General features: G+C 38.2%; 3 protein-coding genes and 1 pseudogene across 7 annotated transcripts; 2 read left to right on the forward strand and 2 right to left on the reverse strand.

Annotated features, from left to right (window-relative positions):
• Positions 1–29,645: 29,645 nt before the first annotated feature.
• On the forward strand, positions 29,646–40,769 carry ARG1 (arginase 1). Of its 2 annotated transcripts, XM_003255715.3 has the most exons (8): positions 29,646–29,755; positions 33,074–33,146; positions 35,576–35,750; positions 37,696–37,855; positions 39,055–39,149; positions 39,493–39,597; positions 39,796–39,932; positions 40,184–40,769. In XM_003255715.3, the coding sequence occupies exons 1-8, from the start codon at positions 29,699–29,701 to the stop codon at positions 40,348–40,350; spliced, it is 969 nt and encodes a 322-aa protein (XP_003255763.1). In that variant the 5' UTR covers positions 29,646–29,698; the 3' UTR covers positions 40,351–40,769. The 2 variants fall into 2 exon arrangements, with proteins under 2 accessions (XP_003255763.1, XP_030665548.1); XM_030809688.1 differs by lacking the exons at positions 37,696–37,855; positions 39,055–39,149.
• An 8,893-nt stretch (positions 40,770–49,662) lies between these two features.
• Positions 49,663–92,072, reverse strand: MED23 (mediator complex subunit 23). 3 transcript variants are annotated; one of them, XM_012506099.2, is made up of 30 exons: positions 91,840–92,072; positions 91,480–91,511; positions 91,234–91,321; positions 88,673–88,797; positions 87,179–87,290; positions 85,702–85,800; positions 84,460–84,561; positions 83,639–83,708; positions 82,222–82,334; positions 79,739–79,834; positions 79,160–79,177; positions 73,887–74,087; positions 71,841–71,984; positions 70,425–70,570; positions 69,193–69,438; positions 68,132–68,274; positions 66,681–66,855; positions 65,867–66,030; positions 63,677–63,801; positions 62,192–62,397; positions 61,925–62,105; positions 60,174–60,344; positions 59,589–59,805; positions 57,741–57,977; positions 56,661–56,826; positions 56,043–56,115; positions 54,971–55,185; positions 53,246–53,366; positions 52,388–52,519; positions 49,663–50,766 (listed from the first exon to the last, which is right to left on the reverse strand). In XM_012506099.2, the coding sequence occupies exons 1-30, from the start codon at positions 91,876–91,878 to the stop codon at positions 50,599–50,601; spliced, it is 4,125 nt and encodes a 1,374-aa protein (XP_012361553.1). In that variant the 5' UTR covers positions 91,879–92,072; the 3' UTR covers positions 49,663–50,598. The 3 variants fall into 3 exon arrangements, with proteins under 3 accessions (XP_012361553.1, XP_012361555.1, XP_030665550.1); XM_012506101.2 differs by lacking the exon at positions 79,160–79,177; XM_030809690.1 differs by lacking the exon at positions 60,174–60,344 and having other exon boundaries at positions 91,840–92,069.
• Positions 92,073–92,292: 220 nt separating this feature from the next.
• On the forward strand, positions 92,293–186,296 carry ENPP3 (ectonucleotide pyrophosphatase/phosphodiesterase 3). 2 transcript variants are annotated; one of them, XM_003255717.4, is made up of 26 exons: positions 92,293–92,457; positions 101,627–101,854; positions 105,848–105,923; positions 114,374–114,496; positions 116,861–116,986; positions 120,145–120,205; positions 125,600–125,697; positions 130,743–130,822; positions 133,694–133,813; positions 134,634–134,743; positions 136,297–136,362; positions 137,425–137,497; positions 142,704–142,812; positions 145,011–145,139; positions 145,521–145,552; positions 147,079–147,206; positions 155,265–155,331; positions 156,847–156,934; positions 158,802–158,980; positions 160,629–160,680; positions 162,641–162,795; positions 172,152–172,287; positions 175,908–175,985; positions 176,582–176,714; positions 178,783–178,939; positions 185,677–186,296. In XM_003255717.4, exons 2-26 carry the CDS (start codon positions 101,777–101,779, stop codon positions 185,845–185,847), a joined length of 2,625 nt encoding a protein of 874 aa, XP_003255765.2. In that variant the 5' UTR covers positions 92,293–92,457; positions 101,627–101,776; the 3' UTR covers positions 185,848–186,296. The 2 variants fall into 2 exon arrangements, 1 of the variants encoding a protein (XP_003255765.2); XR_004027939.1 differs by lacking the exons at positions 92,293–92,457; positions 172,152–172,287 and having other exon boundaries at positions 101,700–101,854.
• Positions 186,297–219,587: 33,291 nt separating this feature from the next.
• Positions 219,588–220,472, reverse strand: LOC100584646 (annotated as a pseudogene).
• Between the last annotated feature and the right edge of the window lie 25,049 nt (positions 220,473–245,521).

Consider the following 245,521-nt stretch of genomic DNA (forward strand, 5'->3'; position numbering starts at 1 on the left):
CAGCATCTGGTGCTGTGTGGGCTGAAGCCATGGTGAGGGTCTCCTTGTCAGATCCCCTATGCAGTGATGCTGGGACCTTGTTCCCAGAAACTTAGCCTTGAGCCTGGTGTTGCAGCCCACACAACACTTCTCTTAGCTGCCTGGGATCCTTTTCATAAATTCCTTTTCTGCTTAATTGACTAGAGTATGCTTTTCTTGCTTACATCTAAGAACTCTGACCTAAATACTCTTTTATGAAAAAAATGATTAACAACACTAAATACAGAAAGTGAGAAGAGGAATGTTCTGCTGTCCTTTCTTCATTTGTAGTAACTTTGATCTACTCTCTCTCAGCCTGTCCTCGACATTTCTTTTCTCCTCATTATTCTGCTTTAAAAAATACCTAAGTTTTGAATTCCCTATTTTGCTTCTTTCTTGTGTACCAGAATGGCAACTGGAGATATTAAGCTGAAATTTAGCCCTCTACCTGTCAGCATTTCTCAGTACTCACTGTTCTTGCTTTGTTCTGGCAGAAAACATGGCTTAGTGAATGGACTGCTCTCAAGATAGAAGAGAATCAAATTCGGGATATGTTAATCTCCAAAACATGATTTTTTATTCCAAGAGCCAGCTGTTTGAGGGTGCCAAGAAATTTGTTTGGTTAATTTCTTTTCTCTTCTTTTCTTTTCGAGACGGGTTCTCACTCTGTTGTCCAGGCTAGAGTACAGTGGTACGATCATGGCGCACTACAGCCTTAACCTCCCACGTTCAGGTGATCCTCTTGCCTCAGCCTCCTGAGTAGCTGAGACTACAGGTGCATGCCGTCACACTCAGATAGTTTCTTGTATTTTTTGTAGAGATGGGATTTCACCACGTTGCTCAGGTTGGTCTTGGACTTCTGAATTCAAGCAATCCACCTGCCTCAGCCTCCTAAAGTGCTGGGATTACAGGCATGAGACACCATGCCCGGCCTGGTTGGCAAATTTCATAATTGGTTTTTGGAAGTCCAAAATCTTATCTTCAGTTATCATAAGCAAAACTTGGAGATCTCACAGATTAATTTATGCCAAAACCATAGAGCTGAGAAATATGAAAGATGTGATAAGAAAGGGTTTGGGTTTTTCTCTTACTCCTAAAGGAGATGCAGCTGAGTGGGCAGGTGGACCTGGAGAATCCCTAAGGTGATGCAGGAGAATAGGAGAGAGCTTTGCACGTCTGGCCACCCAGGAGCAGAGGGGAACAGCAGAAGCAGTCAACAAGGGAATAAAGGAACAATTAACATCAGCAACAGGTGTCAGCAAAGAAGACAAATTACAGATCATTGCCTGCCCTTGATACCATGATCCTCATCATGAATCACTTAGCCCACTATCTGCATTATGGGAGCTATGTGAGAATGTTGTTGCTTCATGTTATTATCACCATTGTTATGAATAGGCAGGAGGACTCCTCGGCCACTGCTGGAATCAAGCACTTGACAATAATTGTAGGCTACTGGAAGAAGCAACCTCTGACTCCTTAGAGAGCATCAATGCACACCTGGGCCCCCCACACACTGAAACCTGGGAGGCTCAGAGCTCAGTATGAAGTGGAATATAGGATTCTGAGAAGCCTGAAGCCCTACATCCCGCTGGTGACTCCAACAGTGTCCAATGTTGAAGGAGCTGAAGTTAGCCTGGAGAGATTCAGAAAAAGGGGAAAGGAAGAGGGTGGTCCTAGGAGGCTTGAGATGCAGAGAGAAAACTTGGATATTCAGGCATCGCTGAACCCCTACATGCATATCTGGGTAAAGTCTGATGTGGCCTGGACAAGGCTACTAACCAGGGTCTTAATTGTTCTTTCTCTTTTGCTCTTCTTTAGCCCACAAGTGATCTCGGATGCTTTCCACGGTTCCTTCCTCTTCCACTAATCCTCCCTTGGAGCTGGGATGACTCCAAGTACAGGATTCTTTGATTGGCTCAATGAGTCTCATTTTTTTTGGCTTTTGTCTTTTAATTCCTACTTATTAATCTGTAGGAACTGAACTGTTTTTTATTATTAACATATACACGTTTATAAATTAAAATGTGTGGGGATTCATACTCCTTCCAATAACAGATTGGAAGCTCTTATGAGACAGGGAATTCACCTTCTGCAGGAGGTGTTATATTTTAAGCTATGCAAACAGGAGTATTTTTAAATGTTAGCTGACATCTATGCTTCTCAATTCTGACAGGGGGAATGGTTGAGTGTCTGTCCTCAGCGTCATAGGTGAAAATACCAAACAGCACTAGATGTTCCAAACTTGTTTGTTTTTCTTTCCCAAGAGGACTGCCTTGCACCTCCCTAACAAGTTTCACCTGGTGGCTCACCAAACCATAACCTTATTCAATAAATTTGCCAGGAAAATGATGTCACAGAAGCTGAACTTAATAACCTTTAGAACGAACCAGGATTTCTGGCTTTACTGATTGGCTCAAAGTATCTGGAGTACTTTTTCATGTTTTCTTGACTTTATTCTACATTTAATTTTATTTAAAACTTTGTATTGACTGGCAAACTAATAAGGTTTAATGAGATAATATATGTAAAATATCTCATACTTTACACAGCTTTGACACCAGGCAAGCTCTCTCAATATGAGCTCTTCTTATTACCTGATCTTTGGAGAAGTTCTCTTATTTTACATCCTCTGATGTAATTATGTACCACATTATATGAGAAAGTAACGTCAAACTTGTTGAACATGCGTGCCATGTTTAACATTTTTAAGGTATCCTCCCTCTCTTATTTTCCCTGCATTTTCTACTATCTAAAATGGTCTCGAATATTAACACAGTAAGAACTACATGAAAAGAAACTGCATTCTCTGTGCATTTCATGGCCTCTTTACCCAGAAAGGGCTGGCCTAGTTTCTTATTTCCACAGGGACATTTTGCACAGCCCGCATTCAGCTTGACTGTTAGCAGCCGTGGCATGTGATTTTTTTTTTTCAGCCAAATCTAGACATCCACACAACCCTAAAACTTGGTGAGAAAGCTGATGCGACTCTTGGGAAATGGATTTGTAAGAAAATTACCATTCATTTGGGCAGACTGACTATGCTGAGATAGATCTCTGAGGATACGATGATGACATTCATGTCTGGAAAATGCGTCGAGGAGAGTTTCCTGTCTTAAGCTTGCTTATTCTCAAGACAAGAAGGTAGTGTTACCTTTTGCTACCAGGGAGCTTTAAATGAGGATGAGCAATGACAATGTCAGTCTGGTTCAGTAGTTCTCAAATTTTCATCTGCGTCAAAGTCACTTGGGAAGTTTGAAAAATGACAGAATCAGGGCCCTTTCCCTTTCTCCTCCTCCCCCAACAAGAATATGCCTTAAAACTACTGCACCGACTCATTGGCAGGTAGTCCACAGAACAAAATCTAAGACACACTGTTAGGGTTCCTTCACAGCCTTTCATTTAATGAGAATTTACTTTCATTTAATGAGAATCTACTGAGTGCAAATGATTGAATTGGCCGTTACGAACAAAAACGAATGCATACAGTGTATTAGAAAGAGAATACAGAACAATTGAATGCCGATGGCATAACACCATTTGGCATTTGCACGGGGCTTCCCAGTTTTCAAAGCATATTCAAGTCCATTGCTTCCTCTTTCCATCAACTATGTGAGAGGGGCAAGGAAGAGATTGGCATTTCCAACTCACAAAAAAAGAGAACTTGAGTAATTTCCCCAAGTTTCTATGGCTACTGGATGACAGACATGGATCATATCCAGGATTTGTGACTGCTGGGGCTGGAGGTCAACTTATCAAACTTTAATGAGAGGTACATTATACCCCTGTAAGATACAGGCACAAAGCTGTACTTACACGAATGTTCACTGCTGTGTTTATCACAGGGAAAAAGTGGGAACACTCTAAATGCTCATCAACAGTGGCCTGGTTAAAAAAAAACAAAACTATCATTCATCCATACAAGGCAATATTCTGCAGTCGTTCAAAAGGATAAGGCAGATCTTTATTAACATAGGAAAATGTTCATGATGCATTGTAAAGCTAAGAAGAAGTCACTGAAATCTGTGTAGACAATGGTTCATTTATGAGAAAAAAAGTTTGTGCATGAATTTAAAACTCTGAAAGTTCACTTCCTTCTACACATTTAGAGGGAAAGAGGGACAGAGACAGAGATAGAGAGAAAGAGAGATGCAGCTTACTGCTATTTTGCCTGGTGCCCTGGGGAACAGGTGCTGTTGGGCCAACAGTGATCAACACAACCTTCCCTGGACCCTAAATGGAATAGAGCACTCAGGAGATAATTTCTCCAAATTAAGTGGTATGTGAATTTGGAAAGTATCTGGCAGAGAAAAAGAAAAAAAAAATAACTGTATTGGGGGTGATGGCCATTGGTTGGGGGCTTCTCTCCTGAGTATCACAACTCCATTCTTAATTATAATTATAATACTTACCATTCCATTTTATACGACGTAACTCTGTAGCATTAATGTATGTATTCAACGGTAATATAATGAAGGTATTAGTTTATGAACCAAGTTTTACTTTTAAAACATATTTTTTAAAAAATAATTTTTATACACTTGCAAAGGGGATTGCATTTAACAAAAAGATTTTGTCTTGAAGAAGGTGAATGTTTGAGTCTTGAAGAGCAAGAATTGGCTGAAACAAATAAAAAAGTAAAAACATTTCTTTGGAAAATAATTTTTAAAAACATAGGCTGAGTGTGGTGGCTTACACCTATAATCCCAGCATTTTGGGAGGCCCAGGTGGGAGGATCGCTTGATCCCAGGAGTTCAAGACAAGCCTGGGCAACATATAAAAAATTTAAAAAATTAGCCAGGCATGGTGATGTAAGCCTGTAATCTCAGCTACTTGGGAAGGCTGAGATGGCAGCATGGCTTGAGCCTGGGAGGTTGAAGCTGCAGTGAGCTGAAATCATACCACTGCACTCCAGCCTGGACAACAGGGCGAGACCCTGTCTCAAAAACAAAACAAAACAACAACAACAAAAATTTTTAAAGCTTGTAACTACAGAACACCATAAATATATTTTATTAATATTTCTTGAATTCTTTTTCAGAATTGAGTAATGTATAGCTTCAATATAATTCAATTTTCAACTACTCGTTGTGTGCCTCTCCTGGGCAGGTCTTGGAACACAAAGATGACAGGGCAAGGTCCCTGCTTTGCAGAAGCTGACAGTCTTATTCTTTATTTTCAAACTGCAATAAATTTGGTTCAAAATAAAACAAGCATGGACGCATTTCTCAAATAATGGGTCTTCATTTGCAAAAAGGCTGTTAGATGAAGAGACCAGTGTCTTTAGTGGCTGACTTATGTTTTAAAAACTTAAATGCATTTTGTGCTTGTCAATATCCCAGAACATTTTTTTTGGTGGGAACAGACAATTATTTAAATTCTTCACCTTTTAATGAAGACAAAAATCTAAATGAAAAAAAAAAATTAATTCCCGTAAGAGTGGTTTGTAACATTTCTAGGTCATAGGCCCTCCCTTAAGAATCTGATGAAAGTGAGGAACTGTCTTCTGAACGCACATTCCCATGAGATATTACAACTTCAGAAGCTCAAGGACCACTGAGCCCATCTATGGACACCAATTAATCAACCCTGCTATAGAAGCTTGTTCTTTTAAAATGCAAGTCTAGCAATATTGATTTAGAGAATATTTTTAGAGCACCCATCCTGTGCAAAAGCTCTGTTAGATGTACAGTAGCAATCTGTGTTTTAACAAGCCCTCCCGGCAATTCTGATGCACACTTGTTAGAGATTCACTGGCTTAAGCCAAAATACACTATATTCAGGCCTTGCTCTCAGAAGTTCTTATTTAATGTTCCGATTTATTTGGTCTGGTGTGGAGCCCAATCCTTGGTGTTTTAAAAATCTCTCCAGGAACTTCTTACATGCAAGCATTGTTGAGACCCTTTAGTTTAAACACTGGGGATGTGCTTTCTGGTTTCCGATGAACATTTATAGCCCCCAAAAGAAAAAAGTCTGTTGCCCACACCTATGTATCAATATCTATGGCTCCCAGCACGCATCGTAGCACAATGTGTTTAGTATGAGAGGCAGCAGGACTTCAATCATGGCAATTAGGAGGCTGTGTTCTAATATCCCCTTCACCCCCTAGTTAATTTACTCTTCAAGAGCAGTAGCCTCAAATCCTGCTTTCTAGTTAATTAATGAACATTCATTTCTTTTAGAGTTTTTTTTTTTTAATGGGAAAGGTAAGTACAATCTCTGAGTGCTCTGTATGAAACTAAAAGATGATAAATCCATTCTTTGGGTGGAGACTTTTAACTTACAATTGCTGTCCTTAGTAGCAAATAGATCAATTTTTGTTACTGATCAGCTGCTCTGCTAACAGTTTCTGTGAGACACATCTATTTCACAACTAACGGAAAAATCTTGGCTTTGAAGAGTATCTAGGCTTTCAATTCACACGAGAAACAATTTTTGCAAGTCATTGCCCTTTGGAATATTTGTAAGGAGTCACTAAAGTCAGCTGAAATAGACATTGCCTTATTCGATGGAGCGGTCTTTATTAAATGAATATATATATATATATATTACATCTATATTATACACATTATAGACATTCATCAAATACATATTACATATATTCATCAAATACATATTAAATACTTTCATCAACTTTATATTATATATTATATATATTCATCATCTTCAAAGCTTGAAAGACTATTTTTTTATTTTACTTTAAGTTTCAAGATACATGTGCAGAATATGCAGGTTTGTTACACAGGTATACGTGTGCCATGGTGGTTTGCTGCACCTATCAACCCATCATCTAGGCTTTAAGCCCTGTATGCATTAGTTATTTGTCCTAACCTCAACCTCCCCCAACCTTGCCCTCAACCTCCAACAGGCCCCAGTATCTGTTGTTCCCCTCCCTGTGTCCATGTGTTCTCATTGTTCACCTCCCACTTATGAGTGAGAACAGGGGGTGTTTGGTTTTCTGTTCCTGTGGTAGTTTGCTAAGGATGATGGCTTCCAGCTTCTTCCATGTCCCTGCAAAGGATATGATCTCATTCCTCTTTATGGCTGCATAGTATTCCATGGTGTATATGTACCACATTTTCTTTATTCAGTCTATCATTGATGGGCATTTGGGTTGGTTCCATGTCTTTGCTATTGTAAATAGTGCTGCAATAAACATACTCGTGCATGTGTATTTATAGTAGAATGATTTATATTCCTTTGGGTATACACCAAATAATGGGATTGCTGGGTCAAATGGTATTTCTGGATCTAGATCCTTGAGGAATCGCCACATTGTCTTCCACAATGGTTGAACATTACATTTCCACCTACAGTGTAAAAACGTTTCTCTCTCTCCACAGTCTCGCCGGTATCTGTTGTTTCTTGACTTTTTAATAATTGCCATTCTGATGGCGTGAGATGGTATCTTATTGTGGTTTTGATTTGCATTTCTCTAATACTCAGTGATGTTGAGCTTTTTATCATATGTTTGTTGGCCGCCTAGACGTCTTCTTTTTAGAAGTGTCTGTTCATCTGTTCGTATCTTTGCCCAATTTTTGATGGGGTTGTTTGTTTCCTGTAAATTTATTTAAGTTCCTTATAGATTTTGGATATTAGACCTTTGTCAGATGCATAGTTAGCAAAAATTTTCTTCCATTCTATAGGTTGCCTGCTCACCCTGATGATAGTTTCTTTTGCTGTGCAGAAGCTCAGTTTGATTAGATCCCATTTGTCAATTTTGGCTTTTGTTGCAATTGTTTTTGGTGTTTTTGTCATGAAATCTTTACCAAATGCCTATGTGAAGGACTACTTTATAAGTTCCTATGAAGATGTTAGAAATTCTTTGGCAACACAAGTTCGTTGACTTGTTCAGGTTCACATGTAGTTGACACAATTATACAGTTTAGCATTATATCTATACACCAATTTCACCTCCATATGTTGCAAATTTGATTCATGAATGATAATATAAACTTTCAACTTTATCATGTTGGATTATAGAGGTGCATGTTATAGAAAAAAATAGAAAATAGAAAATAAAGTGACAAGTTTAGGGGAAAAGGAAAGCTTAAGCAAAGAGAATAAAGTAATTTTGTTTTTGTTTTTAAATTTTCTTATACTCCATTTTGCAGATGAATAATAAATTTTGACCTAGATACCTTGTTTTCTCACCACATCCATGTCCTCTGGATGCTTATACCTTGTGCTGACGTGGAAATGCCAAATTTTTAAGAAAGACATGAGGTTGCTGATGTTAAGAATATTGTTTTCTCCATCCATAAATAAATGTTGATTTGTTACATTAAGGTACCTTATCAGAAAATTAGAATTTTAAATCTATACAATATTAATCCTGTCAGGGATCAAAGTTCTTGGTACAGGTAAAAAGAGAGATGCCTAAATTCATCAATTATTATATCAAATTCCAGTGTCATTTATTTTCATACTGTTTGTGCTGTTCTGGGAAATCAAATGCTGAAATAATTTTTAAAGTTTAACAGTATTTTTTAATAGTAGTCAAAAGTGAAATAATCTACATATTTATTATTCAGATGAATTTATGATACAATCACTTGACAGAATACTAGTATCTCTTTAGAAACATTTTAAAAGAATTTTTAATAACAGAAATGTTCATAAAATAATTCTAAGAGAAAAAAGCAAGATATAAAATAATCTCCAATGAACAAAATATGTAAATACACAAAATATTAGAAAGCAATATTGCAGAATATTAGCCATATTTATATATATAGGATGTAGGGTTGTGGATGATGTACATTTTCTTGTTTATTCTTTTGAATATTTTAAATATTTTATAAGGAAACATATCTACTTTTTAAAATTTTATTTATTTATTTATTTTTGAGCTGGAGTCTCACTCTGTTGCCCAGCCTGGAGTGCAGTGGTGCGATCTTGGCTCACCGCAAACTCCACCTCCCAGGTTCAAGCGATTCTCCCACGCCAGCCTCCAGAAGAGCTGGGATTACAGGCGCATGCCACCATGCCTGGCTAATTTTTGTATTTTTAGTAGAGACAGGGTTTCAACATGTTGGCCAGGCTGGTCTCTAACTCCTGACCTCAGGTGATCCGCCCACCTTAGCCTCCCAAAGTGCTGAGATTATAGGCGTGAGCCACCGCGCCCAGCCATTATCCACTTTTTAATAAGAAGAAAATGTTAGTTTGGTCTATCAGCAAGAAGAAAAAGAAAAATTATAAGGGACCTGACAAATCATCCAATAAATAGCTAAGAGTTGACTAATTGAAATAATAAATGTCCCCTGTCAATCTCATTAGAGATATTTATGTTTGGACACAAAACTTTTGTGAAAGTATATTTGTTTATAGAAAAACACAGGTTCTTAATACCTTCCTTGGAAGTTTTTTCTTATGACATATTAGTTTGTTTATATTCATTGTTTTTGTGCTGAAAATAGAGTACAAAATGCTTGTACAAATTGTGTTCTCAACAAATATATCTTGAATGAATGAATGAGTTTACCAACCAGCAAGTATGTCTAGGAGTACTTGTTGTATAAATATTTTAATCATAGTTTTCTCTAAGCCTTCTCTAGGAAGATTAGTTTTAATATGTTATAAACATAGCAATATGAATCCAACTAATACTAAAACTACAGGTGTTTTAATACAGGTGTGACATACTTTTTTTCTGTCAGTAGAAAAGAGAGTATCAGACCTTGAACTTGCATCCAATTGTCTGAAAGCGGCAAAAACAGAAGCCCCTCCCCAAAGCACAAACTTTCCCTGATGTTTACTTGTAACAGAGTTTGGCAGCCAAGTTCCTGGATGTTACAAATTAAATACTGCTCATAGCCCTGCTTCCAACTGCCTTGTTGGCAAAAATTTTGAAACTCTAGAAGGACCATGCTCAGAAGCTAGACCTAGGGGGAATGGTAAGCAATGGAAACTCCTAAATCCAAGAAAGGAACAGTGACTGACTGCATTCACCCACTTAAGAAATCACTTATCCTTAACAATAGTTGTTTTTGTACTTTTGGGGGTTTGTGGCTATTCCCTAAGATCCTTTTTTCCACTGACTTTTACAAGCAATTTAGGGTCTCTTTTTCAACAGATATAAGTAAATCAGCCTATGATATTCAACATAAACTATTTCAAAACATTTCACATTACTCTTTAATTATTTATTTTTCCCGTGCTTTGAAATTATAAAAAATTTGAGGGTGATTTTGGGCTACACATAAAATGTGATAGTCAATTTGTTAGAGAATATAAAATTACAGCTAGATAGGAGGAATAAGTTATAGGGTTCTACATCACTTTAGGAAGTGATGTAGATTAACAAAAATTAACAAAATTAACAAAATATATTAACAAAATATATAGTTTTAAATAGCTAGAAGGAGAATATTGAACATGCCCACACGAAGAAACGATAGATGTTTGAGATGATGGATATGCTAATTACCCTGATCTGATCACTATACATTATATGTATCTAAATATCACTATATGCCTTATAAATATGTACAATTATTATTTGTCAGTTAAAATAATCAGAACCAGAAAAATTAAACTGTACACACACACACACAAAACCAATCTGACAAACACTCAAGTAATACAGTCTGACATAATTGGCTACAGGTAGGAAATAAATTTCGCTTTGAGTTTCCTGGAAAACATAGTTCAAAAGAAAAGTCAGTTACATAGTCTTCATTGTACAAAAGAAAAAAACTTGAGTTTCTCAGGCCAAGAAAAAACTTCATAGCACTAAGTTCTGAAAGAAATTACTCAGTATACTTGTGTAGGGATTTTTTAATGACATGGTACACAATGACCTCAATATCCACACAACATACATAGATATTGATTTTTTTTTTTTTTGAGACAGAGCCTGGCTCCGTGGCCCAGGCTGGAGTGCAGTGGCACCATCTCGGCTCACTGCAAGCTCCACCTCCCAGGTTCACGCCATTCTCCTGCCTCAGCCTCCCGAGTAGCTGGGACTACAGGCGCCCACCACCACGCCCTGCTAATTTTTTTGTATTTTTAGTAGAGACAGGGTTTCACTATGTTGGCCAGGATGGTCTCGAACTCCTGACCTCGTGATCCGCCCACCTCGGCCTCCCAAAGTGCTAGGATTACAGGCTTGAGCCACCGCGCCCGGCCTTAGATATTGATTTTTTAAAGCTGCTTCTTGTGTTCTTCCAAACAGATCAATTTCATGATACTAAAAAACAGCCCAGAGACATCAGTCTGCATTGAATCAAAATAGTGCTCAAGGATGTCACATTCTTAGAATGAACTCTGAATAAAACCTACATTAAAAATCAGAATGCATGGATTGCTTCACCTTTGATTATTCACCTGTTAATAGATGCAGATATGAAGTATCACTGATTGAAGGAGGTTCCAGTCAAATACATGAAGATGAAGCAAATGGTAGGGTTCATATTCTTTGTTTTTCCTTTTTTGTAAATTTTATTTTATTTTATTTTATTTGAGACAAAGTCTCACTCTGTCACCCAGGCTAGAATGCAGTGGCACGATCTCAGCACACTGCAATGTCCACCTCCCGAGTTCAAGCAATTCTCCTGCCTCAGCTACCCAAGTAGCTGGGACTACAGGCATGCCACCATACTTGGCTAATTTTTGTATTTTTAGTAGAGACGGGGTTTTACCGTGTTGGCTAGGCTGGTCTCCATCTCCTGACTTTAAGTGATCTGCTTGCCTTGACCTCCCAAATTGCTGGGATTACAGGTGTGCACCACACTCAGCTGATTTTTTGTATTTTTTGTAGAGATGAGGTTTCACCATATTTTCCAGACTGGTCTCGAACTCCTGGGCTCAAGCCATCTGTCTGCCTTGGCCTCCCAAAGTGCTGAGATTACAGGCGTGAGCCCATATTTTTCAATAAAATCAAGGGATACGCCAGTTCATCCTGAGAAGTAATTCTACCTTGACTGACAAAAGGACCTGCACAGAAAATTAAGTTTTGTTTAAATATCAATCTTGGTACTACTTGTAGACCAAATTGCTTTTCAAATCCACTTTTTAAAGTGTCAGCTTGTAACATTTGATGTTTGTATGGTGTAAACCTGTAACTAAATGGGACAAAATATTTCAAAATTATCCAGTAAAATGATAATATTTGGACTAAAAAATTACTCTGCTCAAACTTAGCTTCCTGTTAAAATCAGCTTTGGGCAAGTTAACCAGCCTCTTTGAACTTATTTCCACTTTGAAAAACAGAAATGTATAATCAAAAGTCAAATGGCAGCCGGCGCAGTGGCTCATGCCTGTAATCTCTTTGAGAGGTTTGGGAGGCCGAGGTGAGTGGATCACCTGAGTCCAGGAGTTTGAGACCAGCCTGGGAAACATGGCAAACCCTTGTCTCTACAAAAAAAAAATATAAAAAAAATTAGCTTGGCACAGTGGTGGGCACCTGTGATCCCAGCTACTTGGGGGACTGAGGCAGAAAAATCACTTGTACTCGGGAAGTGGAGGTTGCAGTGAGCCCAGATCGTACTACTGCCACTCCAGCCTGGGTGACAGAGTGAGACCCTGTCTCAAAGAAAAAAAAAAAGTAAATGACATAAATAACATAAAAGTGTGTTTTACACTATGAAACACCAGGCAGATGTTGGAAATTATTATTACACCTGTTAAAGTTTTTTAAATGACCGCCAGAACTTCGCTCAGTCTAAAGGTTCTGAAAATGACCCTCATAATTTCTGCCTGAAGTGTTTTTTTTCCCATTGTGATAGTTAATTTTATGTGTCAACCTATCCGGGCTGAGATGCCCAGAGAACTGGCACAATACTATTTCTGGATGTATCTGTAAGGGTGTTTCAGTGAGATCCTAGCATTTGAATCAGTAGACTGAGTAAAGGAGAGAGCCCTCACTTGTGCAGCGGGGCATCATCTAATCCACTGAAGGCATGAAGAGAACAGAAAGGCAGAGAAACTGCAACTGTTCTCCCTGCACGAGCTGTGGCATCCATTTTCTCCCGCTGCAGGACGTAGGCAATCCTGGTTCTCAGACCTTCAGACTTGGACTGGGACTTACACCATTGGCTCCTCTGATTCTCAGGTCTTCAGATTTGCACTGGAACCACACCCAACACCACTGGCTTTCCTAGGCTTCCAGCTGGCAGACAGCAGATCATGGGACAGCCTCCATAATCTAGTGACCGAATTCTTCATAATAAATATCTTTCTCTGTATCTGCATATCTTTTATTGATTCTGTGTCTCTGGCTTTCTCTGCCTAATGTACTCATTCGGTTTAACATGTAGTTGTTTGAGCACCCACAAAATTCTTTCAGAGAGACAAAAGAAATGAAAACAGGCTCCTTAACACAGAAGGGATTAGGAGGCAACCTCTAGAACTATATTCTAGTAAATGACGATGTTATTAAATGATGCAGTGAGCATTCCTGGCAATAATAATTGTTCTGCAAGTTGAGAGCTGTAGGAGTTGAGACCTTTATGGGCTGATTGGGAAAGCTTCTTGAGGCAGTAGGATGCCACAGAGTGATTATTTTTTTTTTTTTTTTTTTTTTGAGATGGAGTCTCGCTCTATCACCCAGGCTGGAGTGTAGTGGCGCAATCTCGGCTCACTGCAAACTCTGCCTCCAAGGTTCACACCATTCTCATTCTCCTGCCTCAGCCTCCCGAGTAGCTGGGACTACAGGCGCCCGCCACCACGCCCGGCTAATTTTTTGTATTTTTAGTAGAGACAGGGTTTCACCGTGTTAGCCAGGATGGTCTTGATCTCCTGACCTCGTGATCTGCCCGCCTTGGCTTCCCAAAGTGCTGGGATTACAGGCGTGAGCCACCACACCCGGCCCCATAGAGTGTTTCTTCTCCTCTTCTAATCAGGTCCTCTGTGATCTTGTCACATAGCTTTCATTAAGTACTTAACAACTGGTAAACTGTCCAATGAAATATTTTTTAAAATTTCCCTAGGATTGAGATCTGCATTTTAGTTTCTATGTGAGATTAAATTTTATTGCCTGAGTTCAGATCTTAAAAGCTTTAATAAAGTTTGAGTCATTTTAATATCACACAGGAAGGGGAAACAATTTTCTTTCTGTATACTGGGAGCACTACGTATGATGGTTAGGCATCAAGATAGATCAAGGTACTAATCTGACAATATGTGAGGAATTGGAAGACTCCTCTACTTCTTTAAAATGTCAGAATCTATATATGTACAATTTACTTCAGAAACTAGGATAGATAAGAAATGTGACCAAAATTTGATTCCTCTATGCATACAGATGAGGTGGCCTAAGACATACTAAAATAAGCAGGTCTACTCAGGAGAAAAATCAACCTGCTAATTTCTCAAGCCAGTTGAGATCAGCCCATCCAATCAGAAAATCTCATCCATTCACTCCAAAATGATAGTCAGGGATTATGGTAAGGTTTATTTTTATGTTTATGTTTTAGACTCAAATACCATTTCATGGGTCATTTATAAGAGAAATGACAGGATCCTTAATCAAACCTAAGGTTATTTTTTTTCAGACAGGGTCTCAGTTTGTCACCCATGCTGGAGGACAGTGGTGCAAACATGGCTTATTGCAGCCTCAACTTCCTGAGCTCAAGCCTCCCAAGTAGCTGGGACTACAGGTGTGCACCACCATGTTCAGCTAATTTTTAAAATTTTTTGTAGAGACAGGGTTTCGCCATGTTGTCCAGGCTGGTCTTGAACTCCTGGGCTCAAGCAGCCCTTCCACCTTGGCCTTCCAAAGTGCTGGGATTACAGGCATGTGCCACCATGCTCAGCCCAACCCAAGGCTATCGAAGTAGGTCCAACAGAGAATCTTATATGCCCCTTCTACATGTTATTTGCATCTTTCAGATCTTTGTAAAGATCAAGCCTACTCCGTTCATATCCCCTTGGAGTTTCCCCTGGTACAGTTTCCTTTTCCCTTACCCTTAGTTACACCTTTAGCTTCAGGAGAAACTGGTGCTAAGAGCTTCAGAGGTTGGCTGCTTTAAATTTTAGCAGAATTCCCCAGTATAGTAATAGTGACCATATTTTTGGATTTTCTTGTATTATTCTGATTCCACTTTTTAAATAATAAAGGTGATTTATTTAAATATTTTAATTTAAAAATAGAATAACATCAGCCTTACAGCTCCCTATATCAAGTTTGCAAAAATAGAATTTCCTTTATTTCCTAAAATTCATCTTGATTTCTATCTCGTAGCCCCCTCCCACTTGGCAAGAAACACCCTCAATCATTTGCCATTTCCCTCCATGGCCCCTGTCCTGAGTTGGGTCACAGTCTTGCCCAGGGCCAGGTTTCAGTGTGAATGGTGTCCCATCTGGTTTTCAGTCCATGCAGGTGGCCATGAAGGTGTCCACAAACCAGAGGAAAAATTCCTGTGGACCCAGTGGTCCTCAGTTGCTGCCAAGCTGTGATTGGGGCAGAAATCATTCTGATTGCTCTCCATTCATCTGAAGAAACACACCTCCCTGTCATGCACAACTGGGTTGTTGCAAGATGGAAAAGGGAGGAGCAAAAGGGAGAAATGGCTGCCCAGAAGACAAGTTCTCTGCCAGAGACCAAACCCCTCTGTTCTGATGGCCTCCATGTTTCTAGGATTATCTGTAGGTTTTTCCCGGAAGAAATCCCTTTCCTTTTATAAGTTTGGCCAAAACATTTTATTTAGACGAAAATCCTCTCTTTACTCCAAGACTTTAGGAAATGAAAGCCAAGAAGTTTTGCAATCTTGTTCAGCTCTCTGCCTTGCCACCTCCCTCTACTGAAGCTGGGAGCACAAACCTGGTTCTCTCTTAGGTGAGGAAAGAGGGAAAGAGAAAAATACAAGGAAAAAGGAAAAAATAGATTTACTGTCTCAAAATATTTACCCCCTTCACCTGTAAATAATTATGTTTCTCCAGTCATAGTAGTAAAGCTTTATTTGTTTATGTCTAGTAATAAAGCTGGAAAGATGGTGAACTCTAGTTCTGATGTTACACGCTACTGGAGAATGATCTCTTCAAATGTTTTCCCAAAATGACCGTGCACAGTACAGATTATTTTAGGGATCACTTAGTCTTCCCCTCTTCTTCCTGACAGAACATCAGCCTCTGCAATCCTGCTAATGCACAGGGCCACTCAAACCAGTTATTTACAGTATAAATTGCTTAATGCTTATTTATGCATTTCACAATCATCCTTTAACTGTTAACATCAAATGAGGTAAGTAGAAGTTGCATCATGTCCTGATTTTAAGACTTTTTTTTACACCCCTCTTTCTCCAGTATGCTTTCAGTTAACATTGAGGAAACAAAACTCTCAACTAACCTGTGCAGAAGCCAAATAATGACACTAATACATTTTATATAAAACCCATCACTACACTTATGATAGGCTATTAATAATTAAAAGCAAAATGTGATGTTAAAAGCTCGTTTGAAAATTCCAAGAAGCACAACTAAATATATAGATCATGAAGCAGTGCATATAATCAATACACATAGAGAAACATTTATTCCCATTTGTGTTTATTTTCTGGGCTTGTTTATGATAGAATTATTGGTAGAGAAGAAAGCTAGCTAAATATGTTAGAAGCATAAATAACGCAATATTTACGACAATGTTGTTTTTTTTTTCTCATAGTTTTTTTTTTTTATTATACTTTAGGTTTTAGGGTACATGTGCACAATGTGCAGGTTTGTTACATATGTATCCATGTGCCATGTTGATTTCCTGCACCCATTAACTTGTCATTTAGCATTAGGTATATCTCCTAATGCTGTCCCTCCCCCCTCCCCCAACCCCGCAATAGTCCCCGGAGTGTGATGTTCCCCTTCCTGTGTCCATCAGTTCTCATTGTTCAATTCCCACCTATGAGTGAGAACATGCGGTGTTTGGTTTTTTGTCCTTGCGATAGTTTACTGAGAATGATGTTTTCCAGTTTCATCCATGTCCCTACAAAGGACATGAACTCATCATTTTTTATGGCTGCATAGTATTCCATGGTGTGTATGTGCCACATTTTCTTAATCCAGTCTATCGTTGTTGGACATTTGGGTTGGTTCCAACTCTTTGCTATTGTGAATAGTGCCGCAATAAACATACGTGTGCATGTGTCTTTATAGCAGCATGATTTATAGTCCTTTGGGTATATACCCAGTAATGGGATGGCTGGGTAAAATGGTATTTCTAATTCTAGATCCCTGAGGAATCGCCACACTGACTTCCACAATGATTGAACTAGTTTACAGTCCCACCAACAGTGTAAAAGTGTTCCTATTTCTCCACATCCTCTCCAGCACCTGTTGTTTCCTGATTTTTTAATGATGGCCATTCTAACTGGTGTGAGATGGTATCTCACTGTGGTTTTGATTTGCATTTCTCTGATGGCCAGTGATGATGAGCATTTCTTCATGTGTTTTTTGGCTGCATAAATGTCTTCTTTTGAGAAGTGTCTGCTCATGTCCTTTGCCCACTTTTTGATGGGGTTGTTTGTTTTTTTCTTGTAAATTTGTTTGAGTTCATTGTAGATTCTGGATATTAGCCCTTTGTCAGATGAGTAAGTTGCAAAAATTTTCTCCCATTCTGTAGGTTGCCTGTTCACTCTGATGGTAGTTTCTTTTGCTGTGCAGAAGCTCTTTAGTTTAATTGGATCCCATTTGTCAATTTTGGCTTTTGTTGCCATTGCTTTTGGTGTTTTAGGTATGAAGTCCTTGCCCACGCCTATGTCCTGAATGGTATTGCCTAGGTTTTCTTGTAGGATTTTAATGGTTTTAGGTCTAACGTTCAAGTCTTTAATCCATCTTGAATTAATTTTTGTATAAGGTGTAAGGAAGGGATACAGTTTCAGCTTTCTACATGTGGCTAGCCAGTTTTCCCAGCACCATTTATTAAATAGGGAATCCTTTCCCCATTTCTTGTTTTTGTCAGGTTTGTCAAAGATCAGATAGTTGTAGATATGCGCCATCATTTCTGAGGGCTCTGTTCTGTTCCATTGATCTATGTCTCTGTTGTGGTACCAGTACCATGCTGTTTTGGTTACTGTAGCCTTGTAGTATAGTTTGAAGTCAGGTAGCGTGATGCCTCCAGCTTTGTTCTTTTGGCTTAGGATTGACTTGGCGATGCGGGCTCTTTTTTGGTTCCATATGAACTTTAAAGTAGTTTTTTCCAATTCTGTGAAGAAAGTCATTGGTAGCTTGATGGGGATGGCATTGAATCTATAAATTACCTTGGGCAGTATGGCCATTTTCACGATATTGATTCTTCCAACCCATGAGCATGGACTGTTCTTCCATTTGTTTGTATCCTCTTTTATTTCATTGAGCAGTGGTTTGTAGTTCTCCTTGAAGAGGTCCTTCACATCCCTTGTAAGTTGGATTCCTAGGTATTTTATTCTCTTTGAAGCAATTGTGAATGGGAGTTCACTCATGATTTGGCTCTCTGTTTGTCTGTGATTGGTGTACAAGAATGCTTGTGATTTTTGTACATTGATTTTGTATCCTGAGACTTTGCTGAAGTTGCTAATCAGCTTAAGGAGATTTTGGGCTGAGACAATGGGGTTTTCTAGATATACAATTATGTCATGTGCAAACAGGGACAATTTGACTTCCTCTTTTCCTAATTCAATACCCTTTATTTCCTTCTCCCGCCTGATTGCTCTGGCCAGAACTTCCAGCACTATGTTGAATAGGAGCGGTGAGAGAGGGCATCCCTGTCTTGTGCCAGTTTTCCAAGGGAATGCTTCCAGTTTTTGCCCATTCAGTATGATATTGGCTGTGGGTTTGTCATAGATAGCTCTTATTATTTTGAGATACGTCCCATCAATACCTAATTTATTGAGAGTTTTTAGCATGAAGGGTTGTTGAATTTTTTCAAAGGCCTTTTCTGCATCTATTGAGATAATCATGTGGCTTCTGTCTTTGGTTCTGTTTATATGCTGGATTACATTTATTGATTTGCGTATGTTGAACCAGCCTTGCATCCCAGGGTTGAAGCCCACTTGATTATGGTGGATAAGCTTTTTGATGTGCTGCTGGATTCGGTTTGCCAGTATTTTATTGAGGATTTTTGCATCAATGTTCATCAAGGATATTGGTCTGAAATTGTCTTTTTTGGTTATGTCTCTCCCAGGCTTTGGTATCAGGACGATGCTGGCTTCATAAAATGTGTTAGGGAGGATTCCCTCTTTTTTTTTCCTAACTAAGATCATTTAAAATGAGTAGGCCGGGTGTGGTGGCTCATGCCTGTACATTTTGGGAGGCTGAGGTGGGCGGATCACTTGAGCCCAGGAGTTTGAGAACAGCCTGGGCAACATGGCGAGACCCTATCTCTACAAAAAATACAAAAATTAGCTGGGCACGGTGGCACATGCCTGTAGTTCCAGCTACTTGGGAGGCTGAGGCAGGAGAAATACCTGAGTCCAGGGAGGTTGAGGCTTCAGTAAGCTGTAACTGGACCACTGCACTCCCACCTGGGTGACAGAATGAGACCCTGTCTCAAAAAAAAAATAATAATAACAATAATAAATGAGTAGTGCTTTAGTAGCATCATTTGCTTGCAGTTTATGTGTTAGTTTGATGTATCTATAACTTCAAAAATGTCAGCTCTTTTATTTACTTTTTTATTTGAAGGTAACATACACTACTTTAAGGAAGAGATTTTATTTCTTCCCGTTTTATTTACTTATTAGTTGCATCACCATGGACTCAGAAATCCTTATTTTATTCTACTTGTTATAATCCATTACTATCATTATTTATTTTGTGGCTTTGATTGCCCCAGATTTAGCCAGTCTTTTTACTGCTGTATCTTTTACATGATCCTCTTATTTACTTATTTGGGATAGAGTCTTGCTCTGTCACCATGGTGGTGCATGCCTGTAGTCCCAGCTACTCGAGAGGCTGAGATAGGAGGATCACTTGACCCTAGGAGATACAGACTCAACCTTTCAGGTGCAGACTCAACCTCCCAGGGTCAAGCGATCCTCCCATCTCAGCCTCTCAAGTAGCTGGGACTACAGGCATGCACCACCACGCCCTGCTAATTTTTGTATTTTTGTATAACATGGGGTTTTACCATGTTGCCCAGGCTGGTCTCGAACTCCTGGGCTCCAGTGATCTACCCATTTTGGCCACCCAAAGTGCTGGAATTACAGGTGTGGCCACTGCATCTGCTGATCCTCACATGTATCAAGCACTTCCTTACTTTCTGGTACCACAAGAGATTTCAGACTTATTCTGTACTTGCAGCTTATACTTTCTCTCTTCTAGCCCTGGAATGACCCATTTCTCTAAGGAGCCCTGGTCCGTTTTATTTGAGAATGGTAGATGGAGACCAAGATGCATGTGCAGAGGTATCCATTGGTACTGGGAAATCAGTCTCCAGGCTCTTTCAGCAGAGAGCTGAGAAATGTACACACACACACACACACACACACACACACACACACTTCTTATTTCTATATCTAGTCACCTGAAAATGTATTGAAAACCATAAGTTCATATGGATCCTCTGATCTAACACCACTGAACAGATGCTAGCCTTTTACCTTTCCTTATATCTAACTCTTTTTTCAGATTGTGAGAATCCTGGCTTTCTTTTCCACAATTTATTTACTAGCCATATGTAAGTAAGGTCCTTTGTCCATATTTTGTTCCCCTTTGTTTTCCCTTCATGATTTTCTAAAAAAAATTATTTTTAATTTTTGTGGGTACATAGTAGGTATATATATTTATTTTGAGGTACATGAAATATTTTGATGCAGGCATGCAATGTGTAATAATGACATCGTGGAGAATAGGGTATCTAGCTCCCCAAGCATTTATTCTACAAACAATCCAAATATATTCTTTTAGTTATTTAAAAGTGGAAAATTAAGTTGACTATAGTCATCCTGTTGTTCTATCAAATAGTAGGTCTGATTAATTCTTTCTATTTTTTTTTGTCTCCACCTCCCCCTATCCTCCTACTACCCTTCCCAGCCTCTGGTAACCATCTTTCTACTCTCTATGTCCATGAGTTCAATTGTGTCCATGAGTTTAACTGTTTTGACTTTCAGATCCCACAAATAAGTGAGAACAGGCAATGTTTGTCTTTCTGTGCCTGGCTTGTTTCACTTAACACAGTGATCTCCACTCCCACCATGTTATTGCAAATGACAGGATTCATTCTTTTTATACCTCAATAGTACTCCATTGGGTATATAACACATTTTCTTTATCCGTTCATCTGTTGATGGACACTTAGGTTGTTTCCAAATCTTGGTTTATGAATAGTGCTGCAATAAACATGGTAGGGCAGGTATCTCTTCAGTATACTGATTTCCCTTGTTTTGGCTGTGAGATCGCTGGATCATGTGGTAGCTCTATTTTTACTTTTTTGAAGAACCTGTAAACTGTTCTCTACAGTAGTTGTACTAATTCACATTCCCACCAACAGTGTACGAGGGTTCCCTTTTCTCCACTTCCTCACCAGCATTTGTTATTGCTTGTCTTTTGGATGAAAGCCATTTTAACTGGGGTGAGATAATATCTCATTGTAATTTTGATTTGCATTTCACCAATGATCAGTGATGTTGAGCACCTTTTCATAGGCTTGTTTGTCATTTGTATGTCTTCTTTTAAGAACTATCTATTCAAATCTTTTGCCCATTTTTTAATGGGGTGATTAGTTTTTTCCTAGAGTTGTTTGAGCTCCTTAAATACTCTGATTATTAATCCCTTGTCAGATGGGTAGTTTATAAATATTTTCTCCCATTCTGCGGGTTGTCTCTTCACTTTATTGATTGTTTCCTTTGCTGTGCAGAAGCTGTTTAACTTGATCTGATCCCATTTGTCTATTTTTGCTTTGGTGCCTGTGCTTGTGGGGTATATTACTCAGGAAATTTTTGCCCAGACCAACATCCTGGAGATTTTCCCCAGTGTTTTCTTGTAGTAGTTTCATAGTTTTGAGGTCTTAGATTTAAGTGTCCTTAATGATTTTTAAGAGCTCCTTTTCATTAGGGCCGTTGGTCCTTTGTTGCTCAAAGTGTTTCAACCATATATTTTTTCTTTTACTTTTTTATTTTTGCTTTACAGTATTTACAATTTTTTTCTCTTTTTTGGAGTTAGTGTCTTATATGTGGTGATGGTATCACAGATGTATGCATATGTCCAAGCTCATTAAAATGTATACATTAAGCCAGGTGCGGTGGCTTACGCCTGTAAATCCCAGCACTTTGGGAGGCCGATGTGGGTAGATCACAAGGTCACAAGTTTGAGACCAGCTTGACCAACATGGTGAAACCGCATCTCTACTAAAAATATAAAATATTAGCCGGGCGTGGTGGTACGCGCCTGTAATCCCAGCTAGTCAGGAGGCTGAGGCAGGAGAATCACTTGAACCCAGGAGGTGGAGGTTGCAGTGAGCCGAGATCACACCACTGTACTCCAGCCTGTTCAACAGAGCAAGACTCCATCTCAAAAAAAAAAGTATACATTAGATATGTATATTTTTGTATATCAACTATAAATTGATAAATATTAATGAAGCTTACATTCTTCTTAATTTCATTGAGAAATTAAATCTACCAAGTTTATTAACTAGAATTTGTTTTTTAAAAAATAACATAAAATGATAGGAAATAGACAATTACCATCTGGCAAACATCACAGCAGTAATTTACTTTAGTCAAGAATCATCAATGGATGCAAAGCTTAGTGGGTCAAAGTGTGATGAAAAACAGGGTAATTATATAATATTAAAGTATTGCCCCCACAAGATACTTATTTATTACAAAGGAAAATAGCAAATTTACAGAGGAGAAACTTGACAGGTACTACTTTAACCAAGTGATTAAAGTTAATACAGTAATGGGACAGACCAAGGTCAAATCCCTCCTAATGTGATACACTGAGAAGTACACCACATTACTTTTGTAGTATTCTTGAACAAATGCAAAACTTGAATTTAATTAAAGAAGACCTCGGATGAATTTAAGTTGAGAGACTCTTCAAAAGTCTGAAGTTGATGTAAGACAAAGAAAAACTGAGGAACCGTACCAGGAGAAAGGAGACTAAGATACATGGGAATTTTTGGGAAGCTGATCCTGAGTTAAGGGTACTGATTATATATTATTTTCCTGGATCCCAAATAGCAAACAACATGGAAGCAAGCACTAAGTAAAATGATTATTTAGTAAATACTTATTGGTTGATTAATTATTAAAGAATCTAGATGTGTAGAGTCTCCTGACTTCATCAGCTCACCTCTTCCTTAGTAGGAATATTTGTTCCAAACCACCTACAGAATATAGGTGTGCAGTTAGGTATGCCAGAGGAGTTTTGTCCTTCATCAGACAATTTATAGCACACAGGCGAAAAAAACTGAATAGCTTTGAAGGTGCTAGACTCTGCCAAGTGAAGATGTTTCATGATCTCAGCCATCACTCCAATTTATTTGTTCTTGACCCTGAAGAACTAAAGAGCAAGGCCTCCTTGCAGACATGTCTTCAGTCAAATCTTCAGAGAGTCTATACAGAGACTGGGTCTCCTATTTACTTCTCCATTTGGGAAATGTCACTGAAAATATCATAAATTAAACTTCCCACTGTATTTTGTCTATTTTCAAAAATACACCTGTAGACTTTCAGCTTCTGAGAATGGGAAGCTCACATAAAAAAAAAAAAAAAGAAAGAAAAAAAATAGCCAGGATTTTTGTAAAAAATTGATAAATAATACAAATTTACACATCCATGAGGCCTAGAAAATCCAAGAAGGATATATGAAATCCAAAAATGATATATAAAAATCTATACCAAGATACATCACACCAAGGCTACAGAATGTCAAAGTAAAAGAGAGAAATCTGAAAAACATCTAGATAAAAACCACTGTTCTCCAGAAATGCTTCAATGGCAGCTTAGATAAGTTAGTTTCCAGAGCATGAGCCAACCTATTTTATTTTGCAAAAATACTACCATCTCTCAAATTAATACACTTTTGGTTTTCTTTAATAATTACAAGAAACTGATATCAAGTGTTAATTAATATATAGATGCAGTAAAACGCTTCAGCAAACAATAAAATTTTGTTTTAGTTTTATTTTCCAGAGAAGTTAGATTTTGAGGGTATCCATTACTTAATAGACCAAACCACGAGAAAGAAGGCACAGAAAAATAAAATGTAAACTTTGATTGACTCCACTTTTATGTAGAAAACATGATTGATTTTCTCCAGATTATTTTTTCCATTTTTCAGAGTGTGTAGTTAATTACTCGTCAGATTTAGTTTCTGAAAGATTCTGGAAATTCCTTTAATCTTTTAAAAGCTAAAGGTTGACTCTCATTTACAAGAATGAGGAAGTCTTGCAGGTTTAGGTGACATGAGCTTGTGGGAATAACACTAGGAGTATCCAATGTTATCCAAGAAATATGGAGTATCCAAGAAATGTGGATTTCATTCTCAATTCTAGATTCAACTAGCTATGAAACTTGTAGAAGCCACTCTACCTTAGGAGCCACAGTTATTTCATATCCTAGAATTCTATGCCCCAGGCCACACTGACCTTGGAATAAATCTAGATCTCAATAATGGACATGCACAGTAGTTCCCTGGCTCCAATCCTTACCCACTAGTGCAGAATGTTAAATCTTTGAATTATTCCTAGGAATACCAAGAGGCAATCCCTATGTGCTCATGAATGTACTGATTTTAATTCCCTTTTATTTACACCTTCTGCCTTCTTCCCTATTTTTAGACTCTCTTTAGGGGTCTGTAGCTGAAGCCTCCAAAACAAAACTTAAATTTATCTTCCCCTTGACTTCAATGCTATAGTTCAGGGGCTGGTTTGGACATTAGGTGACATCTCTGGAGACCTCAGGGCACCCAAGTAGGTGTAGCTCCCTCTTTGGGTTCCCCTATGCCACCTGGTCCCAGAGCAGTGCTGCCTGGAGCTCCCTATGCTCAGAGAGAGAACAGTTGCACTGCTCTTTAAGAGTTTGTTTCCCATAGCCTCCACGTTCGTAAGAGTGCTGCTTCAAGTCTGGGAGGGTAAAAAAAAAAGAAAGGAAGGAAAGAGAAGGCCTCTATTAACAAATAGTTGTGAAGCAACCCGAGACAGACACTTCTTTTTTTTTTTTTTTTAATTATTATTATACTTTAGGTTTTAGGGTACATGTGCACAATGTGCAGGTTTGTTACATATGTATCCATGTGCCATGTTGATTTCCTGTACCCATTAACTCGTCATTTAGCATTAGGTATATCTCCTAATGCTGTCCCTCCCCCCTCCCCCCACCCCGCAACAGTCCCCGGAGTGTGATGTTCCCCTTCCTGTGTCCATGAGTTCTCATTGTTCAATTCCCACCTATGAGTGAGAACATGCGGTGTTTGGTTTTTTGTCCTTGCGATAGTTTACTGAGAATGATGTTTTCCAGTTTCATCCATGTCCCTACAAAGGACACGAACTCATCATTTTTTATGGCTGCATAGTATTCCATGGTGTATATGTGCCACATTTTCTTAATGAACCTTCTTTTTATGGCGACCCATGCTACTTAGGCTACTAATATGCCTTAAGGGGTTAAGAGAGTTCCTACTCAAAGAAATGACTATGTAACTTACCCAGAGATCATCCTGTTTGAACATTTCCATAAAATCATAGTGTGTAGTGTTCCAGGACCAGGTCCAACCTTACTGTTTTAGATTTAAGGGGTCTAGGAAATGCACCAAACAAAATGATTCCCTGAAGTCTCCCCATTCAAGATTTAGTCTTTCAAATTTCGTGTATATTCCAGTCTTTGGTAAAAGTGCTAAGAATCCTGAGCCTCATCTGGAAAGAATTCTTATCTGTTAGTTGGCTGTTGAAAAGACAATGCAGAAATGGGCTGCAGTTTGGAGCATCAGAAAGAAAAACAAGTAGAAGGCAAAAGTGTGTCATTTTTTTCATCCCTCTCATTATGTAACTTTTTTTTTTTTTTTTTTTTTTGACATGGAGTCTTGCTCTGTCACCCAGGCTGGAGTGGAGTGCAGTGGTACAATCTTGGCTCACTGCAACCTCCATCTCCCGGGTTCAAGCGATTCTCCTGCCTCAGCCTCCTGAGTAGCTGGGATTACAGGCATGTGCCACCACGCTCACCTAATTTTTTGTATTTTTGGTAGAGGCAGAGTTTCACCGTGTTGGCCAGGATGGTCTCGAACTCCTGACCTTGTGATCCACCTGCCTTGGCCTCCCAAAGTGCTGGGATTACAGGCATGAGCCACCACGCCCAGCCTCATTATGTAACTTTTTAATTCATACTTTCTTTATCATTTCAATAATATTAATTTGGGCTGCTAGGGGTTGAATTACATCCCTCCAAAAGATACGTTGATGTCCTAACCTTCAGTACCTCAGAACGTGGCTGTATTTGGAAACAGGACCATAGCAGATGTAACTAGTTAATATGATGCCATACTTGGGCAGGGGGGAGGGGGGCTTAACCCAATATGACTGATGTCCCTATAAGAAGACAGCCATGTGAAAACACAGAGACACAGGGAGCGTGCCAAGTGAAGATGGAGGATTGGAGTGATGCATCTAATGAGCCAAGAAATGCCAAAGATTGCCAGAAAACCTCCAGAAGCTAGGAAGAGGCAGGAAAGATTCCCTGCAGGTCTCAGAGGGAGCATGTCTCTGCCGACACCTGGATTTCAGACTTCTATCCTCTAAACTATGGATAAAAAAATTTTATTTTATTTTAAATTTTTTTTTTAAAGCACCCACTTTGTGGTACAAGTACTTTGTAACAGCAGCCATAGGAAGCTAATACAAGGGCCTATTATGTGTCAGATCTCATTCCAGTAGCTTCGGATAAGGGTCAAATAAGATGTGGTCTCATTCCCAGGAAAATGCCAGATAGGATTTTTATTTCAACATTTGGTTAAGAGATCTGCAGTGCTAAAAGGGCTTTTAAAACCTCAATATACATAACCCTAAGATAAATGAAAGAATTGAGCTGAAAAAAGTGGATCTTTGATAGAGTGATATAGATGAGACACTCCCTATCTTCTTCCTCTAGAAGTCTTGAGATGACAGCTTTGGAGATTGAAAAAATAGCTTGTGTTAATAATAAAAAGGAAGCAGCAATCACTGCTTGAGTTCACGAAGTTCACCAGTCAGCATGAGTTCACCAAGAACTGGACCTGTCAAGGTCAGCTCATCAACTTTGACAGGGAAGTCAGATTGGCAGAAGAAAAGGTAGTAAAGTGTGGTGAGATTTTACTGAGACACCTGATAAATTTCCTTATGATGTCCTTGTGAACAGGATGGAGTGGTTGAGTTGGAAATTAGTAATCAGTTGTACCTCGACTGATGATTAATTAATGGGGCTATGCCAATCTGGGTTAAGGTTTCCAGTGGAATGTCACAGAGTGTTTGTACAAGTGCTGCCTTATTCAACATTTTTATCAGTGACTTGGAAAAGTCAAGTTTTATCAAATTTGTGTCTGATGGACCAGATAACTCCACCTGTATTTGGATATGTGCATTCTGTTCTGGATGCCCTATTTAGGAAAGGCAGAGGGAAGTGAGATGTTTTGAAGACAGCGACCAAGTTGGTGACCTGAAAGAAATTGGCAACTATGTAACACAAGAAATTAGTGAGGTATTTGGGAATATTCAGCCTAAACAACAGAAATCCAAGAAAGACATGACAGCCAAGAGATAATGTGCTTTACTTGGATTAAAGGGTGGTGACCAATGGTTCAAATGACAGGAAGGCAATCTCAGCTTGGCATACGAAGAACTTTCAGGATGTGAATTTTTCAAAGAAAAAATTCTAGCAATGAAATTTGAAAATTAGCAAATCTCTATGGATTGATTTATAAATCTAGTAAAAATTCTAGTGAATTTTTTAAGGAATTAAGTTATTCCAACTATAGGAGAATAGAGACCCATAAAAGATAAATCAGTTTTGAAAAAGAAGAGCAAAACGGTTACTCTTGCCTAAACAATGATAAGATGTACCGCAAAGCTGTATTGATAAAACCAGATGGACCTGGTGCAGCCATAGGTAAATAAGTCAATGGAACAGAAGAGAGAGTTTAGTGACAGACAGCATTCCAATCAATTGCAAAATGAATGACTATTCAATGGGTGTTGTCGAGGAAACTGATGCATGAATGATACAGGAAAAACGAGTTGAAAATTTACACAACATACAAAGATGGATTAAAGAACTAAGTGAGAAAGATAAGCTCTAAGGCTAATGGAAGAAAATGTAAAACTACATACCTACAATTTGGGGGGGTGGCAGGACTTTAATAAGACTTCCAAAGCACAAAGCATTGGGGGAAATTATACAAGTGTCTATTTTAAAATTGAGGATTTTGAGTGATAACATATAAAGCGTTATCAGATTTCTGATAGGCTGGGAAAAGTTATTTGTAATGTCAATGCTATAAGAGGTTAATATCTAGGCAATATGAGGAATACCACAAGTAAATATTTAGGATATACAAGCAAACGCACAAGAAAAAGGTAGGAAACCTATTTGGAAAACAGTCCTATCGAAATGGACCCATGAGACTTTGGTTTCCTCATTTATCCATTCAATAAATATTTATTGAGTGCCTATTGTATACCAGCACTCTTCTAGGCCCTGGGGATACAGCAGACAAAATTCTCTGACCTCATGGAATTGAAATTCCAAAAAGTTCTTTCCCACCAATAGGAAAAAGAAATTAGTTTCTACTAAGTGAATTTTCCCTTTAAATTACAATTACATAACTTTAAAGTTGGAAGGATCTTTAAGGTGCCTTTATTTTAAATTCATACTTTTGTATGGTGACAAATGGCAGCTCAGGGGCATAGACTATAAGCTCAATGGTTAAGTGGATTCAGAATGCCAGAGACTGAATCCCAGCTTTTCTTCTACAACCTATGTTGGCAACATCTCTGAGCTTCAGTTTCTTCATCAGTTTAATGGCACCAATGATAAGACTTCACATAAAATTGGTATAAATATTAAATATGGTATTTTGAAACAGAACAGCATCTGACACGTGGTAAAAACTCAATGTTAGCCATTTTTATTTCTATACTTTGATTATGAAATGATTCTACAATTATTTTCCTGTACACCATATTTCAAAAGTGATTAACCTCTCTGGGTTACCAATCAAGTAACTAATTTTTTAAAGTAATAATCAAAAAAGGAAGTTATATACTCTTTATTATATTATACCCTAAAGGTTTATGAAATGTGTCTCATGGATTAACCATTTACCCTCATGTGTGAAATCTCAACTCAGGATGTTAGGGCTGGAAGGGATGTGACAGACGATCTTGCCAAGCCTGGCCCTTCTTCTAAAAGAAGGTCTTCAGAGATCTGGAGGAGGAAAGTGCCTTGCCCTGAGTTCGCTGAGCCAGAACAATAGGACTTCTTCTGTAGTTGTGAAACTTGTCAATTGTGTAAGTCAGGTTAATGTTTTCTGGCTGGCTTTTTAAAAGGGTGTGAAGTAAGAACATGAATAATTGTCACTTAATTAGAGACCTAGACTCAGAGGAATTATAGTTACTCCATGTATGAAAAATTGCAAGACTGTTGACTGTCATTCTTTGGTTTAGTGGGTGGAGCCAGCTGTCCTCATTAGAATAAAGGTTGTTTATTCAACCCAAGTATAAATGGAAAAAAAAAGATGTGCCCTCTGTCACTGAGGATTGACTGGAGAGCTCAAGTGCAGCAAAGAGAAGTGTCAGAGCATGAGCGCCAAGTCCAGAACCATAGGGATTATTGGAGCTCCTTTCTCAAAGGGACAGGTAGGGAAAAAAGTCTTTCTTTGAATTCCTGGAATTTAGTTGAAAATTTTGGACTTCAAAATTTGTAAGGTGTTATTGTCTAGTTAGTTCAGTTTTCTGATACAGTCTGGCCTGGAAATGCATATTTTAAAGTCCTCTCACCATTTTCCAACATTGTATAATTATAGTCACATACCCACTTACTCTTGTGGCTCCTGATCTCAGCCAAAGCTAAATTCATTTGAACCTACAGAATGTTTTCTCATATTTTTAAGGAGAAAATATTTTTCTTTGAATTGAAATGGACTCTTTCTGCATTGTAGCTACTCATTTAGGTTTAGTTGCTCTTGTTGTTTTTGATGTTACTGTGTGTATGTAGAGGAAGAGAGAATTTTAAGAAATACATTTGTTTAGTTATGTAATTAATGCCTAGAAAAATTTAATAGTTTGGTGGTAACCTTCAGACTTCTTATAATTTGGATAACCTAAATATTATTGTTTCATGCAACTTGGTGAATAATTCATGTTATGTTAGAGTTTTGATGATTCTATGAAACTGTTCATTCATGGACTAGGTAGAATCCTTTATGTGCCTCACTTGGATGGGGAAAAAAGAACAAAAAAAGAAAGAAAACCCTACTGCAGGTTGGCAACTCTAAAAGGATTTTAATGGATTTATGAAACTCCCAGACTTCCTTAGAGCCACCAGCTGTGAATCCACACATGCCAGCAACATTTGAATACACTTTTTTTTCTGCGTGGGCACACTTATTCTAGTAAAGAGAGTGTGATGACAGAACACCATAGACTTCAACATGCATCTGTGCTTAAAGTGGATAAAAAACAAAGAACAAAATCAAACAAGACAACGTGTGAGTTGAAACTACTAAGGTTGATTTTCTCCAGGTTTCTCAGGATCTGGGAAGCGTTTTGCTTCCTCTTAATTTGGAACCCTTGCTGTGTACTCTGACTTTTTACTGCAAAACAAATTGAGAGAGGCCAGAGGTTAGTGGCCCAAACTGCATTTGGACTGTCAGTAAATACTACTTTGCTTCCCCTGGAAATCCTCCAAAAGTCTCTCCCAAACACAGGGACATTTTGCTGACACAGAAGTGTTCCTTTTAAAATCCACACTGTTTTCACCCACTCTTGAACAGATTGTAATAAATATATAATTTAAAAAACTGACAAAAGGGAAGCAAGTCTCCTCCTTCTACCACCCTCCTCCCATTAAAACATGGTCATGAGAATGGAGTTCATTGTCTCATGATTGTAAGGACTAAGAGAGAGAGATTTTTTACACTAAGTCATAGAGTAGAGAGGATAAAATGGCCAACATATAAGTATTTGTCCTCACCTAAAGGAGGTACAAGCTTGACAAATAGGCAAAAGGAAAGGATTAGAGGGCAGATGACTAAAATGTTGAGTCTGAGAAAGGGCTTCATCCCTGTCTCACCTCCTTGAAAGGTTTGCAAGGCAGCGAACAAACAATAAGGTAGGTATTATTTTTACCTTACAGTTGGGTTAAAAAAAGGCTCAGAGAGGTTTGGTAATGTGCTCAACATCACACAGCCTTGACTGCATAATTCCAGACAAGATAATCTAATTCCAATGCCTATGCCCTTGATTTGCATTGATGTCTCTTCAGACTATTCAACTCCAAAGGCGACCTTATACTTGTGGCCATTTAGGGATTGGGCCCAGCTTAGAAATTCGGTGGAGCTGACAAAGCAATTTCCAAAGTGGGCAGATAGAGCAAGCAAGAGGAAAGCCCAATCATGAGAAGCCATTTGAATAAAACAAATAAAAAAGAATTCTAGAAAATTTAATGGCTGTGTTATAGCAAATATAGTGTCAACTAAGGGGTCTATGAGCTTTGTTCTGAAGTCTGAAAGGGAGAAGGGTAAAAAAGCCAAGGAGTTTTATCAAACTGAGGATTGAGTATCTACTATACGTCAGCTCTACACTACAAAATATAGTGCCCCAAATGTAAAGCAAGCTGGACTGAAATCTAACAATGAGAAAAAGACAAAAACAGACACAAAACTAAAGGCAAAACATGAACCAAGCAGCACCCTATTGGGGTTGAAAGAAGGAGAAATTATGTTTACTTGATTGGGGAGAGGGAGATGTGTCAAGCAAAAAGGAAGTAAAGAAGCAACATGTGTCAGGCAGAGGATAGGGCAGGTCCGTGGCTGCCAGGGACAGGAATTTGACATCAAGGATTTGCCTGGCACCCAGGGCAAGTCTTCTGTTCCTTTGAATGGGGAAGAAATATTTGCTAACTTTGATGCCACAGCCCCAATCCTAAAGATAGACACACGTGTCTTTTAACACATTGTCTCATCTGAAAACATGTAATAATCTTCTGCATCTAAAAGCTCTGTTGGAAATTAAAATCAGAAAGATACAGAAAGGAACTGTGCCTTTAAACCTCTAACTGTTCAGGGGGCTGAGGAAGACTTGCCCCTTGGAGGAAGAGTGTTAGTTTCCCTAATGTCAAAACGGCAAGGGTAGAACTTCCCATCTACTGTTAAGCAGGCCAAAACTTGAAATCACTGGGTTGGTCTTTGTTTGTAGTTTTCAGCTCCCAGGTGGTGAATTTTTCTGTTGCCTGCTTTCTCCCCAAGAGCTCTAGCTTACTGCTGTGAGTACATGCACGTAGGTCTCTTTCATGTCATACTCTTTCGATGCTTTTGCCCAATTGTTCCCTTGGTTTGCAGAGTTTCTCCATCACGCTGTCTTGTTTTCCTAACTACCTACTCGTGTCGCAAGACTCAGCTTAAACAGCATTTATTTCTTGCAGCCTTTACTGACACACCCCGTTCCCGACAGTGTTAAGGGCACCCTGTTTTTGTTACTAAGACATTTTATGTCATCGTTGAAGCAGCTATGTATTGTAATTGGGGTTAAATGCCCATATCTCCTGTCAGCTTATGAGGGACTCAAAGCCAAAAGCCTTTTCATTATTGGATCTTATCTACCAGACTGCTTTTGCACAAACTATGTGTTCCCTATGTTGATAACATGGTTTGATGGGAAGAGGGGATGTAGGTTTTGGAGTCCAAAGACCTGAATATGAACATAGGCTCTGCCACTCATTAGCTGTGTGCCAGTCTGAAAACCATATAACCTTTGTGATTCTATTTCTATTTGGCATAAGAGTCATTCAGTCTACCTTGTTTTGAAGATTAAAAGAGATGATGTAAATTCCTGGCTTTGTAGGAGCTCAAAAAATGATAGTTACAGTTCAACTGATTAAATAATGAAAAGGGTTCCTGCTGTGAGCATCTGATGGTCATGATAATGTCTGAAGTACTTTATTTTTTAATTGTTCAGCCACGAGGAGGGGTGGAAGAAGGCCCTACAGTATTGAGAAAGGCTGGTCTGCTTGAGAAACTTAAAGAACAAGGTAATTGTTAAGTTGAAAAATGATCAGCCTGATTTCCTCCCCACTCTGAAGGAAGGCGCAGGCCCCTGTGAACCTGGAGTGTGTCTGGAATATTTACACCAGAATTGCGGTACTGGCTATAACCTGAGATACACATCCTACAAAAGGAGCAGGGCACGGGGAGAATGCTCAGTAAGCATTGCTGGATGTACATCCTCACTCAGATATTTTGTCTTTCCAGCCAAACTATGGTATAAGATAAATTGCGTGTGCAAGAACAGGGGTTGGGGTGGATGGTAGGGGAGCCGGGGGAACAGCAAATGGAAGGCAAGGTGCAGCAGGAAGTATGCTACTAGCAAGGGGACACCTATTTGTGAAATAAAATAAAACAGTAATAATGATAATAACAACAGCACCTAGTGTTTGTGCAGTGTGTATATATACATACATATACATAAGCATGCAAATACAAATTTACATCTATTTTTAAAGTATGGGCTCAATTTTCTGTTATCTTTACATATAAGATTCTGATAAGGTGTTGGTCAGGATGTGGAGCAACTAGAACCCTCATATATCTGATGGGAATGCAAATGATATAGCCACTTTGAATGTAGGTGGGCAGTTTCTTAGGTAAACATATATTTACATTTTGACCCAGCAGTTCTACTCCTGGGTGCAGAGAAGTACAACTACAAACATTCAAGTACAAGTCTTTGTGTGCATATGTTTTCACTTCTCTTGGGTAAGAGATTTGTACTTGAATGTTTGGGGGCAGCAATATTTATAATAACCAAAAAATGGAAACAGCAAAATGCCCATCAACTGGTAGATGGTTAAACAAAAGTGTCACATCCATGCAATGAGATACTACTCAACAATAAAAAGGAATGGACTGGCCGGGCATGGTGGCTGAGGCCTGTAATCCTAGCACTTTGGGAAGCCAAGGTGGGCGAACTGTCTGAGCTCAGGAGTTCGAGACCAGCCTGGGCAACACGGTGAAACCCCGTCTCTAGTAACAATACAAGAAATTAGCTGGGCATGGTGGCACGCGCCTGTAGTCCCAGCTACTTGGGAGGCTGAGGCAGGAGAATGGCTTGAACCCTGAGGCAGAGCTTGCAGTGAGCTGAGATTGCGCCACTGCACTCCAACCTGGGCGACAGAGCGAGACTTCAAGACTTCATCTCCAAAAAAAAAAAAAGGGAAGGGACTGCAGACACAGGCAAGAACATGGTAGATCTCAAAAGCAGCATGATAAGACACGAAAGACTACACGTTGCGTGATTCCACTGATACAACATTCTGGAAAGACAAAAGCATAGCAAAAGAAAGCAGATCAGCTGTTCCTGGGGTTGGGGGCAAGAATTACCTCTAAAGGGGCAGGATGGAATTCGAGGGAGAATGGAAGTGTTTTAAATCTTGATTGTGGTGGTGGTTTCAAGACTAGATTTTTTCACACTCATTGACCTGCACACTTAAAATGAGTGAGTTTTAGTGAACAAGAATTACACTTCGTAAATCTTTAAAAAAAAAAAAAAAGACAAATACAGACACCCAGTAGAGAACAGAATGCCTGGGTAAATGTACTTGTCCCTTAACTGACAAGCATAATTTGGTCACGTGTTGTATCAGGTAAAATTTCTTGGAGGCATTACTAAATCAGATTCACACAGACATGTAACAAATACCATATTTAATGGCCAATTAGTTCAGAACACCAAACTGATGCCATATCACAGTTTTACATGAAACTCTCTACTTTTCAAGCCTAATTCAAGGCCTTTTAGGGAGCACACCCAGTCCTTAGGAATTTGGGGTTACCTGCAATTTTTCCTTACTAAAAAGAATAACTAAAAAGCTTTATTTCCTAAGTTTCCAAAGTGTTAGGCTCAGTGCTAAGCACATATTCACATATTCTTATTTATTTATGATAATACCACTATGAGGCAGGTTCAATGGATATTTTGTGTGTCTGTATGTGTGTGTATCTCCAGATGAAAATACACCAGTGCTTTCTAAATTTTCTGAGAATACATATATATATATATCGATATATATGTATTTAATTATTATCAAAATGAAGCATGCTTACTATAGAAAGGTAAAAAAGCACATAAGCAGAGAGAGACAGAGACAGAGACAATGACATTCCCTATTAAGCCCAAACCAGAAGATTATCACTGCTATATTTTGGTGTCTAATTTAACTGGATGGATTCAAGAAGTGTTCACTGAGAGCCCGGTATACAGCCGCACCAGTGTGTGGTACTGGTTACATGATGTCAAGCAAAAGCAGACATGGGTCTACCTTCCCGAGATTTACAGACCTTTCAGGTTTTTCCTTTGCTTATACTTGTGAATATATGCCTATTTTATACAATTGAGATCATCCTACACAGACTGATTTATAACCTACTTTTTAATTTAGTAACTCAAAACTTTTAATTTTAGAGTGTGATGTGAAGGATTATGGGGACCTGCCCTTTGCTGACATCCCTAATGACAGTCCCTTTCAAATTGTGAAGAATCCAAGGTCTGTGGGAAAAGCAAGCGAGCAGCTGGCTGGCAAGGTGGCAGAAGTCAAGAAGAACGGAAGAATCAGCCTGGTGCTGGGCGGAGACCACAGGTCTTGTAGAACAACTGTCTATGGGAATCTGGCACAAAGGAAGTGTAACCAAGGCCATAAGAAGAGAGAAAATATAGAAATATAAACAGAAAAGCATTGACCTATATTTTATGTCAAATTTTCTGCCTTTAAAAAAATTTTATAGGTTACTAACTTTATTATAGAAACAGACTTAGCTCAATTTGAAGTCTTACAATATCTGTATTTTGACCTAGTACAGCAGAAAATGTATGAAAAATGAATGGATTTCATCTGAATATTCATCACAAGCTTACATTTCTCAATAAGTACGTGAGGCAATTCATAGCTTATTTGTTCTTAATTGCCGATAATATATACAACTCATATAGGTCAACAATTTCAAAGTATGTGTTTTTCATTATAAAAGTAATGATCATAACATTTTTGAAAGCATCAGACACACACACAAGAAAAAAATGTGGTAATTGTACTTCTCTAGCAACCATTTCAACCAGAATTGAAAATCTGGCACATTTCTTTCATGACATCTTTTTTTTTCTTGTACGTGATGACTTTGTTTAACGTGTGTGTATGTGTGAGAGAGAGAGAGAGAGACAGATGTCTATGTTGTGTTCTCACTGTACAGTGCAAATTTCCTTGTTGCTTCATGGGATGTGCATAAGCATCATAAGCATCAGTTTTTTAATTGCTGCATGATTTTCATCAAGGGGTTACATCGCTATATATGTACGTATTGTCGCATATTCAGGTTGCATTATAATTTTCACCATTACAAATAATGTGGCAAAGACCATTTTTGTGCATGAGCCTTTTAAAATATTTACTCCCAAGGCCTAGGATAATTTTACCAGAGAGGCCTGATTAGATCTAAAAGCAGAAACACTTCTATGGCTCTTGAGCAGTCAATGACTTCAGGTCTCCTCGGCTTCGTCTTCTAAAGCCAAACTGTTGCCAAGGCCTCTGTAACAAAACTGCAATTGGGAAACTGAGGCTCGCTTTCTTTTTTAAGTGGAGAAATTTGTTAAGTGGAAATTTTAAGCATGGCACATGGCAAAAGACAAGAAACCTGAAGGGAAAACAAAAGTCACACTGAATAATCCATACCTGAACATTAAGGTATGATTGCTTCCACTTCAAGAATCTAAAAGCTCATGATTCGCTGAGTGATACTTAAACATTCACAAATGGGAGAATACAGGCATTGTATAGTATTAGCTTGGTGCAAAAGTAATTGCAGTTTTTAAATGGCAAAACCACAATACTTTTGCACCAACCTAATAAATCCTAACTTTTAACTTCTGTGCAAGATATCATTTATGTCTTCCATTCCAGCAAAATGTCTGGAGCTTGAAGTATTTGGGATGAACTTTGTTCCTGGTTGAGTGGGTAAATAGATGCATTGAATAGAATGAGAGAACACATGCCATACGCTGGCTGAAGAACTTCTGAGTAACAACATGTAAGAACTTCTGAGTGATGCTCTCAAATTATAAAAGAGCTGGATTTTAAGAAAAATTGAAGGACTTTGTCATAATTCACTTGAGAGAATTAAGTATTTACCAAGAGAGATGAGTGTGCAGAACATGATCCAAACTTAACTCTGAGAATTGAACAGTGTCTCATGCTAAGGAATTTCTTGTGTGGCTAGCATTTTTATACTCATTTATTTTTTTGGCTAAGCTCTAATCTGTGGTTTTCTTACAAGGTGGATTTTGGGAAAAAAAATCACAATTTTTTTTAGTAATGCAATTGATGCAAATATAACTAGTTAGTAAGCATTAAGTGTAAGTTATGCTTTCTCTATTGTTATAACTAATGGGCATCTCCAATTTAGAACCTATCAGAAATATCAGACCCTGTGACTTAAAGGAAAACCAAGTGGGAGCATTTAAGTGAGTGAATAATATGATGTATGTAGTGACACTGCAAACCTGATGTTCACATAAAATTTTTTCCCCAAAAGTTTGGCAATTGGAAGCATCTCTGGTCATGCCAGGGTCCACCCTGATCTCGGAGTCATCTGGGTGGATGCTCACACTGATATCAACACTCCGCTGACAACCACAACTGGAAATTTACACGGACAACCGGTATCTTTCCTCCTGAAGGAACTAAAAGGAAAGGTAAAAGACTGGTTGGTACTCTAGTGCAATAGAATACTTTTTAGTAGACATTCAGGAGGTGGAAGGGAAATGAGAAAATCCATGTTATCTTATTCTTGGTGTAATCTCAAATCATTTTCTCTGCAGCCAATAAGCAAAGGGTTATCTATCTCTGCCTTGCAAACTGACTTAATATATATTTTCTCTGCTAATTCTTAAACTATCCTTTTAGTAGGTGGGGCAGAGAGTAATCATTTATAAACAGGTCAGTGGTGGTTCAGAGGTTACCCAACTTGCCCAAGATATATGCAAAGCCTATAGTGATGCAAGGGCTAGCACCATGTCTCCTCATTCCTTCCTCTTTCCACTACATGCCACACAGTTCTGCATTCTTACTGAGTAGTCCTTCTATATCATAGAGCCTTTTCAAAAGAGAAATTTTAAAATTTCAGATACAATGGTTTATGAACTAATATATTTACCGGGAGAAGCACCTATCTAAATCATAAGAGAAAGAACTATCTCCCTGCTCCCTAGAAAGTTCTTTTCTAAAAGATGGAAAATAAAATGTTAGATTAAGATTTAATATTACAGCTTATAACTTTTGTTGATATGCCATAGTATATCAATAAAAACAGTTTTTATTGATATAATTAAATATTTGGTCCTTATGATGATACAAGAGGTTAAAACCTCCCTATGTTAAATGCTCAGAAATAACGTCTTTTGAACTAATGACCAAGGGATGGGTTTATAAACTTGCAAAGTATCTACCTAGTACGTGGGAAAAACTAAACGTCCTGGAGGGCAAAGCAGATATCGTCATATTATCATGTGAATAACCAAAGGATAGGTCACAAATTTCCCTCAGCTGCTCTAGGCCATCCTCTGGATTAAGGACTTACTGAGAAAGGGAAGTAAAGAAGGAAGCTACCAAAGTAATGGGAGCACAATCATTTCTTTATAGAGGAGCCCTGGGAAAGAAGGGCCCAGCAGGAATGGGGACACAAAGTAGGTAAATGCCAAGTGGTTCAAGGCAAAGTCAAAGCAATCAAGGGGAGGCACACATTCTCTTCTTAATTGTGTATTATTTTTACATGATTTCTTCTATATTTATATTCTAAGTATAAGATATACGCAATCCAATAAGTCTTTACCTTTGAATGTAAGATTTGTTCAAGAGAATCATACATAACCAAGTGAAAACATTGTAATTTTAGATTCCCGATGTGCCAGGATTCTCCTGGGTGACTCCCTGCATATCTGCCAAGGATATTGTGTATATTGGCTTGAGAGACGTGGACCCTGGGGAACAGTAAGCTTATTCCTTGATGTGATTTGCCTTCATTTTTGTCCCTTTGTGTGCTAGATATGCTTTACTGACCAAATCTATGAGAGAAAATTAAATATCAAGACACACACACACACATACACCCACACACATATATTTATATCATGTACATACATATGTATGTATGTAGGCAATTAAATCTCAATTGACTTGCTGTTAAACATAAATACAAATAAAACTATATTGAGTTAGGTTCATAGAACCTAAATGTTTTATACATTTCACTATATTTATATTTCCCTTAAAAGGAGACAGGCAGGCACAGTCAGCCTTATTAATTATAATTATCTTAATTTCTCTTTTATAGCTACATTTTGAAAACTCTAGGCATTAAATACTTTTCAATGACTGAAGTGGACAGACTAGGAATTGGCAAGGTGATGGAAGAAACACTCAGCTATCTACTAGGAAGGTAGGATGCTTTTGTGTGTGCACACATGTGTGTGTAACATAAAAGGTTGCTACTGACATTAACCAATGTAAGTTATTAATAAAGTCTTTACGTGAAATAATGGGTTGCTACTTTTTACAAAACAAGGTAACAGATTATTTATCTATGAAATGTGAAGCCATCAACCTTAAACTGAAATCCTTTCCCACTTTTTAAAAGAAAGAAAAGGCCAATTCATCTGAGTTTTGATGTTGATGGACTGGACCCATCTTTCACACCAGCTACTGGCACACCAGTCGTGGGAGGTCTGACATACAGAGAAGGTCTCTACATCACAGAAGAAATCTACAAAACAGGTAGTTAACAATCTAAGGGAATAGAGAAGCAAGTGTACACTTGACTAATATATATTTATACCTCCTTGACCTGAAAACCAAGTCCCAGCTGACACTTTCAGAATGTCCATCAGTCACATGATGCAATAACTAAAGTGTTTTCCATCGGTTACTACCTTTTTCTGTTAGTGGATAATCTTTCAAGTCTGTCTGTACTAATTTCAAAATGTCAACTATTTTATAAATTACATTATTACAATTTGTTGTTGTAGGGCTACTCTCAGGATTAGATATAATGGAAGTGAACCCATCCCTGGGGAAGACACCAGAAGAAGTAACTCGAACAGTGAACACAGCAGTAGCAATAACCTTGGCTTGTTTCGGAGTTGCTCGGGAGGGTAATCACAAGCCTATTGACTACCTTAACCCACCTAAGTAAATGTGGAAATATCCGACATCAATCTCATAGCTAATGGCATAATTAGAAAGCTAATCATTTTCTTAAGCATAGAGTTATCCTCCTAAAGATTTGTTCTTTCAGAAAAATGTTTTTCCAATTAGTATAAACTCAACAAATTCCCTCTTGGTGTAAAATTCAAGATGTGGAAATTCTAACTTTTTTGAAATTTAAAAGCTTATATTTTCTAACTTGGCAAAAGACTTATTCTTAGAAAGAGAAGCGTACATTGATTTCCAATTAAAAATTTGCTGGCATTAAAAATAAGCACACTTACATAAGCCCCCATACATAGAGTGGGACTCTTGGAATCAGGAGACAAAGCTACCCCATCTGGAAAGGTACTATGTGTCCATGTCATTCAAAAGATGTGATTTTTAATAATAAACTCTATAACAAGATTATATTGTGTCTACATATTTCTAAATACATGCAACACACACACACACTCCCCCGCCACATTCATAAATACGTCCTGCTTAAAACTACTAAGCAGGACGTATTTATGAATTACAGGCTCATGCCCATAATCCCACTGCTTTGGGAGGCCAAGATGGGAGGATATCTTGAGGCCAGGAGCTTGAGACCAGCCTGGGCAACACAGCAAGACCCTGTCTCTAAAAAAATAAAATCAAATAAAATAATTAGCTAGGTGTGGTGGCGCATGCCTGTAGTCCCAGTCACTCTGGAGGCTGAGGCAGGAGGATCACTTGATTTCAAGAGTTCAAAGCTGCAATGAGCTATGATCGCACCACTGTATTCCAGCTTTGGCAACAGGTGAGGCACTGTCTCTTAAAAACCAAAAAAATTTAAAAAACAAAACATTTGAAAAGTCACAGTGAAATCATCATCCCCAAAACACTACGAGGCCTTGAAGCTATTTAAACTCCCTGGCTCTGTTTTCTTCAACTGTAAAATGGGTAATAATAGGTTTGGGCAATCTCCAAGTTCATTGGGCTAGATGTCCATGTTTTACTTTTTCTAAACCTCAAACATGATTTTGGTTAATATTTTAAAAGCATGGTTGCTATTCAAGTAGCCTTTTGGGAGGTGGAAGATATTCCTGGCTGGATGTGGTGGCTCACACCTGTAATCCCAGCACTTTGGGAGGACAAGGAGCTTGAGTCCAGGAGTTTGTGACCAGCCTGGCAATATGGCGAAACCCCATCTCTACAAAAAATACACACACCACACAACACCACACAACACACACACCACACACACACACACACACACACACTAGCTGGGCATGGTGGTGAACATCTGTAGTCCCAGCTACTCAGAAGGCTAAGGCGGGAGGACTGCTTGAGCCCAGGAGACAGAAGTTGCAGTGAGCTCAGATCGTGCCACTGCACTCCAGCCTGGGCAACAGAATTGAGACCCTGAAAAAAAAAAAACAACATATTCCCCAAAATCTACTCAGGAGCCACATAAATCAAATTGCTAGTTTGTTTTTAATAATTACTAATTCAGCTGAGGATGTCATCTAAAATTACCTATGGCTTCCAACGTTTCACCCTTCACTCACTGCAGTTACAGTATATCTCATTAGCTATATCCTAAAAACTCATCTTGGCTCTGGAGTGTAGTAAGGAAAATAGGAAAAAACAAACCAGAGTAAACAGTAATCAAAACAAGGGAAGCAGTTTTTCTCCTCCCAGCAATTCATGTGAAAACCCCAGGGAGTTCTGTAAAAAAGGTAGGCTCCATGAATGGATTTCTCCTGTGTTTTTAACAGCTATATGATAAAGAGCCCCTACAATCTTATTTTTCAAATGTAACACAGAATTTAAAAACTGTTACCTCTAACTCCTAGGACTTTGAAAGACAAACATTTTATTGAATTACTTTTAGATGGGAGCAATTATAATGGATCTCACTCTAAGATATATTGTCTAATACAGTAGCCACGTGTGGTCATTTAAATTAAAGCTTATTAATAAAATTAAAAAATTCAGTTCCACATTTCAAATGCCTCCTAGATAAATGTAGCTGCTAACTAGTGTATTGAATAGCACAGTTAAAGAACATTTCCATCATTGCAGAAAGTCATACTGGACAGAGCTACTCTAAATTTACTATTAATTTTCAAAAAGAAAAACTTTTAGGATGTGATAAACATACATAAAGGCATTTTTTTCCCCTCTGCTGTATTCTAATAAAGTTTTTGTCTTCTATTAGTCTCCGATTAAAAACGTATTTAAAAGCCTATCCAGGGAAATTATATTCCCATGTTTTTAAGCTAGAGAGGGAAAACTGAATTTTTAATAAATTAATTAGAATGTTTATGTCCTTGAGAAAGTGATTATATTGATTTTCATTTCCTCTATTGTTTGTATAATACTAGTGTCACAATTTTATCCTCATTCTAGGATCAAAAAGCAATAAATTCCTCAAGGCAGCAAGAATATATTGACGCTATGCTAAGATAAACACTTGAAATAATTTCTAGCATTTTTTCTGGGTAATTTTAGGAATGAGTCTTGCAGGGGCCGGGCACGGTGGCTCACGCCTGTAATCCCAGCACTTTGGGAGGTCGAGGTGGCAGATCACGAGGTGAGGAGATTGAGACCATCCTGGCTAACACAGTGAAACCCCGTCTCTACTAAAAATACAAAAAATTAGCTGGGCGTAGTGGCGGGCACCTGTAGTCCCAGCTACTAGGGAGGCTGAGGCAAGAGAATGGCGTGAACCCGGGAGGTGGAGCTTGCAGTGAGCCAAGAGTGTGCCAATGCACTCCGGCCTGGGTGACAGTACGAGACTCCATCACAAAAAAGGAAAAAAAGGTAAGTCTGCAAAAATTACTTTTACCATTATATAAATTTTTAGCTGGACTTGCATGGCCAGTAATGATTTAGTGATGGTAATAACATGAGCTACAAAGAAAATAAAGTTCTAGGAGGAATGTATTTAGAAATATGAATTTGAAATACAGTTGGTTAAATTCACTAGTTCTTTTTAAAAGAATCCGTAACTCTTAATTCCTTTTTTTTAATTATTATTATTATACTTTAGGTTTTAGGATACATGTGCACAATGTGCAGGTTTGTTACATATGTATCCATGTGCCATGTTGATTTCCTGCACCCATTAACTCGTCATTTAGCATTAGGTATATCTCCTAATGCTGTCCCTCCCCCCCTCCCCCAACCCCACAACAGTCCCCGGAGTGTGATGTTCCCCTTCCTGTGTCCATGAGTTCTCATTGTTCAATTCTCACCTATGAGTGAGAACATGCGGTGTTTGATTTTTTTGTCCTTGCGATAGTTTACTGAGAATGATGTTTTCCAATTTCATCCATGTCCCTACAAAGGACATGAACTCATCATTTTTTATGGCTGCATAGTATTCCATGGTGTATATGTGCCACATTTTCTTAATCCGCTCTATCGTTGTTGGACATTTGGGTTGGTTCCAAGTCTTTGCTATTGTGAATAGTGCTGCAATAAACATACATGTGCATGTGTCTTTATAGCAGCATGATTTATAGTCCTTTGGGTATATACCCAGTAATGGGATGGCTGGGTCAAATGGTATTTCTAGTTCTAGATCCCTGAGGAATCGCCACACTGACTTCCACAATGATTGAACTAGTTTACAGTCCCACCAACAGTGTAAAAGTGTTCCTATTTCTCCACATCCTCTCCAGCACCTGTTGTTTCCTGATTTTTTAATGATGGCCATTCTAACTGGTGTGAGATGGTATCTCACTGTGGTTTTGATTTGCATTTCTCTGATGGCCAGTGATGATGAGCATTTCTTCATGTGTTTTTTGGCTGCATAAATGTCTTCTTTTGAAAAGTGTCTGTTCATGTCCTTTGCCCACTTTTTGATGGGGTTGTTTGTTTTTTTCTTGTAAATTTGTTTGAGTTCATTGTAGATTCTGGATATTAGCTCTTTGTCAGATGAGTAGGTTGCAAAAATTTTCTCCCATTCTGTAGGTTGCCTGTTCACTCTGATGGTAGTTTCTTTTGCTGTGCAGAAGCTCTTTAGTTTAATTAGATCCCATTTGTCAATTTTGGCTTTTGTTGCCATTGCTTTTGGTGTTTTAGGTATGAAGTCCTTGCCCACGCCTATGTCCTGAATGGTATTGCCTAGGTTTTCTTGTAGGATTTTAATGGTTTTAGGTCTAACGTTCAAGTCTTTAATCCATCTTGAATTAATTTTTGTATAAGGTGTAAGGAAGGGATACAGTTTCAGCTTTCTACATATGGCTAGCCAGTTTTCCCAGCACCATTTATTAAATAGGGAATCCTTTCCCCATTTCTTGTTTTTGTCAGGTTTGTCAAAGATCAGATAGTTGTAGATATGCAGCATCATTTCTGAGGGCTCTGTTCTGTTCCATTGATCTATGTCTCTGTTGTGGTACCAGTACCATGCTGTTTTGGTTACTGTAGCCTTGTAGTATAGTTTGAAGTCAGGTAGCATGATGCCTCCAGCTTTGTTCTTTTGGCTTAGGATTGACTTGGCGATGCGGGCTCTTTTTTGGTTCCATATGAACTTTAAAGTAGTTTTTTCCAATTCTGTGAAGAAAGTCATTGGTAGCTTGATGGGGATGGCACTGAATCTATAAATTACCTTGGGCAGTATGGCCATTTTCACGATATTGATTCTTCCAACCCATGAGCATGGACTGTTCTTCCATTTGTTTGTATCCTCTTTTATTTCATTGAGCAGTGGTTTGTAGTTCTCCTTGAAGAGGTCCTTCACATCCCTTGTAAGTTGGATTCCTAGGTATTTTATTCTCTTTGAAGCAATTGTGAATGGGAATTCACTCATGATTTGGCTCTCTGTTTGTCTGTGATTGGTGTACAAGAATGCTTGTGATTTTTGTACGTTGATTTTGTATCCTGAGACTTTGCTGAAGTTGCTAATCAGCTTAAGGAGATTTTGGGCTGAGACAATGGGGTTTTCTAGATATACAATCATGTCATCTGCAAACAGGGACAATTTGACTTCCTCTTTTCCTAATTCAATACCCTTTATTTCCTTCTCCTGCCTGATATGCTCTGGCCAGAACTTCCAGCACTATGTTGAATAGGAGCAGTGAGAGAGGGCATCCCTGTCTTGTGCCAGTTTTCAAAGGGAATGCTTCCAGTTTTTGCCCATTCAGTATGATATTGGCTGTGGGTTTGTCATAGATAGCTCTTATTATTTTGAGATATGTCCCATCAATACCTAATTTATTGAGAGTTTTTAGCATGAAGGGTTGTTGAATTTTGTCAAAGGCCTTTTCTGCATCTATTGAGATAATCATGTGGTTTTTGTCTTTGGTTCTGTTTATATGCTGGATTACATTTATTGATTTGCGTATGTTGAACCAGCCTTGCATCCCAGGGATGAAGCCCACTTGATTATGGTGGATAAGCTTTTTGATGTGCTGCTGCATTCGGTTTGCCAGTATTTTATTGAGGATTTTTGCATCAATGTTCATCAAGGATATTGGTCTGAAATTCTCTTTTTTGGTTATGTCTCTGCCAGGTTTTGGTATCAGGACGATGCTGGCTTCATAAAATGTGTTACAGAGGATTCCCTCTTTTTCTATCGATTGGAATAGTTTCAGAAGGAATGGTACCAGTTCCTCCCTGTACCTCTGGTAGAATTCGGCTGTGAATCCATCAGGTCCTGGACTCTTTTTGGTTGGTAAGCTATTGATTATTGCCACAATTTCAGAGCCTGTAATTGGTCTATTCAGAGATTCAACTTCTTCCTGGTTTAGTCTTGGGAGGGTGTATTTGTCGAGGAATTTATCCATTTCTTCTAGATTTTCTAGTTTATTTGCATAGAGGTGTTTGTAGTATTCTCTGATGGTAGATTGTATTTCTGTGGGATTGGTGGTGATATCCCCTTTTTCGTTTTTTATTGCATCTATTTGATTCTTCTCTTTTCTTCTTTATTAATCTTGCTAGCGGTCTATCAATTTTGTTGATCCTTTCAAAAAACCAGCTCCTGGATTCATTAATTTTTTGAAGGGTTTTTTGTGTCTCTATTTCCTTCAGTTCTGCTCTGATTTTAGTTATTTCTAGCCTTTTGCTAGCTTTTGAATGTGTTTGCTCTTGCTTTTCTAGTTCTTTTAATTGTGATGTTAGGGTGTCAATTTTGGATCTTTCCTGCTTTCTCTTGTGGGCATTTAGTGCTATAAATCTCCCTCTACATACTACTTTGAACGTGTCCCAGAGATTCTGGTATGTTGTGTCTTTGTTCTCGTTGGTTTCAAAGAACATCTTTATTTCTGCCTTCATTTCATTATGTACCCAGTAGTCATTCAGGAGCAGGTTGTTCAGTTTCCATGTAGTAGAGCGGTTTTGAGTGAGTTTCTTAATCCTGAGTTCTAGTTTGATTGCACTGTGGTCTGAGAGACAGTTTGTTATAATTTCTGTTCTTTTACATTTGCTGAGGAGAGCTTTACTTCCAACTATGTGGTCAATTTTGGAATAGGTGTGGTGTCGTGCTGAAAAAAATGTATATTTTGTTGATTTGGGGTGGAGAGTTCTGTAGATGTCTACTAGGTCCACTTTGTGCAGAGCTGAGTTCAATTCCTGAATATCCTTGTTAACTTTCTGTCTCGTTGATCTGTCTAATGTTGACAGTGGGGTGTTAAATCTCCCATTATTATTGTGTGGGAGTTTAAGTCCCTTTGTAGGTCACTCAGGACTTGCTTTATGAATCTGGGTGCTCCTGTGTTGGGTGCATATATATTTAGGATAGTTAGCTCTTCTTGTTGAATTGATCCCTTTACCGTTATGTAATGGCCTTCTTTGTCTCTTTTGATCTTTGTTGGTTTAAAGTCTATTTTATCAGAGACTAGGATTGCAACCCCTGCCTTTTTTTGTTTTCCATTTGCTTGACAGATCTTCCTCCATCCCTTTATTTTGAGTCTATGTGTGTCTCTGCATGTGAGATGGGTTTCCTGAATACAGCACACTGATGGGTCCTGACTCCTTATCCAGTTTGCCAGTCTGTGTCTTTTAATTGGAGCATTTAGCCCATTTACATTTAACGTTAATATTGTCATGTGTGAATCTGATCCTGTCATTATGATGTTAGTTGGTTATTTTGCTCTTTAGTTGATGCAGTTTCTTCCTAGCCTCGATGGTCTTTACAATTTGGCATGTTTTTGCAGTGGCTGGTACCAGTTGTTCCTTTCCATGTTTAGTGCTTCCTTCAGGAGCTCTTTTAGGGCAGGCCTGGTGGTGACAAAATCACTCAGCATTTGCTTGTCTGTAAAGTATTTTATTTCTCCTTCACTTATGAAGCTTAGTTTGGCTGGATATGAAATTCTGGGTTGAAAATTCTTTTCTTTAAGAATGTTGAATATCGGCCCCCACTCTCTTCTGGCTTGTAGAGTTTCTGCCGAGAGATCAGCTGTTAGTCTGATGGGCTTCCCTTTGTGGGTCACCCGACCTTTCTCTCTGGCTGCCCTTAACATTTTTTCCTTCATTTCAACTTTGGTGAATCTGACAATTATGTGTCTTGGAGTTGCTCTTCTCGAGGAGTATCTTTGTGGCGTTCTCTGTATTTCCTGAATCTGAATGTTGGCTTGCCTTGCTAGATTGGGGAAGTTCTCCTGGATAATATCTTGCAGAGTGTTTTCCAACTTGGTTCCATTCTCCCCGTCATTTTCAGGTACACCAATCAGACGTAGGTTTGGTCTTTTCACATAGTCCCAAATTTCTTGGAGGCTTTGTTCATTTCTTTTTATTCTTTTTTCTCTAAACTTCCCTTCTCTCTTCATTTCATTCATTTCATCTTCCATCAGTGATACCCTTTCTTCCAGTTGATCGCATCTGCTACTGAGGCTTCTGCAATCTTCGCGTAGTTCTCGAAACTTGGCTTTCAGCTCCATCAGCTCCCTTAAGCCCTTCTCTCCATTGGTTATTCTAGTTATCCATTCTTCTAATTTTTTTTCAAAGTTTTTAACTTCTTTGCTATTGTTTTGAATTTCCTCCTGTAGCTCAGAGTAGTTTGATTGTCTGAAGCCTTCTTCTCTCAACTCGTCAAAGTCATCCTCCATCCAGCTTTGTTCCGTTGCTGGTGAGGAACTGCGTTCCTTTGGAGGAGGAGAGGTGCTCTGCTTTTTAGAGTTTCCAGTTTTTCTGCTCTGTTTTTTCCCCATCTTTGTGGTTTTATCTACTTTTGGTCTTTGATGATGGTGATGTACAGATGGGTTTTTGCTGTGGATGTCCTTTCTGTTTGTTAGTTTTCCTTCTACCAGACAGGACCCTCAGCTTCAGGTCTGTTGGAGTTTACTAGAGGTCCACTCCAGACCCTGTTTGGCTGGGTGTCAGCAGCAGTGGCTGCAGAACAGCGGATTTTCATAAGACCACAAATTCAGCTGTCTGATAGTTCCTCTGGAAGTTTTGTCTCAGAGGAGTACCTGGCCGAGTGAGGTGTCAGTCTGTCCCTACTGGGGGGGTGCCTCCCAGTTAGGCTGCTCGGGGGTGAGGGACCCACTTTAGGAGGCAGTCCGTTCTCAGATCTCCAGCTGCGTGCTGGGAGAACCACTACTCTCTTCAAAGCTGTCAGTCAGACAGGGACATTTAAGTCTGTGGAGGTTCCTGCTGACTTTTTGTTTGTCTGTGCCCTGACCCCAGAGGTGGAGCCTACAGAGGCAGGCAGGCCTCCTTGAGCTGTGGTGGGCTCCACCCAGTTGGAGCTTCCTGGCTGCTTTGTTTACCTAAGCAAGCCTGGGCAATGGCGGGCGCCCCTCCCCCAGCCTCGCTGCCGCCTTGCAGCTTGATCTCAGACTGCTGTGCTAGCAATCAGCGAGACTCCGTGGGCATAGGACCCTCCGAGCCAGGTGCGGGACACAATCTCCTGGTGTGCCGTTTTCCAGGCCCGTTGGAAAAGCGCAGTATTAGGGTGGGACTGACCCGATATTCCAGGTGCCGTCTGTTACCCCTTTCTTTGACTAGGAAAGGGAACTCCCTGACCCCTTGCACTTCCCGAGTGAGGCAATGCCTCGCCCTGCTTCGGCTTGCGCACAGTGCGCTTCACCGACTGTCCTGCACCCACTGTTTGGCACTCCCTAGTGAGATGAAACCGGTACCTCAAACAAACAGAAATGCAGAAATCACCCGTCTTCTGTGTTGCTAGGCTGGGAGCTGGAGACCGGAGCTGTTCCTATTCGGCCATCTTGGCTCCACCCACCATAACTCTTAACTCCTAGGCCAATGTCAGTCACCAACTGTAGTGTAGGACCCATAGAGTACCCCATTTCCTACTGACCCCAGCCAGCACACTGCCTGGCACACAGCTGACGCTCATTCCAATGGAGTCATGAAACAATCACGTGGTTTATTCATTCAGCAGACTTTACTCATTAGTTTTCAAGTCTTTCACAATGCCAATTCCCCCAAAATTAACAATGTCTGTCAAAATCCAAGAAATAAAATGTGTACTGTATTTACAAATATAAAATTTAAAAATTTTAAGATTATAAAAATTGAAGAATTACATCATCTGTCAGGTGAGAGCGTCAACCTGCAAAAGCAATTAACTTTTATTTTAAAAAAAAGAAATTGGAGAATCAACCATTTAAGCAGGATTTTAAGTTCAAGAATTTTCAGATGTTATTTTCTTACATGGCTTCCAACTAATTTTATACAGTAAGTTCGAGTCCATAGCAAAGGTAATAAAACTGCCAGTTGACCTTGATAGAAACTACGGAAATTTATAATAAAATTTCAAGTCATTTTAAAAAGAATATGAAGACTTGTTTGCTCCTACAATGCAACAAAATCTAGATTCTTTTTCTTGATATAAATCTCTATTATTCTGAAAATCTACCAAAAGAGATTTATGTATAAAATATTTGTAATAACTGTTTTACATGTGTGGTGCCTTTAAAATAATATATCTGAAGACTAAATATGTCATTAATAATAAAAAATACAAACAAAAACAACGGCTAGAATAGGAAAGACTGAAAGTGCCAATGACAAAAGTCATTTGATCACAGATACCTCTATGTTCCTACGTAGCTCTAATAAGTTGTTATGAATATGAACAACATGTACCTTACTTGATCTCTTAGAGACAAAAATATAGATAGGGAGATGGGAGTTATAAGGTGTCAACAGATTCATCATTTGAATCAAAATAAAACAATCTGAACATCATCACTGCTTCTACTATATCACTATAGCATGATTGCATTCAGATTTAAAAGGTTTGAGTCCACTCTCAAAGACGGATGTATTTCCACTTTCTCCACAGTACAGTCTGGCTTCACTGAGTTACTGGTAAAGACACAGGCACCTGATTAGACTGAGGTGCTGGAGACCCACTGTTCATGGCTTGTGGAGGCACTGCAGCTGGCTCCATCTTGCTAATGTGTGTGATGAATCGAAGACGAAGTTTTAAAGCTGGTTTTAAGTTACAGATAATCTTCTCTACCTAAGAAATAGAAACACATTAAAACGTACTTTAATCAGAGAATTTCAACTTCTCACATTTAAAGCAGGATTTACACATATCCGGAGACAATAAATTAAGGAGTGTCGTGGGGTAGATGAGAAGTTTATTAACATGTTCTGTGTTTTAAGAAAAGCAGATTCAATTATTTCTTTCTTGCATGAGAAACAATACGTTCTCCCTCACACACACCCCTTATATATTATATATGCATGTCTGTACATATACCATATGTATATCCATATATATGCATATACTTACAAAAGCGTATCCACTCATCCAGCTAGCCAGTCATCCCACTACCAAAAGCTAGCAGAGTTCACACTGGAAATTTTATACATCCAAGTTGATCATTCTTTTAAAATGCCATCTTTACAGAAGCATGAAGCATAATTATAAAGTTCTTTGAATAACTTATGTTTGCAACATTTATCTACAAAACTAATTATTTTGGTTTTGATTTACACTTGGAATTAACTAAATAATATTAGATCTGCTCTTTTGAGAAACACTAAGGAGACAAACACATCAAGTTGTTTCACAGCTTTCTTGGCTTTACTCAAATGCTCTTTGACCTTTTCCTTTCTGTACTCCCTTGTGTTAGTTTCTTAGGCCTAAATGTAAAGAATACTTTAAAAAAAACAAACAAACAAATAAACAATTTCTTTTACAGTTTCTCTGCATGTTCTGTGTTGTAACAAAAGCAGATATAATTTCTCTCTTTCTTACATGAGAGAGAACAGGTCAACTCTCTTTGACACTGCTGCTGAGACATAAAGGAGTCAACCTCCTTGGTATCTCAACCTAAAGTACTGGGAGGGGTAGGAGGATGGACTTAACTTTCCCTATCTGTCCTACCTCCTCCACTCCTTTAAAATGGCCCAGATTCTGTTTCCTACACACAGGAAACTCAGTTATGACTCAAGGTCTTTTTCTACTTTCAGACATCCCCATTAGGAAGTTCCTCTTCATATGCTAAGTCAGGATGGCCTCCCTTTAACTTTACCAGAATTCATACATGCTCTAAAGTGACACAGAACAAATCTAATAACTATTCCAAACGAAAACCCTCCAAAATGCTGAGGTCATAAATAATTCCCTAGGACTTTTTTCTTCAGGATAAGCATTCCCATATTCTTTAAATGCTCTTCATGAGTTAGTCTCTAGTCAGGATTAGTCTAGAATCCTGACTTTAGTCTTCTAGTTATGCTGTGGTTTGTCTAATGTCACCATGAATGTCAGGAGAAGTAGGACCTCCTTTACTCATAACACAACAACCTCTCTGCTCATATTTCAACAGCCATATCCCACTGTTTCTCCCTAATGAGATTACTTTAATTAACCCTCTAGGTCTTTTTCAGATGTTCTGTTGCAAATATCAAGGGGGAAAAGTACAACAAATTATAACATGTATTTACTTTAATACTACATCTAGAATAATATGCTTCTGTTGCCTAAAAAGGTCTCATACCCACCCTTTTTCCTTAAAAGAAAAAAAATTAGACAAAATAAAAATAATCACCCAAACCAAAAAAGTCTATTACTATATGTTCAAGTTTTCTAAATTAAACATCATTAAAAAAATTAAACAAATTCAACTTACTTGCTCTTTCACGCTGTCACCAGTAAACATATACTTCATGTGATAGAGGAAGTCACAGATGGGATCCATGTAATTTAAATGGGTGCTACACTGGTCGACATTTAGCAGCATGTCATAAAACGCCACACCAATCTATTTAACAAATAATGTAAAATTATTTAAGTGATCAAAAGTGACTCAATAATTCAGCATGATGCAGCTGGGCTCCATGACAACACTAGCACTGGGGGATACTGTCTTTGCTGTAGAACTGTCATATACCATATACACCTCTATGCACATGAGATATGATATGGCTTACATTTATAAAAGAATCTATAGTGCTACAAAATGCCCCGACAAGGCTTAAATAAAATTTCTCTTCATAGTTTAGTAATTTCTCTTAAAATTAAGAGATAAACAATCCCCTTTCTAGACACCATCTCTCGATGTCTGGGATAACTCCACTCCTAGGGATCCTTTGGATTATACCTTCTTAGTTCCATTTGGTAGCTCTTGCTTTAAGGTTCTACTCCTGGGTCCTTTCCTTGTTTTCGACATCTTGTTAGAAGTGACTGACTTCATCCATTCTCATGATTTTAATTAGCTCCTCTGCACTGTAAGATCTCAAATGTACTTCTCCATCCTTAACCTCTTCTCAACCTTCATGATGGGCGTTTCCCCTGCATCTCCAATTTAATACATCCCACCCTAAATTCATTACTGGCACACTAAGTCCTCTAAAATTGCTCTTGGATCCTGTTAAACTAGTTTCACTACTAATGGTTGTGACCTGCAGTTTCAATAACACTGGTAAAGAAACCTAAATAGATACTTCAGAATTTAATCATGTCACAGGAAACCCAGATTATATTTTACCTCTATCATACAACGAGTTCTCTCTTGCTGAAATCTTTGTAAAAATGGTCCAACAAGATGGTATACATAAAGCAACTGGAATTCAGTCTTCACTATAGGAAGAAGTACTTCAGTAAGAAACCTAAAATTTGAAGATAAAAATAAAAATCTCCTGTGACTTGAAATTATTTTAATTGTTTGAATTTTGTTCATACAGTATTTACAAAGTATTACAATAAAATATAATTTTTTTAAAGTTCCTTTTAATTTGGTAACAATAATATTTCTAATTCATCTCACATCTCTCACTGGCTATTACTTTCACTTGATTATTTTTATTTATTTATTTTTTTGAGACAGAGTCTCACACTGTTGCCTGGGCTGGAGTGCAGTGGCGTGATCTCGGCTCACTGCAACCTCCGCCTCCTGGGTTTAAGCGAATCTCCTGCTGAGTAGTTGGGATTACAGGCGCACGCCACCACGCCGGGCTAATTTTTTTATTTTTAGTAGAGACGGGGTTTCACCATGTTGGCCAGGATGGTCTTGATCTCCTGACCTTGTGATCCACCCACCTCAGCCTCCCAGAGTGCTGGGATTACAGGTGCCTGCTACCACACTCAGCTAATTTTGTTTACTCAGCTAATTTTTTGTATTTCTACTAAAGACGGGGTTTTAATCAGATTTAAGTTATTCTTAATTGTAAAACTACTGATAGGTGAATTATCTGAAATAAAAGGAGAATAACTAAGAGAAATGCCACTCTCAAGAAACTTTAGTCTAATTAATACCATTATTATGGTCAAGAAAAATAATCAGGAAAATAGGATAATATCAGTTATTCAGTTTAAAAGGTAACTTTTGGGATATATTCTGGGAAAAGCATGCATTTGACTAAGCTTCTTCAAACTATAGTGGAAAACTAGATTACTAGATTATTACTAGCACATACAAGTCAATTTTTAAAAAACAATTCTGAAGCAAAAGGAGCTTTCTGATTAACTTACTTTGCTACTTTGCAAGTTGTTCTTTTTTTTTTTTTTTTTTTTTTTTTTTTTTGAGACAGAGTCTTGCTCTGTCACCCAGGCTAGAGTGCACTGGCACGATCTCGGCTCACTGCAACCTCCGCCTCCCAGGTTCAGGTGATTCTCCTGTCTCAGTCTCCTGAGTAGCTGGGATTACAGGAACACACCACCACGCTCAGCTAATTTTTTTATTTTTAGTAGAGACGGGGTTTCACCATGTTGGCCAGGATGGTCTCGATCTCCTGACCTTGTGATCCACCCATCTCAGCCTCCCAAAGTGCTGGGATTACAGGCATGAGTCACCGTGCCCGGCCGCAAGTTGTTCTAATGAATGAAATATATACCTCATCTGTTAATAAGATTAGAAAAAAATGAAATACATCAAATTTCTTTTTTTTTTTTTTTTTTTCCAGATGGAGTCTCACTCTGTCACCAGGCTGGAGTGCAGTGGCACAATCTTGGTTCACTGCAACTTCCGACTCCCTGGTTCAAGCGATTCTCCTGCCTTAGCCTTCCGAGTAGCTGGCGTTACAGGCACACACCACCATGCCCAGCTAATTTTTGTATTTTTAGTAGAGATGGGGTTTCACCATGTTGGCCAGGATGGTCTCAATCGCCTGACCTTGTGATCTGCCCACCTCAGCCTCCCGAAGTGCTGGGATTACAGGCATGAACCACCGCACCCAGCCTATGTCAAATTTCTTTAAGAAATTATTATACTTACTTTGGAATGAGAGAAAGTTGTCCGATGCTAGAATGGTGCCACACAGCATGTGCGAGAGCTAATGTATAGCTACAACTCATCTCAGAGTAGGACTGATGACAGGCAGTGAAATCAAAGAGGCGGAATGGATAGCCAACCCACTCTGTTTCAGATGTCAAGCTGGGGCTGCTGATGATACTCACAATTCGATCATGAAGAACAATCCAATATGGCTCCTTTAAAATCAGAGGAAAGCTAGTGAAAAATATCACTTATCCAGCATTCCACCCCAAAGTCTAAAATAATAGTGTTTTCTCATTCTTTAAAGTTTTCTATTTTTCCAGCTTCTGCACAATACAGTTGGGTGACTTTGTAACTGGTCAAATTAAGTCAGTAACAACCTGGGAGAAGTACCTGTGAGTTAGGGGGCTCCATACATATATCTGTCCAGCTCATTTAGGTACCTGATATATACTATGCAGTAAATCAATTAATTTATCGAACAATAAATCTATAGCTTTATTATTTATTTAAAAATAATAAACTTTAAAAAAATATGTGTGGAGGTCAGAGAAAGGAGTCTTCACGTGAGCCGGAAAAGTCAGGGAAGGCTTCATTCACTGAGAAAGGAGGCTCTAAGCTAGCAAAGAATGAATAGGCTTTAGAGAAGGTGATGGAAAGAAGGTTCTGGAATAAGAAAAATGTCTTATTCCCTCACATTCAGAAGTACCTAAAACATATCTTAAGCACTATCTGCAGGAACAAAGGCTGTAGATATACAACATGTTAAGTGGCCAAGAGTAGATCAGGCTATGATGTAAAAACTAAAGTTGGATAGGTAAGGTGGTACCAGAAAATGCAGAGACCTGTAAGTCACATAGATATATTTAGATCTAATACAGAAAAGTAAAAACTAGTCACTGTAGATTTTTAAAGCAGTAATAATATGAAAAAACTTTAAAAACATAAAATACTTCATTAATTTGCATGACGTCCCGTACAAGGGCATCCTATATGCATCTTTTTCTTTTTTGCTGACATAGAACAGCTGGCTGTATTTTATCACTAAGTACAAACACAATTATTAACTCACTGGTAGGGCAGTGATGATCAAACCAATTGCATTCATCCATGCTGTAATGTTCTCTCTTGGCACTAAAGGCTGACTGCAACCGGCAAAAAAGAATGTAAGTATGAATTTATAAAAACATTTCAGATGGCTGACAATGGATCTTATTTTTAAAGAATATATCTAATTCAGAGGATTGACAACTAATCCATTTCAATAAAACAATGGGGAATTTTTTATTGAATAAAAATGTAATATGCATGAAAGCTCAAGAAGGCTTTTTTAAAAATACTTCCTCCCCAATCATTATCCCATACTTCATGCTAATTTTTAAAAGAATCTTGAAATCTTGAAAACAAGATGAAAAGAATCTTGTTTTAAGTGACAAGTTAACATTATTCCTATATTAAATGTCTAACTGCTATTAACGAGTAGAAGTAGGAACAAACCCGGATCTTAGGATCCTGTCCAGGGCTCATTCCATAACTCCTATATCACAAAGACAAGATCTGGAACCAGAAAACAGTCCTCATCCAATGTGCATCACCCTTGTGGCAACAGGTTTGTCTTAAAGTTCCAAATAGAATACCATTCTGTTTACAAATAAACAACAAATCTTACTGCATGAACCAGAATACATACCTTTTTAGGACAACATTTAGAAGGGCATTCCCAACCTCTTTGCCTGAAACTGCCAAGGCCATGAGCTCCACACAAGTAACATGGAGAGCATGGGCAGCTGGGTTGGGAAACTCATTGAATCTCCAGTCACAGTTTGGAAAGGGACCAGGAGATTTGCCAGCCATCGGTGCACACAGTTAAAGCAATAACAATTGGACTATCTCATCTGATTGTCAATTTATCTGATTATGAGCTGCCAAGAAGTGATTTATTTACACTTAGGGAGATGAAGAGGCAAATACAAACCAAATACAAATGAGTTTGACATGATTGAAATGTGTTAAGAGCAACCATTTGATTAACCACAGGTATAAATGGTTGGTCTTACAGGTGGGTCCTTATAAATATGACATATAATAGCCACAGATGCAACCAAGGTATACCTATGTTTCATGAGCCTATTTCTTTTAATAGTTATAAGACATTAATATGAAAATTATTTTCTAATGAGTCATTCTTTTGCTTCAGAAAATAAATTCATTTGTGTAGGAAAATAAGTCATGCTCATTTACGTAGAATTTCTCTACCTAGTAAAATAGTGGTATGGTTATAGACATTAAGTATAGAGTGATAATAACTGAAAACATAAAATCAAAATGAAGAAATAAACATCCAAGTATATTTTCACTAAAATATATCTTTTCAATAAAGAAAAATACATTTTATCATTTATTATTTAATACAAACATTAAAGTAACAAGATCCTACGTTCTCCAGTAGCACACAGATACATGTGCTACAAAACATAGTAAGTAAGAATAAGATTTTTTCTTTGAAACAAATCTCCATAAAGTCTATTTTTAAATATAATTTTTTTACCACTTATCCTCAAGTTCTAACATATAAATTTTAATAGAATTTCAGCCTATCTGACATGATGCTGCTAATTTAAGATTTCAAACCTTTACAGAGATGAAAATGGAAGTGATCTTAAAAAAAATTAAAACCTTGAAATATATTAAAAATTAAAAGAAAAAATATGTTCTCACAAATCAAAATACCGTTATTTCTGGGAGTCTAAAATCACAATAAAAAGGATATTATCGACTAGTCTGCCAATCAATCTGCAATAGTAGGTGTCATCTGGAACCCAAGGATTTTCCTCTCGTGCATTCATAGCGCATTTCAGGTAAGTGTCACTTAGACACCAGCCCTGCGGTCGATTATCCTTGAGAGAGCCAATGATTGCATGGACGAGTTTTCGTTTGAGAAATGCGCGGTCTCTCAGGTGCATTTCATAATAGTGCAGAGTGTTATACAGATAAGTCACTGGACGATCTGCCAAGAAAAAAACATACCACCACAATGTTTAACTGGTTACTAATAACTGTGAAAAACTGATAACTGCTTTCCAGATAACTGAAAAACAGCTCAGAAGATTTATGAAACAACTTCACATGCTGGACAATTGTATACTATGAATATTTTAATCTGAGGAGAGGCAGAAGGCTCAGAATGTTTCTAGTAATATACAGTTTGTATTTATATTTGTTTTTATTTAACTGTAAGCAATTCCATTTCTGAAAATTTATCCTGCATAAATTTTAATCCCTTGACATACAAGGGATGTCATTGCAGCCCTGTTTACACTAGCGAAAGATGAAAAACAGCCTAAAAGGTCAAAAACGGGGGCTGATAAAGTAAATTATGTCATGTATGAGGCAGCTATTTACGTACTAATACAAATGACCAACCCTAATACCTGATAAAGTTGAAACAAACAGGACACAGAACAATATGTGTATTATATTTTACTTGTGTTAAAAACAAACAAAAAAACCAGCCAGGATATCTAAGAGGGGATGGCAAGAGATTGGTAACATTGGCTGCCTACAAAAGAAACTGGCTAGCTGGAGGCCAGGATGGGACTAATTACCTTTCACTGTATACTCTTCCCCATCAAGTACATATATTACCTAATCCAAAAGAAAAATGTTTTTAAAAGAACGCTCACTTGAACTTTATGCCTATTCTATCATGTTAACACACAGTTCATACTTCTGCTTTGAGGGAAGGTATCTGAAAGATGAAGCAGGACTGCCCACCAGACAAACACTTTGTTCCCATAGTGGCTGCTCCAGGACCTTCACATTTCTGTCACTGACCCTGCCACTCTCCAGTTACTATGCTTAAAATTTTAGTTGTCTTTTTCTTTCAATACTCTCCTTATAACCAGCCAATCAAGTCCTGTTCCTTCTTTTGTGACCATTTGTCCCTTTTCTCTCATTTTCAATGCAACCATTGTTGCTTAGATACTAATCACACAACTGAGCTTTTTGACATGTCCTTGTAATGGCTTCATCCTAAGACTGCTGCCAACTATAACTGGATGTATCTTTCTGAAATAATGTTTCCTATGCCATGATCATACTCAATAACTTCCAGTTGATTATTATCTGCAATTATAAAATCAGCCTACCATTCAAGGTGATCTACAGTCAGGTACAATCTGTCTTTCCAACCTTATTTCTAGAACTCTCTGGTAAGAATTTTCAGTTCAACCCAACGTAGCCATTTTTCTTTAAATATACCTTATTTTATCTCCTCCATGACTTTCCCCAAATGATCCCTTCTGCCTCGTATGCTGTCTTTTCCCTGCTGCTGCTATAAATTGGATGCATCAAGTTCAAATCCTACCCACCCAAGAAGGCTGCCAAGATCTGTTTAGTTTACAGTAACATCACCCTGTTCTGAACTCATACTTTTGTTTATATTTTTATGTTGTATATTTTATACTTCATGGCACCATCCATAGTACTTATCCTCAAAACACTTCATTTTTAAAATAATTAAAATAAAACCTTTAGAGCCACTATTACCATGTGGTCCTGCCCATCCTACTTTTGATAACGGAGATATTAGATGAAATTAAAATTTGAAAAAGCTCACCATGAAATTTATATAAGCCTCCTAGGTGATCCAGTAGAGTCTCCAGTGATTTGGATACTGGAAGCAACTCTAAAAATCTGTGGATTACTATATCAAATACTGGAAGGAATCGAAGACACACATTCCCAAAATAGATGGGCAGATAGGGAGACTGGATCTGTACAGGAGGATCCACCTGTTCTGCGAGGCCTTCAAAATACAACTTCTCTGGATATTTCTGTGGAATTGAGAAGATGATAAATGGTTAGAACATTTAAAAAAAAATTCTCTTTAAAGAGCTAAACATGAAAACATTGTTGAGATTTTTTTTTTGCAAGGAAACATTTAAAATTATACTTGATTATACTTTACTTCTTTTTATATAAGTACTTATGTCCACTAAAACTGTAGTTTCAATTTATTCTCAACATTATAGAAACTCTCAAACCTTACTCTCAAACCTTGAAGAAGTTCAGAGAGCTAACTTACTTCTATATAGACAAGAGAAAAAACATTAGAACCAGAGAGAAAACGGCCAAATCAATTCATCAAATACTCAAGTATGGCTTTAAAAGGATTATTTGAAATACTAATTAGAACTAGTACCTTGTGATAATTCATGTGCTTGGTGTGCCAGTCATTCTGTAACCAGTGCTCTGGGGAATTTTCCTTCACAAAGTCACTTACTCGATTTCTAAAATCGTTTGGTTTGAGTAACAGCAACTGAATTATGAAATAACAAACCTGGGCTTCATTTCCTTCATGACTACGCATGGCCTTTGAAAAACAACATAAACATTATATGAAAATGTTCAACCTGTGTAAAATCATGAGGGCCATCTGAAAGCCTAAATTTTAACAAAGTAAAATCTCACTATTATAATTTCCTTAGACATCTAGTCTATCCCAAACCAACTGTTCAGTATTCCCCAAACATATATGACCTTTCTTGCCTATTTTTGGCTTACTACTCCTTCTGCCTGGGATGTCCATCTTTATTTTTAAAAATTTAATCTATCTTTCACATCTATCACCTAAGCAGATAAGATTTCTCACTGTTTCCTAGAAATATTTTTTCTACACCTCCATCTTATCCTGATATCTTATTGATTTATAGATTTACATTATTTCCCCTAAAATATAATAACTACTTTTATATCTATGCTCCACAGCTAAGGGGTTAATGTTAAACTATGCCACTCCAAATATCACCACCATAGAATTTTTTTCAATGTAGCATTTTCCAGCCTACTTCAGTATCTTTTTAAAGAACTACCGAAGGCCAGGCACTGTGGCTCACACTTGTAATCCCAGCACTTTCGGAGGCTGAGGCAGGCAGAACACAAGGTCAGGAGATCAAGACCATCCTGGCTAACATGGTGAAACCCCATCTCTACTAAAAATACAAAAAATTAGCTGGGTGTAGTGGTGGGCACCTGTAGTCCCAGCTACTTGGGAGGCTGAGGCAGGATAATGGCATGAACCTGGGAGGCAGAGCTTGCAGTGAGCCAGCATCACGCCACTGCACTCCAGCCTGGGTGACAGAGTAAGACTCCATATCAAAAAAAAAAAAAAAAATCTATCTACTGGAAATAGACATCAAAGTCAGGAGAAAAAAAAAATTGGGGGAATGGTTGTTACCAAAGTGTACAGAAATGGTTATATTAGCACTCTGTAAAGAAACACAGTGACTTACTGCTACTTCCTCCCTCTAGTGGGAGTTTTGGAAAATCAACTCAGGGTCTAATTGCTCATATTTTCAAAGTATCACAAGGCTAGGACCACATCTATTTTATTTACTTCTGTACCTTCTATACATAGAACACAGTTGATATTCAATATGGACTTATTAAATGAATGAATAAGGAAATTGGGGCTGGAAGCAGTAGCTCACGCCTGTAATCCCAGCACTTTGAGAAGCTGAAGAGGGTGGATTGCTTCAGCCCAGGAGTTCGAGACCAGCCTGGGCAATATGGAGAAACCCCATCTCTATAAAAAAGTTAAAAAGAAAAAAAATTAGCTGGGTATAGTGGCATATGCCTGTACTCCCAGCTACTTAGGAGGCTGAGGCAGGAGGAGATTGCTTGAGCCCAGGAGGTTGAGGCTGCAGTGAGCCATGATCACGCCACTGCACTGGGCGACAGAGCGAGACCCTGTCTCAAAAAACAAACAAAAAAACAAAAACAAACAAAAAAAGAAATTGGAGAATTTCTAGCTCTTTAGGGAAGTGAAAGCAATGCTTGATATAGTATAAATTCATTAAATCCTTCAAAGCAATATAGAGCAGATCGGCATAAGATATATTCCACACATCTTGATCTAAAAGAGAATAAGCTTAGAAACATATTTATTCTTACCAGGCAGAGAATTAATCTGTCCAGTGTAACAATGTTATACTTCCATACCATGTCATTAAGAATTTCAATGCATTTATTGAGTTGCTGACCCCCTGCTGATGTAGAAAACTCATATACCAGGAAATCTGCAAATGTCCTCACATGGGCTACCAAGGCCCTGGCTCCAATTCTCTCTAATACTCTGGAAGGCAGAGAGTAAAACATAAACTCCATTGTTATATGGATACAAGTTTGCCAAATGGAATGCAAATTAGGTTTTTGACTTACCTATAGCCAATCTGATTAATATGATCTGTTTCCAACAGCATTTTCCAGAGAAGACAAAGAAAGAGAGGAGGGGAGCCCTGCATAGAGAAGTGGGTAATAATGTCGTTTTCGTTGCTCATTGACTTCCACTTCCTATACTCCTCCTCCACATTTTTTTTCAGATTAAAACGGCTTTCCTGAGGCACATTATTTTGTTTGAAGAATGCCTAAAAAGAGGATCAGAAGTTTATTTCATTGGTTATAGTAGAAAGAGCACTGGATATGGAGTTAATAAACCAGTTCTAGACTTGGTTCTGACATTAATAAACTCTAGGTGACCTTGAGCAACTCAGCAATTAAGGCCTGAATTTCTGTGTCTGGAAAATACATAAGCTTGACTAGATTATCTCCAAGATTCCTTTTCCTAGATTTCCTAAATGGAAATTCTAAGCAAGCCTGAATTCAAAGCTTCTTCAATCATCTGTTGATACTTCCGCCAATCTTAAAAAGAAAAAAAAGAATGAAATGTGTCTACCCTTCGGCTACATATGTTAGTGTCTTTAAGGAAAATCCATTGCACTAGCCCAGTGATTCTCAGAGTGTGGTCCCAACACCAGCAGTATCAGCATCATCTGGGTCTTACAGGAAATGCAGAATTCTCAGACCTTATCCCAGATTTCCTGAATCAGAAGCTCTGTGGCTGGGGGCCCAGCCAACTGTAGCTTAGCAAGCCCTCTAGGTGATTTGGTAAATTTAAAAACCAAATGCTCTAGCCCTACCAGGAGTTATGAAAAATGGATGTTCATCATCCCTAACATTTTTTCTGAAAAGGAGAAGACAGATGAGGTTTGCCTTTCTCCCTATTAGAAAAGCCAGGTTTACAGTTTTTCTGTGATTAAGAAAAAAATTCAGTGAAGTGTCATATTATGTGCACTCTGTGAAGCTCCATTACATTATAATTCTCCCCATTTCAGTTCTATGAGAGAGAAAAAAATTTTCAGGTACTATGTTAATTTTCATGAGATTCTAAAACCATTAACTATTTTTTTCTCTTTTTCAATTTTTTTCACTTTTATTTTTTTCCTCTTTCTACTCTTCCTCCCCTTAAAACTGTTAACTAAGATGAAACCATAATAATTAAATTTTTAGAAGCACGTCCAGTACCAGAGTAGGACACCGAACAACTTGAGAGATTTTGTAAGTAATGACTTTTTTTTTTTTTTTTTTTTCTAGAGACAGGGTCTGGCTCTGTCACCCAGGCTGTGGTACAGTGATGTGACCATAGTTCCTTGTGACCTTGAATTCCTGGGCTCAAGCCATCCCCCTTGCTTCAGCCGCTCAAGCAGTTACGACTAGAGGCTTGTGCCACCATGCCCAGCCCCTAAATATTTTTTAAAATAAATAAAAGCTAATTTTATTCAGAAGTCACCAAGACTCACTCTAGAATACCATTGTGAATGCGAAGAAGGATTTCATGTGTCAGTAAGTAATTCAAGACCAAATTACCTGTAGTGGGCCTGGAAAACAGCTCAGGGTGTGTGAAGCCCAATTATGTGGAGTGAAACTCATGATGGTCTGAAGTATGTCTTTACACCAAGTTCCCTGAATTGAATCAGAGCCTGTAAAAAAATCTAAACATAAACAAATAGATGTAATCCAGATATAAATGATTATATCCACAATTCATAAAAGATTATAGCGAAAATAATAATTATGTACACTGAGAATTTCATTGTAGTGCATTCATTGCTTAACTAGTTATATTCAGCTTAGAACCTAAATTTGCTTAGTTTATGAGTGATCTGGATGATCACATTAGAAAATATGAGAACAATTTATGAAAAGATGACAAAAGACATTTGGAATCTTTCTTTTTTTGAGGTTACAGAGTACCAGTGATAACAGTAATACAAGCCCACCACTACTGTTCATTTACTTTGACATTGATTTAGTAGTACGTTATTCGGCCAAGGGAATAGAAGAAAGAAAGATGTCTTTTTTGGGGAGTGAAATAATTACATAATACATGTATAAATCTCAGAATTGAAGAGGGTTCTTTACGTAAAACAACATAATTTACATAAAAGTATTTGAGGTTGCTAAAATCAATAACTATCTCTTTAAAACATCAGTTCTAAAGTGTGGTCTGTAGACCTCTGGGTGATTCCCCAATAGCCCTTCAAAGATTCAATGAGGTCAAATAATAATAAGAAGATATCATTGGCTTTTTCACTTGATATGAGCACTGACGGTGCAAAAGCAATGGTGGTAAAACTGCTGGTCCTAAGCACAAATCAAACAGTGGTGCCAGACTAGATGAAAAGGCTTTGTATTCTCCACCACATGCACTCAGTGAAAGAAAAGTGCCAGTGTCAATCTCGACATCTATTTTTAATATCATATGTAACAAAAGGGGAAGCATATGCCTAGTGTTCCAAAGTTTGATGGGTGTCTTGAGGAAAAACACTTGTGCACTTGTGTGACTGACTGAGCACTGAGTTAAATCAGCTGCTTTTTTTTTTTTTTGAATTCCAATTTTACATGAAAGAACGTCTGACAGAAAACTATAGCTAGCTAGACTTATGTATTTAGCAGACATTTTCTTGAAAATTAACAAAATGAGCTTGTCACTTTAAGGAAAACAAATGATAGTAACTTTTACCAATGATAAAATTTGACCTTTTAAGTAAAAATTGAAATTTTGGAAAACCTGTATCTACCATGACATGATAGCATTCTAAAACTTAGATTTTTCTAATAAACTTTGCAGTGATATTAACAAATGTAATTTTCTGATACTGTAAAAAACAAAATGTCAACGTTTGCTAGATCTACATAACTCAGTGAACCAGTATTTTCAAAATGAATAATTCATGAAGTTACAAAACATGCAAGGATTTAAAAATCCAGTAAATGTACAAAACAGATGTACAGATTATAATGTAACAAAGTACATGAAGTTCACTGGGGGTTTTGGATTCCATATTGCAGCTAACCTTTAAGCAACTATCATTTTTCCATGTGATGTCAAAGAACATTCCCAATTATCTGAAAAGGCTATTAAAATACTCCTCTCTTTCCAACCTCATCTGTGTGAGGCCACATTTTTCACTTACTTCAACTAAAACTTCAATGGATTAAATGTCTAAGCAGATGAGAATCCAAACTATGTCTTCCTTTACATCAGCTATTAGAGAAGCAAAAATGTGAAACAATGGCACCTCTTCTCACTAAAGTTTTGCTTTAGAAAATATACTTTTTTTCATAGCATTATATATTAACATGTAATGTTTATTATTGCTATTTAAAAACAAATTAATAAATATTTTTAAACTTAATTTTAATATCTAATAGAATAAATATCCATAGATAGAATCCATATAAACAGAAACTCTTTGGGAATTTCAATTTTGTTTTTAAGAGTGTAAAGCAGTCCTGAGACCAAAAAGCTTAAAGTATTACTACTTTAAAATTATGGAAGATAGCTGAAAACTGATGCTCAACCCAGTTATTAATAGAATGACGGTATACAAAAGAGCTTCCATAAATGAGTGAAATAGTGAAGATATCAAAACAACTGGCTTTTTTCAAACAAATTAAAAGTATCTTTTTAGTATGTTATACCTATAGTAATTAGTAGAATCATGGCACACTTTAATTCATCTGTTGTTGTTTGTACTCACATATTCACCGTACCTGTTACATGAGTTGCTCTAGCCAAGGTCAATATCAAGGCTCGGTTCAGTTCTTCAGATTCTGCTGATAGCACTGTTTTGGGATCACTAAGGAAGCGTGTAAACTGCGGTTGTACCTCTGAGCTACCTAATGCTGTTATAAGCCTGAGAGCAGTGCTCTCGACACTGAAAAGTAGGAGAATAAAAAGAAATGTAAAAAAATTTCAGAATTATGGAATTAAATCTAATTGTAAGGTTAATTACAATGGAAAAACATGCAATCTATGACTATCCCTTCTTTAATTAAAAAAAACACTTTTGTGTGAGAATAAATGTTGCTTAATTTGTTTAAAAAACCTAATGTGTCCAATTTTTTAGTGAAAATCGTGACTTTTTATACATTTGAAAAAGATGGCTTGTTGCCTATAGGACTAAAAAATTTCTCCTGGAGATACTGCATTTCAAAAATTACATTTTTCTATCTAAAATATATTTTAATTTAAAGCAAAATCAATGTGACATGATACTTTAACCATAATCTGAAGTATACTTAAAACCAGCATTCTAAAGGACTAAGTTACAACATAATAATAAATACCCTGGAAGTACTAATTCTCAGTCCAAAGATCCTAAAGGAAGGACTCAACTATCTCAAACAGTTTCTATTTAAAAAGCTGGACTCTGCTCCTGTACTGGAAACAAAATACTTTAGAAGCAGAGAAGTTTTATGACAGATGAATTAAAAAAAAAACAACTATAAGGTAAAGGATTAAGAACCTCATCTCCAATAAAGTTTCTAATAAATCTTAAGGAAAGATGGTCTTCAATGAGCTCACCAAAGATGGAGCTGGTTCTGGTTTGTTTGTGCAACTGCAGCCAAAGTATGAAGATGACTCAGGAGCTGAACTCTGTAATGAGGCTGAATATGATGCATCCGGTAGCTAAACATCTCAAGGAGTGTGTGTAAGATCCCCCATGCATGTGATTTGAAAACAGTCGGCAAAAGCTGACCTGGAGGAAAAACACAATTTAAGGTACCAATTATTAAAGGCTATGCATGAAAAGATATTTGAAGAAAGTCACATTGAGTAAAATATAAAGATTTGATTGTGAAAATACACATGCACACACACATATATATTCTCCATATTTTCTTATTTTCTACTTTAACAGTAAGGAAAAATTCAGATCCTAACTATAATATCAAGTTTGCTTTTTTCCTGAGATTTGGCAATTGATAATCATGTTTATCTGGAAAAATAAAATGAGACAAGATATGAAAAAACATTAATCTTCTCAATTCTGGTATCTTTTAAATTATTTTTAGACAGTTAATGTTCCATACCTTTTGAAGTATGAGGTTCATTTTCTAATACAAAAAATTGTATTACACCTGCCCTTGTTTCCTCCTACCCCCCAAGAAAGTTTTATTCAACAATCAGTTATCTAAGAAGAGTTATTGTGGTTAAAATTAAGACTATGCTGTATTCGTGAAAAGCTGGAATTACCATGAATCAGAAAAACACTTCTATATTAGAAAGTATCTATTATTGGCCGGGCGCGGTGGCTCACGCTTGTAATCCCAGCACTTTGGGAGGCCGAGGCGGGCGGATCACGAGGTCAGGAGATCGAGACCACAGTGAAACCCCGTCTCTACTAAAAATACAAAAAATTAGCCGGGCGTGGTGGCGGGCGCCTGTAGTCCCAGCTACTCGGAGAGGCTGAGGCAGGAGAATGGCGTGAACCCGGGAGGCGGAGCTTGCAGTGAGCCGAGATTACGCCACTGCACTCCAGCCTGGGCGACAGAGCGAGACTCCGTCTCAGAAAAAAAAAAAAAAAAAAAGTATCTATTATTTCAGAACTATATAATAAATAAGACATTATAATGTATCTTCTGCAATGTAGGAAAATTCCTTCTTTATTGCCAGTCAGCCTTCGTATGCACTGCAGGACAGCATTACTGCCTCAGGCAGAATACATTTGCATGAGGACAGGGACCAGGTCTATCCTGCTCACTGCATCCCAGGCACCTAGCACATTAACCTTTTCTTACCATTTTATTTAAAAGTGCAACAAACCCCCCGACTCTCACACTTCCTATTCCTTTTTGCTTTATTTTTCTCTATAACATGTATCATCTGACATATTGTATATTTCATTTATTTAATGTCGCCCTCCATAAGCCTGGTGGTGACTTGTTCTCTGCTGTGTCCCCAGGACCTAGAAAAGTAACTTTAGAGTTAATGAATGGGTTAATAGTTATAAACACCAGAAAGTCCTGTCTTACTGATAAATCCTTTGATGCCCAAAGACTCTATTTCCATATAGACCAATAAACGACTGTAAGTTTCCACTAGGGCTGGAGCCAAGGCCACACTGGACTTTGCATGAGCAAGTTTTATCACCCTGGTTGCAATGCTGTGAATAAGGCTGAGGAGAAAAAAAGGGAAGAAAATAAAAATCCATATTTTTGATATAATCATAGGGGCTACTCTACTTAGAAGTAACTTAGTATAAATTTGAACTTAAATGATTCAAATGAAGTTGATTCATTTAATGTGTTTAAGCTGTGCAGGACACTTGGTAAGGATGCACTGCACAACCTGAGACTCATTCCGTTTCTATGGTACTTTCAATATGCATACGGATCACCCTGCTCATGGAAAAACAAACTTTGGGTTCAACTCATAAGAGCATGCTTGAGGGATTTTGGTCACTCAAATGATGCATCAAAATACATTTGGGAAATTAAATAACTTTTGTCACAGATTTACTTTAATAAATCACTGTTAAGACCCAAATGTTAGGTTCTAATGGGGCTTTGCTCAAATCTGTTATATATGCAAGTGAAGCACATGTGTAATTCTATCACAATGGTTACCATTTGAAAAAGAGCATAGCTCTACCAGGACTGATGCTCCACTTGGAGGCCCACAGACAAATTCTCTTTGGCCTATACAGTGGTTGTTTTAAATTTGAGCTAATACTTAAAAGCTGGAAGACTAGTAATAAAAAATCTGGATTTCTAGCCCTTTCCAAAAATGTTGGAAGCTACAGCTACACTAGTCCTCATTCTTAACTATCTATAAAAAATGAAAAAAATATGTGCAAAAAATTTTTATAATGCTTATCTCTCATGGAGAGATTATGACAACTACTTTCTTTGGGTTTGTATATCCTAGAATTCCCATAATAAAAAAATTTACTTTTGTAATAAAATAAAGCTAATTTTTTTTCTTAAATGTACCTGACTATGAAATAGTACACACATAAAATCATGAAATAAAGGTTTATACTATACTCGTATCAATTCCCTGACATGGAACCAAATTAATAAAAAGAACATACCTCATTTTGGCATGAACTGTCAGTGAATCCAGGAGGTTCATAGGTAAGGGGGTAATAGATCCTGAAGCCATACAGTTTGTTCCAGGGAGAGGTATCCTCATAATTCCATTTCCATAAATAGTTTCTACCAGAGCTCCCATGGGTAATGTAAAACATTCTGAATTTGTAGAGTATGCATTACACAATAGAGCAATCTTATAGTCATTCATCTGTAAACTTTTATTTCTCAGACTCTGCTGCAGGAACCTAAAAATTCACGTTCCATCAAAAAGAAAAAATGAAAATAACTTCCATAATGTTAATCTGTATTTTTTTAAAAGTTCAATTTTATGCAATTATTTATTAATGCTATCTTTGTTCCTATAGGTATTATAGTTTCTGTGTGAAATGTACAGTGGGAATACACATAGAAGTTTGAGTAGCATTTCAGAAGAAAAATAATATTAAATAAACAATTAATGGGTACCGTTAAGTATGTACTACATATATAACCACCATATTAGGCTAAGTTTCAGAGAATGAAGAAATAACTCACAAGTCTATGAACCAGGTTTCTATTTATTGTCTGGCTGCATAAACACAACAATGTCTTCATTACAGATACCACTATGAAAAGGTGGTTAAGGGGTGTCTCATAAAATGAAAACCAAATGAAATATCAAGTCTGACAACCCCGCCATCTCCTATGAAGAGATGTGACAGTCCTTTTCACAAGTTCTAGGTGCGAAGTTAGGCTTCCTTGACTACAATACAATACTATCTAAGAATGGTATCTTCTTTGAGTCATCACAACTTTGGAAGAGATATTAAGGGGCATGCCAGCCAGATCAGCTCAATCAATCCTGGCAGCCCAGAGATGAATGATATCTCAGTCAGCTTATGCTCAAGTTCCAAGCACTTGAGAAATTCTGAAACATTTTTACATTTATAAAAATTGATATGCTTTCATTATATTAATAACTTTAAAGTATAACATATACAACTGAAGATCAGCCTTGAAAATTAAAAAACAAAAAAATCTATACATATAAGCGAGACTAATCTTGTAGCTGTTTCCTGATATAGGTACTGGTCAGATTCTCTTGCTATGACATATACATCAAGTATTTGCCCTTACCTATAGTGGGTATGGGGAGATTTCCAAATTTCACACAAACACCAAGACCAATATTAGTCTACAATCCGCTATTAATTAAACAAGAAAATTAAGTATCAAGCAACAAATAACTTACTCATGGTGAAGTCTCAGGGAATGAGGTATTGGAATCTGTAGCTTGGAGTTGTCATTTTGAGCTTTTCTATTGAGATGAATCCAAATACAAGTCATTGCAAAGGCATGGGTTGACTGGGGTTTGTTAATATCAGGAACTGGGATATACTGAAAAATAACAATTTGAAAAATAACGCAATAGAAGAAAGAGAAGAATTAAATAATTATGTGTATTTTAGTAATCAATTTCTAATATAACTCTTTTTAGCATATCATGTCTTACTTTAGCCCCGATAATTCAATAATACAAATCAGAAGGTCTAACAGCCATAAAATTTTGAAATTATTACAAGATGCTTTATTTGGTACATGTTTTTACTTGCTTTTAGTAACACAAATTCACAGATGCTTTGTCAAGCTTTTCCTACTATCACAGAGCATTCTCAAATAAAAATAAATTTTTAATTTTTATTTTTTAAAAATTAAAACACATCATCATGAAATCTTACTAAAGTGATAAATGTAACTAAAAACAAGACTTTCTAAAAGTCTCATAATAATTTTTAAGAACATACAAAAATCTAAGAAATATGCAACCTAAATAATTATCATTAAACATATTGACTATTAATGGATAAAATGATATGGGTGTCTGGGATTTGCTTGAAAATTGTCGAACATTAACAAAAAAAATAAGGAGGAAAGATGAAACGGGTATTTCTTGATGATGGGTATAACATGGTGGGGTTACAGCTAGAGCATGGTGGGGTTACAGTAACCCCACCATGTTATACCCATCATCAAGAAATACTCGTTTCATCTTAAAATTTTCTGGGCGGATCACCTAAGGTCAGGAGTTCAAGACCAGCCTGGCCAACACGGAGAAACCCTGTCTCTACCAAAAATACAAAAATTAGTCGGGCATGTTGGCATGCGCCTGTAATCTCAGCTACTCGGGAGGCTGAGGCAGGAGAATTGCTTGAACCCAGGAGGTGGAGGTTGCAGTGAGCTGAGATCATGCCATTGCACTCCAGCCTGGGTGACAAGTGAAACTCCGTCTCAACAACAACAACAACAACAATTCATGATAAAGTTCTTCTAGAAAATGGCAATCATGAAAATACATCACATTTTACTCAAATATCTTATATGATAAAATGCCCAGGGGACATACTGAGGCTCAACTGTCAAAGAAAAAATAGCTATTAATAGACTGTTATCTGGCCATTCAATGATGTATATAGATTAAAACAGCTTTAGTGATTTCTAAAACTGTAGACCAACCTAGAACGTAGAGAAAGAGCTTGCTACACTTAATATTCAATTGTGATTTAGCAAAAACTTTAGAAATACACAAAATCACACTAAAATCCTTAAACATAAATTAGACATAATTTACTCATCGTGTTGTTATGAATAGTTACTCAGTAAAGCTTACTTCTTTTTCTGGGTATAGCAAGTCGAAGAGCTTCATCACAGGGAGAAAATCAGCTAGTGCATTTTTCTGAATACTTCCAGAAATGAATTGCAGGAGAACCCACATAAGATGATCTCTGCCTTTAATCAGTCCTCGCCCTGCTAACTATAAAAGATGTTTAAATACACATGTATACACTGCTACTTAAAGAGATGAATACAGGAAGTTTTTTGTTGTTTTTTTGTTTTTGTTTTTAAGGAGAAACCCTGGTTCTTGCTCTCAGAAAGTCAGCATCTAACTTTGGCACTTAGTAATTACTTAGTCTCAATTCAAGACACACCATGCAAAACCTGCTAAATTATTTTAATATTATATATATGCTTATTTCCTGCTGCCCAAAACCACTATGCATATAAAAAATGCAATGTTTTAGAACATAGTCAAGTTGATCATGTTGCGTGAGAATCAAGTTTAATATGGGATAATTCTTATTTTAAAAATCTCATCAAAACCTGGGGAATACTCTATCATACCAAAAGGATTTTTTTTTCAATTTGAAATTATCATGGACTGGTTATCATAAAACTTCCTGGTTTTCTGTACACTTTGTTTCTTATTTACTTATTTATTTATATCTTTTTAGAATAAGGATAAAGATGGGGTCTTGCCATGTTGCCCAGGCTGGTCTCGAACCCTTGAACTCAAGCGATCCACTGGCCTTGGCCTCCCAAAGTGCTGGGATTACAGGAGTGAGCCACCCCACCCGGCTGGTTTTCTGTACATTATAACAGAAACTAATGGTGGTTTCTGGGAGAAGGTGGTTGAAAGGATTTTAACAATATTTATGAAAAATTTTCCCCAAGATAATTCATGCTGTGGAGATGTTATGTAAAACAACATTTATCTTATTCCCATTCAATATGTCTAAAATTTTTGACAAAAAACATCTTTTCCCACAAACTTAAGTCTTCCACTTGTCTTCCTTTTTTGGATTCATCGTCCTCCCTTCTATTCATTCCCAGAGTAGGAACCACTCAGCAAGCCTAGACTCCCGCTGCTCTCTGTATTCACTGTCAGTCACCTAGTCCTATTCCACTTCAGTGTACCTGATCTCTGGCTCCTCCTTTCTGTCCTGGTTTAGGCCTTCAGCATCTTTCACCTAGTCCACTGTAGTATCTCTCACTAATTTCCTTGCCTCTGGCTTTGTACCTGTCCATCGCTATACCACCTTCTTTCTCTATGTGGACATTAGCATTTTTCCAACTTGCATATGATGATGCCATTCTCCTCTGCATTGCCTCCAAAACAAAATCTAAACTCCTTAGAACAGGCACATGGCCATTTAAAGTTCTCCATGTCTGCCCTTGCTTTCCTGCCTTCCTTATCTCATCAATGATTTCCCCTTTATATTTTTATTTCCAGTTCTCACACATCTCTATCCCTTTCTAAATGATGGTCTTATTGCTAGGCAACACTTTTCTTTTTCTCTCAGCAAGTTGCTATTTGTCTTTCAAGTGTTAGCTTAAAGATCTCTTTGATAGAGCCATCCCTGATATCTCTGATAGAGACTATTCCTTTTTTATTTTTTTTGACACGGAGTCTCACTCTGTCACTGAGGCTGGAGTGCAGTGGTGTGATCTTGGCTCACTGACACCTTAGGGACTATTACCTTTTATTTGTATTGCAGGGAAATGTGCTTTCATTATAACAACTATTAAGATATAATCATGTTGAGTGTGTGTGTGTGTGTATGTACATATGTACATATTATATATACATATATAAAATATATCCTTCTCTAGTGAGGTGCTCCTTGAGGATATTACAGTGCCTTTTCATCTTGTATCCGCTGGTGCCTGCACTGAGAATACATAGAATGAATGACTGAATCCTGTTTTTACAGTGACAAGAAAGGAAAAAGTTAAGAAACTATAAAAGCACTGAACAGGACAGAAATTAGGGCTCAGAACTTCTGCCAGTTCTAAAATCACTAGGGAATGCCCATAGCAGTCTAAAATACAGTAATCAACAGGTGAAGTCACTCCGACCAAAAGATTTAGTACATACCTTCTGATGAAGAGAAAGCACCATATGTGGAAAACTTGCAAACTGGAAAAGCACAAAGAAAATGAGCTGACTTGAGAGATGCTGCCACAGGAGTTGGCTTGTTCCCCCATCGTCAAACTTCTCCTCGGTCTCAGATCGCTCCATGGCATAAACAACCAGATCCACCAACTGGTCCTCCAGCACAGGGCAGCGCTGCTTGTGCTGTAGGGCAGAGATTAAATACAGTATTCCAAAAGCCTCTCGGTTAGTTTCAGAAGTTACCAGTTAATGGGCATTAATTGTAACAAGAGGCTGAGAAGCATGGAATGAAGTTGAACTTAAGAAGTCAAGGTTAGATTTAGTCTATTAAAGCTGCATCATGTTATATTATTATACAGGATAAGATTCATGAAAAAATTTTTTCAGGTTTCCTAAAAAACAGACTCCCATTAACTTTTGACTTCCACTATGGACATCATCGTTTCAATTTGACAAAGGGCAATGCAGAGTAGAAAATTTTGTTATTTATCCTTTGGAATAAGATAACATTTTAAAGGGCATATGAAACAGGGATAGCAGTATTAATTTTGCAATCTAAGTCAAAAGATGAAAACCCTGGATTTACAGGGATCAAACATTGTGACAGAACAAATAAAGCAGTTATGTGAATCTCTTTATTTTAAAGTAACCCCTATAAGTTTACACTAACTTTATATACAGAGGTATATCTAAATAGCTACCAGATTATTCAACATCTGTTTTTAATGTGTGGTATTGGTCCTGATACTGAAATGGAAACTTCTTCCACAAGGGGAAAAAAAATTGATCTCTCTGCTCTTCCTTCTTGGACGCCAAACATAATGCAGCTTTAATTTTAAATTAGACCACTTTAAAATCTAAAACAAGAAAAAGAATTGAGTTTAAACACTAAAAATGAGAATGCAACTTCCCTTTCTAGAGGCAAAAAGATCTGTGCTTTTAAAAGTGATTTAAAAAACATACTTTTACCAAAAGAAATATGTTAAGCCATGTTTAAGCCATTTTCATATTCCCTTTATAAATATGTTATATGACTTAGTAGCAGGCAGTTGGAAGCCCTTCTAGTGAATACAATTACTAATACAGATCTTTCCCCCTAAACTTTAGATGTGATTATCAGTCTTTTGCCATGAAAAAGGGATATGATTTTTTCAAATTTAGGGAAAAAAATGCAAAATGGGGACAAATTTGGAAATAAACAAGACATAATGAATAGCATCCCCTCTTTTGCATGCTCTTTGCCAGCTCCAAACTTGTAAAGCTCCAATATAGCTGCAGTTTCTTAAAGCATGCAAATAAAACAAACATCTATCCAAATGATAAGCATCAATGGTTGTTTCATATTTTTTCCAAAAACACAATGCCATGACCACAGTTCAATCACATTACAGGTTTACAAATAGCAATATTAACACCACCAGTTGAGACTACAGTACTTTTCCTCCAAATGTAATTATCATTATGAAGCAGAGCAAAGTGCCACAGACAACACTACAGACTATTGCTTAAATCAGCATGCAAAACTACTGTGTACAGGGCTTGAAATTCACTAGTTCTGCCAACCACCAACAACCTAAGAAATGTGTCAGACAACACAAATTTAGAGTGAGATCATTCAAAGTATACAGAGTCAGAAAAAATTGTGAAAAGAAGTAAAGCCAGGATTTCCAGTAGGAATTTTTCACTAGTGATGGGAATTTGCTTCCAGTTTGGAAACTGACCAATTTGTCATCTATTTCTCCATCCATAACGGTCTTCCAACAGTCTGCTTTAGGAAAAAAGAGCAAACTAAATAAAACTGGTTTTTAGCACCTGAGTCACTTTGGAGTTTCCTTTTTTACTATTAGCTATTTAAGAAAAAAACTGTATTTTCACCTACGTATTTTTTGGCATGTAGTGCTTGTCATACAGTTAATGATTTTAAAAGGAAAGCAAAAATATTACGATTTTGACAAAGCAAGAACAACTAGGAAATTTCCAGTTAAAGCTGATGGTCTTTCAATATATGCGATGACTCAAGATTACCCTTAACTTTTCTGTCAAAAATTAAGTCAGCCAGGAATATCTACTGTACCTAATGCTCCAGTACCTGATGGTAGCAGAAGAGCTATCAGGATTAACTACAAATTTCCCAGGTGTTTTTGGTTAAAACCAAGGCTATTTCTCAAATCAAGTTTAAAGACAGCTTAAATATGTTGCTTTATCTGCAAATTTTGGTAATATCAAAAAAAAAGAAAAGTCTGAGATACAAAATGATCTGTGTTGCTACTTCAGAATAATAAACTGCTTTAGTTTTCAATTACTTAAAGACAGATACATTAAAATTAAGACTCTACTACCTAGCAGATGGTTTTACAAAGAGGAACAAACATTTGTAAAGCAGTTTCAGAATCTATGAATAAAAGTTAACTGTCAATCACTAGGCTAAGATTATTTCATAAGCCAATGGATGCTATCCCTATGACTGTTCACATCTTGTTTTGTGAAAGCTTTGGTGAATTTAAGTCTTCAAAATACTGACATATACAGTTAAATTTGTTAGTGTACATCATAACTATATGCCTATTTAGTTAAAACCTGTTTTAAGAATATTTACATTCAATATTTTAACAATTCTATTTCTACCTAGTAGCCCAAACTATACTGAAACTTCATTTAATATATTCAGCTTTGATAAAAGCTAAAAATCAGGCAAAAGACATTAACAGAAACATTAATATTAACCCTCGACCTATGCCCGATTCCTTCCCAGCACTATTTCAAATGGCAAATGATAGCGCTTTTCAGTCTTAGCATCTCATATCATATATTGAGTGGTACTTGATGCTTTTCATGTACAGTTCTCATAATGCTTTTGCAGCGGAATGTTAACATATTGTACTTAGGTGAGCTTAATTTTAAATTATTTCAGTGATGTAAATCAATTTTAAAATAATATCTATTCAGGAGAAGTTGGGAAGAAAAATTCTTTTCAATGTCATTTTCTCTTTCAAAATCATATTCTCTGCTTTAACCAAGAAAGTTACCCATAATCAAAATAATTTCAAAGAGAAACTTACTGATTAACATAAGATCAAATGAATGATGAATACTTCACTGTCTCATAGTAGCCAGGTTCACACACCACCATGTAAGAGCTTGAGGAGTGTATCTGTTTTGTAGTGCTTTTACTTGGCAGAAAGAATACAAACTCTTGTGTAAGCACATAAAAAACAAGATTTTTCCACTGTAAGTTGAAGTCTAACGCTCCACCTTGCAGGTCATGAAACTGGGCTATTTATGGCTTGCTGAATGTAACCAATATTGGCATAAAATATAACCCAATTCCTACTGGAAAATGTAATATGAACAGCTCTTAAGGTTTCAAAAGCTGTGAGTAAATTATCACATTGCTAGAGAAAGGACAAGAAAGTATAGTGTAGGATGTAGTTCTGTAATGATAAAAGATGTGATAAGATGACTTGGTTATCTTTAATCATATGCTTCTTATACTGTGTGTTCTCGTTTTCTAGTCTACTTTCCAGTAGGTAAAAATATCAAGTCAACTGAGCATATTATCTTCTATTTACACATCCCCTAACTAAAGAGTTTTCTATGAAAACGATTACTGATGAATTGTGAATTTTTGACAATGTTTACACTACAGTGGTACCAATACTAATAATGTTCTGTCAGCATTTCCATTATAAACTTTATTTTTTATGGATTTATGTCTTAGTCATAAACTTTTTTTAGGTTGAAACTTGTTATCGAAATGATCAGATCAGAAATACTCTCAATAGTTTTGTCAATTTCTAGTTTGAGAAGAGCTGCCCGCCCCCAAGAGAAAAAAGCTTAGGATAGCTAAGGATATCTGGGGGAAGGTATTTGCAGCTCAAATGACCATGGGTACATTTATCCACCAAACTGTAAAAAAATTGAGTCCAGTATGACTTAAGGTTCACTGTAAAAATTAGTTTTAAAACATAGCATGAAGCATTCTTTCAAAGTTAACTGAATACTTACCTCTAATTCAATGAAAGTTGATCAGAATTAATGACTTGGTATTTAAGATGTTAAATTGACAGATTATATGAGGTAACTGTCAGATACTCTAGTGTGAAGCAGTTTCAGTTTCACATGTACAAAAGCTTGTCCAAACAAGGAAACTTGGCAAATTTTTCAGAAGAAAAAACTTAAAATAATAAAAAGAGATACTGCTACTAGGGTGAGGTTTGGCATGCAAAGTTTCAACACTTAGCAAGTTTTATGGCCAAGCTATATGTCCTTAAAAATAGGGCTTTATAAATGGAAGCACTGGCACAACCTTCACTATAGTATTGCAAACAGTAACGCTATTTTATATAACCTAGACAAGAACGTCTTTTTAAAATCAAAAAGCTGGTCTATTTTAATATGTTGGGCTCAAAAATTTTTAACAAAAATAATTGGAACCACTATTTTGTTTAAAATATCAAAGGTGAAAAGTCCTGAAACAGACTTGGGACTGTTAAGAGTTTGATTTATAAAGTTTGGCCATAGTGTTTTTCTCCCACCACAGGTGAGCTCCAGTTGAGAGGAGCTCACTCTAGGAGGAAGGCACTTCTGGCAAAGACTGACAAAGAAGGGTGTTTGTCAAGCAGGTGTGGGGTCACCTAAGAGTCTGACATTTCTTAGTCAATCCCCATGTTTCCAAAAAAGCCTTTCCTGTATAAAGTTTACCACTCCAACTTTTAAAAGCAGCATATCTCTATTAAAGTGCCTTTTTTCTCTTTTTTGTGTTGTTTTTAATTTGTTTTTGTTTTAAGGCAAAGCAACATAAGTATTTTTGTTGTTGTTATTTTTCTTTATTTGTTTTAGTAGTCTGGAAAGATAAAGGCCACCAAAAATCTTTCCATCTCTGAAAATTCCACCAGGCTAGCTTTAGCCCTAAAGTAGGAAAAAGTAAATGGAGTGGGAAGGAAAAATAAACCATCAAAAAGTGACAGGCTTCATTGAGTGCCAGGTGTTGTCTCTTTGTTACCAAAAAAAAAAAATAAAAAAAAAAAGAAAAAAGAATATTAAAAAAACAAACACCAAAAAAACAAAAACAAAAACAATCCACCAAAAATAACTCTCATATCCCAAGAAGAAATCGTTTTTTAGTGGCCTTGGTCTCAGCATGGTCCTGCCAATTTCAAGCCCCGACCATACACGTATTCTCTAAATGGAATCAGTGGCTACAAAGCGGCCAGCGTATCGTTAGTCACAATACAACAGTAAGGTTGTGAACATACCTGAGCAATGTTCAAGGTCTAGAGCATTGGAGGATGGGCAGGACAAGACAGGACAGAACAAAAATAAAGGAAGAAAAAAAGAAAAGACAAAACAGTGACTATGAGGCCAGCCTCAAGGAACCCAGAGTCAGCACAAACCCTCCCACATGTTAAACCACCAAAAACAAGCAAACACACACCAAAAAAAAAAAAAAAAAAAAAAAAAAATCAGCAAGAAGGCCACACTGAAGATACCAAGGGTTATATAAAAATAGACACCCAAACAACAAAAAAAAGTCAAAAATTATGGTTGAGTCATGTGTAGGTTTCTCTGGCAAAAGGTATACTTGAAACTGGCCTTATAGAAAAAAAAGCAATGCAAAATAAACCAACTTTAAAAATTTTTCTTTTTAAATTTAAATATTCTTAAAGCAGTATATAAATGATAGGAATAATACATTGTTTAAAAAACCATGTATATTTTTAAAAGTCACTAAATAGTTCTTAACTGTTTTGCTCAGTTAGCTATAGCAAAGAAAAGAGAAAAGAATAGGGCAGATTCTAGGCAGAATTTACTAGGTTTCCAGCATAGTACAGTACCTGCTTATTTAAACCTAGCATATTGCAGACCATATCCCTGGAATAAGGCTGCTCCAATACATATCTCAACAAAGCAGTCTGTGGTTCAAACAGATCCTTTAAAGAAAATAAGAAAATCATTGCTTCAAGATCAATGTCAACATTAATCCAAATTATTAGAAATGAGATTTAAAAATCTTCTAAAGGCACTCGTTACCTTCACAGAGTAGGCAGTATCTAGTGGGAAAAAAATCATAGGATTTTAGTGCTTACAGTTCATCTGTTCCCACCCCTCATTTGCCTCATTTGACACCTGAGATGAAGTGGCTTGCCCCAAGGTCATACAGAGGGTAACAATAAAGATAACACTAGAACCAGACCTTCCAATTCCCCCTTCCCCAGTGCACTTTCTACTGTCCTTTCCCTGAAAACGCAGAAGGTTTAAACTTTTTAAATTTTAGCATCTCACTAATGTCAATTTATATAGATTTTGTCCTAGGTGATCATGTTTTCTAGACATAAAGAAGCATCATTAATAATATCTTTGCTGCCTTTCTGTTAAAACTTAAGTCAATTTTCTAGAAGTCTTTCTAGGCATGTAAGTATATAATTTCTGATAGCCAAATTCAGTTTATAATAAATAGTACTAGGCCAGACACAGTGGCTCATGCCTGTATTCCCAGCACTTTGGGAGGCTGAGATGGGAAGATCTCTTGATCCCATGAGTTTGAGGCCAGCCTGGGTAATATGGCAAAACCCCATCTCTACAAAAAATACAAAAAACTAGCCGGGCATGGTGGCATATGCCTGTAGTCTCAGCTACTCAGGAGGCTGAGGTGGGGAGGGTCACCTGAGCCCCAAAGGTTGAGGGTGTGGTGAGCTGTGATTGTGCCACTACACTCCAGCCTGGGTGACAGAGTGAGAGCCTGACTTAAGAAATAAACAATCAAACAAAAAATAATGCTAGAAAGTGACATTAAAAACAAAATCTTTTTCAGAGTTTTCCAAATGACAGGCTGAATGTTTATTCAATCTCTTGAATATAGACCAATCAACTCCCTATTTTCCTAATAAGATTCAAAAAACAGCTTTTTAGCTTAAAGCATATCAACTTTTTGAGAAGTAGATGAAACAGTGATAAGCCTATTTATATTTGTTAATTTTGCCTGCCCATACTTAAAATATATTAATTTAAAAATATTAATTTATATTTATTAAATATATTAATTTAGAAGGATTTCATTCTAGTTTATTCTAACTCTTCCACGATGCTAGATGGTTTCTGAGTCATCTAACGACTTTCTAGAGCACATCGTTTTCATTTCTATCTATGTCGCTGGGGACATAGCATTTTGATAGAGTCAATGAAAGTTTTTCTTCTTATCAACCTCAAGTACTATTTGCATAATGTTAGCTGGATTTTTTGAAATGTCCCCTTAGGTGGATGGACGGATAGATAGGAAAAAAAAACACTATATACCGATTTTTAAGATAATCTTTAAAAGACTATGCTATTGTAACTATGATGTAAAAACCTTAGAAACAGTTACAGCATTAAATTTCCTTTTTTTTTTTCTTTTAAATTCATTCCTATCAGCCTGTAATCCCTCTCTATTCACCCCATCTACCAGAATGTCTTTGTTTACTGTTCCTTTCTTCATTTTAACAGTAAAATGTCTGGGAAAGGGGTCTGAGTACTTAAGCATTCACTTCAATGTGCTAATTTTAAAGAATTCCTGAGGCATTTAAAAACAGAATAACCAAAGTGACTGTTTTACGAAGACGTTCTTATAACAAGAGTTGACAATGTAGATATAGTTGTAAAAAGAGCAACTAGGCCTCAAAAATTATCAGTCCAGTCAGCAAGACTGCTCACTAATGCAACAGTTTAGAAGGACTGGTGCCTCTTAAAGGGTATATCAAAATTTCAGTGATTTGAAAAAGCATACCCCCTTCCCTTTAGGGTTAAACTTAGAAATGCGACTTCAGATATAGTCACATTAGTCTTAAATATCATTGTAAGGAAGTAATTTTCTGCTCAGAAATGTAATCTAAGAAGAATGGAGACAGTTTCTAAATACTGTTTTACAAGTGTAAACAAAAACACTATTTCCAAATTTGGAAGGACAAATAACTTGATAGCACAGGTGTTAAGAGTGTAGATTCTGGAATTAGACTGAGTTCACATTTAAAAAGCTCTACTACTTTTAAAATGTGGGGACTTAATCAAGGAATCAATTTAAAATTTCAGTTTTCCATTTAAAATTTCAGTTTCCCACCTCCAAATACTTTGCCAGAGGTGGACCACCGGAGCATAAACACCCACAATAGCATAAACCACAGGGTATATTTAGATAATAGAATAACATGATAAACTATAAACTATCTTTCCTTAAATATTTACTTCTTCAGATTATGAAGCAACAATTTAGCATCACATATCTTATAATCTAGGTTGAAGACTGTCAGATGGACTAAAAGTGGCATTATGTTTAGCAACATACCTTATCATATGGCAAAAGGCCTTTCAAAGGAAAACGAAGAGTAGCAGGATCCAGTTTCCATGAATTACAAATGGCACCGGAGTTATTTACAACTGGCAGAAGACTACAGCGACCTGTATGTATTACAAGAATACTTTTAAGTAAATGTGAACACAGCAGTACTTCATTCATTTCACAAATATTTAATGAACATATATGCTGAAATAGGCATTGGTTTGGTTTAAAAATGGCTTATAAAAATGTTTCAATGAGACTGAAGTTTGGGAATTTTATTTTTAGTTCAGATAGTTGAAGATCAATTTGCACAGGCTTTCCAAAGTTGAAAATATTGCATTTTGTCTAAATGTGTAGGGCAGGGATCAGCCAACTATAATCCATGGGCCAAATCCAGCGTGGCACGTGTTTTTGTAAAGTTTTATTGGAACACAACTGCTTTTGCAGTCCAATGGCAGAGCTGAGTAGCTGCAACAGATTCTGTAGCCTACGAAGCTTAAAATATTTACTACATGGCCCTTTACAGGAAAAAGTTTAAGACCACTAGTCCAGTGTCAACATGATTAAACTTTATGCATATTCCTAAGGGCCTTAGATGTCACATATGACTATCAGCTCATACATCCAACTGCCTAACAAATATCGTCACTTGGATGTCCTACAAGCACCTCAAGCTTAACATGTCTCAAATTCATCATCCTTCTGCAACCTACTTTGCTTCCATAATTCACTACATGATATCAATGTCCACTCAGTTACAAAAGCTAGAAACCTGATAATTATCTGTCTAGTGTCTATTTAGATTATATTTGTATTTTCAGTATCTAGAATAGCACCTGGCTTATAGGAAGTACTCAATATTTGATCACTTAATAAACAATGGTCTATATTTCCACAGTTCTGAGGTCACCACGATTTCTAGAAATAATTAAAGAGGATATGTGGGCACTGCAAAAATTGCCAAATCACATAGTTATTTTTAAAAGAAAGTTCAGAAACTCTAACAAAACGTGAGAAAATGCGAAAGGAAGAGCAAAAGTGGGAATTAGAATGGGCTGAGTGAGCCTGACACTTTCACATTCTGTAGCCACAGAGGGATAGGTCTGTTGAGACTTCCAGCTGCCTAGAAATTCCATGGTGCTTTACTAGCTGTATTAAAATGTCTCTCTAATCACCAAGAAACCCACTTCTAGAATGGTTTTAAATGAAGCTTAAACCCATTCCAGAGAGTTTCTTTTTCCTCCCTGTACTTGGTACACAGAGTAAGTGAAAACAAGTGACAGGCATTATATTAAGCTCTTAGAGAGTCACCAAAATGACAAGCCACCAAGGCACACATTCAGAGACCATCCCTCAGCTTTGTTCAATAGTTAGATTACTAAAAATCAGGTACTATTTGGCATATTTAAAATTATAATCCTACCACAAATGGAGTTTATCCTCGCTGTGGGCCTGAAGGTATCCACAAAGTCTGATACTAGGTTTCCAAGTAACTAAAGAGAGAAAGAAAGAGGGAAGTCAAATAAATACGTACAAAAGGAAAATTGAGACTGCCCCTGAAATATCTGAACATTTACATAAAATGAGATAATAATGTAAAGATTTAGTACAATGCCCTGGCACATGATAACTGTTTAAAGGTTAGCTCCCTTTTGCTTCCTTCTAAAAAATCACTCACCAGTTCATCTGTCCCTGAATTAAACCAAGTCACACCACCATATCCTTAGCTATTTGATGAAGCTGATCATATTTTATCACACGGCATATAAATTGTCTTAATGGAAATGCAAAGAAATGAAAGAAATACATCATGATTAAAAATATACATATTATCTGAGGATAAAAGTCATCATTAAAAAATAAGCACACAAAAATAAGATTAATATAACTGTTTTTTATAAAATACCCTTTGTTGTGTGTGAGACAGGGTCTCGTCCTTTTGCCGAATCTAGAGTACGGTGGCGCAATCACAGCTCACTGCAGCCTCAAACTCCTGGTTTCAAGTAATCCTCCCACCTCAGCTCCTGAGTAGCTGGGGCTATAGGCACGTGCTACTATGCCTGGCTAATATGTGTGCATGTGTTTTTTAATGTTTTGTAGAGACAGAGTCTTGTTATGTTACCCAGGTTGGGTCTTGAACTCTTGTCCTCAAATCATCTTCCCACCTTTGCTTCCCAAAAGTGCTGTGAGCCACCAAGCCCAGACAAAAATTTATATTAAAAATTCAGGAAATATAAAATTTACCCAGTGTGGAAGTTTGCCTTCAGGATACAGTTTCCTGATCTCAGTGACTGCAAAATAGGCTGGTAATAAGCAGGCATTTCTTTCCAAGATATATGCTATAACCTAAGAAAAATAAAAAGGCCACATCATTCTTGACTAGTCCCACATATAAGCCCTTTATTTTATTGATTATCATTATTATTTTTTTTTTGAGACAGGGTCTTGCTCTGTTGCCCAGGCTTGCAGTGCAGTGGCGTAATCATGGCTCACTACATCTTTGACCTCTTGGGGCTCCAGTGTTCCCACCTCAGCCTCCAGAGTAGCTGGGACTACAGGTGTATGCCAGCAGGCCTGGCTAACTTTTTAATTTTTTGTAAAGACAGGGTCTCCCCAGGATGTCCTGGCTGGTCTCTAACAATGGGCTTAAATGAGCCTCCCGCCTCGGCCTCCCAAAGCACTGGGATTATAGACATGTGCCACTGCATCTGGCCCATGTGAGCGTTTTAAACACTACAATGACAATGACAACAAAAAAGATATTAAAAAGTAGAGATGTTACTTTCTGGAGAGATGTTGGTCAAAGGACAAAATTTCACTTTGACAAAAGGAATAAGTTCAAGAGACCTATTGGACATTATGGTGACTATGGTTAATAATGATATAGTGTATACTTCAAAATTGCTAAGAGAGTAGATTTTAAGTGTTATCATTATAAAAAAAGTATATATAATATATATATACACACACAGACAACTGCTACTTGTCAATTAAAATATAGAGATATTATTTAATGGATTTATTGGGTTTCAACTGTAGCATAAAAGAATACATTTATATGTAAAAAAATCTAAAAATAAAGATTAATAACAATGGAATGGATTGTTCATGGTTAGTAAATAACCTTGCACATGCTTTAAATATTGGCACACTTAAACAGGAGAGCAACAGACCAACGTAACAATTCTTGCGATACTAGTTACAAAGTACAAAGATCTTTTAAGTGGTCCATATGCTGAGGTCTTGTAATGTTTAAGCTATTTTAATTTCTATTTCATTGTTTTCATAATTTAAAACCATGAATTAAAATTTAAAATGTCCTTTTGAAATATAAGGGAACTAGCATCTTTTAAAATAGAAGTGATTTTTTTTTGGTAGAAGAAATAGAGCATCTCACAAAATACCGTAAGTATTAAAAGCACAGACCTAAACAAAGCTAGACTTTTTTGAGGTTACGATCACGAATTTCAGACACGTCTAAATTACCTCTCTTGCTGCCAGAAGCTGCTGTACAACAGCAGAGCTCACTGTATTAGGAATTGTCAAAATCTTCTCCAAAATCACTTTTAAGAGATCTCGAACACCCTGATATAAGAAAAAAGACATGGGTTAAAATTAAGTAGTGTCTACTGTGTTAGCTAAAACATCCAAAGGTTTCAGGGTTATATATTCCTTCAAGGTCACACCTTTAAATTTTCTGAATCAGAGTTACTATCTAAGTCCCTAACATTAACCCAAGAGAAGAGTCATGTTCCAAAACAGAATTCTAAAGACTGTCTTACAATACAATGAGCAAAGAAAGTCATTATACAGTTTGTCGAGCTTTTTTGGCCCTCATAACATTAGAAGGGTTTACATTGTTACAAGGGTCAAAAACCTTAATTATACATATAGACAGAAATATATTGTAACAAGACTTGAAAGCACTCTGAAAACTTGAGTAACACTATCAAACTTTTTGGTAGAGGACTGTTTCTACTCACTCCCTTTTGTGCTGGGATTATAGGTGTAAGCCACTGTGACCGGCCTATTCTCCCTTGTCATCCATCACATACCTTAATCTCTCAAGGATATCCAAGGCTATTCTGTTAATCATTTCCACATATCTAATACCAGTTACATTATCTGATATATAAAGAAGAAATTTCATTCAACATGCATTTATTGACTATGAACTATGTAACCAAGCTTGTAAAAGACAGAACATATACATAAAAGAACAATTATGAAGTACCATACAAATAAGAAGGCAAAAATTGCATACGTCTGGGTAAAGAGAAAATAATTAGCAAAAGCTTCTTAGAGTTAACTGTGTGATAAATCATGATTTAAACTAATAATTATCTGTTAGGTCATTACCTATTAAATCATTTCAGATTAGAGAAAATGCAGAAATAAAGCACAGGGTCAGACACTGGTAATTCCTGGGAAAAGGACAATAACAAAAGTTTCCTGAAGGTGCAGAATGGCTTTTGTAGCTATGGAGTCCCTAAGCCGTTTTATGAGACAAAATTAGAGAGTGTATGTTGTTTTTGGTCAAGAGCCCAAAGTGCTGAAGACGGTAATTGAGGTAAGACCCACGTTCAAGGGAGGTGAAGCAGGTCTTGCTCCCTTCATCAGTGATGCCTACATCCCTTCTCAGTTCCACACACCCCTGCTCTGTGCTTTCATTTGAAGGGATCTTAATACTTGCAGCATGAAGGAACACGGATTCTGCTTTGTGACTTCCCTACTCTTCATAAAAATGTATCAGCTACCTGTATTTATAAGAATGTTGGGAGGGGAGTAGAGGAGCCAGGGAAACAACTGAGTAATTTTAAATCTCTTCAGGAAATATACCACAAGAAATAGACAGATTTTGTAAATGCTTCCACATCATTTCTCTCACCTGAAAGTAAAACATGCACACCGAAAAATCAATCATATCTGAAAGCAATCACTTTTTATAATAAGAAAAATATACCTTGTAATCCACTCCCCCAATTATTTTCCGAACCAGTTTAAATGTTAAGGCCCAAAGCTGTGTTCTTTCCCACTCAAGAGTGTCAGAGTTTATCAGGGATTCACAAACCAGCCTATAAAAAAACAAACAGCCATTCCAGTTACAAGACAGAATTTTCCAAGTTCTCTAATAGCCACCGATATGGTTTGGCTGTGTACTCACACAAATCTCATCTTGAATTGTAGTTCCCATAATCTCCATGTGTCATGAGAAAAACCATTTAAATCATGGGGGACAGTTTCCCCCATACTGTTCTCATGATAGTGAGTTAGTTCTCACAAGATCTAATGGTTTTATATGGGGATTCTCCCTTCGCTGGGCACTCATTCTCTCTCCTGCCACCCTGTGATGATGTGCCTTTTGCCATTATTCTAAGTTTCCTGAGGCCTCCCTAGCCATGCCAAACTGTGAGTCAATTAAACCTCTTTCCTTTATAAGTTACCCAGTCTCGGGTATATCTTTGTTAGCAGCATGAGACAGACTAATACAGCCATAGTCTGAGGACTGTATTATATTTATCCTCACAAGTATCTTTCATAAAAGTGATTACTAAGCACACTTATAAACCTGTGTAGTATTTTACATTTTTTACTTGTATGAAAGAATGAAATAATATTCATTATGGTATATTTTACTAGAAAGAAGTCTATCTAAAGCTTTCGGTTAGATGTTTACCATCTATCTACCTTGTGGTACACTGGATTTTTCCAAGAGGGTGGCAACAAGATTTTTGATCCCACATTTTCTTCTGAAATGTGACACTGACATTTCTCCCAAGGAGAGGTAGGGGGAAAGTCTATGTTCTCACTCCTTAGATCTGGGCAGACCTAAGACTATGGCCAAAAGGATGCAGTATGACCTCCAAGACAAGGTGATACAATTTCTGCCTAGCCCTCTTTTGTACACTTGCTGTTAGGCTCCACCATGAGGTGAGAAACTATAGGCCACAAGGCGAGGGCCTGTGGAGGTTCTGGCTAATAATCCCAGCTGAGGTTCCAGATGACAGCCAGGAACCAACCACCAGATATCTGAGTGGGGAAGCTTTTGCCATACTCCAGCCCTAGCTACATCGATCCTAATCATTACGACCTTGAGGAAAAAGTGCCTCCTAAGCCCAGTCAACCACTAAAACCATGAATAATTTTAAAACCTGAGTATTACTGTTTTAAGCCATGAGTTGTTGAGGTTGTGCAGCAAAAGTAAAGTGTTACAAACTAATTAAAGTGATTAATCTCAGCCCCTGGGCAGAAACATCTGGTTTTGAGCCCACGAACATTATATAATTCAGACTATTACTCCTAGAAACTAAAACCTGAGGTATTATATAAAGGATTACTTGATGAACCTCACTTTCTTCTTCATTCTTTTATCTTTTTACAACAACAACCTCAACCAATTTCCAATCACGTATAGAAAAGAAAATTCTTCAGATTTCTCATACCCATTAAAACATACCTGGGTGGAAGCAGACCAGTCTCAACTGCCATTGCTAAGCAGTCATAAAGAAAAGAAATTCTTTTAGGACTATGCTGACCATGAATAAACTTAACAATCCACTGGATACACTGTTCATGAGACTCCTGGAAAATTAGAGAATGATTTTACTTGGCGTTTTAAGTTACATTTTTATAACAAATAGCTAATACTACAACTGGAAGTATACCAATACTATGAATGAAATACTTCACTATGAGCATCTGTGGATGAAAATAATTTTTAAAAAAAGCAAAATTAAAAAATTCAGATTTAGTATTTGTCACATTAAGCTTAACATTTTGCAATTATATAAATAAAATGCTACCATTTTTATTACATGAGAACTTCAAAAGTAGTAATTAATTACTTAACATATTAACGGTCAATAGAAAACTCTTAACACAGATCATTGTAAGGCACTGTAAACAGTGCCTTTTATGGCATATTTAATATTACTGTCACTGTGGGTAAAATTCATTATGGATCAGTATGTATCAGCCTTAGGAGAATTAGGTGTGAATCTAATCCCTAAGATCCCAAACAAGAGCCCATTATGAATCCAATGACATGTCACATTTCTAGACTTGCAAAACTTTAAATATGTTGTCAAAATGTTGTGCCCATATCAAAGTTTGTCTTCTAGTATATCTCCAAAAAGAGCCTATAATGTTCTGCTTCTCTCCACGACCACTGTTCTCATACATACTTCTATTGTGGCACATATAACAATGATTTGGAAATACCTATTTTCTTCCTGGTCTCTCCATTAGAGGGCCACATCATAATTCATAAAGTGTTTAATTAATTTTTTAAAAAAATTTTGGAAAGATGTTCAACATCACTGAGAGAAATGCAAAATAAAATTATACTGAGATAAAATTTCTCATGTTTTTGATTGGCAAAGATCAAAAAGCTTAACACTCTATTGTGAGGTTATAAGAAAAAGATACTCTCGGCTGGGCGTGGTGGCTCACACCTGTAATCCCAGCACTTTGGGAGGCCGAGGTGGCCGGATCATGAGGTCGGGAGATCGAGACCATCCTGGCTAACACGGTGAAACCCCATCTCTACTAAAAATACAAAAAATGAGCCGGGCATGGTAGCAGGTGCCTGCAGTCCCAGCTACTCGGGAGGCTGAGGCAGGAGAATGGCTGAACCCGGGAGGCGGAGCTTGCAGTGAGCTGAGATCATGCCACTGCACTCTAGCCTGGGTGACAGAGTGAGACTCTGTCTCAAAAAAAAAAAAAAAAAAAAGAAAAAAGAAAAAGAAAAAGATACTCTCAAACACTGCTGGTAGAAGTATAAACTAGTATAACCCTTATGGAAAATTTAATAATTTCTATAAAAATTACAAACCGATAAGGCTTTTGACTCAGCAATACTATTTCTAGGAATTTATCCTATTTTTCATGCATAATATTATTCATCACAGCATTGGTTAGATTAGAAAAAGTAAGAAGAAACTTAGAAGTCAGTAGAAGATTGGTTAAAAGGAGGAAGGTACAGCCATATAATGGAATATTATGCTGCTATTTAAAAAAAAAAAGTAAGAAAGGAAGGAACAAGTAATGCTTGGACTGATAGGGAATTACCTTTAGATTATTATTAGGAGAAAAACAGTGCTAATTAATGAATAGTGCACATGGTATATGATCATGCTATAAAAGTGTTTCTATATGCATAAAATACTTCTAGAAGAAGTGTTTCTATATGCATAAAATACTTCTAGAAGAAAACATAACCTGAGGATATTGGCTACAGACAGAAAAAAGAACAGGTAAGAGAAGAGAAAGAGACTAGTTATCGGATCCACCCTTTTATACCTGTGCATTTTGAACCATATGAATGTATTACCTATTAGAAAATAATTAAATGAAAGGTTAAAACATGACTGTATTGGCATTATACGATCCATGTCTGAGTGGCAAATCTTATCACCAGTGGCTGACACGCAAACAGTTCTCATCTCCCAACCTATAGTGCACCATGAGAAGGTAAGGCACTACTGGAATGTGAGCTCTTCGAGGATGCCACATTTTGTCTTTTTCACGGATACATTTTCTGGTAGCTGTTCTTTGTTACTTTTACAGTTTGCTTCCTCATTTTTATTATAATATTTTCCTATCCTTATTATAGAATCTTGGTATTCCTATTGTAGCATCTTTGTATCAATGCTGTGCCAATTCCTTTATTTAGCAAAAAAATAGAATTTGTATCCTTGACAAGTAAAGCTTAACATATCTGTTTTCAAGTGTATCAAATAAGTCCGAATAGGATGAAAATGATCTTAATTAATCTAACATAGGGGAGGTTTTTTTTTTAAACATCTCACACTGTGCAGTATCAACTTGACTTCTCTACATAGGTTTTCCACTGAAATATACAAATTAAAACAAATGGAAGCCAGAATAAAAAATGATGACAGTTTTATTTCTCCCTTCTCAGGAAGATCTTAAGAGCAACATCGAAGTAAATGTTAAAAGAAAAAAAAGGGGGGGCCAAAAATCATCAGCTAAATGTATTAAAAATGAAGTGCTCACCTGAGAAAGACCGCCCCAAAACTGTCTGAAGGCCCCCAAACAGCTAATTAGTTTTGTTTTCTCATCTTCAGGAGTATCCATAAACATGCTAAAAAAAATTAAAATTACATTATTTGTCACTCGTTTTAAAAAGGTAATTACACACAATCAGAATAGTGGATCTTATAACCTTCCAACACGGAACTAAGTAAAATCTGACAGACACAATCACATAAAAACACAAAAGTCTGCCACGCTTACACTCACCCAGGAAAAGCCTCTTCTATAACTTCCGTTTTCTGTAAAAAAAAATGTAAACAATGTTAATTTTAAAAAGGCGTCTCCCTTAGCCAAGTATTACAATGTAACACAGGGCAAGTCACCTTAATCAGCTCTGAAACTATCAATACCTGTCTGGCCTGTTACTGTATCGATTTCAAAGGATACAATGAACTTGACAGCAGTTTGAGAATCCCTAAACCTCCCCGCATACAACCTCGGTGTCAAAACAAGGGAATAAAAAGGGAGGCGTGAGAGGAGGTTGCCCATGCCAGTTTCCTTGGTCGGCTGCCCCCGCGTCTCCCTGTCCCCGAGCCGCAGTCCTGGATGGCCGGCAGCTGCACTCACCACCACTTCTTCGAAAATGCTCTGCAGTTGCGTCTCCATCTGTACTGTCACCCCCGCCTTTCCAGGGTGCCCGGCAAGGCCCGGATCAGACTCGAGCTCTGGGAATATAGGGGCAGAGGGGCAGAGACCTCCGGAGGAAACCGTAGCTCCCCGGCGTCGCTTCCCTCCCCCAGCGCTTTACCAGGAGCGTTTCCTCCGGAGCTCAGCCAACAGCAGGAACCTGTACGGAAGACGGGAAGGGCCCGGTACGGGCTGTTTGCAAACCCCGCGGAAACCAGCGGCGCCGCCAGATGGTTCCGTCTGTGGAGAAGGGCGGCCCACAAGCCGGACGAGAGCGCCCCCAAACGGAACCTTGAGCCCAAGGACCCCTGAGGCAACGTCGACCGCAGGCCGCCACCTCCCGGCTGGAGAAGGAGTTGCTTCCTGTTCGGGGCTAACCCGTTTACAGACTGGGAAATGGAAAGCTTAGAACCCAGAAGCTGCAGCCTGCGGAAAATGCTGGAGCCGCAGTTGATGTCTGTGAGCAGCTGATCTTCTGGACCTCCATCAGCGGCCTGCAGCCAGGAGCTGAAGCCACAGAGACGGTGTCTTCTCAGCTATGATAACCTCAGTGCAAATGTAGTTGATTGACTTTTGAATGCCAAACCAATTTTGCTTCTATGGTATAAATGCTACTTGGTCATAATATATTATCCTTTTTAATATATTGCTGGATTCTATTTGCTATTATATTGTTGAGAGTATGTGTTTTTCTTCACATGCCACCATCATCACCAACCCCTAAAACATCTGTTATGTCTTTTAAATGATCAGCTTTCTTTACCTCATAAAGAAAATTGTTGATGAGAGTCATAGACATCCAGAGGCCTTTCACTTCTTTGAGGGCTGTGAAATGCCACAAACTGCTAAGCATGAACTACTCCTTCGTAGCTGCTAAGTGATGAGCTGATGACTCCGCATTCATGGTTTTGTTATACAAGTCTCTGACCTGGCATAAATTTAGTTTTCTAACAACTTTAATATGCACATGCAACCATGTTGTCCACACAATAGCTACTAAAAGCTGAAAAGAAAGAATTCAGATTTCCGGCTGGAGAAAAACTTGAAAAATTAGGCTTAGTATATTGTTTGCTAGGGTTGCCATAACAAAATACCACAGACTGGGTGGCTTAAATAACAGAAATGTCTTTTCTTGTAATTCTGGAGGCTAGAAGTCTGAGGCTGAGGTTGGTAGGGTTACTGTGTATAGAGGCCTCTGCCCTTGGCTTGTAGATGACCTTCTTCTCCTTGTGTCTTCACATGGTCTTCCCTTTGTACGTGTCTGTGTCCTAATTTTCTCTTCCTAGAAGGACACCAGTCAGGTTAGGGCCCATGCATCTACTCTAAAGAGCTTCAGCTTAGTTGAAGGCGTAGACATTTTAAACCATAATATAGTATGATATGTGCAATACTAGTGATGCTAATAAAGTACCAGGGAGAAAAGGAGGAAATACCAATTTTTCTACAGAAAGGGATTTAGAAAGATACCTAGGTGAGTTTGCTTAGACCGCTGTGAACAGCATACTATAAACTGGGGGGTAATTTGAGTCTGAGCAAACTGAAAGCTGAGAATTCAGGCTTCTTGTTCCATCCTTGTCCTATCATGATTTAGAGTGGGGGGACTAAAGAGCCAACTGGAAACTCTGAGCAGCTGGGCAGGGCTTATCAACTTTGAGCATCATTATAGTGTGTTCTGGGGACATTGTTTCTTGGAGAATCCCCAAAGTTGGTATCATCAGGTCTTTCCCCTTAGGCTGGTCTGAGTCACCAAGGAAGATACATCTAATCTCTTACAAGTGGGTAAAATTCTGACTGGCTGCCAAGCTTCTTGCAGCCAAAAGGAACAAGAAGCCTGAGTTCTCAGCTTTCAGTTTGCTCAGACTCGCATCACCCCAGTTTATAGTATGCTATTCACAGCAGTCTGAGCAAACTCATGTAGATATCTTTCTAAATCCCTTTCTGTAGAAAAATTTGTATTTCTTTCTCTTTCCCCCTGGCACTTTATTAGCACTACTAATATTGCACAGATTATACTATATTATGGTTTAAAATGTCTACTTCTTCAACTAGACTAAAGCTTTTAGAGTAGATACAGAAATTAAACATGCCTGCATTTCCTAACACCTGGCGTAAAGTCTGGTACTTGGTGGTGCTCAGTCATTATTCGTTACTTTGGGTAGAATAAAAACATCTGAAGTGCCTTTATTTTATGGACAAGACTTCCTTTGAGGTAATAGATATTTCTGGAATGCTGGATGTAGAGAAAGATTTGGAACACCTAAAAAGTTATACCTAGTAAAGTTATTATAATTTGTAACAATTGGGTTCACTCGACATTTATGTATGTGGTAGCTTATACGTCTAATGTTATTTCTGAAACCATTACAAAATTTATTCAGCAAGTGTTCATTGAATGTCTTCTAGGTGTTGGCCACTGTGCTAGGCACTAGAACAAGACTGCAAGCCCAAACTGACCTAGGTCCTGCCACCACAGAGCTGACACGGCAGAGAGGAGTTTAAAGGTTTGGGGAAATAACTTGGTGCATGCCAGGTTTCAGAGACGTAAACAGTACGTGGCCTGTACTTTCTGCTTCATGGACGGGCACTGTGGGAGCACCGTGACACTGAGCTCTACCTCAGAGAGCCCAGGCACCATGGTTGTTTTATAATGTCTCTTCTGGAGGCATCTCTAGAGTCTGAGTCATAAATGAGGCCCTCATGAGTACACTAAAAATGAGAAGAGCCTATGAAAACCTGGAAAATGTTTGGAAATCAAATGATTTCTGAGTTTCAAAATGAACAGGAGAGGGCTCCTAGAAATCTAACACTATTAGGGAAGATGTCTGTACTTGAGGCAAAGTAAGAGAAACAGTCTTCCATGAACCAGAGACAACCTTAGGAATGCTGATTGTTCAGCAGAAAACAATTGCTACACCACAGGAGTCATCATATCAGGTTCCTCATCTCCAAATTGATTATAGATGTTCATTGTGCTGATCAGTAATGAGATTTTTATTTAGTCAGAAAATCTCGTTTCACACACATAGGTACTGGCAAACAGTGGTATCAAACTGTGACCATTGATTCTACTTTGCCATAGTCATTGTTTGGAGGACTAGAGCTGGGCTCTCTATTCCATGCCGAGGGGTTTGCTTTGTCTCCTGGTGTGTACCATTGCCTCTCAGACCTGGTTTGGCACTGCTAACATCAGTCTCACCAAGACAGCCAGTTCTCAATTCAGCTTCGATGTTGGATCTCCACTTGCTGAGGATTAGCTTCTGTCCTTCCTATACCAACTGCCTACCTGGTTAGCTTTCTGATTGCTTTGTGTGCTTGTCAATCTCCTTGTAGGTTTGTCAATCTCCTTATAGGTTTTTCTGCTTTTTCCTCATGACTGGCTCTCCCTGAAGTTAGTCACCTGCCCATCTATCTCTGGCATCATGTTATTATGTGAGGTCTCCCTTCCTTTGTGGACTCCTTCTTCCTTTTGCTGTTGGACCTGAGCCTAGCATCTGCCTCACCTCTACCACCCTCCTCTGTGTGATTGGTTTCTCTGGGCTCTCCCGGTCTAGCTCACACACCTATCACCCAAGATCTAGCACTGGAACCAGGAAGGGCAGGTTCCTGAGACAAAGAAGTTGATGTTGGCAGGCCCCTAGGGCTTTTCTGAGACAACAACAACCTATTTGTTGCCAGAATTCTGTGGACATTGGGACCTTCTGTAACATGAGGAATGTTTATGGTTTACATTGATTGGTGATGTAATGGTAGCTGCCTCTCAGAATGCAAGTGTTCTAGGCCATTAACTTACTTACAGATTGCTCTGAACATTAAAATGTTCAGAGTAAAGTTTTCAGAACGAAGAAGGTACAGGTTGTTCTGAAGTTGAAGAAGAAAAGAAGAGAAGGTACAGATTGTTATGAAGTTAAAGAAGAAGAGAATAGGCAAGCTTTCAAATCCAGTTAACTTAGAAAGTGTTGGTTTAGATCTAAGTGACATAGGCAGTCTATTCCAAAGTCTAAGTTGCATGGAAGGTGTGGTTTTGGCTTGTGTCTATGGATCAGTGAACTGTTAGGAATAAGTTTCTTTCTTTCTTTTTTTCTTTCTTTCTTTCTTTCTTTCTTTCTTTCTTTCTTTCTTTTTTGAGATGGTGGTCTTACTCTGCTGCTCATGCTGGAATGCAGTGGTGCCATCATAGCTCACTACAGCCCCAAACTCCTGGGCTCAAGCAATCCTCCCCGCATTCTCCCACCTCAGCCTCCTGAGTAGCTAGGACTACAGGCATGCACCATAACTCCTGGATAATTTTTTATTTTTCATTTTTTGTAGAGGCAGGGTCTCACTATGTTGCCTTGGTGGGTCTCAAACTGGCATAAGTGATCCTCCTGCCTCAGCCTCCCAAAGTGCTGGGATTACAGGTGTGAGCCACTGCATCCAGCCAGGAATAAGTTTCTAGAACTAGAAAGACTCAAAAGAGGTTGGGGTTTAGAGTTCAGTTAGAGAAATTGTTATAGCCGAAAATATAGCTAGTGACTTGGCAATGCCAACCATCTTCACTATACCTGCTTGTATTATATATAGGTAGATTCCTTGAGGTTTATTCATCTCAGGACCTGAAGGACTAGGATGTGTCCCTATTATCATATCCAAAATTTAGTGACTTAGAGATAATCTATTAATCTCTGATAATTCTTAAAAATGAAGAATTCAATGTCCAGAATCACTTAATTTGTAACAGAGACAGTCACTTACAAGCTAAGCCTTTATCAGAGGCCCCCTGACTTCCCCACCTAGGATTTTTTTGTGTGTTTTTCAGGGTTGAAAGGGGATGGGGATATACTTACTGTGTACCCACAATTTTTTTTAATTAAAAAAATAAGAAAAGGGATGAGGGATGAGGATGAAGGAAGAGAGAAGTGAAATTCTGACAGCATAGAACATAAGGAATCACTTAGTAAAGATACAGAGTAAGAGTCAGTAGTACGTTGTTGATATGGTTAGGCTTTGTGTCCCCACCCAAATCTCATCTTGAATTGTAGTCTCCACATGTTGAGGGAGGGAAGTGATTGGATTCTGGGGGTGGTGTCCCCCATACTGTTCTCGAGATAGTGAATTTTCACGAGATCTGATGGTTTTATAAGTGTTTGACAGTACCTCCTATACACACATTCTCTTCTTTCTCCTGCCACCATGTGAAGAAGGTTCTCACTTCTCCTTTGCTTTTCACCATGATTGTAAGTTTCCTGAGGCCTCCCCAGCCATGTGGAACTGTGAGTCAATTAAAGCTCTTTTCTTTATAAATTATCTAGTCTCAGGTAGTTCTTTATAGCACTGCGAAAACGGACTAATATACTTGGTATACAAAACTGGTATAGAATCAAGTTACATTTTGGAGAATAGCATCTGAAAAGGAAGAAGCATACCAGGAAGAAGCATCTGAAAGGGCAATTGGAGTGTCAGAACCAGGTTAAGAGCAGGCTCCGTGGCGCAATGGATAGTGCACTGGACTTTAGCCTACATCGAAAGAACGAGGTTAAGCTCAACAACTAATGCTGATGCTTTCGCTGGTTAGGCCTATAGGTGGAATTCGTGAAGTTGGGGGTATACCGCACTAATTTTTAATTTTTCTAATTCTGAAGCCCAGGCTCACCTGATTGTGGCAGCGGCGAATGTCCAAAATATGTAGGACGGGGCAGGCTGGCAACTCAGGCTAATGCTGCTGTTTTGGGAATGAATTTTTTCTCTGGTAAGCCTGTTTTTGCTCGTAAGGACTTCAACTGATTGGATGAGGCACGCTCTCACATTATTGAAGACAATTTCCTTTTTTAAAGTCAATTAATTGTAGTTGTTACCATATCTACAAAATATCATCACAACATTACCCTAGATTAGCGTTTGATTAAATAACAGGATAATATGGCCTAGCCAAATTGACACACACAACTAATCATCACAGCAGGAAGGAAAAGTAGGATCCCCAGCAACTGGAGGTAAGGCAGAGTCAGTGCACTGCCATGAGTGCAAGTAGGCAATCAGAACCCAGAAACCCATAAAAATGGAAGGCACATAACAAATGATTAGATAAAAGCCATAGATCCTAGGAATCCCCTAAATTTGAGACAAATTATGACATAGGTTTGGTCTTTGTTTTTTAAAAATCAGAATGATTCAACAGCAAAATACTCCGAAGAAGCAGCCTGGTGGTATTTCATTTCTGAGATATCACTAAAAGAATCGTGTGTAAGTGACCAAGTCCCTTTGGTGGTCCTCTGACCTTATCTGTAAAATCCAAAAGTCTGATTAGAATAATTACAGGATGTTTGCAGAAAAGAATTTGAATGTAAAGTGCTTAGACTGCTCTGGGCTGCATATCAAATAACTAAGAGGGATATTTATTTGTTTGTTTGTTTGTTTATTTATTTATTTTGAGACGAAGTCTCACTTTGTTGCCCAGGCTGGAATGCAGGGGCATGATCTTGGATCACCACAACCTCTGCCTCCCAGGTGCAAGCGATTCTCAAGCTTCAGCCTCCCAAGTACCTGGGATTAGAGGCAGCTGCCACCATGCCCAGCTAATTTTTGTATTTTTAGTAGAGATGGGGGTTTCACCATGTTGGCCAGGCTGGTCTCGAACTCCTGACCCCAGGTGATCCACCTGTCTCAGCCTTCTAAATTCTGGGGTTATAGTTGTGAGCCACCATGCCTGGCTAATTTTTGTATTTTTGGTAGACATGGGGTTTCAGCATGTTGACTAGGCTGGTCTCGAACTCCTGACCCCGGTGATCCGCCCGTCTCAGCCTTCCAAGCCTTCCAAAGTGCTGGGATTACAGGTGTGAGCCACCGAGCCCGGCCAGGATATTTTAAAAATACTGCTGCCTTAGCCAAAACTACAGAAGATCATTAAACTGAAGTGGAGCCTGGGCTTCAAAAAAAAAAAACTTCTCTGAGTACTTCTAAGTTCATCCAGTGTGGAGAGTCAGGTGCCCAAATTATTCAAATACGTTTTTTTATTCTGGTTTTTAAACACATAGTACTCCATGTGGTTCCTGGAAAGAAATCTGGAAGAACCTGGATTTGGTTGTCTTTATGGCATATTCTAGTTCTAAAATGAATTCCTTCTGTATCAACAACTAATGCTGATGCTTTTGCTGGTTAGGGATATAGGTGGAATTGGTGAAGTGGGGGGTGTACTGGACCAATGGAGTGATGGAAAAGACGACCACAAACCCATAACGCCAGAAAAGGAAACGTGGCTCTCATGCTGCAGATTTATGTTTTATTTATTTTTATTTTTTCACTTTTTTATATTTTCGAGACAGGATCTCAGTCTTGTTGCCCAGGCTGGAGTGCAGTGGCGTGATCTCGACCTGCCGGCCTCAAGTGATCGTCCCACCTCAGCCTCCCAAGTAGCTGGGACTACAGGCATGTGCCACCACGCCTGGCCAATTTTTTGAATTTTAAATAGAGACGGGGTTTTGCCTTGTTGCTCAGGCTGGTCTCCAACTCCTGGACTCAAGCAGTCCTCCCCCCTCAGACACCCAACATGTTGGTATTACAGGTGTGAGCTACCACGACTGGCTATTTTTTTTTTTTTTTTTTGAGATGGAGTCTCGCTCTGTCGCCCAGGCTGGAGTGCAGTGGCGCAATCTCGGCTCACTGCAAGCTCCGCCTCCCGGGTTCACGCCATTCTCCTGCCTCAGCCTCTCCGAGTAGCTGGGACTACAGGCGCCCGCCACCACGCCCGGCTAATTTTTTTGTATTTTTAGTAGAGACGGGGTTTCACCGTGGTCTCGATCTCCTGACCTCGTGATCCGCCCCCTCGGCCTCCCAAAGTGCTGGGATTACAAGCGTGAGCCACCGCGCCCGGCCCACGACTGGCTATTTTTTATTTTTTGTTACAGGGCCTTGCTCTGTCTCTCAGGCTGGAGTGCAGTGGCGTGATCATGTGGCGGGCCAGGTCTCACAAACAGGCAGGCCTCCATAGCAACTGTTTCAGCACTGACTGAATGGTTAGGTTAAATATTAAAGGCTGAGAGAGCCAGTGCCCTTACACAAAGGCCAGAACGAGTAACAAAGGCCCACCAAGACTCTTGCCCAGGCCTTCCTAGGCCTTGAAGCGTGACAAGATAATGAAGGAATACTCAGACTCCTTGTGACAAGACAGTCTTTGGGAGATTCCTAGCAGCTGCCGGGTGAGGTTTTCCTGGAGACTTTCCCGAGGGCTATCCCATGCGCAAAACAATACGTCCCTCTCCTTACCCGGGAATAACAGAGATCTGGGTGGACGCGCTCAAAGGGTAAAACCAGATTTATGCCGGGAGCCTATTATTTTCCTATCTGGGCTTGTTAAGCCATTTGCCTGGTACTGCCAGGGAAGCAATAGGGCTCGCTTATACACCCGCTTTGCATTTGGTTAAGATCAGGTTTTGAGTGGGTTTTGAGTCTGTTCTGCCCGAGTGTACCCCCGCTCTTTTCTTTGTCTGAAATCTGTCTCTGCTTGTTTGTGTATCTGTCATGGCTCACTGCAGCCTCAAACTCTGGCCTCAAGGGATCCTCACACCTCAACCTCTCCAGTAGCTGGGACTATTGGCATGTGCCACCATGCCTGGCTAATTTTTGTTGTTGTTGTTGTAGAGACAGAGTCTCCCTATGTTGCCCCGGCTGGTCTCAAATTCCTGGACTCAAGCAATCCTCTTCCCCATGATTTTCAGAAATAGTGTCTAAATCCTGTGATTTAGACATGTTTAGTTAGAGTAGTGATGCAGCCATTGTATTTATATTAGAATATATTCTTTTCATAATTTTTTTCTCACTGCTTTTAGGGTTGGAAGAGTTTAGTTAGTTAGAACAGTGTTTTCCAAAGGGTGTACTGCAGTCTACAGGATTTTGATAATCTTTTCATCAGAGGAGTATTCAAACTGTATTTAACAAAGGGGGTTGTCATAGAACTCATGTTCCATGGAACCACACTTTGAGAATCACTGCCTTAGGGTCACCGAAACTAGAAGAGCTTAGCATCCACTATTTGCTAAAATTCTCTTTGACCAACACTATTATTAATTTAGCTTCTTTCATCACAAAACTGTAACTCCTTTTTAGCATGGAGTACACATGCTAGGATGCACCAGTCTAGATAAACAAGAAAATAGTGAATTTAAATTGATTAGTGAAAATTGCTTAGATTTGGGGAGTTAGAAGTCTTGGGTATCAGTTCTAGTTCTGGCACCTAGTAAATAACTTTGAGCAATAAGTCATATATAATAACTTAATTTAAATAATCATAGCCTTAATTTGCTCACCTAAAAACAAGAATAAAATGTTTATAAGGGATATTGTTAAGTTTGACTTGAGCTAACGTGTATAAAAACTTGTCAAATTGTGAACACTGTAAAAACCAAGACATAATTATCACAGAACTAAGTACTTTATATTGGTTCAGTAGAGTTTCAGAATTTCTACCTGTAGTCAAAGCACGTGTTTTGCTATGTTGATTTTCAGCTGCTATGAAGTTTATAGAAAAGCAGAAAGTCTGAAATTTCTGTGACAAGGCTTTTTGTTTGGGGTTATTTTTAAAGAAAACAGAAGATAGGATTGTATTAAAATTTGATGATTGTATTATTCTTGTTATATATGTCTTGACTAGCACTTAGTAAAAGTTATAAGGAAAAAAGGAGCAGTTGTCTGCAATATACTAGAAATGAACTTCAATCTTTTCACACGATTGTTATTACATTTTTCCTCTGTCCAGATTGCCCAATCACTGAAGAGCTGTGATCTTCCTAAACAGTTAAAAGTCAGGCACAGCTATGTAACTCATACAGTTTCTCTTTGCCAGACTAGACGAAAGAAGGAGCACTACTGTATCCTGATAAAACAGGTCTATGCAGCTACCAGGACAATGGAATCTATGTTGACTTTAGCAATGGAACAACCTGTTAAGAAGAACACTCTTAAGAAATATAAAATAGCTTGTATTGTAAGTACAATTCTTATTTTTAGTCTTTCTAGTTTTGTGACAAATGTTAAAAGTATATGATTTCCCATTTACATTTCTTTGTGTTGCTATTAAAATGTAAACTTTTAAGTAAGTGTATTCAGTATTGTCCCTTATGAAAACTCTAATGCAAATTAATATCTTAAATCATATTTTACAAGTAAGAAATTTGAGTACCAACAAGTTAACATTACATTAAACTCAAAAGTTGGAATCCATGACAGAACGCTTTGTGGCACTGATTTTTTGCATGATTATAACTACCTCTCCATCATTTTTTATTGTATGAGTATTTTAAGACAAGAAAGTGAGAAATTAAAATCATCGTACCCTATTATTTGCTCAACCAACGATTTTATCCTATTTTACTTCACTCCTAGAGATAGTCTCTTTTGCCTATTTTCTCTTTCTTGTCATTTTGAATGGTAAGATCTCCTGCCACCACCCATCACCCCCTAAAAAATTTTTCCTTGTTTTTCTTTTCTTTTTTCTTTATTTTTCTTAATTTTAAATATTTTTCTTTTTGCTACAGAAATACGCTTATCCATTTCCTTGATTTTATTACTCTCTCTTTTCCTTTTGCCATCAAACTTTTGGGGAAAAGAGGGCTCATTTCATTGCTTCGGTTTTCGCAGCCCCCAACCATTCCTTTGTGCTCCGGCTTTGTTTCTACTGTACTAAGTCCCCAACTCAAAAGTCAGTCCTCCTCGTCCTTCGTCCACTTGAGTGTTCATAACAACAGTAACTGCCTGGTACTTTCTCATTCTGAATTATTCTCTCCCCTTGCTTCCACCATGACATTGACATTTTCATTTTTATGACTTTTTTCCTTATCTGCATTCTTAGCCAACAATTTATCTTTATTCTCATGAAAATTATAACACAAGCTTCACTCAACCATATCTAAGATCTCTTAAGAAATCTCATGTTCTCTAATAGATTTTTTAATTTCATTTTATTTTTGAGACAGGGTCTCCCTCCGTTGGGATCTCACCTCACTGCAACCTCTGTTTCCCAGGCTCAAGTGATCCTCCTGCCTCAGCCTCCTGAGTAGCTTGGACCACAGGCACATGCCACAAGGCTCAGCTAAGTTTTTGTGAGTTTTTTTCTTTCTTTTTCTTTTTTTTGTAGAGACTGGGTTTCACCATGTTGCCCAGGCTGGTCTCAAACTCCTGGATCAAGTGATCCACCTGCCTTGGCCTCCCAAAGTGCTGGGACTACAGGCATGAACCACTGCACCTGGCCTCTAGTGTTTTTAAGAGTCATATCCCCAGCCAAGAATTCCAAGTAATCCACCAGCTCTGACTTTTTGCCCAGTCTCTGTCACACAATTTCTTTTTTCTTTTATTTTATTATTTTGGTAATATGTATATTTTTAGAGACTGGGTCTCGCTATGTTGCCCAGGCTGGTCCTGAGCCCTGGGCTCAAGCGATCCTCTCACTCAGCCTCTTGAGTAGCTGGGGACTATGTGTGTGCCCCAGTGCACTAGCCTGTTTCAAATGCCTGCTTCCTGACTCCTGACTCAGTATCTTACACCAAAACTAATTGCATTATTTTTTCACACCAATCTTGCAGCAGCTTTTCTCTATGTCCTGTACTTTAAGGTCACCGCTATTCTCTGTCTCTCCAGAATTGTTTCAAGAAGTAAATAAAACAATGTGAAATAATGTGTGTAAATATTAAGCCTAGTAACAAAGTAAATCCTCAATATATTCCATTTATTCTTTATCCTTCTGAGAATTTGAATTTCAGAGTGCTCTTTATAGCTCTTATGCTAACATATATATATATATATTTATTTTTTTTCTCTTTTTTTTGGAGACATGTTCTCACTCTGTTGCCTAGGCTGGAAGTCAGTGGCATGATCATGGCTCACTGCAGCAACTCAGGCTCCAACTTGGGCTCAAATTATCTTCCCATCTCAGCCTCCCGAGTAGCTGGGACTTCAAGAATGTTTATTATATTTATCCCAGCTTATCAATTCAGGAAGTTATAAAATCTTCCACAGCAAAATTTGTGCATCATTAATTTCCCTTCTTTGTATCTTTCTAGTGGTTTTTGAGTATATATAATGAAGTTCAATATTTTTAAATCATTGTTTCAAAAGTACCCTGATGTCTTCAAACTTTAATAAAGTTTCACTGAAACATTTTGAGTTTGAGTTTTACTGAAGTTTCACTGAAACATCTGCTGTGTTTCTAGCACTCTTTGTTTAGCCCAGTTAAAGCCAAATGATGTGTTCTCAGCGGTTTTTGACGTTCAGAGTATTCTCCACACTTTGTGCACAGCGTAACATAGTTTAAGATACCTGTGCACCCCAATATCAAGAAGCTTTTTTGGAATTACATATTTATAGTAAATGATTATAAAGGCTTAAAAATAAGCTTCTTAGGTGGGGCACGGTGGCTAGTGCCTATAATCCCAGCACTTTAGGAGGCATAAGAGGATCGCTTGAGGCCAGGAGTTCCATACCAGCCTGGTCAACATAGTGAGACCTCCAACTCTAAATAATAATAATAATAAAAAATAAATAAGTCTTTTACTCTCAAGGAGCTCACAGAATAATGTAGAAAACAAGCCACAAATATATGGAACAAATACAAAATCATGAAGAAACAGATTCTAACATTAAATATTGTGAAGTTCTTAAGAACAGCTAGATGTTGTTGATTTTTCTAGCAAGTTTGAACAGCAAAAGTACCACAGATAAGGTGTAAAGCAAAATATGTTAATTTGTAAGTCTATGATGCATGAGGTTTACCAGAAGGAGTTCCCCAACGTTGTTTTTCTGCTTTGTAGTCACTCTAGTTTCAGTCGCCTGTGTCTTCTAAGCACCATGACAAGGGAGGAACTGCTAATGGTGTTATTTAGTAAATGTTTATGTTCATTTTTTCCTCTCCATCCTCTCCACTGAATGAACATGTACTGAAATGTCACTGACCCTTGGGCTAACTTTGAGACTTCATATAAGAATTGTTTTCTTAGTATTTTAACATAGCTTCCCAGTCGTTGAATTCACTTCCATTGTTAACATTAGATGTGTTAATTTTCCAGTTGACTTTCAGAATGAAAACAACTCTCAAAAAAAAAATTTATGTAGTTCTTAATTATCTAAGCAAAATCTGATTTTTTTTCTTTTGTGAAAGTTATTTTTTGTGTCTGAAACTATAACAAAGGTTATTGTAAAATACTTTCCTAAGTAATTTGACTATGTGTCTTTTTGCCATTCTTTATGACAACATACAGTATTCAAGCCCTGTCATCCAGCATGCTTATCTCTGGACTTCATGGAAGAGGAAAGAGGGCAGCTAGAATTATTCTCCTTAATTATATCATAGTTTAATCTAATCATAGCATAAAGTTCATTACACCAAAGGGCTTTGTCAGCAGAGTGATAATGAATGACACAAACAATCTTTGGTCAGGCAGTTTCCAAATTATCCTAAGTGGTTTGTATGAGTGGAAGACCAAAGCATATCATTTGCCAGTTAACTATTTGGACAATATATTTTTATGTATGTTAAATATTATCATCATCCTGTGATAGAGTAGGAAAAAAAAGCCCTGCTCCCTTAGAATGAGGCAGTTAAGGATTTCTTTTCAATAAGTGATCTGCAAATGGGTGCCTGGTTTAAAAAAAATGGCCCAGAAAAATGGTTTTATGGTTTTAGTTCTTAACTTTAACTCAATTTGCAGTTAAGTTCATTGCATTTGAATGGTAAATGTGTTTGAATTTGAAGATCTGTAATAAATGGTATCTTTAAATTCTTCCAAAATGTTCTTTCTTAATTTCAAGCATTAAATAAAATACTATACCTCTATTTATGCCAGATACTAGATCATTGCTGGATCTGGTATCTGGCATAACCAGTACGCTGCAGGTACTTAGAGAGAATACTGAGAAAGGGTGGTTATTTGTATCTTTGTAATTAAAAAAAAAAATTATAAAAGTTACTTTTTCTTTTTTGCAATAGGTTCTTCTTGCTTTGTTGGTGATTGTGTCACTTGCATTAGGCCTGGGGCTTGGACTCAGAAAACCAGAAAAGCAAGGTATACCCCTCAGCCTTTTCTCAGAACATTCCCTTATTTCTTCTTTCTTCTGGCCTTAATTCATTAAAATGTATCTACCATCCCAAGCCTCCTCTGTCCTCCATACAGCATTCTACTCCTAGACATCTCCCTCTCCCCACTCTGCTTATCAGGAGTCCACATCTGCGGTTGGCATTGCTCACTGTACTTTCTGGACTTTACTTTTTCACCCGGCTCATTTGAGACTCATTATCATTCCAGTGTTTTTCTCTTACCTTTCTCCACCCTTTTTTTTTTGGCGAGGTCTCACTCTGTCTCTCAGGCTGGAGCACAATCTCTGCTCACTGCAGTTCCTCCCTGCCCTCGGGTGATCCTCCCATACTTGAGCCTCCTAAGTGGCTGGGACCACAGGTGTGTGCCACCACACCTGACTAATTTTTGCAGTTTTACTAGAGATGGGGTTTCACTATGTTGCCCAGGGTGGTCTCGAACTCCTGGGCTCAAGTGATCCACCCACCTCAGCTTCCCAAAGTGCTGGGATTACAGGTGTGAGTTGCCACGCCTGGCCCTTCTTCATCTTTATAATGGACTTTGGTAAGTGGATCACAGGCTTTTCATTCTGCTCCCACTGTCATTGTCAACATCTGATGACAAAGTATCTAGCCACTTAGTCCTGAAAGTCTTTGTTGCTTCATTCCCATGACCTCCTGCCACCACCCTGTACCTTGACACCACACTAGAGTTGTTCTACCCCTAAAATCTCTTGGTTCTTGATTGAGCAGTGCCAAATTCTTGAAAAGTAGTGCATAATAATATCTTCAAAAATTTTTTCTTATAAGAAGCAAAGAAAAATAGGGGAAATATGTCCCAAAATATAAAAATAACTCACGTTCCTTTTGCTATATTTCATTATTATGAGTAGTAAATGCACCACTTACAAATGACAATATAAAAAGAATTACCTATAATCTTTTTACATATTGTTTTGTTACTTTTACTAAGGTGAAGTATGAGGCCAGTTGCTAGATCATTCAGTCCCCCCGCTTTTTGTTGTTTGTTTTTTGGGACAAGGTCTCACTTTGTTGCTCAGACTCAGTGCAATAGTGTGATCACACCTTACCGCAGCCTCGATCTCCTGGGCTCAAGTGATCCTCCCACCTCAGCCCCCCAAGTACCTGGTATACAGGCATGCATTACCACACCTGGTTAATTTTTTAATTTTACATAGACATGGGGTCTCACTATGTTGTCCAGGCTGGTCTTGAACTCCTGGATGCAAGTGATACTCCCACCTTGGCTTCTTGAAGCACTGGGATTGCTGGTGTGAGACACTGTGCCCAGCACCCTCACCCCATTTTTGTCTTCTTAAAATTTTTATGAGCAATAATCATACCTCGAATAAGCCTCATTGGCTACTATACTGCCAATTCACAAAGCTCTGTCCCCATTTTTAAATTTGACTAAAACCTTCTAATGTCACTCTAGTGAAGTAAGTCTCATTGCTGCAGCATTAGGAAGCCTCCGTAAGGTTAACTGATAATTTTCTAGTCATGTGTCTACTTGAGAAACACTCAGCTTCCCTAGTATGACCTAGGAGCACAGTAGAACTGAAAAGTTGAATAATTGCTGGAAGATTACTATCTTCTCTTGGTCACTTGGCTGTTGTGTTTCTGGATCATGGTGCCAGTCCTTGATCAAAGAAATGTTGACAGGCCATTTCAGTGGTATTGTTTTGATGTTAGTACACACAAATGGGCATCATTTCTTGGCTATTTTACCCTCTAAATCAAATAAATTGATTGCAGAAGGCATATCTAATGTCTGAACAAAACGTCCTTTTGTTCCAGCTCTTTCATTCACTTTAGTACACCCATTGGCTGGCTTCCCAGAGTCATTTTTCCTTGTCTTCTTCCTTTCATCTGAGTTGACCAGCCCTATGTGGCAGCACTCTCTTCCCTCTCCCTGGCAGGGCATTGGTAATTAACTCCAGCCCCTTCTTGCCAGCATCCTTAACATAGTCATCCTCCTTATTACTCATTTTTCCACTGCATCTATTCTCCTAAACCCCAATCCTGGGTCATTTTCACCATTTTCCACTCCAGTTAACTCACCTTCCATAGGCAATATGTATTTTTTCTAATGTGAGTTTTAAAATTTGTGCATGTTCTTACAGATTTACTGTCATGACTACACATATTTTTTGATTGGACATTATGTGCTTGGTATTATTACAATTACTGGAGATAAAGTGGTGAAGACAAGAGACAAAATCCTTCCAGGAGTTTATATTTTAGCATGCAAGACAGACAATAAAAATATAAATAAACAAAAAATATATATAATAAGATAAAGTGCTAAGAAATAAGTAAAGCCCAAAAGAAGGAATCAGGGTCGTGTGTGTGTGTGTGTGTGTGTGTGTGTGTGTGTGTGAAATAACTTTTGAGTAATGACTGAAGGAAGTGAGACAGAAACATAGGGATAGGTTGGGGAGGAACATTCCAGGTCAGAAGGACTATCAAGTGCAAAGGCCAAAGGCAGGAGCTTGCCTGGCATGTTCCGTTTAAGGAATAACAAAGAGGCCATGAACTAGAACTAAAAGGACTAGAGGGAGGTGGTCATTAAATGAGATCTACTAAATAAAGAGGAGCCCGATCAAGTAAAGGTTAGTATGTCAAAGCCTGGTCTTCAACTTTCATTCTGAGTGTTACAAGAACTGATTGCAGGATTTGGGCAGAGGAATGATATGCTCTGGTTTGCTTTTTAATAGAATCCCTAGGGCTGCTGTGTTATGAATAGATAGTAGAGTGAGAGCAGAAGTAGAGAGACCAATCAGGAGATTATTCCAATAATCTGGGCAAGCCTTATGTCTTAAACCAGGGCAGTAGCATTGTAGCTGGTAAGAAGTATTTGGATTCTGGATCTATTTTGATGGGGTAGATAGATTTTATTGAAAGACTGGATTTGGAGTAAGAAAGAGGAGTCAAGAATGACCCCAGAATTTTTCCATGAACATCTGGAAACATGAATTTCCATAACTGAGTTGGGGCAGATTGTAGAAGGAGCTGGTTTGGGGAGAAAAATCAGGAGCTCAGTTTTGGACCTGTTAAATTTGCTAGTTCTATTGGATGTCTAAGTGCAGAAGTCAAGAATGTAGTTGGACATATGAGGCTGGCTTTAGAGGTGAAGTCCTGCCTGGGCATGTACTGTGGTGCTTGTCAGCATATGTGGGATTTAAACCATGAGACTGGGGTAGAACAACCTTAAAGAATTGGGGAGGTGAAGCGGAAAAGCAAAGAAAACTAGGAAGGAGTAGCCAGGAATGTGAGAGGAAAGCCAGGTGACTATTGTGTTGTAGAAACCAAGTGCAGAAAGGTTTCATAAGAGGAGAGTGTATGAAAAAACATAAAGACCATTTATGTAAATGGTTGTGATGTATCTAAATCTACGTCTTTTTTTTCTAGTTTTTCATTGAGCACTTTTTGAGACCCATCAGAATTGCCATGCGTATGTCTGTTTTTATGCTTCTACTGTGTGCTACTCTTTGGCATGTACCCAACTTGCCAACCAACCTATGCCCTCTCTTGGTGCTGAATACCCAAATTGGCTTTAGTTCCTCACCACCACACAAATACTGCAGGTTCCCTTATAAACCTGCATGATAACTGCTTTGCCATAGACCAAGGAATGAAGTTTCAGGAAGTTAGGGTTTTCATCTTCTTAACTCAGGTATGTAGTCCCAGGTTGCTTCCTAGAATGGCTGCCTCAGCCTACCCTACCTTCCTTCATCTCACCTCTCCACCAGCCATTGCCATTATTCAGTTCTCTAATTTTTGGCAGTGTGCAGTTTGGTATAGAATAAAGTCTTTCATTTTAGTTTCTATTTCTCTGTCCTGTTGCTCTAATCCATGTTGGTTGCTCTCTTGGTCTGGTGGATGGTTGGTATTTCCATTAGCCCATCTATTGTGTTGGATCCCATGATTTTAAAATCTCTTTCTCCTTGTTTCATTTTCTCATTTTGTTAAAGAACAACTTGATAGCTTCCTAAAATAGGATGCATGAGAGAGATAACTTGAATCTTTGTCTATATAAAGACACATCATTCTAACCTAACACTTGACAGTTTGGCCAAGTATTGAATTCTAAGATGGAAATACTTTGTTTTTCTAGAAATCTAAAGGTATGACTTTACTGTCTTATAGCATCCAGTGTTGCTTTTAATACATTTGGTATTTTAATAAATTTCTGATTAGTGATCCTTTGTAGGCTGCTCATGATCTCTCTGTGGAGGCTTTCAACATCTCTTAATCCTGTTGATCTCTTAGTGTGAGTTTTGCCCTGGGAAACTTGGTGGACAACTATGGTGTAATAATTTACGCTCTTCAATTCTGGGAAATTTTATAATATGATTTCTTTAGTAACATCAACTCCATTTTGTCTTTCACTTTGAGGCCTTACCTCCCTGTTCTAAGATCAGTTAATTAGTAGCCTTAGTTACATCTGCACAGTTCCTTGGTCATGTAAGACAACAGACTTGAAGTCTCAGCAATTAAGACTTGGAATCTTCTTGTGGACCACGATTCTGCTTACCATATCTGTACTGAATTTTTCTTTACTTCCTTCATATTTTTACTTCCAAGACCACCCCGAATGTGGGGTCTTTTTAAAAAAATTATAGTTCTCTTTCTTATTTTGTTGACGCAGTATCTTCTCTTTTTTCTGAGGATCTCAATTCTCTGTGTGTGTGTGTGTGTGTGTGTTTGTGTGTTGTTACTTTAACTCTTTTGCTCCTTGCATTATTTCCTTTTCAATCAAGTTTTTCTTTGATGTTGTTTGTTCAGTGTTTGTCTTTCATGTAGGTTGCTATCCTGCTATCCTCAAATGTCTGGGGACCATCTGTTCCTTTTCAGAGTAAGGCTTGTTTTTTCTTATCATGGTTACCCTCCTCTATGTCTGTTGTCTCTGTGATGAAAGCCACTCCTTATTCCCCCAGATTATGAGCCTCCTGGTCTGGAGTGGGAGGCAGGGTGAGTAGTGACTGCTCCACATCCAAGCTTTTACCAATTCTCCTATATTTAGTTTGTGCCTGTTCCCCTCTTCTCTTACCTAATGGCGCCCTGTTTCTCTTAATGACCTTTTCTCTTACCTAATGACACCCTGGAACCTCCCTTCTAGGGTCCTAGGGGAAAGCCCTTGGCTTTTTTTTTTTTTTTTTAACTTTTCCAGGACTCCTTCCTCTTAGGCACCTAGTTGTTGCTTCCTTCATTCTGCTATTTCTGTCTTTCAAAAATTCTTTTTCTGCTTCTATCTTCGATTTGATTTAGAGTATTCATATAGTTTTATAAACTGTTTTCCTCTTCTTTTTGTGAAATTTTGTGGAATTTGAAGAGATGGAAGAGGTAAATGAGTTTTACCAACCAGGTACTTTTTTTTTTTTTTGCCTCTTGAGTAGCTAGGACTAAAGGCCCATGCCACTGCACCCAGCTAATTTTTGTATGCTTTGTAGAGACGGGGTTTCGCCATATTGCCAAGGCTTGTCTCAAACTCCTGAGCTCAGGTGATCTGCCTGTCTCGGCCTCCCAAAGTGCTGGGATTACAGGCATAAACCACTGCACCAGGCCTCAACCAGCTACTTTTAAAGAGAAAAAGTATTCTATTTTGTAGTTTGCTTTTTTCAAATAATAACATAAGCATTTCTCAAAATCATTAAAGCCATGAACAATAATGTTTTAAAATAACTTCTACTGGCATCCAGAAATGCTTATAATGTTATTTTATGTAGATACAATAATTTAATAAATCCTCCCTTTAATGTACATTAAGACTGTTTCAGTTGTTAAAATATTTTTGTAATTATGTATAACACTATGGAGAACATTTCTCAACATAGATCTTTGTATGTTTCTTTAGTATAAAGTCTGGAAGTGAAATTGCTGAAATCAAAGGATATAAAGATTTTTTAATTAATTAAAAATTTTAAACATACAAAAGTAGGAATACTAATTTAATAAATGTCTATGTATTCATCATCCCACTCTTATCAGTTCATGACCAATACTGTTTTATTTATACCTTTCTCCATAACCTTCTCTACATATAATTTTGAAGGAAATACTTGACATTATTTCATTTCTATAAACATTTCATTGTGTATTTCTAAAAGGTAAATTTTTTTAATGTTTCATAATATTGGAGATAAATATTTTAAAGAAAATGTTCTCCACTTTGTAGATAGACTTTTCAAAGTATTATTAGTTTTGCATGAGTAATATAATCTCATTATTTATTTAAAAGGGTTTCTTCCACTGCCATATAATAGCTATCATGTTTCCCTCCTCAGAAATAGCTAAGATTATCATCACATTATTGTATATTCTTGTAGAAATTTTATAACAGCAACTTTGTATTTGTGTTTTCATGTACTCCTTTTGCCTTTCTGTCTTTCTTTATCTTTCTTTTCTTAAAATTCACATTTTACAGCTTTTGTTTCATACTGTCAAATAACCTTCCTGAAAGATTTTGTGAATTTATACTACCAACAACTGTATATCTCATTGATTTGTTAGTAAAAAATGATTATATTTTTCTTATGTTCCCTAACTTTTTACAGTGTACTTTGAAAATCATCTGAGTCTTCTGTTTGATGATTTTTTGGGTCAAACTATAGTAGGATGAATTCAGGAGATCTAATGCTCTGAGAATTATTACTTTTAGTGCCTGTTATGTCAGTCCTCATTGTCCTTAACCTTTCTTGCATATTTTGAAAATGAGTATTCTAAAATACTATCCTTAACCACTTCACTCCTGAGACATTTCTATTTTGATAAGCTCTTAAAATTTTTTTTTTATATGTTGTGAGGCAAGAATATCAAGAGACTCCTTACCCTATATAGCTAGCCAATTGTCCCATTACTATGTGTTATTCACTGTTACTTTGTAGTTACCACTTAAAAATTTTTATTATATAAAGTCTCTACAATTATATCTGCATTATTTATCACTTAATCTGCAATTCCCAGCACAGTGCCTGAAACATAATGATGCTAAAATAAATATTCATAGAATAAATAAGTAAATGAATTAATTTAAAACTATGCAGTAGATTTCAAGGGATAGAAACAAGTTGTGCATAGCTGAACTTTCCTAGACATACTATTATACCCTCCTTGCCTTCAAACGACTCCTTCAGGATGCAAAGCAGAAAGCAAGTATCATAGGGAATTATAGATAATTTTCAATGGGAATGCATAGCAAGGAGAAATGATAGTTAGCTGGGCACACGCTCCTTGCACAATAAGAACTACAGAATTCCCATTGCTTCTTATGGCTAATATGCTGATGACTCCAAGTCAGTATCTTTAGTTTATGTCTCTCTTTCCTGAGCTTCAGACTCAAATATTCAGACCCCCTCCTAAATATGTATTTGCTTAGATATCTGGAAAACTGAACTTCCCTTTTTTCAGTGCCTTTGCCTTACATTTTGGAAGTCATCCTTGGCTCATTCCTCTTCTTCACTCTTTATATAAAGCTGAACTCAAACTAATTATGCTTTGATTTCTCTTAGCTCTATTTACATCTTCCTTATGTCTACTGCTACTATCTTCCTTCAGGCCCTAATCATTTTTGGTTTGGGTTAAAATTTCTTGCTTAGTTCAAGAGTTTCCATCCCTACCCTACTCACCTATTTTCCAGAGTGACTTTCTAAAACACAGATCCAATTCATTACTCTCTGCCTACTCCTTAATGGCGTCCTGTTACCAAAGGTTGGGCTTCAAGTTTCTTAGTATGGCATGTGCACCTTTCCTCACTCTAGTCCACCTCTGCCTTTGAACTCTACCCCTTAGCCATCATAACCCATCTGCTGTTCTGCAAATATGCCTTCCTTAGCTTCACTGATTTTTAAAATCTTGATCCTTTCCCAAGACTCAGTGGTGTCCTTGAATCCCCTTGCTAGTTTTTGTCCCACCCCTATGTGCTCCTATGTACTCCTCGTACATATCAATGTCATTATTATTATTATTGAGACAGAATCTTGCTTTGTCGCCCAGGCTAGAGTTCAGTGGCACAATCTCAGCTCACTACAACCTCTGCCTCCCGGGTTCAAGCAATTCTCCTGCCTCAGTCTCCCAAGTAGCTAGGACCACAGGTGTGCACCACCATGCCTGGTTAAGTTTTGTGTTTTTAGTAGAGATAGGGTTTTGCCATGTTAGCCAGATTGGCCTCAAACTCCTGAGCTCAAGTGATTCTTCTGCCTTGGCCTCACAAAGTGTTGGTATTACAGGCATGACCCATGGCACCTGGCCATATCATTGCCATTATTTATTACATTGTATTGGCAGATCCTGTAGCACCATGAGAATTATCTAGTTGTCTGTCATAGTCTGTGCTATGTACTTCCTGTGTGCTTCCACTGCTTAGGTGTGAGATATTGGATAGCTCCTAAATGTTCGGGCCCTATTTCCTTTACTTTGCAGGCAGCTGCAGGAAGAAGTGCTTTGATGCATCATTTAGAGGACTGGAGAACTGCCGGTGTGATGTGGCATGTAAAGACCGAGGCGATTGCTGCTGGGATTTTGAAGACACCTGTGTGGAATCAAGTATGAGTTCTGAGAATATGTTGGTTGTGCTACTATTAATATGTGTCAAATTTTTTTCTTTTATTTCCTTTTTTTGAGACAGAGTGTCACTCTGTTGCCTAGGCTGGAGTGCAGTGGCATGATCATGGCCAACTCCAGACTTGACCTCCTGGGTCCAACTGATCTTTCCATCTCAGCCTCCTGAGTTGCTAGGACTACAGGCATGCACCATCACACCTGGCTAATTGTTTTTAATGTTTTTTTAGAGACAGGGTCTCACCATGTTGCCTAGGCTGGTCTTGAACTCCTGGGCTCAAGCAATTCTCCCACTTGGCCTCCCGAAGTGCTGGAATTATAGGCATGAAACACTACGCCAGGGCTGTGTCCAAATTTTCACCTACACACCTTGTGTATTAGTTTCCTAGGGCTGCCATGACAAAGTACCACAGACTGGGTGGCTTAGCCAGCAGAAGTCTGTTTTCTCACAGTTTTGGAGACTGGAAGTCCAACTTCTAGGTGTTGACATGGTTGGGTCCTCCTGAAGACTCCAAAAGAGAATCTGCTCCATGTCTCTCTCCTAGCTTCTGGTGGGTGCTGGCAGTCTTTGGCCTGTGGCAGCACAGCTCCAGGCCTTCATCTTCACATAATCTGTGTCTCCTCACATAGTCTTTCCTCTGTCTGTGTCTATGTTTAAATTTTCCCTTTTAATAAGAACACCAGTCATACTGGATTAAGGTCCACCCTAATGACCTCATTTTACTTGATTATTTACGAGTAACTTTTTTTTTAAACAAAGTCTCACTCTGTTGCCCAGGCTGGATTGCAGTGGCACAGTCTTGGCTCACTGCAACCTCCACCTCCTGGGTTCAAGCGATTCTCCTGCCTCAGCCTCCCAAGTAGCTGGGACTACAGGAGTGCACTACCAAGCCCGGCTAATTTTTGTATTTTTGGTAGAGACGGGGTTTCACCATGTTGGCCAGGCTGGTCTTGAGCTTCTGGCCTCAAGTGATCCCACTACCTCGGCATCCCAAAGTGCTGGGATTACAGGTGTGGGCCACTCCACCCAGCCTTGGCAAGTCATTTGGAACCATTTCTAAATAAGGTCACATTCACAAGTAATGGGGGGTGGGACTTCAACATATTTTTAGGGGACACAATTCAACCTATAAGACCTATACACAGTCTTATTATCATTTCCACCTTAACAATGCTAAATACAGAATTCACACTTTATTTAACTGAGGTTGAGGAATAACAGGCTATGGTAAATGAAATGCTGTATCATTACATAAGTTTCAATGGAGTTTTACTACGGCTTAAGTTCAACATCTTGTTTGTTTCATTTGCAGTGGTTCTCAAACTTCGAGGTGCCATAAAACTCACTTGGAAAGCTGGTGATTCTTGATCATTCTCATGCCAGTATTCCACAGGGCACAATTTGAGATGCTGTTCTCTAGGTGGAAAAGACAGCTTGCAATGTTTAATTCCCTAAATAATCTGGGAAGGTGGTGGTGGGGGGTGTCTGGTAGTTGGAGGAGAGTGAAGATTAGAAGAGTAGAGTTCTTTCCATTATGTTCCCTGAAAAGGGCAAGAGGGAGAGGATAACCCAGCATAGATAGAGATCTGTGTTCCCTTTACTTAATCTCCAAAAATCTTTTCTTTCTATGTAAATGAGAAATGCTGGGGAAGGAAGAAATCTATATATAACTGAAGTGGAGAAAAGTTACCTATTGAGAGTGTTTGTCTCAGCACAAGGCTGACGTTGATTTCAGTCACTGTTTTCTAGCAGGTGGCAGTGCCAAGCCACCTTCCTCCAGCCTCTTGCTGCTTTTAGCAGTGGGATTTATTGAAACTGTTCTCATCCTAAGTCCATAGCCTGGGAGAACCCCTGAGGCATGGGTGGGAGCTGCTCTGTCACTGCTGTCACTTTCCACTGAGACGTAGCTTGACCTGCCTACATTCTCAAAGACATGACTGTGCTCCTGTTACTTCTGTTGTCACCTTTTCTTCCTTGCTGCTAGTCCTTAGACAAGGCTGGGCAAAGCTGCTCTTGGGTGGCAGTAATCAGTCAGGACTAGTGATTCTTCACCTTGGGGAGCTCCTGCTCTTGGGTAGGAATAGGAGCCATATTCAGATCTCCAAGCTCACAGTGTACCTGCTAAGTAAACCTGGGTTGCGGTTTATAAAGCTGCATTTCTCTCTGCCACCTAGCTAATGAAGAAGAGTGGTGGTTTGCCTCTCATTTGGCATTATGTGTTTTCATTTATTAGTACAGATAAACCAAGAATTTGATTGTATTATTATAATATAGGAATAAATAAATGAAATTTGTATATTTTATATTGCAGGCTTAAATGCTCAGAACTGAATTGTATTGTTTTACAGCTCGAATATGGATGTGCAATAAATTTCGTTGTGGTGAGACCAGATTAGAGGCCAGCCTTTGCTCTTGTTCAGATGACTGTTTGCAGAGGAAGGATTGCTGTGCTGACTATAAGAGTGTTTGCCAAGGTAAGCAGGAGGATGTTGACTCATTTGCCCCTGCAAATTTAGAGGAACTCCATGAGTTTCCTAGAGCTATGCTAGGCTGCAAAAATCAAAACACATAGGAGAATCTTTAGTTACTCCATGTAGAAGAAAAGATCAAATGCATTTACTGTGGGATGAAATGTGGTTTGTAACCACAGAGGAGGAGAACTCACAGCATAGATATAGAAGAGAGATCTTAAAATTCCTTATTTCTCTGTAAGGCAAAGTCTTTTCCAATCCAATGACCTTGCTAGACACAGCTGTAGTTTCAGACACTGAATAGCAGATCCTAGTTAAAATATAGAGAGTGAGGTTATCTAGCTCAGATATCATCTTGTTAAGCCAATGTTGTTATTGCCAAAACAAATGTGTTCTCAATGGTTTAAATTGCTAAGGATCCTCAAGGAGTCAATGTAGAGTCGAGGTTAGAATTCAGGTTATTCAACTCCTTATTTTACCCACTCCCCACTTTATAAGTGATGTGACTTAAAAAAAAATCACGAATTCCTCTGAACATCTGATGAAATTTATGAAAAATGCATATATACACACGTCAACCAAATTTCTTCAAGCTATCAATCCCTTTTTATAACCTCGCACCAAACTAAGCTGACAATTCTAATACTTTTGACACAAAAAAGATTAGGTTGAATTCTGATTTCTGAAATAGGAGGAAAACGTTATAGTGGAAACCTTAACTATAATCTACTATTAGAAAATAAGTTGTGTACCAATGGATGAGTCAGTTTTTATACAAAATATAATTAAAAATCACCTGAAAAAGAGTTATCAGAAAAGCCTGAAATGGTCACTCCTTTTTAAAAATAATAATTGCTCGATATTTAATACTCAATACTGCATCATTAAAAAATTTCTTTAATTTCACAAAGCAAGTATAGGTTCTAGTCTGCTTCTTTCTCTAATAAATTCACTGACCATATTCCCTTCTTACCTCTTTAGTCTCCCTTATTCTGCTCCAATTTTGTAACTTTTAACTTTTTAATCTCAAAATGGATCCTTAGGCCATGCAGTAATTTTTTTTACTGAATTCACTGGTTACTCTGCTGGAGTTAATGTAATCATTTCAGTTTATTTTTAAAAATAAATATAAATGTTTTCTCACTCTGAGGATTTAACATTTTATATTTTAGAATGTTAAACATTTTAAATATTTAATGTTTATTTAAATATTTAAAATGTAGAACGTTCTACATTTTAATGAATTCTAATGAATTTAACATTTTAAAATATAAAATGTTAAATGTACTTGCCAGCTTTCAGAATTAAAAAAAGCTAAATGATATTTGTCAAAATTGTATCTTTCAAGAGTAGTTTGAGAATTTTTGTCAAAATTGTATCTTCTGAGAGCAGTTTGAGAGATTTGAATCATTTTTGTGTGAGAAACCAGCTAATTACTTTTATATTTTGTTAAGTTTAGAATTTCTAAAAATATTGTGATAAACTTCTACCACATACAGAGGTAGAGAGAATATTATGATGTTTTATCTCTAAGTCCGTCAACTATTTTCAGCAGTTATCAATTCATGGTCAATCTTGTCTCACATTGACAAAGTATAATTTTGAATATAAAACGAACACATCAAAGATTTACTAACTCATTTATAAGATAACCAACTAGAATTAAAGCTGGTTCAAAGAGAATAAGAAACTAAGCTACTAAATATGTATATAAGACTAAAAGAATGTTGGAATAAGATCACTAAAACCATATCTTTTGGTGGGACATAAATGAATTGCATTTCTGTAGGACAATTTATTTGCTATCAGGCATGAATCAGTTATATTGCTATTTGTTTTCTATTAGTTATCTATTACTCTTGAATAAACAACTTGTAAAATGAATAATAAAGAGTAAGCTGGATAAAGATACATACCCGTTGGTAATTGGATAATACATTGTTGGGTTTTTCAGATAATTCCCAGCATGACATTAAAATGAAGTCTAATGATCAGTCCTCTTGCCTATTTCCAAGTTTTAGATTTGTTTCTTTAACAAAATATACTCATTGTTGCACCAAACCTCTTTTCCATAATTTTACATTGTTTCAAAGCAAAACCTAGAGTAACTATTGTTCATCTGAAATATGAATTTACATATTTTAAGTATGTGTCTAAAAAGATAAAGATAATTTCCATCAAAAGGCACATCATGCCTGCAGGTGTCTGTTTTGGGCTATGTTAGCCATTGATAAGCATTGCGGAGATCCACTAGGGGATGTAGATGGTGACGGTCATAGTCTGTCATTTCTACTTCACTAATTAGATAGAATGTTCTACAATGAGAAATATCCATGAAGCAAAATTTTTTGTTTTTGCTGATTTTTGTTAAGATTTTAAACATTTGTTAAATTTCTGCCATTTGGTATCAGTTATTCTCATTGGCTATTTCTTTTTTTGATACTTTCCTTTTTCTCTTCTTTAGCCTGTATGTCTATAGTTATTAAATCCATTTATTCTAGCAGTTGCGAAAATATTGTTCTAGAGGAGGAAAAAAAAACATTATCAAGAAGAAGAAGAAATATCTTTTTTTCATCTAAAAGAATCCCCTCTGAGGCTGGGTGTGGTGGCTCACATCTGTAATCCCAGCACTTTGGGAGGCCAAGGCGGGTGGATCACTTGAGGTCAGGAGTTCAAGACCAGGCTGACCAACATGGTGAAACCCTGTCTCTACAAAAAATATAAAATTACCTGGGTGTGGTGGCATACGCCTATAATCCCAGTTACTTGGGAGGCTGAAGCAGGAGAATCGATTGAACCCAGGAGGTGGAGGTTGCAGTGAGCTGAGATCACACCATTGCACTCCAGCCTGGGGAACAAGAGTGAAAGTCCTTTTCAAAAAATAAATAAAATAAATAAATAAATAAATAAATCCCCTCTGTTTCTCTTGGTAAAGATAGACTTCCAGGTATTCAGTTAGTGCAGATTACTGGTCTCTGCAAGTCACTAGAGGCACTGCCTTTGCCAACAAGTGAAAATGCACTTTACATGTTTTGGAAAAAATTAGTCATGGGAGTAACAGAAATTAAGTAGTTTGGGAAGATCATGTCCATTGAACACTTGCTTCTCATTTCTTGTCTGTGGTGCAGCAAATATCAAGATTTCGATCTTGTGCTTTCCAGGAGAAACCTCATGGCTGGAAGAAAACTGCGACACAGCCCAGCAGTCTCAGTGTCCAGAAGGGTGAGCATGACTGATACAGGGATTTTTATCCTCCTTTAACAAAGGTGCACATAAGAATGTAGTTAGTTGAGACACAGAGTGGAATTTCCCCCACTTCATGTACATTTCAAAACAGAACAGTTCACAAAAGATTAGATTTCTTGTGGCTTCCAAGTTCGAATGGACTTTTGTTTGCTTTATTTTTTTACAAAACCCTTTTATATTAATTTATTATATTTATGTCTTACAACGACGACTTTATTTTGTTTTTGTCTTTGAGACAAGGTCTTGCTCTGTTGTCCAAGCTGGAGTGCGGTGGTGCAATCACAGCTCACTGCAGCCTTGACCTCCCAGACAGAGGTGATCCTCCCCATCTCAGCCTCCTGAGTAGCTGGGACTATAGGCATGCCACCATGCTTGGCTAATTTTTTATTTTTCTCTTTTTTTTTTTTTGTATAGACGAGGTTTCACTAGATTGCCCAGACTGCTCTCAAACTCTTGAGTTCAAGTGATCTATTTGCCTTGGCATCCCAAAATGCTGGGATTGCAGGTGTGAGCCACTCTACCCAGCCACAGTAATGACTTTAAAAAATTGGTTGGAATATTAAATAGGTAATACTCCAAAGGTCTTATGGTCAGGATTGAAACTTAGCTTGAAATTACTTCTGCCAGAACTCCTTTTCCTTTTTTAAATAACTTAATTCCTGTCTTCTTTTTTTAAATAAAGATAGGGTCTCGCTATGTTGGCTAGGTTGATCTTGGTCTCCTGGCCTCAAGCAATCCTCCCTCCTGGGCCTCCCAAAGTGTTGGGATTACAGCTGCGAGCCACCATGTCTGGCCAGAAGTCTTTTCTATTAACATCTTGGCGCCTCAAATTTCTTCTTGTTGAGAGCAGGGAAAGCGGTTTGTGCAGGCCTTGAAATGAAAGGAGGGGCCGGGCGCGGTGGCTCACGCTTGTAATCCCAGCACTTTGGGAGGCCAAGGCGGGCGGATCACGAGGTCAGGAGATCGAGACCATGGTGAAACCCCGTCTCTACTAAAAATACAAAAAAAATTAGCCGGGCGTGGTGGCGGGCGCCTGTAGTCCCAGCTACTCAGAGAGGCTGAGGCAGGAGAATGGCGTGAACCTAGGAGGCGGAGCTTGCAGTGAGCCGAGATCGCACCACTGCACTCCAGCCTGGGTGACAGAGCGAGACTCCATCTCAAAAAAAAAAAAAAAAAAAAAAAAAAGAAATGAAATGAGGTCCTTGAAGGGTGAATGAGGAGAACTTTGTCAGGGGGCACAGGTGATGAACACATGAGGTGACACTCCTACCCCACCCCTCCCATGCATCTTTTCCACATGTTTATCAGGGCTGCTCCACTGACTGCCAGGACCTGGAAACGTGCATCACTTCAAGCCAGCATGGATTCCCCATTTCTCCATCCACCCCTCTGCCCTTCACACTTTTCTGGGCCAAGTAATGGGAGAATGGTGGAAAGGTAGATGAAAAAGAAAGGAATACCTGGCTTTAGGAGGAATTGGTAGAGTTTTTAAATTTAAGTTTTATAATTATGATGATGATGATGATGAGATAGGGTCTCACTCTGTCCCCAGGCTGGAGTGTAGTGGCACGATCATAGCTCACTGCAGCCTCAAATTCCTGGGCTCAAGCTATCAGCCCATCTCGGCCTCCTAAGTATTTGAGACTACAGGCATGGGCCACCACGCCCAGCTAAAAATGTTTTTGTATTTTTTTGTACAGACAGGGTCTCACTATGTTGCCCAGACTGGACTCGAACTCCTGAACTGAAGTGATCCTCCTGCCTTGGCTTCCCAAAATGCTGGGATAACAGGCATGAACTACTGTGCTGGCCAGTGGAGGCATTTTTCGTTTCAAGACAGGATCTCATTCTGTTGCCCAGGTTGGAGTGCAGTGGTGTGATCATGACTCATAGCAGCTGCCACCTCCCAGCCTCAAACAATTCCCTCACCTCAGCCTCCCAAGTAGGTGGGACTACAAGCATGTGCCACCATTCTCAGCTAATTCATGTATTTTTTGTAGAGACAGTGTTTTTCCATGTTGCCCAGGCTGGCCTCGAACTTCTGGGCTCAAGTGATCCTGCCATCTTGGCCTCCCAAAGTGCTGGGATTATAGGCATGAGCTGCTGTGTCTGGCCCAGTGGAAGCATTTTTAAATAGTGTTATTTCATTTTAAAAATTAGTATGGATAATGTGCCTGTTTTTGTCCCATGCTGCTTTGGTTTGTAGCTCAGATTCAGCTGCTCTCTTCGCACCTTGTGGGTGGAAGAGTAAAGGATTAGAATAAAATGAGAGGAGTTTGAGTCTGATTTTGCCTGTAGGTCTTTTGCACTAGTCACTTCTCTGAGCTTCATCTATGAAACTGAAATAATAACAATGCCAGGGTCAGATGATTTCATGTGAGAATTAAATGACCTAAAGCAAGGGAATATGCTTGGTGAGTTATCAAACAGTAGGTTAATTTTAGTTCTAGTGCATGGTACATAGTAGGTACTCAAGAAATTGTTAATATTTTTCTGTAGTCACTTGTTTTATTAGATGAACCTGATACTTGAATCTATTAAGGTGTGCCCATGGCCTTTTCTTATGGTTCATATTACACTGTCAATTAATCTCTGAAAAGCATACTAATACCAGCTAACATTCATATAGTTCTTATTATTTACCAATTTGTACTTTACACAATAGTCATCTTACATATTAGTCCTTATAAAAACCGTCTGGCTCTATTATCTCCATCCTCATTTTACAAAGAATGAAATGGAGGCAAAAGCTGTGAAATCACTTGCCCAGTGCTGCATTGCTAGTGGTTGCTGGAAGCAGGAAGCAAACCCAAGAAGTAAGGATCTAGAGTTTCCGTGGCATAACGCTCCCTCAAGTCATAGGCTGAGCCTGTGATGCTGTGCAATTCATCAGAAGGAGGGGTAAGGGGCTGAATAAGGGGAAGAATTGTTTGAGGCACCAAGACTCCCTCACCTGTTGATAACCGGGAGGAGAGAGACATTAGGTGAGCAGGAAGGTTTTCACTAAAGTCTTTGTAAAGAGTCTCAACAAACCTAGACGACTAAGCCCAAATGATTACTTAGAATGGCCTTCTCCAAACTGGCAAATCACTGTCCACCTGAGGATTTGAGAGCTGGAGCAGCATCCCAGAGAAATTACAGGACTGATTTGGCAACCTTGATGCAAGGCAAGACTAGAAAGGAACCTGGTGAGGAAAGGGGTGGTGGTGGTGGTCGGAAGGACACTGACCATTGCTTACAATCCCCTCATTCTCTTTATTCCATTGAAGTCATTCCTACCTATACCTTCCATCCCTGCATGGAAAATGGACAATGATAATTCTGCTCACTATGAATAATATGTGCTGCTAAAAATTTTAGTGGCTGAAGGCATTACATAAAACCCTCTTGCCAGACATTTATGCTAGTATTCTCTTTGCTTGTTTGCCTTACTATTTTGCTAGTGATCATAGTATAGTAAGGAGCTTAGACTCTTAAATCAGACAGATGTGAGCCAACAGCCTAGCTCTGCCCCTACTGGCGGTGGGACACCTTGGGTAAACTACCTGATCCTGGTGAAATAATAGATCTGAGATGACAGTTCTTGGCATGTAGTGAGCTCTTACTCAAGCTTCATCACAGGCAGTAAAAATAATATGGATGCAATGTTCAAGTTTTTTAGCAATCGGAGAAATAAAAATGAAAAGAAGATACAACTTGTACTCCATGAAATAATCAATACATCATGATTTGTGTATGTAAAGTCCCAGCTACCTGTCTTGTTTATGAAAGTACTGTATAAGTTAATATCTACTGTTGGGAATGAATTGTGGCAATATTTTAGTCTCCTTTGAAAGTTCGTCATAAGACCAGGAAATGTGATCTTTATGTATTTATCTTTAGGAAATAATTAAGGGTGTTTTAGCTACAAGAATGTTCTTGTCAGCAGAATGTAAAATGCACTCTCTAGTTAGCTTGGGCAGGCAAGCGGGCCATTAAAAAAGGGGTGCATTGGATCTTTGGATTCCACTCTTGATCCCACAGACAGTTGACCCTGTCTTTAATCTTCCAAGTTATTTTAATGGCATATTTATGAATATAAAGTTTTTAATCAGAGTTACGTTAATGACTTTATGAAAAAAAGAAGTATCTTCTCACGCAAATTGCAGTAGGCCACTTTAATTTCTTCATGAATTTTCTGCACACTGCAGTTCAAATGGTCCCAGTTTTCCATTTTTATTTTTAAATGGAGGTATCCTATAGTTCATACACATGAAATGGTCCTATCTTAAGTGTATAATATGATGCAATTTGGAAATTCACTAAGCTATGTAACTTACCAATATAGAATATTTTCAACATATAGAATATTTCCACCATCCCAGAAAGATACCTCATGTCCCTTCCCATTGCTTACTTCCCAGAGACAATCACTGTTCTGATTTCTATCATCATACATTCCTGTTTTAGAATTTTATGTAAATGGAGTTAAACCACAGTCTGTCTTAGGTCGGAAACCTAATAACTTTCCAAATTGGAAAGTACTCAAGTGCCTATGGACAGTAGAATAAGTTCTGGTTTATTCATTCACTGGAATATTAGATAGCTATGGGAATGAATGATCCATAATTACTTGCAACAATATGGAGGAATCTCAAACATAATGTCGAGTAAAAGAATTGAGACTCCACAAAATGCATACTATATGATTTTATTTGCATATAAATGTAAGTACAAAAATAGACAAAGCTAATCTATGCTCTTGGAAATCAAGATACTGATCATCCTTGGTGGGGTGTGGTTTGGAGAGTTTAGTGACCACAGGAAGCACAAGCGTCCTGATAATATTCTGTTTCTTCATCTGGGTGATGACTACACAGTGGAGTTCAGTTAGTGAAAATTTATCAAACTATGCATCTGTGAAATGTGTGTGTGTATAACAGAAGTAAAATTTTAGGCCAGGCGCGGTGACTCACGCCTGTAATCCCAGCTCTTTGGAGGCCAAGGCAGGCAGATCACTTGAGGTCAGGAGTGGGAGACCAGCCTGGCCAACATGGTAAAACCCGTCTCTACTAAAATTTAGCTGGTTGTGGTGGCGTGTGGCTGTAATCCCAGCTACTCTGAGGCTGAGGCATGAGAATCGCTTGAACCTAGGAGGCGGAGGTGGCAGTGAGCTGAGATTGCTCCACTGCACTCCAGCTTGGGTGACAGAGTAAAACTGTGTCTCAAAAAAAAAAAAAAAGAAAAAAATAAAAAATGACAGTGTTTGGCTACGGCCCAAAAGTTACCCAACTATTTTACCTTAAACACAGGTCTAAAAAAGGATTGCAATGCTTTTGAGGTAAATATAACTATCCAAAACAATTGACAAATTTTGTCTTCCATTTTCAGGTTTGACCTGCCACCACTTATCTTGTTTTCTATGGATGGATTTAGAGCTGAATACTTATACACATGGGATACTTTAATGCCAAATATCAATAAACTGAGTAAGTCTTCTCTAAGTAGTGGCATGCAAATGATAAAGACACCTAGTCAGTCAGTCTCTAGATGATGCAACTTTCTTTCTGACTTTTAACGTTAGTGGTTTGTCTTAGCCTAGATCCTCTCTGACTTTACCACATGGTATCTACTTTCAGTCGGAAGTGTATTTTCACACTTGCTGGCTTCTCCTACCTTTATTTTGGTAGCATGTTCAGCCTTTTGTTTGTTTATTTTGATTTGTTTTATATTTGAATGTAACTTCTGTCCTATGGAAATCTATTTGTGTGTACTGCCTTGAAAGTGATGTTTGTCAGACCTAGGTTCTGGGCCTTAGCAAGGTGAATATAACAAGAACCGGGTCCTGAAGGAGCCTGGTGGGCTTAGACAGAGCCAGCACCTCCCACCATTTCAGCAGATGTCAAGTCCAGGATCTATTTCCAGTTCTAGAATCAAACTGCCTACAACCTGACTCTACTACTTGCTAGCTGTGAGGTCTCAGACAACTTTCCTTCACCTTTTAGTGCCCCAGTCTCTTCATCTGTGAAATGGTGACTTCCCACCTGATAGGATTACTCTGAGAATGTACAGGTAGCATTCAAAAAATAGCTGTTTGATATGTGACATACAATGGGTGGTTTTAAATTATAGTTATAATTCTTTTATTATCAACTTTATTATAATGTTGTACTTCTGTGTTAGGACACTTGGCCTTCACACAACTTAATAAAGGTAGTAATAAAGAGAAGTTGAGGCTGGATGTGGTAGCTCATGCCTGTAATCCTAGCACTTTGGGAGGAGGAGGCTAGAGCATCCCTTGAGCTCAGGAGTTTGAGACCAGCCTGGGCAACATGGTGAGACCTCGTCTCTATTTAATAATTTTTTTTTTAAAAAGAAGTTGAGTACCCAAGGACACAGTGCTAAGAAGTGGCATAGTTAGTTATAACCAGAGAACTAACTCCAGGGCACACACTCTTCACTGCCCTGCAATTCCTCTCTTTCTTCTCCCTCCTCCGAGGCCGTTTTATATCCCCAAAGTTCTCAAATTTTATGTCATTTTTACCAGTTTATTGTTTTTCTTTTTCTTCAAGTTATTAAAAATAGCTGTTTGACTCTGGGTAAGTTGATTGACTTTTCTGGGCCTCAGTTTCCTCATTTATAAAATGAAATGACTAGATCTGATGATTTCTGCTGTTAATTCCAGCCCTAAAATGCCATGGTTGTAGGAAGACAGACCACTACTTCCTGCAACTCAAGGTACATTGTTTCTTCAGCTTCTCCCTCATTCCCTGAGGCAGATCTTTAGCAAAGAGATTGTTTTCCAAATCCAGGAACTGTCATTTTTCTGCTGAGTTATTTCGTCCTAGAAAGTTAACTAACACTTCTCAGTTTCTATCTTATCTAAATTTGTCGTGATAAACTGGATATCAAATCTGGTGTCAAAAGGGAATTTGACTAGCCAGGGTGAACTGAACCTTTTCTAAAGTGAAATTCCTTGATTTGCTCATTCCATTGAGAATTAGAAATGACATCAATGAAATATTCAGCCACTAAGAGCTTTCTGCTTTTGATGTTTAAAATATTTTAAAACATTTAAAATAGTTTTTAGTCATGTAGACAACATCTTAATCCCCAAATGTGTGTGAAGCTATGATCAGCTAGGCCTACCTAGGCAAAATGGGGCTGTTAGTTTCTCGGAGGCCCGATTAAGAATAGATGTGGTAGGTAGGGGTACATAATCTTAGGACCTCCTGAGGCTGTTTTGAGGGAAAATTGAAAAAGGATAGATGTGGTTAAATAGGATTAGGATCATGTTAGTCTTGAGGTGAGGTATGTGACAGCAGGCCTTGCTGTTAGGGGAGTCCAGGGCCCCATCTCTAGGGTTTCATCAAGCTGCCTGAGTCGGGCCACCATGGTCGTGTAAACTGAGCCTAAACAATATCACAGAGCAGCGAGTCATATTAGTGACTATTAAGTGGACGAGGAAGTGGCTCTCTGAATCACACTCTAGTAAGGCCAGAACATTGTCTTGTCTTAGTGCAGGTGGCAGCAGACAAAGAAGGGCCAGGGCCAAGATCAGAAAACTGTCAAGTGGGATAGAGGTGATTTGGCCTATTTAGAAGACAGCATTCCTGAAAAGTTAGATGGGAAACTGTGGATAAAATAAGACTAGAAGTAGCAGGTAGACAGCCGACATCCAGCAGGTGACATATGCAGAGTTTTAGAGATTAGAGTTTGCAAGGTTGGCATTCATGAACAGCAGAGCTATTATATTGGCCATAGCAGATGTCATTTGCTGTCGGTTTTTTAAATTTTGTTAAGAATGCATAACATGAGATCTATCCTCTTAACAGATTTTTTTCAGTGTACAATGCAGTATTATTATCTATAGGCATAATGTTGTACAGCAGATCCCTAAAATGTACTTATTTTATAAAACTGAAGTTTCATATCCATTGATTAATGATTCCACATTTCCCCCTTACCCAGCCCCTGGAATCCACCATCCTATTCTTTGCTTCTATGATTTTGACTATTTTAGATAACCTCATATAAGTGGAATCATACAGTATTAGTTCCTTTGCAAAAGCAACTGCTTATTGGTTTATTGCATGCCTTTCCAGAAGTAGTCTGTTCAAGTATAACTTAAATTATTCATATTTGGAAGAAACCATGGTAGAAGACTGTGCTTTCTGTAGACTTTCTTCAGTAGCTGTGGTTCAAGGGCAGGTGATACAAAGCAGTAGCTTGGGTCTATAGTCAGCAGATGTGTCTTGTTTATGACATCATATAACTAGGGCAGGTGCCATGCTTTTACAATACCGGTAGCTTAATTTACATTTTATTTTATCCTCTAGCTTTACCCATTTAAGAATTTGAGTTTGCCACCCATGTTTCAAGCATATTAAAGCAGAAACTGAATTTATGTATCTGTTCATTGTATGAATTTTTTCCCACTTAAATTATTTTAATTGTGTAAGTGGACTAGATCTCATTTTATTTTCTTGTTATACGACTTAACAATATTAAATATCTTTCCCTAATTGAGATCAAGATTTACTTATTGGTGGTATTGATTAAGTAAGAAAAATAAAGGTTATTTTAATCTTATGCTTTATAAATTAAGTCCTGGGGCAGTTCTCAAACTTAAATACATTAGGAGGACCTGGGGTGCTTGTTAAAAATGTAAATTTTTAGCGAGGTACAGGGGCTCAAGCCTATAATCCCAGCACTTTGGGAGGGTGAGGCAGGTGGATCACTTGAGGCCAGGAGATCGAGACAAGCCTGGCCAACATAACAAAACTCCATCTCTACTAAAAAATACAAAAATTACCTGGGTGTGGGGGCAGGCACCTGTAGTCCCAGCTACTTGGGAGGCTGAGGCAGGAGTTGAATTCAGGAGGCAGAAGTTGCAGTGAGCTGAGATCGCACCACTGCACTCTAGCCTGGGTGACAGAGAGAGACTCCATCTCAAAAAAAAAAAAAAAGAAAGAAAGAAAGAAAAGAAAGTAGATTTTTTTGAACTCCCTTTCCTTCATCTCCTACCTTCCAATCCCCATCAGAGAATCCTATGTAGTGGACTTGATATGGGGCCCTAGAAAGTTCTGAAGGAGGAAATTCCTGAATCAGAGTCTGGGAAGGAGACCAACCCCATGTCTATTTGAGAAAACACTCATTGTGTTTAGCAGCAAAGCTTGTGACTTTTTGGACGACAATCAATTTCATGTTTTGTTTTGACCTAAAGAGAATTGATAATGGTGAAGCTTTATTTTAGAAGTAGAGGCAACACAATTTTGCTGTGGAAAATTTCTTTTACTTCACTGCTGCAGGGGAAATAGCAATGTGCCCCAGTGGTTCTGACCTCTTTAAACAGGGTTATTGCACAGATTGAAAACAACAGAACAATGAAGCTAAATTACTGTCATACTTCGTGAAACACAGATCACAGGAAACTTCCCTGGTCTGATGGAAACTGTACTAAAAGTAAGAAGCAGTAAAGTTAGCTTAATTTGTAAACAGTACTACATGACATGGGCTTGTGCAGCTATACAAGTGAAATCCTTTTCCATTTGTCTAGACAGTAGTGTTGACTTTTGTTATATTAGATACTTTACATGTAAGAACTATCAGCTAGACGCCAATGCTATATAAAGCAAACAAACTGGCAGTGTATAATATAGAGTACATTTAGCTCAGGGGACAACACGCTGTGGCCCGTAGGCCAAATCTGGTTCACTCTACTCGTTTGTGTATGGCCTGTCATATATACTGAAAATTGTTTTACTTATTTTAAAAATTATTTATTTATTTATTTGAAACAGGATTTTACTCTGTCACCCACGCTGAAGTGCAGTGGTGCGATGACAGCTCACTGCCGACTCCATCTCCTGTGCTCAAACAATCCTCCCACCTCAGCCTCCCAAGTAGCTAGGACTACACAGGTGCATGCCACCATGCCCAGCTAATTTTTAATTTTTATACAGAAACGGGGTTTCATTGTGTTACTCAGGTTGGCCTCGAACTCTTGAGCTCAAGTGATCTGCCGTCTCAGCCTCCCAAAGTGCTGAAATTACAGGTGTGAGCCACTGGGCCTAGTCTGTTTTACATTTTTAAATGGTTGGAAGAAAGTAAAAATATTTTGTGACAAATAAAAATTACCTGAAATTCAAATTTCAATGCCCATAAAGAAAGTTTTATTGGAACATGACCATGTTCATTTGTTTATTTATTGTCTATGGATGCTTTGGGGCCTCAACAGCAGAGGGGAGGGTTTCAACAAAGACCATATGGCCTTGCAAAGTGTAACATGTGTATCACTGGCTCTTCCAGAAAAAAATCTATACACCTTGATTTAGCTCACTCCTCTCCTAAAAGTCTGACGTTCCCTGGAATGGAGAAAGCCTAGAGACCAGAATTTCAACCTCTTTCCATCTTTAATCCACTTTTTAGTTTGTTTTTTATTTTTCTGAGAGACTTTCATGTTCAGATTTTTAGTTATCCAAAAAACTGAAGAAAAAACAACTTCCTAATTTCTCACCATATTCTGTTACAGAAACATGTGGAATTCATTCAAAATACATGAGAGCCATGTATCCTACCAAAACCTTCCCAAATCATTACACCATTGTCACGGTAAGTGCTTGACCCAGTGGTAAGACAGGCCAAAGACCAGAACTGACCACATAGACAGACATGTTTGGGCGGGAACTGACCGAGTTCTGTGACTTACCCTTCTCGAGCACATGTGGGGATAGTTCATGGCTGAATTCAGGCTGGGAAGGAATGGCACAATATGAGGCCAATCTAGGGCTGTGAGGCATGAACTATGAATAAGTGTCCAGCATTAGGTTAATTCACCTGTGTCGAGCCCAAAACAGACCCTTTGATGTGAGAAATACCATTTTCCTCTGGTCTTTCAATTGCCCTTTGTTTATCTGAAGGTCTACTGGGAACAGTAGGCTATATATAGGGACAACTACTTCGATGTGGGAAATTTTGTTCTTTCCTAGTCTTTTCATTACAATTAACTTGATAGAACTTCTTTTTCATAAATGAATTCACACTGTCTACCTCTCTTTAGATAAAGCAATAAAAGCAAGTGATACAAAAAGATGTAGGTAGAATGTATAAAAAGTATATAAAAAGATGTAGGTAGAATGATTTAAATGAGCTCAAATAAAAATTAAATTATTTAAGATAGATTTATAACACATTTTAAGGCATCTGCTGCCTCAAAGGATATTTGTGTCTTTATTACTTTGGGTTTTAATGTTTTATTACTATGGAACAGTAACTGACATTTAAATTTTAACCCCCACACGAATGTATGTATATATTCTCATTACTTTCAGATTCTGTATTTGTGGGTTTGTTTACTCTCTAAAATTTATTTGTAATCCCCAAATCAATAAGTATAGTGCATTTGTGGTCATTTGCAGCCATCACAAAGAAGCACAAAAAGTTGAGTTGCCCAATGCTATGTTCCTAGCTAAGGTCTAACCAGGAGACATTCTGCTTTCTTGTTTTAGCTGTCATACTATAAACAAGTACCATTTTCACAATCTTACTGTCTATTGAATGTCATACTTTTTATATGCTGGTGCTTTTTTGGGGGGTGGTTTCACTGGTTAAAATGGTCTCCTTGCATAGTGCTGATGTGGTTTCTGGTGTTCCTAAGAGCAAGAAGGCTATGAATTGCCTAATATGTGTGTTAGGTAAACTTTGCTCAGGCATGAGTGATAGTGAACCAACAATATACATAAATAATGTGACTTTAAGCAAAAACACTCATAAAAGAAGGTTATGTATTGATCAGAAGACAAAAATGTCGTAATCAGAGGCTCTCAGGAACCTAACTCTATGTTTTTCCTAGGAGCAATGGTTCAGTAATCATTAATTTAGTGTTCATGACAACTTAATAGAATATAACTACCGTGAATAATAATAATTGACTATATATACATAAATATATACCATATATACATATATGTATACATAAAATAAGGGATTATGCATAAATGCAATTAATTTACTATTTATATATTTTTATACATATATATGCATACATATTCATATACATAGCAATGTTCTAAAATAATGACCCTAAAAATCTATAGGCATTTAATGAAAATGTGTGGAATGATTAAATAAATATGTGGGATTGGATTAAATAAATGATTGGATGGATAGGTGGGTGGATGGCAGGGAAGGTGATAAAGACTTGGCAGGCTGCCTTTAAAATGCTGGTAACACCCTTTAATTCAATTTAGCCAAGATATTTGATATATAGAAAGCTTCTATCTAGTAAATTCCTTGCTGTTATTGATAATATAACCAGTGGCTAACCATTATTATAATACGGGAAACTTTAACAAACAGTTAATTAAACAGTTATTAAGCACACAAAAGTTATATTAACACCATCAGCACAAGCCATCAGCCTAATGTCACTTATTTGCTGCTGTAAACTGTGGTAGAACTAGAAAAAAAAAAATATATATATATATATATACACTCTTGGCCCTCCATATGTGTGGGTTCTGAATCTGTGGATTCAACTAACTGTGGATTGAAAATATTTGGGTGGAATCAACCTAAATGCCCATCAATGACAGACTAGATAAAGAAAGTGGTACATATACACCATGGAATGTTATGCAGCCATAAAAAAGCAAGCTTATGTTTTTTGTGGGAACATAAATGGAGCTGGAGACTATCATCCTTAGCAAACTAAATACCACACATTCTCACTTATAAGTGGGAGCTAAATGATAAGAACTTATTAACGCAAAGAGGAAACAACAGACACTGGGGTCTGCTTGAGGCAGGAGGGTGGGAGGAGGGAGAGGAGCAGAAAATGTAACTATTGAGTACTGGCTTAATACCTGGGTGATGAAATAATATGTACAACAAACCCCTATGACACATGTTTACCTAGGTAACAAACCTTCACATGTACCCCCAAACCTAAAATAAAAGTGGAAGAAAGAAAAGAAAGACAGACAGAGACAGACAAAGAAAGAGAGAAAGAAAGAAAGAAAGAAAGAAAGAAAGAAAGAAAGAAAGAAAGAAAGAAAGAAAGAGAAAGAAAGAAAGAAAGAAAATATTTGGGAAAAAATTGCGTCTGTACTGAACATGTACAGACTTTTTTTGTCACTATTCCCTAAACAATACAACAATTGACATAGCATGTATATTGCATTAACTATTACAAGTAATCTGCAGATGATTAAAATATACAGGAGGGTATGCATAGGTTATATGCAAATCCCAAGCAGTGACTTAAACATCTTCTGATTTTGGTACCTGAGGGAGGTCATGGAACTAATGCCCTATGAAAGCCAAGCGATGATGATATCTCCCGATATTTAAGTTCAGGTCCGGGTGTTTTACACTGAAAGTTATATAGTACCTTTCTTAGATATGAGTAATAAATCGTGTGCTATTTTAATTTCTATTTTACTAATATTTTATCTTACATCTTTTTTGAAATTATCATTTTAGGGCTTGTATCCGGAATCACATGGCATCATTGACAATAATATGTATGATGTAAATCTCGACAAGAATTTTTCACTTTCTTCAAAGGAACAAAATAATCCAGCCTGGTGGCATGGGCAACCAGTATGTAGCATTCTACACGTGGCAACTGAAGTAACCTCCATTTCTCAGTGTGACAGGAGGTCACTTTTCTCACTCAGTGGAGCAAGTTCTATGTCACCCATCTAGTTTCTAAGGGCTGAGGGCGGGAAAGTGTTTTACCACTATTTGTAAATTGAATTTTTAAAACATTTATGGTTGTTAACTCAAATAGCTATGTTTAAACTTGGGTGTTGGGTTATAAATGTATCTATCTGGAAGTTACTCAGAAAGATTATCTGTTAATGTTTTTCCTCATTTTGTTTTGTAATTCTTTTTTTTCTTTCTTTTTTTTTTTTTTGAGACAGAGTCTTGCTCTGTCGCCAGGCTGGAGTGCAGTGGTGTGATCTTGGCGTACTGTAACCTCCACTTCTCAGGTTCAGCCTCCCGAGTAGCTGGAACTACAGGCACACACCACCACACCCAGCTAATTTTTTTGTATTTTTAGTAGAGATGGGGTTTCACCATGTTGGCCAGGATGATCTAGATCTCCTGACCTCGAGATCCACCTGCCTCGGCTTCCCAAAGTGCTGGGATTACAGGTTGTAATTCTTTTAAAGGGAGAGAGGAACCGTCCAATTTTACCAGTTTGAAAAAAATGATCTTGCTTCTCAGTAGCTTGCTATGTTTTTGATTTTTGAGGCAGATTCTTAGATAATTATATCTTTTAATTGCTACAAAGATTAAAATTTCAATTTTAATACATGTTGCAACTATTAATCTTGTTTAGTTTCTAGTAAGGTACACCATTTCTACCCAAAGTAATTATTGACTTTCGCTTATCCTAAATTTTCTCTTCTTACAGATGTGGCTGACAGCAATGTATCAAGGTTTAAAAGCCGCTACCTACTTTTGGCCTGGATCAGAAGCGGCTATAAATGGCTCCTTTCCTTCCATATACATGCCTTACAACGGGTAGTGAAGCACTTTCAGATATTCTCCCAGCTAGGCAGAAATGATCAGGATGTTTTTTGTCTTAATCTTGGCGGTAATTCTATTAATCAGTTGTTTAAGCCAAAAATCTTGGGAATCACCATTGATTCCTTTCCTTTATGTCACTCAAGCAGTCTCTCAGTAAATGCTTTTGGCTCTAATTAAAAATCTATGTAGCCTGAGAACTTTTTATTACCTCTAGCATTACCACTCTGGTTTGAGCTGTCATCTCTTGCCTGTATTAACTGCAGTTGCCTCTTTACTCATCTCTCTGCTTCTTATCCTTTATAATCTAGTCTCATCCCACCCACCAGAGGGATTCCTTTAAAATGCAAGTCCAGCCGGGTGCGGTGGCTCATGCCTGTAATCCCAACAGTTTGGGAGGCAGAAGTGGGCTGATCACCTGAGGTCAGGAGTTCAAGACCAGCCTGGCCAACATGGTGAAACCCTGTCTCTACTAGAAGAAAAAATACAAAAATTAGCCGGGCATGGTGGCGCATTACCTGTAATCCTGGCTACTCTGGAGGCTGAGGTGGGAGAATAGCTTGAACCTAGGAGGCAGAGGTTGCAGTGAGCTGAGATCAGGGGCTCCTGCAGTGTAGTCCAGCCTGGGCGACAGAGCGAGACTCCATGTCAAATGAATAAAATAACATAATAAAAATAAAATAAAATGCAAGTCCAATTATGGCATTATTTTGCACCAAAAACTTCAATGGCTCCCTGTGTCACTCAGAGTAAAAGCTTACAGGGCCCTGTGTGGCATGACCTCTGGTGTCCCCTTACCCTCTCAGACCTCCCCTTCTGCTACTCCCTCGGGTGCTCGCTCTTAACTCCTTGGTGGACTTCAACATATTAGACTTGCTTCTGCTGCAGGACATTGCACTGGCTGTTTGCCTTCCCTGAGATGATTTGTTCCATGGATCCGAATGCCTACTCTTTCCCTGCCTTCTGGCTCTGTTGAAAAATTACCTTCTCAATATTGTCTTACCCCAGTTATACTTAAGGGTTAAAATTTCAAACCACCTTCATCTCAGTTACTCTGCTCTAGCTTTTTTTTTTTTTTTTGTCCACAGCATTTATCACCTTTTAATACACTATATAATTTATTTTTATGTTAGGTCTATTGTTTGTTACTTGTCTTCCTGCACTAGAATGTAATCTTTGATTTGCTCACTGATAAATTCTGTTTTGAATGAACAAATAGTATCCAGCAACAGATGTTCGACATATGCATATGCATACACTTTTAAAAATTGAATGAACGGATCGTAATCAGTTGTCTTTTATTTAAGTTAGGAGAAACTGAAGGAGAGAAGGGTGGGGTGAAATAAAACAATCTACTTTCATTTATAGTGCTGCAAGTGTATCTATAAACAGAAATCCCTTTGAATAATACTGAATACCTTCCCAATATTGTGATTATATAGGAACACAAAATGGGTAACTGAAGATATTAACCTTTCTGAATAGGAATGTAATGGAGTTATTCTTGATTTGATTCATTTTAAAGAATTATTTCTACCCTATTTTTTCAGAAGTGTCCCATTTGAAGAGAGGATTTCTACACTGTTAAAATGGCTGGACCTGCCCAAAGCTGAAAGGTAATGTCTAGTGTCAGAAAAGTGCTGGCATAGTGGCATATATATGGGTAGAAAATGAAGTTATTTCTTTACTTTAAATTACAATTTTTGGCTATTTTTGAAACAACGTGGCATTGCCTTTTAATGGGCACTTTTCATGAATTATTCCTGGTTGGGGTCTTACTCGTGTAATCCCAGCACTTTGGGAGGTTGAAGCAGGAGGATCACTTGAGCCCAGGAGTCCTGGACCAGCCTGGACAACACAGTGAGACCCTGTCTCTAAAAAAAATGCAAGGAAATTAGCTGGGCATGGTGGTATGCAGTTGTAGTCCTAACTACTTGGGAGGCTGAGGCGGGATGATCACTTGAGCCCAGAAGTTTGAGGCTGCAGTGAGCTATGATCATGCCACTGCCCTCCAGCCTGGGTGACACAGTGAGACTCTGTCTCAAAAATAAAAAAAGGAAATTATTCCTGAGAGCTGGTAACTTTTTGTTTTCGAAAATGTGGTTGGCATTATTGAACAACAGAGATAGAGCCAGCACCAGAGAGCAGAGGCAAATACCACAGAACCAGAGCCAGATATGGAATGGAGCAGAGCTGGGAGCAGGCCTGACACTCAGTTATAAGGACTGACTCTAAGAGCAAGAGGTGCTCCGTCGAGCCCATACCCACAGATTGGAGTGAGGGAAGGCTAATCAGGAGCTCCAGGTAAACAGTGCATCAGAAACCAGACACCAGAAGAAAGAACTTTGTGTAACAGAACCAAGAATCAGCAAAAAGTCAGAAACCAGGAAACAGAAAGGACTGGGACACATCAAAAGTGGTCTTAACTGCAAGAACAAAACAGAGTTTCACAACAGGGGCATACCACTGCTTATATCTGGGAAGGTCTTATTTACTTCCTGTTAGGAAACCTGTCCTTGCTGGAGCCAAGTAGAACTACTGGGTCTGAACAAAGAGGAGGAGGTTAGAGAGAAAGAAAAGGCAATGGCTAGCAAGCCCGAGATCTACAAAATCCCCCAATCCAGCCTGTAAGTTTATCGCAAATTGATAATATATTTCTGTTTCAATTTTACCCCTAGACCCAGGTTTTATACCATGTATTTTGAAGAACCTGATTCCTCTGGACATGCAGGTGGACCAGTCAGTGCCAGAGTAAGTTGTTGTTTTTTTTTTTTTTTTTTTTTTAAATGTAAAATCATCTAACCCTAACCCACAAAACAAAATAATATTCTTTAACTTCTACTGAGCACAAATATATTTAATACATACACAAGAAGATCAAAATTGTTAAAGGTATAAAAGGGATGCCATGGTTCAACTGCCTACTTAACCATAAACTAGTTGAAATTCTAGAAAGGACAACTGCCTTATTAACTATATATTGAATCATTTGAAAAGCCCTCATTGAATATTAGATGTGGCACTGTTGTTGCATATAATGAAAACATCAAGGCTAAATACTATACAAGCCCATTCATACTAATGTGGTGCATTTCAGGCTAAGTCACCTGCAAGTCCACTGTGGTATATCCAGCTGCCTACTCCCCCACAGTTCATTTATAAGTTCCTTATAATTGGATTTAACATGTTATTGCCCCAGGCAGAGTTATTTCCCTTCTAGGCTCCCATTATCATTGAAGTGGACTCTCTAATATAAGTTTATTCATTATCTAGGCCATTCTGTTATGATCTTACTACACAAACATAGTCCTTAAATATTGCTTTTAACAAAACAAGCCATTCTGTCTTCTAAACTCCACTAAAGCCTCTGTTGTCTTGGGCAGAGTGGAAAGTTGCAAAGGCTGCCATGAATATGGCATTTCCCCACCCCATGGAAACTCGTTGAACAATTGTCCTCAATTGGAATGCAAGCATATTCGTTCTGGCAGCATGCCTTTGCAGTTTCTCAGAAAACCTTTTTTTTTTCTTCCTTCCTATGAGGCCAAAATGATTCCTAATATAGGGACTTACTCAAGCCTCATGACTTTTAAGCCTTGGGCCTCTGTTGTATTCCTGCACAGCTCTAGACTATATCACAGAATTGTACGCCTTTTCAGGTTACTCTAAGCGTGAACTATCTAAAATATATTCACCATGCCTTCTTTTCCCTTCTTTCTTTCTTTCTTTCTCTTTTTCTTTCTTTCCTTTCTTTTATTTCTTTCTTTCTCTTTCTTTCTTTCTTTCTTTCTTTCTTTCTTTCTTTCTTTCTTTCTTTCTTTCTTTCTTTCTTTCTTTCTTTCTTTCTTTCTTTCTTTCTTTCTTCTTTCTTCTTTCCTTCTTTCTTTCTTTTTTTTCAGATGGAGTCTTGCTCTGTCACCCAGGCTGGAGTGCAGTGGCGCAATCTCGGCTCTCTGCAACCTCCATGTCCCGGGTTCAAGCAGTTCTCCTGTCTCAGCCTCTTGAGTAGCTGGGACTACAGGCATGCGCCACCACGCTAGGCTAATTTTTGTATTTTTACTAGAGACAGGGTTTCACCATTTTGGCCAGGATGGTCTTGAACTCCTGACCTCAGGTGATCCACCTGCCTCAGACTCCCTAAGTGCTGGGATTACAGGCATGAACCACTGCACCCAGCCATTCTTTTCTATTTTAACTGTTAGCCATGTTTGATATGATTTGTCATTTGAGAAGGGACACTCTATTTGCATTCGTTGTACCTTAGGAGCTGACTTGAGATTAGGCACCATGTCCTTTTTTTGTTTTTTTCCATTCAGTGGTCTAGTTCAAAACCCAAGTACATTTTAAGTATAATTTTGAAAAGTGCTGCAAAGGAAAAGATTGGGGTCCCCCAAGAGATCTATCTAGGCAGTCTCAATCTAGTCTAGAGTAGGGTGCAAATTTGGGCTGGTTAGGAGACTCTCCTCTGAGTGACAAAAGGAAACAGAATTTGCAAGTGGTCTTATTGAGGAAGGAGCTGTGCACATTGGAGGAACACATAAAATGAACAAATGGTCTGACAAACAAATGGCTAGATGGCTCAGCAAGTAGACAGCGTGATCATGGTAAGAATAATAGTAGCAGCTCACCCTTATTTGTGTTCTGCTGTGCCAGAGCTGTTGGACAAGCTATGAGAATTATCTCCCACCAATGTCTGCAGCATTGTGGAACAGGAAAGAGGGCTAAGAGGAAGCCCAGAGAAGGAGTCAGGCACCAAATCCTGCAGGGCATTGCAGGGCCTTGCAGGCTAGAAAAAGTACAATAAGAAGCATTGAAGCATTGTAATAAAGGAGGAGACAGGACCAGATCTGTGTGTATTTGGAGATCACTTTTATTATGTAAGAGGAATGGGTTGGAGGAAGCAGGGGAAAGTCGGGAGAGACAGGTTAGCTTTCCCAACATTCCAGAAAAGAGATAACAGTGATTTGGACTAAGGTGGAGGCAACCATTGTGGATGGAAGAAGATATAACTGAGATTCATTTAGGAGATATACTTGGCATGGCTTAATGTGAGTTGGGTGAGGGGGTTGGGGGATCAAGATTGATTTCCTAGTTTCTATTATGTGCCAGCAGGTGGTCCCATTTATATTAATAAGACTGCTAAAGGAGGGTAAGTTTGGGGAGATGCTTGTTTTGCAATTGAGGTGCCTGTGATGTCCAAATGAGGATGTCCAGAAGGCAAATAAATGTGGATTTAAAGCTCAAAAGAGGTGAAGATCTGGGATATCAGCAGCATATAGATGGTGCACAGAAGTGGAGATGGCCTAAGGAGAAGGCGAAGAGAGAAAATAGAAGGGTTAGGACCAAATGTCACTTAAAACTTGAGAAGAAGAGGCAAATGAATGGAAGTTGAAGGTTTTGTGGCTTCTTAATTATTATTGTTAGTTTTAATCACATGCTTTTATTCAGAGTTAATATGACTTATAAATTGACAGTAAAAAGGCTATTTTAGTTTATTTTGGCGCATTCACTAAGTGGAAAACTTATCACTCAAACTTATCAAAGCTACTCAATCGTTGCCCATTATAGGAATTTCTTGTTTCTTTCCTTTGGTTGGGTGAGAGTTGGGAACTGGCATTTCACATTCTATGGAGTGTGGACTTCATGACAGAATCTGGGTTCAAGAAATATGTAATGATTTGGGTTGCATGATCCCTTCCCTGTGAGAACTCATGCTCTCCTTGAGAGGCAGACAGGTACACAGATGATTTCAAAACTGTAAAGAGTCCAGTGGCAGCCATATGCCAGGGTGCTGGCAGAGGGCAGAAGAGGAGGGATTCTTGGTGTGGCTGGGGGAGTGAGTCAGATGACTACGTAAAAGGAATGTTATGTCATGACAACAGGTGGAAATGGTAACTCTCGCTGGCAAACCAAAGTGCAGGTCACCCTAAGACTGAAGGCCAGGAAAGCATCTTGGAGTTGATGATGGATTGAGCTGTAGATAGAGAGTGGCTTGTGTGTTCAAGTCCTGCTCTGTCCCTTATTAACTGAAGGACTGTGAACATGCCACTTAACTTCTTTAAACCTCAAGTTTCCTGACCTTTGCAACAGGCTGTTCCAGTAGCACTATCCATGAATATGTACTGTGAGGATTTCAAGAGACAATGCACTAAAGACCTTAACTCTATCAGGCTTGTAAAATTCCTTCTCAAAAAAAGAAAAAGAAGAGGTAATCTTTATTATAATAGTACTCTGAGAGATAAAACATTTGTTTCCCCAATCCATTGCTATTATGCTTTCTTATTCACTGGAAAAAAAAAAAACAGAAAATTTACATTAGTGAAATTTACTTAAACTTTATGTCAGTTCCATGATTACATTCATAAAGTGTAGAAAATTAAAAAACACAAAGGGGTGAGTATAAACAATAAAATAAAAATGAACTCCAGTTCTACTATTTAGAGACAACCACTGTCAATAGTACTTTGATATATTTCCTTCTAGTTTTCTGTGTATGCATGTTTACTAAGAAATGCTAAATATATTTCAAAACAAAATCAGGATTATGCAATATGTATACAGTTTGGTTTTCATTTTTATTGCTTAACATTGTTTTGTGACTATTTTCCTATGCCATTGTTTTTTTGCAGGGGATGGGGAAAGGGAGTTTCGCTCTTTCACCCAGACTGGAGTGAAGTGGTGCAGTCTTGGCTCACTGCCCTCCCGGGGTTCAAGTGATTCTCCTCCCTCAGCTTCCCAAGTAGCTGGGATTATAGGTGCCTACCAGCACGCCCAACTAATTTTTGAATTTTTAGTAGAGATGGGTTTCACCATTTTGGCCAGGCTTGTCTCGAACTCCTGACTTCAGGTGATCCACCTGCCTCAGCCTCCCAAAGTGTTAGGATTACAGGCGTGAGCCACCACACCCTGCCCCACTGTTCTTTAAAAGTATCTTTTCATGGATATAGAGTAAGTCTTCTTAAGAATGTGTCATCATGTATTTTTCCTTGTGGCCAAGCGTGTTAGCTCACACTTGTAATTCCAACACTTTGAGAGGCTGAGGCAGGAGGATCACTTGAGCCCAGAAGTTTGAGAACAGCCTGGGAAACTTAATGAGATCAAATCTCTACAAAAAATTAAAGAATTACCCAGGCATGATGGTGTCCACCTGTGGTGCTAGCTACTCATGAGGCTGAGACAGGAGGATTGCTTTAGTCCATAAGATCAAAGCTGCAGTGAGCTGTGATTGTGCCACTGTACTCTAGCCTGGGCAATGAGTAAGACCCTGTCCCTAAAAATAAATAAATAAATAAACAAATAAATAAATAAATAATTTTTCCTTGCATTTAAATTATAAATCAATAATGTGATGACTGTGTTTGTGTGCAAGTCTCCATTTGTACTCCAAGTGTTGACTTAGGACAAATGCCCAGAAGTAGAATTATTGAGTTACAGATGCTCTTTTTAACTCTCTGGAAGCCTACTGTCACATGATCCTCTGGAATGTGTGTGACTTTTCGGCTCTCTTAGAAGTATCTGAAAAGTTATGAATAAACACACATCTATTTACATAACTAAAAAAAAAATACACACGGTGTGGCAAAACTTGCCAATTACAGCAAACTGCAGCCAATCTACATGAATGAATCACGGCTGGAAAGAAGGCCCCAAAGCACTATGAAAATCTTTACAGTTGAATAGTGTTTGTTGACATTCAACATGGTTTCGTGTTCACGTATTTATTGGCCAGCAGTCTATCTCCCTTTGTGGGAAGTATGGTTTAGATTTTTGTTTATAGAAATTTAGGGAATTGGTATTTGATGAACATGGTAGCATGGGTGCTAGTGCTGGGCTCTGATGTTCTGTTTAAAAACCAGCAATTTCAGAGACGGAGATGTGTTTAATTTTTACTTGATTAGATAACGGTTTGGCTAATTAAGACAATTCATTATGACAATCTTAACCCCAAATTATTTTTTAGGTAATTAAAGCCTTACAGGTAGTAGATCATGCTTTTGGGATGTTGATGGAAGGCCTGAAGCAGCGGAATTTGCACAACTGTGTCAATATCATCCTTCTGGCTGACCACGGTATGCTTTTAAAAAACATTCTTATTTTATCATTGATTATAATTTATCACTTCAGGAATCATACACAAATAATAGTGATATTTTAAAATATCTACTTCTAGACCTAAAGTCTCTTGAAGAAGCAAGGAATGACTTGTGGTAGAATGTGATAAAAAGAGGACTACATTAAATTTTCTAGTTTCATTATTCTAATACCCCTGAAAACCTACCCACAGACAATATGTTTTGTAAAAGTGGAGTTAATGATATTTAACAGGGATGTGGTTGGGTTTTTATTCAATCTAAAAAGTGCTTTGGGGCCTTCTTTCCAGCCATGATTCATTCATGTAGATTGGCTGCAGTTTGCTGTAATTGGCAAGTTTTGCCACACTGTGTGTATTTTTTTTTTTAGTTATGTAAATAGATGTGTGTTTATTCATAGCTTTTCATCTTTAAAGTTACTGTCACCTCACATTTCTCTACTGGAGGTTAACTCTTGATTTTGATTAACCTGAATGTTAAAGGAAGTGAAACAGTGGAGACACCCTCTCCCACCTCACGCAAAATGCGTTCAAACAGTTTTGAAGTACATATGCGCTCATTCTACAGGTTTTTTGTTTTTTTTTTTTGAGATGGAGTCTCGCTCTGTCACCCAGGCTGGAGTGCAGTGGCCCGATCTTGGTCACTGCGAGCTCCGCCTCCCAAGTTCATGCCATTCTCCTGCCTCAGGCTCCTGAGTGGCTGGGGTTACAGGCGCCCACCCCCATGCCCGGTTAATTTTTTTGTATTTTTAGTAGCGATGGGGTTTCACCGTGTTAGCTAGGTTAGTCTCGATCTCCTGACTTTGTGATCCGCCCACCTCGGCCTCCCAAAGTGCTGGGATTACAGGCGTGAGCCGCCGGGCCTGGCCTCTACAGATATTTTTTTAAGTGCCTACTCAATGATAGGTACTTTCCTGGATATGGAGTAGATCCTTCCTAGCTAGGATGGTCAAACTGTCTTCTTGAGGAGGACATTTAAAGTCAAGCCCCAATATCTGTGAAGTGACAAGCCATGGGGCATGAGGAGGAAAAAGAGTGTGTCTGCAGAACTTTTGTTCGTATGTTAGAGCATCCAGATAATGGGAAACATAGTAATGTATTTTTAAAATTTCTGAGGTAGTTCCCTAATACTTTGCCTTATTGTTTTAAAATTAAACGGAAACTTTTGATGTACATTTTGTTAAAAGAAATTAATTAAAATAATAATTTATATGCAAGCCAGGCACCTGGCCCAGGCCTGTAATCCTTGCACTTTGGGAAGCCAAGGTGGGTGGATCACCTGAGGTCAGGAGTTCGAGACCAGCCTGGCCAATAGGGTGAAACCCCATCTCTACTAAAAATACAAAATTAGCCGGGTGTGGTGGCATACGCCTGTAGTCCCAGCTACTTGGCAGGCTGAGACAGGAGAATCACTTGAACCCGGGAAGCGGAGGCTGCAGCGAGGCGAGATCACACCACTGCACTATAGCCTGGGCAACAGAGCAAGACTCTGTCTCAAAAAAAAAAACAAACATTCATATGCAGTCTGAAAAGTCTTCAAATAAAAAAGGTTAACTACCAAATCTTTTTATAGCACATACTCTTTATATAAATTTAAATTACCTTATACTTGTTTTTGAGACAGAATTTTGTTCTGTCACTTAGGCTGGAGTGCAGTGGCACGATCTCGGCTCACTGCAACCGCCACCTTTGAGGTTCAAATGATTCTCGTGCCTTAGCCTCTCGAGTAGATGGGACTATAGGGGTACGCCACCATGCCTGGCTGACTTTTGTATTTTTTGGTAGAGATGGGGTTTATCATGTTGGCTAGGCTGGTCTTGAACTCCTGGCCTCAAGTGAGCCGCCCACCTCGGCCTCCCAAAGTGTTAGGATTACAGGTGTAAGCCATGGAGCACAGCCTACATAATATACTTTTAAAGGTAAAAGTTACTTCCATTAATCTATTATACATTGAACAAATGGTCTGTTTATAATACCCATCTGTTTTTCCCACAAACACGACCCTTCTCCACTGCCACAATTTTCTGCCAGAGTAAAGTAATAGGGTGAATTGCATAAATTCTCAGTGAAGCTTAGTTTGAGATCTGTATCATAAAATGTCTTCTATTTGACAAAACAGAAATCAACCGTTGCCATTTATATATGTTCAGTGGATATTATGATTATTTTTTGATTCAGGAATGGACCAGACTTATTGTGACAAGATGGAATACATGACTGATTATTTTCCCAGAATAAACTTCTACATGTACGAAGGGCCTGCCCCCCGCATCCGAGCTCTTAATATACCTCATGACTTTTTTAGTTGTAAGTATGAAGACACCTATACGAAAAAAAGGGTAAAACTGAAAATGAATAACCATAGTCCACTAATTCTGAGAGGAAGTTGGGATTATCAGACACCCCTAGCGACTTCTTGAGAAGACCACAGAGAAACAAGTGGGAAATTGCCATGCTTGAGTACAGTCTATAAAGTCTACGGTAATATCTAATATCGTTAGGTTGAAATATATCCTACTCAGTTCTAAATGCCAAAATAATTATTTGCTTGAAATAATTTTTAATATAATTTTACCAGATCATAGTTATTAATAAATGAATGTATCAAATTCACCTGAGTGGTTCACATTCTTTGCATTTGTTCATTATCAATTGTAATGTCATTTATTTCTTTTTCTTTTGAAACAGTTAATTCTGAAGAAATTGTTAGAAACCTCAGTGTAAGTATACAATATTCCTAATACATATATTTAAGTTAATGCAATGACCTTAATCTGGGTTTTTGAGAAATTCATATTGTATATTTCTAAGTCTAAGCTACTTGGAATTTATTTTTAAACCTTCCATCAACATTATTTTATATGCATATTAGTTGCTTTTATCTTAGTTGTTTTCATTGCGGAGCTGACACATCCACAGAAATTAGCTTGCAGTAATAGTAGCACTAAATTCTGGCTTGTATTGAAAGGGCTGATGTCCCATTCAAAAGGGTTGCATTAGTGAGCTTCAGGTAGCATCGTCTTTCTCATTTTTTGTGTGACTAATATAAGAGGATAGTGAATTATACCTCTTACAGATCTTTTTTTTACAAGTCAAAAAGATAATCTCTTTACTCGCTAAGTAAAATTGCAACTGCTTTTGATTGGTTCCCACATCCCAAGTTATAGGTAAATGAGTAGAGAAACTTCCAGATATCTTAAAGCAATATTTTTGAAAGTACAATTCACTACTCCTGGAGGGGCCTGGAATGGTCTTCTGTAATAGTTTTGTTATTTATTTACTTATATTTATTTTACCTTTACAATGTATATATATTATACATTATATGTGATATATAGTTATATGCAATATATATGGCTATATATTATATATAATATACGGTTATATATTATATATAATATACCATTATAAATTATATATAATATATGGTTATATATATATGGTTATATATTATATATTATATATGGTTATATATTATATATTATATATGGTTATATATTATATATAATATATGGTTATATATTATATATTATATATGGTTATATATTATATATTATATATGGTTATATATTATATATAATATATGGTTATATATTATATATTATATATGGTTATATATAATATATAATATATATGGTTATATATTATATATTATATATGGTTATATATAATATATAATATATATGGTTATATATTATATATTATATATGGTTATATATTATATATAATATATATGGTTATATATTATATATTATATATGGTTATATATTATATCTAATATATATGGTTATATATTATATCTAATATATATGGTTATATATTATATCTAATATATATGGTTATATATTATATCTAATATATATGGTTATATACACACACACACACACACCCAGGAATAAAAAATGAAAACATTAACTCATAATTTAAATCAGATTTTTTATTTTTTTGAGAGAGTCTCACTCTATGGCCCAGGCTGGAGTGCCATGGGGTGATCTTGGCTCACTGCAACCTCCACCTCCTGGGTTAAATCACATTTTTAATTGCAACCTGATTATCACTGCAACGACAAAAGTAATAACTAGGGAATCTGATTACATTGATAATAGGTTTAATATTCCTATTGTATTAGCCAAGCTGAAATCCCCTTACTTTTAAAAAGTGCTTCATAAATTGATGTAGAAGATGAACTTTTAAATTTAATTTGCATATCTTATGTATCATAAAGAAATATTTGCTTGCTTTTCAGTGTCAGAAACCTGATCAGCATTTCAAACCCTATTTGACTCCTGATTTGCCAAAGCGACTACACTATGCCAAGAACATCAGAATCGACAAAGTTCATCTCTTTGTGGATCGACAGTGGCTGGCTGTTAGGTTCGTGTATCTGTTTACTTATCTCATAATGCCTTTAACAACCATCTGTCATTATAAATCTACTTAACCTTACCCTGCTATTATCATCACTGTGAATTTTCCTGAGCATTGACATTTTCTTGCCTTTTTGTATGCTATTTAGCAGTTCTGCATTTGAAGTGATCGTTATTAGATTGCTGATTTTAGCATCCTTATCTTCAGAATATAGATGAGAATGAGGAATAAGGCTAAGACTATGCCCAGGGACTGTAAGTGCCAGCACCTTCCTACCCCCACTATGCTGTCCATTAAGGCAGCAGACAGATGATATCAGCTGTCTTTCAGCCTGATAGTGAGTAATTGATTACACAACTCTTTAACACCTTTGTCATCTTTGTGGTTTTTATAAAAGAGCACATATAGGGCTGTAAGACCAAGCTAATGAATTAGTTGTAACATTTACTTCTTATTACTATTTATAATGGTAATTTATGTTGATTATTGAAACATTTGCAAAATTTAAATGTGCTTAGAGAAAACAAAAACCACTTTTGACTTTGTGCATGCTATTTAGCAGTTCTGCATTTCAAGTGATTATTAGACATTATGACTCACTCCATCTTAAATAACCAATTAATCCATTGATTCAACGTTTTATTGTATGCTTGCCATGTATGCGCCAGGCCCTGTTCTAGGCATTTGAGATACAGATCTGTGTCCTGCTCTCATGTACTGTAGTAGAGAAAACTGAAAATAAGCCAGTAAACAAATAAATATAAGCTTTGTGATGGCTGATAATTCCTATTTTTGTATTTCATACCAGCACTTTTTTCCTTATGCATAAGTGGATATAAAAAGTATCTGGACTTTATGGCATCTTTCTAGCCTATTTAATATGTATGAATGTAATGCCAGGGGGGTAGAATGACAATGGCAAAACAGTGGCTAAGAGACATGTTTGACAAAGTAAAAGGAGATGACACTTTGGGAGGCCGATGCGGGCAGGTCACTTGAGGCCAGGAGTTCGAGACCAGCCTGGCCAACATGAAGAAAAATATAAAAAATTAATAAAAATACAAAAATTAGCTAGGCATGGTAGCACCTGTAATCCAAGCTACTTGAGAGGCTGAGGCAGGAGAACTGCTTGAACCTGGGAGGTAGAGGTTGCAGTGAGCCAAGATCACGCCACTGCACTCCAGCCTAGGCGACAAATCAAATCACTATTTGATTTCATCAGAAAAAAAAAGTAAAGAAAGGAAAAGGAGATGAAAGAAGACAAGGGACAAGGGACAAGGGGCAAGGGAATTAGGCTCCAACATTCAAGATCAGGAACTGGGGATTTGGCTAAGCCGATGCTACAAAATAAGCTGGAAACCCCTGTTCGGCCTGAGAGTGCAGTTTCACACTGGTTCACTAGATGGCGCTGACCCCTCTCTTTGGGATCTAAGTTTATTAGCCCTTTGTGTAGATGGGTGGCTGTACTGTGGCTCAGGACTTTCTCTAGAAAGTATTTTCCTTAAATATGTGAACAAAATTAAGCTCTACTAATATTAAATACATACAATTGTTGGTAATTTAGGTATGTAATATATAACTAAATATATGTCCAAGTTGGGGTACGTTCTCCAAATATTTACTGTTAAGAGTCTAACACCAAAGAAGTTAGGTCACTGGTGCAGAAGGAGAAAGGGCTATAAAGTGAGAGCTCGCCCACCCAAATACCTCTGGGTATCATGCATTAATACCCAATCTCAAATGGTGAGCTGTTTATTCTTTTAAAAACCAGCACTGAAATGTTAAAAGAACTGCAACCCAAGAGTTCCCAGCCAGGCTCCCCACCTAGCTAGGTTGTGGGAACTTGGAAAAATTAATATCTTACAGTCTAATTTTTCTCATCTGTAACACAAGATTAGCCTAGTTTTATTATGTTCTTGCCATTAACATACAAACTAAACTAACTTACATCAAAGGAAATTTTGAATACAGCCTTAACAAGAGAGCAAGTGAAGAATCTAATCTGGGCTGGGCATGGTGGCTCACGCCTGTAATCCCAGCTCTTTGGGAGGCTGAAGCGGGCAGATCACAAGGTCAGGAGTTCGAGACCAGCCTGGCCAACATGGTGAAACCCCATCTCTACTAAAAAATACAAAAATTAGCCAGGCATGGTGGGGTGTGCCTGTAATCCCAGCTACTTGGGAGGCTGAGGCAAGATAATTGCTTGAACCCGGGAGGCGGAGGTTGCAGTGAGCCAAGATTGCACCACTGCACTCCAGCCTGGGCGACAGAGCAAGACTCTGTCTCCAAAAAAAAAAAAAAATCTAATCTGATTAAATCCTGGGTTCACTCTCTCCAACTCTTAAAACACAAGCCTCCAGCTACTTATTTTCTAGTGAAAGTACATCATCTTTAGTAATAATGTGCATCATTTGATAACTAGGTTAGGTCCCCTTTGCAAAATTATAGCAAATTTCAACAGTTTGTATAATCTATTTTCATCATCATCATCTTTATTTTACCTAAAATGTGTTAGATTTTACTAATTTGGGGAAACCTGATGTTTTGATATAGTAGGAGAATTAATAAAGTGCTTTTTTAAAAGAACATGATTATTAGCTTTTTATTTTGGAACAGCAACTGACAAATAAATTTCAGGCACCTTTTTAAGAACCAGAGATAACCAACAAAGTACCCGACCAAAGGATCTTTACCCAGGCAGGAAGATAACAGCTATAATCAGGTGGGATAACTATTGCACTAGAACCAAGTATAACACTCAAGGAAGCAAAAATTACAGACCCAGGTGTGAATGTCAAGGAGCATCAGAGAATGCTTCCTGGTAGGGGTGGTTGCTGATCGGGGTTTGGAAGACTTATGATGGGATAGGATACATGTTGCCATACAGCAGGTCTGCCCTGTGCAGTCTGTGGGTTGTACAGTGGCATCCTGCCAACAAGGTGAGTGGGAGTGGAAATGGAATCTTTGCTCAGCTCACCAAGCCTTAATGGGGGCTGCATTGGCAGGAGGAAGGGGATTCTTTTGTTGTTGTTGTTGTTGTTGTTGTTTTTGCCAAAAGTGCCATCTGCTTGCCAAGCCTTGAACACTGCCAGGCCGCATCCTTCAAAAGGCACCTTATTTTCTCTCAATGATCTGCCCAGAGCACCTTCTTTTTGTTGTTGTTGTTTTTTTTTTTTTTTTTGAGATGGAGTCTCGCTCTGTCACCCAGGCTGGAGTGCAGTGGCGTGATCTCGGCTCATTGCAAGCTCCGCCTCCCAGGTTCATGGCATTCTCTTGCCTCAGCCTCCTGAGTAGCTGGGACTACAGGCACCCACCACCAAGCCCAGCTAATTTTTTGTATTTTTAGTAGAGATGAGGTTTCACCATGTTAGCCAGGATGGTCTCGATCTCCTGAGCTCATGATCCGCCCTCCTTGGTCTCCCAGTGCTGGGATTACAGGCGTGAGCCATCGCACCAGCCTGAGCACCTTTTTAAAGCCAGCAGTAGCTCTAGGGCAAGGAAGGGTAAAGAGAAGGAGGCAGGTTTCCAGATGGAAGAACTAGATTCCAGCAGTTGCAAGTAGTTCTGCATTGCTGGAGCACTGAGTGCATGAAGCCATCATGTGTACAAAGGACCTTATCTGAAATGACTAAGGAGTGTGACTTTGATCTTGAAGAAAGTAGGCCGTTGGTAGATACAGGTGGCTTGAGGTGATATAGGGATATTTGCTTTTGGAGAGTTCCTTCGAGATGCTACATGGATGAGGATGGTCTAGCGCAGTGGTCCCCAACCCTTTTGGCACCAGGGACAGGTTTCATAGAAGACAGTTTTTCCAGCATGGGGGTGGGAAGGGGGGGGTGGTTTCTGAATGATTCAAGTGCATGACATTTATTGTACACTTGATTTCAGTTATTATTACACTGTAATATATAATGAAATAATTATACAACTCGTTATACTGTAGAATCAGTGGGAGCCCTGAGCTTGTTTTCTTGCAACTAGATGGTCCTATCTGGGGGCGATGGGAGACAGTGATAGATCATCAGGCGTTAGATTTTCATAAGGAGCTTACAACTTATATTCCTTGCATGGGCAGTTCACAATAGGATTCACCCTCCTATGAGAATCTAATGCCACTGCTGATCTGACGGGAGGCGGAGCTCAGGCGGTAATGCTCACTGACCCACCACTCACCTCCTGCTGTGTGGGCTGGTTCCTAACAGTCCACAGACAGGTGTGGGTCCATGGCCCAGGGGTTGGGGACCCCTAGTCTAGTGTGAAACAGGGAAGCCTGTTAGAAAGGTATGTAGTGACCCATTCAGCCCCAAGGGAGCCCATGAAGCCATGGGGATGGTGAAACTGTATATAGTGTATCACCAGGAAGGTATTATTGTTAACTTAGAAGCCACAGTTTCTAGGATAGTCTTGCTTTTATCATATTCTGTCTGACGTTTGTTCTCATTAGAACATAGGTTTTTATTTCCAGCAGTGTTAAATAAGATTAGGAGTATGTGTGTGTGCATGTGTGTGTGTCTGAGAAGGAAGATTCAGAAGTTCTGAAGGCAGGATGATCAATTCGGGAAATTGTTCAGGTTAGAGGATCTGGCTTAGAATGGTGGCAGTAGGCCGGGCATGGTAGCTCACGCCTGTAATCCCAGCACTTTGGGAAGCTGAGGTGGGTGGATCACCTCAGGTCAGGGGTTTGAGACCAGCCTGGCCAACATGGTGAAACCCCGTCTCTACTAAAAATACAGAAATTAGCCGGGTGTGGTGGCAGGCACCTGTAATCCCACTTCTTAGGAGGCTGAGGCAGGAGAATCTCTTGAACTTGGGAGGCGGGTGTTGCAGTGAGCCAAGATCACACCATTGCACTCCAGGCTGGGTGACACAGTGAGACTCCATCTCAAAAAAAAAAAAAAAGAAAGAATGGTGGCAGTTAAAGAGGAAAGGAAAGAACAAACAGGAGAGATACTGCACAGGAAGACAGGACTTGACAACTGATCTAGCTCAGGAGAGAAGTCTTGCTCATCTCCCACCTGTGTCATTACCCAGCTGTGGTAGAGAAGCCCAGCCTTGATTTCAACTGTGTTAATTAGACATGGGGAAGATAATGGAGAATTTGTTCCAAAATATTTCATATAGGACTTGGAAGTTGAGTTAATTTATGACAGATAAAATCAACCCATTTTCCAAGTGCCAGCTATCATTGTTCCATATGTAACTTCCAAAGCTAAATTAATGATTAGACATGAACATGAGGAGGTAGAGAGCAAATTTCCAAAGTTTTTACTTGGAAATAAATAGAAAATAGAGCTTTTCAAACAATATTTTAACCTTTTGCTTCTGAATGAAATTTTGCAATATTTACTATGGTTTTTAAATTGAGCTGGATTAGGAGATGGACATATTTTTAAAAAACTAGATTTTTCTGAAAATAGAAAAATAACCATAGTACGAGCATTAGAAAATTTACCTAAAAACTTGGTTCAAAAAACCTTTTTCTTTCTTTCATTAATGAACATTCTAGCTTTCCACACAGAATTTAAAACTTAATTATCTCCTACTAAATACTTCCAGTAATATTGGGAAACCAAATATCTATGCAGTAAGAATAAAAACATTTATTTATTTATAATTTAAAAAGTAGAGGCCAGGCGTGGTGGCTCATGCCTGTAATCCCAGCACTTTGGGAGGCTGAGGGGGGCGGATCGCCTGAGGTCGGGAGTTCCAGACCAGTCTGACCAACATGGAGCAACTCCATCTCTACTAAAAATACAAAATTAGCTTGGTGTGGTGGTGCATGCCTGTAGTCCCAGCTACTCAGGAGGCTGAGGCGGGAGAATTGCTTGAACCCAGGAGGCGGAGGTTGCAGTGAGCGGAGATCACACCATTGCACTCCAGCCTGGGCAACAAGAGCAAAACTCTGTCTCAAAAACAAAAGAGAGATGGTGGAGTCCTGCTATGTTGTCCAGGCTGGTCTCCAGCTCTTAGGCTCAAGCGATCCACCCACCTTGGATTCCCGAAGTGCTGGGATTACAGGTGTGAGCCACCATTCCCAGCTGAGAATAAAAACACTTTTTAAAACCTATTGTTTGGGCTGGGCATGGTGGCTCACACCTATAATCCCTGCACTTTGGGAGGCTGAGGTGGGTGGAACACTTGAGGTTAGGAGTTCCAGACTAGCCTGGCCAACATGGCAAAACCCTGTCTCTACTAAAAACACAAAAATATTAGCTGGGTGTGATGGCACATGCCTGTAGTCCCAGCTACTCGGGAGGCTGAGGCAGGAGAATCGCTTGAACCCAGGAGGTGGGGGGTTGCAGTGGGCCAAGATAATGCCACTTCACTCCAGCCTGGGTGACAGAGTGAGACTCAGTCTCAAAAATAAATAAATAAGTAAATAAATAAATAAATCCTATTGTTGTCATAGTTTTATGCCAACAATTTTATTGGAATTAACTAAGATAAGGACATGAAGTGACATCCTTAGGATATCAAACTTAATTTCCTTATGAGGCGGGACTTGTCTTGCTTTCCCCATTCCAGGTACTTACCTGGCCTCTCTTTTCTTCCCTCTACTGGGTAGAGTTGAGTGAGTGTGGCCTGGTCAGGGTTGTGATTAATTTTTTAATTTGTGATTTATTTTTATTTTCTATTTAAACTGAATTAGAGTCCGTTATGAATTTTTTTAAAGTTGATTTTTTTAAAGACACTAAATTACTGTCCTGTTGTTAGCGTCGAGTTTGTAAAAACAAACAGAAACCCCGTGGTGTGCATGTGTGTGTGTGTGTGTGTGTGTGTGTGTGTGTGTGTGTATTTGCCCTTGGGGTGAGAGGTGGGGGTGGGGAAGCAAATGAGAGAAATCTTTTAGGGCCAGCCTTTGGAAATAGGAGTCCTTTGTTCCCTTCAGAGATCAAATTTGACCCAGTATAACATTGTTGCTTTAAAAGATCTAGGTTCATTTATCACTATTTTCCAAATATGAAAAACAGCTACTTATAAAATTGTCAATACTGCTCAATTCAAAACAGTATTAAAATGTAGGCAAAAACTAATTAATTAAATTTGAAAGCTTATTCAAATAATAAAGCAACAGCCTATGGAAGAAAATCACAAAGGTAAACATAATTATAATACTAATCCCGGAATTTACAGAATATACTAGCTTCTTTTTACCAAGTACAGTTGTGTGTTGTATAACAATACTTCGGTCAACAGTGAACTGCTTATGTGATGGTGGTCCCATAAGATTATAATACTATATTCCTACTATAACTTTTCAATGTTTACATGTGCTTAGGTACACAAATCCTTACCACTGTGTTACAGCTGCCTACGGTATTCAGTACAGTAGCATGCTGTACAGGTTTGTAGCTAGGAGCAATAGGTTAGGCCACATAGCCCAGGTGTGTAGAAGGCTGTACCATCCAGGCTTGTGTAAGTGTACTCTGTGATGTCTCCACAATAATGAACTTGCGTAAGAATGCATTTCTCAGAACACAGTCCTGCCCTTAAGCAATGCATCACTGGATTATAATTAACTTGCCCTGCCTATTCTTTATTCATGCTTTCATATTATTTTTCTAGACATCTTCACTGGAAAACAGAAATTGATATTTTTCCCCAGTTGCACAGATTTATTCCTAAAGCACTGAAATGCTAAAATAACATATTAACCAAACTATTCTTCAGCATTTGGTCATTGATGTGTAAAGGTACACCCATGAGCTTGAAGACAAATTTATTTTTTTAAAAACCTGTGCCTTTATTACTAGACTTTAGTCAGTATCTATCAGTCAGAGACTTTTGAATTCTATTTATAGATCTTGGAATTTTCCTTTCTTCTCTCGTACCCTTCTGTTTGTTCCATTATGGTTATGAATTTGAGCAAGAAAATAAATATATTTATTCGTTGTTGATATAAAAATTTACTTATTCTGTTGTTGATAGAAAATATATTATTCTGTTGTTGATAAAAAAATTTACTTATAAAATTTACAGAAACTATATAAAATTCATTAAAACTTACAATATGGTCTCATATCAATATATTGATCAGTGTGTAATAACATTTTTTCTTTATAGGAGTAAATCAAATACAAATTGTGGAGGAGGCAACCATGGTTATAACAATGAGTTTAGGAGCATGGAGGTAACTTACTGCTTTTTTTTTTAACTTTTATTTTAAGTTCAGGGGTACATGTGCAGAATGTGCAGATTTGTTACATAGGTAAACATCTGTCATGGGGGTTTGTCATACAGATTATTTCAATACTCAGGTGTTAAGCCTAGTTACTGCTTTTTTAAAACAGATATTTATTGCACACCTATTTTATTATAGGCAATGTTCAAGACTCTTGAATACATCTGTGAACAAAACAGATTAAGATCCTGCCCTCATGAAGCTTTTATTCTAAGAGGGGGATACAGACAGTAGGAATAATAAAATAATATATCATTTGTTATGTCAGATGGTAAATGCTGTGGGAAATAAAGAAAAAGTAAAGGAGAGTAAGGGAGAAATTGGGAGTATTTTGGGGTACCCTGGGGGCAGTAAGCAACTTTAAATAGGGTGGAAAGAGTAAGAGTCATTAAGTTGACATTGAGCAGAGCCTTGAAAAAGGTAAAAGAATTCACCTTTCAAATATTCAGGAGACAAGTGTCCCAGGCAGAAGAAACAGCCACTGAAAAGGGCCAAAATTGGGAGTGTGCCTGATTCTATGAGTACAATGCAGCTGATAATCCCCCATAGGTAAAGCTTTGCAACCAGGTTATCTCATCTACTTCCATTTGTAACACACGCACACACACACACACACACACACTCCTTTCCAAATAGAAAAAAATGTGTTAGACCTTTTATGAATATGTTTCCTTTTATTATCACATTGTCATGGTGAGTTACATCTTTTTGTAAATATTTGAAAACGATCTCTGGAGAAAGAGCTTTACTATTAATTGGGGTACTATATAATAGTTTAATTATTGCAAGAAAAATCTATGCCTCCAATTCTTTGATGATTATCTTAATATATATATATATACACACACACCTGTTACCAAAACATAATTGCTTATCTATGTTTGATATTTTTCTTCTAATTGTTTACAGTCTAAAATAATTTGATCTGTTATAAATAATATAATCAAGTTAACATTAATTAATTCAATGTAAACCAAAATATTTAGGTCTTTTTTCCCAAAAGTATAAGAGAGAAGTATAAATGGAACAGCAGGTTAGACTTCATCTAAAAAAAAAAGTTAGCATTTTTGTATCATGTATCAACATATTTGATTAATGATACGAAACAATATGAAAAGATAATATGATGTTATATGATTAAATTTCTACTAAATATTGTGCACATATAGCAGAATTATGCTGACATTGGTTGTGTGCTGTTTGTATTCTCCTACTTTATTGGCACATGAGGTGCTATGGAGGTAGGTAGAGATAGAAGTAAATACCGCATTGATTATATTTTATTGGTATTTGTACAACATACAGGTGGAAAAATATGAAAATCGTTTTCAAAACTAAAAAAAAAATCCTTACAGAGGCCTAATACAAATAGGAGAGTAGTTACAGAAGGAAAATTTTGTCTCTTCCTATATTTGTTTTTGAATTTAGATGACATCTAATAATAATATGACTATTACCACCTAGGCTATCTTTCTGGCACATGGACCCAGTTTTAAAGAGAAGATTGAAGTTGAACCATTTGAAAATATTGAAGTCTATAACCTAATGTGTGGTAAGTATATTTAAACAAGTTTGCCAACAAAATATGGGTAGTTTTAAATATATGTAATTTGAAATTGGTAGCAAACTGAATCCCAGAGGCTGGATACTCTGTAGTGAGAAGGCAGAAAAGTAAAAAAGATGAGGCAGAATTATTCATTATTTAGAACTATTCAGCTATAAGAGTGAATTATTTTTGTTTTACTAGTAATGATAAACTTTATTTTTATTTTTGAGATGGAGTCTTGCTCTGTCACCCAGGCTGGAGAGCAGTGGTGTTATCACGGCTCACTGCAACCTCCGCCTCCTAGGTTCAAGTTATTCTCCTGTCTCAGCTTCCCAAGTAGCTGGGATTACAGGCGTGAACCACCAGGTCCGGCTACTTTTTTTTTGTATTTTTTGTAGAGATGGTGTTTCACCATGTTGGCCAGGCTGGTCTCGAACTCCTGACCTCAAGTGATCTGCCCACCTTGGCCTCCCAAAGTGCTAAGATTACAGGCATGAGCCACCATGCCCAGCCAGTAATGATAAACTTTAGATCTCAGAAGACCAACCTTTTCTATTAGTTAGTTACTAGATGATAATTTAATTTAATAAAACTTAGGTAAATAATACTTCCAACTTTTCAAAGCAAGACAAACATACCTAAAAACATAAACATTTTCTTGTAATTACAGAGAGAAGCTTTCTGGCATAAAAACATGGGAAAAAAGTCCTAGCTGGATGGACACTTGTTATTATACTCAATGTTAAAAAACCTCAAAGCATTCGAATTTTAGGAAGCCTAACCTACCTTCCTACCTGCGTGCTTGCTGCAGGCCATTGTATTAACAAATCATTTATTTACCTAGCAAGGCAATGAGTAAGCTGCAATTTCACTGTTAGCTTTAGAAATTTGGACATAAACATGCTTACAACTGTCTCTTGATGTTGTTACTGGTTTGTGGTAATTGAATGTGACTTAGAAACCAAAAGGTATTCAGTTTTTAAAACGGTGTGTTGTAGCCTTAACAACTTTCATTCTTTTTCCGCACAGCTAGGTTTATGGTCTGGATTGTTGGCCCTTTGCAGAACTGGTTAAAAGGAACTAGATAGGACTGCAGTTCCAGGAGAGATCTGTTAGGTAGCAGGCAGTTGGTAGGAATTACTTAAAAAGCTATGTTGGTGAAATATTTGTATGTTTCATAGAAACATACAAACATGCAAATTGTATGTTTCATAGAAACATACAAATGTATTTTGTGTTATGTATTTTCATAGAAAAATATGAAAAAAGCTCTTTGAATATTAAGCAAAATTCACTAGTTCCATTTTTTAAAAGTTTCTATCTTTAGAGAACTTTTATATAATTAAGTAAATGTACTACAAGGAAGATTATAAATTATTTAATTTATTTAAACTTGTTTTTATTAAGAATATAGCTTTTTATGCTAGAAAATCATAATATGCTTACAAAACAAAGTGGTGATTTAAGGAAGCTTTTCTTTGGAGAAACAGAAACCGTTCATGAAAGTTCCTCTGGCTCATCTGCAGCAACTGTTCCTATTCCTCATTTATTTCAAGAGATGGGGTTTCAGTATGTCACCTAAGCTGGCTTCAAACTCCCAGGCTCAAGCAAACCTCTTGCCTCAGCTTCTTGAGTAGCTGAGACTACAGGTGCACTGCTGCACTTGGCTAGTTCTATTCTTTAGCAAGACTAGTGATTGAAACCACGGAGAAGAAAGTCAGTAAACTGAATGGCATATAGAGTACATAGCTTCGTTACAGCAGAATTTATTAAAGGGAGTGAAAGAGTAGGTGTTTGTTTCTTCCCATCTCCCACAGAGGAGTTGTTGCTTTCCAGTATAAAGCAACTTTCAACTTATTTTTTCAAAAAACAGATCTTCTACACATTCAACCAGCACCAAACAATGGAACCCATGGTAGTTTAAACCATCTTCTGAAGGTGCCTTTTTATGAACCATCCCATGCAGAGGAGGTGTCAAAGTTTTCTGTTTGTGGCTTTGCTAATCCATTGCCCACAGAGTCTCTTGACTGTTCATGCCCTCACCTACAAAATGTAAGTAACAACTTCATGCATCCATAAGCATGTAAAGGGACAAGCTATTCTTAACCTGGGTAGCCAACAACTGGGGTAGCAACAACCAGGCTTGTGTTCTGCCTTGGATATTTACTTAGTAAATATATGTGGCTTCTCTGAACCTTATCTGGAAACAAGAAGTGAGAATGCATACATTATAAGATTAAGTATGGAAATATGCTTTGTAAACTGGAAAACACTATTTGGTAATTGTTAATGTCATTATAAACTAACTGTCCTTCACCATTCAATACAGTAATCTTCGAACTCTCTCCAGTTTTCCTTATAAACCATTCTTCCTGCAGTTTATGAATCAGATGTTCATGCCTGGTTATTTAGAGCAGAAAGAACTAGGAGGGTGTAGGGACTGTAGCCTGCTGTTTGACATACCCACTAGGGTAGGTGCTGTGGCGTATTCCTTTGCATAGCAGGGAAGAATCTGGCTGACAGTTGACACTGGGAAGGTCTTTTTAGTAAATTAGGCCCTCGGATGAGTTCAAGAGCAGGACTTCAGATCCCAGGAGAGTTTCAATAAGGTGAGGTTTTAGTGCTAGGAGAGGCCCCAAGGGCAAGGAGTCATAACAGCAGCTCAAAATACAAGGACCAAGCCTACTTGTGAGAATCAGAGCACCTGGATGGGGTTGGGATTTCAGAGTGAAATTGGAGCCCAGTTATCAGGAGTCCATCAAGCAAAAATTAATGTCAAGGGTCATTTGATGCCAAGTTCCAAATGTGTTTGTAGAACTAAATAAAAACACCTGCTGCCTCAGGTAAGAATTTTTCCTTATAGTCAGAAGTAGGTGAAGATGTCACAATCTCTATTCTTCAAAATAGCATTATACCACAGAAATAAATAACCAACCAAAGGGGCTCAACGGGACAAAAGCCTAGCAAACTTCTCAATGAAGATCAAATCCGCAACAAAGATCAGAGTAAGGGTGTGGGTTTCCTACTGACTGCTCCTGATAACCTCAAACTGCCATTAAAAAATAATAATAACATTACTTAGTGGGTATATTATTTCTCATTTTAGAGATAAACCATGCTCAGAGAAGTTAGATAAATTGTCCAAGGCCAGAGAAGCTTGTTCCATCTGACTGCAAACCCGAAGTTCTATGTAAAGAATGCCTCTTGCTATTCAGAGTGCAGTCCCAGGACCACCATCTGCATCACTTGCAAATTGGTTAGAGATGCAGAATCTCAAGCCCTACCCTAGGTTTACTGAACCGGAATCCGTATTTTAACAAAACCCTCAAATGATTGTATGCATATTAAAAGCTTAAGGAGCACTGGGATGTTCTCACCCAACTTAGTCATTGATTCCAGCAGTGATCAGAATGCTTTGCCCCATTATCAATTATCTTTTTGCAAGTTCTCTCTTCTCTCTCTCTCTCTCTCTCTCACACACACACACACACGCACACACAGACACACACACACAATGCAGGGAGCAGTAGTATCTCTGTATTTCTGAATAGTGGCAGAATCAGAATCTTAAGTTAGGCTAGCATCATTGGCAGTATAACATTTAATTGATTACTATAGACATAATCTTGATTACCCTTTAAAATACGTATTGTTACTTTGACGTATTTCCTCCCCTTTCCCATCCCTCGTTATCTTGCAGAGTATTCAGCTGGAACAAGTGAATCAAATGCTAAATCTCACCCAAGAAGAAAGTAAGTCAATAGAAAACATGTTAAGTCTTTGATATTTAGACCTAACAAAACACAATGTGGCCCTTTTAGGACTCTCCAAAATAAGCTGACAGAGGTTTCTGAACATAAAGATTTTATTGCCAATATACAAAAGGTAAAAAAAGAAAAAAAAACTCACAACAGATATAATGACACCAGTACAAGCATGGGGTAGTTCCAGTGGTTCCAGGAACAAAACGAATTCCTTGAAGCGGTTGTGACTCATCTGCAGTCCTCTATTTCCTTTCCTTAGATGTAAGCAGACTGAGCTGCCTGGATTTGAGTCCTACTTCTGTGCTTCCTGGCTGTGTGATCTGGGGCAAATCACTTAGCCTCCCTGTGCCTCAGTCTTCTCATCTGTAATAACTGTACTCACCTCATGTAGTTGTAAAATTTAAAAAGTTAATACATGGAAAGAATTTACAATTGTGCCTGGCCTGTAGCAATATTATTATTACCTGTTGTCTTTTAAGTATTCTTGTATTAAACTCACTCTGTTTCAGTTTCATCGCTTATAAGGGGATACTTACTTTATAGAGTTGCTATGAAGATTACATGAGTTAATATATGTGCCTGGTTTACAGTTAAGAGCTTAGTAAATGTACTAGTTGTTTTGATAATCTTATAATCTGCCAAGTGTTATCCCATGGCATAAATAGCCTGCAGGTTTTTTATCCATCACTAATTGATAGATTTTTAAGAAGCATACAAGTAAAAGTAAATAAATACATTAGAATGTTGTTTTAGTCCCTTCCCATTGCTATTAGGTTGGTGCAAAGTTAATTGTGTTTTTTTCTATTAAAAGTAATGGCAACAAACAGCAGGGCATGGTGGCTCATGCCTGTAATCCCAGCACTTTGGGAGGCTGAGGCAGACAGATCACTTGAGGTGAGGAGTTTGAGACCAGCCTGGCCAACATGGTGAAACTCTGTCTCTACTAAAAATACAAAAAAAAAAAAAAAAAAAAAATTAGTTGGGCATGATGGTGCACCTTGCAATCCCAGTTACTCAGGAGGAGGCTGAGATAGGAGAATCACTTGAACCCAGAAGATGGAGGTTGCAGTGAGCCGAGATCATGCCACTCCACTCCAGCTTGGGTGACACAGCAAGACTTGTTCTCAAAAGTAATGGCAAAAACCACAATTTCTTTTGCTCCAACCTAATATAACAAGATGCCATAGACTGGGTAGCTTATAAACAACAAAAATTTACTTCTCATAGTTCTGGAGGCTGGGAAGCCCAAGATCAAGTTGCCAGCAGATTTGGTTTCTGATGATGGCCTGATTCCTCATAAAGGGCCTTATTCTCACTCTGAGCTCATATAGTGGAAGGAGTGAAGGTGTCCCTAGGGTCTTTTTGATGAAAGCTCTAATCCTGCTCATGGGGGTCTTATCTCATGACTTAATCACCTCCTAAAGGTCCCACCTCCTAATACCATCACCTTTGGGATTAGGATTCCAACGTATACGTTTTAGAGAGACATAAACATTCTGATTATAAGACATAGGTTTATAAAATTCCAACATCTTCCCTATGACAATTACTAAAGTAGGTCATCTTTGTTACAAAGTATGTACTTTTGACTTTGAAGGTTTTACCTCTTCATGTACATCCTCTGAGCTGTAAAATATAAGGAATCACAGAGGGCAGGCTTCAGATCCTTGCTTAGGCTCTTGCTTGGCCAACTTACTTATGTAAACCTTAGTTTTATAATCTGTAAAATGGAGTAATAACACCAATATTATTATTATTATTATTATTAATAATTATACATAGGATTGTTGTAAAATTGAAAGAGGTTAAATATGTAAAATATTTGTTAGAGTACTTGTCATATAATAAGCCATAAGAGAATGGTAGTTATTATATGGGTAGTTATTACATGCAAAGAAGCATTTGCTAATTTCATGAATCTTTTTATTTTATGCTATTTTAATTTTAGTAACAGCAACAGTGAAAGTAAATTTGCCATTTGGGAGGCCTAGAGTACTGCAGAAGAACGTGGACCACTGTCTCCTTTACCACAGGGAATATGTCAGTGGATTTGGAAAAGCTATGAGGATGCCCATGTGGAGTTCATACACAGTCCCTCAGTTGGTAAGTTCCTGAGTCCATTGATCCATGCAGGCAAGAAGTATTTATAATCCTTTCATATTCTAAGAGTTGAATTTTGTTTTGCAGTAGAGATTCAAAGGGAGAGAACTCACTGGCCTATAGCTTGCAAAACAATGCACAAGTATTAGATAAAGGTTGTTATAGGTGCTACATGTGTGCAAAAGAGGAACACATTGTGTTTTACCTGGAGAAAATGGAAAATGTTTACAGGCCAATTGGCCAATTGGTAAGGCAGGCAGAAAAGGACATTTTAAACAGAAGCAACAGGAAGTATGGAGGAATACTATTCATTTATCATTCCCCATGTAAATCATGGGTGCACATAGAAGGTGATGATAACTAGATTATAAAGATCTTTGTATTTATTTGATTATTTAACAAGTACTTTACTATTTGTTATGTGTTATAGTAGGCACCAAATATACAAGGTGAATAAGGCATAGTTCTTCTCTGAAGGATCTGGCACTCTAGTAAGTCAGACTAGACTTACATGGACAAATGCATTATGTCACAGATCTCCAGGCTGAGGTTGAGTCCACTTGTTTAAAGCCCCTTCCCTCTTCACTGTCTGGCAAACTCTCTTGCACTAAGTAGTGCCAGGACAGTTGACTACCCTTCAGGAAGAAAACAGTAGATCCCTACCTCACACCACGCACAAAATTAAATTGCTGGTGGATTTGTAGATCTAAATAGGAACAGCAAGTCCATATTCCCTTTGTGCATATCTTTATGATCTTGGGATAGAGAAGGCTTTCTCAGGAGATAAGAAGAACAACATTAAAAATGCAGAGGAAATTGATTAGACTACATAAACATTAATGTATAACAAAATAACAAAGTTGTAGATGGAACAATATATTTGCATTGCACATAAGAAACAAGTTATGAGTATCCAGAACAGTAATTAGATTCAGAATAGCTAATAAATTTCCACCAATCAACAACAGAATGACAAGCATCTTAGTTACTATATGAACAAAGGATAGGAGCCAAGCAATTGAATCGCAATAGCAATCAGGAAAATGTAAATCAAAACAAAACTTAGGGCCAGGCGCAGTGGCTTATGCCTGTAATCCCAGCACTTTGGGAGGCCGAGGCAGGTGGATTACCTGAGGTCAAGAGTTTGAGACTAGCTTGACCAACATGGTGAAACCTCATCTCTACTAAAAACACAAAATTAGGCAGGTGGGGTGGCATATGCCTGCAATCCCAACTACTTGGGAGGCTGAGGCAGGAGAATCGCTTGAACCCGGGAGGTGGAGGTTGCAGTGAGCCAAGATTGTGCCATTACACTCCAGCCTGGGCAACAACAGTGAAACTCCATCTCAAAAAAAAAAACACAGCAACAAAACTTTAAAGTATGCCAAAAGTCAGTCCAAACACTCCTCTGGGGCAGGGATGATTTTATTTAATGTATCCTCAGCACAATAGAATTGCCCAGTAAGTGCTTATTGAATGAAATGCATTGAATGAATTAACCACAACCATTATTTTTAGACTTTTAAAGACAAAGCTATACCACCCACCACACGGGTAAATAATCAGGGAGCTATTTTTGTAGAGAAAATCTAGTATTTTAGATCCAGAGACTGATGACAAACTTATAGCTATTAATGTTTTTGCTAAGAGTACCACCTCTTTTATGGAAAGGAAATAATTGATTGCATAGGTTTACCTACTCTTCCTGTTCCAATTCAAAATTTTTGGAGAAAAATAAGCATATTTTCCTACTACTAATTAAAACTTTGTATATTCTGAAGGCCGGCTCTGTTGCTATCAATGGTTCAATTGTGGTCACTGGTAACAGTAGTAATGTTTGTTTGCCAATGTGGGCAAATATTTTACCAACAGTTACCTGAGTTCATATGGACGGTTGGTGGCAACATTACTTTCTTAATATGCACAATGTTCAGTTCGTGATTTTCTTCAACACACAACATTCCTTAAAATAACTTCTATTTTGTTATTGTTTTCAAGAGGAGTGGCATAATCAGGGTCAGTCCTATTATTTAATTTTCTATTTTGAAAATTCCAGGTATGAGGGGTTGTGTGGCATTAAAGGGAATGTTTATGTTTTTAGTACTTTTCCCCTGCTGTCTTGCATTCTTGAATTTTTATGAGCTTTGGCGGAAACCAAAGGCAGAGAGATTCTAAGTGGGCTCAGACTAGGAGTTTAATACAATTCTTCTTTGTTATTGTTTTAAAACTAGCTTCTTTGTTACCAAAAGTTCCTGTCCTTTCACTGATCCCACAGAAGTACTTGTGTATTTCTCCCTCCATGTGACAGGATGGAATTCTAGCAATTTTCTGCTTTCTAATTCAGAAATTACTCTGTTAGTGTGTTGTGGTTCAAGAAAATTACATACCAGGATGTTTTGGGATTCACATAAAAATGTTGTAAATCAGCTCTGTGTTTCAAAAAATCAAGCTTTAAATAAGCACTTTTCGGAACATGGACCCAATTGGCCTGAACCTTTAAGATTTATGGAGCTTTTGTTTTTCTGTGGTTTTGGTGGGTTTTGTAATTTTTGTTGTTATCTCAGAAGAGTTCTGGGGAAGTAGTTGTGATTTGAAATCATGGTCCTAGACCAGCTGATTCAAAACCATTAAGGTTAGTCAGGCTGTACATAGATTTTGCTTCTGGGCCTGTTCAGAAGGAAGATATGCACTAGTGTTTCTGTTGCTAGGTGAAAAATTGAAAATAAGAGCAAGAATTGTGATTATTGTTTAAAATAGGTATTTCAGAATTTAATATGAAGTCAAATAACTTTTCAGAGTAGAAATCTAGTGTACTTTGAAAAATGCCTCTCTCTCTCCCTATGTATCTATGTATCTCTCGCTCTCTCTCTCTATTTACCTATCTATAGCTATATATCTATCTGTCAATCTACACACATATCATTCCATGTTAAAAAGCCTTTTTTCTTGTTTCTAAAGATTATTTTGTGAGTCTTTAAAATAAGGGCATTATTGTATGTTGCAAACATTTTTAAACTATGAAAAAATTATTTTTCCCTGTAGAAAATAAATCATACAACAAAATAATTAAAAACATACATAGTTATTATCCTTACCATAAGGCAAAATTGTAACTATCTAATCTTCAAACAAGTAGGTTTTAACTTGTACATTCAGCCTACAGGTAAGAAGCATCTGTAACTTCAATAGAAATAATTTTATCCTCTGTTCAAGTTCTACTTTGTTTCAATGCCAGACTAAAAGTACAAGCAGCTCACGTTCCTGTCTATACTCATCATTTACTTCTCCAGAAAGATTTTGAGAGCTAAAAAGTTCACATTTTATCTGAGTGTCTGAATTCTATTTATTGCTTTCCTGACTTTCTATTCCATTGCTTCAAAAATTCCAGGGAACTCTGATAGGATGGCAGGATTGAAGATGTTTATGTGTGTGGGGTGGTGGTGGTGGTGGTTCACTAAAGTCTTCTTTATTATAGAAAGGACCTTCCTGTACGTCCCCTCCATCCTTCTAATGGGCTGCCTATTGCATAATCTCGCCTGGATAAAGGAGGCCACATCCTCATTCCTAGTATTGATGCACTTTTATTTGAGGGTTCAAGTTTGGTATGTAAGAAATAAATCTCAAGATTTTCGGTTAGCAGAAAATGTGACTTTTTTTTAGTACTTTCTGCCTGAAGCTATCCCAGTTCATTTCCCCCAGCCCAAAGTTTAAGCTACTTTGAGAACATGGTAAATATTTTGACCAACTAAGTTGTTTAAGCACAACTTTTACAGCCACAGCCTCATTAAAAATTACAATAAACTTTCTTCATTAACATTTTTATAATTTTAACTGTTAAATATAAGCATCTCAATTGCCTTACATTATGGAAAATGCATTTAGGCCTACATTTATATACTGTATATTTCTTCAAGTAAAACTTACTAATGTGAAATGTTTGAGTACAACGATAAAGATGTGTGTTAGGAAATATCAAACTCACAATATACCAGGGGTCTATGGGGCCAACTTGGTCAGCAGTCACTATTCCTTATTCTCTAATTTTACAACATACTTACGTGGTCCTTATACCAAGTGGAGAAATCTGGTCACTCAGAAATGTATACTATGATATGTTTTTGAAAGAATATAAACAAATGCTTTTAGCTTTCCAGACTCTGCCACCTGAAGAAGAGTGAAGTAAATGGTGAGAACTCATCCAACACATTTAGCACAAACGTCTTTGTATTTCTTGGTTTACTTCTTGTTTTGGTGGACTATATCACTCAGGAGCTTCCTGAGAAAGAAAAAGGGGAAGATACATTCTTGAGAGTTTTTGTGTCTCAACATGTTTTTTCTCTGCCTATACACTTAATTGGTGTTTTAGCTGGTTTCAGAATTTTAGAAATAATTTTTCTTCAAAATTAGTAAGACGGGCCAAGCGCAGTGGCTCACGCCTGTAATCCCAGCACTTTGGGACGCTGAGCAGATGGATCACCTGAGGTCAGGCGTTTGAGACCAGCCTGGCCAACATGGCAAAACCCTGTTTCTACTAAAGATACAAAAATTAGCTGGGCGTGGTGGCGCATGCCTGTAATCCCAGCTACTTGGGAAGCTGAGGCAGGAGAATCAGTGGAAGCTGAGGCAGGAGAATCAGTTGAACCCAGGAGACAGAGGTAGCAGTGAGCCAAGATTGTGCCACAGAGTGAGACTCCATCTCAAAAAAAAAAAAAAAAAAAAAAAAAGTTAGACTTCCTGGGCTGATTCTCTAATGTGTTTGAATTTTTCCCATCTTTGTCTTTAATTCCACCTTTTGAGTCATGTCTGCAACTTTATCCTCTAGATCTTATTGAGTGTTTTCTTTTGGCTGTCATATTTTGAAATCCCAAGAGCTCTTTCTGTTACCTTTTCCCTTTTTAAACAATGCCTCTGTTCCTTCTTTATGGATGCCATATACACTCTCAACTCTCTGAGAAAAGAGTTTTCTTCTGGCTTCCGCATTGTCTCTTTTTCTTCTCCCTTATTCCCCAGTGTCCTTGGCTGTCAGCTTCTATTTTAAGAGTTAGGCACTAAACTATATGGCCGGGTCTTTCCAGTCTATAAGCTTCACTATAGGTTGATCAGGAAGAGAACCAGCCATTTTGTTGAGGACTCCATACTGACAGTATCTAGTTTCCTTTCAGGCTGGTTGTTTTCCAAAGAGAGGATACTTCTAATCTGACTCAGCATATACAATTTTCAGGCTAAATGGGCAAACAGATTGGAGAATCTTATCATTCAGCAATAGAGTTTTATTTAATCCCATTGCTTTCAGTATGGTGCACCTGCTCTTGGCTGTGCCTTGTGTCTTTTAGTCTGATCATCCCTCTGGTTTAAACTCTCCAGAGAGTAAACATACTGTCTAGCCCTTTTTGCAGACTTTTTCAATCTATCCTCTATTTCAAGCCTTATGCAAACTCTTGTCTTTAGGACTCCAAGTTCTACCCTTCTGGGGTTCTACAGTAGGACTTTCTTGGTGCTTTCCCCAAACATAAGCTCTTGGTAGTCAGTGTTTACTGGTCTACCAAATCAGGTTATTATTTATCTGATTTCCAGCTTTTGAATATTCCCTGTCATCTCTTATGTGTTTTCATTATTACTGTCTTCTTAATGGAATTTAAGAAAGGAGCAAGATAAATGTATGTGTTCAATCAATTTGAGAAGTTTTCTAGCTGGAGCTTTGTATTATGTTAGGGATACAGTCTCTGCTTTGCTTTTTCTGGACTTTTCTCATCTTCAGCTCCCACTTGTTCTATACCTCAGCATGGTGCTCTCCTGGCTACAAAGACAGCATACAGTGTATGTTGCCTCTTCCTTTGTGAATTGAACTCAGAGGTTTTAGACAACATAGCTAATTTTGCTTTCAGCACAATGCAGTGAATAAAGGAAGGTCATCCTAATTTAACTTAACCTTCATTTTTTATAAATTATTTCAAGTTTTATTAAGAAAGATATCCAGGAAATAAAGGGTATTCAATTAGGAAAAGAGGAAGTCAAATTGTCCCTGTTTGCAGATGACATGATTGTATATCCAGAAAACCCCATTGTCTCAGCCCAAAATCTCCTTAAGGTGATTAGCAACTTCAGCAAAGTCTCAGGATACAAAATCAATGTACAAAAATCACAAGCATTCTTGTACACCAATCACAGACAAACAGAGAGCCAAATCATGAGTGAACTCACATTCACAATTGCTTCAAAGAGAATAAAATACCTAGGAATCCAACTTACAAGGGATGTGAAGGACCTCTTCAAGGACAACTACAAACCACTGCTCAATGAAATAAAAGAGGATACAAACAAATGGAAGAACATTCCATGCTCATGGGTTGGAAGAATCAATATCGTGAAAATGGCCATACTGCCCAAGGTAATTTATAGATTCAATGACATCCCCATCAAGCTACCAATGACTTTCTTCACAGAATTGGAAAAAACTACTTTAAAGTTCATATGGAACCAAAAAAGAGCCCGCATCGCCAAGTCAATCCTAAGCCAAAAGAACATAGCTGGAGGCATCATGCTACCTGACTTCAAACTATACTACAAGGCTACAGTAACCAAAACAGTATGGTACTGGTACCACAACAGAGACATAGATCAATGGGACAGAACAGAGCCCTCAGAAATAATGCCACATATCTACAACTATCTGATCTTTGACAAACCTGACAAAAACAAGAAATGGGGAAAGGATTCCCTATTTAATAAATGGTGCTGGGAAAACTGGCTAGCCATATGTAGAAAGCTGAAACTGGATCCCTTCCTTACACTTTATACAAAAATTAATTCAAGATGGATTAAAGACTTACATGTTAGACCTAAAACCATAAAAACCCTAGAAGAAAACTTAGGCAATACCATTCAGGACATAGGCATGGGCAAGGACTTCATGTCTAAAACACCAAAAGCAATGGCAACAAAAGCCAAAATTGACAAATGGGATCTAATTAAACTAAAGAGCTTCTGCACAGCAAAAGAAACTACCATCAGAATGAACAGGCAACCTACAGAATGGGAGAAAATTTTTGCAACCTACTCATATGACAAAGGGCTAATATCCAGAATCTACAATTAACTCAAACAAATTTACAAGAAAAAAACAACCCCATCAAAAAGTGGACGAAGGATATGAACAGACACTTCTCAAAAGAAGACATTTATGCAGCCAAAAAACACATGAAAAAATGCTCATCATCACTGGCCATCAGAGAAATACAAATCAAAACCACAATGAGATACCATCTCACACCAGTTAGAATGGCCATCATTAAAAAGTCAGGAAACAACAGGTGCTGGAGAGGATGTGGAGAAATAGGAACACTTTTACACTGTTGGTGGGACTGTAAGCTAGTTCAACCATTGTGGAAGTCAGTGTGGCGATTCCTCAGGGATCTAGCACTAGAAATACCATTTGACCCAGCCATCCCATTACTGGGTATATACCCAAAGGACTATAAATCATGCTGCTATAAAGACGCATGCACACGTATGTTTATTGCAGCACTATTCACAATAGCAAAGACTTGGAACCAACCCAAATGTCCAACAACAATAGACTGGATTAAGAAAATGTGGCACATATACACCATGGAATACTATGCAGCCATAAAAAAATGATGAGTTCATGTCCTTTGTAGGGACATGGATGAAACTGGAAAACATCATTCTCGGTAAACTATCGCAAGGACAAAAAACCAAACACCACATGTTCTCACTCATAGGTGGGAATTGAACAATGAGAACTCATGGACACAGGAAGGGGAACATCACACTCCGGGGACTGTTGTGGGGTGGGGGGAGGGGGGAGGGACAGCATTAGGAGATATACCTAATGCTAAATGACAAGTTAATGGGTGCAGCAAACCAACATGGCACATGGATACATATGTAACAAACCTGCACATTGTGCACGTGTACCCTAAAACCTAAAGTATAATAATAAAATAAAAAAAAGAAAGATATCCATTATGGGCAGTAGAGAGCATACAAATGAAAATGTCTGAGAAAAATAAACAAATAGCAAAATGTTCACTTACCCATGATTATATGTTAATCAAAATATGATGACCACACAATATAGTATTACCTTGAATACTCGAGTTAGGCAGCACATTTATAGGATGTCCTCTTGGTAAATAAATTATTGTACTAGTCTTTAAATAGGGCTACAAAGAAATTATTATTATTTTTTAAGACGGAGTCTCGCTCTGTTGCACAGGCTGGAGTACAGTGGCATGATCTCAGCTGACTGCAACCTCCACCTCCCAGGTTCAAGCAATTCTCATGCCTCAGCCTCCCGAGTAGCTGGGATTACAGGCACCCCACCACCACACCCGGCTGATTTTTGTATTTTTAGTAGAGAAAGGATTTCACTATGTTGAACCTGGAACTCTTGACCTCCAGTGATCCACCCACCTCAACCTCCTAAAGTGCTGGGATTACTGACGTGAGCCACCAAGCCTGGCCTAAGACATTATTATTATTATTATTATTATTATTATTTTCAGACAGAGTCTCACTCTGTCGCCCAGGCTGGAGTGCAGTGGTGCGGTCTCAGCTCACCTCTGCCTCCCGGTTCAAGCAATTCTCTTGCCTCAGCCTCCAGAGTAGCTGGGATTATAGGCGCCCGCCACCATACCTGGCTAATTGTTGTATTTTTAGTAGAGACGGGGTTTCACCATGTTGGCTAGGCTGGTCTTGAACTGCTGACCTCGTGATCTGCCTGCCTCGGCCTCTCAAAGTGCTGGGATTACAGGCATGAGCCACTGCACCCAGCCTGGCCTAAGAAATTATTTTAAAAATTTTTATATTTCATGATGAATGAAGCATGGCTGTAAATTTATTTATATTCAAAACTAATTTGTTTAGACAACTACACCTTCTCTGAATTAATCTTAGGTTGGTAAAAAGTTCTTGAACAGCTGAAGAATAATATATCAATACTTAGTTTATGTCAGTATTTTAAAAGTAAATACATTTTACTTTCAATTTTTATTTACAAGTACAATATATATCACTACATAAAAGTTAGATCTTGAAAAGGATTTTAGTTTTTAGGAATAGTTCCCATTATTCCTCTGCTCTCAATTCAGGTTTCACTGTGCAAATATTTTTTTCCAAGGTGTATTTGATTTGCCCTCCCGATGTCCTTAACCAGAAGGGAACCACAGAAGAAAACACTGCTGAGGACATCCATTCCCATTGCTTGCGTAGACCTGATTCACTAAGAAAATAGGAAAAGCTTAAATGAAAAACATTCTAGGGAAGTGACAAACCATATAAGGCAATGGGTGAGCCACAATTGTGGGCGTAATTTTTTTCTCTCTCTCTTTCAACAGGGAGACACATCGCCTCTTCCTCCCACTGTCCCAGACTGTCTGCGGGCTGATGTCAGGGTTCCTCCTTCTGAGAGCCAAAAATGTTCCTTCTATTTAGCAGACGAGAATATCACCCACGGCTTCCTCTATCCTCCTGGTTAGTAGAACTCTTTTTTAGAGCAGTAGCTTAGAAAGCTCTCATCAGCTGGATGTGGGCATGTGCCTTAAACATATACTCCCCACCAAAACTACCTGCTTGGGCTAAGCTAGCTGCCTGAGAGGTTTCCAGCGGTTGTGGCTGGCCAGAGCAGCACAGCGGCTGTAATAAAGACTAAGACATTTTGCAGTGGGACCCACACAGCAGCTCTCATCTGGCCCAGATGTTTAGAGAGTTCGGCAGGTTTAAGTTTAATTTTAAAACTGGAGATTCTTTGCAGAAGGACACAAACATCTAAAAACCCATTTCTTCTGGCTCCTGCCCAAGCTAAGGTCTGCCTGGAGAATACAGCTGTGCCCGTGCAAAGAAATCAGGCTGGGTGCTCGCTTTGGCAGAACATATACTAAAATTGGAATGATACAGAGAAGATCACCTAATAAAATAAAATAAAATAAAAAAAGAAATCAGACTGGAATTTTGGCCTGTCACTCATGCTGTAGGGCTAACAGTTTTAAACTGCAGGTGAAGCAGCCAAATGAAATTTAAGTTTTTGTTGTTGTTGTTTTCCGAAAGGATCTCTCTTGGGAACCTGCCAAAGCTAGTGTGATTTTCCTAAAACTCAAGCCACTTCCCTGTGCAACAGGAAATATCATTTTTATTAACTTGCCTATGAGATTTTCAACAATTTCACCTTCTTAGAGATTTGTCATTTAAAGATTCTGAAATTTATAATGGGCAAAAAGGCTTAATGAAAGCAAGTAGTGTTATCAATTTAAAACTCCTGAGTTAGGATAAATAAACTGATAAATTTTATGTATCTAGATACAATCAGGGGTACCAAATTTATGTAAGCCCTGTGATAAACATTAAAAATTTGCAACAGGCTGGGTGTGGTGGCTCATGCCTGTAATCCCAGCACTTTGGGAGGCCAAAGTGAGTGGATCACCTGAGATCAGGAGTTCGAGACCAGCCTGGCCAACATGGTGAAACCCTGTCCCGTCTCTACTAAAAATAGAAAAATTAGCTGGGTTTGCTGGTGCGCACCTGTAATACCAGCTATTCAGGAGGCTGAGGAATAAGAATGGCTTGAACCCAGTAGGCGAAGGTGCAGTGGGCCGAGATTGAGCCACTGACTCCAGCCTGGGTGACAGAGTGAGACTCTGTCTCAAAAAAAAAAAAAAAGTTGCAACATTTTGTTAATAAAATATTTGAAATTGGTGTAGAAAATTGTATCTGTTAGGCCATAAGATATTAGTTAATACATCAATGTTTGCCTAACAAGGAATAAAATTAATAATTAAACAACTTGTCAAAAAATTAAGGATACAGCCAGACACGGTGGCTCATGGTCGTAATCCCAGCACTTTGGAAGGTTGAGGCAGGAGGATCACAGGCTCAGGAGTTTGAGACCAGCCTTGGCAACATAGTGAGACCTTGTCAGTTAAAAAAAAAACAAAATTAAGTATAAAATGAAACTCTCTTCTAACTCTCCAGTATAAATTCCAATTATTTGTTAAAAATAGAAGTTCTATTACTAGCAGGTTCTTATTTTCCTCTAAAACAGAGGTAATGTTATGTTGATTGACTTTCCAACTTTCAGAGCTTAGTTAAAAAGGTAGAAGAGGATTTTTGTGGAGTCTGAGAACTACAAACACCATGTGAAATCTTAAGAAAAAAGAGCTACTTGTTTCTTCTTGTCTTTTGGTGCCTACTTATTGGCCTCTCATTGAATAATTAGTTACCCAGGCAGGATGGTGCATGCCTGTAATCCCACCTACTTGAGAGGCTGAGGCAGGAGGATCGCTTGAGTCCAGGAGTTTGAGATCAGCCTGGGCAAAACGGCGAGACTCTGCCTCAATAGTAATTTAAAAAAAGAATTAGTTAAGATACCCAAGTACAGTTTAAGTATAAAAAGTATTATAATAGAAACTTCATATAAGTGGAATTGTGCCCTATTTGTGTTTCTGTGACTGCCTTATTTCACTCAATGTCCTCAAGTTTCATTCATGTTCTTATATATTACAGAATCTAAAATAGTCAAATTCATAGAATTGGAGAGTGAAATGGTGGTTGCCAGGGGCTGGGGGAGGGAGAAATGGGGAGTTCCTAATTAATGGGCATAAAGTTTCAGTTAAGCAAGACAAATAAGCTCTGGGGATCTTCTGTACAGTATTGTACCTACAGTCAACAGTACTGTACTATATACTTAAAAAATTGTTAACAGAGTAGATCTCATGTTAAGTGTTCTTACCAAAATGAAATCAAATGAAAAAGGATTTGAATAAACATTTTTAGGTTTGCAGCTTTTAATCCTCACAATAATTCTATGAGATAGATGCCATGAGACAAATGAAGCACAGAGGGATGCAGCACTTTGCCCGAGGAGTGCAGCTGTGAGCAGCGGAGCTGGGGTTCCCACCTGGGCTGTCTGCTTCCAGAGCACACTCGCTGAACACTCACTGTGCTAGACAGCACAGCCATAAATCCTCAGAGCCCGTGATTTGTGGTGTTCCCTTCAGCAATCTCTATTAGTCAGTTCTCATACTGCTAATAAAGGCATACCCGAGACTGGATAATTTATAAAGAAAAGGGGTTTAATGGACTCACAGTTCCACATAGCTGGCGATGCCTCACAATCATTAGGGAAGACAATGGAAGAGCAAAGAGATGTCTTACATGGCTGCAGGCAAGAGACGCGTGTGCAGGGGAACTCTTCTTTATAAAACCATCAGATCTCGTGAGACTTATTCACTCTCAGGAGAATGGCATGGGAAAGACCTGCCCCCATGTTTCAATTACCTCCCACAGGGTCCCTCCCACAACACGTGAGAATTATAGGAGCTACAATTCAAGATGAGATTGGGGGGGACACAGCCAAACCATATCAGTCTCTATCAAGTAAAAACTCATTTTCTTCAAAAATTTTATTTTGGAAGACAGCTATCTATACTAACATCATTATTTTGCGCACATCCAATAACTACACATTTATATCTGGCATTCTATTTGTTTCCTCGGGCTGCTGGAACAAATTACCAAAAAAGGTTGACTTAAAACAAAAATGTATTATCTGACAGTTCTGGAGGTCAGAAGGCTAAAGTCAAGGTGTTGACAGCCATGCTCTTTTTGAAGGCTCTAGGGGAAAATCCTTCCTTTTCTCTCCCAGCTTCTGGTGGCTCCAGGCATTGCTTGGCGTGAACCGGTATCACTCAAACCTCTGCCTCCATCTTCACAAGACCTTCTCCCCTGTGTTTCTCCTCTTCCCAAATCTCCTTCTCCTTATTAAGACACTAGTCACTGGATTTACAGTCCACCCTAAATCCAGGATAATCTCATCTAGAGACTCCTAGCTACATCTGCAAAGACCTATTTCCAAATAAGTTTATATTCACAGGGATGAAAGGAATGGTTAGGACTTGGATGTATCTTTTTTGGATCACACTTCAACCCACTACAGGCATAAAACTGCCTGTGTTATTAATGATTTCTGTTAGAAAGTACTATTTCTGTGCTTTGACTGTTAATAAATTTATATTAATATGTAATAGTAATAGGCCTATTGTGCGGTATGTCATATTTTCTCTTATAGCTAGATCTAATAAGATCCATTTGTTTTGCAGCCAGCAATAGAACATCAGATAGCCAATATGATGCTTTAATTATGAGCAATTTGGTACCTATGTATGAAGAATTCAGAAGTAAGTATGAATTTAGAGTATTAATTTTAAAATAGTTAAGTGACTCCTTGAACTTCCAAACTAAACACATATTTTTTTATTGCAATTTGTTCCTGATATTAAGAGTCATTTTGTTCTAATGGTTTAAATATAGGTACAGAAAGGATCCCTCACATAGTTTCTTTTCAACTTACTTTGACTTTGAGTGACTTCTTGCTAGAATTCTGATAATTTGTTTTTAACGCTTAATTTGATCACTGCCACTCACTAAAAGTAAATGAAAGGTAAATGTTCATCCCCAGAGTAATAATTAAAAGGCAACATGTGTGTTCTGATCATTTTTAACACTCGCTGTCCCATAAGCAACTCAGCCCTAGGGAGAAATTTGGAGGCATATTTAACTGTAATTTCAAGATGGTAACTACAACAACAAAAAGCTATCATCAATGTGGCTGTTTATTTTTGCCTGTGAAGCCTATTCTGGAGAATTACCCAATCATCACTGGCAATTACTAAAGCAGAATTTCATGCTATTTAAATGTACTTGTCTATAATAGAAAATATTGTCATATTTGACTGAGGTGGACATTTTAAACACTTTACGATTTTATTTTTAGAAATGTGGGACTACTTCCACAGTGTTCTTCTTATAAAACATGCCACAGAAAGAAATGGAGTAAATGTGGTTAGTGGACCAATATTTGATTATAATTATGATGGCCATTTTGATACTCCAGATGAAATTACTGAGTAAGTGATTTGACTTTTTGATTTATCAATAGGGTTTCATGAGGGGAAATTCCAATATTTTAAGTAAAGCTCAGTATTTTAAATATTACATAATACATTCATAGACAAATGTTATTGTTGACTATTTTCAATCTGGTCTATCTAAATATTTAGGAAAAAACTTATATTGCAAAAAATTTAAACTAATGGGCAAAGAAAACACTTCCTGGAAAAGTTTAGCAAAATTTTATTTGGAAAATTGCTGAATTAATGGGCAAATATAACATGAAATTTTGTAAAGGCTAAGGAGGTAGACAAAACTTGATGTACTATCAATGAATATAAAACCAATCCAGCAATAAATGAAAAAAAGTCGAGTAAAGGCTAAGGTAAATTTTACAAGAATAGTGAAAAGTGAAGTAAAGACTATAAGGTAAATTTTACAAGAATAGTGAACAATTCATAAAAGCATTTCCCAGGAGACAATGTAGGTAAATTTCATGCAGAGAACTAGTCCTAACTAAACTGTACATTTTAGTACTAAGCCTGGTCATAACAGGTTGCTAAGAATTAGTTTTGAATGCAGAGCACAGTAATAGAGTTTTAGAGAAGTTTCATCTACCATTTCTCTTTATTATCAAAACATCTGAAGGACCAAACTAAACAATTGTACTGTCTAAGCCTAGATTATGTAAAGCAATGATTTCTACCCATACCTTCTGATAAAGTAACATTTATGACTACTAAGTATGTGGCCTTTTCCTGTTTTGTTCACCATGTCCTTATTTCAGTGTTGAATGAATACTGAATCAATATTTCACTATTGACTCTACCTTTCACAATTTATTAATTCTAATAATTCTAACTTTGACAGCATTTTACTATATACTAGGTACTTTTTAAAGAACTCACATATACATCAGTCAAACTGCAAAGATACCCTAGTTAGGTTCCATTAGCCCCCAGTTAGAGTTAAGGAAACTGAGGTTAAACAACTTATCTAAATTCTGCAACTAATAAGTGGTAAAGCCAGAACAGAACCCAGACAGCCTGGCTCTGAGACCATGTTCTAAATCACAGTAATACATTTCTATTTATACCAGCTTGTATTCCCTTGGTGGAGTCAGATTTTGCACTTAAAACTTTTGAAAGCACTTTTATGTTCATTATCTGAAACCAAAGTACTGTCACATCAGTTGTATGGATTTATCCGCATGTCTACACTGTGAAGTTGATAGCACAGAATCACTTCCTTGGAAAGCTGAGGAAACTCGGTAAATGATAGAATTAGAGAATGAATGAAAGTCCAGACATTTTGTGGAAGTGCACAGCTGGAGGTGGAATCTGGGCTCCTTCATTCTCAGCTTCTGCTGTATTAGTAAACACTGCTGTGAAGTATGAAGTCAACAAAACGAGGAAATGCAGGAAGCTGAATATCATGCTCTGCTTTTTTTTTTTTTTTTTTTGTATTCTAACATTTTTTCATGTTAGAATGACCAAGCTTGGACTTCTACTGTAATCTCTATTCTGGCTGATGGGAGTAAAACGTATGTAAGACTTTGTGCTTTTTATTTATTACTTTCTTTTGCTATATTTTTACTTTGGCATTTCTTTAAAACTATATAAAGATATTTACTGGCCTGGTGCAGTGGCTCACGCCTGTCATGCCAACATGTTGAGAGGCCGAGGTGGGAGGATCATTTGAGCCCAGGAGTTTAAGACCAGCTTGGGCAACAAAGTGAGAGCCCATCTCTATTAAAAAAAAAAAATCCAAAGTACCATTAGAAGTAAATATATATATATATATATATATATATGTGTGTGCGTGTGTCTTTACATGGTTCTTTTCATATATATATTTACATATTTATATCAGCTTGTATTCCTTTGGTGGAGTCAGATTTTGCACTTAAAACTTTGTATGTAAGTTATTTAAACAGTACCTAGCATATAGTAAAATGCTGTCAAACTTAGAATTATAAGAATTATTATTTTACATATATATGAAAAAAACTATGTAAACACACTTATCACGTTTAGAAGCAAAAGTATAATAACATCAAAACATGTTTTCAATTATGTTTGTAAGACATTTAGCCAACACTGATGTTCCCATCCCAACGCACTACTTTGTGGTGCTGACCAGTTGTAAAAACAAGAGCCACACACCGGAAAACTGCCCTGGGTGGCTGGACGTCCTACCTTTTATCATCCCTCACCGACCTACCAACGTGGAGAGCTGCCCTGTGAGTATGCTTTGGGAGGGTCCAGGACCCGAGAAAATGAGTCAGAGCTCATTTGGGCTCTCATAAAAGTGGCTCTGACTAAAACATATTTTTTTAGGTGTTTCATGGGAAAAGTTGTAATACAAATGACTTCATTTTTAGGCTTTATTGATCTTTATGTAATTAATATCAATTTAAACATATATCTGCATAGTTGAACATATGTATACCTCATGTATTTTATTTATATATGTTTTATTCACATTCACTAATAATGAAAGAGGTGAAATCTTGTTAATCTCTTTTTTCTTTTTTTATTTATAACATGACAATTGTATGTATTTATGAGGGTAGTGTGATGTTTGAATGCATGCATACTTTGTATAATGATCAAATCAGGATAATTAACATATCTACCACTTTAAACATTTATCATTTATTTGTGGTAATAACACTCAAAGTCCTCTCTTCTAGCTACTTGAAATATACAATACATTGTTATTATCTACAGCCACTCTACTGTGTGATAGAACCACCAGAACTTATTTTTATTCTGGCCACAAATCTTAAAGTTCTTCCCCATGTTAGCACTAAATTAATGTTTCTGAATGAGTATGTACATGTAAAAATTCCATCAACTTGAACCATGAGGTGTGAAATTGATTATACACACACACATAAACACACACACAGTTCAAGTAACATTCTTTTTTTAAGCATTAGGCTACCTCAAAATCCTTTTTGGATCAAGGAAGATTATATGTAAGTAGTTAATTTGACTTGCATATAAATTGCTTATAGAAAAAATATGTGTCCTGGAACTTAGGTTTTACTGAAGTCATTCAACAAATATATTGAGTACCTATTAAGCACACAGTATCATGATAGAAACTCTTTAGAATGCACAAAGGAGGAACACATTGTCCCTGCTTTTAAAGAGTTCATATACAACTTCAATTTATATATGAGATATAGGCACACAAGTTAGTCAGTCAATAATACAAGAATTATTCTAAAAACCAAAAAGTAAAAGAGGTTGCAAAGTTGGGATCAATTGACAATGTTAAAAGGATTTAATATTTGAAATTAAAATCACATTTGGCTGGAATGATCAATAAAGATTTCATAAAATAAGGTGTAAGTAGGGCTGTGACCCGAAGGATGGATAGAATTTGAGTATATTGAGAAGACTACGAAGAGTCTTCCATGGAGGGTGGGTATGAAGAATGAAGAGTATTTAGTAACTGATTGGATACAAGAACCCTCACCCCAAAAGGAAACTCAGTGATGAATCAGATTTGAATGTTGGTAATTAGGAAAAAGGCAGAAAGAGGAAAGTTAGGAATGAGAACTTTTTGGCAGGTAGATAGGATAGGCTAAGGATAGGCATTTTAAGTTTGTGGAAATGGGCATTGATGTGGAAAGTCCCATAGGCAATTAGAGCCTCAGAATTAAAGCTTGGGATCTAGGCCAGATTGGGATTCATCTATGTTCTTTGAGGTGTTCGACACATGAGTGCCTTCACCATGCTGTACACTATAGGAAGTACTCACAATTAGAAATCCAGTAAAATATTAGAAGAAAGGCATAAATGATGTAAGAGAGGAACAGATAAACTGCTGTAATAGGATTTCAAAGGAGAATTACTTCCTGACAGGGAGGGTGACACTTCAGTTGGGTCATGCAGATACAATTTTACTTGAGTATTTAAATTGTCCAAAGAAGGTGGCCAAGTTTAGAGGCTGACTAGTGAGCCACTCACTGTTCTTAAAATGAGGAAGAAGAGTTTCTAAACAGGAAACTATCAGGAGATGTTGTTGAATTGAATCCCTTCATACTTTTCCTGTCAGCATTTTACTTGGTTGAGACAGGGTAAGCCATTATTCTTTACTTCCTTTTCCAATGACAGAATCAATGACTGATACGGTGTGGTACTCTTTACCATGAAATCTGGATTAAACAGTTCGTTATTACAGAGGTTCTAGGTAGATATGATGGAGTAATTACAATGAGTACACAAAGAAAAAATATTTGCTATCCCTGGACTGGGCCCTTTTGACCTTCTATCAGGACTCTTGAAAATGAATCTTAAGTAGATTTGTGATCTCCTCTCTTCTTCTGATCTGTCAGTGTGCACTACTGCCAACTTACTCATCTTAAAATTGAGTTTATATTTTGTCATAGCCTCTCACCCCAAAACTTTTGATTATCCTGAACAACAACAACAACAGCAAATACAAAGAAACAAACAAAAACAACTTCCAGCCTGTACTTAAGTCTCTTCACAATTTACCCTCAGTTGACCTCACAGGCTTCTGTTCCAGGCCAATTGGAGTCCTTGAAATTACTTGAACACATCTTGAGTTTGCTTTCCTCATCACTGTTGCCTATGTTCTTCTCTCCTCTAGAATTTCCTTCTTTTCCATCTGCTAAAAAGTCCACCTGCTAAAAAGTCCACCTAAAAAGTCAAGGTAAAGTGCAAATAATATGAAGCTTTCCTTGATTATTCAAAGTAGAAGTGATCTCTCCAAAGTTAATAGAGCATCATCTCTATTGAATAGGACATCATCAGTAATAAGTTGGACATATCCAAGATTTTGAGGAATTTGCAGTATTGTAATAAGAATGTGACATCTATATAGATAATTATAAGACAAAATGCAATGAGTATAAAGCAAACTTAGGCCAAGCTATGATTATAAAAGAGATTGCAAAGTTATTAAGAGTAGCTGTCAATTAGATATGGGGAAGGGAAAGGCAAGATGAGAAAAAGGCAGCTATGACTAAAAATCCAGGGCATGACTGACCAGGAAATGTATACGATAGATAATCTTTTGTTTTGAGAAGGATGGATTTGCTCTTGGTGGTCTTCAGTTTGACAGACTAGTTGAATATTTAGGAGGATATATGAGAAATAGTATAAAATAGAACTTAAATGCATGGATTTTGGAGTTGGACATCCTGGGTTCAATGAAAGACTTGGTTTATTTGGGCAAATATGTTAGTTTCCTCATCTATTATATCTAATAAGTATAAAATATTCACCTCCTTTTATGAAGTTAGTAAAGATTGAACAAAATAATCTATATAAAACCCTAAGACTTCCCAATATAAAAAAATGGTGGCTATTATAAAGGAATCATATCATGATGAAGTTACATTCTAAAGTCAACAGAGGCCAGGCGCAGTGGCTCACCTGTAATCACAGCACTTTGGGAGGCTGAGGCAGGCACATCACTTGAGGTCAGGAGGTCAAGACCAGCCTGGCCAACATGGTTAGACCCCGTCTCTACTAAAAATACAAAAATTAGCCAGTTGTGATGGTACATGCCTGTCATCCCAGCTACTCAGGAGGCTGAGGCAGGATAATTTCTTGAAACTGGGAAGTAGAGGTTGCAGTGAGTGGAGACTGTGCCACTGCACTCCAGCCTGGGCAACAGAACAAGACTCTGTCTCAAAATGAAATGAAATGAAATGAAATAAAAATGTCAATAGAGAGTGAAACTGAATCTCCTATACACAAATCATCCAGAAAGTGTAGTACATTCACAAACTGTTTCTTAGTAAGTCTAAACCAGCCAATATTTCCAATAGCATTTGGATAGGTAATTGTGCTTTGATGCACCTGATAAAATAGATGGCATGCTTTCAGCATTGCATTGTATGAAAACTCTGTACTTTAAATATTTGAATTACACTATGTACAGAAGTACTCCTACTATTAAGAGGTTCGAGGGAACTGAATCAAGCTATAGGAATGATGGATTCACAATTTTTAGCTTTTTTGTTTTTTTTTTTGAGACAGAGTCTCGCTCTGTCGCCCAGGCTGGAGTGCAGTGGCGCGATCTCGGCTCACTGCAATCTCCGCCTCCTAGGTTCACGTCATTCTCCTGCCTCAGCCTCTCCTAGTAGCTGGGACCAGAGGCGCCCGCCACCACGCCCGGCTAATTTTTTTGTATTTTTAGTAGAGACGGGGTTTCACCATGGTCTCGATCTCCTGACCTCGTGATCCGCCCGCCTTGGCCTCCCAAAGTGCTAGGATTACAAGCGTGAGCCACCGCGCCCGGCTGATAGATTCACAATTTTATCCCACATTTGGTGTAAGGAATTAGATCGTATTTCCATATTTATTTTGTCCTTTCCTTGTTCCTTTCATCTTTTCTTCCCTCCTTTTTCATTTTCCCTCCTCCTGTAGTCTTTGTACTGTAAAATTCTGTCAGATAAATGAGAATGTAGCCATGAGTCCAAGTGACTCATTGTAAGTTACTCAGCAGATATGGAAAATATAGGTATGGAACTTGGAGGAGAAATCAGAACTGCAGATCTAGATTTGGGATTAAATCATGGGTGTGAAATACAATTGCCAAAGGGGAGAAAGTGGAAAGAAAAGATCCCAAATCAAATTGAGGAAAATATCTATGCTTCCAGGAAGTATAGTCATCTGAGGAAACAAAGTATTATCAACAGTAGAGCTATGGATAACAAAGGAGGAACTTCAGAAGCCTGGGGTAGTTGACTAATTGAAAAGTCTGAGAACAACCCATTCGGTGAGGTCATCATTGATAAAGTAGTTGCATTAGCATGATAGCAGCAATCACCGGACTGTAAGTGGCTAAGGAGAGAGAATAAGAACGTGGATAGGGCAGAAAAATGCAGAAATCAATATTGCCTCAAAAAATGAGTTGAATTTTGGGGATATACAATACTCTTAATTCTGTAACAGGTCATTTATACACACACACACACACACACACACACCCCACACACACACACACATATATAAATATCAAAGTATATTTAAATATAGCTCATAAAACTGTATAGCCTATTCTGTTGGCATGGACTGGTGCAGCGAGAGCAGTTGTCTACAGCTGGCTTTTGTTCAGATTATTAGTTGATGCCAGCGACTTACTCAGGTTAAATAGCTTAAGTATTGTCTCTGTGTAAATATAGTTTTGTGCTATGCTTTGTGGTCATTTCCCTGCAAATTTAAAAGAGGGAAACCTGTCAGGTGCTGGGTAAACATTTAGTTGGATGGATGCCAAGTAAGTCAGGAGAGAGTAGAATCATATAAACCAAATGGGAGAAAACGTTATGGAAAAAAAGTGATCAAAGATATTAGGTGCTACTGAAATGTGCAATAGTAAAGGCAGAATAGAAAGACTTTGAATTAGATTCCCATTGAAAGAACTCAAACTAACATAGTGCATTTTTTTTTTTTTTTAATATTAGCTCTCATTGTGAATCTGACACAAGTGCTTTAGAGGTTAGGAACAAAAAGCATTTCCTCTTACACTTCCTCTGGCTCAGATAGTGGCTATCTGTATTAAGCCTGCATACTTAAACAAGTAAACCACTGCGTCGAAGTCAAATGAGAATCATGAAAACACAGTAATCTGATTAAACAAACTTTGAAACTTTCTTATTATGTGAAAAGTTAACTGAACTTTAGCAATATCATATGAATACCAGAAAATTATTCTTTATAATAAAGAATAAAAAGTGTCATAGAAACCCATGTTTCTAAATTATTGAACTTTCACATTGTAAAAAAAATCCAAAATAAAATGGTCAAGAAATAACTGAAAAGATGCACAAATATAACAATAGTCAGCATAATAAAATATAAACAGGCATAAAACACTATTTTACACCCATGGTTTGGCAAACATGTGGGGAAACGGGGATTATCTTCCACTGCCTATAGAACTGTAAATTGGTATGAAGACTTTGAGGACTGCTAGGTTTAATATCTGATAAAGTTAAAATTGAATGTACTCGGCTGGGTGCGGTAGCTCATGCCTGTAATCCCAGCACTTTGGGGGAGGCCAAGGCGGGTGGATCACCTGAGATCAGGAGTTTAAGACCAGCCTGGCCAACATGGCGAAACCCCATCTCTACTAAAAATATTAAAAAATTAGTGGGGTGTGGTGGCGGGTGCCTGTAATCCCAGCTACTTGGGAGGCTGAGGCTGGAGAATTGCTTGAACCCGGGACATGGAGGTTGCAGTGAGCCGAGATCACGCCACTGCACTCCAGCCTGGGTGACAGAGTGACAATGTCAAAGAAAAAAAAAATTGAATGTACTCTATGGCCCAGCAACTTTATTAATATATCCTAGAAACTCATGCTCTTGAACACAGGAGGCATATACCAAGTTATTTATTATAGCATTATTTATAGTAACAAAAATTTTATCAATATGTAATGAAAAATTTAATTGTTCTGCATTTAAATAAGGAAATATCACAAACCACAGCTAAGAACAAGTCACTTAACAAGACCTAGATATATCACTATAGATTACAAACATTAATATCGAATGAAAAAAATTGTAGAATACCACTTATAATATTAACATAAGTTTAAAAACTCATCAGTACTACATATTGTATAGTGATGTACAGTAAAAGTTTGAAAAAACAGACTGGATTCACCCTGATATAAAGATGTTTAGTTCTGAACAGAGGAGAACTGGGGACTTAACTTCGTCTGCAATATTTAATTTCATTAAAAAGTTTATATCTGAAGTAAACATAAAAATGGATAAATTTTGACTACAGTGTTCTATGTTAATTATAGTATACTTTGTACTTTTGTTTTATTTTTATTTTTAAAAACTAAATTTAGCTGTATCAAATTAAGATTTAAAGAGGTAAAAGTCATGGGCAAAAAGACAACTTCTAAGCAATAAAAATATTTCTGTTCATGAAAAATACTGCCTTGTGAAAAAAAAAGTGTTGTGCTTTTCTTTTTCAGGAAGGTAAATCGGAAGCTCTTTGGGTTGAAGAAAGATTTACAGCTCACATTGCCCGGGTCCGCGATGTAGAACTTCTCACTGGGCTTGACTTCTATCAGGATAAAGTGCAGCCTGTCTCTGAAATTTTGCAACTAAAGACATATTTACCAACATTTGAAACAATGATTTAACTTAATAATGTCTACTTAATGTATAATTTACCGTATAAAGTAATTTTGGCAAAATATAAATGTTTTTTTTCTGGAGAATTGTAAAATAAAATTTTCTATTTTTCCTTAAGTCCCCTAAAAGCCATAATTTTTATTATTCCCTTTTCTCTTTTTCATTCCTATGAATATGTATTATTTTAAAGTTTTATTATTCACACAGAGATGATGCTATATTACACCTTCCCTTTTTTGTTGGTTTTTTAAACTCTAATCTCATGACAGATTATACCTTCCTTATTACTTGTTTTATCTCACTCAGAATCTTTGTATTTTTCTGCCCAGAATTATCTAAACAAAAGGGAGAACAAAAGAAGTATGTCTCACTTGGGAACTGAATCAACTCTAAATCAATTTTGTCACAAAACTTTTTGTATTTGACTGGCAATGCTGATTAAAATTAAAAATGCACAGAACTTTTACGCTGTAATTTCACCTGTAAAAACTGTCCCAACAGATGTGCTTGGTACAAATGCATGAAAATGACATCTTTTATGATAGCAAAAACCAGAAAACAACCTAAAAGACTGGTTAAACAAATTATGGAATTTGTTTAAACAAATATTGTTCCATCTCTATAAAGACAGAAGTAGATCTATATATATCTTGAATGTATCACTATTATTAAGTGAGAAAGCAAGTGGTAGAACAATGTGTGTAGTCTACTGTCATTTTTCAGGGGTTGGCAAACTTTTCCATAAGGGACTAGATGGTAAATTTTTTAGGCCATACAGTCTCTCTTAAAACTACTTCCTCTGCTGTGGCATCAAGAAAACAGCCATAGATAATATAAAAAAGGAGTAAGAGTGGTTGTTCTATTAGTCTGCTTTCACATGGCTATAAAGAAATACCTGAGACTGGGTAGTTTATAAAGAAAAGAGGTTTAATTGATTCACAGTTTCGCATGGCTGGAGAAGCCTCAGGAAACTTACAATCATGGCAGAAGGAGAAGGGGAAGCAAGCACTTTCTTCACAAGGCAACAGGACGGAGTGAGTCTAAGCAGAGACAGGACGGAGTGAGTGTGAGCAGATAAAATGCCAGACACTTATAAAACAATCAGATCTCATGAGAACTCATTCACTATTATGAGAACAGCATGGGGAAAACTGCCCGCATGATCCAAACACTTCCCTCCCTCGGCATGTGGGGATTACAATTCGAGATGAGATTCGGGTGGGGACACAGATCCAAACCATATCACCTATGTTCCAATAAAACTTTATTTACAAAAACAAGTGGAGGGCTAGATTGGGTCCCTGGGCTGTAGTTTGTCAGCCCCTGTTTTATATAATAAAATCTGGGCTGGGGGAAGCAGAAATTAATAGAAAAAAGATAACATTTTTATTTTTTGCTCTTTGTACTGCCTAAAGTTTTTTTTTAACTCTTATATGTATTTCTTTAATTTTCAAAATAGAGTTATGAACCAAAGAGATCCCAGCAATTATTTCAGGGTCAATACTATTGGTCAGATTTTGGGGTTGCTAGACTGGCAATTTTCCAGATATTTCTCTGATATAAAGATAAGTTCATCTAGGGACACAGGCTTTGTAGCTCATGAAAAATCTTGTGACCTGAACTTCAAGGAAAACAAATTCAATTGCTTTCTCTTTCTATTAGAATTTCAACTGAATTATGGTTATTAATTACAACCAATTAGGATGTTTATTCTCACTGGATTTTTTTTAACATAGTTTCTTCACATGTAGAATTTAGGTAAAAAATTTATGCAGTGCAAAATGTGCAATACAGAGAGGCTGCAAGTTAAGACACAAATAGGAAATTATTTCCCGATACATAGCAACAATGTTAATACTCTTCATACAGAGACAATTTTTCCAATCAATGTTCTCCTGTCCCACCATGGCCTGGAAACTAAATAAGATCACCTGGAATTTAGAACTCACAACAGGAAGATAAATGGTGGGTGTTTACAACCCTGAACTGAGTTTAATAACCCTGGATTTCCTCATTACTTCTGAGTTGGTCTGAAAGTGGCTAAATTTTTGACATAAAAAGAGAAAAATTAAAACTACATTTTTTTTTTGAGATGGAGTTTCATTCTGTCACCAGGCTTGAGTGCAGTGGCGCAATCTCAGCTCACTGCAACCTCCACCTCCCGTGTTCAAGCAATTCTCCTGCCTCAGCCTCCTGAGTAGCTGGGACTAAAGTTCCCCGCCACCACGCCTGGCTAATAAAATTACATTTTTTCCACAGAGATTGTGCAATATTATACCTTCCTTTTGCATATTCATTATTCCATTAAAAAAGAAATACGTATATGTAAAGCCATCTTGAATGAATGAATATCAGTGATTTAATGGATCATGAAATTATAGAGGATTTGGTTTATCTACTTAATAACTTTTAGTATGTAGCCTATATTTACAATGAACTTGTTTTATTTTTAAAAATCTGAAAATGTAAACAATAAAGTTGGTTACACTTTAAAATATCATTTAGAAAGGATTTTATATGTACACAAAGTTTGCAAGAATAGTATAGGCCGGGCACTGTGGCTCACACCTGTAATCCTAGCACTTTTGGGAGGCTGAAGTGGGCAAATTACTTGAGATCAGGAGTTCAAGACCAGCCTGGGCAACATAGTGAGACCCTGTTTCTATTAAAAAAAGAATAGTATAAAGAACTCTTTATAACCCTTACCCAGCTACATCAATTAACATTCTCAGTATGTACATTTATATATAGTTTTATTTTTCCCCCTGTACTTTTGAGAGTACATTGTAGTCATTATGCCCATTAACCCTGAATACTTTAGTGTGCAAAGATCAAGGACATTAACTCACGGTAAGTTTAATGTTGGTACAATACTATAAATAATCTAATTTATGAACCTATCAATTTTTTTCATATTTTCAACAATTCTTTAATGATATTTTCTTTTTTGGTCTAGGATCTGAAAGAGAATCATTCATTGTATTACTTTTTTCTCTTTGGTCTCTTATAATGTACAACAATTCCTCAGCATTTAACAAATAATGTTGATACTTTTGAGGAGTCCAGGTCATTTATTTTGTAGACCGTCCCTCAACTGTGTTTGTCTGGCATTTCCAGATGACTGGATTAATACAGTGCATTTTTGGCAGGGACATTACATTAGTGACATTTGTCCTCAGTGCTTCATATTTGGAAGCACATGATGTTCATTTGTGCCATCATTAATCCATGCCAGATTTGATCACTTGGTGATGTTAGTGTTCATAAGTTTCTCTTCTGTAAAGACAGTATTTTTCCCTTAGTAATTTATAAGTTATTTGTAGAAGGATATCGAGACCATACACATATCCTGTTTCTCATTAAATTTTTACCCAACAGCTTCAGTATCCGTTAATAATCTTACCCTGATTCAATTTTTACGATGGTAGTTGCGAAGGGAGTGATTCTTAAAAACTCCATTATTTTACATTTATTAGCATTCTACTATAAGCAAAAATGTTCTCTATTTATTTATTATTGTTTGTACAGACTCATTTTTTTTATTCCAACAGATTAGAATACATTAAGATCATTACTTATGTCAGTACTCAAATTGTCCCAGATTTGGCCAACAGGAGCTTCTTTAAGTAGGGTCCTGGGTCCTTTGGATATACCCCATTATTTTTTGAGGACTTTCTTATTTTCTAGTACAAAAAAAAAATTAAGGATTATTTTGTACTTTCCCTGCACTAACTCTGGAATCAGTTATTTCTCCAAAACACCCTGGTTCCATTTACTGGGCACTGGTGCTCTAATTGCTTCTGGGGTATCATAACATCTAGGCATCTTCAGTCAACAAAAGTGGAATCTATATCTATGTCTCTTTGCCTGTATCTATCTTTGTGTTCATAAATACTATAAACTTAAGGTAAAATCCTAAGTCTTCCACTGATAGAACAGACCCTCTTGTGGCCAAGAGGACCCCAGAAAAACCTTAAAACTGAGTTTCTGGCCACGGCCAGGAGAGAGGGGAGGTCAGACATGCCTCGTTCTACCTACTCTCTTTCGTGGTTTAGACACAATTGACCAGCATTAATGTTGAAATAGATATGGTAAGACTGACAGAATAGACTCTGTGGCAATAAGATAACCAAATTATATACAAGACCAAAGGCCATGTCAGGCAAGGATGAAGTCATGCACCCTACACTTAAAGAATAAACTGCTCTATTTATGTATTTATTCATTCATTTATTTATTTATTTATTTAGAGATGGAGTCTCTCTCTGTCGCCTAGGCTGGAGGGCAGTGGCGCGATCTCAGCTCACAGCAACCTCTGCCTCCTGGGTTCAAGCAATTCTCCTGCCTCAGCCTCCTGAATAGCTGGGATTACAGGCACATGGCATTACACCTGGCTAATTTTTGTATTTTTAGCAGAGACAGGGTTCCACCATGGTGGGCCAGGCTGGTCTCGAGCTCCTGACCTCGTGATCCACCCGCCTTGGCCTCCCAAAGTGCTGGGATTACTGTCGTGAGCCACCGCGCCTGGCCTAGAATAAACTGTTCTAACTGCCACAAGGGTTTTTTTGGTTTGTTTGTTTTGTTTTTTCTCTCAAGCACTGGCTTTGAGATAAGCAATATTAAAACAATTACAACTCATCTTACTGATGCTGACTAACTGAACCACTGTTATACCAGCTATAACTACAGCTTTGATTGGACAAGAGCCTGATTTCAGTAACTTTCTTCTGATAGGGAGACCGCCGACCACGGACTGGTTCTGACTGGTTTACAGAGGTTGCTCACTTGTGTGATTTTGTAACCTGAAAAGATCTTTTGATGTATAGGGCCCAACTGTAATACATTTGACAAGAACAGGTGCATTCAAAGTGGTATGGCAGTAGACATAACTGTAATACTTTTGAATGTTAAGTCTCCACCCACAGGTGAACATGGGTCATATGTTACGTGCAGATTTGCTCAATACACGTGTCAGGACCACCTTCATGAATATTTATAGCTCCTCCCATAACCTGTTAAATATGTATTTTTAGCCAGCCTCTTCAGCATAAAACTGCCACTCCAATCTTTCCTGCTTTGAAGTGCTTGTCTGGTCTTAGCTGGAGGAATACTTCCCATCCTGTGGGGTGACCATTTTGCAGGCTGTAACCATTTACAAAAAATAAAGTCTCCTCCTTTTCCAAACTCACAGATTTGTGATTTTTTTAAAGTTAACACCACATGAATAAAAGCCATGAATTCAATTACTATCCAATACTGCATAGTTTTCCTAACAACTTTCTATTTTGTAATTTTATCTTCCTTCTCCAATAGTGAGAAATTTGGTTCCCAAAATCGTCAATATATTTATCCATATGCTCCAATACATGGAGAGTAAGAATTGCAGACTAACACCACTTAAAGAAGGAAATTTACCAAGTAGAATTCAAGAAGTGTTTCTAGGCTAAGAACTCGGTCAGAATATTGTTCCAGAATTATTTGGACTTGTTTTTCCCCCTTCAGTGTAGTTACATTATTCATTTGAGATATAGTACTGCTCATTTGTTTCTATTTATATTCTGTTAAGGAGTTTCCCCATCCTTGTTGAGTCAAGTTTATTTGTTTTAGTGTATAAAATATTAACATGATTTTAAAAGCCAAAATTAGATGAAAAGGGACACCCAGAAGAAGTGTCCTCCCCCCACTCTTTCTTTTTCCATCCACCCTGTGTTTACGACCAACATCATTTGTTTCTGGTTAATCATTTCTGTATTTGTTTTTGCAAAAATAGGCAGATAGATATATTTTTCTTATTTTCCTTTTTTTATGCAAAAGAGGCATATTATATATTCCTTTTGAACTTTTTTATTTTTTTAATATCTTTTTTATTTTTATTTTTTTTTTGAGACAGGGTCTTGCTCTGTTGTCCAGCCTGGAGTTCAGTGGCTCAAATAGGACTCACTGCAGCCTCAACCTCCTAGGCTCAAGCAATCTTCCTGCCTCAGCCCCCCAAGTAGCTGGAACCACGGGCATGTGCCATTACACTTGGCTAATTTTTTTTTTTTTTAATTTTTTGTCGAGACAAAGCCTCACCATGTTGCCCAGGCTGATCTCAAACTCCCCTGAGCTCAAGCAATTCTCCTTCCTCGGCCTCCCAAAGTGTTGGGATTACACCATGCCTGGGTTTCTTTTGCACTTTTTAAAAAACTTGATGGTATATCCCAGAAGTCACTCCATACATATAGGTCTTCCTCATCCTAGTTTATTGCTGCATAGTACTCCATTGTGTAGATGTATCATTTCATTACATCAGTCTCCTATGTAAAAGCTTTTAGGTTGTTTCCAACATTTTGTAACTACAGATATCCAGCAATTAATAGTATTATATATATGCAGTTTTGCATTATTGAAAGTGTATCTTCTGGGCAAGTTCCTAGAAGTGGGTAAACATATATTGTGGTTTCATTTTAGAAAAAATAAAAGTCCTATATTGGCACAATGGTAATTCTTAAATTGGTGTATTTAAAATTTTAATTCACTGAAAATAATTTATTTTTCTTAATTATAAAAGTAATACATATTCATTGTAAGACTATCCTAAATGTATATATATATCTATATTTATATATGCAAATATTTAAATCACACATAATCCCACAAGCAATGATTACAATGACTAAACTCTATTAATATATGGCTCTTGGGTATATGTAGTGTTTTAATATGGGATTTGGGGAAATGTCGATTCATGTTACTTTGATTCAGTGTTTTTTTCCTCAGGGGAATTTCAAATTTTTCAGAAAATACTTGTGTCTTGGATATTTAGAAAATTATTCTTGTGGAAAGCATAACTTATCGGAGCAAAAAGAAATTACTGCTTGACATTTCAATAAATGCCTTAATTTTTTATAAATTACCCAAGACATGTGTAGCTGAGAATTAATGTAGAATCATGCAGGTGTCGTTAATAATCCATAACATCAGCTTCCATCACCAATCATCACCTGACTCAAGTTGTTTTTTGACTTTCAGGTGATACAACTATCCCAAGCAATGTAATTCCCTTTCCTTTTTATTCTGATGACAATGAAATATGTAATAAGCCAAATTTTTGACAAGTGCTTTTCATATAGATGAGCATTTAATACAACAGAATTGCTTGCTTTTGAATAGCGGGAACCACATATTACTGCAATTTTCAGTTGTATGTATTTTGAGAGACAGGCGTATAGGAGGGATATTTTTGTGAATTCCAATGTTACTGAATCAAGGATCACAATGAATTCTTGTTGGTAGAAAGGGGACTTTCTAATGCAAGTGAGGTCAGCTGAGATCTTGGGAACAGACTTGGAAAGAAGGGAAATTCTCAACATTGGCTTATATTCCAGATGTAGTTTAAATTCTGAAATTTTATTTTTATGCATTTTTTGATCTTTCAGGGTATTTAGTGCCATAGTCAGAATTAAGAAGGCTCTGGGTCTGTTCTTCCAGAAAATGTCACTAGCAAATGAATTTTCTGGGCCAGTGGAAACTGCTTCCCCTGCTGGTAGGTAGGTTCAGGTAGCTAGAGGGGGATAAATTGGATAAAGAGGTGCACCTATTGATGGGCCAAGGATTCACCTCTAGCCACTAATTTAGTTGGAATTTAGTCTAAGAGAGTCCATCAGTGTTTGGTTATTTTAGAACCAGTAAATGAAGATTTTAGGAGTCTGTGTTTATGCTTACAAATTGGGCTGATCTTGATGTAAACTCCGTCTGGTTTTGGCACTTGAGTTTATTTCCAAATTATATTTGAGTTCTTTGAAAATCCTCTTCCCCTAGGGAAATCTCTTTCCTTCCTCCGCCCCGTCCCCACCCCTGTATCACCACCACTCTCCCACCACCACTTGTCATTTGTTTATTTTGGGACGGCTGGGCATGGGAATGGAAACAGGACATAAACTCTAACAGTTTTCAAAAACACAAACAAGGCTGTTTGAAGAAAGGACTTCCTCTTTACACAGCATCCCTGGCAGACCACAATCTCTCCCTCAATCAGTGGACTCACGCTTGAACAAACTTCCAGACAGGAACAAACTTCAGCCTTCCAATGACAGAGAATCCATGCAATTCAGACTTATCCCAAACCCACAGGATAAACTTAGCTGGATAACAACTCATAGTAAAGGGCAACACTGGACTTAGAGCTAGGCTGGTTCTGTTATCCTAACATACCGTGTTTATTAAGGTGTAGAGATTCGTAGGTCTAGGAGAAAGCTGGAGAGGCCAGCAAGTCCGTTTCTTAAGGACTAAATAAATAACATTCTGTTAACATTGTTCATACGTTTATAATGTCAGTCTCGAGACTTTACAACAGTTTTCGTATTCCTGAAATTAAGAAAATATGTGTAATGATTAACACAACGACTTCCTCCTGTCTTGTCTTCTTAGCGTGATAACCACAAAGTTTGTTTATAATCGTCTCCTAAGGAATCATCTGCTCTCATTTGAGTGTTAGAAGGCAGTAGAGTATTGATAAGAGCATGGGTTCCTAAGTTATAGACACCAAGGTTTAAATCCTGTCTTCCTAGCTGTGTGATCTGGAACAGGTTCCTTAAACTCTACAATTTGGTTTTCTCTTCTGCAAAAGGGGGATCATTTAATACCTACCTTAGAGAGTTGTTGCAAGGATTCGATAACTTACTAGATATAAACTGTGTCCATCAGAGGCTGCCATGTGGTAGCATTATCCTCTCTCAGGCATATATAAAGCACACTTTTTGAATTAACCAGGCAATTCTGCTTCACTTGGGTTTACGCACAAGTGATTCAAATTTGTGGATTGTGTCAGCTTGATCTTTGCCCTATGATTTGGAGGTTTGACTTCCATATTTCCTGCCAGATGAGTTAGTCACATTAATAGCATCCTTCATCATGGTTTGTGGTTGCCCTGATCTTTAAATTTGGTCGGCCTCTATTACAATCCCCATTTATTGGTTAGGTCCCAGGATATTTTTATCCTGTGGCCACATTAACAATTTTAAAAAAAAGGAACCATGGCATGGTCAATATTGTTCCTTTTGGATATTGACAAAAAACTGCAACAGATTGGCCACAGTGGCTCAGATCAACAGGCCATGGTAGTGGATACATCCTCCAAATCTGTCTAAATCTCATCTCAGAAAACGGGCTTAGTTTGCAGAGATTTCATCATCAACCCTCACCTCAAATTCTGACATCAGCCTTTCACAGCATTTAAGCAAAGTTTTCCACAAATTGAGAACGGAAATTCAGAATCAAATCTTCAATTGATTACTTTGATATAAGAGAGTTCATCAAACGACTCACGGTCTTCCTCTCTTGCTATATCTGAATCTGGAACCACCTGTCTTCTGTAGTCATTCAGATGTCTGGTCTTTCACGACTAGACATGTCTTGCCTATTCAAGATCTCCTTAAATCCATTTATTCAGTGAATGTTTATTGAGCTCCTTTTGTGTTACAGACACTGTTCTAGGCGGCTTTGGATAATCAAGGAACAAACTCGACAAAGATCCTTGCCCTTTACGGCCTTATATTCTAGCAAGGAAGACACAGTAAACAACAGGTACAGCAAATAAGAAAATTAAATTATGTGTGTTAGAAAGTGATAAATGTGGCCAGGCGCGGTAGCTCACACCTGTAATCCTAGCACTTTGGGAGGCCAAGGCGGGTGGATTGCCAGAGCTCAGAAGTTCGAGACCTGCCTGGACAAGACGGTGAAACCCTGTCTCTACTAAAATACAAAAAAATTAGCCAGGAGTGGTGGCGTACACCTGTAATCCAAGCTACTCGGGAGGCTGAGACAGGAGAATCACTTGAACCCAGGAGGTGGAGGTTGTAGTGAGCCGCGATTGTGCCATTGCACTCCAGCCTGGGTGACAGAGGGAGACTCCGTCTCAAAAAACAAAAACAAAAACAAACAAAAAGTGATAAATGCCACAGAAAAGAAAAGGAGAAGTAAATAAGAGTAAACAGAAGCTGTGTAGTCCCAGCTGCTCCAGAGGCTGAGGTGGGAGGATCACTTGAGCCCAAGAGGTCTAGGCTGCTGTGTGGTGTGATTGTGCCACTGCACTCCAGCCTGGGTACCACAGCGAGACCTTGTATCCAAAGAAAGAAAGAAAGAAAAATTGAATGTAGGGATGTTTTGAAGTGTAGGTTGCAAGAAATATTAAGCAGAGCAGTCAGGGGAGACCTCTTTGAGATGCTGAAATCTGAGCAAAGATTTAGAGAAGGCAAAGTGTTAGCCAGGCCGATATATGGGGAAGCAGTCAACACAGGGACATGCACTGTGTTCAAGGAGCAGTAGAAGCCGGCACTGCTGTTAGAACACATTTCTTTTCCTCTCAGACCTCTTATAACCATTTCCTAAGATCCATCTCAAGAATAAGAAAGTAGGCTGTGTTCAGTGGCTCATGCCTGTAATCCCAGCACTTTGGGAGACGGAGGCAGGAGCAGCGCTTGAGGCCAGGAGTTGAGACCAGCCTGGGCAACATGGCAAAACCAATCTCTACTAAAAATATGCACACTCACACACACACACAAATTCGTTGGGCGTGGTGGCGCACTCCTGTAATCCCAGCTACTCAGGAGGCTGAGGCACTAGAATCGTTTGAACCCGGGAGGCAGAGGTTTCAGTGAGCCAAGATGTTGCCACTGCACTCCAACTTGGGGCAATAGAGGAACAGAGGAAGACTGTGTCTCAAAAAAAAAAAAAAAAAAAGAAGAGTAAGAAACTAGATAGAGAGGAATTTATTTTCTAAAATTACAATCAACTAAAAAAAGTGTTCCGATTCTGTGGGAGTTTTTTTGTTTGTTTTCTAGTTAGCAAAAACAAGTCTACTGGCAATAACCCCAAGTATAACTGCATTTTACACATTTTATAGTATTAAGATACCATATGAAACTGTCATTTTTGTAAGTCCAAAACTCTTGAATACTGTCAATTGCATATGTTTTGTACCTTAACCTCAGAACTTCTGATGACACTATTGCTCTTAAAATTAAAGTGTATATATCACATTTATTATTTTTGAAATTATTATAGACTCACAGAAAATTGAAAAAAATAGCACGAAGAGCCCAGTATACCCTTTAGCTAGCTTCCCCCAGTAGTAACATGTTACATGGCTATGGTAAAATATCAAAACCAGGACATGTCATTGGTACAATACTGTTAACAAGTCTACAGACCTTTTACAGATTCCACCAGTTTTTACATGCGCTCATAAGATATTGCTTTTTAAAGTTTACACAACAAATTTTTTTTTAAGCAACTCTGAAAGTAGGTACAGATGCAGCAAGTGAGGTTCAGAAAATTTAGAGTATTGTTTTTAGCCTAGTGTATCATCCCCCTCCGTGCAGAGTATGGGATGGCCAATGGCGTGAAACCAACTGGATTTAAGGCTCTTTCTGAAAACTTTTTTTTCTGGGACCTGAACTATTCCCATAGGAGAGGTGATAAATTCTTCCAATTCTTTATGCCTCTTTTGAATTATATATATTCCTAAGAGATTAATGCGTTCAATTCTTAGTTTTGTTTTTCTGGGATATGGAGAGAGAGTATTTGCACAAGTGCTGTGGGTAAAGCTTTGAGGATAAGATGCTGATAATGGGGGAATGATCAGCAAAATGGCAGACTGGAGCTCTCCAGGGCAAATACTCTCTCCTCCCTCACATATTTGCTGCAGGGGAGCTGTATTCATTAGGTATGTCTGGGACAACCATGGAATGTGCCTGCCTCAGACAAGATGGCTGATAGTTTAAGAAACAATGGCTAAAAAAGAGATCAAATATTAAAATCTGAAATTTCATTGTCTTTATTTAAAAATAAGGATAACCTAGATAATATGCAAATATAAATTTTGAAACCCCAAAACAGCAAGGTGAAAGTGGAAAATAAAATTATCTTGTGTTTCAAAAGGCAATTAAAGAAAAACAGCACACCACACTGTAAGACTGGAAACAAGTTGTCTGGAGGTTTTAGCAGTGCCAATGAGTAAAGTTTCCATATAATTCAATAACCAAGTAGAGTCAGAGTGACTCAAGACTTGTCTGGAGTTTAGACTTATTTGACGGAAACTTCGTAGGGCAGGTTTTCCTCTTTCCCCAATTTGACTTTACAAGCCAAGGCCCACATACTTGGAAAGAGTAACTGGACAATTACTAAATGGTTGCTGAGTGATGGTGTAAATAGTTGGAAAAAAGCTTGAATTTGGATTCATGACAGCTATCAGATAAGTCTTATTCTCATGTTCTATACAGTTTCATATGCTATTAGGACACACTGCTGTTGAAGAAGAAGTAGAAATTGTCTCTGTATTTTCAATTAAAATTCAACTTAATTAATCAAATGTGTTATACAAACGTATATACAGGAAAGGCTTTTTTAGAGTTTTCAGAAAGTTTTTTTAAAAAATACTTGCATTGGAGGTCCATGTGTTTGCAGAAACTACTGTCATGGGCATTTACAATTATTTTATTTGATTGTATATATTTAAGGTGTACAACATGGTATTTTGATACGCATATACATTGTGAAATGGTTAATAGAGTCAAGCACATTAACATACCCATCATCTCACATAGTTGCCCTTTTTCTTCTTGGTAGCTGGAGCATCTAAAATCTACTCTTTTAATAAAAATCCTCAATTTTAAGAGGCCATACAGGTAAAGGCTCTCACACAGAGGGAACTTAAGTCAAAAATCCCAGTCCCATCACTTAGGACTTCAGGGCTGTCCAGACCATTGTCCTCAGAAACCAAAACTCAGGGAAAAGACAGGCTGAGAGCAGAACTGAGAGAGTCCCTGTCACTTTCATATTGTATATCTATCCCTATGTGTTTATGGATATATAACTCTTTTGTATATTCACCCATCTGGTAAAAATTATATTCTCTTTGCTGCAGAATTTCACCACCACCACACTTTCCACACACACACACACACACACACACACACAGTTGTGCTGGGTAAATATTGTAAATATTGTGATAAATTGCTTTAGATGGAGGATAAAACATTCAGGGGTCAGACTTGACTAACACTAGATAGTGATTTGATCTGTTTTCTGGTCTGTTTTTGCTGTGGGGGTGATGGATGTTGCTGGCTACATGCCTGGGTTTCTTTTTCAGTAACTGAGGAATCAAGTCAACGGCTGGGGGCCGGGCGCGGTGGCTCACGCTTGTAATCCCAGCACTTTGGGAGGCCGAGGCGGGCAGATCACGAGGTCAGGAGATCGACACCACGGTGAAACCCCGTCTCTACTAAAAATACAAAAAAATTAGCCGGGCGTGGTGGCGGGCGCCTGTAGTCCCAGCTACTCGGAGAGGCTGAGGCAGGAGAATGGCGTGAACCCGGGAGGCGGAGCTTGCAGTGAGCCGAGATTGTGCCACTGCACTCCAGCCCGGGCGACAGAGTGAGACTCCGTCTCCAAAAAAAAAAGAAAAAGAAAAAAAAGGCTGGATTTGAATGTCAGCACAATATACAGGATTTTTGAGAGAAAGGTATTTGGAGGCAAATCTTGAAGCTTCACTTTTTTAAATTTTGCAGGGTGGTGGATGATGTGATTTCTCTTCCTCAATTCCCCTAGAATTCCTTTTCAGTAAAGTTGATATTATTAACCAAGTCACTGTGGTGTTGGATCTATTTGGGGCATGTGGCAAAATGCTGAGTTTGGCCTCAGAACGGGCACAGGGTGAGAAGAGAAACTCCCAGGGGATTTCAGGCTCATATGGGTCACTTGGACTTCCAGGCAGTGATCCATTTCCACTTAATTGAAAATGCTGCTAGGAGTACATGGTTATCTGTTGTTAATACTTTCCCTCGAAGTTTAGAATGCTGAAGCAAAAAAAAAAAAAAAAAAAAAAAGACTACTTTCCTAGGTGAGTATTTTCTTCCCCGTGTACTTTATTATTATATTTTTATGTCACTAACAAAAATTTAAGCACTTGTTAAATTTCCAGCGGAAAACTAGGACATTTTATAAGTGGATATTTTGGACTATCCAGTTAACAGGAAAATCTCAGGGGTAAAGAGAGATGAATTAAACACTTGTACTGAATTTAAAATATTATCCTAAGGACTAAAAATAACCTCTTAATTCTACTTATTACAAAGCTATAAATATTTACTGTAAACAGAGAAATATTGATAGGCAAAAGAAATAAGCATTCATGGTATCATCAAGCAGAACAAATCACCGCTAATATCAGGATGTGTATCCTTCTAGCACTGCTAATATCAGGATGTGTATCCTTCTAGCACTGCTTGTATAGGGTCATAGGCTGTGTATTGATTATTATCTGCCCCTATTTCCAAGCACTGTACCAAGTGCTCTGCGTACATTATTTCATTTAACCTTTCCTTTATACTATGAGGTAAATGCTATTTTACAGATGTAGAAACTCTTGGCAATTCAAAGCGGGGTAGAATTGAACCTTTGGAACAACTTTAGCTATCCAGACCCTGGCCTACTTTGAAGAATCCCATGAAGAGGTTTCAGGGATATCAAGAAATCTTGACCAAACTCAAATCTCCTAATATACTCAGGAAATAATTTGGAAGTATCCAACATAAAAAGAATTATCTGCATGTAATAGAATGTATCCTCATACTTGGTCAATTTCCAAACATAAAAGTGTTAAGGTTGCCAAGGGAAGAACAAACCTGTCGCAACCAAAATACTCTATGTGGCTGTGTTTGAACTTTACCTGTCTTCGGTAGATTTGTTAGAGCAGTTAGCATTATTACTACCAATTACTACAATGATTGATGATAGTGATGGTTTCAAAAAAAGAATACGAAAAGGCAACATGATGAAGCGAAAATATCTTTTGCTATAAAAAGCACACAAGATAACACTTTCCAGCTTTAACAAGCTATGTACTATTTCATCATGTTTAAATTTAAGTCTGCTTAACAGACATACTGTAGATTTGGGAAATGTGAAAACTTTTTTCCAAATGAAATTGTTAAAGGCAAATCTGTGATATATGACTCACCTGCAAGACTTCCAAGAAACCAGTACTCCTGGGTTTCCTTACACGTGGTGATTCATTCTTCCAGGATGTTTAAGCAGTTGTCCTAGAAGGTGGGTGGCAAAGAAAAACTAACAGGAAAAAGTAAAGAATAGAATATGTCTATTTCTGCTATTTGCACCTATTTTTTGGACTGATATTTTAGTTTTTCATTTTCAAATCTATGATTTGTGGTAATTCACTTTGAGATGTGTTATGAGGGACCATTGGAGCCATTAGGAATTCAGTCTTTTTAAGTAGATCCTTCCTTCCTTCCTTCTAACTTCCTTCCTTCCTTCCTTCCTTCCTTCCTTCCTTCTTTCCTCCCTCCCTCCCTCTCTCTCTCTTTCATTCATTCTTCCTTTCTTTCTTTTTTTTCTTTCTTTCTTTTTTTTTTTTTCTTGAGACGCAGTCTCGCTCTGTCGCCCAGGCTGGAGTGCAGTGGCGCAATCTCGGCTCACTGCAAGCTCCGCCTCCCTGGTTCACGCCATTCTCCTGCCTCAGCCTCTCCGAGTAGCTGGGACTACAGGCGCCCGCCACCACGCCCGGCTAATTTTTTGTATTTTTAGTAGGGACGGGGTTTCACCGTGGTGTCGATCTCCTGACCTCGTGATCTGCCCGCCTCGGCCTCCCAAAGTGCTGGGATTACAAGCGTGAGCCACCGCGCCCGGCCTCTTTCTTTTTTTTCTTTTTGAGACAGAGTCTGACTCTGTCGCTCAGGCTGAAGTACAATGGTGCAGTCTTGGCTCACTGCAACCTCTCTCTCTTGGGTTCAAGCAATCCTCATGCCTCACCCTCCTGAGTACCTGGGACTACAGGCCCATGCCACGACGCCTGGCTAATTTTTTCTGTATTTTTTTAGTAGAGACGGGGTTTCACCATGTGGGCCAGGCTGGCCTCAAACTCCTGGCCTCAATTGATGAGCCCACCTCGGCCTCCCAAAGTGCTGGGATTACAAGCATGAGCCACCACATCCGGCCTGGTCTTTTTTTTTTTTTTTTTTTTAATATTTTGTTCTTGGTCTTTATTGTGTTCTCACTGTCACCCCTGCCCCGCCGCCCCGGCCCCGTTCTCTCTCCTGGTTTTGGGTTGTTGGATGTCACTTCTCTCTTTGCTGTTGTGTGACTGCCTATACCAGCTCTGCCTGTCACTTTTCTCACTTGCATCACAGAGATGGTGTTATGGGCTGACTTGTGTTCCACTCAAAATTCATATGTTGAAGTCCTAACCCCAGTACCCCAGAATGTGACTGTATTTGAATGCAGGGTCTTTACAGAGGTAGTTAAGTTAACAGGAGGTCATTAGGATAGCTGTAATCCTATATGACTGGTGTCCTTATAAGAAGAGAGAATTCAGACACAATTACAGAGGGAAGATGACCTGAAGACTCAAGGAGAAGACTGTCATCTACAACCCAAGAGAGAGGCCTGGGACAGATCCTTCCTGGAGAAACCAGCCCTGCTACACCTTGATTTTGGACTTCTAGCCTCCAGAAGTGTGAGATAATAAAATTCTACTGCTTAAGCCACATAGTCTGTGATATTTTGTTATAATAACCCTAGCAAACCAACACAGGTTGATTTGGAAATCATCTAACAGGTTACTTAATACAATAAAAACTAACTATAAATAGACTTGTGGTTGTAAAGTTTAAGAACAAATCTACAGTGAGCTCCTATGAGCTTCATGCTGTGAACACTGGCTATGTCAAATCATTTTATGCTGCCTTCTTAGATGCAAATATTCATTCATCCCATTATTTACTCAATCAATGAATATTTACTGAATCCTTTCTGCATACCAGACATTGAACCAGACATGGCTCAATGAGGTCTTGGTGTAGCACCTGGGGGAGCTTACAGTCTCAGAGAGGGAGACAGTCATGTAAAAATGAGTTGTGGTCAAATACTACAAGTGTTTAGGATATTAATGAAGTGAGAAAAAAAAGATCAGATGGTCTTGAATTCTAGAAGGTGAGCTCACCAGATAGTTGAATTCCAAATACATGCAATATTATGGTGTGTGTGTGTGTGTGTGTGTGTGTGTGGTGTGTCTACCTACCTACCTATATCTTTTGACATATCAGCACACTCTCACATTCTGCTTGGTTTCATTGCCTGTTGCAAACTTACAGAGATAAGTGGATTATGATGGAGTGGGAAGTAGCAGTTAGAAGACATGTGTTCACATCTGGCCTCTGTGATTTATCTAACCAACTGACCACAAACAAGTCACTCAGCCTTTCTGAGCCTCAGTAACTTCCAAACTGGTTGTTTGGGGAATTAAATGAGATGTCAAGGGCTTTGAAAAGTATAAGATCTTAAATAGTCCAATTATGATTTATTGAGAAAAAAATTGGATCTTCTCAGGAAAATAAATAGTTAAAATTAATAAGTGGCAAATGAAACCAGAGCTAAACCAGGTATAGGGAACATGTTGTTATCTAAACTTATTCTAGGTATTTCAGGTATTTCAGTGACTTCTTGTGTGCAAAGTTTGGTTTTCATTGTGTTTACTATGGCAATACCGGTCAGTGGTGCTTCCTGCTTGGTTGGAAATTTGAATATTTATTACCCAATGTATGTAGGGGTAGTTGAGGATGCTCTTAGTCGGATTAGGGACATCCTCTGATGGGCAATGCTGCTTTGTGGTTAGACACATGGACTCTAGAGCTAACTCTAACAAGTAACTTAACCTTTTCTTGTGAAAATGAAGATAAAAATGGTATCTGCTTCATTATAGCATTATTATGAGAATTAAATAATCCAAAATTTATAAAGCACTTAGGAGAGTGGCTTGCACATAAGAGCAATTTAAGTGTTAGATTAATAAATTCTGCATCTCCGAAGTGTCAGCGTTTACCGACAACTGTAGGTAAGCTTTTATACCCAAGGCTGGCTTTTACTCTGCTTCCTTAGCACTAGCAACGAGTTCTCAGAAAACCCCTGGACTCTCCATTCTTCAGTGATAATAATCCCTCTGTTACTGCCTCTTTTTACAAGTTTGGGGTGGGGGCAACAGAGTAACAATTGTTGACATCATCATCCACGAACTGTAAAAGTCCCAGTGTGGGGGTCTCCTGGAAAAGCAATGAAACTGCCTCTTCCTTCTCCTGAGATTCTTTTTGGGCTCACTGGTTTGCTCTGCTCCTCTAGAAGGGCTTTGTGGTGCTTTCGACATCTCTGGTGAAACTGTTACTGAATACAATCTTTCACAAGGGCAGTGTTTCAAAGCCTTAATAATGAGCTGGCTTGAGCTTTGGCAATTTATCTTTAAGTAATAATTGGCAAATGCTCAAAAACGCATGAATGATACTTGTTGTGATATTGCTTAAAGTAATAGTGAAAAGTGAGGAATGATCTAAATGTTGGACATAGTGGGCTGATTAATACATGATGACATCATATATTGCAATTGATAGAGCAGTAAAATAAGATAAATTTCTATTTTTATATGAAAAATTGTTTTTGATATGTTGTTAAGTAAAAAGCAAGTCACAAAGCCATAGGTAGAATTTGATCCAATTTTATTTTTTTAAAAAAGAGGTAACTTTTGGTTGTTTATATTTGAATAGAACAGGTTTGGAAGAATCTGTACAAAAATATTAATGATAATGACCTCTGCATAGTGGTATTTTGAGTGGTTTTAATTTACTTGTGTTCTTTTTGCTTACCTGTATTTTCTAAATTTCCTGCAATGACTATGAATGGAATGCCTAAGGGTAAGAAAGGAGAAAAATATCTTAAAAAGGAACTTCATCGGTTTGGCTAGTTTTTGTCATCAAATTATTTGGACAAAAAAGTGTCTGTGCATTCCAAGAGGTCCATAGCTCGCCTTAGGAACGTCACGCTTTCCTGCTGACTCTACAGAAGGGCAAATGCCTGTGGCTTATGTGAAGGCTGATGGTGTAAACTTGAGTGCTGAAAAGTGGTACAATGTGTATTTACTTCTTCCTGCCTCCCTCCCCATCCTGCCCACATTATCCTCAATGGAAAAGAGGATATCTATTGCACAAGGTCAAAAGTACTCTACTATCTAAGGTCTCACGAGGGAGAAAAGGAGAGAGCAACCCTTATCGCGACCTAGTAATCAATGGTGAGCTCTCTAAACCACAATGGCTCTCTTTTGCTAAACTAATTATCTTGGCTGAAAGAATATCTTTGAGCTACTCCCAACAGACAAGTCTCAGTGATCAGGATAGCAGTTTGGAGCTTTTGGCTAACAACTGCTAGGGGTGCTGCCAAAAGGGCTCCTAAGCCTGTTCTCAGGCTTTTCTGGCAGATTTTCAAAGCCCAGAAATCGGAAAAAAATACAAATGGAAATAACAGAAAACTACAAGATTCCTCTCTCTCAGTGCTTCCTCGGCCAGCCTGAAGCTCTTCTTCCAGGCTGAGCCTGCGGCCCTGGCTGTCAGGGAATGAGCTGGAAGACCTGATCTTACACCTGTGGCTTATTATTACCCCTGGCAGGGGTTTCCTCTGGTTTAGTGACCAGACATTGCAGAGCCCACTGATTCGTTTCTTATCTGGCATTTTCCTTTTCGTTAGAATATCACTAACTGAGTTCAGGCATCCATGGACCTGGCATCGGGGGAAGGACCTTGGTGAAGAGAAACATTTTGGTGTAACAGTGACGAACTAGGGCTCTGGGACTGAGTCACCACTTACCAGGCTTAGGCAGAATTTCTAAGCCTCAGTCTTTGCCTTTGTAAAGTGGGAATAAAAATAATATCCACTTCACAAGACTACGGTGAGGATTGAGTCAATCTTGAACTTAAAGTGCTTAACCAGGCCTGGCATATAATAAATATTTAATAAAAGGCAGCATTAGCGAAGAGCAGTCTTGAGGAAGTTAAGGACTGACCTGACTCCAGTTTGAGAGCTGGAGGGAGGACCAGTTGGATCATCCATGACAGGAATCCGTCGCTTTGGGAATGTGCTTCTCCATTTCCAGCCACCTCCAAAGCAGGGTAATCTGGACAGTGACTTTTTCAGTGAAACACAGTGCCTTTCTATTCTATAATGGTATTTTTTGTTTGTTTTTACTCTTTTTCTATTATTTATCACTATATTCACCCTCAAGGAATCAAAACATGATATTTAAAACAACTGTTTAATAAAGTGATGTTTTTGACATCTTTCTTCTTGGTCTGTGTTCTTACTTTTTTATCTATGGCTCTCTTTAGTCATAAAATGTCAGATGTGCAGAATCTGCTTAAAAAGCTACCAGGCAAAAAGAATTCTGCCTCTTATGCTGTCAGTTTCCTTGTAAAGGGAACACCAGAAAGCTCAGAATATTTATTTAAGAATAATTAGAAAAAGTGAACTATTAAATACTAAAATTAAAGAAAAGTCATCGAATCTACTTAAACTGCTCACTGCAGCTGGCAGCAACTCATTAAAAGTCAGTTTCAAAATGTGATAGCTTTCAAAGAACCTTTTTATATATTTTCTGAGGTCTCTCTGAAAGGATTCCTTTCTTCAGGAACATTGCTATTAAGGACGGCCTGTATAAACCAAAACTAATTTGTAGGTAAGCACGGCTTTTAAAGGAATAGAAGCCCGATTCAGAAATGTTTACTGAACTGGAGTAATTGAGCTGACTTTCCCACATAGGCATACCAATTTTTCTCATTTCCAAAATGAACCAGACATTTTAAAGTCCTAAGGTCCCATTTATGAAATCAGCTCCTATGTCCTTTGCACAGACTTGTACTATGTGATCGGTATACTTTTATATGAGATTGGGTAGCTACGAGTGACATTTTAGGCTGTACTCTATGTGTCCTTTCAGATGACAAAGTCCTCTGTGATGTCAGGGAGCGGTTTCTCTCTATCTCTGCCTCTTGGTTAAACTTTTGCTCTTAAGAATAGAGTATTTATTTGTTTTTTCTCTTCTGAATCATGACTGACCTTAACTGCTCATTACTTTTACAAACAAGAAAAATTAATTAATACAAGAGTGATAATTCAGAGCCAGTGTTTCTGGCATGCTTTGGGGAGAGATGTTCTGTGTTTGTGTGCATGAGACCATGCATTTAAAAGCTAAATACAGCAGGACGTGGTGGCTCACGCCTGTAATCCCAGCACTTTGGGAGGCCGAGACGGGTGGATCACCTGAGGTCAGAAGTTCAAGACAAGCCTGGCCAACATAGCAAAACCCTGTCTATACTAAAAATACAAAAATCAGCCAGGTGTGGTGGCACATGCCTGTAGTCCCAGCTACTCGGGAGGCTGAGGCAGGAGAACCACTTGAACCCAGGAGACGGAGGTTGCAGTGAGTGGAGATTGTGCCACTGCACTCCAGACTGGGAGAGAGTGAAACCCCATCTCAAAAAAACAAAACAAGCAAACAAATAAAAGCTAAATATATGAGGATTAAATGAGATAATACATTCAAGGAGTTCCTGACTCAGAGATGTTCAATAAATGTCCAGCTGTTTCCTTCCATTCTACTCCACCCCACAGCACCATTTCTAAGACCGAGGCAGCCATTACGTACTCCCCAAATCTTTTCTCTCAGGCAAGCACCTGGGGTTTTCTTTTCAGTTGCTTTTCCCAGGACGGTCTCTGTACCCCACCCCAGCATCTTTGTCATTGTCTTCAACTTAACTACACTCCTTTTCATCTCAATTGTGGTTCCAGGAACTGAATTCAATACTCCAGTTGAGGAGACCTCCACCAAATGGAATGGCCTCTATATCCTCTCTGAATAGGACTTCTCTTACCTATCTGATATGGCTTGGATCTGTGTCCCTGCCCAAATCTCCTGTGGCATTGTAATCCCCATTGTTGGAGGTGGGGCCTGTTGAGGGTGATTGGATCATGGGGGTGGTCCTTCATGAATGGTTTAGCACCATCCTCCTGTTGCTGTTCTCTTGATAGTGAGTGAGTGGGTTATCACGAGATAACCCATTTATGTCTTATCACATTTTGTTTAAAACTGTGTAGCACCGCTGGGCGTGGTGGCTCACGCCTGTAATCCCTTTGGGAGGCAGCACTTTGGGAGGCAGAGGCGGGCGGATCACCTGAGGTCGGGAGTTCAAGACCAGCCTGACCAACATGGAGAAACCCTGTCTCAACTAAAAATACAAAATTAGCCAGGCACGGTGGCACATGCCTGTAATCCCAGCTACTCAGGAAGCTGAGGTGAGAGAATCTCTTGATCTATATATAAGCCAGAAGCGTCTTCTACAAGTTTCACCATGCATTGGTCAGGGACCTATCATTCAGTCAGTTGTGAAGACACCCACTTTATTAGTGTCTTTCAAAAGCCTTTGTCAAATGCTATCGGAGATTCGGCTGTACTCTGGCTGTGGCATTGCCTTTATTTATTGGCTACTAGAAATGAATACAGTTATTTCTCATAAGGGTGGAGTTTTTTTTTTTTTTTTCATTCAAAAGGCATCCACTAAGTGCTGGGTACATGGTAGTCAGTCAGTAAGTGATTTTTGAATGAATGAATAAACTTGAACTTCATGAATTGCATGGGTTCCTGTTACTCCCTCTGAATGGTTTTAACATGTTTTAAAGCCAACCTATAGCATGTGCAATTTATTTTAGAAACTTTTAATGATAGCTGCCCTACTATCATCTGCCTCTTAGCAAATATATGTCAATTGACTTCCTTTTTTTTTGAGACAGGGTCTTGCTCTGTCGTCCAGGCTGGAGTGCAATGGCGTGATCTTGGCTCACTGCAACCTCCACCTCCCGGGTTCAAGCAATTCTCCTGCAGTCGCAGCTACTCAGGAGGCTGAGGCAGGAGAACTACTTGAACCCAGCCTCTTGAGTAGCTGGGATTACAGGCGCACGCCACCATGCCCGGCTAATTTTTGTATTTTTAGTAGATATGGGGGTTCCACCATGTTGTCCAGGCTGGTCTTGAACTCCTGGCTACAAGAGATCCGCCCGCCTAGGCCTCCCAAATTACTGGGATTACAGGCATGAGCCACCCGGCCTCAATTCACTTCTCAAAAGCAATTAGAGGTGGCTTCAGGATGCAAGAGAAGTTTCCCTGGGTGTCCACCACTTTAATTTGTGGGAGTCATGCGGTTCAGAGAAGCATCCCTTTCTCTCTACAGTCTCACACATCAAACGCTTCTCTATCCTCTCACCAATGTTTGTTCTGCCACTCTTCATCTGAAGTCCATTCTTCTTGAAAGAAAACTAAAAAGCAAAATGGAATGTTTTGCTGTTTTCACTCTGTCGTCTGCCAATATTATACTATTTGCCCCAAGAAATGGGCCTGTCTTTCTTATTCTTCTAATTTTGGCTACTATTAATGATACCATTTTGTTGTCCTTAGGTGTTCATGATGTAAGAGCCCCTGCTATTAGAGAATTGTGTGTTTCGACTCTGGGTGCATTCTATTCTGGTAACTAACTGAACTGCTGAAGTTCCTGCAGAAGAATCCAGAAGAACCGATTCTGTGAATGATCTTTAACATTTTGAGTAGTACCTGGGGTGGCGAAGTGAGCAATAATTTTTAAATATTAAAACTATATTTATGATTTCTGGAATATTGTTTGAATAATGTAGCATTTTTAAAACTATTTCACATAAAATATTGTGATACAGATAATAACTACACCTGTAGAGCCTGTGTCACACAAGGTGCTTCACGTGTAATTCTCACAACACTACTGTTCACATTTTTACATTGGGGAAACTGAGGCTTCAGAGTATGTAGTAACTCACCTAAGCTCACCCAACTCGAGAGTACCAAGCAAGCACTCAAACTCAGGTTTGCCTACTCAAAGCCTGCACTCTCCACTCCACTACCCTGCCTGCCAACTTTCATTCATCTATTTGAAAAATATTTCTTGAGCACATGATATATGCCAAGAACTGTTCTAAGTGCCTAAGATACATCGGTGAATGAAGACAAAGTTTCCCACCCTTTTGAGGCTTAGATTCTAGTGGGAGAGAGAGACAAATAAACAATATAGTTTTATATAAATTTACATACATGATAACAGGTGCCAAGTGCCAGGGGAAAAAGGAAAAGGAGAGCAAATTAAGAGGAATCAGGAAACTGAGCACTGAGGGTGGAAAGAGGTCATCCTATTAAATGTAGGGTGAACGTCATTGAAAAGGGGTCATTTAGGAGAGGAGGGAGTGAGCCAAGAATATCTCTGGCTCTGCCAGGCAGGTAGAACAGTGAGAGCAAAGGCTCTGAAGCAGGAATGTACTTGGCAAGTCCCAGGACCAGCAAGGAGGCCAGGATGGTAATGTAGAGGGAGTGAGAGACAGAGGAGCAGAAGGTAAAGTCAGAATGGAAATAAGGCCTTGTTTGGAACACGCAGGCCACTGTCCTCTGAATTTAATAGGAGGCAGAAGGGAGGGAGGTGGGAACATCTTGAACAGAGGAGTGACACACTCTGACTTAGCTTTTAGCAGGCTCACTGCATCAGCTACATTGAGAACAGACTGTTAAGAGGGAAAATGTAGAAGAAAGCAAGCCATTTAGGAGGTTATTGCAAAAATCCAGGCAAGATGTAATACCACTTAATGTTCTGACAATCCACACCTCAGTGGTATCAGTGGTGGGAGTGAGAGGTGATCAGATTCTGCATGTCTTTTGAAGACAGAGCCACAGATTTGCTGAAGGGTTGGATATAAGGATTGAAGGAGGAGGAGAAGCGAAGATGAAACTGAAGTTTGTCCTAATCAACCGAAAGGATAAAATTGACAACTAAAACAGAAAAGGACAGGACAAGGCCGGGTGTGGTGGCTTGCACCTGTAATCCTAACATTTTGGGAGGCCGAGGAGGGAAGATTTCTTGAGCCCAGGAGTTTGAGGTCAGCCTGGGCAACATAGAAAGACCCCATCTCTACAAAAAGCACAAAATTAGTTTGGCTGAGTAGCTGGGACTTGTGCCTATAGTCCCAGCTACTCAGGAGGCTGAGCCCAGGAGTCTGAGGCTGCAGTGAGCTGTGATCATACCACTGCACTCTAGCCTGGGTGACAGAGTGAGACTCTGTCTCTAAAAAACTAAAGTAAAAATAAAAATAAAAAGGATAGGAGAAAAGGAGCTTGGCTTGACATACTGACTGAAGTTTAGATGCTGATTAGACATCTAAATGGAATTGCTGAATAACCAGTTGGACACTTACTATCAATTTATATGCATCCTAGTATAGTTTATTGATGCAAATTATTTACATTTAAATGGTTTGAATTATTGGTGAGCACTGGACATTTTTCGTAGTCTTTATTAGCCTATAATTGTATTTGTCAGCATGGTTATTTGATTCTGATCTACCACATGACAGCATTCTTTAGACTCTAAACTCCATGAGGGCAGGGGTTGCCTTTATTGTTGCTCATTCTGTCATTGTACTTCTATCACCTAGCATCCTGTCTGGCAGGCAGTAGGTGCCCAAGGCACATACCAACCACTCAATAAATATTTGTTAAATGAATAGATATCTGTTTTAAAAATGAATACTTTATTATAAGAGGAATGCTGCTCTGAAAATACTTAGAAATAAAAAAATGTTTTTGAGGTCTTCAAATTTCATCACCACGTTGTTTCACTAGAGGTTTTCACTAACTTGAATTCAGTATTAAAAAATGATTTTGTCAGAAATTATATTCTTCATAAATATGAGATTTCAAAAAGATTGAAGCTTGTGACTTTTAAGATATCTTGTAAAGATAATAAATGTATATTACACATATGTACTTATACGAATGTATAAATTGGCCCCTTCACATGGCAGGCATTTTTGGAATAGCAATGTATATCAATGGAAGAGCATTTATTTGATTTTTAAAAATCACAGTAACAGAGAACTTCCCTTGAATGCCACACACTTGTAAAGAGAGAGCCACTTTTTTGTAAATGCTATGGATTTAAGTAGACAGCAATGAAACAAGAGTGTATGGAAATGGTGGGGGGAAAGTAGGTGAAGGATCTTGTGACCAAAACCATAGGGAGATTGGATTTTGAGATACTTGGCACCTGTGTGTGTATAACTGCTCAGTGGGTTCATCTTGCTTGCTGCCTAGACAAAGCCAATTTATCAAGACAGGGGAATTGCAATAGAGAAAGAGTAATTCACACAGAGCTGGCTCTGCAGGAGACTGGAGTTGTATTATTACTCAAGACAACCTCCCCAAGCATTCGGGGATCAGAGTTGTTAAGGGTAAGATAGTGGGTTGAGGGAAGCCAGTGAGCCAGGAGTGCTGGTTGGTTAGGTAGCATGAAATCATGGAAAGTTGAAGCTGTCCTCTTGGGCTAAGTCAGTTCTTGGTTGGTGCCATAAAATCAGATAAGTGAGTTTGTCAACCTGTCGGTGCCAGCTGATCCATCAAGTGCAGGGTCTGCAAAATATCTCAAGCACTGATTTTAGGAGGAGTTTAGGGAGGTTCAAAATTTGGTAGGCTCCAGCTGCATGATTCCTAAACCATAATTTCTAATCTTGTAGACTGTCCTACAAAGGCAGTCTAGTCCCCAGGCAAGAAGGAGGTTTGTTTTGGGAAAGGGCTGTTATTGTCTTTGTTTTAAACTATAAACTAAGTTCCTCCCAAAGTCAGCTCAGTCTATGCCCAGGAAGGAACAAAGACAGCTGAAAGGTTACAACCAGGATGGACTCAGTTAGGTTAGATCTCTTTCACTGTCTCAGTCACAATTCTACAAAGCAAGTTTCTCATACTCCTGAGTGACCAGAACACAAGGAAAGTAAATGATGTGCCTTTGGACTGATTAGTGTCCCCAGTGGGGAGCTTTTCTGGAGCCCTGGGGTCATTTCTGTTCTCTCTGCTATGGTTGAGGAAAGAAGTGACCAAGACCTTTAGTGTATATTCTACTTACTTCATTACTATGGAGATTTTTCTGCATACCTCATTCTGAGATAAGGGAGAGAAAACAAAATCTCAGAGGAGCAGTGCTGCATAAATTCGAGTAGGACCAACCGTGCAAGCTGGGAGTATCACTGTTCATTTGGCTTATGTCCATGATGTTCTCCTAAGCACAAAAATTTGAACTGCTTGGTTGAAACTGGACTTGGATATGGAAAAAGTGAAATCATGTGTCTGTATCTATTTTTACAAGATTTTCAGGTCAATGGACGGGCCTGGAAAATCTGAACAAGCCAAGATTCCCTACAGCTTGCCTAACCTACATCTGGCTCTCTAAAGAGAGCACATCCCTCATTCATCAGAGAAATCCATCAGGGAATAAACCAGATTAAAAAGGACAGACAGATCTAATGATATCCATCTGCTTATTGCTTCTTAAGATTTGAGTATATTTTGGTGGTGTTTTCCATGCCTCCCTCTGCAAAGTAGGTGACAGAGTGTGCCTTTGGCAGCTACACATAGCAACACCAGGCAGTGCTTGGGAGCCCTGGGCAAATTTCTTAAACATTCTAAGCATCAATTTTTTTTTTATCTATAAAATGGTATAAAAATAGAATATTTTAGAAATTTTGTAATGGGTTAATACATGTGAAGAGTTAATACATACCTACTACAGTATCCAGCATAGAATAAGTGTTCCAAGTAGTAGCTTTTAACACAGAGAAATTGTATGAAACATCATTGTCATTATGAAAAGGGTAGAGTGGGGTTAGAATCATTGATTTTCAGTCTCTGCTGAATGTTTTCTGCTCTTGAATTCAATCTGTGTGATTTTGACCTATTCTTAAAAATCTTCTCTTCATTAAAATAGTACAATGACATTTGGATACTATGAAATATAAAATAGATTAAAATAGTTTGAAAGGTAGCAAGTCTTAACTATCTAAGTATAACTATTGCATCGAGAGGCACACATTTTTTCTGTGTGGAGACAAATATAGCTGATCTAGTCACAGGGATGCCCTGTGACAGATGCAGGTGAATTGTATTCCCTTTGAATTCATAATCTCCTCTCCTATCTTCCACAGGTCATTATCTTATCTTGATATTCTTAGTGGTATATCTCTGATAGGCAAAAATGCCTATTGCCTATCTCTCTTTCTCTTTTTTTTTTTTTTAGATGGAGTCTCACTCTGTCACCCAGGCTGGAGTGCAGTGGCATGATCTCGGCTCACTGCAACCTCTGCCTCCTGGGTTCAAGCAATTATCCTGCCTCAGCCTCCCAAGTAGCTGGGATTACAGGCATGCATCATCATGCCTGGCTAATTTTTGTATATTTCATAGAGACGGCATTTCACCATGTTGGCCAGGCTGGTCTCAAACTCCTGACGTCAAGTGATCTGCCCGCCTTGGCCTCCCAAAAGGCTGGGATTACAGGTGTGAGTCACCACGCCCAGCCAAAAGTGCCTATATCTCTCATTGTATATTTTTTCCGTATACTTCCTCTGCTCTTGAATTAATTGGCTGAAAAGTCAAGAGCAAATGAAACCCTACAAACATATATCTCTGTAGCAGCTGAGAGCAAACCCAATTCCTGACACAAACGTATGTAACTGCCATTTAGGGGATCAAGAAACATACAAGGATGATGCCTGAAACTGACAAAGGCTCCAAACAGGGTAGAACATCTAGGTGTCTATAGTAAATCCTTTGACTTCTTTCTGGAGGAAAGGATATATCGTCCTCCTGGCTCCCCAGGGGGGCATCCTACGGTGGTGTTTCAGCATCTGTGGGTTTTGCAATAGTAGGGAGATGATGGTGAGAATTGTCACCTATCTCACTCACAATGGCCTCTGTGGCCTAGCCACTTTACCTCTTCCACCTCATCTGCTCTCATCTCCTCCCCACTAACTGTGCTCCAACCATATATACTTTCTGGGCATTTTTCAGACAGGCCAGGCATGTTCTGGCCTCAGCTATGCACTTGCTGGTCCCTTTTCCTGTAACACTCTCCCCCAGATATCCTTCCTCACCTCCTTCAGGTCTTTACTGGAATGTCACCTTCTCCGTGAGACTTCCCCTAACCATCGTAATTAAAAATTGCAATCACCTCCCCCTAACATGTCTTCTACCCATCCCTACTTAATGTTTCTCCATACAGCTTACTGCTTACTACATTTTATTTATCTTACTTACTGCCTGTATCCCCCACTAAACTATAATACCATGAAGACAAGGGTTTGTGTTTTGTTTGGTCCCACCTACATTCCCAGGGCTGGCCATGTAGTAGGCTCCCAATTTCTATCTGTCCAAGTCATGGACGGACACCCATAAGAAATGGGCATAGGAGCCTTGATGGTGCTGGTAGACATGGGGTGGGAAGATTGAAGAACCGTGAGAATTTGAAGGACCTGGTGAGATTCAGCCTATTTCTGACGTGTTAGTCCTGGTTAGGTCTTCTGGGTAACCCACCCGCTGATACTAAGTAAGAGCACAGTTTCCTCAAAACAGTGCCCCAGGAAGATGGCCCAGGAACACAAGGGTCACTGGGACAGAGCACATTGTGTGGTGGAAGGGTGTGGATAAGACAGGCTTAGGAGGGTAGGGGCAGAGAGAATGCTGGGCTTAACACTTTAAAATGCAAATAATCTTAAGAGGGACAATAGAATGTATTTCATCTAGTATTTGTGTTTTAATGGAGAGAAGTTTATGGCAACTCAGGAGCTAGTTCTGATAAGCACAAGGAGAGAGGATGAGGGCACTGAGCATCTGAAATGACTTGAATTCCTGGTCTCAAGTGATCCTCCCGTCTTGGCCTACCAATGTGTTGGGATTACAGGCATGAGCCACCACACCCTTCCTATTGTGGGTTTTCTTTATCCTCTATTGGCCAAGCGATGTTCCAGCTTGTTCCACTTGCCTCATCACATGAGGAGTCTTGGTTTACCTTTTGTTTTGTTTTGTTTTACAAGTTTCTGTCTCTTTCTTTTATCCAGATAACTCATGCTATCCCAAGAGGAGAATGCTGTCAGGGCTAAAGTGCAATAAAGTAAGGCTGGGGAATAAATGAGCAAAATGATTCCATAGTCCACTGGGCCCTCTGTGTGTGCCCTCTTTCGTCACAGTCATTTCAGATGCTCAGTGCCCTCATCCTCTATCCATGCACTTATCAGAACTGGCTCCTGAGTTGTCATAAACTTCTCTCCATTAAAATACAAATGCTAGATGAAATATATTCTATTATCCCTCTTAAGTATATTTGCATTTTATAGTAAAGTGTTAGGCCAAGCAAAGGCATTCCCAATATAGTAATTATGTAATTTCAGCATCTGCTGGTTAATAGTGGGATTGTGGAACCTAGTAACTTTGTTTCTGAAATCAGAGTCTAGGCTACTGCGTGCATAGATGAGATGAATGTGGCCTCAGCTAGGGAGACTTCTGCCCTCAAATCTGTACTTTCTCAAGCTGGGGATCCTCAGGGTCTTTGAAAGACAAGTCTACGTAGAGTAAGTGCTCCATTTTTGAGTAGAGAATGCAGAGACCATAAAATCTTTAGCCTTTACTTCTCAGAAATCACCACTGATTCCAATAATAACTTCAAATATTCAGTAAATCTCAGGTATAGAAACTGGCCAATTCTTTATCCTTTTTGTCAGTTACCAAATGATTACTCTGATAAAGATGGTAAAGACTTCCATCTTTACTCCTCTGTATGGAATGACCAACATTACAACATGATGTACCCACAAATATTTAAAATAAAGAATTTTTGTCCAGGTGCAGTGGCTCACACCTGTAATCCCAGCACTTTGAAAGGCCAAGGCTGGTGGAACACCTGAGGTCAGGAGTTCCAGACCAGCCTGGCCAACATGGCAAAACCCCGTCTCTACTAAAAATAAAAAAATTAGCCGGGTGTGGTGGTGCATGCCTGTAGTCCCAGCTACTAGGGAAGCTGAAGTAGGATAATTGCTTGAACCCGGGAGGTGGAGGTTGTGGTGAGCCAAGATTGTGCCACTGCATTCCAGCCTGGGCAACAGAGCAAGACTCTGTCTCAAATAAATAAATAAATAATTTTTCAAAAACAACAAAAACCATTACAACACGTATGCATTAATATTTCCTGACACCACTAACATACGTACTTTTAACTTTCTTACGGGTTTTCTGAGAACTATTAGTGCATTCTGCAGAGCTGCCTTCCAGGATTTGGAGACTAAAAAGCAGTTAATCATGTAAAATACTTTCTGGGTATAGTAATGAAGTCTGGTTTCACTGTATTTTTCTATGTTTACTTAGCAAAAGGCTTAAACAAGCCCACAGTGATAAATGTGGCCAAGTTTCCCTTCCCCTTCATCCCTCTCCTTCCTTCTTCTTTCTCAGGAAATTGGTGTGGAAAATCACTCTGTCCTGGGATGGCAACTCTCCTTGTATCCAGACTTATCCAGAGCTCCCTCTGCTCCTTCTAGGCACATGACTTGAGCTTCATGTGCCACCATGGGCATTGAGATTACGGTTTCCACAAACAGACAGACTGAGGACGAGAAGCCTGGAGGCAAATGCCATGAGCTTCTGTGCCTTGGGCCATGGATCCTATGGAGGCCAGGTTTCTCCCCCTTGCACGCTGTGAAGCTGGTAGCATACATGATTTTAACTTTCTGATGGGTTTTGACACCGTCAATACAGACCTTAGCTCTGCCAGAACATCAGGCAAGTTCTCATAAGAAGCAGAAAGACAAAAAAAAATCTGGATAGCATTTCTCAATGTTTCAAAATCCATGCCTTCCTTGGGAAAAAATAAAATAAAATAAAAGATTTGAAATTTCAAAATAAGCACTTTTATTTGGCTTTCCAACTATACACTTTTATCACAATATTGAATATGTTTTGTTTCCAAAACACACATGCGGCCAGACGCAGTGGCTCACACCTGTAATCCCAGCAGTTTTGGAGGCCGAGGCAGGCAGATCCCCTGAGATTGGGAGTTCAAGACCAGCCTGGTCAATATGGTCAAACCCTGTCTCTACTAAAAATACAAAAAATAGTCAGGCATGGTGGCTGGTGCCTGTAATACCAGCTACTTGGGAGACTGAAGCGGGAGAATCGCTTGAACCCAGGAGGTGGAGTTTGCAGTAAGCCGAGATTGAGCCATTGCACTCCAGCCTGGATCATAAGAGCGAAACTGTGTTTCAAAAAAGCAAGCAAACAAACAAACAAAAGGAAAACATATGCCTCTTTGAAAGTCTAACATCCCCCACAGAGGATCATAGGGCTGAAATGTGGGTGATCTCAGCAGGGTCCCTCTTCTCCCTGGGCTTAGGGGAACAATGGACTTGTCCAGTTCCCCGCTCTGTCTTGGTTTCACCTTTGTTTATTATTATTATTATTATTATTATTATTATTATACTTTAGGTTTTAGGGTACATGTGCACAATGTGCAGGTTTGTTACATATGTATCCATGTGCCATGTTGTTTTGCTGCACCCATTAACTCGTCATTTAGCATTAGGTATATCTCCTAATGCTGTCCCTCCCCACTTCCCCCACCCCACAACAGTCCCCGGAGTGTGATGTTCCCCTTCCTGTGTCCATGAGTTCTCATTGTTCAATTCCCACCTATGAGTGAGAACATGCGGTGTTTGGTTTTTTGTCATGCCTAGTGTTTTGGTTCTATTTGGTTCTATCAGGAGTGTGTGGCAGGCCGCCCAAGGGAATGGATTTGGCAGTTATGCCAGTGATTTGATTAAGAAGAACAACCAACTGGAATAATTTGATTTGATAAGCACATTTTCTTTTCTTTGGCAGGGCAGGTAGAATGCCAGGCAAGCCAAGGGATTATATTTTTATGAGCTTAATTGTTTTTCATTGCAAGCTTGTTATATATCCAAGAGAATCATTTCAATGTGCTGTTTCTTTAGAAGGATAATATCTTTCAAGGACTTCTTTCTACTATTAGTTAAAGAGTAATTTTAAATCGGCAAAATATTTAGTTATTCCTGATAATAATAACTGTATTATTGGGTCTAATTACCTTATGTATATTATATTATAATAATAATACATTTTTGGAAAGAAAGAAACAGATACAGAAGATATTGAAAGTGAGGAAAGGGAATCAAGGAATATCCAGAATCTTCCTTAAGAAAGGATAGTTAAATATTGCTTATTACCTGAAAACTCTACATGTTGCCTGGGAGAAACAGACCCAAAGGAAGAGAGAATAGGCCGGGATGAGGCAGAAAGAAGTAATGTTAAGCAAGAAAGAAACCTTATGTGATTTTTGGGGGAACGAAGATAATTATAGTGGGGAGAGGTGGAGAGAGGGCAGGCCTGTTTATTTCAGCACAGAACTTATTAAAACACACTTTTATTTTTAAACTCAAATTTTACTTTAAAATAAAGTATCATTTTCTTGCATGGAGTTCTGTATATTTAGAAGTTTACTTTGGATCCTCAGATATGTCTACAAACTTATGCAGCTATCCCTCTGGGTAGAATGTGCTTAGGAGCATAGGAAAAACCAGTTTGCCTTCTCTGTGGTTATAACCTGTAGATTTTTTTTTTTTGAGGATATAAAAACTTTTTTTCAATATTCATGGTATGAAACTAGAAATGATTATTAATTTAAAACATAAAATATTTCCAGGTTTCATTTGACAATATTTATTTACTTTGAAATATTACAAAATAAAATGCAAGAAATTTTATAGGAAAGAAACCATCACTTCAAGTGGCAAATTCACCCTTTAGGAGTAGTTTGCCTTTAGTTTATAACTATTCAATGCTAATTGCAACAGGAAGATCATCACCAACCTAAATGGTCTCTTAAAATTTACAAAGTGTTTCGTGTCCAGAATCTTTTTTTTCCTGTCCTAAATTGTTTATTAGGTATTAATTGTACAAACTTTACTTGTATTCGCAGTAACGGTGGAGCTAGAGAGTAGCTGCCCAGTGAGAACCACCAATAGTGTAGTGGAGCTTATGGCCCTTCCAAGGCCCCGGCTCTTTCAGCCTGCAGATGTCAGCCCACGCATCTCCCTGTGCTTGTGGACCAGTTTTTGGTGATCCATCGGGTGTCAGGATTTCTTCTGAAAGCTTTATGGAATGGATCGATGAGGATAACCTCAAAAAATTTGTATGTGGAATCTTCACCAGCCCAGTAAGAATTGAGGATTCTTAGAGCCCCAAAGTGGCGGCCAGCTCGCTCCTCTACAAAGCACTGAAGGCTTCGAGCAAAAGCTGGTTAACCCCATGATGGACAGGCTTGCCGTAAGTTACACCCTTAGGAACTGGACGTTTTCAGCCACCATGGCGAACACGAATCCTATAATCTTGCTTGTCCTTGTAGCCTAGTCGGCGTGCTTTATCAGGCCAGGTAGGGTGGGGAGCCCTGTGGAAAGCAGAGAGCTGGTGGTACTACCAGCAGTGGACCCTTAGAAGAAAGTGCATGACATCAGACTGCTTCTTTCTCCATAGCTCCTGGATGTACTTGTATGCACCCACCTTGGCTTACCTGATGGCTGCCACCAGAAGGAAAGGCATGTCCAGAATCTTAATTAATATTTCAAATAGCTCTTTTTGAAATTGGCAGGGCAGGTAGTATTATTATTCTCGTTTTTTCAAATGTGGAAACCACAACAGAAAGAAGTCAAATGACTTGACTACGGTCATGCCACTTTCCATAGAGAAACTAGGATTTCAATAAAGGCATTCTGATTCCAAATCCTTTTTCCATCATATTGTGCTACTTCCTTAACTACCTGTATTTACAAACAGCTGCAGAAGCCCCTGAAATAATTCATTTTGGATGCAGTCCATTTAGGATTCATGGATCCTGGGCACAACCTAACCATACTCTTTCCCTCTTTCCTGCTACCACTGCCCTTCTTTTCACCCACTCCTCAAATACAAATCTAATAAAATATCTGTAACCAAAGGAGGAACTTGTGTGAGTAAATATATTTAAGAAGCAGATTTCCAAACATGCTGGAGCCTAATAAACAAGTATTTTTAAATATGTTTTATGACTGCTCTGGGGTTCCACAGAAACAGATGGACACAGAAGTACTTAGGATATATTTGGCATGTGATAGGAAATGATATCATGAGAACAATGAAAAGGGATGTGAAACACTGAAAGCGTAACATAATACAAGCAACAACTTTCCCTGCTGTTGCTTCAAAAGGTCGAAAATATAGCTTCACGCTCTTCCCAGAAATGACCAAAGAATTAAGGAATTACTTATCATACGAAGTATCACACAATGTCTTGTTCTGCCATGGATCCAGGCCCCATATCTCACACAAAGATATCTCAGCTTTTGAATACCCTTCAAAAACTACCTATTCTCTGCTAGAAAACAGGACTCCAAACCTGCAGAACTGGGCCCACTCTTCCTTTTTCAAGACCAGTACCCACCACCTTGAAGATGAGCTGAGACCTTAAAAAAAAAAAAAAAATACATGCCCACCTCTGGATGTAGCTCCCCTGTCCCCTGTCAGCCAGACCAATAAGTAGGGTCAAGTGACAATACAGCTGAGTTGTGTGAGCATCGGGCCTGCGAGGGGAGAAAAAGGACTTAGACCAAATGAGACACAGGATACAGTTCCCATATACCAGAGTCTCTGGGGAGAAATTATGGAACTGGATTCTGGGTGTGCTGAACTAAGGGGAATTGAATATCATAGACAAATATTCAATACAATAGTTATCAATATGGCAGCCTTCTTCCTTAACACAGGATTTAACACTGGCAGGATCCACTGAAGATGATGGTAATGCATTGCTAGGCTGGCTTTGAAAACTTTGGGAAAATGATGGCTCACACTCACTTTATTTGAAATTCCACAACTCCATGGTACAAAGTTGAGTAAGGGGGATCAAGAGGCTCACGGTAGCAGGCAGGCTGCAGTGGCAGGATATACAATGTAAGGCCAAAATGTTCACCAACTGGCTATATTTTGTGGGAATGCCAAGGAAGCAGTTTGCCAGACCCATAAGGAATATACTAGTGAGAGGATGCCAGCCAGAGTTGTTGTGGAGTTCAGTGATGTTCTTCTCTGGAGTTCAGGGCTGAGGATAGGAGAAGCTTCACAGAACTGGGCTCCCAGAAAGCCATGGTAATAATGGAAGCCAGGTGGTGGCACTGACGCTTCAGAAGCCAGGTGGGTGCAATTATGATAATGAACCGCACTGTAGAAGTGGCAATCATAAGAGCCTGAGCCAGCAAGAGCTATGACCATGGTTAACAGCGCATGGTATTCCCAGGGCAAGATAAGCGGGCAGACAATAAGGGTATCATTCCATCTAAACTACAAAAGAAATCAAGAATGGATAATCAGGAGGTTGAATATAGAAATTAAAATGCCACAGTCTCCAGTTTGGATTCCAGACCTAAGCCAATTTTCAGACCCAAAATTCATTGACTAATGGAGTGGCTTGGTCCCCATAAGGATGAATCACTATAACACCACAGCAAGTGGATATATTAATGATTCTTCCTCATTCCTTCTCAAAGGCATCTACAGCCATTTACACAGGCAACTATATTCTGAAGAAATGGATATACCTTGACATTTTGAGAACTGTTGAACCTAAGGTCTACCTTGATATTGACAGCCAGAGACCTGAAGCCCCATCATGGCCACTCTAGCAGAGTAGGGGTATATGGGAGGCCAAGCAATGGTGGAATCCTGGTTCATGTCCAACTCACCTGGAGCCCATGGATTAACAAAGTGTTCAGTTCCCCAGTCTCTGAATGCAAGATTGGAGTGGACATACTTAGTAGTTGTCAGAATACTCATTTGGAGTTTTTGACCTGTGCAGTAAAAGCTATCATACAGTGGGAAGGCCAAGTGGAAATCTCTGAAACTGCCTCCACCAGCAATATAGTACACCTAAAACAATTTCACACACCAAGGGAATTGCAGAAGTTAGTGCCACCCTTAAAGATCCAAAGGGTGCCTGGGTGGTAGTCCCTTTTATGTTCTTTAATTTACTGGCAAATGAAATGCATGGCCCCTACATAAACCAGACAGACCTTGGAAGACAGTAGCCCCAATTGCAGCAGGGATTTTTATGTGGGAGTGGGTAGCAGTAGCTTCATGTGTGTATTAGCCCATTCTTGCACTGCCAATGAAGACATACTTGAGGCTGGGATAATTTATACAGGAAAGAGGTTTAATTGACTCAGAGTTCAGCATGGCTGGGGAGGCCTCAGGAAACTTACAATCATGTTGGAAGGGGAAGCAAACACGTCCTTCTTCACATGGCAGCAGGAAGAAGAAGTGCTGAGCAAAGGGGTAAAAGCCCCTTATAAAACCATCAGATCTTGTGATAACTCACTATCATGACAGCAGCAGTATGGGAGTAACTGCCCCCGTGATTCAATCACCTCCCACCGGGTCCGTCCCACAACACATGGGGGTTATGGGAACTATACTTCAAGATGAGATTTGGGTGGGGACACAGCCAAACCACATCAATGTGCCTTGAAGGGAGTTGAGAAAGATCAGCATAGCTATAGTCAAAAAAGAGAAATGGAAGAGACCAGAAATATCTTCAAATACAGTTGAATGGTATTAAAGATCCAGCTAAGTTGAAGGCCATGGGATTCTGATGACATCCATTCTCGGAGTATGTGAGTTTTCATGCTCAGAAGCCTAGATAGAGGGTCTGGGCTGCTATATTAGTTTTCTAGGGCTGTGATAGCAAAGTACCAAAAACTGGGTATCTTAAAATGATAGATGTTTATTCTGTCACTGTTTTGGGTGCTAGAAGTTCAAAATGAAGCTGTCAGAAGGGCCACGCTCTCTCTGGAGGCTCTAGGGGAGAATTCTTCCCTGCTACTTCCTAGTTTCTAGTGGCTCCCAGCAATCCTTGGTGTGGCTTGGCTTGCAGCTGCATAGTCCCAACCTCCATCTGCACTTGGAGTTCTTCCTCTGTGTCTTCATATCATTTTCCCTCTGTGCATGTCCGACTTGTGTCTGTGTCCAAATTTCCCTTCTTTTATAAGGACAGCAGTCACTGGATCAGAGCCCACCCTAATACAGCATGACTTCATTAACTTAACTAATCCCATCTGTAAAGATTCAATTTCCAAATAAGGTCCTATTCAAATGTACTCGGGGTTAGGATTTCAACACATCTTTTTGGGGGACACAATTTAAACCATAACTACTGCATAGGTCATGAGGTTAAAACATAATGGAGCCAGGCATGGCAGCGAATGCCTGTCCCAGCTACATGGGAGGCTGAGGCAGGAGGATTAGTTGAGCCAGGAGTTTGAGGCCAGCCTGGGCAACATAGGGAGATCCTTGTCTCTTAAAAAAAAGAGATATGATGGATGTTGGATGTGATAGACTGGGATAAAAGAAAAGAGTTCAAGATCATGTTAAAGAACAGGAGTAGTGGAAATGCAGGTTGGCTGAAAGAATAAGTGGCTCTGGTCAGAAACTAGAGTATTGAAGTTTATATTTTCTAGGCAGTTCCAGGTGGATATTAGATCCAGAGTGGAGCCGTGACCTGCTGAGAAGGGTGAGCAGAAAGATCATCAGATTTAGCAGGTAAAGGAACATTATGCCCATGAACATTAGCATTGCCCATGATCATGGTAGGAGTTAGAGTATGAAGAAATTCTGTGGGCAAGATATAAGTGATGTCTGTGAATAATCAGTGGTGATCAGAAGAACACAAGAGAATAATCAGGAAAGAAGGACAGGACGATATAACCCAAGGATTTCAGGAGTATGAAAAAGGAATAGTCAACAAAGCTCTTAACAGCTTGATCCACATCCATTTCAATGTCACACATCAGGCTTTCACTTAACGGTTTCAACAGTCACAGATGATCATTGCCCAGATCTGTTATTGCATTAGGGATTGTAAACAGATGGTATTCCAATTCTATCACTCTTTTGTTATTTATTAACTGAATTTTGATACAAAGAATAATAGTCTCTCATCAATAATTTGGTTATCCTGAGGTACTATTCAAATAGGAAGAATAAGATAAATGCTTTATTTATTCCACTTATGTATCAATTCTCAGAATAATGAGTTTGTTTCTTACCATATTCCAAAGGTGATAAATCAAAAAGATAAAAATTGTTTTGTTAATTTATGGATTTAAGGTGATCCAAATCAAAATACTAACATGATATTTTAATTACATCAGCTTATTCCAAGTTTGTAAGGAAAAACAAAAAGGTAAAACTTGCTAGAAAAACTTCGGGAAAAGAATCATAACGAAGGAAGACTAGATGTAGCATACATTAAATATGTTACAAAGCTGCAATAATTAAACAATGTGGTTCAGTTATATAAATATGTCAGTAGAGAACCTCAAAATAGTCTTCGGTACAAATACAATTCAGTATATGATAAAAGAAATATATACTATATTCCAAAGATGCTTGCAATTTTCTTCTTATGATCTGATTTTGACACTTCTCACTCCTACAAGCTAACTTCGTGTTTCCTTTTCTTGAGTTTGCATGGGCTTTGTGACCAATGTGGAGGTGACACTATGTGACTTTAGAGGCTAGGTCTAAATGCGGTACCTATCACTTGACTCGTGGGAAGTGAACCCAGCCACCATGTTTTGAGGAAGTCCAAGCAGACACATAGAGAGACCACAAATAAGCATTGTGGCTGATAGCCCCAGCTCAGGTCTTAGATAACAGCCTGTATCAACCAATGAGTGAGAAAGTCTTCAGGTAATTCCATTCCCCAGCACCCCAGCCCTCAAGTATTCCCAGTTGAGGACTCCAAATATCATGAAGTAGAGACAGCCTTACCTGCTGTGACATTTCTAAATTCCTGACCCACAGAACTTGTGAGCATAATACAATCATGTGCTGTTTAATGATGGGGATATTCAGAGAAATGGGTCTTTAGGTGATTTCATTGCTGCGCGAACATCATAGAGTGTACTTACACAAATCTAGATGGTACAACCTACTACACACCTAGGCTACAAACCTGTACAGCATGTTAGTGTACAGAATACTGTAGGCAACTGTAACATAATGGCAAATATTTGAGTATCTAAACTTAGAAAATGTACAGTGAAAACAGGTCATTATAATCTTCTATGACAACTGTTGGATATGTGGCCCATCATCCACCAAAACACCATTATGTGGCATGTGACTATCTAATGGTTTTTCAGTTATGCCACTAATTTTGGGGTGGTTTGTTATGCAGCTGTGATGATTGGAACAGGTAGGAAAAAGATATTCAATAGATGGCTTTAGAAAAAATATGTAGCTGTTTGTAAAATAAAACCCATATCTAGAATTAAAAATGACAAACAACTTAGAATAAAGAATTTTAAGTATGACATAAAAACCTGAAACCATAGAAGATCAATAAATGTGACTACATAAAAACAAAATATTGCATAGAAAAAAAAACACTTAGGAGCAAAAGTCATAAGTAAAGTCAAAAGGTCTTGACTGTATGATGAGTCAATAAGTAAAAGCCCAGGAGCCTGGTAGAAAAATGAACAAACAAAAAGGAATGGCCAATTCCCAGGAGAAGGCAAAGCAAATTATTACATAAAGAATGTCAATCTTATTATCTGAGAAATACAAATAGACCCCTCAATGAGGTACCCTCTTTTTATCCATCAGATTGCAAAAATAAAACTTGAGCAGTATAACCATGGATTTAAAAGAACAAACCCTAAATTAAAAGCCTGCCTGTGTGACTAGTTGTGTCACCTTGGGCAAATGTGTTCATCTCTATTTGCCTCAGTTTCCTCATCTATAAAGTGGTAATGAAATAACAGTACTTATCTCTTAGAGTTCTGTGAGGATTAAATGACTTAATGTATATAAATCATTTAGAATAGTGCCTAGAATGTAGTAGATACCAACATGTGGCTGCTATTATTGTTATCATTATATATTGAGAAGTTGTGGGGGTGGGACAGGATCTGTCATGCATTGCTTGTGGGAGAGTAAATCCATTCACCCTACGTAGAGGACTATTTGCAAGGATCTTTAGAGACTTAAAAAAGTGACCCAGCATTTTCACTTGTAAATGTGAACCCTACAGATGTAGTCACACTGGGAAATACAGTATGTGCAAAGATATTCTTTGTAACATTCTTGGGAGTTACAAGATTGGAAACAACCTCATATCCAACTCTATACAGAGGGAATTGGTTTAAAATGTAGTTCATTGGTAAAATGGACTGTATCGAAAGGACTGGAAAACTTTTAGGTTTCTTATGAAAAGAGATGGTGATCCCTGCCTCACGCAGAGGACTGATAGAGGCACAGCTCTCTAGGTGGTTCTGTTTTGTCAGCACAAGTGAAATAGTCCCAAGTGGAGACAATCTGCAATCACATAGCTCAGCGCCTAGCATATTTTAAATGTCCAATAAGTGGCAGCTGGTATGATCTTATTATTTATCATTATTTATTTTCTTGACATAGTAGAGTCGCATGGCAACAAGGCTCTCTATGAGGCGCCTATGATTGTTTCAATGCCCACTGGAATCATGGTTAGCTTGAAGCCCAAATTTGCTCCACAAAAGCAACTCCACCTCTCACAGTGGCTGCCAGACTGGGCTGTCATCAGCAGCTGTTTCCCAGCGGGCCGTAATCACGGCTTACTGCCGAAGAGCATACTCAAGTGAATCCTTAAAGTCCTTTTTGTCTCTGAGATTATTTCACTGTGTTTATAATACAGCAACTGCTGGAGAGCTGAGCTGCCCATTCATCTCTTGTGGCAGCCTTAACTCTGAGCTGAGGAGCCTACTGCTTCCTTGTGGACAGACTGATAACGGCCTCACATTGTGACCTACAGAGTCTCCATCCCTGTTTTCAAAGATACATAATAATTTACTAAAATAAAAACTTGCTGCATTTTACAGTTTGTGATTCACAAGGTTCAAATGTCTCCATTCTGAAGAAAGTGTAAAAATAACCAAAATGCATCTTTATATTTCACTTTTTCCATTTGCACAGAACTTATTCCTATGAAGTGCCTACACAAGTTCAACTTTTTATGTTTGAGGAGAAAAAACAAAAGACATTCATTTCCCTATTACAGCCCTCAATAGAATACTTGCTAATTACAGTGTCTCAGAACTTAAGTTAAATCAAAACAAAAAATATCTTTACTGACTTCCTTCCTCAAAATCATTCTGTGTCTTGCTTTCTTTTCCAATCTCCTTTCAAATGTATAACTTCTAAAATTTGCTGCAACTTCCACTGTTTTCAAAATATATATTTGAATCTATTTTCAAATGTATATGACTTAATTTACTGCTTCTCTCCCTAATTTTCAAATGCAAATACCCAAATCACTTTTCAAGTGTATATTTTCATTTATTAGCCCTTTGAAGTTGGTTTACTTATGAGTTCAAATGCCTTCCTCCTCTCTGATTTATAAAACTATATCTGGCAATGTTGAGGGACCTTGAATTATTCTCATCTATAAAAGGGAACCCATAAAATTGGTGGCTTAAGGACTGATGTATGAATAGTCTCTAGTTGGTGACTCATGGCCAATCTGTCTCATTTCTTCCTATATACACATTTTACACAACCAACAAAATTCATGTTTCAAAATCATCTAGTTCTGTGGTCTTATTTCCACTTCCTTTAGTTCTAAGCCCTACTTGTCACTCAAATCTTGGTTCAAGCATCACTTCCTCAGGGAAACCTTCTTTGACCACATCCTATTCCTGCTACAGATTGGTTCAGCTACATACATCCAGTTATATGTTCTTCTCCTTGCCCCTGGTCCTTTTTCACCGGAGTATTTATTACAATTTTTACATTTATAATTCTCTGCACTTCATTTGATTCATATCTATGTCTCTTCACTAGACTAAACTTGAGGAGCCTGATGTTCTCTTACTCTTGCGTACTGCGCCTAGAATAATGCTGGCCTCATTGTAAGAACTCTGTAAGTATTTGGTGAATAAATGAATTTTCTTAAAAAAATCAGTGAACGAAGAGGTGAAAAATAAATGAATGGCTAAAGTTCCCAGCACCATGATTAGCACATGGTGGCACTTAATAAAATGCTAGCTATCATTATTGTTAGTTCCCATTCCTGATCAGATCAATTTGCTGAGTGTTTCAGTTTGTGGAAGATGTGATTATGCTTTCAGAAACTGGAAGTTGGCCAGGCACAGTGGCTCATGCCTGTAATCCTGGCACTTTGGGAGGCCGAGGCAGGTGGATCACCTGAGGTCAGGAGTTCGAGACCAGCCTGGCCAACCTGGTGAAACCCTGTCTCTATTAAAAATACAAAAATTAGCTGAGCATGGTGGCACGTGCCTATAATCCCAGCTACTCAGAAGGCTGAGGCAGGAGAATTGCTTGAACCCAGGAGACAGAGGTTGCAGTGAGTGGAGATTACACCACTGCACTCCAGTACATATATACGTATATGTACACATATATATACACATATGTACACATATATACGTATATGTACACACATATGTACACATATGCGTATATGTACACACATATGTACACATATATACGTATATGTACACACATATGTACACATATATACGTATATGTACACACATATGTACACATATACGTATATGTATATATGTATAATGTACATATACATATATATATTTTTGCCTTGATTTTCTAAATCATCTTACTAAAAGAGTTAATTTTTAATGTTCACTTTTTTCCTAGTCAGGAAATAAATTGCCAATAGTAAACAAAGCTACTGAAACATTTTTCAATCTTCAAATTTCATTTTAATTTGAATATATTTTAATAAAATTATTGCAGTTTAAACACTTTCTTTTTTCTTTATTTTTTTTTTTTGGAGACAGAGTCTTGCTCTATCACCCAGGCTGGAGTGCAAGGGCGCCATCTTGGCTCACTGCAAGCTCTGCCTCTCGGTTTCACACCATTCTCCTGCCTCAGCCTCCCCAGCAGTTGGGACTACAGGCGCCCGCCACCATACCCAGCTAATTTGTTTGTATTTTTAGTAGAGAGGGGGTTTCACCATGTTAGCTAGGAAGGTCTGGATCTCCTGACCTCGTGATCCGCCCGCCTCGGCCTCCCAAAGTGCTGGGATTACAGGTGTGAGCCACTGCGCCCGGCTGCAATTTAAACACTTTCTAAAGAAAAAGTATAATCCAAATAATAAGGGAGATTTCTTTATATTTAATGTTTTTATGCTATAATAAAGTCAATCTTAATATTTGATCCTCAGTTTGTTGATAGCAAGTTCTCAGAATTACTTGATTTTAGATCTACATGGAAAATTTGCAACTTGTACATAATTACCATTCCATTCATCTTACATTAATTTCTTAAAATGATTTTACTTATAGTTCATAGACAATGAAGATATTTTTGGAAGCCGTTTTCTCCCATTGGAATAATTTTGTACATAGAATATTTACACATAGTATTATTCCTGTAAATCTTTCTCTTGGAACCAAGTATCACAACTCATCCTGTCTTTAATCGGCTTGCCAAACTTTCCAGTAATCTTATTTATCTTTTTCTGAGTTGTAGAAAAGAATTTTCCAAGATATGGATGCGTGAAGAGCTAACTTAATCACCTCATTCATTCAGTGCCTAGATGCCAGCTGCACGTTTCTGGCCTCTCTCTGTCCAGCTGTGATGAGCTTCAGTGCATTCGAGTGCTTGCACTGCAGGTCTTGGAAGAAGCAACACTGTCATGCCTATGAATCTGTGTACGTGGCTTCTTCATCCTGAAATATTATCTTCTCTCTTATTCTTTGCCTAAATCTTGCTGGTCCTTCAAGATTTGCTCAGGCATCACTTTCTTTAGGAAGTCTTCTATGACCCCAGTACTTTTTGTGTGTAATAAAAGAAATCAACTAAAATTAGATCATGACAAAAAGGAGGGACATTGTTTTAAGAATAAAGAAATACTTAAAACGCAAAGACAGTAGGTGAGGGAGAGTAGAGCCACGCAGGTCGGGGCTGGGGCCCGACGATCAGGTCACTTCATGTTCCCTCCTGTCTCCGTTTCTTTCCAAGAGCTCGCTCCATGCTTGCCTTTCTGTGTATAGCAGATTCGTCTGCTGACTCACCATGCACAAGGCACGGCATGGTCTCCCTCAGCCCCTTTTTCTATTAGGTTGGTGCAAAAGTAATCGCGGTTTTTGTCATTACTTTAAATTGTAAAAACCATGGTTACATTTGCACCAGCCTAATACATCATGATCTTCCAGCTATGTCTGCTGCAAAATTCTCAAGCAACAGAAAACCTCAAACCAAGTCAAGGAAACCTCAGTCCCAGCTGAGTCAATGGGTTGCTGGATTTCTGTGAGGCCTCCCCCACTGTTCAAATTAGTCATGGGGCAGTGCCATGTCCCAGGATCTGTAGGGCTGCCCCTTCTAGTGGCTGTCAGGAGAATAGGTTTTTCCAAAGTGGACTACAGGATAGGTGTAAACAATGATGATCAAAAGGACTATGGCTCTCAATTCGGAATTGGTACCTTTCTGAAGGGCTCCAATACATTGTACTTTTCTTTCATAGCTGTTAACACACCGAATTGCAATTAACTATTAATATATTTCTCTGTCTTCCCCACTGGGCTAGAAGTTTTTTGTAAGAATGGGCCATTCTTTTTTTCTTTTCTTTATCCCTATTGTTTCTAATACAGTCCTTGTTATACAGTGTGTTCAAAGGGCAGGTATAAACATTTGCAATCGATTTTCCATATTATTATGGTAATTATATGTTAATTAATTAAATATATTAATATGGTAATGTTTTGCTTCTCTGTTCTGGAATCATAGAGTCCAAGAGCTCTGGTTTTATTTTCTTCATAGACTAGACCTCACCTCCAGTTTTCTCTTGATAAAAGGGAAGAGACAGTTACCAGCTGCATGGAGGCAGAAAAATAATCTGGCCTTCTAACAGCTTCTTAAACAGACTGTCAACCAACTCTCTTGTTTTCTAGTCCTACCTTCATCCTCTAACAGAACTACCTGGTGCGGCTCAACCTGGTTGCATCTCTTTTTTTTTTTTTTTTTGAGATGGAGTCTCACTCTGTCACCCAGGCAGGAGAGCAGCGGCGCAATCTCGGCTCACTGCAACCTCTGCCTCCCAGGTTGAAGCAATTCCCCTGCCTCAGCCTCCCGAGTAGCTGGGATTACAGGCACCTGCCACTACACCCAGCTAATTTTTGTATTTTTAGTAGAGACAGGGTTTCACCATGTTGGCCAGGCTGGTCTCAAACTCCTGACCTTGTGATTTGCCTGCCTCAGCTTCCCAAAGTGCTGGGATTACAGGCGTGAGCCACCGGGCCTGGCCCCTGGTTGCATCTTGACTGTCTCCACTTCTGTTTTAAGGTTAAACTTTCCTGGGTCTCCTAAAGCAATTACCAAGTGTCCATTTGTTTGTCCATCTAATATTCTATTAATCACCCTCTTTGTCTTTATGGATTTATGTCTTTTAAAAAAAACCAAGTCTGACATGGTGGCTCATACCTGTTATTCCAGCACATTGGGAGGCCAAGGCAAGAGGATTGCTTGAAGCTAGGGCAACAATGCAAAACCCTGTCTCTACCAAAAATTAAAAAACTAACCAGGTGCATTGGCTTCCACCTGTAGTTCCAACTACTTGGGAGGCTAGGGTGGGAGCATCACGTGAGCCCAGGATTTGAAGGCTGTAGTGAGGATATGATTGTACCACTGCACTCAAGAGTCTGGGTGACAAGAGAAAGATACTGTCTCTAAAAAAAAAAAAAAAAGTCAAGAAATTGAATATAAATGTGTATGGTAGATCCATCCTCTTTTCCCAGAAGTTCCTGTTTGTATTAATTCATTTTTTATTTTAAAAATTTTCCATTAGTGAGGTATATGTTATATACACCAAATGTTTTGATTTTAGGTGTACTATTCAACAGATATTGACCCATATATAGTCATTCAATATTCCAGTTTCTCACTAGAGCCACTTATTCCTTCAACCACCCTCCTTTCTACTACTCTTGTTCTTTGACATTATCATGACCTCTTTTCTTTTCTCCCAGTTTATCACATCCGTCATGTCTTAACCTCATTCAGTACTTGTGGTTTGAATTGTGTTTCCCAAAAAGTTATGTTGAAGTCCCAAATCTGTAGGATCTTTAATGTTTGTGTCACCTGTTTCATTTACAACGTTGGGAATTTGTGACTTCTTTTTTTCCTGATAGGTATGATTAGAAGTTTATCAATTTTATTAAGCTTTTCAAAGAAATATGTTTTGCTGGGCATAGGGGCTCAGGCCTGTAATCCCACCGCTTTAGAGGCCAAGGTGGGTGAATGACTTGAGCCCAGGAGTTTGTGATTTAGCCTGGGCAACATAGTGGGACCCAACCTCTACAGATTTTTTTTTTTTTTTTTAATTAGCAGGGCATGGTGGTGAGCACCTTTGGTCCCAGCTACTTGGGAGGCTGAGGTGGGAGAATTGCTTGAGCCCAGGAAGTCAAGGCTGCAGCCGTGATCTGTCCACTGCACTTCAGCCTGGGTGACAAAGTAAGATCCTATCTCAAACAAACACAAATCTTTTGATATTATTGATTTCTGTAGGTGTTTTTTGCTTTCAATTTCATTAATTTCTGCACTTTTCCTGTATAATTTTCTTCCCTTTGCTTATCTGAATTTAATTTGTTCATTTCTCTCTTTGTTTTTTTTGAGACAGAGTCTTGCTCTGTCACCCAGGCTTGAGTGCAGTGGCACGATCTCTGCTCACTGCAACCTCAGCCTCCTGGGCCCAAGTGATTCTTGTACCTCAGCCTCCCAAGTAGCTGGAACTACAGGCACGTGCCACCATGCCCAGCTAATTTTTTTGTATTTTTAGTAGAAACAGGGTTTCACCATGTTGCTCAGGCTGGTCTTCAACTCTGGGGCTCAAGCCATCCATCCGCCTTAGCCTCCCAAAGTGCTGGGATTACAAGCATGAGTCACCACACCTGGCTTAACTGGAGTAGTTCTAATTCCATTTCACCCTCTCATGCTGTGTGTCTTACTTCTGTGTATGTTACAAATCCCATGATAAATTCACATTAATTTGGCTCAATTGAATTATACTTTAAAGAGATAAAAATGAGAAAAATTATATTTATCCAAACATTTATAATTTCCTTACTCTTTATTCTTTTTTATGGATCTAAATTTCAGCCTGGTATCATTTTCCTTCTGCCTGAAGAATCTCCTTTAATATTTTTCCTAGTGCAATTTCGGGGATATATTCTCTGTTTTGTTGGTCTGAATATGTCTTTATTATATCTTTGTTTTTTAAAGACATTTTCACTGGGTGTGTAGGTCCATTCTCACACTGCTAAAAAGAACTACCTGAAAGTAGGTAATTTATGAAGAAAGGAGGTTTAATTGACTCTCAGTTCCACAGGCTATACACGAAGCATAGCAGGCAGGCCTCAGGAAACTTACAATCATTGCTGAAGGGCAAAAGGGAAGCAAGCACCTTCTTCACATGGCGACAGGAGAGAGAAAGAGAAGGGGGAGGGGCCACACACTTTTAAGCCATCAGTTCTCATGAGAACTCACTCACTATCATGAGACCAGCAAGGGGGAAAATCCGTCCCCATGATTCAGTCACCTCTCACCAGGTCCCTTCCCCAACACTAAGAATTACAATTCAACATGAGATTTGGGTGGAGACACAGAGCCAAACTACATCACTAGGTAAAGAATTAGTTTGATAAATGTTTTCTCTCTCTCTGTACTTTAAAGCTGTCACTCCATTTTCTTCTGGCTCAAATGCATTCAGACAAGAAGCCTTCCATAATTCTTATCTTTTTACCCTTTGTATACAATGTATCTTTTTGTCTAGCTGCTTTTAAGATTTTTAAAAATACTCTTTTTCAGCAATTTGACTATGAGATGCTTTGGTGTGGTCTTTCGGTGTGTATTCTGCTTGGCATTTGTTAAAATTCTGGAATCTGTGGGTTCATAGTTTTCTTCAAAATGGAAAAGTGTTATTCTATTATTCTTTCAGATATTGTTTCTAGCCATCCTTTTTGTAGAATCCTAATACACATATGCTAATTAGATGTCCCTTAGGTACCTAATGCTCAGCTAATTTCTTTTTGGTCTTATTTTTCTCTGTGTGCTTATTTTGCAGTTTCTTTGTAGCAAATATTCTCCTAGGTAGGTGAACAGGACGGCCATGTTCTTGCCTCTGGCTTAGCTCTCTGCTTCCCATGATCATACATAACCAGCTCTGATGATTACATCAGTAGAAAAAAAATTGACATCCCATATTAGTGAATTTTTTTAAATTGTCAAGATTTTTTATATATACATGTTATGGTCGTATACTAGCAGGGGCATAAATAAGTAATAATTTTTGACAAGAATGATGAGAGTTTCTTTGGTTTTGTTTTCCTGTGTGTGTGATTTGATCTCTAATCAACCAGAATTATCCATTTGCCTCAGAGAATGGGGAGGGAGATAAGGTAGGGAGGCTCGGCTTCATTATGCCAATTATACAAAAAAAGAAATTATTATTGTTAGCTTTCTGCTGCAAAAATAGAACTTTTATTACCCAGCAAAGCAAGGTGCTGTTAAGAGAGAAAATGATTTCTAAACTTCTTCAACTCTCACAAGCATTATTAAGAGTATGGTCTGAAAGACTTGAATATTCAGTTTACTATAAACTCTGGTTACAAAAAGTCAGGAGATGATGTACAGGAAGTCTCTGCTACCCTGGAATGAGAGAAAGTTGACTCTTTTGACTCTGTGGAGTGTGGAAAAAGAGTGAAAAGAGTTAAGGGGAGCTCCCAATTACACACCTTTATGATGCCTTTACTTTATGGTAAGCTGAAATCCTAGATTTGGGGCTAAGTGTTAGGTAAGGTTGGCAGAAAGCCTGAAGTACAGATGTTTGTACCCTGCATTTTGATTGGACCTTATGGAGGAGGAGACTGTTGGATGAATGTTCCCCTCATCAATACGCAGGTGCTACTTCCAGGAATAAACAGCTGCACAGTGTGTCTAAGCAGAATCCAAGGTAGCACTTTGAAGCTTCACTGACTCTCCTGTAGGAAGAGAGCAATCCAGAAGCTACCCCATGACATTTGGGTCTATGTTAGGTACCTGAGTTGAGAGTCACTGGAGTAATACTGTGGACCTCACAGTTAAAGATAAAGTTATCCTAACCCAGAGAGCCAAAATTAAAGAGCGTAAACCATGGCTTTATGGAGAATATGGCTGTATTCAGAGGTGTCTGCCACTGTGCCATGAACTGAGGTAGAGTTTAGCTATAACAAACTTCTCAGCTTTGATGAAGCTAAGAAAACAAGTCAGAAGTTTGCCAGCAGCATCTCAGAGGATACAAGTGGAAAGTTCCCAGGGACCATATCAGACCAGACACTGAGCACATAGATCAGCAATGACATAATGAAGAACTCAAAGAGAAGCAAGCCAATGCAAGGCCCATCTCACACTGTCACAACAACCCTGTCCAACTCCTGCCAATAAACATCTAGACACAATCCTGGGAAAGATTAAAGGCAAGAGAGAAAACAGGAATAATGAACACATCTATCTCCAAACACTGAGTTATCCCAAAGATACTGAAAAGTACTGCGATGATACAATCTCATTTCCCCTCCCCTACCCCTACCATCTCAATCCCTTCTTACCCAGTGGGATGAAGGCTTAGGAAGACACTAGACCATTGTATGTATACACATCTGACTAGAAATGTGTAGATTTTTGTCTTTTCCATACATTTCCTAAAATTCAGATTAATATCCAAAGAACAGACACGATGCCCACAATAAGTAGAAGGAGTGGTCCTTTATAGCAATTTGTCTCAGAGGAAACTGCCCATGGAGACTTCATAATTTTAGAGAATTTCAACAATAAATAGGAACCAGTGAAATTCTGATGAATATTTGTTATCTTTGCTATCCAGCACGAAACTCCCTTTCTTTTGGAACAACATATCAATTATACATTGAGGATCCAGCCCCTTCTTAACCATCTTAAACCTTAACTCAGCTCAACACATTTTGGCTCTTTCTGTACTATGCCAATCACTGAGTTATCCTAAAGGATAGAAAGGGATTGAGATAATGTGATTTAGCATTTATAGAGTAGACATTGGCATAGATAGGGAATTCCTAGCCTACAGTTCAAATGAAGGCTGAGGAAAAATTTTAATCCTTTGCAGATGTAACTGGTACACCTTTAGGACAGAGTTTGCAAATTAGAAGCCTAAGGATAAGTCAGTCTCACAGGTACATTTTTTTTTTTTTTTTGGCTTCCATGGTGTTTTTAAAAATACTGACTCATTTGCCAATATTTAAAAATTGAAAAAAAATCTAATTTCTAGTACTTATTTAAAAATCCAGATATGAAAGTGAAAAGAGTGGCAAATTCATTCCACAAAATGCAAGTATTAAAATGAACAGTACTCTCAACAACACCCATTTCAGGGTTCTGTAAATTGATCATAGGCAGTCAAGCTGGGCCTTTTTTACTCCTGAAAAACTGCTGGAGCTTTAGATAACAACAGTGGGAGTTTGTAGCTTTTAGCCACTGTAGGGATAGACTTAATTTGATAGAATCATAGTGCAGTGTGAAAACACTGCTTTGTTAAAGTGACAACACTGGTAAAAACAAACAAACAAAAAACAGAAAAATAATCAGAATTCAGAGTTGTTATACATTTAAAAGTCAAGTTTTCAACTAAAACTACAAGATCATGCAAAGAAGATATTATGACTCATACACAGGGAAAAAATTAGTGTGTGTATGCAGATATATATATATACATATATGTGTGTATATATACATATATATGCCTACATGTGTGTATATATATACATATATATACCTACTCTTAATTTCTTTAAAAAGCATAAGATTATTTAAAGCTATGATTGTAACACTGCAACACTGACTTTACAAGACATATAGATTAACATATGACAGTAATAACAGAAAAGAGGGATGAATATGGATTTGTATTACATGAAAATTGCTATATTTTACCAGAATTAAGTCAGTTTCAATCTGAAGTAGGTGATAAATTGAAAATACATATTGTAACTCCTAGAACAATGACTAATGACTAGAAAATAACTTTTAAAAAAGCTAAAATTCAACAGAGAAATGAATATGGTATAATAAAAAGCATTTTTAACACATTCAAAGAAGTAAAGGAGGAAGAGAGAGACAAAAAATTAGATATAACAAATAGCAAACTGGCAGGCATAAATTGGAACATCAATCATTACATTAAATATGAATGATTAAATACTCAATTTAAAATGCAGAGATTGTCAGACTAACCAAAAGCAAGATTTTAGATTTAAAGTAAAAGAATAAGGAAAGATATATTATGTAAATGGTAACCATAAGAGAGCTGGATAAGCTAAATTAAAATGAGAAAAAAATCAGTTTTAAGACAAGAAATAGAACACTAGAAAATTTAAGGCTAAAAAATTATCAGCATAGAGATGAAGGATGGCATTTCATAATGATTAAATGGATAATACATCAGGAAGATTTAACAATTACAAACATATACCTACCCAACAGTAAATAGCAAAATAAACCTAATTGAAAGGACAAATAGACACCTCAATGATTATAGTTAGAGATTTCAAGACTCCTCTCTCAGCAATTACTTTTTAAAAAACTAAACAAAATTGCTAAGGATATAGACCTACACAATGCTATCGACCAACTTGACCTAATTAGCATATACAGAACATTCTACTCGACAACAGCAGAATTGACATTCCTTCCTGGAGTACCTAGAACATTATTTGGGAATAGAATATGCCAGCTATAAATTTCTGTCTAATATTATACATATAATATTGATTTCAGATCTATTATAATATCTAATATATCTATTAATATATAACATTACATATTAGAAGGAAATGTATAGTTTTAAATGTTTACATTACAAAAGAATAAAGATCTGAAACCAATCATATAAATTCTCACTTTAAGAAGCTAGAAAATTATTCGCATATCAAACAAAGTAAGTAGAAGAGAGAGAAAAATAAAAAACAGAATAGAAACCAGTGAAATGAAAAACAAAAAATAATAGAAAAATCCATTACACTAAAAGTTGGTTCTTTGAAAAGGTTAACAAAACTGACAAACTTTTAGTTGGGCTAGCCAATATGAAAAGAGAGAAGACAGAAATCTCCATCAAAACCAGAAACAATGGAAGGGGCATAAGTATATATATTACAGAAGTTAAAAATATCATAAGAGAATATTATGAACAACTTTATGGACAAAATGATGGAATGGAAAAATTCCTAGAAATTACAAAAAAACTGACCTAGGAAAAAAATACTATATCAAGTAAAGCAATTAACTTTTTTTTTTTTTTTTGAGACAGGGTCTCACTCTGTCACCCAGGCTGGAGTGCAGTGGTGTCATCTCAGCTCACTGTAGCCTTGACCACCTGGGCTCAGGTGATTTTTCCCACCTCAGCCTCCTGAATAGCTGGGACTACAGGCAGTACCAGCACACCCAGCTAATTATTTGTTTTTACTGTAGAGATAGGGTTTCATCATGTTGCCCAGGCTAGTCTTGAACTCTGAGGCTAAAGCAATTCACTGGCCTTGGCCTCCCAAATTGCTGGGATTACAGGCATGAGCCACCATGCCTTGCCACAATTGGCTTTATAATTAAAAATCTTTCCACAAGGAAAGCCCAGGCCTGAATGGTTTCATCTCAATAATTCTAACAAACTCTTAAGGAAGACTGAATACCAGTCCTACACAAACTCTTTTGGAAAGTAGACAAGGGAAAAGAAACACTTTCTGAGCTAACTTTATATGGTCAGTATTATAGCTGACACAAAAGGCAAATAAACATGATAATAAAAGGAAATTACAGACCAAAGAAATATAGGTTGGAAGGGAAAAAGTAAACCTGTCATTATTTGCAGATGACATGATCTTGCATTTGGAAAATTCTTAGGAATCTACCAAACCAAATCAAACCAAACTACTAGAACTAATAAGCAAGTTTAGCAAGGTCACAGGATACAAGATAAATATACAAAAAACTAATTGTATTACAGTATATTGATAATGAACAAATAATATGAAATTAAGAAAATTATTCCATTCATAATATCATCAAAAACATAAAATACTTAGGAGTAAATAAGACAAAAGAAACCAAGACCTGTATGGTGAGAATACACACTGCTGAAAAAATTAAAGGCAATCTAAATAAATAAAGTGATATCCCATATTCATAGATTATAAGAATAAATATTATTAAGATGGCAATTCTTCTCAGTTTGATTTATAGGTTAAACATAATCCTATGAAAAGATGTAGACTTTTTAAAAATAGAAATTGACAATGTAATTCTAACATTATATGGAAATGCAAGGGGCTATAATAGTTAAAATCATTTTGAAAAGAAAGTTGGAGGTATGCTAACTTATTTCAAAAATCACTATAAAGCCACAGCAATAAAAATGTGGTATTTGCATAAGCATATACACATAAATTAATGAAACACAACGGAGTTCAGAGATAATGTTAAGTGAAATAAGACAGGTCCTAAAGACAAATACCATATGATTTCACCTATATGTGGACAAATTTGAACTTACAGATGTAGAAAGTAGAATGGTGGTAACCAGGGGCTAGTGTAGGGTGTGGTGTGGTTGGGGAAATGCTCATCATAGGGCCAATCACCATAGGAATGAACTTCAACATTTATGGTAAATTAAATTTTGACATAGCTGCCAAGGTAATTCAATGGAGAAATGACAGTCTTCAACAACTGGTGCTGGAACCATTGGGTATCCATGTGTACAACAATGAATTTAGACCCTTATCTCACACATTACACAAAAATTAACTCAGAATGGTCCTAGACCCAAATATAAGGGCTAAAATTACAACACTTTAGAATAAAACATAGGAGAAACTTTTGTGGCTTTGGTTGAGTCAGAGATTTCTTATATATGATACCAAAATCAGGTTCCATAAGAGAAAATATTGATAAATTGGATTTTATAAAAATAATTTTAAAAACTTTTTTTTTAAAAGACATTAAGAAAAAGAAATTGGATAAAATATTTGCAAATCATAAATATGATAAAAGACTTGTGTCCAGAATATATAAAGAACTTTATAACTTAATAATCAGATGAGAAACAAATCTGATAAAAATGGGCAAGAGATTTGAGTAGGCATTTCATCAAAGAAGACATATAGATGGCAGATAAGCACATGAAAAGGTGTTCAACATCATTCATCATTAGGGAAATACAAATAAAAGCCACTTTGAGGTACCACCAAACACCTATTCAAATGGCTATTATAAAAGACTGAGAATAGGAAGTATTGCAAAGTATGTGGACTCCTTACCCACTGATATACTGAGAATAGTAAGTGTAGGAGGGGCATATGGACTCCTTACATGTTGCTGGCAGGAATGTACAATGGTACAGCCACATTGGGAAACAGTTTCTCTGTTTCTCAAAAATTTAAATATACGCTTTGCATATGACTTAACAATTAAACTCCCAGTTATCTACCCAAGGGAAATGAAAATGCAGATTCACACAAAGACATGCACATGAATGTTCATAGAAGCATTATTTATAATAGCTCAAGCTGGAAATAATATGAACGTCCAGCAACTGGTGAAAAGATAAAATATGATATATCCAAACAATAAATTACTACTATGCATAAAAAGAGACTACTGATATTTGCATCAGCATGGATGAACTTCAAAACATTATGCTAAGTGAAAGAAGACAGACACAAAAGACAACTTAGTATAATACCATTTAAATGAATTTTCTAGAAAAGGCAAAGCTACAGACAGAAAGCAGAGAAGTCTTTGGTTGGGACTGGAGTGGGAGTTTTTGATTACACATGTGCAGAAACAAACTTTTTGAAGTGACGAAATTGTTCCAAAACTGGATTGTATTAATAGTCGCACAACTGCATAAATTATTAAAAATCACTGAACCCATATTTTGCATATAATGGGTAGATATGATAATAGGTAAATTGTACTTTAATCAAACTTAAAATTCAGGTTACCTGGCAACCCTACATTTTGTTTGAAATAGAGGTGTAAGAGATAATGAAGGAGTGGCAGATACTGTGGTCAACCAAAAAGTGAAGGACTAGACAGCAACTTCCTGTAGTAGGTAATCAGCGACAATCTGGGGCCAGTGGTGTGGGGGGTAAAAAGAATTTATGAAGATACCTGTAGGTAAAGAAAGTCATATTTATTACAGCACATATGAAAATGTGTGGCAAGGAACAATGGGCAGGCCAGCAAGAGAGGAGCTGACTGCAAGGAAACAAAGGCTTGTTGGGGATGTTCTAGAATGGTGCTAGTGCTGTGTGCTGAAGAGGGCTTTGTGCAGTACTGGTAACACTGAGGTTGCAGTGAATTAGCTTGCATTTTTTTTTTAATCACCCAAGGGTCTGATGATTGCTGAGTGCAGGAAGATTGTGAGTTATTTGTGCAAGAGGGCTACATGTTCTGGACCACGAAGAAAGGCAGACTTACAGCTTATCTGCTTTATATTTTTGCTTTCCCTCGGTCCTGCCATCCTGACTCTTTTTCCCTAATTAGAACCCCACACTCTCTTTGGATGGTATATGCATTTTCCATTTTCCCAGTTTCTATTACTCTCCTTTGGATCTTACACTTCTGAATTCTCTCTATTTATTTTGTTACCTAACTGATCCATGTAGGCATCGCTCCTTCATCCCAGAGCAGCAAGAATCCTTTCCTTACCCTCTTTGTAGACGCAGGCCCAGTAACAGGTCTCAAACCTTCCCAGAGATTATATATAAACCATGCATAATATAGGAGAAAATTAAATCTTTTTATTCTCTCCCTTAGGGGTAGTGAGTGGTTGATTTACAAATGTAAAGGATAGATTTAAATGTTTGTGTAAAGTTGAAATGTCAAACATTTTGTTGGCATTTAGAGATATCATCTGAAAGAGCATTTTACAGATAAGGAAACCAAGGCTCAGAGGCTTCTGATAATCTGCTCAAGGTCACATGGTTATCCAAGCTTCTTGCTCCAGGGGACATATTTTTGTGCTTTCAAAAAAAGAAAAATCAGGATGTCATACACATTCTTAAAAATAAATTAATGCCACAGAAAAATGTTTTCCCTAGGCCTCACAAAGATTAAAGAGGCTTGTGGGGTTTTTTTTCTGTTTAGATTTGGCTAGATGTCTTTCTTGTTTTACTGGTGAATTAGAAGAAAGCTGGAAAAGCTCTGGAACAGCTGCTAAAATAATTACCCTACAGCATATTTCATTTTTTAATCGCTAAGAAAAGTTGTTTCTCAACCTCAAAGTAATAAACATTGATAAATTGTTTTCATTTGGTGTTTTGACCTTATCTACAACCAAAGCTTCAAGCACCAAGACAGAAATGTTTAAATATTTATGTGTTACAATAAAACTTAATAGAAAACTTACACAAAATCTTAAATTATCATCTTTACTGCTATTCCAGATTAGAGTATGCAATCACTAAAACAGAGTGATTTAGGATTAAGGATGAAAGATTCATTGTTCACCTTTGCATTAACCCAAAAAGTTGTGTTGTGGCTTTATGTCTCATGACCTTATTGTACTTTGGAATGTGATGGTGAAGCTGTCCCTCAGACCATTTAGAATAAAGAAGACTGAGGCAATATTTCACTATAGGCATTGCAATGTCTATAGCTAAACCTGAAAATGGCATATCTGACCCTTTTTTTTTGAGACAGAGTCTTGCTCTGTTGCCCATGCTGGAGTGCAGTGGCATGATCTCGGCTCACTGCAACCTCCACCTCCCAGGTTCAAGCAATTCTCCTGCCTCAGCCTCCAGAGTAGCTGGGACTACAGGCATGTGCCACCATGCCCTGCTAATTTTTGTATTTTTAGTGGAGACGGGGTTTCATCATGTTGGCCAGGTTGGTCTCAGACACTTGACCTCAAGTGAACCACCCGCGTCAGCCTCCCAAAATGCTGGGATTACAGGCGTGAGCCACCGTGCCTGGCCTTGGCTCATTTTTATTCCTCCGATTTTAGACTTCCAATTGGGTTTTTGTAATTACCCATATTAAGTCCCAGCTGGCACAGATGAGGCATGAGCATTAGGCAGAAGCCACATCCTGGTGACATGTGTGCCAGGTCTGTCCTGCAGATGTGCTACATTTTGTTTGGCTTTTAAGTGTGCTACATTTTGTTTGTTTGAAGAAACTGTTTCTCTGAATTTTGTAGACAACATTTTGCAACCGGAGAATTCACACAAACGTTTAAATTTCCTGCTTCTCTTGAAAAATCTGACCATCTGTCCACACTGGGCACACAATCCTGTTGAATAGATGCTGCAACCTTTAACATGGCACATGGTTTGCCTTTTGCAGTGTGTATAGGGCTGCCTCAGTCAAATACGGTGCATGGCATATTGTGCTTTCAAAAAAAAGAAAGAAAAACCAGGATGTCATACAAAATCTTAAAAATAAATTAATGCCACAGAAAAATGTTTTCCCTAGGCCTTAAGATGTTTATGACCCTGGAGACTACACACTGTTTTCCAAATGCTAAGTCTTTAAAGTGGTTCGTTGCCTTGAGATGCAGACAATACACTTCTTTCATTTGTTTTGTCAGGTTCAAAGTCACTTTGGATAATGTCTCTGTTGAGTTGCTTTTAGAGGTTTTGACACTCATTTGACCAGTCTCAGTGGAGCAAATCTTTGTCCTTGAATCTGATTTTTGGAAAGAGTCAAAGGAAAATTTGGAGCCAAGTTTGGGGCAGAAAAATTTGTGCGATTATGAAATAGTGAAAACCTGTTTCTCTTGGGTGGTTTGTGAGCTGACTCAAAGGTAACTTTTTTAAAAAGTTCAATAATGCTTTGAGGGAAGGCTTTTACTTCTTCCAGATGTCAACTGCCCTTTCTACTAAGCTGTCATAATATTGAAGCAGCTTTGTTGTCTGTGGTGACATCCGGGGTTCTTGGTCTCACAGCCACAAAGATCAAATATGTGGACACACACAAAGGGTGAGGTTTAGAGCAGAATTTTTAATAGGCAAAAGAAAGAGAATAGCTCTCTGCTACAGAGAGGGGTCCCGGAAAAATGGGTTGCAATACGTGGTGAAATGCAGGGGTTTTTATAGATGAACTAGTAGGGAGGCGGTGTCTGATCTACATAAGGAGCGAAAACCCGGTTTTGTGCATATGGCATGAAAAATCGGTCAGGACCAGGTGTGTCATCTGCATAGGGGTTAAATCTTTGGCAGCCCCGGCCCCAATCTTCTACTATATAGGCAGGTAGCTACTCCATGTTGCTTATTTCCTTCTTACTGTGCATGTGCTAAAAAAGAGGGGAGGTGGAACCTCCATGGTGGACATGCCTGGCCCCAGTAGCCCCTTCTGTCTGTGCCGCTGCCGGCATCTCCCGTGCAAGCTTCCAATTTCCTTACTTACGTTTGCAGCCCAATCTTCCAGGTTGCTCTTTGTTAGAAAGGAAGTGATTTCTTGGGCTGCTTTTTGTTAGAAGGTAAGTTCTGCCGAGGACTCTTTTGCTCACACTACCTGCCTAAATAATTTCTTTCTATCTCCTGTATCAATAGCCTATGTGTGACTCTATTGTGCATATATGACTTAGGTTTTAATTATTTTGTTTACAAGTTGGTCCTACCCCCCCACCCCCGCTTCCACCACACTTGAGGAAAGATACATTTTAATTCATTTTTTATATGGTATGCATAGTTGGAGGCCAAAAGATGGAGTTGAAGGATTCATTACTTGATGAATGAATGGATGGGTGGATGGATGAGTCAGTATAAACGAAGAGCATCCCAAGTTGACTATTTTGAAGGGGATAACATGCATTTTATATC

This window comes from Nomascus leucogenys, chromosome 3 (genome assembly GCF_006542625.1).
Source record: "Nomascus leucogenys isolate Asia chromosome 3, Asia_NLE_v1, whole genome shotgun sequence".
Taxonomy (NCBI): Eukaryota; Metazoa; Chordata; class Mammalia; order Primates; family Hylobatidae; genus Nomascus; species Nomascus leucogenys.

What these genes read in the sequence shown, in the direction of transcription:
- ARG1 (XM_003255715.3), top strand. Translation starts at nt 29,699, where the DNA reads ATGAGCGCCAAGTCCAGAACCATAGGGATTATTGGAGCTCCTTTCTCA. An exon ending in CTCAGCTATCTACTAGGAAG is followed by an intron (nt 39,598 to 39,795) that starts GTAGGATGCTTT and finishes ACTTTTTAAAAG; the next exon opens with AAAGAAAAGGCCAATTCATC. An exon ending in AGAAGAAATCTACAAAACAG is followed by an intron (nt 39,933 to 40,183) that starts GTAGTTAACAAT and finishes TTGTTGTTGTAG; the next exon opens with GGCTACTCTCAGGATTAGAT.
- MED23 (XM_012506099.2), bottom strand. Translation starts at nt 91,878, where the DNA reads ATGGAGACGCAACTGCAGAGCATTTTCGAAGAAGTGGTG. An exon ending in ATAGAAGAGGCTTTTCCTGG is followed by an intron (nt 91,322 to 91,479) that starts GTGAGTGTAAGC and finishes AATTTTTTTTAG; the next exon opens with CATGTTTATGGATACTCCTG. An exon ending in TCCCTGAGACTTCACCATGA is followed by an intron (nt 69,439 to 70,424) that starts GTAAGTTATTTG and finishes GTGAATTTTTAG; the next exon opens with GTTCCTGCAGCAGAGTCTGA.
- ENPP3 (XM_003255717.4), top strand. Translation starts at nt 101,777, where the DNA reads ATGGAATCTATGTTGACTTTAGCAATGGAACAACCTGTTAAGAAGAAC. An exon ending in CATCCTTCTGGCTGACCACG is followed by an intron (nt 142,813 to 145,010) that starts GTATGCTTTTAA and finishes TTTTTGATTCAG; the next exon opens with GAATGGACCAGACTTATTGT. An exon ending in AGTCTATAACCTAATGTGTG is followed by an intron (nt 156,935 to 158,801) that starts GTAAGTATATTT and finishes TTCAAAAAACAG; the next exon opens with ATCTTCTACACATTCAACCA.